Here is a 245,835-nt window from a genome sequence, read left to right as displayed (position 1 = left end):
GTTTCTTTCCTTCCTGCATGTTGTTCACAGGAGTTAAGAGCGCTTTCGTGTTGTTCATGCTTCTCGTGTTAAAATTTCACTGGCGGTTAAGCGGTAAATGAGAAACAAATGCGTGAGCATTACTTCGCACCGCGTTCACCACATTGCAGCACCACATTGCAAGGTGTTTTATTGCGATAGCAATTATGTGGACACTCCAAGCGGATTTCTGCCGTCGTCGTCGCCGTCGCCGTGAGGTTCCGTCTAAAGTCTAAGGGCGATAAAATTGCTGCGCGCCGTACGCTGCGGGTTCGCTTTCACGGAGACCGAACGCACGGCGGAGTGCAAACGCGACGTGTTCCGCCGTGCCAAGGGCCGTGGGGGGATGGGAGGGAGGGAGGGAGGGAGGCAGGGGTGGCGACATTTGGCTGCGGCACCAAATGCGTATCTTGCGACCCGGCGCTATAACTGGCGACTCAATCTCCCACGCGAAAGGAGGAAAGCCGGAAGGCAGCGCGGGAGGGAGGGGGTGCGGCTTTTATTCTACCAGCAACTGCGTACTTTTACTTTGCGCGGCTCCGGGCTGTCGCGCTCACCGTATCTTGAAAGCAATCTCCACACAGATCTTGCCTTTGTATGCGCTGTGCTTTCGCCGCTCAGTTTCCGTTGAAGCGATAGACCGCACGAATCTTCGCTCGCTGCTGCAGCCGCGCTTGCTCACGCCAACGTTCTGACAGTGGTTGTCGGCGGTCATCGAGTGTGATCCACTCATGCTTGCTTGTGCGCGCTGACAACAGGCTTGTCAATTCAGTTAGTAAGCGAATGTGTCCAAGTTTATGCAGCCGATAAAACTACAATCTTTACTGCGTATAGCTCTCTGCTAATTTGCTATCGCAATTGATGCTTCGCCTGTCACGCGAAATTGTGAATTTTATAAGCTCTCGCATCCCCTCTCTATGAGCATGTCGTGATCGGCTTCCCACACTCAACACAAGTGTACAGTGTTTTTCTACTTTGACACAACTAATGCTAACGCATTAAAACGTACGCACTAAGTCTCTACGACACCGATATTTCTTAGCCCTAACTATGTTGTATGCTTGCGAAGTGAGGGAGCGCTGCGGCGTGCCGTGCAACTCAAACCACGCAATTAGGTGCAACCATGGAGCAGCGAAGGACGGAATACTTTGACTATTGGCATCTTCCGCACTGTAGGCCCATAGGCCTGGCGTCCGGTTGCCCCATCGAGGCTACTACAAAAGGCGCACACAAAAATTCGACAGTACCTGTCAAATCTCTCAAATCCTTCGCGAATTACACCAAGCTTCCCTTAATGCTGTAACATGTTTAATTCAAAAGTCTTGTCTTTGCCACGGAATAGGATGCTTTCTTTTTTAGCGTTTATGCAGCGCTCATCATTCCCACCCCTCCCTTTCCCTTACGCGTAAACCATACTTTATTGCATAGCGGAAAAAATAATAACAAAAAATATCCAGTTTTCCAGAACAAGACCTAAAAACTTGAACCTAACTACTACTCGCAGCCTTTGAGAATGCATCTGCGTTCTCGTGACCATGAAGCAAGCAACACGCAGCACAATGACCTTCACGTTCCGATATTATCGACGTCGAAAGAAGGCACTATTTCTTACGGCGCACTCCATCGTCGCCTTCGAGCGCATCTCCGCGCCTCAACCTGCACCTCTCGCGATTTCAGAAGGACAATTGCGTAACGTGTGGTGCAATACGGACTTCCTCGTGGGGTGAGAGGTGAGAGCGATCGCGTGAGATCACGGGTCAATTAAAATTACTACCCACGCTAGCTTGGCTATAAGCCGCTGTACGCCGTGGGTTTGGTTTGGCGTGCGGGAAACGTTGAAAAATAAGAGATTGCGGTGGTAATAAAATGAAGGGGATCTGTCGAATAAACACATGCGCATTCATTAACGTTTCTCAGAGGGAGTCCCCCGGTCGATCCCATGACGGAGGTATTGCGCACGGGCGAGATTAATATCTGCGTAGGAGGAAGTCTATCCGTGTATAAGGCAAGCGCGTGTTCTCTCAAGTCGCAAACAGTTTCTTTGTTTTGAATACAAGGGGTCAGTTGGTTTTGCAACGAGCGTTCGTTTCAAAACAGGCGTTTTTTTGTTTTCGTTTTTTTTTTCGGTTGACGATAAACGAAACAGGAACTCCGTGGACTCGGGCAGTGCGCAAGAAAAGGCAAAACACAGTCAGTGCAGAATTAAGGCGTGAACTTATTCTTAATTTGTTACGCTTTTGTGACGTTTGTGCTATAGCTGCGAACGCTGAAGATGCGCTTTTCAGTACAGCTGTGTCAGTCACCTTTGAAAGTGACACTAAAGACCAACAGCAATAACTTTACTCTGCTGCTCCTTACAAAAGTGTATATTTTCAGCTGCTCCTCACAACAACCCTGAAATCATCACTAGAATTTTGTAACAAACTTCTGCCTGAAAATTTCTGTACCTTCCCACCCCGGAACGGCTCTCTCCAGGGCTAACAGCATTAATAAATTAATTAATGAAAAGCCTCCATTGAAATTCACTTGTGTTTCTATCGACTTGTTGCCTTCAGTTGACGTTCGGTTTAGAAGCAATTGAACACCATCCACAATTTTTACAACCGTGTATATTGGTATTATTTCCAGACTATATTTCCGTTAAGTACCTCTATTAGGCAGGCAACATGCGAGTTACCACAGCGAAATAGATGAACTGCAGTGTGCTGCACCCGGCGTCGAATCTGACTAATTGCGTAGTCTTTCTTCTGCGGAAGCACTATAGAACTTCCAACATTATTTGCCTGTATCGCAGTTTCCTCAACTCTGCTACGCATACAAAAATTGGCCAAATAAAAGACTACGTGCTTAAAAAATTCCACTAAATAAAACAATGTATTGAATGCAATAATGTCACTGGAATTGAATATTTCAACTATAACTTTTCGGCAGAACATTTATTCAAGGAACACTAAAGAGCAAAGTCGTTTGAGCTGTATTATTAAATTGCTCTTGTACAATACGAAAAGACCGCCCCTACCGTTCACTGTAAACAGATTTACACCCTCAATGGCTCTTAAGAATATTGGTCTGTAAAGGGTGTAAAGGTGTGAGCTATAGATTTAAAGCACCTCTAAGGGTGCAAATTGGTCTATAACTGATTCTTACACCCGTGAGGGATGTAAATGTGTGAGCTATAGACTGAGAGCACCTCGAAGGGTGTAAATTGGTCTATAACTGATTCTTACACTCGTAAAGGGTGTAAATGTGTGAGCTATAGACTGAAAGCACCTCTAAGGATGCAAATTGGTCTAGAACTGATTCTTACACCCATATAGGGTGTAAATGTGTGAGACACAGACTGAAAGCACCTCTCACTGTGCAAATTGGTCTATGTCTTCCACACTTGCACCCGTAATTGGTGTAAAAAATGTGATTTATTTGAGCTGAAAGCAGGCTTAAAGGTTTAAATCAGTTTACAGTGATAAAGGAGCGTTGGATAAGCTAATAAAGGGCCCATAAACTACACACCAGTGGTGTCGCAGCGTTGAAGTTTGAGTACCAACTCCCCGTGACTGCCAAGAATTTTGACGTCGTCTGCTAGGGTCTAGTTAATTACTTACAAGGTAGATTACGGCTTACTGTAAAAGAACCGAAGAAGGATGTTCACAAGTTTCAAGAAAGCTTACTGTGTCGCTACGGTACAAATACGAGTTATATTGATCTCAGTGGCGTCACACTGACGCAATGGTGATGTGGTGTGGCGCTAAATTCAAGAAACAGGCCTGGCCTTTAGTTTTCTCAAGTATAATAAATAATAATGACTATGTTTACAGCGAAGTGAACAAAAAATGAGCTTGTGAAAGAATACTGTATATAAAATTCACATAGCTTATTTATAGACTGTTCCGTAATGCCTTCACATATTTTATTCTAGCTATCTTCTCTTGCTCCTCTGCTGCGCGATTACTCGCATTGTGTCAGCATTAAACTGACTTTGTGTTTCTTTTTAGTGGCCCTTCACTGAAACAGAATTTGGTCGTACCGAAAATTTTCAGTCTCTCGGAAGCTTAATTATTAGTGGTATAAAAGAATACTACAGTCTTTATCGGGGCGCACATGCCTTGTGTTTCAAGTGACTTGAACCAAATCTTTCAAAAATAAGCTGGTGCACTTGAGATGAATGAGACCAACGGCAGATTGTTCGCAGTTTTCTTTAGTTCTTCGCGCTCCTTGTGACGTGCGATCGATTAAGTTATTGTGGCTTATTATGCTAACTTTTAGATTTTAAATTGCTTAAGATGTATCATTCTGTTTTTCAATTTTGGTTTTAGTTACGTGAAAAACCCGGTATACTGTGTTCGGGGGATACGAAGGACGCACGGGAAACTTTGTTTCAACTGCGTTTTACTTTAGATGTGGCATGAATTCCCGAACAAACCACGCAATGGATGAACAAACACGGCAATAATGAGCTAGCAAACAGTGTACGAAGATCATCCGGCTCAACGTTCCACAGCGCTTGCAAAAGTGCCAAGGCGGTTTCTGCACAAGGTCCACTGCAATGTCACGTTGGAATGCAGCAGACTATTTTTCAATCACTGTCCGTCTCGGGTTGGGCGAGGCAGTCGGCATCCGTCGACGGGTCTCCTGTCAGGGGTTCCAGCTCGAGCGCAGAACCGCGGTCGCCTCCGTAGTGGCTGCGAGCAACGAATAGAATGAAAGAGGTAAGAGATACTAAAATTTATGCAGGTCCAACGCGTGCAATGGGATCAATGTGAAGCGATGCTTTCGTAAAGCGGTTACATAAGGGGTACTAAATATTAAAAAAAAATATTATTTGAGCTGCGTCAGTAAATTGCTATTCCAGATTACCGCAAAAGCGACCCTTACCGTGAAAAGATGCCAGAAAAGACGTAAAAAAGGAAATAAATTCGCAATCCATCCGAGACTTCACACTGATTCTATCGGCCCCGTGGTTTCGGCCACGAAATTCAGAAACAAAACTTTGACCATCATTTCTTTTTGCTAACAATCAACCTATTACCGTGAAATCAACAAAAGTAAAGTTCTTCAATGACAATTTATCAACCTAAACGGATTCAGTGCGTCACTTTAGTGTCCCTCTAATTGCTACAACAGTGTTTATATTCTGCAGAGTGTTCTGCAGCACATCTGTTACGTGCCTGATTAGCCTGACGTGGAGAGCCGGACCACTTGACCCACGAGATCGCGGATTGCACGTTCTCCGGGATCGACACTTTTTTCGTCACGCTATCTCCGGGATCAGCCTGTTTACTATTGCACTACTTCCAGGACTGGCCATCTTGAAATCGATCTGCGATGTGGACAAAGTGCGCAGTCGCGCGGGCCTCAAGCGTCTGTGTCCTTTCCCAAAGCAAGCAAAACCGTGCTGTCGCTCGAAAAACTTGGTTTAACCCAACGAGGTTTCAAAAAAATCACCAGCCCTTCAACTGTCGAGAAAATGGGGGTAAGCGAAACAATTGTGGCCAGTCGACGCTGTCGCAGGCATTGCGCTTCGTTTGTCCTAAACTCAGTGTCGGCGGCTCTTCGCTGACGTTTCGCCTGGGCTTCGGAAGCCCTCGCGCTAGAATCGGCACGTCGACGACGGGCCTGTTCCCGAGCGAGTTCGCGGCGCCATTGCTCAAACGCAGCCTGCTCCTCGGCGGAACGCACCAGGCGCGGCCTTCCCATCCGGGCGCCGAGGCTGATCTGAGGCGAGGGAAGCCTGGCGAAGTGCGCGCCAACCCCCTTTCCTTCCCTTTCTCTCTCCGCGACACGCCAAACGACCCTGATTGGTCTCACGCGTTATGTGATCCGGCGCCCGGCGCAACGTTCCCCGCACCAGCTCTACTTTGGGAGTAGCCGGGTTTTAGCGTGCCACCACCACCACCACCACCGCCTCCGACACTTGTGAGGCAAGACAAGCTTCGTTTGAGAAAATTGCTGGAGCGGCAGCTCCCGCTGTTTCTTACCAGCACAGGTGAAGCCAGAGTTTGCCTATACCTCTACTCTGAAAGGTGGCCCCGACAGCTGAAATTGGCTCAGAGCTCATTTTATTTCGCACAGTTATTGTAGATGTTAGCCTCTCTCTAAATTAAGAGATCGGACGTCGTTTCTGGCTAAAATGTCAACTTTGGCTGTCCCTCAAAACCTGCGTAGTAGAGCCGATCATTCCGTAGGTCTTGCTGATGTAGTTGTTCAAAACTTCTGACAAAACATAAAGCGCCATGCACATGGTATGACACGTTACGCGGCACGTGTGTCTTTCAACCCAACTTCATAACAGATAGGAAACAAAATGGAAATTTCACTCGGAATTGTGAGATAGTCGAGTTAGTCGTGCGAATTTGCTGTATGATTCATCCCACGACTTAAATGCGTCTTGCAACGGGAAGAACGCGACAAACGAAGACTGATACACACTTCACGAGTGCTTGACTATCAACTGAAGAGAGAGAGAGAGAGAAATAAACTTTATGCGAAAGAGCATGCAAGTGTAGGTAGCTCCTCCGCTCTGCAGTGGGTGGTCCCCTTAGCTGTACTTCTCGCTCGGTTGATCAGGTTGAGCTGGTCCGTCGAGTCGGAGCTGTACAGCGCTGCCTCCCATTGGCGCGTGGTGGGGTGTGTTATGGGTGTCAGCTGTGGTGTGTTTGGGCAAGCCCATACCATGCTTATTGGACGAACCGCCTCCTCGCCCCCCCCCCCCCCCCCCCGAAAAAAAAATATTGTCAGGGACACTTAAGACTGCTTAGTGTGGGAATGCGAAAAGGTTATACCCTCTGTAGACCTCGGAACGTGCGAATGATCTCATTTTATACACTCATTGAGGGTGGTTCGTGAGCCCAGGGACTCAGATACTGGTAGCAAAGTCATAGACAAGACAAACAGTTATCAACGACAGACGGCAACAAGTACACTTACGAGGAGCTATAACAAGAGACTGAACTATTTCTATAACAGTCCACGTAGTCCAGCACTCCCGCGAATTGTTACAGCGCGTGCCCTCACTGACGATACGATGAGTCTTTCAAGAGTGTCTTCGTAAGGTGGTCACTCACAGTACTTGGTGACGATAACGCGGCCCCGTGGCCACGACTCAAGCAGGCGGTTGTGCCGGACCCTTTCACGTGGCTCGCCCGAACATCGCACTCTCGACCAAGGCCATCTGGTACCACTGGGCTCGAACGCTCGTTCACCGCAGTAACAGCACCGACCCGTTCTGTCCGGCCTGCATCTCAGCTCTGGCCCGGAACACTGGTTCACCGCGGGACACGCCAGTCTCGTCCCAGCTGGTCTGGTAGCACCGGCTCGGTCCGTGTTGTGCCTCAGGTTGAACCCGTACACGCCCTGGCTAGCCTAGTCAGCCGTTTGCGTTCCGCAGGTCCCGAGCTTCCATGTACGTTCGTCTCGAGCATTCACTTCGTGGCTTCCGTTGGCTTCTTCAAGGTTGGCATACTAGCTTCTTACTACACTCATGACGTGGCGCCAAATCCTCGACATGGGCTGCGCCGTCACATGCCCAATGACGCACGCAGTAGGCACAACTTTAGTTAGCCAGAACCGTGAAGCCGCTGCCAGTATCACCTTCATTTAAAACATTCTTTGTTCAATTACACACCAACAGTGACACTTCCCGTTAAGACCTGGCTTAACGATAAAGGCACCTTCATACCTGGACCACCAATTGCTATTTATACAAGAAACCCGAAACAATAGAACACGTATTCCTGGACCGTTGTGACCCGATTTTTCCCTGGGTACATACTCCAGCGAACATTAAGAAAGCAGGTACTTGTTCACCCATATAGCACACGTTATACAACAAAATCTAATTACGGCCCTTGGCCTTTACGCTTTGTAGACAAGGAGAATGGAATTTGCGCACGCCGACCCAGTTCTCTTTGATCATGCTCATGTGCACAAAGTCGCATTCTTGTACCGCTTATCGCTTGCGCCTATTCCGAGTTTTATAAGTAAACTTTACCGCAGTACATGCAATTTATGACACATTCGTGTACTCGAGTCCTCGCGCGCGTGTCTGTTATTTTAAATCATAATGAAGATTGTCCCGTGCATTGAACGCTCGGGTAAACACGTGCTCCTTTCTGGGAACAATGGACTGCAAAGTCGCGAGTAAGGCGCTCTCTTGGAGTCGCAGGCTCCGGGCTCCCGGTTCTGCTCACGGCCACGGCATTCACGTTCCAATGCGGGTGCAGCTGATGCAGCTGATGCCGCGCAACTAATTCTTGTATTCAGCGCTTTTGTTCGCACGGTGAGGAACACCACGTGGTCAAAATTAATGCGGGGTCTCTCGATGGCCAAGATGTCGGGTGAGATGGAGCGTTGCGCTACACTATTGAAGCCAGACGAGTCGGAGGAACCCGTGGATCATCACGCCAGAGAACGCAGTAGACTTTAGCACACGAATACGCTTGCCGACGCGCGAAAGCTCGCGTCTGCGCGCCTACGCATGCGCAGATAGCGCGGCGCGAGCGCGGAGATCTGTGCGAGACTGATACAAGGAGGTTTAAAAAAATCTATTTTTTTTAAACCTCCTTAGACTGATATCGGCGCTCGGGCTACCTCGCGTAGGCGCGCCTGGGCTACGCAACTACGGCGTGGTACAATTCATGCTCAGTGTGGCTGATAGAAGCTTTAGGAGAAACAAGCTACATGATACATGCTATACGTATAGCGTGTATCGTGCTTTTTCTTACCTTGTTGCGCTGATTCAACGACTCTAAAGATAAAACAATTACGTTTAACAATACTTAAACACTTTTAAGCTCTGTCAACAACAAAGTACGAAATTATGTCTGCCGAGGCGTTTACGACTGAGCCAAGGGAGCACGCGCAGGCGCGCGTGTCTTGCAGATTCAAACCGCCATTCTCGGCCAATACGGTGAATGCCAGAGCCGATACTGCGAGGGAAAAAGCGAACGGAATGGTTTCACGGGAGAGTTCGCTTAGCATTGTTACCTGCGTGACATAATTAATGCTCCCTGCTAGTTAATTTAACTTCAACCATGCTGAAACGTTAAAATCAATTATGCAAAAATCAAGTGCAGCATAGGCATATGCGAGATATGGGCTGCATCTATAGAAAGGTTTAATATAAGCGCACAAAAGCGGCTTAGCGTTACCGCTCCCCCCCCCCCCCCCCCCGCTAAAGAAGGACATATATATTTATATTTTTGTACACCTGGCAGGTAGTGATTGAGTCCGCTATTTCTAAACTTCATAACAAAAGCGGTACCCGCTGTTGTTACGCTCCGTTTCATGGAATATAAGAGCATACCCACCGACGCATGCAAAACCACGTAAAAAAATTACGCTTTTAGGGGCGAAGCTCCTTAGGGTGTGGGTCGTTCCCTCCTCTGTAGTAGTAGTAGTAGTAGTAGTAGTAGTAGTAGTAGTATGTAGCCGCCTGTAGTTTCATGAAGTGTTCACTAGATGGCGTTCCGGTTCCGGTTCCACTTCCGGTTCCACTTTCGGTTCCGGTTCCACATTGCGCGCGTTCGGTGCGAACGCGGGCAAAACGCCGACGGCGTCGACAACAGTTCTGCGCGTTGCTGGTGCTGCTGCATGTCCAAGTTTATACAGCTGATAGAACTACCTTGAGTCTCTCGTTCCCGACGCGCGCTCTCTTTATCTGTCGTCCGTAGCTGTGGTTTACCCGAATGATCCCCCGGAGCTTCACCCACTCATCATCATTCACTTCGTGGATATGCTGTGATTTTTTTTCACTGAGTTGCATTGTGTGAATAACAGTACATTTTAATAACGGTATACGTCTGATAACTATGTTTCTTGTTTTTCCCTTTCCGTATGTTTGGCCGCTGATTGTGTGCAGTATGTGGGACATTGGGCTAGTCAAGTTGTCTGCAAGCAACTATTTACAAAAACTCCACCACGCTTATTTTGTAAGAATCAAAGGAAAAAAATTGTTGCAGTTTCATCCGAAAGGCGAAGCATCAATTGCGATAGCAAATTAGTCGAGAGCTATACGGAGTAAGGATAGTAGTTTTATCAGCTGTATAAACTTGGACATGCAGCAGCACCAGCAACACGCAGAACTGTTGTCGACGCCGTTGGCGTTTTGCCCGCGTTCGCACCGAACGCGCGCGGCGTTGGTGACTGTTGACGGTGCTTCTGGGGGTGGCTCGGAGGTTTTCGACGAGAGTCAGAACGGGACACTCGTCGAGCAGCGTCGGAAGTCTTTACCACCTTCTCGTGTAGCAACGTTTTATTGCGATAGCAATTATATGGACACTCCAAAGCAGATTTCTGCCGTTCGGCGTCGCCGTCGTCCGTTGCCGTCGCCGTGAGGTTCCGTATGACTTCAACGGCGATGAAATCGTCGCCGATGATAAGTGATTCTTGAGGGAAAGGGAAAGGTTGGCGCTATCTTCTGCAGCCCTTGAGGGAGCACGGCTCAACGTCGCCGCCCTCCGGACGTTGTATGTGCGAGTGAAAGGGCGCGAGGGACGCGCGCTTTCACGGGGAGCGAATGCACGTCGGAGAGCAAACGCGCGTTCTGCGCTATGCTCTCTGAAGGGCTGCAGAATTAAGCGTCTCTTTCCTCCTTTCCATATATAGAGAGCAAACGCAACTTTTTTATCTAAATAGGCATTTGGTGCCACAGCTAAACGTCACCTCCCCTCCCTTCCTCCCTTCCCCCTACGGCCTTTCGCGCCACAGAAGTCACGTTTGCTCTCTATATATGGCGATTGTAAAGGAAGAAAGAGATGCTTAATTCTGTAGCCCTTCATTAAGCACGGCGCCGAACGCGCGTTTGCTCTCCGCCGTGCGTTCGCTCCCCGTGAAAGCGCGCGTCCCTCGCGCCCTTTGACTCGCATACAGCATACGGCGGCGGCGGCGATTTCATCGCCGTTGACGTCATACGGAACCTCACGGCGATGGCGACGCCAACGGCAGAAATCCGCTTTGGAGTGTCCGTATAATTGCTATCGCAATAATAAAATAGTCATTCAATTTTAAGGGCAACCAGCGCTGAAACTTCGCTTTCTCGCAGCAGTACCATAACATAAAGTTGTCGCAGTTTCACCTGAAAGGTGAAGCATCAATTGCGATAGCAAATTTGTAGAGAGCTATACGGAGTAATGATATTAGCTTTATCAGCTGTATAAACTTGGACATGCAGCAGCACCGGCAACACGCAGAACTGTTGTCGACGCCGTCGGCGTTTTGCCCGCGTTCGCTCAAAATGCGTGCGGCGTTGGTGACTGTTGCCGGAGCCTCTGATATAAATAGGCACTTGGTGCCGCAGCTAAACGTCGCCTCCCTTCCCTCCTCCTCCCCCCCCCTCCCTCACGGCCTCTCGCGCGTCGGAAGAATGCGCGTTTGCTCGACATATATGGTGATTGTAAAGGAGGAAAGAGACGCCTACTTCTGCAGCCCTTAAGCGAGCCCGGCGCAGAACGCGCGTTTGTTCTCCGCCGTGTGTTCACTCCCCGTGAAAGCGCGCGCCCCTCGCGCCCTTTCACTCGCACATACAGTGTTCGGCGGCGCGCGGCGACGATTTCATCTCCATTGACGTCGTACGGAACCTCACGGTGACGGCGACGGCAGAAATCTGCTTTTGAGTGTCCATATAATTGCTATCGCAATAAAAGTACCTGCCTAGCGGGTGGAGGAAACGGTGTGTTTAGTAGGACATTCAAACTGCTGTGTAGCGCCTCTTCGCTATAACCCTGGTTTGGCGGCTGGTCGAAATTGAATCACTCGGCAGAACAAAATCGCCTACTTCTTTCAGAACGCCACTCTCCAGCAAGGGGTATTCTGTAAAAGTCCACTAAGTAAACTGTTCATCTCAGCGTGCGATGATTGGATATAGAGCTCGAGAGGCGGCGGCGATGATTGGCGCCTGCTCTACCGACTGCTTCAAGCTATGTCCAATCAGCGCGCGCTGAAACAGACAGTCCAGTCTGTACAGAATAAGGGGTCGTGCGATGTTAAGAAAGACTGCCAATTCACTATTCAAAAATGGTCGTTGCATTTACTACCCAGTTGTATCATCATTCACGACCTTGGTAGAACTGCAATTGGTAATGGTAGAGTTGAATACATCACTGGCTAAACGGGTAGCCAGTGCATTGGGTCTTATCTACCGATTCCAAACGCAGTTATAGCACCACGGGATACAATGTTTCTATAGCCTATAACCCATTTATCGGACCCTATATGCAATACGGCAGAGTGAGCCCATTGTCGACTGAGCAATGGCAAGATCATATACACAAATACAAAGGCACATGGTGCATGCCAGACATGCAAGGCACATCGGAAAACATGCCGGTCATGAGTAAGACTTCTTTGTTGTGCAGGATGACAGACGTTTCGCTTACACGCGATGGCATAATCTTTCGCGGCATACGGCATGCTTCGACTAGTTCTCGAGGCAATTCGGTTCTTATTTCGAAACAGGACCTTAGTTTCCTGAAAGAGGCAATCGCGATGGAAAACGTTTACAACATGCAGCCTGATTTGAGCATGCGTATAATTCATGACAGCAGAGTAGTGCTCTCTGAGGTGAACATATAGTTGTTAAGTCAAAACCCGTGTTGTTATAAGTTCTTGTGCTTCGTTCACTTCGCACTGTATTGATTTCGAAGAGGCCTGAGAAGGCTGGCTGCGTGACAGAATACTCTCTCCTAGGTTACTTCCTCCATAAATTGCTGCTCGTATGTAACGTCGAGAAGCCGGCATACCTGAAGCGGAGCGGAGCCATCCTGCGTGTTGCGAACGCGCCTTCGACGTCCGAGGAACATCGCGTGCTGCCGCAGTGACTCATGCTGGCCAGTGGATGAAGTAGCACGGCCGCAGAGATGGTCGTCAGGCAGGCAAGGCATACCTGCGCGGCCGATGAACAGACGCACTGTTCTAGCCGCCGACATTCGAGGCTCATGGTCGTTGAAGTCATGACCGGCAGCTTACCGATAACCTTGAAAAGTGTGTACAATAATCGCAATCTATACCGGCACTCACATATGGGACGTGCGGAAACTTGGGACGTTAACGAAGAAGCTGAAGACCGCGCAACGAGCGGTGGAACGAAAAATATGATAGGCGTACGATTACGAGACAGAAAGACAGCGGTGTGGTTTAGAGAACAGACAGCGGTAGCCGATATTCTATAGTTGACATTAAGATGAAGAGGTGAGGCTGGGGCAGACCATATAACGTGTATAGGGCTCTGTCGGAGTCACAGAATGGGTGCCAAGAGAAGGGAAGTCGAGGACGGCAGAGAAATAAGTGTTGTGATGAAATTAGCAAATTTGGAGGCAGAAGTTGGGGTCACAAGAGTGGAGTGATTCTTGATCGCTCGGAGAGTCCTCCGTCCTGCAGTGGACACAAAAATAGACGGCGGCGCCTGCTGCTGCTGCTGCTGCTGCTAATGTTGATGGGAATGATGACGATGCACATTTGAGGCTCCTTTCATCCAACAGAAACATCTTGCCCTTGTATAAACAAACTTACTGACCGTAAAGAGACAGGCATAATGCACAGGCAAAGAGGGCATTGTTGAAGGTCACTGCGCCAGGATTGCGACAAGGGATATTATTTATTAACACGATTATGTTTGCAGGTGGATTGGATGAAGCTGTGCGTCGCCATATTAACTTTATAGGTGACCGTAGAATTCAACTACAACAAAAACTAAAGGTCTGAAATTTAGCGTCTCGAAACTGCACAATGGTTTATGAAGGACCCCGTAGTGGAGGAATCCGGATTACGTTTGACCACTTGGAGTTCTTTCAGGTGCTCATGGCTGTGTTCTTGTTCTCTCTTTTGTGGCTTCCTTCACTAGCGTGCGCAAGTGCAATTATTGGCACCCTTAGGGTGTCGTCGATATTTTTGAGAGCTTTCCTTGTGGTTTCATTCTTTGTTGGCCCTGCTATATATTCGACGAGCAGCCGGCGCCATCTAAAGGTGCTAACCTCCACTTTAAATTCATACACAAATAAAACAATGAATGGGACAGCTAGGCCATAATGGTGAAATATTGAAACCGACAGTAAGGTTTAATTATCCAGAAAAGTATTACAGGACTCTGGTATAACGTTGCGCTGAAGCTCCTCTGATGCGGTTCTAAGAAGATAGCAAGCGAGGCAACGGCTTCTGCGCCACAGAAACAGCACCGTGGCAGATACCAGGCGTCTCAGAACGCTGGCGTGATGAAGAAGCGTCGCCATCGGTTTTACTGGCGTCAGACTTCTACGGTGCGCGAGATGGGACTCGGGGAAAACCATCAGCCTTTGTAGCTTCAAATGTACCGTATACTGTCTGTTCCACTCAGACTTCTCAGTGATCGCCACGGTGTGATATGATATACCTAGCAGGAACGCTAGTGTTTGTGCGCATAACGCTCGTGCCAGCATAACGCTCGCGCATAACGGCACCGATGCCGAGCCGACTGAGCGGAACGTGAGCGTACGTCTCCTTGGCTCCGTCGTTCTTGCATGTCAAGCCGTTCAAACGCACTGCGTGTCCCGCGCGTCTCTGGAGACCTTATAACAACTCTCAACGCACGGGCAGCGCATGCGTGGTCGATAGCGTGACAGCATGGCGGCGGCGGTGACACTGACGGCGAGCATGGGCGTCTGTTAACTGCTATTGTAGTGAAAGTGCTCGTTGAATCCTCGCAGTTATTGTGCCTGCGGGCACGACTTACCCACTCCTAGCAATTAATGCTATTCGTCTATAGTTGGATTTACGCGTCGGTCATTGAAAGCACTTGGCAGAAGCGTGCCACGTTAGCTGTACTTTCAGTGGAGTGTTCCTCAGCAGGAGTGAGCGTTATGATCTGGAAGGCGCTGCCCAGATGTGTACAGTACGATCGACCTTAAAATGGAACACCTAACTTAGTATTCAGTCTAATATATAGCGTCGACTTATCGACTTCACTGGAAAAAAAAGGGGTAGGGGGGGGGGGTCCGCGTGACGCGTTTGGTGACCTTCGATCACAAAAAATAATTACAGAGGCCGTCGGGGTAAAAAAGTTAGTTGTAATCGGTACCGAAGTATTAGTCTGGTGTTTCCTTTAACAGTGTACACGACTGTACGTTGACCTACTTCTGACTTCTCCCGTAGCATTTTTTTTTTGCTCGACTCTGTAGTCTTTCGACAGCTCAATGGTCGACGGTGCACTTTGGCAGTAAACGTTTAGGAGGGAGCACGGTCGTCTGCAGCTGAGTGACACGTGCGATCCAAATGTGTCCTTGGAAGTGTACAAGGAGAAATAGAAAAAAAAAATCTGCTTACGTGTAAAAATCCGAAGGCGTTATAATTCCTTTGGCGAAACCTTTAGTCAGCCAGACGGCTGCGACGGTACGTCTACAATCACGCACGCACTAGGCACACTTTTAGTAAGCAAGAACCGTGGAGCACCAAACATTCTTTCCAAAGCGATTAATTTACCTTGTTTACAAGAACCTCCCTGAGAAATTTTACGTCAGTCGAAGCATTTTTTTACCTGTTTTTACTCTTTGTGGCGTCAGCCATTTTTTTACCATCGCTCGGTCACGCCGCCGCCGACGACGCCGGATTTTCGTGTAATGGGGCATATAATGCTTTCGCCTGAATAAAGTGGGGAAAAAATGCGCAATACTGACGCATCTTGACCAGTCTAGGGTCGGTTATCAAGGTCGTAGTGCACATGTCCGCCAGCAACAGCGGTTTCCCAACTGCTCAACGTGCTGTTCTGCGCTCTCAGTGAAGTCGCGGGCTCGAATCTCGGCTGCATTTGTAGCGGGGAGGGGGGGGGGGGTGAATAGAGAGACGAAGGAGCGTTTGTAACGTGTACTCATGGTAAACACAACACTACAGTAAACCTGGATTAGCATCTGTTGGAGCAGCAGCGGCAAATTCGTAAGTTCAACTGCATGGTTTGGCATCGGTTCGAGTGTTTCGAGAATATGATATTAGCGCAAACACTGGGTGTCAGAAAAGTACCATTTCAGTGAGATGGTAGACAAAACATATCATGATAACTGTGAATGATGTAGCAGTTTCCTGTGCGATAGGATAGCGCGAGACCTGTAGTTCGTCTGATAACGTCTGTGGGTTGTACTCGAAGGACGGGTGCTACGAGAACAATTCCTCACTAACTGAAGCAGCCACAGACAGCCATTACTCAGTAAAATGCACACATAACTTGAGCAACCTTTCATTGAATGCTTGACAATATGCATCATCAAGTGCAAACGTGTCTTGAAGTCGGCGGTGGACATTTTCAGCATTTTCCCCTGCTGGTCAGAATTAATCCGGAGTCCCCCGCTACGGCGTGCCTCATAATGAAATCGTGGTTTTGGCACGTAACAGCCCAGAATCCCATTAATTTTCAGCATCTCCTGTAGTGATAACTGCACTGCTGTAAGGAAAACTTCGAATTTTACGAGGCCCATTTCCTCTGCACAGTTACTTTTCGGACACATATACAAGGGGCGAAATGCGTATCGACTCAGGAATGAATACGTTCCTCGCGTTTTTTGAGCCCTTAGATAGCACGAAATGCGCGAGGAACGGGTTCTGTAGTAGCGCCACAAGAGGTGCACTCTACGAAAGCGCCAAGGTTATATATAGCAAGCTGTGGCCACAAACCGCACGAGTCGATCGGACGCTTATAGCGAAAAGCAGCAGTCACTGTACCAAACTGACCAGCACCATGAGTGAGGTCTCCATCAGGGGTGGGGCATTCGGCAGCTCGAACATTTTGTACTTGTTGTGGTTGACCTGAGTGGTTGTGGCGCATACCCACAGTGGGCGATTGGCCATGAATTGGGTGGTTAAATTAAGTGCATAAAAACAAAATGATTAGCAATTATTTTTTTTATTTATTACAAAAGTATTATAGTGTTGGAACTTAGAAAGGGAAATTTTTTCGAGGAGAAGAAAGCAGTCAGAAAGAAAACGTGATTTCAAATTAGAAATAGAAACTAATAAATAAATAAATAAATAAATAAATAAATAAATAAATAAATAAATAAATAAATAAATAAATAAATAAATAAATAAATAGAAGAAAAGCTACCGTGGGGAGAGGGACAATCAGTGAAATACGGTAATCGATTAGATTCAGCGATTCAATCTAGAATTGCCAAGCAAACATTTCTGTGGCTGAAGCCAATAATGGAGGCCCCGAAAGATGGGATCACAGGCACAGATATTTTTTTAAATAATGACTCATACTCACTATGGGGGATTGGCCAAATAGTAACTGGTATTACAAGTGTTTTTAATAAGGTTGAAACCAAAGTAAAACAGAAAGCAATTGCGGCAGAGCCCATCTCACGATGAATGTCGATGTTAATCCGATTAGCATTGAAGCAACGAAGCAATGTAGAAAAACACCATATTACCACCGCCGAATCGCGTCATGTATGGGGCATGTACGGCAGCGTTTCACTTCGTGGAAGAGTGAAGAGGGTTGCACGTTCCCAGTGACCCAGATAACCGCGAAAACGGTTAAATCCGGACAAAGATAGATGCCGGGAAAATGGCGAGAAGTATCCCAAGAATGATAATCGCACTAATAGAGCGTGGGTATGAGGAAAAAAAAAAAAAAAAAAAAAAACGTTCCTTGGAACTCATATCACAATGACTGTCAACGGTAAAGCGTTCAGCATGGAATCAATATAGCGACCCGACATACTGCCACGGTAGAAACGAGGCGTCTACAGCAGCAGGATTCCTGTGTCGCGCTTACCTGAGGACACTCCGCGCCATCTATAGCGCCGAGTGTTCCCTCGCTTGCCACATACTAAGTGGCACATACTATAGTCACCCAAGTTGGCGTCAAGGACGTTCAATGAAGAGCGGCGCAGACTTACTGGCACACACCCAGTAATCCAAGTTCGTATCAAAGAGGTTCATTGAAGACCAGTACAGACCGAGTGGCACATAGCCAGTGTTCCAAGTAGCAGTTTTTAGGGGCGAAGCTCCTTATAGCGGCACCCGTTCCGTCCCCGTCGTAGTAGTAGTAGTAGTGTGTAACCAGTCTGAGAAAAATGAGAAAAAAATTCCGAAGTTGTGTCCGTAGCGTGGAATCGAACCAGGAACCCCTCGCTTCCGAGCGCGCGGCGTTAGCCCACTACGCCACGAAGCGGACATGGACACACGCACCACGATGGCAATAAATACCCAACATTAACGAAAGGCCGCGTTTCTAGCGCGTTTCTAACGCGTTTGTGCTAGCGCGTTACGGCCTGTGTAAGAAGCTGGTGTAAGACGCTGTGGCCTCTCCGCCTTAACTTCAACGCGTTTCGAACGCGCTGCCCAAAGCGGTGGCAAGTCAAGTTCAAGTCGAGGAGCGTTTATGAATACGGGGGGTATACTCTCTCAGCAGTCATGTGATGGCGTCGGCAAACGCGGTGCACGTTCCGGCATGTGTAAATGGCTGCGTAAGACGCTGTGGCCGCTCCCCCTTACTAGAGAGTACTGCACGTTTCTAACGCGTTTGTGCTAGCGTCCCCTTAAGCGGGAGATCCGATGATTCCCTCCGGAGCTTCGCCCACTCATCATCATTCACCTCGTGGATCTGCTGTCATTTTTTTCGCATCTACAGTGACCCCTGTCGGCGTGAAAGAGGTTCATTGAAGAGTGACACGTATGTACACATTGCCCCCTACGCAGTGACCCAAGTTTGTCCGATGGTTCGTTTCGAACCCTGTTACCTGAGCACAGCAGCCCGATGTGCTACCCATTTGGCCAGGAACTACCCAGTGACCGAGGTAGGCGGGGAACGTTAAGTTACAAACATGCATACCGTCGACAGTAATCGTGAGATGAGTTCTGCATAATTTTCTATTATCTATCTATCTATCTATCTATCTATCTATCTATCTATCTATCTATCTATCTATCTATCTATCTATCTATCTATCTATCTATCTATCTATCTATCTATCTATCTATCTATCTATCTATCTATCTATCTATCTATCTATCTATCTATCTATCTATCTATCTATCTATCTATCTATCTATCTATCTATCTACGCCGACCCAGTGGTCCAAGTTGTCAACCACCTCGGACAATTACTTAATGTGCTCGCGGTCGTGATGGCTTCGCGATCGTTCCATCGTGGTCATTCCAGCTCCGTAATCTGACTCTCGTCGTGTGGTCGTCGTCACGCCTTCTACGCCGGCCTAGTGGCCGAAGTTCTCTATATAATAGCTTCGGCCAGTTGGCATATGCTCTCGTGGTCGTGATGCCTCAGTGGTCGTTCCATCTAAGTCATCCGACTCTCGTCGTACCCTTGTTGGGACCCCGTCGTCGCCAAACAGTCTTCATGCATTTGTTGTCACAACGCTGTCGTGATACCGTCGTATTTTAGTCTTAGTTCAGCGGTCACTTAGTGGGTGTTTCTGCGTCTCACATGTATTTTAATGACGCAGCCAAGGTGGTCAAAATTAATCGGGAGCCCTCCACTACGCCGTGCCTCATAATCAGAACTGGTTTTGGTACGTAAAAACCCAGAGAGACGAAGAAGAAGAAAGACCAAAAATAAGTCAGGCTGAATTACTTTAGTCATTCAAAAATTTTCAGAAGTGATCCTTATTAGACTCCGATAATATTTTTTTTTCGTTAATCACCTGATTCTAGGCCAATCCCACATGGTGGATACGAGCCAATCTTGAAGGCAAGCAAGCAAGCAACTAAGTCAGTACAGTCTGGTGAAGTACTATCAGAATAGCTTGCTTAGTTAAAATGATTTAGTTAATGCGCTTCAGCAACGGCGAAACAGTCACTGTTACCCTTAGAAAAAAATAAGAAAAAAGAAAGAGGGGATGCGACGCTGGCTTGAAGTACCCGCACCACGGCGTTGTGACGTCGTAGATTTTGAAAGAGCCTATACACGGCTGCAGGTAACTGTTTATCGGTAAACAGGCACTAAATTATAATCGAAAGCAACCAACGACTCAACACAAGAAGTTTTGAGAAAGGTTCCTGCGCTGAAACAGCCGAAATACGAAAAGAAACTCCTTTGAAATCTGTGACGTCACCGTGACCTACCGGCACTGAGTTTCTGTCACTAAATTACAAAAAAAAAAAAAAAAACACTTCGTGTTTCATTTCTTCTATTAACCACCAAATCTACTACGCCGAAAGAATAAAAATGAGTTCACATGAATCTTTCAGTACGAACTAATTTACTGCTGCCCTCTACGTCACTTTTAAAGGCCAGCTGTAACAAAATTTCGCTTTGGACCAAATTGGTAATGAATAAAGTATAGACTACTGAAGTAATCTTGGCAAACCTGCACGGCTGGTAATTGTCTGATTTATTTATTGTTAGCATCCTTTCAACAGCGCCTAACCAAACAGCCAGTGCACTCGGTGATTTGCGGATATGACGTAGGCCACACACGTCGCCTCCGAGATTTAGCCGTGCACCGTAGGCAGCCACAGGTGGTCTCAAATCTCGGAGGTCATACCGAGAATCCGCGGGTTGTTTGTCATGCGTCTCTTCCGGCAAGTGGTTATAGCAATGTTTTGTTCAGTTTCGCAATCAAAACGTCTACTTCTGGGAGCCTTTTAGGATCCACTCGTATTTCGAACGTAAAGTATTGCACGGAGGCGTGTTCTATATCCACACTATCTGTAACTATAGGCTTCTCACGTGGCCCAAAATTTCGTTGCCTTAAAAATTTCGGGCTACGATCTGAGCTCAACTATAGTTAAACGTTTCATGGAGAATGTTGAAGCAAAGAGTACGACCACTGGAGAGTTGCTATGTTCTTTAATGTTCTGACGCCTTTATCCCTGTATTCGTTTTCCGTATCGACCACCAGGAGCAGCACTGTCTACTGTGCGGTGACGGGCTTCCGGTCAACGATGACGTCAATGACCTCTTCAGGTTCGTGACGCCCGGTGCTGTGGCGACGGTTGTCGGGTTCCTCTGCCCGGATGACCTGCGAATGCGGGTATTCGTGGTGCTCGGTTTTGCAAAGAAGATATTTAATAAAGCAATAAACATTTAATTTGCGTTAAATGTTGTACTAAATTTACATGCACTATTGAAAGGCTTGGCAATGGCGTTTGCGCAAAGGTATTCGTCACATTCAAAATGGTTCAGCAGCACCTGTTGTGACGCCATGCGCTACGTGCGCAAAATACAGGACAGCTATAATCGCGTGAAGGGTTTGAGGATTTTTTGTTTGTATTTACGAAGGGTGTCGTTTCCAACACTAAATGTACTCGTAAAATTTTCGTAAAGCCATTCGGCATGCAAATACAGAATATTGTACTAATATATATATATATATATATATATATATATATATATATATATATATATATATATATATATATAATTTACACAGAAACCAGAGCACAATACTACAGTTACAACGATGACGTTCCACATATACCAGCTGCCGGTGCAAAGGCCTGAGTAGCTGCAGTTACTAACGTGCAGTGCATTTCTTTTTTATTTTGCCGTCTGCGAGGAGTATGACGCATCACTGCAGAAGAGTTTTTAAGGCGTTGTGGTTAAACAAAACGCCACGAGATAGTGCGGCCAGCGCTGCTGCCATCGTCGAAGTCTAAGGCACTCTCGTGTTCTGCACACTGTAATACGTTCGCGGGCTCGGTAAGCGTACAGTAAACGTAGAACGTTGTAGATGGACTAAAATGTCACAAGATGTCACTACTAGCGTTGCAACTGAGGTCCACTGCTCTGGTAACCCAGTATTGCGTAAAGAGCAATACATTTAAGAATAAGCTAAATATTTCGAATAACGTTGACCTTCCGCCTCAAAACCGATTGAAAAAAGAAAAAAATAGGGAAACCGGTCCGGGAAAGTGGCCTTGGTAAACTCGGCGGTAATGCAGTTCCACACAACCTGAAAGCTGGGGAAGCAGTGATTCGCCGGTGTTTCCCTTGTGTTTTCTTTGTGTTTATCTTGTTTTATCCTGTGTTTGTCTTGTGCTTAGCAATCAATCATCCATTTTGACACCTGTGCTAAGGCACAACTGGTGGGAAACCGCCACGCACATTGAGCCAAACCAACACGCACATGGAGCCAAAGCCTTAATTGCTGCGCATGACCACGACGAAATGAGATCACATTACAAGATTAGTATATTTTGAACCGGTTTTGATCAATTCTGCCCTTGTTTTGACCCCGTTCTTGCGCGTGACCACGAAATGACACGCCGACAGCCCGGGCCGTTAAAGTGCTTCGCACTTGAAAGGAAGTTTCACTTTATCGGCCAGATTTGCAGAAGTAATGTACCGATGACCGCGGACTATAACGCTCGCTATACGAGGTATTAAAGGTGTTTTCAAGGCCCCCATAATTTCACTAAACACACTTTTGTGAGGCCAACTTAATGCGCATTATCTGCACCTATTGTGCTCATTTCAAGCTAATTACGCATTGACCAACCGCGCAGACTGCTGATCGTTGTTTTTCCAGCCCCTCACTGAGCGTTTTAATTTCTCCTCACTCCCCATGTCCACTCTTCATTTTCCTTGCCCATCGAAAAGTCGTTATCACGTATGACTTACAGTCGAGCGTGTACTCCTTGCTACGATCTCGACTTCCTTTTCCAGTGTTTCTTCTATTTTGATGACATTGTCGACGTTCCTAGACAAGATGCACACCTCAGTGCGTCCCTATTCCAATTTCGAAAATTCGTAGCGTTCACCAGAACGTGCGCACGGTTTTCCGCGATGCTGTGCTGTCCGGGGTGAATGCAAATCAGGACGAAGGACGGAGAAAGAAAATGAATCGATAGAGCGTGACCGAGATGCACGAGACACGGAAAATAAAGATTAATTTGGCGGCAAGGAGTAACCTATAAGTGTTAGCTCAGGTCAAGCAGAGCACAAGTAATTCCGACAACTCTGCATAAAATTCTGTTGTACTTATACGTAGTTGGACTCTTCCATGGGCATGCGCATTGCTTGTAAACAAGGGATTACTGTAGCGCAAACCAACGGGATAACGAAGAAAACTGCACAAGCGAGAAACATAGGCTGTAACTTGCAACTTCTGATTCTTCAAACCATCAAACCAGCTTAATACATACTGCAGACGGTTTCAGCAAACCAGCACATCAACGTCTACACAAGGGCATTCAAAGGAGCGCATTTCGTTATTTCTACTCCACGTAGACACTGCAGCAGCTCTGACGCAAGCGTCGCCGAACTTGCTTTGGCTATTTTCCTTCCTGCCTTCGTTTTTTTTTTCTCCTCTGAAGAAGAAGTCGTCGAGGCTGCCTATATTTAGCGGGCCGGTGAAGCTTGCGTCAGAGAGACGTCAGAGTTTACATCAGCGATAACCAGTGCCTTTCCTTAACGGTCATCTTCAGGCGTGGCTAACTTGTCTTGCTTATATTTGCAATGCCTACGTGCACAAAGCTTCTTCGATGTCTCAGAGGAGAAACGTATGCGGAGTTGTGTAGGATGTCTATATAGCAGGGAGGAAGGGGTGGTGGTGCTGCAGTTCTGGTGCCGCGGACGCCTTACGCTGCCTCGTGCCAGGTTTGTAACTCGAAATGTATTAGTACGCAGCAGAAGAACCAGAAGAACCGTGTGCCTCATCAGTTCTGTCAATTGAGCGATCTCAGTGGTTCTGAGCAGTGGCGTAGCCAGAAATTTTTTCAGGGGAAGGGGGGAGGGGAGGAGGGTGTTGGGAAAGCCACATACTAACACAGAAATGTTTTCTTTTTTCTTTCTTTTTTTTAGGGGGGGGGGGGGGGCACGTGCCTCGTGGATTGATCAGGGGGACACTTGCCGCCTGGGGTTTGCGTCTGTGTGCCTCGTGTTTGTGCCACTTGTCCGCGCTACGGTAACCCTGTTTTATGAACGTTTAATTAACGCTTCCATCGAAGGTTATTTCTCCATAAGGGGCATTGTCCAACTGTGCTGCCGTGTATGGAGTGGCTGCTGCTGCTGCCACTCCATACCCTGATCACCTGGTGTTGTCCCTCACCTGTGCGGGGTTCACAATCACCGGTCTGTCGTGTCTGTCCGGGTGCTGGGACCGCCTGGGGGGCTGCTGCGGCTGCTGCTGCGGCTGCTGCTGCGGCTGCTGCTGCACCACCGGCACCAGAGGAATGAGCACGGGGCGCGCGTTCGGCACCGTGGTCGGAAACAGGACGTGGCGCGTGGGGGACCTGCATGAAAGAACGAAAATCACACGGGGTAATTGGGCGCTAAGCAGGGCAGTTATCAGGTGAAACATTCTTTTACTGCCTATCTCGACGACTCAAACTATAGCTCGCCGACACACAAGATATTTCCCTGCCACGTACACCTTACACAACGGCCGTTCAAAGAGGACAGCTATCAATCAGTGGAGGTTTGTCTGTCTTGGTAGCACGAGGTGAACGATAAGCCATACCGCGAGGGGACTGTAGACGTCAACGCTCAACTTCGATCAATCAATCAATCAATCAATCAATCAATCAATCAATCAATCAATCAATCAATCAATCAATCAATCAATCAATCAATCAATCAACCAATCAATCAATATATCAATGAATTGGAGAAGCAAACGAGGAAACAAGCGAACCTTAAAGGAAACCCCGTGAGGACCAGCCAATACTCACTGAACGCTTCCACCAATAGCCTCATGCCCTTCCGTAAGGGCTACAAACGTAAGTTTCGTAATTATTGTTTATTTTTCTGCTCACGTAGAGCCTCAAGGCCAAAAGGTGTGTTTCACATCGACATGTGCGTACGAAGGTAAGCTCAAATGCTTATTTGAATAAAATTTGAACAATTGACTACATCGTGCTTTGCAATTCGCTTTTTGATGTACGGTCTTCCCCTGAGTGACCGATCAATCGTTGTCTCGGCGCGGGCAAACAAGCGCTGGCGTGGGTCGCAGACGAGGAACGGTTCGGCGTCTGCTCTTTCAGGTTTTTCCTATAAGCCAAGACAAGTACGAGAAAGGAAACTAGACGCCGCTGGAAATGATGATGTATGATGGCAGCCACGGTCATCGCAATGACCACCGGCGAAGAATATGGAACGACATGCGTATACTCGCCGAACTTTTTCGATGCAAGTAAACAACCTGATTTGCTCGGATGAATAGAAAAACAACTCCGTGGTTGCTGTAAGTTTCCTCGCTCTAAAGAGACAGGCAGATAGACAAACTTCATTTACAAACAACATTTTCTCGGAGCTGTCAGTGCTGATACGACACCGTCACGGGTTCTTTGGAATTTTAGAAGTACCCAGAATGAGGTGAACGCACTGCACGAGGAGTCACATGAGTGTTCTGGTGCAAACACGTCTAAGTATCCTCCCATAACACTGCCACGTGCTCACAGTCTTTTTTTTTTCTCAACACCTCTGTCGAATGGAATAACCTACCTGCGTTAGTGGTGGACATTCGTGATCCTGTTCTCTTCAAAAGTTCTTTAATCAACATGAACTAGTGCTGTAATTCTGTTTATATACCATTTCTGGTTCTGTGTAAGTGCCATGAGACGAATCATATTTGTACTACAAATTGCTTTTGTATCTAGTCGAGTGATGTTTAACTTGTGTTTTTTATCGTAGCCTTCTAACTTTCTACATTTCTTTCGAAGGCAATGGTTTTTTATGTTGTGTTATATTATGTTGTGTTCTACATGCAACGCCAAATGGCGTTGCATGTAGGCTTCCTATTATTATGTTCTTGCCCCTGCCCTCTATAATGTACTGTATGTACCTTAAATTATTTTTAAATAAGTAAGCAAAGAAATAAATAAGCAAATAAATGTCCTTTGACGTGTCATCACGCTAAACACCTTAAAAATAAACCATGTTCCGCCTTTGTTCGAATGATTCCTCCTTCATGGTGCAGTTTTGACAGGATGCGCTTGAGAGCAAGCACAATGAAATTTGCAATCGCAGTACTAATACTGTAAATATAAACTTGCTGCCAGTCTATATATTTAATTTATTACTGTGTTAATGTTTTAGGTGAAATGTTTAAGCATTGTTCACTTTTCGAGCTAGTGATTATACTCCTGTGATACTTTGTGCTTTACGTTTTCTTCCTCACTAGTAATGTGCCATTATTTTTCTTTGCTACGCTTAGTTGCTTGCGGCCACTCCCTCCCTCAGGCTCACGCAGTAATCCTTCAGGACACTGTGAGGCACACGAATAAAGAAATAACTAGATGAATCACTCAATAAATACTATGATTCATCGGCTCCATTAACCTGCGTCTTTTAATACTTTTTTTAACGACGATAGCCTTTCTTGGTCTACCTAAACGCGAAAAACTTCGTCTGTCTGTCTGTCACTCGATTCAACCGCCCGGCCAAAACCAACCGAGCTACTAGCACTGGTGGCACGGGGTCATACACGTCAACATTATGCAGTGCAAAAGAAACCTCAGGCCTATTTGAGGCGATATATATATGTTCATAACCGTGATACGCAGCGTTCGTTTAATTAAGTATACACATTGGATTGCTTTTTACGTTAGTAAATGAAAAATTAAAATCAAAGAGACGCTACGCGCTAAAAACAAGCCGACTGAAGCCGCGGCTCTGTAGCCGGCTTTAAGCCAACAGTAAAAAAAAAAAGGTCCCAACAGATAGCGCGAGAGCAGGGCGAACGCAGGAAATTTCAGTTAAATTCAGCAAAACCTCCATTGCATCCATCATGGGAGGAGTGAGAGGGGAGGGGAAGAGCGTGAGGGGAGGGAGGGGAGAGGAGAGAGGGTGGTACGTATCAGGGGCGACAGATGAATATCGTCTTTCGACGTCATTTGCAGCGAAGCAAGTAGATATGTAGCCAATTTTTTTTTCATGACCGTGATGAACAATGCTTGCACATGGTTCTCAGTTTCGAACACAGTAAACCTCGGTGCACTTATTTTTTCCCGGGTGCTCCGCAACGAAAATAGATAACAAATGAGTGTTGGGGTGGGAAGAGTGTTAGATCAAAAGGAGTTCGTTAGTGCTAGAAAAAAAAAGAACCGTACGTATTCTTGTTGTTTCATTTAGAAACGAGCTCTTGTGTGATCTATATCACTCTCCTTGGTTTCCGTTACTCTATATTAAAACAACAAAGAAATGAAAAACGAGCAAGCCACGTGGCTGGAAGACTGAAGACCTTCTAAAGTAATGACGTCAACGCACTGGCGTCGCTCACACTCGCAGCGGTAATAATTACTGGCAGAGTGAGTCACAGGGCCAAGAGGTCAAGCATATAGGCACCTAGCTTCGAAAGCACTAAGATCATCACGCTTCAAAAGGAAGCAAACAAGCAGGACTTGCTAATTTGCTTTTTTTCCGTATGGTTAGTTGGACGAACGGTGCTGCTTCCAATCAGGCGAGCAATACATGTGGATCTTCGACCCGTGAATTGTAGGCTCATTGAAATGCGAGAGGCAGGGTCCCCCCGCACGGGGCCTTTCCCGTGCATCTGTCTGCAATGGTAATTACCAGGAAAAGCTAGCCGGCAAGCAGCTTTCGGAGCACACACCCACTGATTTCTTTTCTCCCCGTAAAGGCTTTGAGCATAGCCCGAATAAATTTTTCGGCGGCCTGCAGCATATAGTTTCGCACAAATATTACTAGAGGGAAATTTTGCGCTGCGATCGCTCATATAGCATTTTTGCCTTTCGTCGCCATCTTAATGCGGCCGCGGTCGAATCCGAGACCTCTAGGTCAGCAGCGCAACGTACGCCATAACTGCTAAGCTATCACGGCGGGTGAAATGAACTCACTGAAGAATTCAAAATTCTTAATTCGTTCTGCAGAAGTACGTTTTGTATGATTATTAAATTGTGGGGTTTTACGTGCCAGAACCACGATCTGATTATGAGGCACGCCGTAATGCGGGACTGCGGAATAATTTGGACCACCTGGGGTTCTTCAACGTGCTCCTAAATCTAAGTACACGGTTGTTTTCGCATATCGCCCCCATGGAAATGCGGCCGCCGTGGCCGGGATTTGACCCCGCGACATCGTGCTTAGCATCCCAACACCACAGTCACTAAGCAACGACGGCGGGTGTTTTGTTTGATTCTGAAGGTGCCAAGAAACAAAGAAAGTGCTCAAGTCCGGTTTTCAATGGAGAAAATTAATTAGCACCTCAAGGGGATCTTCGGAAACGCGTACTTTTACGTATACCACATGGATACACCACTGTCCCCCCTCCTGGGACTATACAAGATATTTCTTTTTAATTAAAGAAAAGTTAAAATCGTATGAAACATATAGCGTAATCGCCTGCTCAGGTGGATTACCTGAAGTGGCGGGCACTACTTGCGCAACAAATTCAGGTGGCCAATTAAATAGTTTCAGGAAATAACCTTATAATTATTCACTTAGGACGCATGTTCAAATTGCGAAATTGAATCAGAGCATTAGGGGAGACAAGTTTGCTAAACGTTTCGAAAAAGTTTATTCCAACAAAAAGACGTTACTAACATTGGGAGGCCTGTAGGTGTGCCTACGGGCATCTGAGTGGGCCAGTAGGTGTGCGCCGCTCTTCAACGGACGTCTTTGACGCCAACTTGGGTAATTGAGCGTGTGCCCCTGGGAATGTGTCGCTCTACCACGACGAAAGGGATCTCTTAAAGATCTCGATGCTGAGCGGAATCGAACCCACGTCATACGAGTCCCTCAAAGACAGCAACCCGACAGTTTAGCAGGCTGCACCACAAATGCACTGAATATGTGCCGCTTTTCAATGAACGCCGTTCCCGCCAACGTTTTAGCTAGCTGTGCCGTGAGCGCACTGTGTATGCTCCGTTGCTCATTGGACCTCTCGCAAACTTGGGTCACTGAGTATGGGCCTCCGAGTGTGCGGCAACCGGGGGAACAATTTTAAGCGCTCGCAGGCACTGGCGCGTCACGCTTCTTGTCTCTGAGGCCACGCGCGGGCTTCTCGGCAGCGCCACCAGACGGCGCAACGTGTCCGGAAAGAAGCGCTAGAGAGGCGCCCGGTTGCAGCGTGACGCACTTCTCGGCGTTCGCACACACTGCAGACGTGCCGTGCATTTCGGAGGCCACGCTCAGGCTTCGCGGTGATGGCGCTAGATGGCGCCGTGCGTTGCTAGGAAAGCGCGAAAGTGGAATCCCCGCTTCAGTACACGCCTCATACGTAACTCGTTTCGACGGTGGCGATACGTTGCGTCGCTGTATTGATTCAATGCTAAACGCCTTACTGTCGACAGCCGTCGGGAGGTGGGTTCTGCCGCATTATTTGTTGTTCCATCAAATCGCCATGTTTGTTCATCTACCGCTCTTCCTGTGTGGTCCTTCGCGGGTTTCAACAAAATAGACAGGATCGACCGCGGGGTATTTGCAACTGGACACCACGGCACTCGGTATGTAAACTTCCTTGCCCAATCCGTCCGGATAGGCACGTGCCACTTGGGATATGAAAATAAATAATAAAGGAAAGGCAAGGCAAGTGAGCGAATATACAAGCATAACGACGTAACATTATTCCGTTGGTTGTTTATTCTTACCTGGAATCGTAAACGCCATTGAATTTGTAGTATGAAACTCCCCTCGTTTTCATGTATTAACTTACTGCATCCGTTTTACGCTTTACTGTATTGTATGCGTGTGCCTGCAAAAGTTTTGTATGCCCCTCCTTCTTGGACCTCCAAGATTCGCAGCGCTGGATAAATAAATAAAATAAATAGATAAATCAAGTCGCCGACAAAACCAGCTGAATGCGGAGAAAGAAACAATGGGAACAAAATGGGACTAGCGCGTCCATTGAGCTTGGAACGTTGAGCTGCGAAGTGAGGAAGTGCACGGCAACATAACTTTGAAACTTGTATAACAGCGCGAAAAATAACAAGGAAGGGACGACTGATAGAGACAATGTCCGAGTCTGTTAAAGTCTGTTTGGTACCCGCCGTGGTGATTTAGTGGCGTTGCCGTTGTGCTGCTAAGCCCGAGGGTGTGGGATCCAATCCCGACCGCGGCGGCCGCATTTCGATGGGGGCGAAATGCAAATACGCTCCTGCACCATGTATTGGGTGTAAGTTAAAGAACACCAGGTGGCCAAAATTAATCACGATAAATACAATGTCTCTATCGTCGTTTTATCGTCTGTCTCTATCGTCGTTCCTTCCTTGTTATTGTTTGCGCTGTTACACAAGTTGCAATGAACCAACTAGTCGAGCAAGCCACCATTCTGCAATAACTTTTACGAAGTTGGCTATCGAGAATTGAAGAAGTGGGAAACAAAAACAGTCTAGTGTGGGGAAAGAAATTAAGCATGCAAAATTGATCCACAGTGTGTATTGAGCGAGAAGCGTCGAATTTCGCAGAAGTGAAAGGAAACGTTTCAGTAAACATTAGAGAAAGCTTCACTTATCACTGATTTCCCCGTGCATGTGGGACCCGTCGATTTTTCTTTCTTTTTTTTTTGCGATGATCCACTGAGGCTTAGCAACAGGAGCCACAGACTGGGGCCAATGTTTCGACAAGGGGAGCTGCCTTTGCCCTGACGAAAACAAGTCACCTTGTCGTCACACTGCCTCCTTGACGTCATTCAGCCTCAAGGTTCCCCAGTTCACCCATTGTTGATCACTCCACCAGTCTCCACCTTCTTACCCTTCTTACGATCCTCTGATTTACTTAGTTACTTCATGCATTGATGTAATGAAAACAACACTCTATGTTCGATGGAATCAAATGTTTTGTCTAAACTATTTGCAATTTCTCCTGCCGTACCCAGATGTGTGACCCGCCGCCCACTATTACAAATTATTTATGAACTTTAGCGCAATGAGTCCGTTTGCATACTAACTCTTGATTTAGTTTTCGACCCAATTTGTTTCGTCAAGTACCAGGAATTCCAACAAACTTCAGCTTATGCAGGCCAAACCTTTTAGCTACACGTTAATAATAGCGTCAGCTTTCAGAGTGACTTTCTAGATGCTCGATAAGATTTCTAAATTCGCTTTTTGACTCGCAGTGCAGTTTTCACAAACAATACTCATGTCTGCAAACGTTTACCGCAATTTCATTAGAAGCTCCTCAGAAAGTCTGCCTGTCTGCCCGCCGTGGTGATTTAGTGGCGTTGCCGTTGCGCGCCACTAAGAGAGGACACAGATTTTCACTGAAATTTCTTTTAAGCTGATGCTGAAGTAAGCTGCAGTATCTGGAAGTTTGGGCCACATTGGAAGTCAACTGCAAATGCTACTGCGCTGCGGCGCCCAGCCTTGCCTCTTCACCCATTCCTTCGGTCCAGAGAGCGGGCAATGTAGAGTGACACGGAACATTGGATACAACTGCAAACGTGGGCCGTCACTGCCAGCGTGGTTCAACGTACCCGAGTCCGAAGACTACCGTCTGGTAACCTCCGGGATAGCCGGGCTGGTAACCGGACTGGTAGGACTGGTAGTCAGGTTGGTAGCCAGGTTGGTAGCCAGTTTGGTAGGTGGCCTGGTATGGCTGGGCGTAACCGGTGTGGTACGGGAGCGGGTAGTCGGAGTACGCCAAGGAATACGGGTTAGCCACAGGGTAGCCAGTGGGTAGTGACGTCACCGATAGGCAGAACAGCCCAAGCAGCAGCACCAGAGAGACCTGCGCAGGAGGAAAAAAAATGTAAGCTGTTTCATCGAACCCGTTACGAAAGGTAGAAATTAATTCTATCAACATTTTTGATGTCCGAACTAGTTCGGATTCACCATGGATCATCGCCCGTGATTTCATTTGAGTTTTGGAGGGGAATCTGCCGTAGCACAAGATACGTCTGCATCGAAGCGTTAGTGTTGCCCGAACGCAAAACATTTTTTTTGTGTCGTACGTGATGCGCGTTCAGCGTGATAAGGTTCGCAATAAGTGTACCGTGCCTACCTTTAAACCCAGTATTCTAGAACGTTCATCTACAAGAAAGCCTGCAATGACTCAAGAGTATGGATGACAGTACTCTGCCCCGACTGAAATGATCACTGCGCTCCCGTGACACGCACAGTACAACAATCCGTGCTAAGAAAAAAATCTGTAAGAAAAAAAAGAAGCGATATTAACCAGAAAAGAGTGGCGGTTCACTAGTGTGCCAGGCTGGGTAAAGCGAGTTGCACTCGTTTTTGCTCGGCGCCGTTTAACGCTCCTGGCATGCTTAACTGCTGCTGGCAGTATTGAAACCTCGAGCCGACGGAGCTCCGCTTGGCTGGCATGCTTTCATCGCTGCTCGGGTCGAAGAGCTCTGCCTGTCAAGCTCATTATTTAACCAAGACAAAGATGTGGGCAGCTTGCACTAGTGGTGCAAGGCTGGAGTAAAAAGCGGAGCTGGTGATTGACCTAGCTTCTTCCAGGTTTTACAAGGCTCGGCTAAGTTTTGCTAGGAAATGCCAAGTGCTGCTAGGCACGGTATTCGGAATCGGCTCGCCGCCGACGCGCAGATTCTCGCTTGGCCGCGCAACGTGCTTCAAGATGAGCGCCTTCTTCGGGTGCCAGGATCTTCTTTGGTCGTCCCATGTCAAGGCTACATGTACTCGCCACAGAGTCAACGAGAGTTCTGCCGCCGTCGCGGCGGCTCCCAGCTTTAGCTTACCGGTGACGTCATGGCCAAGCTGCGCCTTCACACTTGCCGGGGCGTGGCTAGTTGAAACCTGCCGAGCCGCCGCCAGAGGCGCCGGCTGCAGTCACGGACACCGCACGCGTTCGGCGCGAATGCGGGGAAAGCGTCGGCAGCAGCTCTGCGCGTTGCCTCGTTGGTGCTACTACAATTTCTTTCTCTCTCTCTCTCTCTCTCGCTGTCATTTCCGCTTTCTCTCTCCCGAGCATAGCGCGGGTCCGCGCGCATGCTCTCCTCCCCTCTCCTTAACGTCCCATGTCAAGGCAACATGTGCACCGCACGGAGAAGAGGTGAAGCACACGCCGCTCCACGAGCTGGTTGCTAGGCAACGCGTGGTGACGTCATCGCCAGGTGCAGTTTTTTGTTCGCACTACGCGGCCTAACCAAGAGCTTAAACAGCTCCGCTGTTAAAAGCGCGGCAGTCATTGCGTATAAGAACACACGCAGACAAGCATAACTAAGCCTAATGTTTGCAAATATAAGTGGCATGACGATGTGTGGTATGCGAGTCATGAATAGCAGACGACCACCACGACCGCTGGGCAAATTCTCGGCAATTGCTGCTCTGAGCAATGGCTTCCGCCAAATAAAGTTTTGAAAATTTCTTCCCGAGCATCAATTTTGCTCTTGAGAGCTAACTGACGTCACATGTTTGGTTAACCAGCTGGGGTGGCCCAGTGGCTACGGTGTGGCGTGGTTGTGGGTTCGATTCCCGCAATCCGGAGCCCTCCATTACGGCGTCCTTCAAAGTCTCCTGCGCAACTTCTGCACTTTAAACTGCACGGTTTATCATATTTTAATATTTTGTCGCGTCGTCGTATTGTTTTCTGACGTCGCGATGACCAGGTTGTCATTACACAATTAAAGTTAATGTTTTAAGGCACCCACAAAACACGACAATTAAAACAGGAGAGAAAGACAGTTGTCCTCCGCTCCTATATCTTATACGTAAACCGTCGTATATTGTGGCGGAAGAGACAAGAACTTCAACCTAATGCACCAACTAACGCAAGGAGAAGCTCTAATCTTTACGATATATACGCAATGACGTCATTAAGTCGATCCTAATTTCATGCGACCGGTGCTGTGAAAAGCGTTGCGCTATCGCTATTCACAAATCTTATCTTTTACGGTACGTCGAAAGCTGTAAGTCGTGCAGAAAAATGGCGCACCTGACGTACACGTGAACATTCCAAACAGCAGAAACAGTAAAAACAAATGAGAAAATAGGAACAAAGCTTCGATTACGTAACGTATTCACGTCTGCAGACGAAAGAAAAAGCAGTGGTCAGGAAAGAAGATATAACTTTTACCCGTGCATTCCATTAGTCTCCACAGATGAAGGTCATAACGTAAAAGCCTTAGGTTGAATTTTGTGATGTCGAAAACGAAAACGTGCTCGCGTGGCGCTTTGAAGCAAGAAAAAAAGATGACATCAGGGTGGTGTTGCAGAGTACTGTCGGCACGGAAAGGTATAGAAGCACCGAAAGCCACATATCGTGATCCCATGTAACTTATCACACGTTAGCCACGGCATGAACGGTCGATTATAACGGAGGAAAAAGTTTGACGCTTCTTTACGGCAGTGAGAAAGAGTTCCAACATACGCGTGTGCATAAAAGCCCGAAGAAGAATTGCTAACAATGTCGCTGCATGTGTAGACACCAGAAAAAGCAAACCTGATAATCAAGCAAGTGGGAGTGAATTATATACGATACGTAACACGCACCTAAAAAAATACCGCATTAACATCGATGAAGCTCAAGAGCGCCGTGCGAAATTTTATGAACAGAAAACACTCGTCCTGACGCTTAGAAACCAGAAAAATAAAATTCAGGGGGTACTTAGTTATCCCTACGTGGATGAATGTGAAAGCATTGCGACCATGCACAGCGCAATGCCTATGCTCTTTCAGTCGTTGAGTAACTAGATGACCCAAACGTTTTGATGCATCGTGTAAATGCGACAACCAATGGTGTTCGTCGCAAGGTGTGCACAACGCAAGGTCGTGGATTCGACTCCAACCGAAGGTTCACGATTCGACTCCCAACAAAGGTCGTGGGTTCGAGTGTCCTAATCAACTCTTCCTTCAAAAATGTACCCTAATTAACTACGCCCTATTTAACCTCAAAGGTCGTGTGTGAAAGTGGAGCAATGAGTTTTATCTTAATTCAACCTGCCTTAATTAACTACGGCCTAATGCGTTCTGTCTTAATTACCTTTTACCTTAATTGACGTCGTCTACTGCCTCGATTGGCTCACTTGGGCTCCCTTGACTTTTTTGGACCATCGTGTGGTCACGCCAACGCCGGATTTTCCGCCTCATGTGCCATATAATGCTTTCGCATTAAAAAGATAACATCAGGGTATAGTTGCGAAGATTACCGGCACAAAAAGATATTGTCACATGGTTGTGACGTTGAAGCGAAGAAGATTACCAATGTACGTGTGTCTTTACTAACCATAGCCACATGCCGTGATCACATAGGGCGTGACCATATGACGGGACCATATCCCTCATGACAGAAGGCACGAAGCGGAGCCATATATTACACATCACTAGATCAAACCCCTTGAGAACCAAATGCATGAAAATGTAAGCGATTCTTTCTGGACGTTCGCAGGAGTTATATTGTGCGTGGAGCTGTCTCGTAACACAACAGCACCGGCTAATAAGCTACGTGAAAACAAAACTGGAAGACGTTTCGCCACGTACAATTGCCTAATATACCACCAGAGCGTTCGTTGTACCGCAGACTAAATATATCCGACTTGTCCGCCCGTCTCAAGATGTTGAGCCACATAACGAAATGTGCCACAGAGGACCGTAGAAGTGGGTGTACTTGAGCCTGTCGTCTGGAACGTAAGGCATTGAGTCACGAACCGTCTCGCTTCACATTCTCAGGAATTAGCAGTTGAAGCGACCCGATAAGGGAATCTGGTATACGTGACCACTGGTTCATTGCTCAATATTTTGAACGAATCAAGCAGAAAAAATAAACGCGAAAGTTATGTGCAGACCGTGTCCTTGACTGCGCAAGGCGACGAAGCGAAACGCCTCCGTCAAATGTGTCGCGGAAACTTTGCCGTTCCCGCTTCTGGTTTGCAGTTCGAAACCGACGCCTTTTATCTCTTTTCTTCGTCGCTGAGTAATGATCTCTCGTCGGCAAGGCCAAGTGTGCTTCAGCGTACGTTATAAAAGAAGATTGAAGCGAGGCCACTGACCGCTTGCGGTGACCAGTCTAGATGACCGGAGGAGGTCTGTTATAGGGCCGTCACATCTGAATTTCAATTAAGCAAGACTGATATAAATAATAAGCTGCTGCAGAACTGCAAAAACTATATTATTTGGTTTTGGTACTGGTGGAGTATGGTTTAGTGTGGAAATAAGCCATGCCGACATCATCGTGATCATCACAATCCTCAATGATTATCACGACCACGAGAACGACGATGATAATAGTGATGATGTGCACTAATATGCAGCGAAGTTCACTGGGGTGGCGTGGTTTGAAGTACCTGGATGAAATGCAAATCGTTGGTGCAAATGAAAATACGTATTGAAAAGACGCATTCTCGGTCACTATAGTTTACGGCAGGGGTTCCCAAACTTTCTGGCCTGGGGGAAACCCGCCTGCCTTCCCAGGGTGCCGCAGATCACCCCCCCCCCCTTTACTTTCCCCCCATAAATATGCCTACGTGCTCGCGATGACTGCAGCGACGAACCATTTGAAGGCTACTTTCAAAAGTTGCTTTCAGCTTGCAAGACATACAAGTCCATTCTCGTTCAGACCACCGTGTGAGCACGAATGAAACGCGTCCAGCGCTGACATTGTGGGCCCCTCGAGTCACATCGCAATGAGTCTTGAACGCCGCCGCCTCGGTGATCTTTGTCACGAGGGCTACAACAAACTGTGGATGTGGTGGTTTTAATTGTTAAATTCAAACTCTAATGTCAACATCCAGCGTATAGGGATTCGTTTTGGCCACTTGCGGAAGCCTATAGTGAAACGGTGTTTGGGAACCCCTGATTTATGGGAACCGGGCTTGTGAATGAAAGAAAGTCGCAGTTTGGCGAAGCCTGGACACGTAACACCGAACTGAAAGTTTCAGAAGGATTGTTTTGAAAGGGCCCCGGTTTCAGTCTGAAGTAGATTTGTAATCTATAGTGCAGAGTGATTAAATTAGAAGCATCATGCCTTGACCAAGCAGGATTTCTCATTCGACGCGAAACTTGTTCCCCCGAAACTTTTGTGATCGACTGTACACGGTGCACTGTAGTATGAAACGAAACACCAATTTTGCATTTAAAGCCCGTTATTCTGGTCACGTGAACGCTGAGAAGGAAGGTTCTATGAACGGGATTCTGGAAAATGGGACATCAGTGATTGGGGTTCTGACAAGTATGAAAGAATCGCTCTTCTAAACCCAAATTAAATGTTTCCTTTTCCAGTGGGGCTGAGTTGGTGTCTTGACGTTCTTTTACGTTTAGCCGGCATAACCCCCCTGGTGTTACTTAGGTTCAACCACAAGGTTCATCGTGTTCACCCTGTGGCATGACATTAAGCAATCGACTGTACCCACTGAGTTCATACCTGACGGATATGAACTCATACAAACGTTTATTCATAAAAGTCCTGCTGTTCAATGACGTTTCGTTCAGGTTTTATAGTGCACAAAGCACTGCTGGCGTGATATGGCGTTACGCATTGCTTTATAACTCCTCGATGCTCTGCAACCGGTTGTACACCGTAAGATCAGCCCAGTAGTGCTAAATTAACCATGATTTAAGCCTGTACATGCCCACGTCTTCGTTCGCTCTTCGTTCGCCGTTATCTGTGTTCCGCTCCTACTCTGCTAAATCAACGCCGCCTTTTAAACATTCCCCTTGTATGACGGCACATGCACCAAAGAACGGCTTGAAGTAACGAGCGAATAAATGGGAAAACGACATCCTGTGAGCTGTCTTGAATAACAGGTCTATCTGAGAAAGTGTCCATAAATAGAATAAAGGCATCTCCCCTCTAAACGATCCAGCTGAGAAATGGGCGAAAGCCTGAAGTAACAGAAACAGCCTGACATGACTAGAAACCAAGCACTCCACCGAGTCAGTGAACTGTAATTTAGATATCTTTCTTAATTACATGTTTTCCTTAACCGGTGGCGTTTAGAGCGAAGAAGAAAACGGAGAGTAAACTGAAAAAAAAAAAAAACGAGTAAGGTTTAAGGTACGCGTTGGCCTGTCTATACTGTCCTACACGATTACCGTTTTCGTTTTCGAAACTCGGGAAAAGTTGCGTCACAGCCCCGCAGTTCGCCGTCACCGGATTTCTTAATTGATTCCTTGAGGGCCCCTAGGCAGATGCCGTTTTGAAAATGTTCTTTTGTTTTTGTGTTTAAACGCAGAAGTGTGACGGAGCACAGGGGGGGTTTGAGGAGGAGGGAAGCGGCCGGTGAACGACCGGATGAATTCAAGGCCGAGCTTTCTGGAAACTCAACGTCGCTCGAAGCGGCCGGACAAACAAACCGTGGCCGGCGCTGTGGCATTTTAACGGCTTGCACCGCGACTTAGCGCATGTATACGCGTTCTACGCAAATGCTTGAAACAACCGGGGGTGCCATGAGCCGTCGTACGCGGTAATCGGTACTGCACAGAGCAGAGATTGCTGTTCAAGACATTGTCGAATTTCGTCATGCTATCGAATTCCGCCATCTTGCTTGCTCTGATTGGATCAGAGGGTTGCTAAAGCCTTTCTAATTGGCTGTATATGCCGTCAATACAGAATTCGACAATACAGCTGATTTCGACGATGTCTATAACGGTATACCCGGGTACATTTGAGTTTTCTACAAATGTTGCTAGGTGGAACTGTGGCGTTGCAGTCGTTTAGCTATCGGGGAAATGATAGGGGTAGCACGTAGGTTTGTTTACTCGAGCTCGTGGCTTCTGCTGTTGTTGCGGTGTGTAGAGTTATTTATCACTTTTTGTCGTGCTACATTTTTAGGTAACCTTAGTTTTCCAAACGCAGCAGGACAAGTTTCCCGGCATACACGTTTTCATCGCAAATTGTTGCATTTATAACACAATACTTTGCTGAAAATTATTATTTTGCAGAAGTCAAAAAGTGGCTTGTCGCCAGAGGGCGGAGTTTACCTAAATAAATGTAGATTTTTTTCTCAATGTAATTTCAAAATGTGAAATGTATGCGAAATAAAATAATGTAGCTGTTGCTACTCGAGGCATTGCCGCTCAAGCCCTATGTGACTTTGGCAGGCCTGATTTGTACGCTGTTTCCTTGTAACTTTGTGTGGCAAACTATATTATTATTATAATTATTATTATTCATTCACATTATAGTCGAGCCACCATACCTGCAACTAGCTCTTGACGACAACTATATAGCCAGAGTTCCCTCTAGTCATTTTTCTGGAAACTCAATGGCGGGAGGCAACTGAGCCTTAGTCAACACAACAAAAAGCCATAGTCAACAGAAGAAACAAAGGACGAACAAAGGAAAAAAAAAGAAAGTATTAAGAATAAGGAAACAAATCTAAGCATGGAGGCTAGAAGCCTAGAAACAAAATTAATTTAGCCGCTGTGCGGTTTCTGGAGTTATATATTACTTTCTATATATACATTTTTTAATCGCCTGGACAGGACATAGCAGGACATGTTTCTGTGCGCACGCGAATTCATCGCGAATTGTTGCATTTATAAGCACGAACTATGTCCGGGCTGAAGCTTCCCTGTAAACCATGCTTCGCACAAGCTGGGAGGCGTTGATTATTGTGATGACGAAAGGATGGGTGAGCGAATGCTCACTCACAGCTAGGGCCCCTGGCCGTGTATCTGCTGTGGCAATCATCAGGAACTATGTCCGGGCTTCCCTGTAAACCATGCTTCGCACAAACTCGTAGCCCACATTGTATACATGCTGAGGGCGCGGCACCTTCGTTGAGGGTGAACTGTGTGCGTTTCTGGTTTTCAACATCGCCAGACGTTTGAAAGAGGCCTCGTTCGCTATGGCTTAACGCCACAGTAAAACAAAAAGCAGACATTTCGCTGTGAACGTGATATGTTTAGTTCATGCTGAGAATGCCACCTTTAGGGGCTGTGAGACCTCTACGTTTGTTGTTTTGCTCGTTAAGTCGGATACAAGCGGTACTGACTGAGTGGGGCACTTGGAATAGTTCATCTTTTTATCCTCTTCAACTATGCGAAATGAAGCCATGCGAGTTTTCCTGGATGCCCAAAGAGAAACAAGCATGGAAGTCCACTGCCGCGACCGATCATTATGCGAACTGCTTACCGATGAGCTACTTTCTACGCTTCCTTTTCGCCATGTACGGGCTGTCATGCCATGACCATCGTGATAATCATCATATTTAAAGCATGTGTCCAAATCAAAGGCCTTTCTCAGGTGTTCTCCATTTACCACTGTCCAGTTCCAGGCGAACTCATCCTGTGCCCGTGAATTTTCTACAGTGATCACTCCATTTGATCATCTGTCGCCCTGGACTACGTCGTATAGACTGCTGTAGATAACACAAACAAGCTCAAGCTGCACGCTAAGAATAGTGTGTACTCTTTCGGGTCTAACTGGTCCCCAAAAAATACTCGACATCTATTTCGTGCACTTTTACTTTTTCTAACGCTTTCAGGTCCCAAATGCATTGTCACATTAGCGTGACATAGCGTTCTTGACAGGAAATTAGCGAGCGCGGAGTGTTAAAGAAAGGAAATGCAAACAAGGTGAATGAATAATACTGTTCGGGGACAAGATTAACCCAAAAGGGTGTAAATTTATTTTAGATTGTATAACTAATTACCTCGACTTTCCTTTGTGGAGTCAACGTCAACATTATGAAAGAAAATAGTCCATTCTCGCATGTTATATTCCGAGGCAAAGAAATATGCGCATTTGCCGGCATCTTAATACGAACCTCACACCTGAACGACGGTGACCCGGTCTGGGATCAAATTCGAAAGTTTCAGTGGCTCGTTAGGCTCATCATGCGCGAAACGTTACGCCGAGGCCAACGAGCCAAATACACCTTGTTCGAAAGTTGAGTTCCAACATTCTTGAGTTCCAAGGTCTGTATTAGGTCAGGCTCAGCGTCAAGCAACATGGTAATCATGATCGGCAAGCGATGTCAGTAGCCTCGATCGAGCACCTAGCAACGGCGTGATCTCGTCTCCTGCTGAACACCGTGCAAGTGTCACGCAGTAGGTCAAGAAATGATAGCGTCGGCGGAGCGACAAAGACGTGTACAGTACACACGTAGGGAGGAGGATAGGGCAAAAACCGATAGCATGAAGGATGGATCACGCAATACCACGTCATGGAAAAAGTGAACAGTAACTCTTCTAGCTTTCACACATTTGAAAACAAATCAGCATTGTTATGGGGCAGCGTTCGAAATGAGTTCGATAAGGAACGGGTTAAGATGGTGGCTACCCTGCAGGGAGCGGACAAGTATTCGCGACAGTGAACATAAAAGGCGTCAACGCTGACGTAGTGTGCGAGATGCTGCTCGGCTTATCTTAAAACATACGAGATATCCACCGCCTGTGTGCAGTTTTCTAAAAGAAAAGCTATGCTGCGCAAAGTATTTGAAATCAGCTGAAACCAAGACAAGGCAAGGTTATGGCTTCGCGGCCTTGAACTTGAAGGACGCCAATTGCGCGAAGCCGTGGCCAGGTCAAGATTAAACAGGCGAGGCATTTCTTTCTACTGCACCGTTTTCAAGAAAAAAAAACGAAGAAAAAAAGCCTACGCAATGTTCCCTCCCATTGGCACTTTGTTTTCTATAAATAGAAAGCTACATTGTGTACAGTATTTAAAATGAGCTTAAACCACGACAAGGAAAAAAACGGTGGGTGTCCTGTTTTGCAACCAGAAGTGCAAGGCTCCGCGACCCTGAACCCCGAACCCGAGGCGCGAAGAAAGAACTGTTTTGGGATGCCACAGGGGGCTCTTGATATCTTACCGGAGAGCGCATCGTGGGTGTAATAATGCGGTCGTCAGTCCGCTGGCGTCTGTGTAGAAGAAAGAGGGGTGACTTCGGAGGTGCAGCGGGGGGCAGTCGTCGATCGAGTCGCTCGCAGACAACGCTGTCTGACTCACTCGGAATTTCAAACGACGGCGAGTCAGCGGAAGTTTACGCCGAGACGGCCCGGAGACGTGACGCTTTACGAGTCTCTGCCAACAAGAGTCAACAGTGCAGTGGAGGACGTCGTCGTTGCCAAGGTGTCTATCCGGCGGATGCGAGCTGGTCATCCAGTTTTGTTGGGGCACCCAGGAGGGGGGACGCTGCCCTGTTGCGATGTTGTTTTGATTTTAGTCGTCACAGAGGCGAGGAGACGCAACCGGACAAACCTGCGCCGGTCGCCTGAGGTCACTGGCATCTTGCCTTGCGCGGGCTGCTGAGACTCAGTGTCTCGAGATCATGAGCACGTAGGAGAGCTGAGTGAAAACGCGTAAAGGAGGCAAAAAAAGGAAACAAAGGCGTAGAAAAGGCAAAGATTGCGCGGTGAGTTCACAGGGGTTAGAAAAAGAGAGGCTTGACACTACAGTGACTCCGCGGTTTTGTGCTTGTTGCTATTTTTTTTTCTTTTGCTTCTGCGTACCGCTGAGTCGTGGGATGATGTGGGCTGTAAGGCTATTATCTCCACCGTTCGGAGGATACGACCGGTTTTATGGCACTGCCTGCCGAAATTCAAGATATACGATGTTCAATGTAGCGTTATCTGCGATGACGTCGCTGCGTTGCCGGGGAGGACCTGCCAAAGGTCATGGGATCCAAGAAGTCAAATATTTTGGTCAAGGGTTCGACGAATGCTCATCTTAATAGTTTAAAGGTTGAGCAACGTCATTTATTAAACTTTTGACGCTACGCGCACCTTCCTCCTCCCCGTTTGACAACAAAAGGCCCGAGTCGAAATATGAGGGAACTTCAATCTTTACATTCTGGCTTCATTTATTTTGATAGTTCGGTCACTGCATGATGGCACATATGATGCAGTGACTGAACGTGGACAAGAGCTCAGAACGACGGTACATGCCTTCCAGCTGTCAACGAGAAACCTACTGAAGCTTCACTAGAGCTACATTGATCTAGGATTCTATGCAGTAAAGATTCCTTTGATGATACACCTGCGCAATCGACGTTATGCGCGGTATTACGTTAGCCAACCACACTATACATCAATGTAAGAACTTCGACGTGACAATAAAACCGATTGAAACACGGAAAAACTATAAATAATGCGGATGCGTTCTGTTTCGTTCCCTAATCAGGTCTTTTTATATGCTGATGGCGAGCACAGGCTACGGTGTTGAGTGCGCACTACGCCAGTGCGGGTGAGAAACGCTTGCAACGTTATTTCTTAACTAAATAGAATTACCACGGATGAAGTACACAACAATGATCACTACCATTACGAGTTACCAGACTGATTTTGCCATATCGAAGGGGTTCAGAGATTTCTGATTATCGAAGCACTCGGCATCGACGAACACGTACCTTTGAAGCAACGTTGTGGATGAAATTATGATATTAAAAATGCATGTGAGTAAGCCTTCAAAGTTCCACATATCTGTCCTTTACATCTGTTAGCCACGTGTGTTTATTCTTGCTGACTCTCCCCCGGCCCTCGTGAAACGTAAGAAAACTGCCGAAGGTTTGCAAAACTATGTGAGCCCGCAAGGCTCGTCTCAAAGCAAAGCTTCGCAAAGCTCGCCCACTTCTCGCCCAACGAAGCTCTGCATCGTGCCCTGAAGCAGGCTCTCGAAGAATGCCCCTAACATTATTGCTCTATATCGAAAGAGGAATAGCATGTGACATGTATCCTATGAGAAAATATGGCGCGTGTGTGCTTCTAGCTTAGAAAATAAAAATAAAACAACACTACTTGAAATCTTCCTTTTGCTTGTGAGTCCTATTCGTCCGAATAAAGTAGTCATATTGACTTGACTGTTGGCTTTATATACGATGCAGACAGTCCAAATAACAGTTTGAGTTTTGAGAGGAAGACCACTGACGAAGACAATCGAACAAGAAGTCGTGCGCTTGACGTTGCATTGATGTCGAGTGTCAGCGACCTAACTATGCGTTTTAGTGTCACAGGACCTGGACAAATTGTTGCCATATTTGACCTGTATATGGCTCATTAATCCGTGTACACCTACAGTCTAAAAGTATATGTTTTTCACTTTATTCTGCTCTCCTTCTTACACAGTTTTTCTCTTCCCTTTACCCCATCCATTACAGAGTATACCATGTAGGCGAATGCTTCTACGCCGGCAAACCTCTCTGCTATTAAATAAAAAAAAATAATCTCTCTCTCTCTTTGTTTTTCTCTCTTGCTCAGAAAGGCTGATGAATGTTTGAAAAAGGCAGCACGTGGGGGGTTAAGTCTATCTACCGACAAACAATTCTGAATTGACCAACCAAGCAAACAGTGAAAATACATAAACGCGATACACATCCAATCTCATTCTTGGGCAGGAATGACGTGCTCTCCGCAAATGACGGAATTTTTTCGTTGGGAACCACGAAACTTCGCCAGCGAGAACCTAGATTGAGGTTCTCGAGAAGCCAGCACCTTTACGAACCTCCAATAAAGTGTTTACAAACAATTCCCGACTGGGAGCCGATCTACAGCTTTGACTAATTCTGAACAACTTGGTCGAGGACTCGAGGGAACCCGCCGTGACCAGGTTTGTGGTTTCATGACCCCGCGATTTCGAGTCCGGCAGACGTGATTGATCTTTCTAGTTCAACAATTATAGCCTCTGGTGATCTAGAGTAGCTGCCACACGCTATCTTGTTGCTGAGAATCACGTGTCATTGTAAGGAAATACAGTAACCCTGTAATAGCAGGAACAGTAAAAGAAAAGTCAGAAAGTGAACCAAATTCTATCTGCGCGGCATTTATTAGCCTTCTATGAACATTTTACCTTGATCATTAAGCGTTGCGGATCATAAATACTTGAGATCCTTACAAGAGTTTACTGAGAAACTATTAAAGAAAAGCTCAAAATATTTAGTAAAAAGTCCATAGAGGGCTTTTCAATTGACCGTGAACTTAGGCCATCGACGCTTCGCCAGTTATTGTCTGTAGACTATCTTGATGACATCTCATATATAAGTAAACGGGCGGCACACTAAACCGAATGGAACAGACTCGTTGAGAACTTTCTTTTCTGTAGAGCGCCTACATACCTGATGTAGCCAGAAAGTCTATAAAAAGACAAAATTGTTTACAGGAGGTCCTCACAACATATACCGTATACACTCGAGTAAGGGCGGCATTTGTTTAAATGCCACACCGACAGATAAAAAGCCCAACACTTTATCCAAAAGGGTTAAAAAATAACAAAACTGGGCACATTGATTCAGGTTAGTGCAGCCTGCTGTATTTTATCGTTCATCCTTTGAAAGAAAGCGTCCGGCAGCATTCGATGCCGAATTCAAGCTAATGGATGTGGCGTACACGCCGAGAAGCTTAGCAAGCGTGCAGCTAGTCGCCGCTTCGGCGCTGCCGAAAAATGCGCATACGTCAAAGGTCCTTAAAGAAATAGACGCTCATAGAAACAAGTAAATGTAGTACGATGCAATAGCGTTCGCTCTATTAATGAAAGCGGATCAAGGGGATCACGCACGACCGGAAGAATTGTACTGTAATGACCCGCTCCCTTGTAAAGGCCGCACCTCGTCAAGAATTCGAAAAAAAAGTGTGGCCCTTACACGAGTGTATGCGGTAGCTTGTGGAAGTTCAGTTCATTATTTAAGCAAACGTCATATCTTCAGCTTTCTGTTTTATAATAAGATTTAATTTTTAAATCAACTTACGGATTTTCGAAAACTGTGAAATGATTAACAGGATGTGATGCCGCCAGTCGGTGTAAACTCAATTTGTGACGCTCGAATACGACGTCACTTGCTTCAGATGACCGCCCTGCGTGCCAATACGTGTTACCGATGAGCGGTGATTCAGTCACGGATCACGTATCCGCGTCATGGGCAAACGAACGCGATTTTCCCACTTGAAACCGCGAATCTATAAAGCATTCTTATTCATTTACCCATTCCGTTTCGCTATATGTTCCCACCACCAAATGCACCCTGCAAGTCCGCAGGTGCCTGTTCCCAATATTGCTTGCGGACTTCTAAAGTTGTACTTGCAGCGTCGTTTAAGAGGCCGGGTACGACGCCATTTATAGCCATAGCGGTATAAGAAGAATACCAAATGGGGCCAGGCTGGAGATAAACCCGCTTGTCACACGTGCCACTTCGAGACGCCAAGCGGGAAAGAAAGAAACAAAATGAAACGAATCGCGGAATTTCCGCTTCATCTCATCTCACAGCCTTGACCGTGCACTTGACCGATGGGAGCTGGCGCGTGCGCCGTTGTCCGGTTACCGACGTGCAAATACCCTATTAAAGATGAATACAAACAGTCTGCAGATCGTCTGTGCGACTTCTTGCAGACATTCATTCAGATTAGCGCTTATCGCTGCATAAAATTTACAGACATTCGTACCGGCAGAAGTGACTTATAAGTCTGTCTCTTAGTGTTCTTGTGGTCCGCAGTCATCCGATCAGGCAGTTTTCAGGTCTCCAAGCGTTAATGTGCAAGAAATACAAGACCGTGTGTCCACCACTGTCTCTAAAGAACCCACAGATCTAATAGAAGAGCCTATGTAGACTTTCCGCAGGCTGTGAAAACAAAGTTTTGTGAGGGTGACTTCTGTGTGATACTGAAATATTGTTCCTATACTTCCCCGTATAGCATTAAACGAAAGAGACGTGATCCTTCTATATATTATTTCGACAGTCTAGAGATAGTCTTTACAGACGTTGTTCATACGCGTACTGACGAAATATTATTTAAAAGGAGCACGACACCAGTATCAAGACAGTCTGTAGAGACTTTCGCGATACTCTAGGGGCGGCGGATGTTGGCATAGTTAACCCGCCGTGGTTGCTTAGTGGTTGTGGTGTTGGTCTACTAAGGACGAGGTCGCGGGATCAAATACCGGCCATGGTGGCCGCATTTCGATGGGGGCTAAATGCAGAAAACACCTGTGTACTTAGATTTAGGTGCACGTTAAAGAAGCCCAGGTGGTCGAAATTAATCCGGAATCCCCCCACTACGGCGTGGCTCATAATCAGATAGGGAGGTTTGGCACGTAAAACCCCATAATTAAATTTTTGTTGGCAAAGTAGGCGCCTATCGTTGGTTACTATTTGTGACACGCCTCGCTTAGGTACACCCTAGAAAAAGAAGAAAAAAATACAGAAAAAGAAAGAGAGCAGGAAAAAAAAAACGTTTACACTGTTTGGCACGTGTCTTTGTTCCACAACAATGGTCATATGTGTTGCTTGCGTTTCCTCTCTTGAAAAACGCCCGTGTCCTGTGCATTGGGGGCACGTTAAAGACCCTCTCCTCTGGTGGTCGAAATTATTCCGGAGTCCCCCACTACGGCGTGCTTCATAACGAAATTGCGGTTTTGGCACGTGAAACTCCAGAATTCAATTCATTCTTCCTTGAAAGCTTTCCACACGCTACACATTCCTGTCAAGAAGGCTACGTCACGTCGATAACCCGGGTGCCCTTAGTGATCTTAAATACCGGGCACGCGGCGTTAAAAATAAGTTCACGTTAGAGGGAGAGGAGGAATATTGTTTGGAAACAAGATAAGCCTCAAATAGTGCCAACTTTTTTTCAGAGTGCATTCATATTCCCAGATCGGAAAGCGATAAGTAAGAAAATATGTGCAGTAAAACTGTCATCCTGCTGGCGCCATGACAACTCAAGGCCATATATTACCATATACTTCAAGCTTGCAAATACGAGCAGTGTTTTCTTTGCATGCCACTCGTGGCGAGCGACTAAAGAAGAGTGAGAGATTATCTTGCATGCCCGGTTGTGACGCCAAGTCACCTCCTGCTCAAGACAACGTGAAACCTTCGGCTAAACGCCAAAGCACCTTTATTTTGCATTTGAGCCGAATCGACACAGAATATGCGGCTTTGTAGAAATTGGCTGCGTGTGCTTGGCACCATATGGACTCCCAATGCTTGCAGAAATGCGTCGTTGCCAAAAATGTCGCACGGAAGGCACTTTCCCCAGCCGTGGTTGCTTAGTGGCTTTGGCATTCCGTTGCTAAGCACGAGCTAGCGGGAACAAATCCCGACCGCGGCGGCCGCATTTCAATGGGGGGCGAAATGAAAACACGCCCCTTCAACTCGCGTTGGGTGCATGGTACGCCCAATCTAGAGACCCCCCCCCCCTACGGGGTGCCTCATAATAGGGGGTTGGCGTTTAGCCGATGGCTTCTCTTGGTCTTCGATAGGAAGCGACTCGGCGTCACAATCTGGCATGCAAGATAACCTCTGACTCTTCGTTAGTCGGTCGCTGCAAGTGGCATACAAAGCACACACTGCGCGGCTATGCCATTTTGAGGCATATGGACCAAATGAATCCGGAGACAACCCCCCCCCCCCCCCCTCCTCAAGGCGGGGTGCCTCAAAATCAGATCTTGGTTTTGGCACGTAAAAGCCCCCGAAATTTTTATCATCAGTAAGGCACTTTCTCACTCGACCGACGATGGTCGCCGACGGTGATCGTCGCCAACTCCCTGGCGAAACTTGGGACTCGGTGAACCAATTGGGGTTTAAGAAACCCTGCTCTAACGGGCCACCGGGTGTCTGTCGCGTGTACACATGATGCAGGGTTCATTCAACTCTTGTAATTCCGGGATAATATGAACTATAGACTATCGTCTTTTATCCTTAATCCCTAGTCTGGTTTATCCGTCAACGTTATACCTGTTGCATTTTCCCATGGCTCAGTTGATGCGTACTGTCTAATCTTAGTGCAAACACGACTGAGGCAAGAGAAAGCGGCTTGTGACGGAACGACGCACAAAAATGGAGACTAGCAGAAGAAAGGCACGCGCAGAGCGCTGGTTAACAACTAGAAGGCCTATTCGCGAAAATGCAATAGTAATTGCTTTATGGCGCGCGTTAATTTCTTCTGTTAGTCATTGTTTTTCTAGGCTGTATATGCCGGAAAAAGCCATGTCGAACCAACTAACACACAGGCCGCACTTATGCTGCACAAGGTGTTATACTCGCGCAAGAATGTGTTGCGCTATAAAGAAGGGCTGTTGATGCGTCTAGCGTGTGAATCTCGACTCTCTCCCTAACACACACACACACACACACACACACACACACACACACACACACACACACACACACCACACACACACACACACACACACACACACACACACACACACACACACGCACACACACACACACACGCACACACACACGCACACACGCACACACACACGCACACACACACACACCACACACACACACACACACACACCACACACACACCACACACACACACACACACACACACACACACACACGCACGCACGCACGCACGCACGCACGCACGCACGCACGCACGCACGCACGCACGCACGCACGCACGCACGCACACACACACACACACACCAGAAATCTTATCTGGCGCACAGCCCATCTGTCGAGGCCACGAAGCCGTCGGACGTTTGTCAAGCAGCTGTTTTGCTGTCATCAATAAGAATATAAACGCCTGCCCGACGGGAGCATTTTCGATTATTCAAAAGTTCAAATTACGGGGTTTGACGTCCCGAACAAACTTCCGGGCTATGGAAGATGCTGTATAACGGGGAAGGCTCGGAATGAATTTTGACCCAGTTAAACCAGGTCAGTCCCCTCTGCATCCCGACTACCAGGGCCAGGATAACCCCTATACCTTGATGCGGAGTTCGAAGCAGAGGAAATCCGTCGGGCCCTGCACGAACTCAATGGCAGATCTGCATCGGGCCCGGATGGTATTTCGAACAAAACCCTATAAAACTTGGATGATAAGACAATTGAATACCTCACGGTTGAAATTAATGAGATCTGGAGGAACGGAACCGTCCCTTTACCTTGGAAGACTGCTCTAATAGTCCTCATCCCCAAGCCGGGAAAAACGCCAAGCATTGACAGCCTGCGACCCATCTTGCTTACATCCTGCGTGGGCAAGGTTGCAGAGCATGCGGTCCTCAACCGACTCTCCCGGATCTTGGAGGATAATGACATTTACACCTATATTATGATCAGATTTAGAGCAGGTCTGTCTACACAGGACGCCATGAAATTAATTAAGCATCAGATTATTGATAGCAACTCCAGTGACACTCGAGCCATTCTAGATCTCGATCTTGAAAAAGCCTTTGATAACATACTTCACTCGCATAATATCGCCTCAAAATGTTACCTTAACCTAGGCCAAAGGTTTTACAACTACGTCAAGTCCTTCATCACTGACAAGAAAGCTACTCTCAGAGTTGTTGAGCCTGAATCACAACCACTAGAGCTGGAGGGGGGGGGGGGGACGGTACACCACAGAGTGTCGTTATCTCCCCCTCACTATTCAACATAGCCATGTTTGGCCTTTCCAGAAAGCTTCTCGGAATTGAGGGCATCGGACACACCATGTATGCTGATGACATCACTATATGGTGTACCGGAGGTAGCGAAGGTCAGGTCGAGTGTGCTCTTCAAGAAGCCATAGACCTCATCGAAGCCTACCTCGAACCCTCCGGCCTTCGATGCTCTCCATCGAAATCGCAGCTTCTTTTATGTCGACCCAAGAAATGCGGTCCGAGGCCTAAGGGCGGCATACCTCGGGGGAATAGCAACATTAAGCCCTCCACTAGAAATGGAGGCCACATACCAAGAGTCGATTCAATCACTATCCTAGGCATGACCATCTAGTCGGGTTGCTCGAACGGTAAGACTATAGCCAAGCTCGTTGCCAAAACAGATAAGGCCATTGATCTTATTCGGAGGGTTTCCAGTCGACATCATGGACTCAAGGAGGACAACCTCCTTCGTTTAATGCATGCTTTGTCCTCTGCCACTTCACGTACGTAGCAGCTATGCCCCGCTGAAAGCGGACAGAGAGAGACAAACTAAACGCACTGCTTAGGATAGTCACCAAACGGGTTTTCGGAATAGCAATTTTTAACGCGACAGCGTTAAGGGCCCCGTGTCGCAGAAAATCCGGCGTCGGCGGGGATGTCGGCGTCCGTGGCTGAGAAAATCATCCAGAACCACCCCGACTGCGTAGGCCCTCCACGTGTCACAACGAGTTAGTGAACAAAAAAAAAAATGAATTTCTCACAGTGAAACCCGTCAGAAAAATTGCAAAGTACGACTTAACCACAACCTACAAACATGGGTGGCGTCGGACTGTTATTTGAATGTACGACAAAACATAATTCTGTTACGAGGAAACTCAAACACAAACTCCTTTTCCAGCATTTCTACCGTACCAACAGCGGCGCGCTCGGGTAGGCTACTTGCGAAAATCTTATCCAGATGGCGCTCGCATCCTCGGCAGGTCAAATTGGGACTTCGCCTGCCTAATGCGTTTTGGACACACGCGCGCGTCGGGGCAATAGCAAACAATTATTAAAATAATAAAAAAAGGTTCTATGGCCTTCAGATGAAGCCGACTTTAAGGAGATTGGTGTAAGCTTGGTCTTTGTAAGCTGACTTTCCCACGTTATGTGTTGCAGTGAAGCCTACTCAAAGGAAAATGCGATGCGAACGGGGCCCGATAACGCTATCGCGTTCCACTCTTAATGGCGACGCTTAAGCGTCCTCCAATTTTCACTCACACAGAGCGTTTACTTCAGCTCGGAATTCACAACACCGTAGAGGAGATAGCGGAAGCTCAGGAACGCGCGCTCGTCACATTACAACTAAAACGGGTAGATGCATTCGGCGGGAGCTCGGTCATTGCCCCGATGGGATCGCAGAAGGCTTTTCCAACATTGCCCATTCTGTTCGCGAGAACATTACGGTGGCAATCATCCCTAAAAACATTCACCCCGATCATAATCGCGGTTGAAGGAAAGCGAGAGCTGCCACCATCCTTAAGCAAATATGGTGATCAGTGACAGGTCAGCTTTGTAGACGCTGCCTCCTATAAAGGACGCCAAGCCTTCACAATTGTAACCGTCGATCCTAAACAATAAATTACCAATGCTGCCTCAGTCCGGGCCAGGAAATCAGAAATTGCCGAGAAGGTGGCAATCGCACTAGCCTTACTTGAGGACAAGCGAGACGCTAGCTATTTAAAGCGACTCGAGGTTTTCAGTCAGAACATTCGAAAAATGCATTATTTCTGACCAGGCCCTCGGCTCCTCGAGGGTAAGAAAATCACACACCCCTTCATTTGTTGGTCTCCCGCACATCAGGGTCAGATATAGCGTGCTCCCTCCAACCTCAACGAGTCAGCTCACGGGGCTGCGTGCGACCTAACCTACCGCGCTACCCCCGGACAGATTGGAGACGACTCCCCCGAGAATAGGGACACTCCCTCTACCTACAACGAGACTACTAAACACTTTTACCTCGCATGCAGAACTCATTCCCTTCCACATCCGCGGCTCAGCAGAGCTCAGGTCCACACACTTCGGCTTTTGCAAATGAGTACGTACCCTAACCCGTGTCTCTTACACACGATCTATCCAGATACTTATACCGACAATTCTTGTCCCTCACGCGGAGCCACGTTTGATCACATGCTCTGGCGGTGTGCCCGGTCACACTCTACAATCGATAACAACTCGGCCAGGTGGGACGCGGCCCTCCGCAGACCTCTTCTGGCCGACACACTTTGGGCTGTCCAGCAGGCCCATGACGCGGCCGAGAGGCTTGGCCTTTCTGTTCCTACGTGGGAGCGGCCCGCTTCGTGTTGAGACACGCTCTGCAGGACTTCAATGAAGTTTTTCGTACCATACCATACCTGCGGAACTTTACTATACGCACCCAAAGTCTGGCACGCGAGCCTTCTTGCCGCTGACCTCCACATAAACGTGGTCGTCGTGGGCGGTAGTCGAACCCACTACCTCGTGTCCAGCAGCAGGACGCCGTAGCCGCACCTCCACTGTGGTGCGTTATTCGTTGACCCCTTAATGCACATTTTAATTTTCTTTTCTGAAAAAAATAGACAAGCTTTTTTTTTTAAGGCTAGATATGCCTAAACGTACGTCAGTTTTGTAAGGAAACTATTCGTTGCAAATTTGTGAGCCAGAATTGGCGCGCATCATAAGTGATACAGAACGCAGTTGAGCGCATGTTTTTATACCATGAAAAAAGAGATTTGAATTGGCTTGCAGAAATATCGGGACGACCGCAAGAACATGGCGCATTGCTTTAAGAGATAAAACCCATTTTTCACAGCTCCAGCTAGTACGTTTAATTAAACTTTGATGATGGTAACTTTATTTGACTAATGGATAGCCACAATATATATATATATATATATATATATATATATATATATATTCTGGCTAAGTTATAGACCTTGGCTTTATGTTAATTTTTGCTTTGCATATAGGCCGTATGTGTTTGGCACAAGCCTATGGATTTCAACTTTTTCCCTCTTCTTCCTAGAATTATTTGTTGTTGCTTTTTATGTTGTCAGCTCCTTGCACATGGATGGTCTCATGCGGTTTTAACGCAGCGCTAGGCGTTTCTGACTTTTTCATTTTCTACGCTACTCTGCCCCAATAATGCTTCTAAAGGAAAGTGTAGCTAATGTACGCAAGAAATCTTGCGGCCAAATTTCACGAGGAAACTGATCTACTGTCCTCCACAAAACAAACGCATAAGTACATCTCGTATCTCCGTGGAAACATCACAGTAGGCTAATAAAGGGAAACTAAACACCACAATATTATTATGTGCTGATTTCAAGTGTATAAATTGGGAAAACTACCTGTTTATTAACGAAATCATTGCACACTGTGTGACGACATTCCGCCAAACAGTTTTTAAAGGAAAAAATACCTAAAACATTACTTACAGTGATAAAGTCGCTATGTATTTTATTGCTAGAGAGGATAGGTATTCCGGGTCATTATGCAGGATTTTCTGTCCTTCAATTCTGTTGCGCTATAAGTTGTTCCACGCGTGTCGTTTATGATGCACATTTCGGTAAGGCATAAATTTAAAGAAAAATTGCCCCCCGGCTCGCATATTCCGGCGGATATCCTGGCTTCACGAGGTAACTTTTTCCATACCTAATTCTCATTTTCCATTTCTTCCCCTTGCCCTTCTCTAAAATTTCCAGTATCGCCATGTGCTTCTGGAGTCCCGGCGCGATAGAATTGCCGGACAGAAGTGTAAACGTTTTTAGTGTCCGGACATGGGCTTCCGATCCAGCACTTCTAAAGTTGAAGCACCGGCGAGTAGCAGCAGGATGCGCGTCTGTCGGAAAACCAAGGGTGGCCGAACAAACCACGAGATGGTATCGCACTTCAGCAGAACGGTGGCAAACAAGTTGCGGATATGGAGGGATTTATTGACTCTGGAGGAGCGAGCGTTGCGGAGGGTGTGGGTTAAACCACTTGTGCTCGCAATCATAACCAATGCTTCCAACTCCGGGCATGCTTAGATGCCTTTCTGTAGTTCAGACTGACACGTCAACATGAACGAAAATATGAAATTCGGCGCCGCCGATATCCTTTTAACGATTTCTTCAAATAGCTAATCTGATGAGAGGTGCCGGTTGAAAATGCCGTTTGTTTAACTTTGCTTATAGAGCGCATGCCGAAATCGCATTTTGTAGTTGTGATCAAAAAGTAGTGATCTTAGTTATTATTTTTCTCCTTAGGTGACGCGATCATCAGCAGACGCGCCGCGCTATTCTTCAATTAGTCAGTCGCGTTTTGAAACTGTGTCACAGTGTCGGGCCCATGTGGAGTTATTTGGTTTTATTTAGGCATGCTGGGGGTCAAACAGCACCGGGATCTCTGATGGACGAATGCGCCGGAAATATTTGTGAGGATAGTGATCAGCTCGCTTTAAACGCGTGATGTTGTTCTATATATGGAGTAGATTTTGCTACCAAATTGGTTACCATAACGGCGACATTGTTTCAGATTTAACAACGATAGTTGGCATGAGGCTTTAGTTGGTTACATCTGGGATGTACTTATATGTGCTCTTTGTGGAATAAATATTAGTTGCAAGTCTGCTGCCTCCTTGCTCCACGCTGTCTCTGTGGTTCGTTTGCTCGCGCAGTTAAACAATGTTGGCTAATATGTACCAACTCGCCCAATAAGTTCTTCTAGACCATAACGGCCGACCGCTCTGAGGAATGCCGCCCATAATGGCCACCCTTTTTTGCAGGTAATTTTTTCTTAGCCTCACCTTAAAGATTCGGAAGAAAATTCGTGCGTACGTCGCGAGCGATACCATGCGTACGTTCCCCGGAGAAAACCCGGACGGCTCGCGTATAGCCGGAAACAACACAGCCCCCTGAGCGCGCGCATCAATTATCCCGGGAGTTAAGCATGTAAACATCCTCTGTAAAAAAACACTGGTGACTAACACGAGGGAGTCCCTCTTGTGCCGTACTGAGTGTTTGCCACGTTGTCTAACCACCGGACGCAGTGGTTTGAAGATGCAGGAACTGGGAGGGGGAGGAGGGGGAGATTCAGTTGGGGAGGGCTTTAGTGACCGCGGTAGTTTCACGGAGATTGAAAGGGGAAGATAGCGGATGAGCGCATCGAAGTGAACTTTTATTTAAACCAACAACGTTTCCTTTCTGTAGATAAGAACTTTACGTGGAAAGTACGCCCTTAAAACGGACGGATAGCTAAAAAAAATTACATCTTGGGTTTTGCGTGCCAGAACAATGATTTGATTACGAAGCGCACCGTACACAGTAAAATAAGTTCAACCTTTTAAAGTGAACATGGGTGTAAATTGATCTATAGCTCGCACCCTTAAACCCTTTTTGGGTGTATGGGTGTCAGTTATAAACTAACTTACACCTTTTTTGCGTTTAACGGTGTAAATTATTTAACAACGCCAGTGGGGGACTCTGAATTAATTTCAACCACCTGGTGTTGCTTAACATGCAGCTTCAGGAGTACGTTAAATAACACCGGGTGGTAGAAATTAATCCGGAGTGCCCCACTACATTGTTAAATAATTTACACGCTTACTTAAGGTGCTTGTTACTAGAAAACCAGGCGGTTGAAATTAACCCGCACTTCCTCACTACACTGTGATGGATAACTGATTTTTTTTAAAGATTAGTATCTTTTTCTAGTGCAACGGGAAGCTTAAAGTACACAGCACTCAGTGCCGCAGTGGCTACGCGAAAAACACAGCAGAAAAAAAAAAACACATCCTGCCAGAGTAAGGGAGACACTGGGAACAAATGCGTTTTATCTGTTGTAATATAATCGTTTGTTTAGTGAACCATGATCCTTATCAAGCCCGTACCTTCACAACTGTTGAACTATTTCTGCGATAATAGTTACACGCTTTTTTTTTTACGTCATGTCCGTGGCCCCACGCGTCGCAGGCTTACAAAGCGACGCGGGCATTGTTGCAGTTCATGAAGTCGACTGGCCTCAGTGACCGATTGTGAAGTGTTGGACAACCGCACGTGTTTATACTGCGAGTGCTTTCTTCCCTCTCTCTCCTTTCTTTTCATCCCTTTAAACCCCTTCCCCCGTGTAGGGTAGCAAACCGGACGTGCTTCTGGTTAACCTCCCTGCCTTTCCTTCTTTTTTTCCTCCTCCTCCTCCTCCTTTACGTCATGTCAAATTGTTTTTTTCCCCTCTACAGCGTACGCAGTAACTGCATATTTTCCAGCGTTCTTTTTTTTTAAACAGAAGTATTTATTTTAACTAATTTTTCGGAGCTCATTTTATCCGTGTTGCTTTTCCTAACTACCATAACTTATTAATCACGTATACTCTGCACGTGATATTAATTACGTATACGCTGCAGTAGAGTTAGCATCTGATTCGATGGGCAATTGCCTACCCATGAAATAGGATAGCAACTCTATTGGTAATTGTACCTGCAGCGCATGCATTGTTTACGTGAGATGCGATGCACTGTGAACAGTTTTTTTTTTTGTGTGTGTTACAGTGTCATTCCAAAAGCATTCTACTGTTTGTTACGTATGCGTGCACAATTTATGTATTTTGTAGTTGTATTTTTAATACTTAGTGCAGTGCGGGAATCGATAATACTTGAGACGCGGCTTGAATTTTTTCTGCGTCTGCTATTAATAGCAGCAGTTGCCCATGCGTTTACTTCGAAACTTCATTATGCACCACAAAGCAAATGAACGAACGAACGAACAAACAAACAAACAAAGAACCGAACAATCGAACAAACGAATGAACAAACAAACAAACAAACAAACAAACAAACAAACAAACAAACAAACAAACAAACAAACAAACAAACAAACAAACAAACAAACAAACAAACAAACAAACAAACAAACAAACAAATTTAGAAACAAGCAAACAAGCAAACAAGCAAGCAAACAAACAAGCAAGCAAGCAAGCAAGCAAGCAAGCAAGCAAGCAAGCAAACAAACAAACAAAACACACGTGCAGATTTGCGTATGCTAAATAACGAATAAATTAAAAACGCAGGCTCAGTCGCCGTAATCGCAGCTGCACTCCACGAATACCCCCTGGCACGCTGCCAATTTTCACGCCCCAACTCTCCCGTCATATAATAGCTAAGGTGAGCTAGATACACTATAAATCTAGCTGTCGTTACTTGGTCTTCAAGTGCGCCGTTTCTCATTTCCGCCGACTGCTCTCTGCAATTTGGAATTACTTATAGTTACCCTTCTCAAGTTCGAAATCATGGTTTCGCATTCGACCGGAACTTGTGTGGCGGCGTAATGAGGACACCCAGGTTCGCGAACCAATCCCTACGTCATGGTCCCTCGAGCTGCCCTCGACAACTTGTTTACATCAACGTGCTACCTTCCTCGTTCTGAATATTATCATGCCTGAACAGGTGGAAATAGGCGCAGACAACGTGGAGCTGTTTGCTTGTTAAGGTCTTCGCTTATTGTAGGCGCACATTTTCACCGTCTCAGTGTTGGGCGTTCACTTCGAGTCTAAGCGTTTTAAAACAGCCTTCCTGAGAGGATCGTTGAACGCACTCCGAGCAGTTATTTTCGAACTACAATATTGCCGCCGTTAAACGAACACTCGTCGTATGAAACAATAGACATTGACATTGTTCCTCCTAAGTGGCGATCAGTCGGTTAGTTGTGACAATGTATGCCCCTTGCGAGACGATGTTTCGTCGAGCATTAGTATAATGTAAGCAGCAGTATTTTGTGTGATTGCTGTTAGAGTGTATTTGGTCTTAAAATATACTATGCATTAGCAAATCTATAATGCGTTGTACGTGACGCCATTATATTGTATACCACTGTTGTTTTTTTCCTTTTTGTTGCTTATGATTCTACAGTGACTACCTGTCTTCTTCCTACTGCACCCGCCGCCATGACCATGAGTGGAGCTAGGTAACCAGACCTTCACATAAATACTTACCCAATAGGGTATGTATTAAAGTTACCAATACATACCAAAGAAATACATAACCAAGCTCAATTGTTAGTACATCGCTCGCCTAATGTGGAATGTGCCAGTTTGGCTCATCATTTGCCCTTCTTATTTTTACATTTCAAACTGAAAAACACATGTAATTTTTGCTGTGTTTTCCTTGGCTTTATTGTCTGTTGGATATATGAGATCTTATATATATTGCATTGGCGTCCAGTTACTTTTGTGCTTTTGTGCTTAAATCCACAAAACGACGTTTTGCTAAGAAAGTAACTGGAACGCCAAGGCATTTCTCCAAAAAGTTCAGGAGTTAATAACTCGACACTGGTGTCATCCTGAGAATTCGTGCGAAGTGGATTCGCTTTGCAAGCTCCACGGCCACAATTCCGAAATTGCAATATGGGCTGTAAGGCCGGTAATGAGTTAAACGCCTAATTAGGAGATTTTTGTTAATTAATCCATTACGCATCTCAATTTTTTGTGCAAGTAGTGTCCGCCTCTTCGAGTACACCAGCTCATGAACTAGAATTGTGCTATGTGCCATAGTCAACCTTTAAAATATTTTCAAAGTGTTCAATGAAACCCCCTGTATGTCTGCCAAAAATTTAGCCCATCGGTTTCCCGTCGCGTTTCTTTCTGCTTCAACAGTCTACGATATATTCGCATTTTATAATACAACTCATGACACACTTTGCATAAGATTTGTGAGTTACATGTGCTGTAAAACTGACGGGTAAACAAAAGACAAACCAGGACTAGCATCCCATATGCAGGAAGTTCCCTTCCACTGGGCAAATAGAAACTATGTTATTCGCATAACGCATGAACTTCATTGTTCAAATAGGCCTGACATCCACCACTCGATATACGCACAGAGTTCATGACAGCAATGGGCGCGCTAAAATAATGAATAACCTCAACAGAAGCATGTATTCCTGCGCCGCTGCTGCTTTGATAAAATTTCCGCAGAGTACGAAAGAAAACTCGGAGCCCAAAGCGGTCACTCGTAGCTAAGCGCTCACGCTTTTAGTGGTGTCAGATTGACGAGACAACGACCATGTCGCCACCGCCCCGTGTTAAGTGCTTCCTTCCACTTGGCCGGCGGAGCGCAAAAACACCCTGTAGAAGCGATGTTCTGGCGACGAAGAGACGCCTGAAAACTAAGAAAAACAAAAGGTGGCCGGCCAGGCACTTACAGTCGTCCGTTTACGAGCGCGTTGAAGGACGGCCTCAGGCAAACAGCGACACGGCAGATTTCGCACCTAAACCGGTGCAGTGCGCTGCGGAGACAACAGCTAGTAGCGCGACAGGTTCAGGGTGGCAGCTGGACGTAAAGAGAAAGCAATATTCGCATTGGAACAGGCCGATACCCGTCACAAAATCTTATCTGGAAAGTCAATAGGAAGCCACTGCATGTTTTATTTGAGTTTCAAAGCGCTCCCGGTCTTCCTCGGCGTTTGCATTGTGGGCATTGGTTCCGTTTCACATGGCCTGGAAGTAATAGGGCATTCCCTCTTTCCTTCCGCCCTCTATCTATAGGGCGTCTTTCATTGCCAAAGCGATGTTTTGGGAGCGTTAAAATTGATCAATCGATCAATCAATCAATCAATCATTAATTAATTAATTAATCAATAAAGCAAGCAAGTAAGCAAGCAAACAAACACATAATTTGACATGTCATGGCTCGTAGACAGAATAGGTATTTACGCGAAGTCTGTAGACATTAATCGATAAAAAGTGTCAGACCATGAGTGTGAAGCCTACCTATCGATAATCTGCTGCCCGTGCGAAGTCTAGAGATTCTCTATAACTGTCTAATGAAATGCTCGTTACTGTAGAAATTATCATTCCTATGCAAACGAAGAGATCTTGACGCACTTTGCAGCGAAGGTTGTCGCTACGTGTGCGTATATACAGAGAGGAACACACGCGGCTATGTGTGGCGCTGCGCTTTTGCAACGCTGGATTTGCCCGAGTTTCACCACCGCTTACGGCGAGAACGCATAATATGCGGGCGTAACACTAAATGATTGGCTTGACTGCATTCTCAAGGGACGCAGTTGCAATGCGGACATTCGAACAGACCTTCGGTCACTGCAGTGCAATCCTTCGCTTATTGCAAGTTGAAAATAACAAGAACGGCTAGACAACCTGCAGCTGGCGTAAAAAGAAGAGCTCACTGACGCACTAACTAACTTATCCCACTTACCTCCCTCCCCTCACCTCGAAATTTCGCGAACTGTTCGCTCAAAGAGCGTAGCCAGAAGGCCTGATCGCATAGCAAGGCGCTCAAGCTATATAAATATCAATGACGCAAGTTCCAGCCTCATTATTCACGTTGGGGAGACGTCCATACGCGGAAGGGCCGAGCAATCGACGGCTTTCATCGCATTGAAATAGGTGCCAATGGGGTTTCTCTTATCTTTTCGTTGCCCGAAAAGACTTTAGTATAGCCTATCGCTTTTCTCAATTCCATTAGGGGAGAGCTCATTTTCTTGCTAACCAGCGTTGTTGCTGAGATATTTCAAAATTTGCGGCTATGACATTGTGGCGGTTGTAGAATTTAGACGACAGTAGCTTGTTGGCACTTGTTAGGGTATACGTAGCACAAAAGCACAGACTTCAGGGCAGCCAACTCGAGCGTCCAGTCCACCAGCATTGTTGTCGTCTTTATCGCTCTATCAAGATTATCGCCATGGCCTTGCGTGTATCCGTGACAACATGTAGGGCTACTTCCCCAAGCCCACTATTTCTCTCCGATACGTCAATAGATTGTCCCCGATAAACTGAACTGCTTGAGTGGCTGGATAACTTTCTCCACTGGCGGAGGCGTCAGGGGAAAACAGTAACTGAACAGTGCACTGAGACGTTAAAGCGAAAAGAAATCTTGAGAATTGCTTTTGTGAACATCAGGTTAACTTTCTGAACGGGGTTGGTAGTTGCGTGTGAACAAGGTAAGTGGCATCGGCGCTGCCTTAGCGCAGTGGCTTTCGACATTACACTTATCGAAAGTAGGGCTATACATCCAAGCTGCCCACCTTACTACTCACTATCTTTCGATTTATGGTTCACACCATAAATCTCTGCTGGGCTTCAGTGAACACATCAAACTCTATGTGTTCATTTAAGATGTTTCAACCGTTTTATGCCGCTGGGAGGCGGCCCTGAAAAGTTCGGAGCTGGAAGACCAGTTCTGGGCCGTCCGGCAAGCCGAAGATGCCGCCCGAGTCCAAGGACTTCGAGCCGACACCTGAGGCCGCTAAAAGCGAAGTGCCGGCTCTTTAAATAAAGTTTATTTCTTCTTCTTCTTCTTCGTCGAAAAAAAAAAAGCGAACCATGTATGATTTTTCTTCGACAGCGAACTGTATCTCTTTTGAGTTAGAGTTTATTTTGGAACTTGCCGTCAGGAACAGATGTGAAGAAGAATCCTGGAAAAAAAGTTGCATTAGGACGGCCTTGGACAAGCTCCTCCTTCCCAAATTCCAAGCAGCGACTGACGGCAAGTGACTTGCATATCTAACAGTAACAAACTCAGCAGAAACAGTATGAACGTACTTCATGTACCTGTACTTGCATCATCTTCATACAAACCTATGCACGCATGTCCTAATTTCAAAAAGTCAGATAAAACAGTGTATTTATTACTCTTGTTGTGCAAGTTTCTCTTTTCTTTCATACCCTTGCCTACTGGTACTGGCAGATGAGGGTATGAGAGTGCTTGATAAGGTAAAATTAATTAGATTATATAAATTTTCTGCAATCTCAAGAGGAATTTCTCAGACCTCGCTATCAGTATTTTATCCATGGACGCACTCAAACCAGACGGGCAAGCATAAAGCTTCAATGAATAATTACTAGAGGAGAATCGGGTGTCACAATCGCTCAAGCAGCATGGGAATCATAGGTACAGTATGCAAATTTTCCTAGGGTTAGGTACGGAATCGTTGATAAAGCACCTGGCAGCGTCTCTTAACATTATTTACGGTTCAGGGGACGAATTCACAAAGATTTTCGTTTGTAAGCGCTCTCCACCATCGGCCGACCACTTTCACTAATTATTGGTCCAGCGTCAGGATTGGCTTGAATTTGCTGTTATGAGCACTCCTATTCAGAGCTTTTTGTGACTGCCGGCCTAGTAGCGCAGCGTGTTAGCTTTAAGAAAGTAATTTACAGCAGTTAATTAAAATTAACCGGGAGCCCTGCATTACAGTGCCTGTCATGGTCCTTAATTCTATTGATTTATGACGTTCACTAAAAACTCGTTAATAAAGCATTGTTAATCTTTCTTTTTTTCCCGTTGCTTCCTAATCGATGAGGTTGGTTTACCACGAAAGAAGTGTAGGAATAAAGTAACAAGTGGGCACTAAGTGAATAAAGAGGAAAGAAACAGAGAAGCACTTATCTAAAGGTTTTTATATGTTGGCATGGCACTGGCATTCGCGATGAGTGCGCCCAGTCACTCTGAGTCACTCTGTCGAGCATCCCTGTATCGATTTCAGAAGAAAAAGTGCTGTGCGGCGTTACAGGACCAATGCACGCACGGGCCGACACGCCCACCGTCTATGGGGGCATAGGTGTACTTAAGGGTGTCTTATTCATTTCCGAAAGAATGCGCGCGTTTTTTCGGGTTTACTTCGGCCGAGCCTTCTTGTTCGTACGATAACTTGGCGTGAACTAGTTGTCTGGGTGTCACGAGACGTTTTCCGGCGCCTCGCGCATGCCCAAGCAGTGGGACGCGCCATCTGCGCGTGTTGCGAAAGATAATACCGTGTTTTCTCGAATGATTCGAATGTTGGATGTCTACGTTGCCGCCAGTGTCGCTTTATCTAAAGCGGGCTTAATGCAGCTAGTTGGTGTTCCATCTTTTTTTGCAGCCGCAGATTCAGTAGCCCAAAAAATAGTACATGAAGTATTGCTTGGCTAGTTACAATACGAACTAGTGACTGCACAGGACAGCAATCGAACCTACTGTCAAACCAGCGCTAATTACACACATTATTAAGCACTAATTACACAGAATAGTATTTACAGGGTATACTTACAAGATGAATTGCAACGCTAACCAGTTTAGCTGAAAGCTCGCGCAAGGAATAGTTTCTCGTCATCTTCGTCGGTACTATACTATGTTCATGCTTCAACGGATGCATGTAACAAATATGTTCGTATTTGTTCGATAGGTTCGATAGGACTTCGGACCATTTCCGGTTTTCTAGGAAATATAGGTTCAGTCTGATTTGTTCACTTTGAATCTAGGCACGCTGCCCAACTTACATTCTAATGGAGATGTGTGGACTCCAGAGACGATGTGGGATGCTTGTATTCGAGGGAATACGGTATGTGTGTCGGGCATATAACGGGCGCTCCCACACCGCAGGTCGCTAATTCCTCATCCGAAGCGGGGGCGCAGGGATTCCCCTGGTTTTTCACACTGTATTCCCTCTTCCGCGCATGTCATTTCATTCCGCTCTGATCGGCATCATCTGTCTACGATGATTCCCAGAATCGGTCTCCGATGCACAATCAATCTAGAAAGATGAAACAGTGCCTCATCTCTTCACGTGGAACTTCCGCGGGGTGCCCATAGAGAAAACTGGAATGCATACCCGCCGTCCGGAAATGGAAATTCTGGTCCTCCAAGGGTGATCCGTCGTTCGTTTTCCCCTCACATTTTTCACAGAACGGGGGAAAAAAACGACTCAGCAACGACTTGGTGATGAGGAGCGCGTGACAGGGGTGAGGAGTGCTCCTACCACATGCGATGCTGTGGTGGTGACGCGTTCGCGAGTCTTGTTCGGTATGCACAAGCCTATACTGCGTCCTTTCACGAGGATAGTCCTAGACGACGGCCGCATTTTATATACAGGCAGACAGCTGAAAGAATGGACCGTCAGGCGCGTGCACACATACATACATACATACATAGAATACATACTACATACATACATACTACATACATACATACATACATACATACATACATACACATACATACATACATACATACATACATACATACATACATACATACATACTACATACATACATACATACATACATACATACATACATACATACATACATACATACATACATACATACATATACATACATACATACATACATACATACATACATACATACATACATACATACATACATACAAACGAATAGTCAGTCAGTCAGATAGGGCAAGCAGACAGAGAGACACGAGTTGCGTTGGGAAAACAATGACGCATACTCTTCCATGAAAACACTAGATGGAATTTCGGAGGTTGAGATTTCTATATTATTGAAAGAAGAAGATACATAGGCATCACGCACCTAGTAACAATAAGACTTGATTTCAAAAACACGAAGAGAGGCATGCAGGTGGAAGTAACACTCGGTCGTAAGGTAGGGGCTGCTATTATCTAAACGCCGTGTTTCTCTTCGCGTTGGGAACGATAAAGGCGCACCACGGAGAGAATACGAACGATTGTGTGCCCGTGTCCTTGCGCTTTAGTCAAGTACGAACTACGCCTAGGGAAATGTTGGCAATTTACAGAAACAAGAGACTGCGTAGCGTTTTGGCATATCTTCACCTTTTCCGCGAAGATGACAAGGTGCTGCTACTGTACCGAGGTGTTTGCGAGGCTTATTTGTGGTATACTTTAACGCGGACAGGTCTGACAGCGTGACACTTCAACGGAAGCTGCGATGGTGGGTGCAGCCTCGCCGCAAGCTTACTCTTTCTGCTGCAGGCAGGAAAAGTGAATAACGATGTAGTTACGTGCAGATGTACTCCTGAAAGCTTCAGAGTTTACTATCCTATGAAGCAACAAATTATTGGACGCCTTAGCCAAGAAAATGTAAGAACGGGGTTGGAGATTAATATGCAGAAGACAAAGGTGATGTCCAACAGCTTTGCAAGAGAACAAGCATTTAAGATTGGTAGTCAGCCTCCGCAATGTTTGCGAGAGTATGTTTATCTTGGTTAATTACTCACAGGGGACCCTGATCTTGAGGAGGAAATTTGCAGAAAAATAATAATGGTCTGCAGCTCATAGGACAGATATTACGAATTCATGACCAGCGAGTTACCGTTATCTCTGAAGAAAAAAAGAGGAAGTATACTATGAATGCATTCTACCGGTTACTAACACATGGGGAAGAAACTTGGAGGTTAACGAAGAAGCTTGAGAACAAATGAAGGACCATGCTAAGAGCGATGAAATGAAATAATATAGGCCTAACGCTAAGAGACAGAAAGACAGCAGTATGTACCAGAGAGAACACCAGGGAAACCGATATTCTAGTGTACAGTTTGACCGCAGGCGCCGGGAAATTCGCAAAGTACATCACAAGTTCACTGAGTCATTCAGCAGACTGCGTTGCTAAGAGTTACCCCTATGCTACCATTTCTTTCGGTCACACGTGCTTTTCATCATCACTTATTTTCGAATTGTTCGTAACATGCCAGCAATGTGAACTATCTTTGTTTCTATTGTTCTTTCTCTTAATTTGAATATTTATTGGTAGTCATTTCATCTTTCGGTGTCTGGTTAATTGCCCTCGAAGGAATGTGGGCATTTTTGAAGGAATCAACTTCAAAAGCGGCAACATAGGCAAGGAAGAACGGTAGGTTATGTAACTTCTACCTCAAAGAAAGGTCAAGCTTCAGATTTTATTTTTCTCATTCCTTCGAGACATTGTCGGAGTTGACAAGCTGTATATTATCTACATCCGTACCGTCGTATCTATGTCACATAGTACATATCATGATCATAAACTTTCATGGCCTCGCTTTCTTTCATTTTACCGCTTTCCTCCTCTTCGTATAGCCTTTCGGTCCCCGATACTTTTCCCCGTGCATATTAGCACGTAGGCGGCTACATAGTACACGCGACATAATTTATATGTTTTTCTGCATCTCTCTTTCTCTCGCACACAAGCGCACAGCTTCGCCCAGATGCTTCCAGGGTTAGCTGCGGGGAAGTTCGGCTACGTAGACGCAACATTGCTCGGCTGCTTTGAAACTCCTGTGCAACCATCGAACGCGCCTTTAGGAAAAACGCTTTGCAGTGGCTCGTCGAGTTTTATTATTTACGCAGAAGGTTAGGAGGAAGCTTAAACATGAGACCTGCCTACGTGTTCTGTTTTCTTTTCTTGTAGTTGGGCTAATGTGAAGATATTCAACGGTCGCGAATTCTACAGCGAAACAGTTCTCGTCCAATCAGATGGTGCGCGCGACGCGAATGCCGTTCTACATTCTGGAATGTAAGCGAGCACGCGCACTCTGATTAGACATGGCTTTCACTGCAGAATCAACGAAACGACATAAGTACATACCAACGTAATTGCTGGTGCTCGCGCAAGATCGAGATGATGATCAACAAACATTATTGAGTCCACAGAAGGGTTCACAGAAGGGAGGACCCAACCTAGACATCGGCCATGAGCCCGTGGGCCCTGGCGGTGTCTTCGGCTTGCCGGATTAAGCGTGTCTGTTTCTGTGGGTCGGAACTGGGGAGCCCCCACCTCCAACCATCCGGGAATTTGACCCTCATGGGGGGCCTCCGGGCAGGCCCAGAACATGTGGCTCAGGTGCGTCCCGTTACTACAGAATTTTCATTTGTCGGAATAAATTCATTGTTACCGGAAACGTTCCCAAGTCCGGTAACAATAAATCACTACATGATCGAGAATGAAAAAGTTTTATCCTTGACTCACCCTGTTGCAGTGCTCGATTTTTTCACCGTCGCTACAATGTGACAATACTGAGGCAGTAAGTGCCTCAGCTACTCCAATTCTTTCAGTTCAACAGCAATGAAATGAATAGAAGATAGTGATGATAGTGCAAATATTGCAATGACAGAGTAGTCAATCGATATCTAACTGCTGTCGACGCCGCTACACCAAAGAAGGATATACTTTACCGTCTTTGAAGTTGAGGGAAGTAGTCGTCCACGCACTGACATAGATGGAAGGTCGAAGCACATAGCTGAGTTCGAGCTCCTTCCATCAGTACAGAACATAATGAGCACCACTGCATACATCTCTACCCAACCCAACTTTTTCACAGACGCTGATTGCGTGTCCACCGATAAGACTTTATGCGGATGTTCACTTTGCTGTAGGAGTCATTTATTTGCAAGTTTTCTTGTATAGTGTGCAGTATACGTATTGGAAAGTAATCGCTGTAACGAAATGAGCGAACGTCCGTCCCTCATTACTTCGTTCGAGTTTCTAAAATTCCACAGCGCTGCAGCCTTTTCACGCGGTATAGAACGTGGTTGCTGCACCCGATGACAGGCGATGATGACCGCCAGCGCGAGTGAGATTGGAGGCAGTGGGATTTTCCTCTTGCATAGAAGACAGTGGCATAGCCGCAAAAATGGTTCTTTCCCACGTGAGAGCTAGGCAGTGGGAATACAACTGCGTACACGTTGTTGTGAGCAGCACTCTCCAGTCAAGGCGTGACTTGAGTGACGGCTGCTAAAAGCCTTGAAAAACGTGTCTATACGAAGGAGTTGTTGACGCTTTGTTTTCCAGTTAGTCAGGTGTCCACAGGGTTGGACCATCATTTGACGATCGCGCATATTCAAAGATAAAGTGGCGAAGCGGAGATGCCGTAGGAAAGCAAGGTTGACAGGTGCCTTTTTTAAAGATACCAATAAGAGCACAATACAGAGATATATTGAAGATAAGCTAGAGTGTCGATTACATTTCTGAATATACAAACAGGTCTATTCTGAGTGTCTCATGCTTTTTTTTAGATGTGCGAAAAGAAGCGGCAGTGAAAGGCCGATGGCAACGCCAACTCGACTATGCCTTAACAAGTCCTGCGACGTTGCATGTTTAGGTAACGTTTTTTAAATTTATGAAATTCCGGGGTCTTAGATGCCGAAACCATGGTATGAATACAGACTTACGTGACGTCTGTTTGAGTCTAGTTAGATATTCATCAACAAAGACGGTTGCATTGTATTACACTCTATAAAACAATTTGCATTTTGGGGGGGAGGGGTTTATCCTGTCCCCAAGCAATAGCCTTCATTACTCTTCCGTACACTTCCTTAATTTAACACTCAGAGCTCTCTGTTTACTTGTCAGAAACTCCGTCACACGCTGATGAGTGTATGACGTGCGAGACCTGAAATTACTGGGAGCTCAACGTTAAAGGAATGTGCTGGTGCTAGGTGAATATTGTCGTTGGGGGACTATGACAGCTCGAAAGAGTGACACATTCTTCTTAAACTGTATCGTATAACCAATGTGCTCAACCTGACAGCTTTTCTTGATATTTTCGCAAAAAATAACATCAATACGAAAAAACGTATCGCGCCATGTGGACACGCGTGCACTGTGAATCTAGTCCACAAAATTAAACAGTAGCACTACAGTTCCTGTACACGGTGTCCCTGAATTTCCAAACTCCACAAGAAAAAAGGAGGAGTAAAAAGCAATGGGAACTCCTTTTGCGGAAGTATTGGCTTGGTTCATATTGGACTCCGTATTTGAGAGCTCTTGTACTGCCCAATGGTGTACGTTCAATTTTTCCATAGAGTAGGTCACTCAGCTCGGGCACAAGCACAGTGAATTAGGCTCTATATCTGAGTAGGAAAACTCTCAGAAACGGGATGAAATAAAGGACGAATAGTTATTCACCCGATGAAGTTACAAACACTCCCTTTTTGCTGTTACAGCGCAGTTTGCTGTTGCAACTTGCAAGAAGGCTACAGTCGGTGATAACTTAAGAAATGTAGTGGCCGAGACGTGGCTGTCGAATTCAAGGGGAATTTGCATAGATGCGGAAGCCAATCACGTTCACTGATTTCAGTGACGTCATGGTTGAGGCGAACTATTTTCAATATCGGCGTCTCTCGGGAACTGTGTTTTTGAACGCCGAGGCCCGAAGGGAATGTGGAATGCTGTTTTGACCGCGGAGATTGTACTAAATTCCTAAGTAACCGCCGAGCGTATAGTTTTGCGTGAGATGCGAGGGTGGCATGCAAATCATGCCATAGGCTGCGAGAGCAGAAATTTTCCGAGCCAGCGAAATTGTTCGAGCGAATATGCCTCGATAAGCGATTACCCTCGGAAACGCCGAACGCACTAGTCGCGACGTGTGTGTAGTTCCCCGGTCGTTCACGTCTGCCGCGACCGAGAGAAAGTTGTCCCACCGACTCATTCTGCTCGCACTCTCAGAACGGCTAAAAAGTTTGCCTTCCTTATTTATGCTGGCGCTCAAACTAGCCAAATCTTTCCACGGGATGACTCAACGGAACCGCTTCATATTTTTTTCTCACTTTATTAGCGTCAGCGGGTTCACCCTTTCGTTGGTTTCCCCAAGAACCTCACGCTTCATTTGTTTTATTGGGTCTCGCGCAGGCGCATTCTCGACACGCATGATATGTAATGACTTCGAAGACGCGTCGCAATTTCGCTCGGAAAGGAGACTAAAGCGAGGCGGCGTAAAACACGTCTCCCGAAGAACCATGCAGCAGCGTCGAAGCGGTCAGGAGGGCTCGACACTCACTGACAAGTACGAAAGATGGTATATAGTGCCAAGAAAATGGCGCCAAGAGTCGGCGAAACTTACGCTTGCGCGTAGGTTCCTGTTCACAGTGTATATTCGTCAAAAAGCACATGATACACAAAGTTATCGAAGCATCGTAATCTCATGTTTATCGCAATCCTATGCCTTCTTGCCAGCAACCTATGCCAGCAACCGTTTTCGATAGCAGACGACACGGCCGCGGATGCCTACATCCGCCGCGCAGGGATGCTGCGGGCACCGGCCGGCGGCATGAAGTGGACAAGACGTCGAAGAATCCTAAGGTAGCGTCGCACGCCTGTGCTCTGCAAGAACACCGTATGTTCACAGTTCTGAACAGCAGACGGCGTGGTGCGGACGTGCACATGCGCCGCACTGAAACGCGGTGTGCACCGACACCTTCTATCTCCGCCACCGACTAGCACTGACTCCAGCTTCACCATGCTGCACGCTTTTACCAACACAACGGAGCCAATTTACCGAAGAAAGAGTGCCCCGGGCAAAACTCACCGCCGTTTATTTGCTTTCATTTCTGAGATCCCAGAATGCATGTATTTTCTTAATACACGCATACATGGCATCGAGCCAAGACTGGGCAGCTAGCCGACGAAAGCTGGCAGGTCTTCTTTTGTTTTTTACCTTCTACGTACCACGCATTGTGCGCCGATGCGTAATTGCCGGGCGCGACACCATCGGGCTGCTGAATAGGAGCGCAAAAGGCGGAAGACAGACCTTGAAACCGATAGCATACCCCATCGCAACGCTCGTTTTAACTCAAGGGCGGGGTTTCACTGCTCGTTCTGGACAATTTCGTTCTCGTAACGGAGTGTGAGGTAAAGCGTGAGGGCGCCGTTGTAATGGTGGTAACGGCACTGGAAACGGAGCTACTGGCTTCCAGACGCCATCTTCACACGCACGTTTGTTTGAGCGAGAAAAAGTTTTCCTGCCGCCGTAGTGTGCGGATATTTGAATTTCCGAAGACGCGTTGGATAGTGTTTATCTTTCGAGTCAAAGTGTTCAATTTTGTGACGTCACGTTTAACTGCTCCGAAGACTTGGTAAATGATAAAGTGTAAACCCTACTACTACTACGTGTGGAATGCAAGATCACAAAGGTCTGCTGGCTGCGTTCATGCATCGTACGTTCACGCATGCTAAATACCCAACGCTACCACGAAAAGAGGGGCCTAAATTAGTTATTGAATTGTCTGCTTTTCAGAATGCGGCAGCCAGATCCTGAGAGCCACGATCATGGGTTGATGAGAAATTTTAACATTGCACCTGCTAAACTCACAAATTCTTTGCGAGTCCGCAAAAGCCCTAAGGGCTTCGAACATGCTGCGGAGGCGAACAAACTTGTCGCTCATGGGTGAATTGCATCATAACAGAGTCATATATACGAAACGTCTAAAGGAGTCGTCGAAAGCTTCAGGCTTTGGTTTGTCCAAGTTTTCTTAGCTTTCCAATTAGCCAATTGCTTACCAATCGCAGTGGTAAGCCAACCATTGCGATTTTACATTTCTAGTACACGTGAAACTCAGAAATCCCCTCTCTAAACGCAACCGCTGAAAACATTCCAGCAAGATTAGTTGTTAAAAAATTACCAAGTGACTAATGAAAACAAATTCTTGATTCGGGCCTTCAATCCTTGCACCGAAAAATTAGTGAATTTTAGAAATTCTGCCGCAACCAAGTTTCCAAGTCCGCGACTCGTCAACAATACCACAAGAAGAGAAAGAAACAGCTTACGAGCGAAGTGAACACATTTTTTCATAGTCCTGTCAACGCAATATAATCTGATACGAAACACCTTTCTAGCCCCCTCCCCTACTTCTTTTAAAAAATAACACGCATATTATATCAAAGTATTTTGTCATCTCGTTAACAGCTAACGAACAAACTAAAAACAATTTGTCATATGAAGCCCTGTCTGCGATACCATCTGTGAGTCACCTACCTTTCCTTTTTGTCAAATATTTTATCGAAGCTATTTTGCCGTGTGATTGAGACGGCCAGAAAGAACTTTCCTCTTCGGTTTACATTTCGTATGGTATTGAGAGTGTCCACTAATGTTGTGATCACGCAAAGAAAAAAAGGAAAGGCCCATTATTGCTTCTTCAGATCTTCTTAATCCCAACGCGTAGGTGATCACATTAGCGGGCTGTCGCTGGTGACCCTCTCTCTAACGACCACCTTCATTACGCCCGTTCAATCTATGATCCCTAAGCTTACACACTTTCCTTTCTCGCAGCCGTAGTCAACATATATTACAACGCTCTTTCTTGTTGCGTTCTTCAGGTGCGTGGCGTTCATTAACCTCTCCGGCAAGTGGGTTCTTATGCTGCCGAGGCTGTCGTTGCTGTTACCTTGAAAGCAGACGCGAGTGGTGGGCTGCAGCTGAGGACAGGCTGTGGAGGAGGCAGGGGGTGGGGGCGAAGTAAAATGATAGAGAAAGACGATAAAGTAATCGAGAACTATTTACACAAATATCCGGCCCAGACATTCAGCTTTATAGGGGTGTGATGCTTGAGAGGGAGTCGAGAGAGACTGTTACGCTTGCTGTGCAAGAACTAAGAGAAACAAACATCACACAACTCTCCTAGAGCAGAGAGTTTTTATACCGATGTGCATGCTTTATTCCGTAACGGTAGCACACCTCTATTTCGCAGTGCAGCAACACGGGATGTCCCTTTCGTACTTGACCTCCACGTATGCCGTATTTATGTCATGCCATTTACGGCAGCCCCATTTTATATTTCTCACGCGTTGTCATGACACTTTCACCGATAGTGAAGCGCAGTCAAAGCTAGGTTTCCTGTTTTGTAAATGCATAAGGATCGTCGCTAGAACTTCGGGATTTCCCGCTAAAATCAAATCGCCCAGCTTTTCTTCTGGTACCCAGCGCAGCTAGCATTGTACGAAAGTCCCGGCATCTAATATGTGTGCTTCTTTGTCGATGCCAAATGTCCCGTTTCATACGAAAAAACCGGGCAGTGAATACCTCCTGTGCTTGTCGGTACCTCCTCCTTTAGTGGGTGACGTGACAAAGACGAAGAATTAGAAAAAAAGAAAAATAAGTTATACCTGGTATAACGACCAGCGCACGTTTTGCCCGAACCCACAATCAGAGAAAGGCGTTTACGGCACGAAACGTTCGCTGTAGCAGCGCACTCATTCATTATTAGGTATAGCAAAATCCGGGGATTTACCACGCCTCGATTTCCCGGCAACTTCCACGTTCCTTCATTCCCGCTATCTTATCAGCGGACTGCATTTCGAATTTCCGAACGCGATATACGTCTCGGAGAGAAAAGAAGAAAAATATTAATCAACGGATGTGTAACGAGACAGGTGACAGGAGCAATAGTAATTGAAGGGAGGAATAAGATGGAACACTCCCAACCCATATCGAGCATCCGCTACACACTGCGTGCTTTATTTAATCTGACACGTTCCCTCTGCTTAGTATCGACGGAATCTCATCCATATACTTCACCTCGTAGGTATGCAGTTAACGGCGATAAAGGTGTTTCTCGTGTTACCCCGGCGACACGCGCAAAATTCGCGCGCATGCATGCCGTCGCGAAATTCGAAGGCCAGCGGGCGACCGACGCGTTTCTCTGTGTTTTCCGGAGTCTCCACGGGCAAGCGCGCCGCGCCGAAAGGGAAGAAACAGCGAAGGCGAAGACGCCGAAGTGTGACTCGGCGCCAAGCGGAGAGGCGTCGCGTCGAGAAAGGGTGCTCAGGCACTCCCATCAGCGGGAGACTGCGGAGGGTGCTCGCAGCGCAAGAAAGGGTGCGATTACGTAGCACTACCCTCTTCGCAGCGTCAAGCAAGAGAGCGTTTCTTTTTGACTCCCTTCTCGTCACGTGACTGAGGAGCGCGCAACACAGGGCAACGACGCCAGCGCCAGCGCTACGCGGCGAAAGGTGGTGAAAGGAGGAAGTCAGTTAGGAGGAGAAGGTCAGAGTTGGGGGGGGAGGGTAGATGGCATGGCGACGCTGACGTTCGCGCAGGACCGAACTGCGTTACGGGGCAGCAGCGTCCTGCGGTGAAGCCCAACCCAGAACACAGAGACCTTCGCAATAAAAGGCCCGGCGGCGGTCGAGGAGGACAGGCACAGTCACTCAGCTCCTCCGCTGGAACGGACGAAGACGTTCGCTCTCCGTAAAGTTCTTCACCTGTGTGTGTCGTGCGCACTTGGACTATTTGTATTACTCGTCTCAACATGATTCCGTGTTTGAAACCGACGACCTCGGCGGCTTCCATGATGGTAAGTGTGGATCCTGGACGACGTGTTTGCTCGTCGGCAATGGATGAGCACAGACAGACACGGACAGGCGCGAGATGCTTGATACTATATTTTATAGGATACTTATAATCAGATAGGAGTCTATTATGAAAGTGGGCCCGTGATCGATATACAAGCCCCGAATATTGGAGCAGAGGACCTAGTACTAGCCACATCGTTAACTTCTATTGAGCTTTAGTTTTAAAAAACACGTCGAGCGTTCGGTGCAAGAACTAGGTCAGCTAGTGCCTTAAGGCAGGCTTCTGAAACGAAAAAGAAGGTCAGCTAGCTGTCTTTAACGCATATGAGCTTCTCCCTTGATTACTGGTCAAATATCTGCAAGTGGTTAGCCAAGCAGACTGTCGTACCTAAAGCCCGGAATGTTTTTTTTTCTACAGCAGTGACAGGGATATAATGACCAAGTTCAATGCGAATTCTTGTAATATAATCCTTACCCTAAAACACTGCATCGGATATTGCTTTTTCATGATGATCTTTCGCGCAGTCAAGACATGCAACGTTTTCTAAAGGCACTTTCTTTACTTCGGCTTGGTGCAGGCATCACCTAATGGCATTAAATATTCCACGCCTCATGTAAGTTTATGCGCAAATACGCCACTATATCCGAGCAGTCAAATATTGCTTATGAGAAAAGAGCGCTGTCGCTGAGAATTGGTTTTAATACAGAGTAGTGAAAGTAAACAATGCGCACATAAGTGAAACCCGACCGCACGTGACTCTCATTATGCAACATGACAGCGGTACTATTCTCTTCGAGGGAAATAGAGTGAGCGAGATTTGCACTGTATAAAACTTAAATATTTAAGTACAAAAAGAAAAACTACATTCTCACCACTTCCCTTAACGCTCCACGGGCTTGTGATGTGGAAATCTACCGAAACAGCCACAAGTGTAATTCATTGTGTATATTGTGCCCTGGTGTTCAACTTCGGTTTGCGAATAATATCTCCGGCCTTAAATGAGCACGCAAAAGCCGCTCTAGCACTCCTTTACCGATTGAGATATAGAAAGGTGAACTCAATCAAATAACAGAGAAACATTGGCGATGACTGTGAAAAACCGCAATACATCTGCAAAGATTGCCTTACAACTTTGACTGATATTTTGCAGGATGCTTAATAACCTTGCTATTATTTTTCATTCGCCCTGGCTCAAACGTTAAAGGCAAGATCACAGGAGGACTGAAAGTCTTGCTCGATGTTACATAAATTATCATTCAATGAGCTGTTATGGCTTTGAAGATGCATGCAGCTTTGATGGCCACTTGTTGACCGTCGCTTTCGATGACCACTTGTGGACTTTCCTTCTTAAGACTATACAGCCCCGGGAGTACTTTCCCAGCGTTGACTATAAAACAAGGAAAATGATCTGAAATGCTAAGCAGGCTCCTTGAGATGTGTTAAGCCGGCCGGCTAGACATAACTCTGCGAAAGTAGAAAGAAATAAAAATCTAATTAACTGCCATCACTACTGGCCTTACTGGAATATAAATTATCTTAAACGAAATGAAGTGTCCTTCGGATGCCCTGGCTGTATTTTCCCATAGAGCTCCTAGTCGCGCTTATACTTACAGATGGGACATGGTGGAGAGGTGTTTCTTTAAACGTGGCATTTGGTCTTCGCAGATTGAATACTTCAAACGATACTTTATCTTCTACCTCATGAGGTTAAAGCTACACTCTTGGAGCAAATAAACAAGAGAACTAGTTATTGAGAAACAAAAGCTACACATGAATGCGCACAAACGTGACAACCCTATCGTTTGGCAACGTGGCCACTAGCGTGTCTATCCGCTCGACGTGAACGAAAAGCTATCCTGTCGCTGGCGATGAACCATATATTTGGGATATCTAGCATAGCAGGGTCAAAGGTACGCGTGTACCTGTGCCTCCCACTCAGACCCGATGTCTGATACCAGGGCGCAGTTATCAAGATGAACCGAGACCCTATGGTAACGTGCCACGCTCGCACCATGCGCCTATCTCGTTCACGTCGGAGGCCACGGACGGTACCGTGTGTGACGGCAACGGCTGTAGATATCGTGTCATTATCGATCAGCGGAGGCGGCACGATGGAGCCCGCCTGCTTTTCCGATGTGTCCGATATATGCCATTTAAATAAATAAGAGAGAGAGATATAGAGAAAGATAGACGACGAGTCTATCGACCTTGAAGATGATCTTCAGAAAAAATGACCTTTACGTAGTCGGCTTCGAAGTGGCTCGACATAGCGCGAAAGCGGGAAGCCTTTTGCTGATAGTTAAATGAAACAGAAGGCCGCTGTCGTTATGATATGCAAAGCAGAACGAAAAGACGATGCATTTAGCCGCTCTCACTTGGCACGGGAGTCACGGAAGTTTTCTTCACGGCTCTCGTTATCCCATTGGTGATCGGCAATACCTTATATAGAGCGTCTAGCTACCGTCTATCGGGAGTCGTCTATCTACTTCTTTAGGCGCTGCGACATGCTCGTTGCATCTGAATATGAACGCAGATTCGAATTCAACATAAAAGCTGATTCGTACAATTTGTCGATTGAAAAGAAGAAAAAAAAAATGTGCTAAAAAGCGTGCCAGCGATGTCTCCTGACGCATGCTAGTGAATTTAAGGAGACATCTTGCATAAAATTTTGGGATAAAACAAACCTAATCGTGTCTGCTGCATTAATTTTATTGTCGTTAATGACACAGGCGCACAAACTTATACTCACGCATAACCACTGTTTCGACTATGCGGACTACGGCATATTGATGTACAAGGTGCCCCCGAACCTTTCTCACTAAAGTGTAGACCCTCTATACAAAAATGTTAGACATGATTCACAATATTGTTCATAAGATGTCCCCAGGTAAACTTTCGGATTCTGTGGCCTTAAGAATTTCATCGACACTTTTTTTTCTATAGGCTCCTAGGAAACAGACAGTCCCGTTTGGCAGCACACGGGCACCAATAAACTAATGAAATAGATTAGCGAGAACCTTTGTATGTAGATGCTTGTCCAATTGCTGTTTACAAACAAGCGTCATAAGCAGGCAGGACAGCTTAATTTAAGTGTGTAGGCTGCTAGTCCTCTATAGTAAGTGCCGAACTGCGGGCAGAATTAATGTCGGGTCGGAAAGTAAAACACGCCGTTGTACTGACGTAAGTCCGCGTGATAACACATATAAGTCAGTATAAATTAAGCCGCAGTCCCTCAGAAGTGTGGCGTCACTAATAACCCGAATAGTCATGGACCGTCTAAGACTAGTCTCAATGAAGCGACCGATAGGGCAATGTATGCAATTCCTAGATAGATAGAGCGCTTGGTGCAGACATACCACTTCAATATTGTTTGTTGGGCAGTATGTCTAACACACGTGTCGTCTAATTCTGTCTGCTGTAGTATTAAGTCTGTAGCCCCCCGATGAGTTTCTCTCCGTAATCAGTAAAGCACGTAGCCAATGCTCGCTCACCAGCGCGGCTGGCCGTAAATCATAGCACGAAGCCGTGAAAGCTGTCTCCCAAAAGATATCCGCAAGATCAGAAGCATTAGAGCAGCCAAGAGCGAGTCCTGAAGGGAAAGGTGTAAGAAAAACAAGAAAGCCTGGTGCTTACGATCTATTTTGTTTGTCCTGTTATTTCTTTCTTTTTCTTTCTTTTTTTTTCATGCAGCGCACTCGTACTAGGGACACGAAACACCGATAGCAATGATATTACGCTCGTTGCGTTGGCCGCGTTAACTTTCGCGGCGCCTAACGCCTAACCTTGCCAGTGTATACAATTAAATACGCCGCTGCGTATCGCTCGCTTTTTGGTTGTGATTGCTCCGCCCGGTTGCTTTCCAGAGGGGGAAATTTAATAGTTTGAAGGCAGCGTGACTCAAAATAACCCATAGAGTCTATACTTAGAACCGTCTTACGCACGCGACTATCTTTTTTTTTTTTTTGCAGCATTGCAATTAAATTGCGCTCAAGCGAGACGAAAAGAAAAAAAAAAAGACAAGAGAAAACAGTAGGTATCTGACGGACACTAATAAACTAACGCTAAATGCCGACATGCGCATAAAGCTGTGGAGGATAATCGCCAGAGAGAGAGAGATAGCAAAGAGAGGAAAGGCAGGGAGGTTAACCAAGCGAGCGTCCAGAGATAGATAAGAAAATATAGGGAAATTAACCATGCGTCAACTCGCAACTGTTTTATATTCTGTTAGCATGGGGCCTATGTACATACTTGAAAGAACAGAAAAAAAAAAAAAACGTCGAGAGAGGCGAAGCAGACGCAAAGATAGCGTGGCACAGATTAGACCTAGAACAGCTAACCTCAATTGTAAAAAAAAGAATGTAACTGTGTTTACCAGTCATGTTGCTACGTGAAATGAGCTTTTCTGGTTTTAATCTGCGTCATTTTATCCTCACGTAGGGTTTGCTTCTCTCAAATTCTTATTTGTCGTTTCAAATATACATTTAATACACATCTATATATACATCTCAATATACATCTTGCGTCGTAACAATAATATATATATGTATCTATGAATTATAGATGAATTATATATCTGAATTGTACATAGGCGCCATGCTCTAACAGAAAATAAAACACTTGTGAGTTCGTGCGTCACCTTGTCGGCGCCACTTTGCCGTTACCTTGTCACTTGTTGCGCTACGAAGCAACTCGTCTATAGCCAAGATAGACACACCTACAACAAAGCCCTTGATACGCAAGGACTTGGACTAGACTGAATAACAGAATTATTGTTCGCGAGTGGCATCACTATCTCCCGCAAACCTCCTGACACGATGGTCTCTCTTCCTCTCTCTTTGCAGCTGCTTTTCAGCACGCTCGTGGCTCTGTGTCCCGCCTACGTGCTCGTGCACCCGGCTGGTGTTGTGCCCCAGACTCAGGTGGTGTACCAGTCGCCGCATCAACCACCTGTGGTGCCCGTGGCGGGTCCGGGACAGCCACACGTCATCTATCACTATGGACTCGGAGGCGTGAGGTGAGATTTTAGTGACACTAGATTAGGGAGTTTTAGCAGACGAGTCCAGACGTTTCATTACTCATGCACACACACAAAAAAAAAAAAATCACCACAACGATCTGTGCACTCCGAAAGCAAGCTCAAACATCAGTCCCATTTCGGCTGTTCCTAAAGATAAGCTGGCCAGAGGTGACATCGTCACTGATGCACACAAACAAATATCCACAACGATCTGTGCACTCCGAAAGCAAGCTCATACATCAGTCACGTTTCGTCTGCTCCTACAGATAAGCTGGCCAGAGGTGACATCGTCACTGATGCACACAAACAAATATCCACAACGATCTGTGCACTCCGAAAGCAAGCTCATACATCAGTCCCATTTCGGCTGTTCCTAAAGATAAGCTGGCCAGAGGTGACATCGTCACTGATGCACACAAACAAATATCCACAACGATCTGTGCACTCCGAAAGCAAGCTCATACATCAGTCCCATTTCGGCTGTTCCTAAAGATAAGCTGGCCAGAGGTGACATCGTCACTGATGCACACAAACAAATATCCACAACGATCTGTGCACTCCGAAAGCAAGCTCATACATCAGTCCCATTTCGGCTGTTCCTAAAGATAAGCTGGCCAGAGGTGACATCGTCACTGATGCACACAAACAAATATCCACAACGATCTGTGCACTCCGAAAGCAAGCTCATACATCAGTCCCATTTCGGCTGTTCCTAAAGATAAGCTGGCCAGAGGTGACATCGTCACTGATGCACACAAACAAATATCCACAACGATCTGTGCACTCCGAAAGCAAGCTCATACATCAGTCCCATTTCGGCTGTTCCTAAAGATAAGCTGGCCAGAGGTGACATCGTCACTGATGCACACAAACAAATATCCACAACGATCTGTGCACTCCGAAAGCAAGCTCATACATCAGTCACATTTCGGCTGTTCCTAAAGATAAGCTGGCCAGAGGTGACATCGTCACTGATGCACACAAACAAATATCCACAACGATCTGTGCACTCCGAAATCAAGCTCATACATCAGTCACATTTCGGCTGTTCCTAAAAATAAGCTGGCCAGAGGTGACATCGTCACTGATGCACACAAACAAATATCCACAACGATCTGTGCACTCCGAAAGCAAGCTCATACATCAGTCACATTTCGGCTGTTCCTAAAGATAAGCTGGCCAGAGGTGACATCGTCACTGATGCACACAAACAAATATCCACAACGATCTGTGCACTCCGAAAGCAAGCTCATACATCAGTCCCATTTCGGCTGTTCCTAAAGATAAGCTGGCCAGAGGTGACATCGTCACTGATATGCACACAAACAAATATCCACAACGATCTGTGCACTCCGAAAGCAAGCTCATACATCAGTCACATTTCGGCTGTTCCTAAAGATAAGCTGGCCAGAGGTGACATCGTCACTGATGCACACAAACAAATATCCACAACGATCTGTGCACTCCGAAATCAAGCTCATACATCAGTCACATTTCGGATGCTCCTAAAGATAAGCTGGCTAGAGGTGACATCGGCGCCGCAAACGTACGCAGTGCTTAGAGATTGGGGAGTTTTAGCACAGCGCAGTCGTCTATGATAACGTCGTCAAAAAGTGCGAAGTCTACTTCCCAATAAGGGCTACCGTGTATAGACTCATCTATACAACCCATCGTGCATTACTGAGGACTAGTTAGGGCGAGACAGGATCAATTTCGTAGATGCAATTATGTCTACAATTGGCGAGTTTCAGCAGAATGCAGTAACCTGTTATAATGTAAACATTGAACTGGACTACTTACTTGTGGTGACAGCCCGTATTATCTCCATCTGTCCTTACTCAGCAACGAAGGGAGTAGAATGCAGAACGTGCAGAACATGTTTCTTCAAAAGAAGGATGTGCGAGATTATACCGGACACAATGTCTTTTAGATGAACGTGTCGGACAAAACTTCTCGAAGGCATCAGACTATGCAGACGGCCTGCGCCCCAACACGGTCCCGTCTATTGGAGGTGAAATACCTTCGTTATTTCCGGCGCAGTTCATCACTTCCCTCTGGCAACAGATTGGCGCAAACCTGCGATCGGTGACACTCTATCAGCCAGCTAATGTCAGCTAATTATTTGCTTGTCATGCTGGACAATCGACAAGGAAGGAAGGATCAAAACAGGATAAACACAGCCCACACAAACGCTCCCTCTAAAGCAGTGGTAAGACTAGTTTAAAGAGTACCCGCGAGGGGAAATGGCTAACAAAAAATGAATATATGATTAAATCAATCTTTCCGCTCCTTTAGAACTGTTTAACACTTGCACGTACGCAGTCAAGCGACCAACGTGAACTCTTGAGGGACCATACAAAATGCACGTGATCAGTTGTTTCCAGCACGATGCACTGATCACCGCCGCTGCTGTTTACCTTCACTTACTCGTCAACGCCGTCATTGTGACTTTTTTTCTTTTTTTCGCTTCCTTCTTACCCCAATGCTGAGTAGCTGGTCAGAACATGGTGCTTCAGACTGGGCAGTGGGCAAAACGTTACGTCATAGAAACTTGTTTTTCGTACGTGTATTTTTTCTGCTATTTAAGATTGTATGGGATACTCCGCACTATCTAAGTATGACTTCCTTTTGTCTTGGTAATTAAAGAGCAATTCGAACGTTTCTCGCAGGCCTGAACTGCAGCCTCCCGTAGTGTTCGTGAGAGTGGTTCCCGCGTATCCGCCCCCGAACCAGCCTCCCCTGCAGCCCCCGTTCATCGAGGAAGTGCCACCCGTGTTCAAGAACCCACCTCCAGACCCCGAAGACACCCCGCCTGCCAAGAAGCCCGGCGTCCACGGACGCGGAGGTCGCCGAACGGACTGTCCCGAGGTGGACAACAAGAAGGGAATCGCGCCGCCACCCACCCGTAAGCCCTCGAAGAGGGGCCGCGGCACTCAGGCGAGGAAGTCCAGGAGGCCGCCGGCGGAGGCGACCACCCGAAGACCGCCCAGCAAGGCCAACCGCCGCGTCGACCCCAAGAGCGAACGCCTGAGGACCGAGAGACTAACCGCCGCCAAGAATGCCTAATACTCTTCCCGAGCCGTCCGCGAGCTGTCTGCGGCGCCCCCTATCCAGTTTTCACCACCGGCGGATTCCGTCATGTTGCCTCTTCTGATTGGCTCTAAGCTCAGGGCCACGTGCTCCCTGATCGTTTCCGAAACTGCAACGTGGCGGAGTTCCGCCGTCGGTGAAAGGCTCGTAACGAGGACCAACGAATGTTTCGTAGACGGCCGAGAGAGTCGTTGTCTGATTGCTGCGATGCTTTCCTCTGCGAGTCTGCGCAACTGTGACGTCTGCTCGAAACTGGCTGAAAGCCCTTTGTAGCTCTCAGTGGGGTCGTATACAAAGGGCGTGTTTCCGTCTTCTTGGCGCGCATTCTAGTACCATAGCCCTGAACCCTTTCCGCTCGAGAATTCCAATGGCGCAGGGTAGTCTAGAAAGCTAACAGGAGCTGCAATGACTTCATCTATCACAATGTCTTACGATAGCGGAGATATCGCTTATGTTGTTGGTTGTTCCGTACGAAATGAAACACTGAGACAGCTCGTGCTCCATGAACACCAGAAGAACAATGCAGACTGCGGACTTATGGAGCTGAGCTATTTAATAAACACAGCTGCAAAAAAGAAAAAAAAGGGCATTAAGACTCGTATGTTAGGCAGCTTGATCAGGAAAATACCAGACGTGTTAAAAAGAGACGTGTTGCTTACATGACTCCGTGGCGGCTTTCGGCTGACGAAGAACAAATAAATGTGACGTCGTTTGTGTCACGGTTTATTTGCGAAGGTTCTCGCGCTGAATGACTGGACCAACGTAACGCATACGACAAATACAACGGCCGATTATAGTGCATGGTTTTTGCACGCGCATATCGAGGAAGCGGTGCCACTTTCCAGAGGATTGACTGTAAACGCGGACGGTGAAGACTGCGTGCGTGAACTGCAGTAACCCCGTGCAACGCTTGGGGTGTTTTTAGTCATATAACATAAACTTAGTCATTCCACTTATTCCATCCACCATCGATTCCGCGCATACAAACTTCGACCGGCAGCCGGTATTTCTGGGTTCGAAGCCATCGCAATGTCGACGTTGTCTTGCAAACCCTCGCCTTGTATAAAGCAAGACCCAGACGCACCGGCATGTTTGGGCTCGATCGTCATACTTCATCAAAAGTAATTTATCTACGTGTTTGCATTCATTTTAAGTTTATTTCTCTGTAAATAAACACATATATTTTATCCACCGTTTTCTGCTTTGCGTCATTACTCCTGGGACACCTTCTACCATCCTTGTAAGAAAACAAAGGCTCCGCACAAGACAAAGGATTCGCAGCAAGATAAAGGCACAGCCTCGTGCCTAACGAAGACAGGTTCTGAAATGTTGGCTCCAGGCTGAGGCTTACAATATTCGGCCAGTGCTGATCACTGATTGATATATATATATATATATATATATATATATATATACATACATACATACATACATACATACATACATACATACATACATACATACATACATACATACATACATACATATTTTAACGGCCTAAAGCGACAATGCTGCTATGTGAGGCGTGGTAGAGGGCGCTGGAATGCTTTTGTCCACGTTGGCTCTTCAACGTGCACCTATATCCTAAGTACATGAATATTTTTGCGTTTCGCCCGCATCGAAATCCGGACACCGCGGTCGGATCGCGAGTATAGCCCGAGAACGCGTGCTAAAAACAGAACGCCATATTAGCTACTGAGCTACAGCGGCGAGTGTGTCTTATTACTGAAAGCCTCTAAGGGTTTCGTGTAGCATCCTCAGTGACTCAATGGCTATGCATGGTGGTCCCCTGTCGGTCTCGAAGTCGCCGGTTTGACTTCCGATAACTGTGAGGGCATTAGCGCCCTCGGATACGGCCTCCCTTACAGCTAACTGGGCAGTCTAGGCACATTAAGCCGCATAGTTTAATTGCCCTCCTCAGACATAGCAAAATTATAGACACAGAATACATTTTTAGTCAGTTCGTATTGTCGACCGGTTTCTTACGAACCCGAAGAGCTAATCGATTGGTGAGGGGGTACGAGGTCATGCACATAGGTGGACAAGCAGTACTGCCATGTCTGTGCACATAGAGCCCATTTCTCCAGCTTTTTCACACCGAAACGTTTTTCGTTTGCTTAAATACATTGATAGTAGGTTCAACATAACATGGCGGTTCATTGCCTTGACTTATCGTTCGGAATATCTGTGTCATCTGATGGCATTTCAAACGCATTACGCGTTCATTTTTTGTCATCGACGATGGCGCAGTGGTACCCCTCACGCAAAATATCAATTTTGTCGAAAACCCGGGACAACGACATGACTAAACGCTTGATAAATAGTGTGGCCTGCGTCGAACTTTAAGTTAAAGCAGAATATTTTAGCTTAATCTCAAGAAGTTAAGGTTCATGCGAAGACCCGAAATATTTCCTCCACGCGCTAGAAGCTGGCGTCACTGCACCAAATTATTTCCGAAAGAGACCGAAAGCTTGTGACATGTTCTCTTAGACGCCTGATTGACAACAGTTGCCACTGCGCACTTTGTTCTCCTCGTGTCAAAAGAAGGTATCGGCAAAAATGGTGTCACAGATGTCGAAATGAAAGTGAAGTTCTCGCGAAAACTAGGAAGCCTAACGGCAAGTCTTGTTCTTTTGCATTTAGGTTCCCTATGTCATGATGATGGTGATGATTTATTGGCAGCCCCTTTCAAATGAAGCGGTGACAAATAGTCACGTAGCCCTAATTAATCAGGTATGCTATACATGTTTTTTATCTATATTTTTTCTACAGATCTCCCTAATATTTTTTCCCTTCAAAATGTACCTTGTACCTACCGCCAGCTATGAATGTCAAACATGCGGTCTCGTATCAATCTCTTCTCTGCGTTTTTCCACCAATACTCTAAACGTCTCTTACTTATCTCGACTGCTGACCGGTTGACGATTCCGGCCACTTTAAACCCAAGCGCTTCTGAAAGGTGTACGTTATGTACGGTTCTCCCTGGGTGAACAGCACGAACACAGTTATGGCACCATCTGTCGTCGCGCGACGAAATAAGGCGCGCACCATGTTTCGCGCATAGCATAGCTTCCAAGAGTTATGGGCATGCGCCGCATTATCTCGAAGGCTATACAATGTAGGAAACACGGCGCTACGACTTCCAAGATTACGCATGCCCTGAAGACCATCTCGGAGGCCATACCATAGCCTATTGTTCTGCCTTACTATTTACAGACGGCGCCACCGTTTAGGTACATCATATTGTACATATTATTGCGATAGCAATTATATGGACACTTCCACCGGATTTCTACCGTCGCCGTCAGTCACCGTCGTCGTCGCCGTCGCCGTGAGGTTCCGTATAGATAAAATCTTCGCCGCGCGCCGTATGCCCGAGCGGAAGCGTGCGGGGACGCACGCTGTCATGGAGAGCAAACGCACTCAATCTTCCACGCGCAAGCAAGGAAGCGGGAAGCGAGCGCCGGAGGGAGCGGGGGGGGGGGGAGGGGGGCGGCGCATTTCTACTCTGCCAACAACCGCGCTCGTCGCTCGCTCGCACCGTCTCTTATCTCAACACGGCTCTGACCTTTATGCGCTGTGCATTCGCCGCTCAGTTTCCGTTGAAGCGATAGACCACACGTACCTTCGCCCGCTGCGGCGTATATACGCTTGCTGCCAGCGTTTTGACAGTCGTTGTCTGCAGTCATTCAGTGTGATCTATTCATGTTTGTTTGTGCGCGCTCACACCACAGTTAGTAATAGTCGGGCCACATTTTCCAACGCACGCTACACATGCAATGCTGCCCGGATCGGCACTGCAGCGCTAAAGGTGTGTCCCTTCGCACGCGCTGCCCACGGGCAGCGCTTCTCATCAACACCACCGTTTCCCACGCGCCTTCTTGTGGTCATCGAGTCTCTCTTCATGTCGGTCTACTTACGCCGCAGCACACCTGCTTACTTAATCAGCTCATGCTTACTACAATTCATATTGCTACCAAAGCCGCTCACCTTACTTCGTATGACATTGCTGTGTTGCTATCGCATTCAATGCTTCGCCCTTAGGGCGAAACTGTGACATTTTTTTATAGCAATTGTACTGACACTCCAAGAAAATTTTAGCCGTCGCCGTCACCGTTTCCGTGAGGTTCTGTATAAAGTCCAATGGCGATAAAATCATGATAAGTGGTTCTTGAGGGAAAGGGAAAGGTTGGCGCTATCTTCTGCAGCCCTTGAGGGAGCACGGCTCAGCGCCAACGGGGAGGGGTAAGTGGGAGCGAAAGAAGGGATAGAGTGGAGTCGCCATGGCTGGGCGAAGCAAAACCGGCAGGCATAGGCGGCACGTATCAGGCCGAGATGGAAGGCCTTGGTGTGCTGCAGAGTCTGCAGGGGTGTTGTGCCAGGCCGGTCAGGCCCGGGGTGGGGTGGGAGGCCGTGAGGCCTTCCCGCTTGTAGAAATGTCTTTAGAGGCGTGCGGAGAGCCCTGACGAGTCAAGGAACTCCGCACGCCGTATGTGCGAGTGAAAGAGTGCGAGGGTGAGCCGGCGATCACGGCTCAATCTCACGCACGCAAGGGAGGGAAGCGGGAAGGAAGCGCACTGCCTTCCGTTGCGTGCAACGCTTCGGGGGGAGAGCAGGGAGGAGGGCGCATTCTCCGGCGGTCGCGCGCGGCCGCGCGCGACCGCCGGAGCTGGCCGGAGTACAACGGGCCCCCATCCCTATCCTCACCGCGGAGCCTTGCTGAGCCTTGCGGCCTGGGCGGGCGTGGGATAGGGGGGGGGGGGGGGGGGCTGCATTGTAGGCGGCCCCTGCGGACGCTCGCTCCTGTGCGCGCCACTGTGCACGTTAAAGAACCCCAGGTGGTCAAAATTAATCCGGAGCCCTCCACTACGGCGTGCCTCATAGTCAGAACTGGTTTTGGCATGTAAAACCCCAGAAAGAAGAAGAAGAGTTTCCAAGCGTCCTACTCAGTCACCATCTTATTTAGACAGGAAAGTAGCCTCCATCGTTCTTGACTTCGATTGTGTCTTCCCGAGGCTGTCTACTTTGATGTCTTCGTGAGAAATGGAACGAGACTTAAGATATCCGCTGTCCGCTTAGCCGTCTACTTCGGCGTCTAAGGCAAGTATTGGAACACAGCCATAAGGCGTGGCCTAATGCGTGCGTCATTGGGCACGTGACGGCGAAGCCAATGTAGAGAAGGTGGCGCCACGTCATGACTGTATAAAATGAGTGCGTTCGTCGCGTTCAGAGGTCTACAGACTGCACAATGCTTTCGCATTCCCACACGTTAGGAGTGTTGGGTGTCTCTGCCGAATTTTTGTTTCGCGTCGTCCAATAAACCCCCAGTCGATAGTCAAGCGTTCATGTAGTGTGTCTCAGTCTTGGTTCCTCGCGTTCTTCCCACTGCAAGACGTATTTGTGACGTGCGATCAATCGTACAGCAACTTGCCTCGATGAGCACGACTGCCTAGCAATTGCGAGCGAAATTTTCATTTTGTTTCCAATCCGTAGTGAAGTTGGGTTGAAAGACATACGTGCCGAGTAACGTGTCATACCTTGTTCGTGGCGTTTTATGTTCGTCAGAAGTTTTGAACAACTACGTCAGCAAGCCATATGGGACGATCGGCGTTACTACGCAGGTTTTGAGGGATGGCAGGTTAGAACTATTGATAGAGCGCTTCGGATCCGCATACCCTAAATCCATGTCCGCAGTTCTCCCTATGAAGCAATAAATTTGGCAGTTTATTTGCCTCAACCACGTGAACTTTATAGACGGTGCACTAATTGAACACAGCAAGCAAGATTACTTTTGGGCATAAGGAGCAGCGCTTGGTAGCTGCCTCGGTTCTCACTACGCTGGCGTAATGCTGACTTTACGCTGGCGGGATCAGGAGCGCCACCAGTGGCGCTGCAGGCGCCATCGCGAATGCACCATCGCGATGGTGCATTCGATGATAACGACGGGAAACCGTCACGTCAGCCTTAGCTTGACTTTTACGTCCTCAATGACACACGCTGACACACGCACACGCACACACTCAGTGGAGTTCACTCCAGTGTGATTGCAAGGGTCGTCATACAGTTGTCATGTGTTGCCATGCCTGAGGCCGACCCTATAGCGAGTCAGTGTCGCAGCAAAGTTAGCTGATCCTGCAGAAAGTGTATGCCGCATATAGCTGGAGCAATGCAAATCCCAGAACGACAAGTACAAATTCTAAATGCAAGTGTCCTAAGCAATACCTTTTGTCACTTGAAGGACCCCCCTCGCCTTCGCTCAGGTTGCCTTTATCGTGCTGGTCGCGGCTGAGCGACCAGCACGATAAAGGAACGGTGGCGCAAGGAACAGAACCGACTTTATTTCATGACGTAACGAAGCATTCAAACAATCACCGCAGTCTCGCGGCCGACAGCAGAAAGCACAAGGCGAAGCGGCAAGCAACGGAAGAGCGAGGCAAACGAGTGTACCTGCAAAGGGGCGACAAAATAACAGCCTTAGCAGACAATCAATCGCCGCAATCTCGCAACCCGTAACAGAACACGCAAGGCGAAAAACAAGCGCCGGACCGGCCAGGCAAACACGCGTACTCGCAAATGCGAAAAACAAATTAAGCCTTCGTTTTCACAGACACTAAGCAAAGCGTTCTCCCTCGCTCCGCAGGACGCTCGGCCAAAAACCTAGCCTAGTCGCGCCCGACCAGCGCCTTACCAGACCCACCCCCCTCCGAAAAAAATTCGAAGTAGCTTGCACTAGAGGCGTAAGGCTAAATACACAGCGGAGCTGACCGGTTCCTAGCTGGTCCTGGTTATACAAAGTGATGCTAAGTTATACGAAGTAATGTTAAATGATTCTGAGTTATACAAAGTGCATAAGAATTTCCTTGTGGTGCGTGGCATCGGGTAACGCCTCGCGAAGCACTTGCAGTCCGAGCACACGTATGGGAAGTGGGGCGAAAGCTATGCCCAGTGTACGGGCGGCGCGCAGCAGACGACACGCCACATACGCAATTGCGCGCAGCTGGTGGGAGCTCGGCCGAGCCGCCGCCAGAGGCGCCAGCTGCAGTCACGGACTAAAATCCCTACATAAGAAAAGTACCGCCATCCTTTGATAAACGCCGCTTCTCTCTCTCCTGTATTCCGATTGGACAATGATAGCGCGCGCTTTTCACTTTTTTATATTTTCTTTTTTTCCGCCTCAGAGCCATGTTGAAAGTCCTCCGCGCAGCCGCAGTCGCCGGCGGCGGCGGCGGCGGCGCGCGCTCGGCCTGAAAGCTTCAACGTAGACTTTCTAGGTGCGCTACCGTCGACTTGGCTTTCGCAAGCAAAAAGTAAAGAAAAAAGCAAGCGCTTTAGGAGAGGAGGCGGCGGAGGAAAGAGTAGATGGCGGTACTTTTCTTATATAGGGACTTTATCACGGACACCACGAGCGTTCAGTGCTAATGCGGGGAAACAGAGAAGCGCGGATGGCGTCGGCAGCGCCTCTGCGCGTTGCCTTGTTGGTGCTGCTACAAGTTGTTTCTCTTTCTCTCGCTCTCATTTTCTCTTTCTCTCTCCCGGGCATAGCGCGGGACGCGCGCACTCTCTCTCACTCCCATTTTCTCTTTCTATCACCCGGTTTCTCGCGTTCTTCCCGCTGCAAGAAACATTTGTGTCGTGCGCAACTGTGAACAAAATTTTCATTTGGTTTTCTATGCGTTATGAAGTTGGGTTGAAAGACACACGTGCCGAGTAACGTGTCATACAAGGTTCGTAGCGTTTTAGGTTTGTCAGAAGTTCTGAACAACTACATCTGCAAGACATACGGGATGACGGGCGCTATACTACGCAGGTTTTGAGGGATGGCATGCTACACGTATTGATAGAGCGCTTCGGCTCAGCGAACGCTGACCGAGTAGGCGATACAATTGTTTTACCTGAACTTCTTAGACGGTGTACTAATTGTACTCAGCATGCAAGACTACTTTTAGACAGAAAGAACACCGCTTACCTGGCAACTACCAGGGCAAGCGGCTACTTAAAGCACAGCGAGCTCACCATCACGCGAAGCACGCTCTAAAAAAAAAAAAAAAAAAAGACAGGTGTGCGTGCTTTTAGCGTCGCAGAAAGAGTCGCCTCGTCGTAGCTAAACGTTTCTCGCAACGTCATAGTCACCGTCGTCGAGAGATGCGCACGCATCTCTCCTTGACAGTCGGCATCATTCGCGCCAAGAGTGCAAAGAGCAGCCTCTAATTTTTTTTAAACTGTTGACGGCAATTTAGCGCGTTGCTAACATATCTGCCTCGTCGATATCACGATATAAGCGCGCGCGATAGGAAATCGAAACAATTGGAATGCGGGGGCACATCGAATGAACGGCAAACCCTTGCCGCTAGCAGTCCCCAACGCGAACGGTGCAAATAACATTGAAATCGAGAATAAATCTTATACGCTCTGAAGTGCGTTGGTGTTGGCGGTCGTATGTACTGCTGGATCTCATAATATAACCCACGGATCGGTCAATCTACATGTCCACAAAGGAAGGTGACACAGCTCCACACACACTGCATCGAGGAGCTTGCCAGGGCGGTGTTTGAAGTCCGACCTTATTTAACCTCTTTCTTACTGAACTGGAGAAATGCACTGCCACATCGGTTGAAATCTCTTGATATACAGATGGCATTTGTATATGTAGCTGTGGTCGCAACAGACGTTTCCTACGAATAAATAGACAGTTTTATAATAGGCGTTTGTCGGTTTACGCACGCTAAACGTAAGCATGTTTGCGGGACGCTAATGTGCACGTTCTTTAAAGACTTTTAGTTTAGCGTACGGGAATGCAAACGTAAGGAAGACGTTATAAAATGGGGCGCCGTCTGGTGCATCGTGCCAAACGTATCTAAGTCAAGACAATCCATTAGCAGCCATCCTGTTGTTATGGGGACGCGTCTCGTTAGGCCTACGGGCGCCGGAATAGGTGACCCGTAAAAGACCGAGGGATTCTGGGATGCGCCGTCTGCTAGCTGCTTTCGGTTCGAGGAAGTGCAGCCGCCGCCACCGCTGAAGCCTATACATATATATTGATGCGCTTGCAGTCCGGCTTTGCCACACTCGAAGATTAAGCGGTTGCATGCAACTAGAAAAACGATGGTCGGCTGTTCAGCCGTTGGATGCCCAAATTCAAGCGTCAAAGGTAAACGCATGGAATTACTGCCTTGCAGCATACCTTGCTAAGTCACCCGCTGGGGTAGCTCAGTCAGCTAAGGCGTTGCGCTGCTGAGCTCGAGATCGCGGGATCGAATCCCGGCCGCGGCGGCCGCATTTCGATGGAGGCGAAATGCAAAAACGCCCGTGTGCTTGCGTTGTAGTGCACGTTAAAGAACCCCAGGTGGTCGAAATTATTCCGGAGCCCTCCACTACGGCGTGCCTCATAATCAGAACTGGTTTTGGCACGTAAAACCCCAGAAAGAAGAAGAAAACCTTGCTAAGTCAGCTGTGCTCAAGCATCAGAGGCATGGCTGCCGCTTCCAAAACTGAACCATCATTGAACAAAAAGAAAATGAACGTACAGTGCCACTTATCAGGCGGCGATGAGCTGTGTAAGGGCCGACACGGTATGATTCCCCAAGATGTTTCTTTCGCTAACGTTGACTCAATGAACGATAACTATTTCGGTACTCGCATGCCATGTATTAAGAAACATGGTTTTACGGCCCAAATTCAAACGGGATACAGCAAGATACATACATAATACTCGTAACCAACTTGCCCACCTTAGTTTCTTGAAGACAGATAGAGGTAATGAGCAGTGGTAATACGTCCGCGATACGGCCATTTCCCCATCTTGTTGACAAAAAAGCGAAAACTTCTAACTACGTACCACTTCAAATGAACCTCGAGTTTCGACAAAGAGTTGCCGTTGACATCGCGCAGTTTTGAAACATTTCCAGCACTTCATTTTCTAATTACGCTAGCTGCGCCGTTACTGACGATATCGGTTGCAGCGACAATCACAGAGCAGTATTTACCAGACCGCTGTAGTCATCGCTTCATCGCCCGATTTTCTAAGTAATGCTTCCGTACGCTTGATAAATTATCGGATAAAGATAACTTTTTCATCTGCGTGACTGACGCGCAGGCAGAGCAGTCAGTGACGATGCGTCCAAGCAGTGGCAAATGTCGTAGAGCTAAACCTGTCAGAAACAAAAAAAGGCTGCCGAAACGAAAACCAAAGTTCGTTTATGAATAAAAGCGTATCCTTGCCTTTCTTGGCTCGTCATCGTCGGGCCCAGAGTGAAGTGAAACCTAGAAATGAGCTGCATGAATGGTACGCCATTGCCGGTCGACAAAACGGACGGAAGGCTTCCCACGACTGACAGTTGAAACCGCGTAGAAAAACACGTGCGCCGGGCATGCCACCGCGTCGTCCATCGAACCGGAAGCTGCTAGCAGACGGCGCGCCCCACAATTCCCTGCGATTGCTCGTTTTACGGGCCACGTATTGCCGAGCGGTCTCGAAAATTCGACGCGCTATGTGCTCATAACTAACGTTTCAGGTGAGTTTAGAGAAAGCGAGAGCCCATTTCAATAGTTAATGACCCTGAACATAAGTGAGAGCATAGCCATCACGCGAATTCACGCTGAAGCGAGAGTCGTTGGTGCCGCCATGTTCGACAACGCTATTTCTTAGCGTCCGTAACATTACGAACGTTAAACTGGCCTATATACCGTACGTTATCATAGCGCACGTAAACCAGAGCAACCCAATAACGTTCGGAGCATGCGCAGTGAAGACGGCGCTATTTCTTTACGTACGTAATGCGTTTACGTTTCGTTGCAAACGCTAAACTAAAACCATAGAGAAAGAAATTCAACAAGAGGGGACACTCCCATAGGGCCCAGCGGCCGAATTGACTGCAGCGTGCCAAGCGGTCGGTGTCGATCACTTACATCACTTCCGGTTTCGGTTTTGGGCGCGCGTATTTTGAACGCAAGCTAGCACGCCGGCTGCGCCCCCCCCCCCTTTTTTTTTCTCTCTCCTTTTTTTTTGGTCTTCGTGCAGAATCGGTTTATTCAGTAAAAATGATTGCGAACGATCTCGTAAAGTCTCATCGAATCTGTGCCACGTGTAATTTCACAAAGTAGACGCAAGACCTTTTGTGCAATGAGGAAATATTTATTTTGCTCTATATAAAAGCTCGTTCCGCGCATTTTGTGCGTTCATCCAACGTTGTGACACCAGCAGGTAAGGCAGTAGTTCCTGTATGAAGCTCCACCGGACGGCACCAGCTGAAAAAAAGTAAATTACAAGCATGTTCATTTGCAAGCACGTAACAGCATGTTACAAGCATGAGTCATTTTGGTATTTAGACATAGGAATACTGCGAGGCGAAACGTGCGAAAGCGGTGAATGGGCGGCATTACAAACAAAAGCAATTCGCTTTTACATACATGGCGTAGAAAATACCCGACTCATCCCAAACATATATGAAAACATCTGATTTCCAAGCGTTCCCCCATTTCCGGGCATTATTTCCTGCACTTAGGCAGCACAAATACACGAGCGACTTCGCGTTTCCAAACCTTGGCCTCGGGCGACGCGACGGTACGCGACATACACAGAGACGGACGCAACAGGCACTCAAGACAAATGCGTGGGTGCAATGCCTTTTTTCAGTCCTTTAGAAGACGTAATTTTCGATTTACAAGTTTCTGATATGTTCGTCGTTCGCGCGTTCTGCCGGCGCCAGCAGCACACCCCATGTTATCACTCTTGGCAATCGCCCAGCGCGTTTTCAACAGGCGTGAGTACCGAAAGAAGGTATATATGTTGTTGCGGAGCCACAAAAAACGTCACAGACTTGTCCCTGTAAGATTCATTACACGCCAAACTAACTTTATCACCACGGCCGAGCTGCTTATCGCTAACTGCGTCACAGCGCGCTGTGCGGCCAGCGTGCCTCAAAAGTACCCCAAAAAGTAACGAAATTACTTTTCAGTAATGTCTGGCGTCAGAGAAAGCGGCACAAACTTCTAGCAAGATGCACTATATACACACCACGGCTGAGTTCTCGCTAACTGCGACACGGCGCCCTGTGCGGCCAGTGTGGCTCAAAAACCGAAATAAGTTACAATAGTCCCCTAGGAAGCGTCGGAAACATGTCTGAGCACGATTCATTTACTCAAATTAACTGCGCCAGGATGGCCGAGCTGTTTTTCGCTAACTGCGTCTTAAGTCTCGGTCCCGTGCCGTAAGCCTAATTGCGTCGTAGACTGTGAAACAAGATTTCTCACCTTGCCGTAGTCCAATAGTGCAGTGGTGTCTTGTCCCAGTGCAGAAGGAACGCAAGAATACGCCGGGAGCCCAATAAACCAGGTTACATTTAAAAAAGAAAAAAAGAAGGAGACAGACGGGTCGCCGCGCGCGAGCGCTCAAACGCGCGCGCAGCCATCCTCGCTGGCTTCGGGGGAGTGTCTGGCGGATGACGCATGTATCTGGCGCGTCATTGACCTGCGGCTAGGTAAGGCAAGGAAAATAAGTCGCAAAGCTTAAGTTCATTTATACGCAAAACGTTTTAGTTTTCGCGGCAAAGAATTAAAAAAATAAATCAATGCCTGTTAACTTAAGTTCACTTTCTTTTTTTTTCGATGCTCGCGGCAGCTAACGTTCGGTGTCAAAAGTATGGCGTGACGTATGGTGACGTGTTTCCTGTTGCCAGTTTTTGCCGAGTGTCCCCTCTTGTTGAATTTCTTTCTCTATGCTAAAACTGTCTAATCTCGAACCGTGTTCCCACACGTTGCGTAGTACGCGTTCGTGAATCGCAAGTCACGCAGTTTGTGAGAGCGCATCGCAAACACGTCGGTGGTGCGATGTGCGCGGAGTTGCAGTTGCTGTCCGCGTGCGCCATCGATAGACGATGCGGCTGCGAGCGATACCGTAATCGTCAATGTGGCACATCGCCGCTGTTGAACAAAGAAAACGCCGACGTAACACGCTTCTGGAACATCCCGAAACTCGGCTGATTATGGAAGGCCGGATTTTATCAATGATCACTTTTCTTCGGTTTCCTCGCTTATTTTCTTGCAGACCAGCGGTTGCTCCGAGTTGTTGATCTCGGCGATAACGGCAGTTGCGATCCAGTGGAGAAGGGCGATAACGTACGGGGCACGAAGGAAATACGCCTGGGGCACTGGAGCGCATGCGCAAATGGCTGAGAATAGTGCGTAAAGTTTGCTTGAAGAAACGGCCGCCGGTAGGCTCGCCCGTCATATTCACGCTACCGTCACCCGTCTTAGTTCTACCTCTACATTCTGTTCTGGCAGCGATTGTCGATGTTAGGCGCGGTGTCTACCACTTTACCGACCCTAAAACAGCCATGGGTTGCGCGGCCAGCTTTTGCTTTAGGGCGTGCTTCGAAGCTTTGAGTCGTGGCTGCTCCAATTATGGCTTGAACTCCCGCAAGTGCGGTTACTGGACTCTTTTTTTGCTCCGGAATTCTCGGACGGCCCATCGGAGCTCCTGGAATCAATATGTGGCGCCCGGCCGCCACTCCGTTCGTTCTTGCGCACGAGCTGTCACGCCTGACGCCAACGACTCCTTAGCTATTGCTGCCGAAAAGTTTCAAGTCGTGCCTGCCTCGGTCTTTCCTTTTGTGCGCGTGTTCCCACGAACCAACTGACCGTGCCATTGAACCGAGGGACAACGGAGCAACTGTCGTCGCCACATGCTTCAACTAACTGATGAGGTGAGCCACTGGACTTGCGTGTACTGTATGTCTCAGCAAACGTTATCCAAGCTGTTCATAGAAAACCACGTAACTCGAGCCCAGCGGCTAACGTTGGATAACGCTTGTCTTGCACTGCAGTGTCCGGGTGGCGCGCTCTAGACAATGCTGCTCACCTCTGTACTCGTGCTCTCCGGGCACTCGGCCCCTGTGTACACAACGCTATTAGTGCAGCATTATAGCTCTGTGTAACTATCGCAGCTTCGCGCAAGACAGTAGACGCTGATGTGGAGGCGCGTCAAGCGGTCTTTAAAGTCGCGCTGCGAATGGAAGGCTTTGTAGCGTTAGTTTGAGTCGTTGGACTTTTTGATGTGTCCAAACCCTTTAGTGGGTGCAACGGGTGAGGCCGTTCTCGCCGACGGTGACAGCCGTCCTAGCCCGTCCGATCACTTTATTTTGCCACGTCAATTCGCTGTAACAATGAATAAAGCCGTGCGAGCATGTACTTTTATGCCTCGTTATTTTTTTTTTTTTACTTGAACTCGCGTTAGGTTCTTACTATCTCGTTTTCTGGGCCCGCAAGGCAGTGGTAGCATAGTTTACGTGCAAATACGGTACGTTTCAAAACGCCCGTGCTTGCCGTTGACTTACTTTTTCTTTTCATCTTCCCAACCGTAGGTGCAGCTCGTGCAACCAAGTGACCATGGCACTACCCTGAGGGACACCCAAGCAACGGTCGTCGCTTCTTGGCTTCGGCAGCTAACTCACTAGGTGGGATCGACTGTGAACTGTGGTACACGAGCTTGTCAGGGTGGTGCGGCTATTAACTACTTTGTTAACACTGATTGGCCACATTGACCTATTATGTGGAGTTAACTGCAGTAAATTAGGCACCAGATGCCTTGGACGGCCGCAGTCACATCGGGTCGTCGCCGTGAAGGAAGCGGAGAGGACCGTGTGGGGCGATTATAGGTTTCTTAGCTGACACTGGGCAGGTTCAGCTGGTAGTGGTCCTCTCTCGCTTGTGACACGGCCGTCGGCCCATTCCGAGTGCCATTGCTTCCCGGCCACAATTTCGCGCCATCGCGCGCGTCCGGGCGCGAAATGTGGAATGGCGCAAGTAAATGGCATCCGGAATTAGTGTCAGGTTAATCAATGACGTTTACCGCCCTAGGGTTAGTCTAGCGACACTGAAGAATGGACGTCGCCTTCGGTCCGTAACGCGGCGCGTTGCGGCAAAAGTAGGTGGGCACTGTTTTTTTCTTGTCCATTCTGTGTGCCCCGCTGTGTTTTTGTCGCTCGACACGCCGACCATGTTGGACGCGTTCATCGGCCACGGCCCGCGCGACCGACGCTTGCCATGGTGAGTACCTACTTTCTGGTTATATTGGTTATTTGAAAAGTCGGCCTCTTTTAGTTCCAGATACCCAACCGATAGGACTTTGGCTTCTTGAGCACTTGGGCAATGCTCCTGCACCCGGCCCTATCCCAGACGAATTACGTTCAGTGCCTCGCGGCTGATCGTGTCTGCACTTCTGCTCCAGCCTCACAGCTACAGGTTTCCGGGCGAATGAAGAAACCTGCATTACCTGCCCTGCCGTACGTTGACTGCGCGTAAGTAAATCGTTCTTCCGACCCGTGCTGACATTGTACTAACGGCTAATTAAAAACACTTGTTTCTCGTTTCAGTCTGGAACCCTTGTCGTCACATCCACTTCACCTCAAGACCTGACCCCTCTGCGTAGTAGACAAGAGCTGACCGTTTTGAGGCAGGCTTTGCTCTCGCCACAGTCCATCACATTGCTTACACCCGACGACGTGGCGTTGCACAAAAGGCCCCTCTCTGCGTTCTCCATGTTGCCTCTACGACGGTACATAACTACGGAGTCATGACGCGTACACCGACCTCGACATCCCGGAAGCTGCATCATGGCCGCTCGATGAATGTTTGACGGGCGGACCAAACAATTCCAGGGAACATGCCGTGCTGGCTCATCGCTGGTACACTGCTCAGGGTTTGTCGAGCATAGGGTTGATCTGGCGTTTCATGCTCGTGCACGTTAATTCACATTCTGTGCTCTCGTAATGGTACGCTGATGCTGGTTCGCGTTGCGAAGTAGTGCGCGCGTAGAGAGTGTGTGATGCTGCATGTATGTTGTCTGTCTAGTGTACGTGCGTGCTACTTCACTCATTTCATCTGGTATTTGGCATAACTTTCGCCGGCGTCTGTTCTCAATTCTTCCACGAAATTTTTGGTGGCTGCTCTCGTTTAATCGGTGCATTCTTTCAGAAAGCCCCTTGATGGTTCCTCAGTGACAGTCGCGAATATTTTCGCAAAATCTTCCAACTTTAGCACTGGGCATTTCTCTGACTTGCAGGGTGTCCAGTCGTCCACCCGTGTATTCGGCCATGGCCCTTAGCTTCTTGTCAAATTCTTTTCTACTTGAAGGGGTCTATCTGTTGGTATCAATGCCTTATCCACTTTGTTTGCGAAGTGATTCATCATGGCTAATGCGAAACATCAGCGTACCATTACAAACGACATATGGTGTGAATTAAACAGCTACATTGCCTTATTCGCGTCACAATTATGAGATTATCCTTTGAGATCTGGTGCTGAAATGGCACCATTAATCATGTTAGTGGTAGAGCAGCGTACCACTCCCCAGCGAAGCAAAGCAGGTCCTGGATCTCCCTTCAGCACCGTTGCACGTTGAGCGGACATCACCGCCACACGTGCCTGCGTTGTTCACCGTTCCTTTTGCCCTCCTTGAGTGATCACTGCCCTGTGGAAATTCACCTGCTTGCATAAACTTATTGTACGCTTCTATAACATGCACTTGTTGTACCATGTTCACTGGGACTAAATAAAATTTTTTTCATATCACCGCCTTTCACCCCCCATGTGAAAAAAACATTGTAAGGTTGTAAAAGTAATTCAGATATACAAATGATGCTTACATGTTGGTTGTGTGGTTAGGGGTAGCAATTGCCTGGCAATGTGCCTAAACCCACCCTAACCACCAAACTTTTTAATTCATCTTAACACTTCGGCTCTCACTGGTGGTAAAGGCGAACTCAAGTACGATTTCGGACCATGTTCCCGAGTGTAGATAAAGCAGCTTCTGAAATCTTCCGAAATTTTCAGCGTGCTTGCAGCATCCTGACAGCCTTGGAGGCCATGGTGTGCGAGATCGTATCCGCTAATCACCCACATGCAGTCGCTCATTTCCACTCATTGGTTAATGACGTTTGTTTGATTTTGCCAAGAGTTAGTTGGCGAGGAAAATGGCAACTAGAAAGAATTGGAGGACTCTTAAGCTTCTCTTTATGAGTGGAACGCGATAGCATTCAAGTATCCCCGACTGCTTCTCACGCTTCCCGACAACTGCAGCTTAAGCAACCGTAATGGTTACCGGGAAACACTGGCGGCGAACGCCATGCACGAAGGCGAGCTTTCTGGTAGAAACGCGGCCTCTTGCGTGGGGCGATCCCGGAGGTAATGCACAGCCGCACCAGAAATTGCATGCATAATTTTCAGGTTTCGTTTTTGTTTCGTACTTTTATTTCACTCTGATATAACATGCGCTGTGTGTGTTTTGTTTCATGACATTTGTGGATTGTCATTTCAAAATTCCGAGGGATAGCTTTGCCAAGAATGCAAGAGAAGGTGTGAGCATCAATAATGATAGAATGGTGTGGCAATATAACCCGAAAATACCGCTTGTCATATAAGAAGGCATGGTATATACATGTGCCTAAATATATTCGGAGGGCCTGCGTGGTTGGGGATGATTTTCTCCGCCACCCGCCGACATCGCACGCCGACGCCGGCTGCAGACGCCGGATTTTATGCGACACGGGGCCCTTAACGCTTTCGCGTGAGAAACATTTATTGGTCTATTTGCAGGGTATTTTGTGGTAGTCTGTCAGGGTCTTCTTGGATGCTCTTGACAGGGTTTTAGCAGGGGTGGGACCCTCCGCCCAGGGCTCCAATGGCCTCAGCTGTCCTGTGTGCTCGCTGCACGAGACCAAATTGGTCCTCGCAGCGGTCGCTGGTCAGGAGTAAGGAGCCTGCATGCATATGGCGGGGGCACTGCACTTGCTAAAATCACTTGTGAGCTGTTAGCGTGACAGCGCCGGTGCTCAGCCTGCATTTTTATTTCCAAGAACTGGATTCTATCTAGTGGGGTTTCGACCATTCATAGGGGGGTAAAAATTCGCGGTCGTTTATAGTTTCAGTTTTGTCTGTGGTGCAATGGCCAGGTTAGTGGAGCTGTCCCAGGTAATCATAGTCCACGTCACAGAAGGCGATGACAACTGGACAGCGCATTTCTCCCGTAGTAAACCTGTGAAAAAGTATAGAAGATCAGAAAGTCATCAGTTCTAGATTGCACTTTTTACAAACCTCACACTTAATCCTGTCAAAATATCACGTAGTTGGCGAGGAAAATGGCAACTCGAAAGACTCAGCATTCCTCTGAGAAAAACTACATTCAAGCTGCATTACTGAACTACTGATTAGTTATCCCCCTCTTGCATAGCGTTTGACCATGGCGCAATAGGCACAACACAGGCCTCGTAGCTGTCATGGCTTTGATCTTGTTTTCATCTCCTAGAAGCTACATTTCGGCACACCGTCTGCTACTACAGAGCGTCGTGAGGTGTCATGCGGTTTGTATAAAAATTGAATGAAAAAACACGTTGACGCCTTTTGTCACTTACAACCGGGAGCCAATGTAGGTTGTGTTCAGCAAATGGCCGGTTTATAGTCGAGTAACGCCAGCAATCCTTCGCCGTGACCTGGGCCTCTGTTATTCCGAGTGCATATTCCCAAAGCTTTTCGTACCCCACTCCCCTCGGACCACCTCGGGGGCGGCCATATGATAACCTTCAGGGAATCGGCTCAGATACCTTGAGCTGCCAAGTATTCGACCTGCACGTTACCGCTACAGCACAAATGCATACAAACGTGTTCCCGCTTTTTTTTCGTAAATATCATGGCCGAGATTTTCGGCGTGGTGTCGCTACGGTGTCAGAACGGCGAAACACACGATGCGCGACGGCCGCGCTGTATATTCTGGTGACATGTGCTCTAGCTGGAAACGTCTTCATTACATAACGTCGTCATCACAATTTTTTGTAGCGGGATTTGGGGCCATATGCTTTATTTTCCAGGTGTGTTTTAATAACATGCCTTGCACCTCACGGTTAATGCCGGTGACAACCGCTGCTGAATGCCGCTATGCAAGAAGAACGAAAAGTACTAAAAGCGGGGTACAAAACAAAGCCTCTGATTTAATACATCGGCACGCAAGAGGGTACTTCCGTCGCACTGAAAACAACTTTTTAACGTGAAAGTGTGTTAGTCAAACTGCACCGAACATTTTAGAACGCCCGAGGGGTCGCGCAACAAGATGGCGACACTTGTAGGCCCCAGGCAATCAGGAAGCAGGATTAAATAATGAACATAGCGAAACACCAGTAAAGGGCCGAATTAGACGACCAGGAGTTACAATAACATGCAGGGTGGTCGCAGACAGGAAAAATGGATGGACATTCAAACGCAGCTGAACGCATCTACGCCTTATTAGCGTGTACGCCTTGACCGAAACGCATCTACGAGATTTGGAGCAGCCGCCTGTATGACAATTTTGTTTGGGAAGGGTGCAACAGAATGACCGGGTCAAGGAAAGGCGGAGGCGTAGGCGTACTAATTAGGCGAGGTCTGAAGTGGCAAAGGGTAAAAGAGACATGTAATGGTGCATGATTGTTGCACCACGGCAAGTGTGGTTGTTGCTTTAACTAGATAGTTCTATTATCCTATGTTGCGTTTATGCTATCTACGTAAGCTGCCGCTGCAGATGTAGAACTGCGCATGAAAAACCCACACTGCTCTGGACAGACTTCCTTTGGCCGGCACTGTAACATTGCCTTTGAGAAATATATTGTCTACATAATTAGCTTTTCCAATAAATTTTGACGAACGAGGACATCGATCGAACTATATTTGAAACGTTGAACGGAAACGTTGCAGACGCGCGGACGCTGCCCGAACTGTAGCAGACGACAGTAGCAGACAACATGCGAGCGGTGCTCGCAGCGCCGCTTTTGTTCGTTCTCGGGGTTAATCGCCATCTTTCATCGCCCGCTGCGCTACGCGTTCGCTCTTTCATTCTCCACTGCGCTAAAAAAATTAAATTATTGGGTTTTACGTGCCAATACCACGATCTGATTATGAGGCTGCATATGGGTGAAGTTTTCATTTGCTGCCATTTGTCACCATTTGTCGCGCTTGAGCCGAAAAATGGAAGAATCGCCAACCATTCCTGGACATCTTGCACGGCAGCGAACAGACACCCGCTGCAAATTCCTGCCAGCTGCCGGCACAACCCGACACGCGTGCCGGGCGCGGCAGTGGCGGACAGCGCTACGAAAAGTGGTCGTGGCGGCGAGAGCCCCGCCAAAGAAAATTCCCACCCTGTGCGGTGCGGCGGGCTAGGACCACATCGAGTCACCTTAGCAACACTAGTGCGTAATATTGAGTGCCGCAGTCACAGAGGGTTCTCTGGCTACAAACTATCCGCATATCATTGTCATTATCAGGCTGTGGAAGCTGAAAGAAAACGCTCGGAGAACGCCACCAGATGGTGCTGTCGTCCGTGCACTAACACCTTGGTTTGCCTGTCGGGATGGCGGCCAGCGTATGCTGTTACAGTTTCGTGCAGACTGTTTTGCACTGTCGCGTCGAGCAAGCTGGCTTCTGAACGAGTGACGCATGCATGCTATTGCGGCCTAATGGTTAGAGCTTTTCGGCTGCTGTGTTCGAAGGCCGACGCCGAAGGCCATTGGTCTTCGGCCAAGAGGTGAGAGAAACGTACCTACGTTCTGCAAAGTGCCAAGAATGGTGGTGGTGGCGTCACGATAAAAGTGGGCCGATCCTGGTGATAGTGCAGAAAGGGTCCAAGCTCAATGGCACATACTGCAGGGACAAAAAGAAAGGGACAGAATTTGCACTGTAGTATACTGTTGGCTGTACTGGGCCCAAGCTCAATGGCTCGTACTGCAGGGACAAAAACAAAAAGAATTTGCACTGTAGTATGTGGACTCCCGTCACCTCTGAATGCTCGGCCATTTTCTTCTCGGCGACACTGGCGCTTAGGACGGCTGTTGTACCTGTTTGCGGTAAGAGCCCATGCGGTACGTCCTCACTGGTTTCTAAAATATCGATGAGTTCGGGGTACATTTTGAATATAGACTCGTCAACATGTTGACTGCTTCACCGTAGCATCCAGATCCAGATCCGTAGCATCCTCCAAGATGAATATTTTACAACGGCGCGGTATACCTCTACCCCACAATGACTTTGCCATGTCAGTGGGTAAGAACTCAACCAATCTGCGCAAGGCGCGTGCCGCTGGGTTTCTTGCAGCACCACCAGAAGGCGCTCGCCTCCGCGCATCCCCGACACCGGCGGCGCCGACCGCGCGAGTGAAAAAACACAAGAAGCTCGCCTTGACGCATAGCGTTCGCGGCAAGCGTTTCGCGGTAAAGATTGCGGTTGCATAAGCTGCAGTTGCCGGGAAGCGGCAACTGTAGCATACGAAGTAAAGAGCGACGTAACTACACTTTCGTATGTAAATGAACAACCCGCCTAGTAACTGATTTTTGTTGTGACGGTGTTGGTGGAATGGTCACGCATAGTTAGAACAGCGTGCATACGAGGCGCGGTAAAAGTGTTTAGTTATTTCTCTTATCTCTTGTCCACCATTTGTAGCGGTGCCCATGTGAATTTCAAGCTACATAATTTCCTATAATTGCGGCTGGCAAATCTGTGACGTCACATCAGATCGTACTTTATGTGCATGATGACCTTGATTTCTAACTCTCGCATCGTGACATATACGGACGACGTATATTCCGGACGACATATGGAACTTTCCAAAGGAAAATCTGACGCTGGTTGTTCTTAATGGGCGGCTAAAGTGCACGAGTATCTATACCTGAAAAGCGTGGAAACAGAATGGAGGAAGAGGTCAAGAAAGTTGGCAACCAAGTACAGAAAAATTACTGTACATAGACAACCAGGAGTCGTCAGAAACAAGTGAGAAAGAGAGTGAATCGGATGCAAAGAATGGAAACAAAAGGACCATAAATGTGAAGGGTTTCACCCAGAAATAGGTTAGGTTAGGTTAGAAATAGGTTAGAGGAGGAGAGTGGTTCATATAGCATATCGAAAAACTAGGGTAACGCAAACAAGGTGAGCCCTCCAGCAGACCACATGAAGGCAGCCAAATCAATTGACCTTAGAAACAAATGCAGGCACCCTTGCGCTTACCTACGATGAGGAATATCACCGTTGCAGTGTTCATCGAAGCCGTTGTTGTGCCTGCCAAACTGAATCCCCGAAGGCACCGTGTCTCGGTAGTACAGGGCTCTCCGAGTACGCTGATCGACCCTGCCAACAAAAGACCGGCGGTGTACAATCATTTTTTTTTATTTGCGAATGGATGCGCAAGAATGAACGCCTGGTTGTGTCGGCCGAGTACACTTGCCTGAGGCTGCCAAAGCTGTCATTTTCGCTTCTGCACTTCCCCTGTACTCCTGTTATTCCATAATTCGTGCACTACCGGATGCTTCTCTTACTAACTCTCACTGTCGCTCCACAAAGGTTCCAGTAAGTGTCCCACTGAGGGAAACATGTCCCTAGCCTAACCTAACCTAAACTAATGTGGGAACCACAGTGGAATTTGCTTTTGATTCGGTCGAGGTTCTTGCCATTGCTAAATTGTGTCAGCACTCTTCTTGCCATTCCGCATAAGTCAAGAGGAACATCGTAATTTTGCTCCAAACAAGTTGCTTGAAGTGGGACATTTTAATAAAGTTGCTCATTTAGTAGAACGTGTGTGTAAAAGAGAACACGCGTGTGCATATTTTCGAATATTATTGTTCTATTGCTCTATTATTGTCCTTGATGTGAATTGCTATTGGTCGGTCGCCTGCGCTAATTATTTACTTCAAGCATCAAGATTGACTGTTGCCTAATGGTTAGAGCTTTTCGGCTGCTGTGTTCGGAGGCCAATGGCCTTCGGCGTCGGTCATTTCATTTACATATTACATTTCATTACAGCGTAAGAGATTATATAATGAGAAGACTACATGCGCAAGCGTCATTGCATTTGACACATGCTCACGGCCACATTTACTTTTGTTTGAACATCTATTTTGTTGTTTGAATTCTTATTGAGCTGGGTTATTCGATGAGGCGGACATTAATTAGTAGTACGAGAAATCGGAACACATATTCGACTAATTCACAAAAATTCACTGATGACGTTATTTAACTTTACTACGATGCATATTGCAATTGTAGCATATTGCAATTGTAGAATTGTAGCCGGTGAGCTTGTCAGGCGTATCCACTTACTTTTGTACCAAAATGCTGTTTTATACATTGAAGCACAAAAGTAACTGGAATGCCCATGTATTTCGTCCCACACTTGTGAATTTCAAGTGGATGCGTCTTCCAAACTCACCGGCTACAATTCATCAATTGCAATATGTGTCGTAAAGTAAATAACTTTAGGACATCTATTTTCGTTTCTCTACATATTTGTAGCTTATTTACAAATTTTTTCTTCGCATTTTATTGGGTCTCTCGTACATTGCCTAGATTTATGTCAAACTAACATGCACATATGCCAGTGCTGCTCACTGTCGAATTGTAGCACAGGGGACTGGGCTTAGTCACGCTGCCGTTAAGTAGCCTTTTCCCACCACCCCCTTTCTCTTCTTGAGATGAATTAGTTTGAATTTTATTTGTTCTTCGTCCTAATACGAAAAATCTGATGATACGAACGATTTGGGATGGAAGCCGTTCAATAAATATATGCTGGAATACATAAGCAATACGTAAGTCCGTGGCAGGGCTATTTTACCAGTGGCACGCAGAGATACTCTTCGTGGGGCGAGTACACTCTCTCCGAAAAAATGGTCTTGCAACATTGCAATCGCCGCTTGGCGCAGTATATACTCACTCTCTGGGACCGCAGGCAGAGAACCAATGGCTGCCTTCTAAGACATTATTGCTGACGGGTAGATGACGTCATCTTCATGCGGCACGCGACTGATTGGCACAGCGGAGTGAATAAGCCGGGCTCGTCTACTGGACCATCGCAGACAAGGTCACGTTTGATTTCAGCGAGGTGTGTTACCTATAGACAGAATGCTGCAGGATTTCCTATACCAACAACAATACAGAAAAATTTGGAGCTATGGGCGAGGTATGGCTGTTCATTAAGCACCGGAGGGATGAGCACTGCAGGCCTTTTGTATAAGTTTTAACCATGCTAGCATCAAAAGAACATGCGTCTGATACCGTGACTTATGCCCATACTTCATCGCGATTTCGTAGTGCTGAAAAAGAATAAACAAGAGTACAATAGGAAAGCTACTGATCTTTGAGCGCAATGCTGTGTTTACACCACGTTTCGAATACCTTTCCGCGTGTTTCGCGCCGCTGTGATGTATAGAACACGATTAGGGCCAAAGATCGTGTTTATCCCGTGGCATGAAAAGCAGCTGCTCTATGACACTAAATTCCTCATGAAAACGACTGCATTGCAGTAACGCTGACGCGTCTATACCACCAAAAGCAATTTACCCTATCCCACATACCATACACGACATGCTTTGCTGCAGCAGAAGAAAATCACGCATGGCTGGACGCTGCTTTGATTTCCTGCATTCTCACCGTCACTTGAACAACTGAATACTATTGCTATTCTTTCGCAGGATGCACAGCAAACTTCAAAAGTACCTCTGAGGCAGTGTGAAAAACTATAGCCACAGTCCGCAAAACTTCAGTCTAGATCACTTTCTGTAACTTGCGATTTATATTGGCATTTAAGGATACGCCTGGATTGCTTGCTGCCTAACTCCTCAAAATTCACAAAGCGGACGAGCTATGTGATGCGTATAGCCCCAACATGTGCTTCCGTCTTGGCTAATCAGAGCCTCGATTGTTAGAAAAAACTGCTTCAAAGCCGTACGCGTAATTTGGCATGCTTTAGTTTTTTTATTAACCACCACACTGTTACTTCTTCAGCTCGCTTTTATTCAAAGAAAACTGTTTCGCACGAAGAATATTGATTCTCACGAAGCCCTGTGCTTCTCTCAGCAACATTAAAGGCTCCGGAACACAAAAGTGTAAAAACCGCAATAACGAAAAAAAAAAATGCGTTTGTGTTGGCACTATGGTGTGGCACTTTGTGCAGATAATTTTCATCCGAGATATCCCATCTGCCATCCTTCGCGTCATGTCCGCCTCTTCGAATAACCCAGCTCAACGATAAGAATTACGCTACCTGCCACAGGTGATTTTCCAAAATTCCGCAAAACTTAAAAATGAACACCCTGCATATGTATGTGTGTGTCTATATACATACATATTGCATGTTTTTCATGTTGCTCTACAATTTTCTCATTGACACTTTGATAATTAGGACAGTACTTAGGGTTAGATAATTACAATTACCTAATTAAATATCGGTCACGAAAAATATTACTGGCGGCTACTTCACTGTACTAGAAACAATACGCACTAGGTTTGCTTCGTGTAACGCCGTTTCTCGACTTTTTATTAAGTTTGTCTTGTAAAGGTATTTAAAAAAAAGTTGAAATGGGTGCAGTTGATGGCGAGTAAAACGATTTCACCGTTCTCATGAGCTTACGTAGTAAGAGCCCGCAGGTGCACCGACTCGGACGGATGGCGTCTTTTGGTGAGCTCATCTTGGCGGCGCCTTGGCTTGCCCGTCTGCGTGAGGATACCAGCGTGGTCAGGGGATGAGCAAAACGTCACGGCCTATCCAAGCCAACTCTGTGAATCCGTTCCCTTCATTCGCTCTCGAATGAAAAGACAGTCTAACACGTTATTACAGTGAATTACAGCGAACGTCGGCACTAGGACACTAAACGACGAAGACCATGTTTTCTGTTTTTCTCCCGATGCGCGCTATATAATTCACAGTAACATTGAACGCCAGCTAGCCCTAACGTAACCTATCACAACTTAGTATGCCTCGATACACTTGGTCATATCGTGCACTACAAAAAGCAACGTCACGGGGCTTTTACTTTCTTCGACGGCCACATCACTAAGCCAATTGAATATTGGCCACCACCATTTCTTGCCAAGAAATGCAATCCGGTAGGCCCCTATGTTTGCCTCCATCTAGTGCCATGCCTCTCATAAAGCAGTTATACTGCGAAACAGCATCTGCACGAGGCACTTTCATCCGCCCCTTTTCTGTGCACGGGAATACCTGTCTGCAGATGACATGGGCCCGACATCGTGTACAGTGAAACCTCGATATACCGAACTTCAGCGGACCGCGTTAAACGATTAGTTATTCTGGAAAGTGAAAGCCCCAAAATTAACCATTCCTTCCATAAGTTGCCCCCATTTGAGTTATACGCGAAGAAGTCGCTGTTGGCTTTCGGCCAGCGCTGTTGCTCTTTGCCATCGATTCCGGCCACACGCACCACCGAAGCACCGTGTAATAAAAAAGAGACACTAACACTGACACTAACATAAGAAGACACTAACATAATAACATAACATAACATATACACTGACACTAACAGACGCTGAGGCCGAGAAAACTACCGACAAAGAAAAAGCGCAATGTTTCTTTTGTTTTTCACATTCCTTGGCGTGGACACCATAACTGTCTCGCTCGAAGCGAACGAAGTGTGACCGCGTTGCAACCCTGCCAGTACGGAATTTACTTTTCTCTGCACGCTTAGCTGGGCGCACGGGAAGAAGGGCGCACGGGAAGAAGGGCGAATGGGAAGAAGGGCACACGAGAAGAAGGGCGAAAAAAGGAACAGACGTGCCTGCGTTGCTTGACTTGATATATATAAGCCCATGCACGCCTGTCGTGAACGTGCCGAATTAAACACGTGCCCTGGGCTGTATACCGTATTTGCATGAAGACATGACACTGCCCAAGCAGCCCGCTTCGATCCTATTTCGTCCGTGTTACTTCCTCCGTCACTACACATGACATAAGTATGAAACTTTTTTTTATTGCTGCATATGTGTCCGCGTTTGCACACCAACTTCTCAATGTATCAGGAATCGCAATGTCTTATTTGGTAAAAGTCTCTCATGGGCAGCCGCCTCCTTAAATCGTCCCACAAAGTAGAAAGACTGTTTGCTTGCTACTTTAATCGGTTGTTTCGACGCCTCTACGCTAAGGGGGATGGCTTCAAGGCGGTAAAGTTTGTCGATTTGCATAGAACAGATGGTGCCACATGACTGTGCTGTGTGTAGCGCACTGTTCAGCGCGTAATGCGGTGTCGTCATCTGTTAGATGGAAATCCACATGCTTTATTTAACGCGTCGATGCTGCCTCCATGAGCCTGGCAGCGTCAAAACAACTTATCTACGACATATATTTCACCTTGGCCAGCTTTGATTTTAACCATGATCTTGCCAAGTTAACTGGCGCTGGAGACCCAAATTCGCTTTGAAGCGTCATTATCCATCATCACCAACAGTTTTCAAACAACTGTTGCTAAGAGGATGGGCAAAAGAGTTGTTGCCCTTTCCATTGAAGCGCCAAATAAGAGCCTGTGGCACGGCCTCACTAAGGTACCAGGTCTTAACATAACATTCGGCTGGCGAGGGCTCGCCATGCACGCTGCTACACAACCTGTTCACAAAGAGCAAAGGTTTGTTTCTGTACAATCGAGTCGCAGGCTGGTTTTCAAATAACAGCACAATCATTCGCCGGTGAATGCAAACCTGAATGAACTCTAACCTGAATAAGATTTTTATCACGCTGTTCACCAGAAATACTAGTAGACTATGCGCAAAAGTAACTCCGTATTCATAAATGCATCTTATCTTGAAGCCCATACTTTATCTAAATGATGCCTGGCGTGAACGTTCCCAGGGCGCTGATTGTGTTTCCTTCGACTCGTTCACAACAGGCAGTCATTGCTATGTCATACGGTCGCTTCAGGGCTTCTACGTAAACTGCATTGCTTGCCCATGCTGTCAAGCTTTCCCATCCGAAGCTGTACAGAATTGTACCTGACCTCCAACACAAATCCGGCAACACGTTTGCGATGTGACGGACACTAATCACTTGAAGACGCGAAGTTCTTTATTCATACGAGGTATACGTCGGTGGCCTAAGCTTTACTATGATGGATAATGACGCTTCAAAGCGAAAATTCGGGTCTCCAACGCCGGTTACTTTGCAAGATTTTTTCGATTGGCATTCGATACGGAGTTCAACGCCACACCTTCACGGCCGCACAAGAACCGTTTTACAGGAGACAAGCTACGAGACTGGTAAATTTTGGCTGTTCTAAATGTCTCTTTGTGAGCGCCACAAGTGTTTCAATATATTTTTTTTTGCTGATTTTCTCTCAGAACCCACTTACGCGTTTCATTCAGCAAAAATACACTTAGAAGCTTGGCTGTGAAACATCTGCAGCTCTACTGCTCATTGTAATCAAGAACCAAATGCTCTCGAATGCATGCCAGAACACCACATGTACCGCTTATTAAGCGCAGTCTGCAGCGTATACGGTTAACAAGTAAAGCACTCGGTTGCCCATTATTGCTTCTTAAACGATAAGCTCTGGCACGCATTTTTGCACTGACGTTTCGCCCTTCCGCTTGTGCAATCACATTGCATTTTAAATCTGCACGTATCGACCACGCTACTCCGTGGTTATTACTGAAAGTATGTAAGGTAAGAGCTGCTTTTATGTAGTAACACATTGGCATTAGGAGACGGCGCAGTGAGGTGCACTGCAATTTTCACCTGTTTTTAAGGTGTCACTAAATTAATGGGCCTAGTTAAGGCACTTTCATAATTGTCTGTGCTGTGCGCGAAACGGAGAGAAAAAAACGACGCCGATGACGAATTAATTTTTTTATGCGTACTTGCATCACAAGCCCATCGAACCCCGAAAAGCGTGTAGGAATTTTCGCGATTGTATGCGCTAAACCGACAATATGGTTATCGTGGCATGCCGAAATGGGCGACCCAGGAATAATTTTGAACAGCCGGAGCTCTTGTAACTTGCACCTAACCCACACCTACACGAGTGGTTTTCGCATTTCGCTCCCAATGAAATGAAGCCATACCCAAATGTCCTTTAGATGAATCTGTCCTTTAGATGTATATCTACTGCACTCGTGGTGTCGTGTGTTTTATTTGTTGTGTCTTCGTTTTCTTGCGCAGTTTATAAACGTCTAAAAACTGCTATAGCCAAATGTTTAGCTGCAGTATGTACAAAGAAGCATATACGCCGCGGCGAAAGAAGAAAGAAGCATATACGCTTCTTCAAGCAAGAAAGAAGCATATACGCCGCGGCGTAGCCACTAAGCCACTGGGGCGAAAGAACAACACACCCGAACACAAGTTTTCCCATCCGAAGCTGTACAGAATTGTACCTGACCTCCAACACAAAGCCGCCAACACGTTTGCGATGTGACGGACACAAGTTTATATTAATGAACGTAAACAATTGTTTTTGAATTCATCTGCCTATCGAAATGCTGCGCGGCCGTGGCGGGGTACACTGAAAACTAAATTACACCCTTAAAGGTGCATTGGGGTGTAAATTTAGTGTAGACTTCACAGCATTACACATTTAAAGGTGCGACGGCGACAGTTGCAGATCAATGCACACCCTCGTACATCCTTAAGTACGTAATTTAGTTAAAGTGTAGACAACCCACTACTTAAGCAGCAAAACTGGCAGCCCTGGCAAGAACGTGGCGTGTAATTACAATTCGCTCTATATAAGCAACATGTACGAATGCATGTAATAAACGCCGGTTTACAAGTGTGTTGGCGTCGTAGATCTCGTTTGCACGTCGAATGTCAAAGAGACGTTTCTGCCAACTCACCCATCTGGACCGAACACGCGCTGAGCACTGCTGAGAAAAAGCCTTTGAGCCTGATGCAGGAAAGATACCATCGAGGCATCACATACAGAACAGCGCATATACCCCGGGATGAATGGTTGGCCACTGCCCTGAAAACAGATTAAAAAGCACAGGAAAACACATTACAAGTTTAGCACTTGAAATGGAAACTTGAAAGGGAAACAATTACAAGTGATTGGAAAGTATCATCGCCACAATTTCTGAAGCGCAAGCAGTTAACAGCAGCGAGAAAAAAAAACAATTTCACTTTATTGTAACCAAATATACGCAAGTACCTTTCGAGATATCCACGAAAGCGAAATGTCCTCAGGAGGACCCCTACGATAATTTTCTTATACATTCTGGAAACTCAATTTTACGTCATTTTCATGGCATCACAAGCAGCAAGAAACCTGTAGGCTTCTTTCAGTCTTGTGTGTCCATTCTGGCACGCATTGGTACCCCATAGTGTGGCGTGCCATGACGTGGTGTGACTGACGTTTTCAAAAGAAACTGCAGACTTTCAGGTCGCTTTAATTGTTGAATATCTGGATAAACCACAATATTTTGTTTTGAAGCTTACGTATGCACGCATCGGAAAGTAATAAATTATAAATATAAAAGGTTGCGATCAATCGGAATAAATAAGCTGAAATAGCCAAAGTTATGTGCTTATTACTACTCTACACACTTGAGCCGTCACAGACAATACCGAGAGTTTCTGGCGCCAGTCGCCTTTAAACAATGCGCATACAACCTAACAGCACGCTGCCTATTCAAGTGCACCTCGTTGAGGGTTTATACGAAGAGGTGTGTCAACTTTCATATGCACACCGTTGCGTGCACCTACAAGATGGAGTGCCAGGGAGTTCATATATCACCCGAGGAGATCACCCGAGCAACCAATTACACTTTTTATAGGTTACAATCTACAGGTTACAGCACATTTGGCGTTGCAGTAACCTTTAAAATAGATGCTTCAACACATTAAACCTAGGTGGGCATATACAAAAGGAAATATACGAGAGCACAAAGATCAAGTTGGTTTGGTAAGAGTAACCTTCATGTTAAAAGTTACTTGAAATTATAGGTTAACTTAGAGAAGAGTAGCGTGTCCACAGAAATTTGCAATGCGTCTGCCGGACGACATCGAAATAACGCCTCATTCTTCAATCAGGATGATGGCGTAATATTGCTGGTTTTGCGAGGCAGATAAATTTTTAGGCTCCATTCGGAGCGTATGTTCTGCTACGTACGCTTCTTGAAGTGAGGAAGTCAGTTGTCAATTTACAGCTTCTTCCATGCTAAGGTCTTCAAGCCTGAACTGATTAAATTGTGGGCTTTTGTGTGCCAAAACCACGACCTGATTAAGAGGAACACCATAATGGGGGACCTCTTTGGACTACCTGAGGTGCTTTAAGTCTAAATACACGGGTGTTTTGCATTTATCCCCCCCCCCCCCCCCCCCCCATCGAACTTCGGCCGCCGCGGCCGGGATTCGATCCCGTGACCTCGTGCTTAGCAGCCCACCACCATAGCCACGAAGCAACCACGCGGGTTCACGTATGGGAAGGTGCGAGATTCTATTCTGGGCTCCTACGTGCCAAAACCACTTTTTGGTTTTGGTTTGGATGAATTTCGATCACCATGGGTTCTTTAACTGTGCACCCAAGGCACGGTAGACGGGCCTTCTTGCACTATAATGATGCAGTAAGCTTTTAGCCGCAATCAAATTTTAGGATTGGCCAACAAGGGGCATATATTGCATATTGGCATGCACATTTTCTTTTTCAATTTTTTTTTCAAAATCATATTTTTTTAACTCTTACTCTATGTTTTGGTGATTCTTAAGCTGTTCCGCCGTCTTGTTCAACGTGTTCTCTTGTTGTGGGTAGCATAACTATGGTAATGACACGTAGGGAGGGCAGGGGTTTCCCTCGCAGTCGTCGCCCATATGCGCCCCGATCTGTTCTATCTTGCACTCGAAAGCTAACGGTCAACGGCATGCATTCAAGCCGTGAAAACCCACTTTAAGAAACACTGAAATTCGGCATGACTTTTGCAGACAGTTTGGTCACATCTAACCAACATGCAAGGCTATCGGGCTGGTACCAAACAAAACACCGTACTCACCACAGTTCGACTGCGCGGTTCTCCGGTTCTTCCATGATTGCTTACACGGAGGCACGGAGGTTGCACCCTGTTGATGGTGATATATGACATATACATATATCATAAGAAGCCTACAAACATAATATATTGACGCGTACTCCATTAGACGTTTAAACGACGATGACAAAATGTGATTTAACTTGACTCCGAGTAGTAGGACAGGCTAATTCGAAGACTGAGAAGATGTCTGTTTTGGCGATTCTTAACAAGCTAAAATTAAATTAAATTATGGGGTTTTACGTGCCAAAACCAGTTCTGATTATGAGGCACGCCGTAGTGGGGGACTCCGGAAATTTTGACCACCTGGGGTTCTTTAACGTGCACCTAAATCTAAGTACACGGGTGTTTTCGCATTTCGCCCCCATCGAAATGCGGCCGCCGTGGCCGGGATTCGATCCCGCGACCTCGTGCTCAGCAGCCCAACACCATAGCCACTGAGCAACCACGGCGGGTAACAAGCTGTTCCACCGTCTTGTTCAACGTGTTGTCTAGTTCGCGTTGATGCGTGACAATATATATATATATATATATATATATATATATATATATATATATATATATATATATATATATATATATATATTGTGTAATGCTGTGAGTTTTTCAGTGTACCCCGCCACGGCGGCGCAGCATTTCGATAGGCAGATGAATTCAACAATATTGAATTCGTGGCGAACGGTATACGCTGCAGACTGCGCTTAATAAGCGGTGGATTTGGTGTTCTTTCATGCATTCGAGAACATTTGGTTCTTGCATTACAATGAGCAGTCTGCAGATGTTTCACAGCCAAGCTTCTAAGTGTATTTTTGCAATATATATAATTATAAATTTGTGGGACACTTATACGGTATGGTTCAAAGCATGGTCCTTCAGGCTAGTTGTCCCTTTGGGCTATTTGCTCCCGGAATTCATGTTGAGTAATGTGTGCCTACCGCAAGAAATATATAAGGAATTTGTGGGACAAACGGTATGGTTCGGAGCATGGATTGCACATGCCGATGTCGCACCGTGTGCGCACCATGCTGTTGCAATTGTCACCAGCGTCCGTGCGCCTTTTGCCGTTAAGTGCGGCTCCAACAAAGTGGGCCACTTTGTCATATCGCGCACTTAAAAAAAAAAAAAAAAAAACAAGTCACGGGGCTTTGACGTTCGACGACTAGGTCCTCTCGGCATGTCCCATCTTGTGAGGCAGCTTTGGGCTGTTTGTCTCCGGAATTCAAGTTGAGTGATGTGTGACCCTGTGCTGCGAATAAGCGCCCAACCACACCTTATGGCCACATCGCTAAGCCAATTGAATATCGGCCACCGCCATTTCTTGCGAAGAATTGCAGTCCGGTAGGCCCCTATGCCTGCATTTATCTGGTCTATGCCCCCCCTCCCATAAAGCATACACGAGGCACTCTCATTCTCCCTCTTTCTGTGTGCGGGAAGAACTGTCTGTAGATGATATGGGCCCTAGGCCGCGTACAGTGATATATCGATATAACGAACTTCAGTGGACAACGTTAAATGGTTCGTTATTCTGAAAAGTCGTTCATAGTGAAAGCTCCAAAATGAACCATTCCACCCATTAATGTCATGTTGATGTCACCAGTTGAGCTATCCGTGAAGACGTCGCTGTTGGGGCTCGGCCAGCGCTGCTGCTATTTGCCATAGATTCCGGCCACACGCACCACCACCGTGTAATAACGAAGACGCGCTCAAAACCGGCGCTGACGCCGAGAAAACTACCGACAAAGACAAAGCCTGCCGTGGACACCGCAACTGTCCCGCTCGAGACGGACAAAGTGTGACCGCGTGGCAACCCCGCAAGTACGGAGGTTGTATACATTTCTATGCGCGCTTAGCTAGTACGGCCGCAGAAAAAACGCTAACAATCGCTAACGCTAATGCGCGGAAAGAAGAGCGAAAGAAGGCAGAGACGTGCTTCTGTTGCTAGGCAACACTTGCCTGGGCGGAGGATACGCTGGCTTCGCTCAACGCCGACTCGTCCCCTTCATTTCCGGGCCGACCGCATTCAGTCCGCGGAGGTGGATGCCACAGTACTCCGCGCTGCGATGGAAGCAAGAAATTAAAAAAAAAAAAAAAAAAAAAAAAAAACTCCGGGTGCAGAAGTTAGAAAACGCATAGAACGAGTGAAAGTTGAGCAAATAGTTAACGATTCGTGGCGATGAAAGGCAGGTGCAAAAATAGGATCCTAATTATGGCTAAAGTTGCACGTTGGGCCTTAGCTGCCCTTCTCGCTCAGTTGACCAGGTTGAGCTGGTCCGTTGAGTCGGAGGTGGACAGCGCTGCCTCTCATTGCCGTGTGGTGGGTTGTGTTACGGGTGTGAGCTGTGGTGTGTTTACGCAAGCAATGTGGTAAAGCGTTGCGCATTGACCGCAGTGTGGGCATTTATAGGAATACAGCGCAGGATGTATGGCGTTCATCTGGCCCAAAGAGTCATCGTCGTAAGGTTGTACGGAAAAGTAGTTTTCATTACGCAACTGTGGTCTGTGCCATTAGGAGAAAGACTAACATTTATGCATACTGAGTGCTAATAGAGATGATGTGGCGCTTATCGACGTACAAAAGCGACGTACGACGAAAGAAAAAGCGCAGAAAAAACAGCCCTTCACTTGTGTACTGCTTTTTGCCCTCACTTCCTTATACCACTATAGGGCAAAAATGTCTATTACAAAGCCAAAGCTGGGCAAGCTAAGCGTATTCTTACTCTATTACACAAGGTAAAAACATAGATGGTGTTCCACTGTTCATCATTAAGAAATTCCTCTTCATAATATTTCCGGGTTAATAACAGATTTACCATGCACATGGTGTTCTTTTCAAAGCAATTCTGAGGCAGCCATCTCAAAAGCATAGCTTTTGACGTTACGTAGGGGAGAATATTGTGATGTAGATAGATAGTGGGCAAATTTATATTTATAAAATATTTAAAGAGAAGCCACAACCATTTTGGCTGTGAGATGGCCTTTCCCAACAGATCACGTATTTTTTGCTTGTAGGAATCGCAACTTTCGATTTCAGCTTGGCGAGTCCCGAACGAAACCCAAACATTTGCCAGCATGACCGTATTATCAAATCTGTTTTTACTCACACGCTACCATTCACGTTCACAAAGCTTGATGCGCAGAGATCGGAACTTTTCCTACAGATACACAATCACATACAGCAAATGTCGCAATTCTTGCATCGCCTACGGGAATCCATAGTGTTTCTGCAATAGACACCATAAAGATGTTCAGTGATCACGGACGGCGAAACGTCTACCGAGGAAGAGCAGACTTTCCAAGAATGAAATACACCATCAGCAACGCGTCTAAAACAATTACGCTACTATTCCCTGTATATTCACGCGAATCAACAACTATTAGGCTACTGACAGGCATTTGTCGATGAGGCAACGCATTACACCTACTTAAGTACTTAGTCAAAAAATGCCCTGGACATTCGAATTCGCGGCTGCTGCGACAAATGTTTTGAGTTAGGTTGGTTTTTCTTTATTAACCTAAGGTTCTTTCATGTTTTCCTTTTACATTTGGAGTTCACTAAGTGCACATCACATGAATGAAGAAAGTATGAGCCCCTCCCTCACTGAAAGCATTTTGGCGCATCCTCTATGCTCCTGAGGCCATGCACACGTCGTTTGCACGTCGCCTGCACAAAGTACCAGAGATAGTGAGAGCGCTGGATACTTTTGTGCTTGTCTGCATGAAAGCACAAACCAGCGCCACCTTGACAAAAAACGTTACCTCCATCGCAGCATGCCCTAAATGGGATCGTCATGTGATCGTCACTGAAACGTAACGTAGTAGTTCCATCCCTAACCTTATTACCATGGTGCTATTTGAGGAGTAATATCGATGAGACGTCACCAGATCGACAATAGACGCTGAGCAAATGGTGACCGATGGTGCTGTTAACTATATGTACGCTATTGCATTGGTGTACTCATGCGTTAGGCAACCCTGTAGAAAACCAGTCAACTTGAGTGCGCTAACTTGTGCTGCGTTTGTTTCAGTAACACAAAGCATTTTTTGTGCTACAAATCGTCAAAAGCAAACGACATGAAACTTCCACATAAAACACTACCCGCGAATTCTATGCTGCGAAGAAAGCCCATGCTAGAACGACGCGGATTAAAGATCCATATTTATCCCCGCCGTAATAATGCAAAATAATGGCACGCCAAATCATGCATGGCAGTGCTACTGCATAATTTGCTTTGCGATCCCCAGACCCGGGTAAGTGCGAACCTATTTTCTAGGTGAAACAGTAAAGCCCTTTACGCGCGAATATATCAGCGTGATGTGCGACGTCATAACAGCCTCCCATGCTTCCTTCCCACGACTTCTATCCCGCGCCTAGCCTTTTGTCAGGTTTGTCAACCCGAGGCGAGCACGTGACTCGCACAACGGTCTCGCGAACTCGTTTCCTCCTAGTCTCATCACGTAACAAGACGGTGTCGTCTACGCACTGTAAGACTGCCAAACTAAACGATTGCACAGATGCGAGGACACATGAAAGTATTACTGCTCTCTATTATCCCGATATCAATTTCACGTTGTTTTGCAACTAAGTAGCACTACAGAGTGCAAAAAGATAAACGTGTGACACTACTTATTGTTACGGAGCGTTTGGAGAGGACCGTACGCCCACGAGTGAGACGAAAGAAGTGGCAGTCGCCGACAGCCAGCCGGTGTTTTCCCACACGGTCAATGGCGCGTTGATGACGAAGTGGAATCCAATCCGCGCGGTTGCATTTTTTTTCCTTTTACATTACAAGTTCACTACTAAGTGCACATCACATGAGTGAGGAAGGAAGTATGAACCCCACACTCACAGGAAGCATTTTGGCGCATCCTCTATGCTCCTGAGGCCATGCACACGTCGTTTGCAGGTCACCTGCGCAAAATACCGAGAAACAGTGAGAGCGCTGTCTTACGCTTCCTTTTTGCTAACAATATATCAAATATCAGGCTACAGATATTACCTATGGAGCTACATACGGAGTGCCCTTATATTCAAACACAAATACGAGCTACGTTTAACGTTTGGTGTTCACTAAGTGCACATCACGTTAGTGAAGAGGCAAGTAGGAACCCAACACTCACTGAAAGCATTTTGGCGCATCCTCTGCTTCTGTTGCAGCGCGCCCGTTGCAATGCACACGTTGCTTGCACGTCGACTGCACAAAATACAAGAGCCCGTGAGAGCACTGGATGTCTCCGTGCCAGTGTACATGAAAAGCATAATCGAACACCACCTTGACAAATTTATCTTTATCGCTAGATGTCTTGACAACCAAAAGCTTCCCTGAAGCTAGTCAAATGCTTGCATCGGATTTGTATAAAGATCACAAGCATCGAATTTGTATAACGCTCAAGTATGAAAACATTGCGGCAGTCTTGCAGTCCACATCACATACCTATAACGCGGCCACCGCGCGAGACACTGCAGGGTCACAGCAACGAAGAAAGTGCTCACTCTCAGTGGCTGCACCTTACCACTGCAAGATCTCAAAATCGCAACACGTGCTATATTCTCGGGCAACAACCAGCCCAGCTTCATTAACTAATTGCCGCCTAAAATAGCAATCTGACAAAATAGCCTGACACGAAGGTGACACAATTTCATTGTTGAAACGAAATCATGAATTTCAGAAAATGTGCAAATGGGCATGTTCTACATAAACAAGGAGCTTATGTGGCGCATAATATTTCACTTGGACACAAACCAAAATAATGGGTCTACTGCAGTGCACGCATCCATACTCCTTGATAGATGAGGCTTAATCTTCTTTCTATTCTGGTACCCTCTAACTCCGTGTTCTTTGAAATTTGCCAAGTGCGTTTACTAGATTTACCTTTATACAGTTTGACCAAGTACCGTTATATTGGGTGCAAATTAACCTCTCCATTTGCATTGTGCGCGTTTTGTCAAGTGGTGCTAAGGAAAAGGTCTTGAATATTGAGCTACGGCAACCTCTCCGTACATATTGCGTCTCCTCACTTTATTGTGACAAGTATTGCTGCGCACGACGACGTAGCTGAAGGCACAATTCTGTTTGACACGCCATGTTCGAAAGGCTATGTTCCGTGAGTCATGACGAAAAAACAATTTCGCCTTGTACTGTTCCAATAATTTCCTCTTACATGTGCACCCAGCCACTGATTCAATTCTTTTGATGGAAAGACAACACGACAGTTTGTGCGGCAATAAATCCATAATGAACTAATCCTTAATTATGAGCACTCACTAGTACGTGTGCAGGGTATCATCCACGCTTTGTTTAAACGAAGTCCCAATCGTTAGCGATACAAGTATGTATAATACGATGCCGAAACTCCCGACATCCACAACGGCACCGTTATTTCTGAAAGAACAAGGTATATTTCTGTGACTGCACACTGAGCATAGCCACGCTAATCGCCTAGGAGTATTTATCTTTTTTTCTTCTGTCTTTTTTTTTGGGGGGGGGGGGGGGGGGGGGCTTTATTGCCCCAAAATTGTTTTACGGTTTGCTAAGAAAGAAGCAATGTTGCGTTTGTTATTTAATATTTAAAAGCCGATTTCAAAAGCCGATTTCAAAAGCCGATTTCAAAAGCCGATTTCAAAAGCCGATTCCTCGACATGTTGCCATCTCCGACGTACTAAACGACAAGGTCGGTCCTGTTGGGAGAAGGATAACTGCAAGTAAGAGTCAAAACGTCAAGCAACCTGTGCCCACAAGCAGACAACATTCGTGCAGTTCTCACCAACGGCATTGGCCTCAGCAGTGACGAATGCCGCGAGCTCCTTTGCTCAAAGTCCACTCGGCTCGACGGGAGCAACCAATACCCCTCGCGTTCCTTGGAGGTGGATGCCACAGTAGACCGCAGCATTGCTGCTAGAGTGCGTACATGAAGGTCAAAGCATTAAAGCTCACTTCACCTTTGATCCAACTGTTAGTGTAAACATTCTGCAAATATTTTTCGCTTATAAACCCAAGTGAAACGACATTCCATATATATATATATATATATATATATATATATATTTTAGAGCTGCCACAAATGAAAAAGAAATAGAGTATTAACGCTGAAGTGCATCACTACCGAGATCAGGCAATACCGTCACAGAGCGGTATTTTAGAGTAAGCCACATAAGTTACACAAATAAGCCCGTCACCAACTAGCTTCAAAATCGCAACTGCTGCCATATTCCCAACCAACAACCATCCCAGCTTCATGAACTAATTAATTGTTGGCTAAAAGAGCAATCTGACAAAATAGCCTAACACGAAGGTGACACAAATTCACATTTTATTCAAATCCTCGTTGATGGTTTCAGCACAGTTTCTTATCACGGTTAAAATATTTCTCTACGTTGCCACCGCTTTTGTTTGTGAAGATTAATTATTGTCATGAAGCCCTACATTTCTTTCAGCATTATCAAAGGCTGGGTTCGCTTTATGAACATTCTTGTTTGAGTGAATTAGCTGTAGTATGCTCACATACAAACAATATTTTCTCACATGCAGGTATATTCAGTTCTTATCGCCACAATAAAAAAGTACAAGTACCAGACAAAAACAATATCAATTTCTGGGGTTTTCAGGGTCGCGTTTTTTTAAAAGATTATTTTCATCCAAGGCATCCCTCCAAGCATTACTCCCGTCAAGCGTGAAATCGATTAAACACAGGCAACGCGGCACCGTCTATATAACGCACAAAAATAATAAAAAAGTAAACGACACCTACATCATTCTGTCGCATCACAGGCGATTCTGTAGCAGTGTCAACCATGCTTTTTTTAAACTAAAAAAATTTCTATCGAGAGCAATGCTGTCGCCTCAACGTATGGAATTCTCGGATGCACGTGAAAACAAGCTGCGACATTTTCCGCGATCTCTTAAACAGGAAAGTTATGGCTAATAGGACATGCCCATTTTCGACAAGTACACATTTCTTACCCATTCTTTTGGGCAGTGTCGCTGTGACCAAGATAGCAAGCTTCTTTGCTCAACGCCGACTCTGTTGCGTAAATTCCGGCCCGACCAGATTCAGTCCGCGGAGGTGGATGCCACAGAACCCTGTGCGGCGTGCGATAAAAGAAGAGTTCAAAAAAAAAAGAAAAAAAAGGAAAAGAAAACACCCTAAAAAAAAGGAAAAGAAAACACCCTGAACAGAACGAGTGAAAGTTGAGCAAGTTTGTAAAGATTCGTGGTATTGAAAGGCAGGTGCAAAAACACGATCTTAATTATGGCTAAAGTTGCACGTTGGGCCCGTTTACATCATAACTTACCGAAGCTACTACATTTTTGCTTACATGACATAGTTAATGAAACAAAAAATTGCTTTTTCATTGTATATGTGTCCGTGTGTTCACGCCGAATTCTTCTCAGTGTGTTCTTGGCAAGTGCCTCTCTCATGCGCAGCCGCCTTCTTAATTTACGAGTATCGCGGCCCAATCAGTCACAATCGGCCCGTTCCTTTAGCCGCGCATTTGCAATTTCCACCAATTTATGGTTTCCTACCTGCGTTCGCACTCATAAATGCATTTTTATCCTGAATCCAATGCTTGACGATCTAAATGACGCCTGGCGTGAACGTGCCCAGGGTGCTCATTGTGTTTCCTTCGGCGCGCTCACGACAGATTGTCATATAATTTCAGGCATGGGTTTTAAGCTCAGACGCATTTCTGAATGCGGGGGTTGAGTGCTTCATCCTGGTCATACGGTTGCTTTAAGGCTTCTACGCACGCTGCATTGCTCGGCCATGCTGTTTGTTAGCTTTGCCATTCGTAGCTGTACAGAATTGCATCTACTCAGAATTCTACTCTGCCGGGCTCACATTCACGGGTCTGTCCGAGTGAATCTGAGTCAGTCTACTAATGAGGGAGTTACTGTCTTACCCTAAGCTATATCGGTCCCGGCTTCCTCAACTGCGCATGCACAGAATATACCGGGCTGCGATAAAATATACCGAGGTCGTTCCCGCTGTATACCGGATATGCATAAATGCACGTCACTGCCCAAGCTTCCCGCTTCGTTCCTAATTCGCCAGAAAGAAGTCTAATTCAATCATCGCTTTGTCTCCTCGCACGCTGAGGACAAAGTATGAATGCTGTTTTAGTGAAATCGGTTGTTTCGACGCATCTAGGTTAGAGGGACGGCATCAAGGCGGGAAAAGTTGTGGAACATTTGGTGCCTCATGACTCGGCTGTGTGTAGGGCAGCAGAGATTTCGCCAGAGGCGATTTCAACACACAACCGTTGCGTATGGCTAAGAGAAAGAGAAAAAGACTTCTTGCCATTTCCACGGAAGCTCCCATTAAGCGCCTGCGGCGTGGCCTCACGAAGGTACCAGGTCTTCGCATTGTTGTCTGCTGGCGAGGGCTCTCCAGGTACACTGCTGCGTAGCCTGTTGATAATGAGCGCGTGATAATGAGTAGAAGATCTTGTTTACTCATGCACGTGGAAGGCGTTTTTGTGAACTCACCCATCCGGACCGAGCACGCACTGTGCACCACTGAGAAAAAGCCATGGTAGCCCGATGCAGGGAAGATACCATCGAGGCATCAAGTACAGAACAGCGCACAGTCCCCGGGATGAACGGGTGGTCACTGCCCTAGACGAAAAAGAGCACTTGTTTATTGTACGCGATGTTTGAAATGGGACTGTTCAACAGGGATTGCAATGTGTTCTTGTTGGAACATCTTGACTAAAAGTCGTTGAGCGCAGGAAAACCCGGACAAAATTACAATTAAATGTCCTTAATAATCAACGCCACAATTTCTGAAGCGCAAGCAGTTCTAGAAGAAAGAATTTTAATTCAATGTAATGAAGTCTACACATGTACTTTTGGAGATATCCAAGCAAGCGAAATTAGGAGGCCGCCTATGATATTGTTCTTGTAGATTCTGGAAACTCAATTTCACGTGAAATTCATGGCGTCAGAAGCAACTAGCAACTGTAGGCTTTGACAGTCTTGCGTCTTTGCTGGCTAGTGTGAACACCACCATTGGTAACCCTGGCGTAATTTGCCCACCTCAGCAATCTCAGCAGAAGAGAAACTCATGCTGCTTGGAAAATAAGTGGTTAAACCCCTGATTAGTGGTCTTTAGTACACTGTCGGCACGTAAGGACACTATCTCGGCGGGACAAGAACACTCAGAAAGTGACAGTGTCCCGTCAAAATCAATGCCATGTTCGGTACATACCACCGGCGACAATAGAGGTGCAGAAGTGGCCACCGAAGGACCACAAAACGGCGGCGCACGCGACTGGTTGCCACAGCCGGTGTACAAAGTCAATCTTCGTCAGTGCATAGTCTGCATAAAGAAGGCCACGTTGAAGTATGCGGCGTTCACACAATGTTCAAAAGTGCTCCTTGCACCTAACTGCATTAGCAGAGGTAATAAATTCAGTGCTGACGACCTGCAAGCATCGCCACCATCGTTACTACATTGTTGTTGGCACAGTACGTGTAACCAGGCGCCGGCTCCCTAAACGCGACAAAATTGTTCTGGTATTTGTGGGTTCTGCAGTTCACTATGTTAGGACGCTTCGCTTCTGCACGTATTTTGTGGCCGCTTCACAATCACCGCGTAATGACCGGATGGTTCCGCTAATTATTGGTCAAGACGTTCAAGCTAACAGCCGATTCTTCCTAAAGCAAGACGCCTCGTAATTCGTAAGAGGCGTGAGGCTTTTATTGTCTACTGTTATGTTAAGGACTTAAAATTCGTATACCCCGGTCAGGTGCCCAGAGCTGCGTCCTCATGTACGTGAGGACACGTAAACTATCTCCATCATCTCCTGATATTTGCTATGGTAAAAACTGCATTTCATTGCTTAAACGCAGAGATGAGGATGGAACTACGTGTACTACATTGCCTTGGTGCTGCCGCGTTCAGCATTTTCATGCAATCTCTGCAAGTTCTAAACAAATGCACCGAACTTCATATCCAGAATGAATATTTTGCGTAATCTCTACCGAGTAAAATTCGCAAAAAAAATTATGTTGTACAAGGGTCCTTAAGAGGATAGTTACATGTGATGCATGTAACGATGCAGCTATACCGCCCGTGAGTGAATGAGCGAAGGTATGCACTTCTTTCTTAACGGGGCTTATGGAATTTTTTAGCATTATTGTATTCCATAACAAATTCACGCCCCTTACTCTACATACATAGTTCCTGCTTCTATTCAACGCGCTAGCATGATTCGTACCCCTCATGCTATAGTACGTATGTCGGCTCGTAATGGTGCCCCCACTCGATGTAGTCGCTATGCACTCACCTCTGGTCGCACCACAGACTGCAGCAGTGGCTTTGGCCACGCCACCGAAAGGGAAGGTGGCGTCCGTCGGGGCCTGGGCTGCACAGCAAACACGATGACGTGGAGGTCTTGGTTTAAGGATGAACAAACGAGGGAGCAAAATTCCTCTATCGTTTTCTGGTCCTTGTCCCGAGGTTCGCTGTTGTTCACAACAACATGGAACGCTAACTAGCCTGGTTGTAACACATGATCCCGCCCGAAGGGATCAGCCTAACCTAACCTAACCTATCCTAACAGTGTGCTTGGTTCGTGGTAGGTTCTGTTGTGATGGCAATTATAAGTCGGCCCTTTTCGCGATGATCCCGTGAACGCTGCCATGTTTGATCACTTGGTGACGCGTCCATTGCTTTCCTCAGCTGCTTCGGTTGCCTAGGTACTTAAAAAAGATGAACATGACACCAGGTGCGGCTCGGGGAACCTTTGTTTCGGGAAATATAGACGCTGATTGGTCGGACGACACGAACCTTTGCGTACAGCTTCAGAGGACAAGACTCCTTCGGAGCCTCATTAAGCTTTGTCCAAACGGCGCGAGCAGTGTACATTGGGTTTGTTCTAAAAGCGAGGCTAAAACTGTCTTCCCGTTCCGTTCCCGCCATCCCGTTTCTCGAGAACAAACTGCTCCGCGAAGAGGGTCAATACGGACGCTGTGCACGGTCACCCAATTTACAACCTTAATTGTGATTTTGTCTGAAAATAACACAGGGTGCAATGCAGTGAGGTATAGACCGTTTTCGACCCTCGAGGTAGGTTCAGGGCTTAAAGATAAAGATGGTAAAGATGTTTTCTGTGCGACTCGCAACCGGGGACGTTATAAAGATCACATTTTTTTTAATTTGTAACCATCGCCTGTACCAATTTCACGTTAACGTACTAATATATTCGTCCGCTTTAAACAATCTTGCAGAGGAAGTTTGTGCTCACCCATCAGTACCGAACAGGTACTGTGCACCGCTGAGAGAAAGCCATTGCAGCCCAAAACTTCAAAAATACATCTACGCATCACAGAACAGCGTACAGTCCCCGGGGTGGACGGTTCGCCACTGCCCTAGAAGAAAAAGGGCACTTGATTATAGTACGCGATTTTTCAACTTCTCAACAAGTAATGCAATATGGTCTTGTTGGTGTGAATTCTTTGAGGGCTCGCATTATCTCTTGAACACGGAAGAATAAGCGACTACATCTAGTACGCTACAGTGTCAGCATGTGAAACCACAATGCGTGTGATTCCCTTACATGTGACTTATTTGCTCTCTATCAGCAAACAAAAAATGGATTACTTGCTACTTTAAACTTGAAGTTCACGAAGTGGAATACGATGCCACAAGGATGAGCTACGTTATTTAAATGGCATAATCGCAAGATATGCTTCCATTTCACTGTATAAGAACCGTACTTTTTACAGCGTAAGCTGAAATGCGAAAAAAGTACCCAGTTCCCGCCGGTATCGAACCTGCGCCCGCTACCTGGGAGCCACACAAGCGCTTGCTATCGAGCAAACGCTCCCAAAAACGCTCCTTTAAACGCTCCCAAAGCAGGCGCGCAAGCTGCAGACGACCCGAACCTCTGCCAGTATGGTGGCGCCATCTAGGTAAGGCACCTGTCTTGCCTAGATGCTGAAGTGGAATTGGAACGAGATGCAGAAGTGGAATTGGAAAGTACTATTTAATAAAGAACAGCTAATGTAACGTCCCTCTATTGACTATTGTGGTTGAGTCGCATTTACGGTTAGGGCTTCATTCGATTGCGTTACCTCATCTGGTGTGAATTAATGCCTGTGATGAGTGAACCAAGTCTACTGCGAAAGTTTATTCAAAAACTATACAGCTTCAGATTTGATTCAGTAGGGACCAAAATTCTGTCAAGAACGCGCCTAAAACAGTGGGTACTATTCCCACTATATTAACGGGAATTTTAAACAGTTTCAGCAACTATTAGATAACTGACACTCATTTGGCGATGAGACAGCGCAATACAGATACTAAATGTAGCTCGTCAGAAAATAGCCTGCACTTACGAATTCGCAGCTGCTGCTACAAATGTCTTGAGTTAGGTTTGTTTTTGTTTACTTAACCTTAGGTCCTTTAAGATTAGGAGTTCAATAAGTGAACAGCAGATTAGTGAAGGAAATAAGTATTAACCCCACACTCACTGAAAGCATTTTGACGCATCCTCTGCGCTCCTGACACCATGCACACGTCGTTTGTACGTCGCCTGCACAAAATGCCAGAGACAGTGAGCGCTGGATACCTCTGCCTGTATACATGAAAGCGCAAAGCAGGGCCACCTTGACAAAAAAAAAAAAACGCAAAAAAAAACGTTATCTCCATCGCAGCACGCCTTAAATGTTACGGATCTCTTCGTTGCTGAAACGAAACGTAGTCGTTCCGTCAGTAATTTTCACGTGGTGCTATTTGACGAATAATACCGATGAAACATCACCAGATCGACAATATACGCTGAGCAAAAGCGTTTTCAGGTTTCGAACAAAACCAACATAGTGACTGACCAATGGTGACCAACTGCCTTGGTGTACTCATGCACAAGGTAATCCTTTAGAAAACTGGTAAACTTGAGTGCGCTGTACTTCGGTTGCGTTTGTTTCAGTAAAACGAAGGATTTTTTTTGTTTTACTGAAACCAACGCAACAAAGTACAGCGCACTTTGTGATACAAGTAACCAATGCAAACACCATATTCTTTAGTTGCCGATAGACGGCAATTCAGCGTGGTGACGTATTTATCCAAAAACTACAGCTTCAGATTTGATTCAGTAGGGATACCAGCAGTCATAGAGGCATTGCGTAATTAAGGAGTACTGGAGGCATACGTGAATCTCTTGGCAAATATCTACAAGGATTGCACACCAACCTTCATTCTCCACAAGTAGAAAGTTACCTATCAAGAAAGGGGTCAGGCATGTAGACACAATCTCTCCAATGTTATTCACTGCATGCTTAGAAGAAGTATTCAGGCTCTCATACTGGTAAGCCTTAGGACTGAGGATCAACGGAGAATATCTAAGCAACCATCTGTTTGCAGATGAGATTGTCCTATTCAGCAACAATGGCGACGAATTGCAAGAAATGATTGAGGACCTTAACCGAGAAAGTTTAAGAGTGGGGTTGAAGATAACTATACAGAAGAGAAAGATAATGTTCAATAGCCTGGCAAGGGTACAAGAATGCAGAATCGCCAGTCCGCCTCTAGAATCTGTAAAGGAGTACGTTTATCTAGGTCAATTATTCACAGGGGACCCTGATCACGAGAAAGATATTTGCAGAAGAATAAAATTGGGTTGGAGTGCATACGGCAGGCATTGCCAAATCCTGACTGGGAGATTACCACTGTCGTTGCAAAGAAAAGTATACAATTATTGCATTCTATATGAGGCAGAAACTGTTACCGCTCTCTGTATTACCGCTCTGTTATCTCGATATAAATGCCACGTTATTCAATATGCGAATAGCCCGATAGGGCGCAAGAAAAGATGCAATTTGTTACTACATATTGTTATGGAGCGTTTGGAGAGTACGATGCGCCCACGAGAGAAACGGAGAAGTGGACTGTTACTGTGACCTGTGTACCTTGCACCTTGCTCGTCTAGAACTAAACTTCGCATGTAAATATTTGTATATACGTTTGTCTACTAGGCTTCCTTTTTAAATATATCATGCATGTCTACATATATTATCTCGATAGTTACAAAAAACATCAAAATTCAGCGTTAGCGAGCGCTCTATGTTCGAACACACGATCGACCTTTAAGCGTCACTAAGTGCGCAGCACATGAGTGAAGAGGAATTTGTGAAGCCAACACTCACCGAAAGCATTTTGGCGCATCCTCTACGCTCCTAATGAGATGCACACGTTACTTGCACGTCGACTGCACAAAATACAAAAGCCAATTTTGTATAATGACCAAGTATGAAATGTCGCGGCAGTCTTGCAGTGCACATTTCATGCTTACAATGCGTACACAGCGCTAAACCCTTTGTCGCTGCATCAGTGGCCGCACCTTACCACTGCAAAATCTCAGAATCGGTACTGTTGCTATATTCTCGGGCAACAAGCAGCCCAGCTTCAGGAACTAATCGCCGGCGAAAGTGCAATCCGCCAAACTAGCCCGACAGGTATAGGCGGCACAAACTATGTGGACTCATTGTAAAAAAGAAATCATGAACTTCAGATATTTTCATGTTATACATAAACAAGCAGCTGATGTGGCACTTTCATTTGGAAATAATGGGTCTACTGCAGTGGAAGCATCCTTGATAGTTGAGGCTTAATCTTCTATTCTAGTCCCGTCTGTCTGCGTGTTTTGAGAAATTGGCTCATAGCATTTACTCAATTTACCAGCCAAATTTTATCAATCGTAGTCGTTATCGTTATATATCGTTATATTGGATGCAATAATAGGAGTTATCATTATATATCGTTATATTGGATGCAAATTAACCTCTCCACATTTGGATGCAAATTCAATGCAAAAAACACCGCATATCCACGAAGCGAATGAGTGGGCGAAGCACCGGCCGTGGAATTTCGCCGGAAGCATTCTACGGAAGCCGGAAGCTGGCTTCCGGTTCTGGCTTCCGGAACAAATACGAACACAAATACGAGCGACCACTTGCATTGTGCATGTTTTTTTGTTAAGCGGTGCTAAGGAAAGGGTCTTGAACATTGAGGTGTGGGTAAATTGAATCCTCTGCGCACTCAACGTTGCGTGTTCCCAATGTGCCAAGTATTGCTACAAACGATGACGTAGCTGAAGGCACCATTCTGTTTGACACCATGTTTTATAGGCTGTGTTCTGTGAGTCATGGCAAAACAATTTTGCAGGTTGTGCGGCAATAAATCCATATTTATCTAATGCTAAATTACCTAATGCTAAATCAATATATAGGCTGATGATGAAGGTATCATGCATGCAATGCCCCTTAGATGCGAAATTACAAGGATTGCACACCAACCTTCATTCTCCACAAGTAGAAAGTTACCTATCAAAAAGGGGTCAGGCATGTAGACACAATCTCTCCAATGTTATTCACTGCATGCTTAGAAGAAGTATTCAGGCTCTCATACTGGTAAGCCTTAGGACTGAGGATCAACGGAGAATATCTAAGCAAGCATCGGTTTTGGCACGTTTTACGTGCCAAAACCACTATGATTATGAGGCACACCGTATTGCGGGCACCGATATTAATTTAGACAACGTGGGGGTTCTTTTGACTGTGAACCCAAGGCATAGTACACTGGCGTTTTTGTACTTCGCCCCCATCAAAACCCGGCCTTCTATAATATGCCATAATTATGCTGTATACCCAAATGATCGAATTTTGAAATAGTATTTCTTCAACATAACTGTCATTGAGTGGAAAAACGTTACTAAAATTGTCGGGGAGAAAAAATGAGTGGGCGAAGCACCGGCCGTGGAATTTCGCCGGAAGTAATCTACGGAAGCCGGAAGCTGGCTTCCGGTTCTGGCTTCCGGAAACAGAACCGGAAGTGGAACCGGAAGCCGGCTTCTGGTTCCGGAAGACGGAGCGTAAATTACATAATATATATATGAATATATGTTATATATTACATGTTATTCATGAAGCCGACGGCGCTTTAACCTGGGCGTCGTCTGCTACAGGAACATTCTAGGTGGCGCGGGCGGCTGATGTCGCTACCTTAAACATTATGGAGGGACCTTAACCCTTTCAGCCCTGGAATTTTTATTTTCTACACAGATTTTTTTCGTTTGGATATTTGATACCTCAAGGACTCTAGAAACTTAACTAAGCAAAAAAAATTCATTTCTGCGATTATTTACCGATTTACATCTACGTCGTCAAAACCGCACATCAGGGCTGAGTGGTTGCGAAACAGCGAAAAGTTGGTTTATTGCTATGTGAAAAGTACAATATAGTTCCAAGCACAAATTTCATCACTTATGCATATGGAATGCTCGGAAGCAGTTTCGAGACTTGGCAAGACACACATGCACCTTACATTTCTCACACATTATACGCGTTTGTCCCGTGCAACCCTCCAGCTTACACCGCTGCTCCCTGCTGTCAGAGCGAATAGGCCAGTGTCCCACCTCGTCGTATCGCACATCTCGCACAGGCCTATTTTCGGTATATTTTGCTTCCTTAGAAGGTTGCAAAGGTGAGAGCGATGGCCTTCCGCGTTTTCTCACCTTCGGCAGGCTCTGGACTCGTGCAAGGGCTTCTGCAATACTCAGAGTGAAGTCGAGCAAGTCCAGCTGACTGGCAGACGTCAGCCCTCGTGCGACTGCATCTCTTCTGTATTCAAGCCATGCATTCACGACTGAAGCATTGATAACATGAAATATCATCCTCAGTGTCCATTTTCGTGACCGAATCTTCGTGCGGTAGAGTGCCACTAGGAAGTTTTATCAACTCCACCCATGCTGCTGTTGTACATTCTTACAACAGCAGGGCGTTCTACTTCTATGTAGCACCCATCTTTCTTGCTCCAGCGCTTTGCGGTGTCTTCATCATCGATAGCCACAAAGTTCGATGCCAGAGTCACAGCCTTGTTGTCGTACCATCGTGTGACCGCCACTTTTCCATCTTTGCTGACCACAGAAGCGGAAGAACCGCGACCTTTTTTCTTTAGATTTTTCTCCGGCTCCAGCGGGCATTTTTGACATCGGTTGACTCGAATTGTTCCTGCAGCAAATATCTTCTTATCAAGGAGCATGCGCAGCAGAGGCAGTGACGTAAAATAATTGTCAAAAAATAGCTTGTGCCCCTTGTCGCAGGGAATACGGTGAGCAAGCTGTGACACTATAGCGCCTGTCACGCCATACTGCTGTTTTAGGCTTTCGTCTAGCCTTGTTGTTGACCCCTGATAAGGCAGGGAAGAATACACAATGCCAGACTCTCCACACAGCATGAAGATTTTTACACCCCAGGGGTGTGGCTTGCCTTTCACATACTGCTTTATATCGACCTTTCCTTTGAAGGGAACAATTTGTTCATCGATACACAATCGTTCCTCCACCTTCAAGGACCGACACCTTGCTTCAAATTTATCAAGAAGGGGTCTCACCTTCCAGAAGCGATCCTTTGGGTCCGGCAGAGACACGTCAACGATGTGCAGATTGTTCCTCAGCTTTTCGAAGCGGTTACGTGAGAGTTCAGTGGATGCCACCAGCCTAGTCTTCATTTCCGGCTTCCAATATAACCGTAGCCTTGGGTATCGCATCACGCCCATGATCAAGTGAAGAGAAATCAGCTGTCGGATTTCCTGTTCATTTGTACCAACGCATCTCCCTTCTTGCAGTAAAGAATACTGGTTAGTTCTTTCTGCCATGTCAATGAATATGCTCTTGGGAACGTAGTGACTGAAGTAGTCCCACGGTGAGGGCATCTCTTCGTTAGTATTCAAAGAAGGAAGTTCGTCGCACTCAAAAGATGTGTCTGGCTTTACGAACTTCTTTTTAGTCCAAGCTGCTGCCGGCACCTCGCAAACATCGTCCGCACTTTCCTCCTCGCTGTCAGCATGTTCTGGCTCGGGCTCCTCAAGATCATCACCGCTGTCAGAGGAATTGTCTATTTCTCCTTCTAGATCAGACAAATTACCATTGTCCAGTTCATGAAAAAGTGCATCTGTGCTTTCTTCTAAATGCCTGCCGTAGAACGAGGATGCTGGTATACCTGGATTAGGTGCACCTGTAAAGAAAAAAAAAAGCTCAACGTAGCCGGATGCCAACGCAAGTCGCCCGCCCGCCAGCACGCGATGAACAACCACAAAGCCCTGCTGTCGTCAAAACCGCACGCAGAAAAAACGCCTTTTTGCAAGTAATCCGCGCATGCAGTGACAATAATTCAAGTGCCCGTGTTATGGGCTATCTGTTTAGATTTTATAAGAAAAATTACAACGTGAAATATGAAGCGGTTCATCAATTACAAAAGAAAGAAAAGCGCACGTACCTGCCGATGCGTCTGCCATGTTTGTTGTTGTCGTTTCTTCTTCCTTCAACGCTCCTCAGGGGGATCACATGACTAATGATGGCGATGGCACTAGCACTTCCAATTGTACGACGAAAAAGAAAACCAGCAGTTTTGGTTCTGTTTTCACGTTCAAAATGAAGTTTTTGAGTCGTGTCGTCATTTGACGACGCCAGGGCCGAAAGGGTTAAGAAAGAGCACAGCTGCGCCTCTAGCGGGAGCGGCGAGTACTAGCGTGGCTACGACGGCGCTACAAGGGACAAGGCTCGACCCTAAGGAACTTTTTCTGCTTTCGTCATGTCTTGTACCTAACCTGTTACGGTCTCCCACTGATACGGCAGTATAAGTAAATAAATAAATAAGTAAATAAATTTTCATTTATTTACCCTGAGAAACCAATGAAGGGCATTACATGATCAAGATTGTGATAATCATAACATGACAATCAAATTCTCATGTAAAAGTGAACCTATACTGCTTATAGATTGATGGAAACCCCTGCGTAAATGAAATTGCAAGCAGAATCTATCCCTCAAAAGCATTCAGATAGTTCGAAGTGCTCACATTAGTACACTGTCGGCACGTAATGTGAGTAGTGACAGTGTCCCGTCACAATCGATGAATTATGTTCGGTACATACCACTGGCGACAATAGAGGCGCAGAAGTGGCAACCATGGGACCACACGACGGCGGCGCACGCGAATGGTTGCCACAGCCGGAGTACCAAGTCCTATCTCCGTCAGTGGACGGTCTGCAGGCATGATGAAGACGGCGACGTTGAAGAACGCGGCCTTCACACAATGTTCAAAAGTGCTTTTTGCACCTAACTAGATTGGCATGGCTAAATTCAGTGCTGACGACCTGCATTCATCGCCAGTATCGTTACTCAGCCGCCATGTGACGGACGGACGTTGCATAAGTTTGTAAAAACGTAGTTATATACTAGTTTCGAGTAATCTTCATTTTGGTGCTAACCTTCATCTGACACAAAGAGTCATGGTTATTTGGTTGTAGCCTTCAGGCAGTTTCTATGCCCTCGGCACGTGTAGGTAAGTAGTTTCGGTGGGGCGAGAATGCGTTTTCTAAAAGATGTCAAATTGTCACAATCGATTGATAAATGTAGCATACTGTACCCACCCGTGCCGACACCTGGGAGAAACTCCGGTCGGTGATGAGCACATGACGGCGCAGCACGCGTCTGATTGCCAGAGCGCATGCATGCGCTAATTCCGTCCGCCTTCGCCACGTGGCAGTCTGCGCAAAGAGAGTAACGTTGAGGTGAGCGGCGTGCACAAAGCATTCTGACACACATTCGGCACGGTATGGTGTATAGCCTCCTTAGACCCGAGCAGAACTATGGGATACAATCGCTCTTCGAGGTTTCGCAATGTATTTAATGACGCGCGCCCGCTCAATTATTAATTACAAAAGACCGAGTGGGCAAGTTAATTTTTTCAGAATACGGGTACCATGTGCACTTGTACCTGGTAGGGTTTTTGACAGTTTCCTTTCATTAACCCGTCAATGAAGAGTAGCAGTTGTAAGCCGCCTGAATGCATGTTTTTTTTTTTTACTCCAACATAAGGTAACAACATGGTACCTACGCGGTACCTACTCATACCAACACGTGAATCCCAGATACCTATAGACCGTGCGTATTTCCATGTCCTGCTTTCCCATGACCATATTATTGCTTGATGTCCCGACAACATTCACCTCCCGGGAAAACAAGTACAACTAGCTGTATAAAAGCTATTATAACAACATATTGATGGCATTGTGATGCTTGCCACTAAAATTTCTTGGGTACTATACAGGACGCAACGGTATGCAAAAATTTTTCATCACGAAAGGGTCACTTTGCTGTCTAGTCAGTACTCGTAAACAAACGTTCTAGAAAGTGCTCATTTTGAAGGTCAGATCATACATTGATTTTGCTTTAAAAGGCGCGTTTTTCTTGTTCAACTACATTTTTTTCTCAACTACAGCAAACCAGATCCAGTTACGCCGCTGCTACACACTATCTTCAAGCATGAAGTGCGCCACTGCTGGCACAGATGACCGATTTCTCATCATTCTCTTTAAGTTTGCGTTGAACCCAAGTATAGGCGGCGAAGCAGCGAGAGCTGCGCTGTCGTCGCGGCCCGGTAGCGTTGGTGCGCATGCGCTCTGAACATGGTGAGAGCGTTCTCTTTCATTCCTGCCTTATATAACGGTTGAGCACGTCTGTATATACCCTTGTTTATTCATATCCTTTCCAATTCATGCTTATATATATCTTAAGCTGTCGAAAGCCCCGTAGCAATGGTGTTACGCTGCTGAGCTCGAGGTCACGGTCAACATTCCGAACGCAGTGCATGCATTCCAAGAAAGAAAATGCAAGAACCCTCGCGTACCGTGCATTGAGTGCATGTTAAATAATGCCGGGGGGGGGGGGGGGCACTTTAGAACTAGAGTCGTCTGCCATGGTGTGGTGCGGAGTGCTTTACAAAACTGGGCGCCTTTACCTTTAGTCGCAGCGCAATGACCGTATAGCTCAGCGCAATCTCACAATCAAGCTTAGGCGCTAACATCTTATATGGCGCTGCCCACGAGCATTATACCAATTGTGGCATCTCTGCTTTCCTAAATAATTGGTTGGCAAATGGACACACTGTCTGTTTAGACTGATAAGCTTCTCATTTAAAAAAGCATTTACTACTCATTTACCGTTATTTGATGTTTAATTGCGGAGAAAATGAAGTCACCGGCAGCCAAGCGCAGCGACCTCAAACATAGTGACATACTCTCTACAATTTTTTATACTTTCAAATATTCCCGCAGGACTTCCGATTAAGCCCTCTGGAACAACACTAGTTACCGATAGACAGCTGGCACCAGTTCTACAAGTTCTGCAAATGAATTTTATTGTGAAGTACAAAAAAGTCCATATATGAGCTCGACGAATGGCGCACGTTATTTATTTCTGAACACATTAAGAATACGTGCCTACAGTATACTACGAGAAGATTTTCTTGGCTAACCCGACTGTCAGAAAAGCACGACAGCAAGTTTTCTAGGGTCCTGAACGAACTGCTGCCACAGAGCGGATAAAAGGCTCTAAGGGGCCCCCTTTCGAGTTAACGTATAAGAACGACCCAGCGTTGGGTCGTGGCTTATATCTACCCATTAGTTGTATATATTTATCTGTTGATCTACTACATATTTATATATTGATCTACTCATTCTCACTCTTGGAGGACAGCTCGGAGCGACGACAACCGCTGCCTGCGATGACGCTGTCGCTAACGAGTAGATGACGTCACGTTCGTGGGGCACGCGACTGACTGGAACAGCGGATTCAAGAAGTACGGCTCCACAACGGCACCATCTGCGTGAACACGGTGACGATGTCACTGAGGTGTGAGACTTGAAAGCTGTGAAATTTTATATGCCGCCAAGACCACAACAGAAATATCGAGTGCTACGGTTGCTGTGGCGCGTCGAGAGCATTCTTGTAGATCTCAACCATACGGGCATCAGAAGATCACGTGAATCTATGTTAACGTGGCTAATGCCCTGTTTAGTCCAAATATATAGGGGGTGCTACCGCTTCATGCAGATAAGAAAATATTCAGAAATATACAGATAAACTGCTCCGGGTGTGCCATTAGAATGCAGCGCAGGTCGGCTAATGTAGGCGCAAACAAAGAATGGGTAAGGAAAATGTAACGGTGTGAAAATGGGAAACTAATCAGCTCACTATCCAATTAAATAAATATCTAACAAATATCTGTTACAATAAGATATTTACCTAAGGTATGTTCTAACAGATATTCTCCCTGAACCATATCATTCTCCGAATAAAGCGAGTACTTTCTAGAGGCGTTAGGCTATTTGTTTAAGCTGACGTTTATTTCCCATTGTTTCTGCAAAATTGTTTCAAACCACATTTCATAATATTTGATTGTTTGCGCCATTCAGGCTAAATCGGACTTGCCGACTTCGTGGCCCAACAAGCTGCTAGGGCGGAAAGTTAAAATTATTTTGCAGAAGCAAATGCAGTACCATATCACGGAAATTTACTAATCGAGCTTATTTCACACTGCATTATTAGCAGTATTAGATGAAAAAAAAGCTAACGACTGCGCCATGCCCTAATTTCTCGCTTTCTCATCTCTGCAAACGAAATGACTTGGCTATGTTTATGCATGCTATTCCCCGATAGGAGAGATTTCGAGCGCATCATAGATGTTCTCTTGTGTACGTTTGCTTTCTTTACACTCCTAATTCATCACCACAGTTAGTCAAAAGTCTTGACAGCTGCCTTGGTAGTCTTGCAATAGTTGTTTACTTTATTTTGGCACGCATCTCCGAAAGAACGGCTGTCATTAGGTTCTTCCTTCTAATCGGTTGTGGTAGACGTGGACTAATCTAAATGGTCTTCTTGGTCACGCGCCGACGGGATGTTGGGACGCTTCCGACGGGCTCCCCGAAAGAGCTCGGTTCAGATGCACCAGGAGACCAGGTCACAGCAACTGCTGCTCCGAAAACTTTGAGGACGCTTAAGCTTCGCCTTTAAGAGTGAAACGCGATTGAGGTTTTCGGGCCCTGTTCGCATAACATATCTACCTATGTGTAGGCTTCACTACACCACACAATGTGGGACAGCCAGCGTTTAAAGACCAAGCTTACACCAATCCCCTTAAAGAGGGCTTCACCTTTAAACACAAATGCATTGCTGGGAAGGCATTTTTCCAGAGGCAATATAAGCCGTCTTTTATCAAAATGAGAAGGCCCTAGGACCTTTGTTACCCCTAGGCGCACGCGTGTCCAAAACGTATTAGGCAGGCTAAAAAATCAGTATGACCTGCCGAGGACGCGACCGCCATCTGGATCGTATTTTAGCAAGTAACATACCCAGAGACGCACCTGTTGTATGGTAGAAATGCTGGAAAAGGGGTCTGAGTTGTTTGTGTTATATTACAACCCGACGCTATCATGTCTGCAGGTTGTGGTTAAGTCGTGCTTTACGATTTTCTGACAGATATTACTTTGAGGATTTCAAAAGGGATGATTTTATTGGCAGGGCCACGCCCCCGACGCCGACACCGAATTTGTGCGACACGGGGCCCTTAACGCTTTCGCGTTAAAATACTACTAGGGAATTTTCAACTAATACTTCGAGGGCATCATTATCTCTTCGATGCGGAAAGAATAAACGTCTACGTCTAGCACGCCACACTAGTGTGACCAAGTGAAACCACCTGCGTGTGATTTCCTTAGATACGACTCACTTGCTCTTTATTAGCATACAAAAAATGATTACTTCCTACTTTACCCTTGAAGTTCACGAAGTGGAATACGATGTCGCAAGGATGACCTACGGTATTCAAATGGCGTACCCGGAATATATGCTTCCATTCCACCATATTTTTCGAACCCAAGCCCCGTGATTCTTTCAGCACCTTTCAGAATTGGCTGTAATTGTCTCTCTTAAGAACAGTCTTTGTCTTGCACGTTTTGCACGGAGGTACCATATTGCATCAAAGATAGCTTGTAACCATGCTTGTGGGCATTACTGGTTTCGTCCACGATAAATACGAAGCGGGCGTAGTCTTTCTTCTCTGTGTTGTACCTTCCGAGTGTACGCTTGTTGGTCTCGTAGATATGTTGTTGGTCTCGTAGCTTATGTAGACTCACTACCCTTCACATGTAAATAGTTGTATACACGTTTGTGTACTACGCTTTCTTCTTTTAAATATATCATGTATGTCTACAGAATACGTTTGTGTACCAGGCTTCCTTTTTAAATATATCATGTATGTCTACAGATCTTATTTCGATAGTTGCCAAAAACAGCAAAATTAAAGAGTGTTAGCGAGTGCTCTTATGTTCGAACACAAATACGAGCGCGCTTTAACCGTCACTAAGTGCGCAGCACATGAGTGAAGAGGAAATTGTGAAGCTAACACTCACCGAAAGCATTTTGGCGCATCCTCTACGCTCCTGGTGAGATGCACACGTCACTTGCACGTCGACTGCACAATACAAAAGCCAGTGAGAGCACTGTATGTCTCCGTGCTAGTTTTCATGCAAGCACAAGCCAATCTTTATCAATTCTCTCTATTCATACGAGGTACACGTTGGTGGCCTAAGCTTTACTATGATGGATAATGACGCTTCAAAGCGAAAATTCGGGTCTTCAGCGCCGGTTACCTTGCAAGCTTTTTTAGATTGGCATTCGATACGGAGCTCAACGCCGCACCATCACGGCCGCACAAGAACCGTTGCAAAAATACACTTAGAAGCTTGGCTGTGAAACACCTGCAGCTCAACTGCTCATTGTAATGCAAGAACCAAATGTTCTCGAATGCATGCCAAATAAAACCATATGCACCGATTATTAAGCGCAGTCTGCAGCGTATACCGTTACAACTAAAGCACTGGGTTGCCCATTATTGCTTCTGGAACTATAAGTTCTGGCATGCATTTTTGCACGGACTTTTCGCCCTTTCGCTTGTGCAATCCCATTGCAACCACACCACTCCGTGCTTGTTACTGAACTATCTAAGGTAATTAAGCGCTGCTTTTATAAAGTAACACATTGGCATTAGGAGACGGCGCAGTGAGGTGCACTGGAATTTTCGTCACCTGTTTTTAAGGTGCGACTAAATTAATGGGGCTAGTTAGGGCACTTTCATAATTGTTTGTGCTATACGCGCAAGGCGGCAAAAAATGACGCCGAGGACAAATTCTGCTTTCGTACGTTTTTTTTTATATGCGTACTTACATCAGAAGCCCATCGAACCCAGAGAAGCGTGTAGGACTTTTGAGATTGTGTGCGCAAAACCGACAATATGGTTATCGTGGCATGCCGAAAACGTCGCGCGAAAGTCGCGCAAACGTCGCGCGAAACGTCTTCCGTCGCGCGAAAGGCCGTGGGGGTACGGGAGGGAGACTTTTAGCTGCGGCACCAAATCGCTAAACCGGTCAACTTGACTGGTTGGATTTGTATTGCGTTTGTTTCAGTAATACGAAGCATTATTTGTGCTACCAATCATCAAAGCAAACGATATGAAACTTGCACATCAACCACAACCCGCGAATTCTATGCGGCACACCTACCCACCATATTTGTTAGTTGCCGACGGAAGGCGATTAAAGCCCGTGCTCGTGCAGCTGGCATTTGTCAAGTGTTATAGTTCACAGTGTGGCACTACATATTGTTACGGAGCGTTTGGAGAGGACCGTGCGCCCACGAGAGAGACGAAAAGGAAGTGGCAGAAGGAAGTGGCTCCCTCCCTCTTTGTGGGCAGCAAATCAAAAATAAGTCGCCGACAGCCAGCCGGTGTTTTCCCGCCCGGTAAATGGCGCCAGACATTTACAGGATTGATGACATAATGAGAGCAAGTTTGAATTAACCTCTGCACTTGCATTTTGCACGTTTTGTTTTACGGTTTGCTGAGAAAGAAGCAATGTTGCGTTTGTTGTTTAATTTTCAAAAGCCGATTTCAAGCAACTGATTTTTCACACGATAACGAAGTGGCATCCAATCCACTCGGCATTGCACCGTGCATTTTTTCCTTTTACATTAGAAATTCACTACGTGCACATCACATGAGTGAGGAAGGAAGTATGAACACCACACTCACAGAAAGCATTTTGGCGCATCCTCTATGCTCCTGAGGCCATGCACACGTCGTTTGCACGTTGCCTGCGCAAAATACCGAGAAACAGTGAGAGCGCTGTCTTACGCTTCCTTTTTGCTAACAGTACATCAAATATAAGGCTACAAATATTACCTATGGAGCGACATACCGAAATAATCAAAGTTTTAGCGATTGCCCTTATATTTAACACAAATACGAGCTACCTTTAACGTTGGGTGTTCATTAAGTGCACATCACGTTAGTGAAGAGTCAAGTAGGAACCCAACACTAACTGAAAGCATTTTGGCGCATCCTCTGCTCCTGTTGCAGTGCGCCCGTTGCAATGCACACGTTGTTTGCACGTCGACTGCACAAAATACAAGAGCCCGTGAGAGCACTGGATGTCTCCGTGCCAGTGTACATGAAAAGCATAATCGAACACCACCTTGACAAATTTATGTTTATCGCTAGATGTCTTGACAACCAAAAGCTTCCCTGAAGCTAGTCAAATGCTTGTATCGAATTTGTATAAAGATCACAAGCATCGAATTTGTAAAAGATCTAAGTATGAAAACATTGCGGCAGTATTGCAACGCACATCACATACCTATAACGCGCCCATAGCGCGAGACACTGCAGCGTCACAGTGACGAAGGCAGTGCTCACTCTCATTGGCGGCAACTTACCACTGCAGGATCTCCCAATCGCAACTGCTGCCATATTCTCGGGCATATTGAGCTACGGCAACCTCTCCGTACATATTGCGTCTACTCACTTTATTGCGCCGAGTACTGCTGCACACGACGACGTAGCTGAAGGCACAATTATGTTTGACACGCCATGTTCGAAAGGCTGTGTTCTGTGAGTCATGACGAAAGAACAATTTCGCCTTCCCTCTCGTACTGTTCTAATTATTTCCTCTTACGTGTGCTCCGAGCCACTGATTCAATTCTTTTGATGGAAAGTCAATATGACAGGTTGTGAGCAATTATGAGCACTCACTAGAACAAGCGCAAGGTATCATTCTAACAGCTACGCTTTGCTTCGACAAAATCCGCAGCACCTCGGAATAAATGTACGCAACTACAACGCGTTCATAGGCTACTCATCAATTGTGATGTCTAAAGGGATAACACCACCAGAATACCAGAATGGAAATATAATTCCCTGCATGCTGCTCTTAGCTTCTGCATCAGCTTCAAAGGTATTTATTTTTGCGTGTGCTTAAGTTTAACGAGTTTTTGTTGACACTAGTATTAGTAATAGCACCACGCTTAGCTCATTTTATCACAGGGCTGCACGTTGTGATACAGTTGCCCCCGATACAAGTATGTATTATAATACGATGTCGATACTCATCCACAACATCCACAACGGCACAATATTTCTGAAAGAACGAGGTTCATTTCGGTGACTGCACGCTGAGTATAGCCACAATCTTTTTTTTTTGGGAGGGGGGGGGGGGCTTTATTGCCCAAGAATTGTGTTACGTTTGCTAAGAAAGAAGCAATGTTGCGTTTATTTAATTTTTACAAGCCGATTTCAAGCAACTGATTTTTCAACATGTTGCCATCTCCGACGTTTAGTTAACGATGAGGTCGGTCCTGTTGTGAGAAGAGATAACGGCAGGTAAGAGTGAAATATGCGTCAAAGCGTCAAACAACCTGTGTCCACAAGCAGACAACATTCGTGCACAGTTCTCACCAACGGCATTGGCCTCAGCAGTGACGAGTGCCACGAGCTCCTTTGCTCAACGTCGACTGCCTTTCATGGGAGCATCCAGGTCCACTCGCGTTCCTTGGAGGTGGATGCCACAGTAGACCGCAGCATTGCTGCTAGAATGCGTATATGAAGGTCAGAGCATTAAAGCTCACTTCACCAAATGGCATTCCACAGAATATTGCTATATATCAGAAACCTCGCTATGTTTATTCCACATTCCGTTTCACATATGTTGGAATGTTATGGCGAACGCCTTTTCATATAGGTAAAAGCAACTCAACGCAGAAGTAGAGCACTACCGAGATCAGGCAATATAATACCGTCACAGAACGGTATTTTCGAGTAAGCCTTGTAAGTTCCACAAATAAGCCCGTCACCCAACTAGCTTCGGTAATAGGAAGCACAGCGGGAGTAGCTCAGTCAAAAATCATAACACCTTCTCTCCACAACAGTGCAACAAGGTTATCGATATTGTAGCGCGTATGGATGGCAAAGGCTGTGCTGTGTAGGGACGCTGACGTAGACGTCGTGAGGGTCACGATGGTGCCTATTAGAAAAATATAACTTTTACGGAACGGGAATACGTATTTATTTATGTATTTATTGATATTTTTATATATTAACACCCTCATAGGTGACAACGCGGTAGTGACGCAGTTTCGAAGTAGGTTTATAATTGGTTTGTTAGTGCTCTTCGAAAAGTTGGACTTTGCGAGGCGAAGGTACGTGAACTTTGAAGCGATGATCGACACGTGCGAAGATACAAGATGCTGGCGTAATGTACCGGCACATGACTCGTGGTTATGATAGTAGATTGTGTTAAAGAGATGAGGAAATTTTCTTCGGGAAGAGAGAAGGGGAATGTCAAGAGCAAGTTTCATGTTAGTAATGCTAGCAGTACGATGGTAATTCTTAACAATGAATCGGACCGATCGGTTTTGCACACATTCGGATGTTTATTAGAGTAGGATCTTTATTAGAGTAGCATGAGTAGGATCTTTATTAGAGTAGCATGAGTAGGATCTTTATTAGAGTAGCATGCCCAGAGTCCCATATCGAGCATGCGTATTCGAGGTTAGGTCTGACATAAGTGACGTTGAGTTTTTTTAGTTTCGGTGGAGTTAAATAAAAGTTACGTCTGAGGTATTAGTATTATGAAGTACGTAGGTGGGGCAAGCTGACTGGTTACGGGAAATTCTCATTGTGTTGCATTTAGAAGTGTTTAGTTCCATTAGCCAAATCATGCTGGAGTTTGTTATCATGCTATCATGCTGCAGTATTGTTACTGCTTTCAATCTTGCGGTATATAAAAATCGTCAGCAAATAGACAAATGGAACTTGCGATTTGGTTAGGAAGATCATTGATATAAACTAAAATTAAATTGTTCTCTCGTAAATTGCTCGTTACGGGAATATGTCCGGCGTCAGTATTGCTGCAATTTTTTTCACGAACAATTTATCACACACTAACCGCCACGGCGACATTTATTTTAATCTCATTGGTGTCGCACTTCACAAGCCCCACCGGTAGCGCATGATTTTCGCACCGCGTCAGTAACGTCCAAACCGTGTGGCGCTTTGAATCCTAAATGGGTGTCCTAATACGAAACATTTGGTGTTTAAAATTATTTGTGACGATAGTCTTTCCTAAGGGAATGTACAGTCAAGTACGAAAATACAGAAATGCAGAAGAGGGCTTTTTTAACACTGTAACAAGTCGCCGTGCCACTGTTTCTGCGGGCACGGTTCCCGTCTGCGTGGAACACGTTCACCATGTACGCACTAAGCTCTTACGCGTGTCAAGTGCCAGCACGTAAAGGTGCAATCTACGCGAAGCTACCGGCTAGTACATACTGCTTGTCCCTGGTGACAGACAGCATGCAACTGCCATTCATGCGCAGATGATAGTAAACAACTCAAGCACGCGACCGACTGGCACTACTACTGCACCACCTGCGCAAACACGGCGACGTTGAGGTCAACGAGATATGCGACCTGTGCACAGAATGCTGCAAAGCTTCATATACAAATAGTAGCAGAGAAAAATCCGGTCCTATATTTGCCTTCGTGTGCCGAAAGCATGAATGTTCAGTCAGCATCGCACTCGTATACACTGCACGCATTTTTTGTTCTGCATCTCATGTTTACTCGCGTCAAATGCTTTTTCCCATGCATAATGCATGGAATTGTTAAGAAACATGTGTACTAAGATCATTTCATGTGTGGTGGGCCGGGTGTAATTCTGTCGTTTTGCCATACTGCCACTGTACGGGTGGCATGGTCTAATCAGGCAAATGTTTTTCTTTAGCCGTGCTCCATGAGACAATTTGTAATATTGTCTGCAAATAAATAAATAAGTAAATGAATTTAATAAACAACTAAATAAATAAATAAATAAATAAATAAATAAATTAATAAATAAAGAAATAAATTATTAAATAAATAAATAAGTAAAATAAATAGATTATTTAAATAAATAAATAAATCAAGGAAGCAAGGAAGGAAGGAAAGACCATTTAGATTCCTATATTAGCATTATGTTAGTTCTACGTCATAGCCATTTCTTTGTACCCGTAAAGAGAACACACATTAACACTATAGGCATGATACGAATCCCTTCCGATTGCGAAGTGCTGTCTTTATCTGTTCTGAATGTGTCACAGTGTACAGAATAGTATCTACTCAGTATCCCGTCTTCCCTGTGTTTTCACTTGAAGATGGGGTTATATAAAGGTGTAGATAAATAGGTGGCGCTAGATGAAGTTGCGCTATGAAACATTTTGTTCAAATCCTCTTTGATGGTTTCGGCACAATTACTTAGGACGGTTAAAATTATTTCTGTGTATTTATTTTCATGAAGCCCTAGATTTCTTTCAGCGTTATCAAAGGCTGGCTCTCTTTATGAATACTCTTGTTTGAGTGAATTAGCTGTAGTATGCTCACCTACCAACAATACTTTCTCGCATGGAGGTATACTCAGTTCTTAGGCACAAAATCACCACAATAAAAAAAAAGTACGAGTACCAGGGAAAAACAAAATCAATTTTTTGGGGTGTCTAGGGTATGTTATTTTCATCCAAGGCATTCCTCCAAGCACTATTCCCGTCAAGCGTCAAATCGATTAAACACAGGCAATGCGGCACCGTCAATATAGCGCGCACACACACACAAACAAAAATAAACGACACCTACATCATTCTGTGTATGTTTCTTTTAAACTAAAAAAAATTCTATCAAGAGCAATGCTGTCGCCTCAACGTCATTTGGTCAGGAGTGAAATTCTCGGATGCTCGTGAAACAAGCTGCGGCATTTTCCGTGATCCCTTAAACAGGAAAGTTACTCCAAATAGGACGCGCCCATTTCCGACAAGTGCACATTTCTTACCCATTCTTTTGGCCAGAGTTGACCAAGACGGCAAGGCAAGCAAGCTGTCCGCGGAGGTGGATGCCACAGTACCCCGCGCTGCGTGCGATAAAAGCAGAGCTCAAAAAAAGAGAACAAAACACCGTGAACAGAATTTAAAACGCATAGAACGAGTGAAAGTTGAGCAAGTTAAGTAAAGATTCCTGGCAGGTGCATGTTGGACCCGTTTACATCATAACCTCGTGGCAGGTGCATGATATGCTAAAGTTGCATGTTGGACCCGTTTACATCATATTTTTATTGTTCCATATGTGTTCCGTGTTTTCACGCAGACTTTCAGTGTATCAGAAATCGCAAAGCCTTTCTTGGCAAGTGCCTCATGTGCAGCCGCCTTCTTAAATTACGAGTATCGCGGCCCAATCAGGCAAATGTTTTCCTTTAGCCGCGCATTTGCAATTTCCACAATTTATGGTTTCCTACCAGTGTTCGCATTCATAAATGCATTTTATCTTGAAGCCCATGCTGGACTTGATCTAAATGACGCCTGGCGTGAACCTGCCCAGGGTGCTTCATTCGGCACGTCGGAGTCACATTCACGGGTCTGAATCAGTCTACTCATGAGGGAGTTACTGTCTCACCCTAAACTATGCCGCTCCCGGCTTCCACAACTGCGCATGCACAGAATATACCGGGTTCCGATTATACCGAGGACGTTCCCGCTGTATACCGGATTTTCATAAATACATGTCACTGCCCAAGCTGCCCGCTTCGTTCCTAATTCGCAAGAAAAGAAATTCAGTCATCGCATTGTCTCCTCGCACGCTGAGGACAAAGTGTAAATGCTCTTTTATTACCAGTGAAATCGGTCGTTTCGACGCACCTAGGTTAGAGGGACGGCATCAAGGCGTGGAAAGTTTGTCGATATACACGGAACAGATGGTGCCTCATGACTCGGCTGTAGGGCAGCAGAAATTTCGCCAGACTCGATTTCAACACACAACCGTTGCGTATTGCTAAGATAAAGAGAAAAAGACTTCTTGCCATTTCCATGGAAGCTCCCACTAAGCGCGCCTGCGGCGCGGCCTCACGAAGGTACCAGGTCATGGTATAGCAGTCTGCTGGCGATGGCTCTCCAGGCACACTGCTACGTAGCCTGTTGATAAAGAGCGCGAAAGTTAGTTGCCGTACAATCGGATGGCGAGCTGGTTCTCAAATAAAAACAGCAGACGAATCATTCGCAGGTTTATACCAATCTTAGTGACAAGTACATTAAAGAGAGAAACTGTATAAAAGAATTATGCTGTTCGTCGGAATACCTCCGTATTCATAAATGCATCTCATCTTGAAGCCCATGCCCGTGTCAAGCATGGGATTCAAGTTAAGATGCATTGCTAAGATCCTTATACTTAACGTAACGTTGATAGTCTTGCTAAGATGCATTGCTAAGATCCTTATACTAAACGTAACATTGATAGTCTTGAGCGTATTCAGAGAAAGGCTGTAAGGTTTATAACAAATTTACCGCGTCAGACTCACCCTCTAATTTAATGCCAGCTAATGGCATAACACTTTTACAGGCACGAAGGCAAACATTTAGATTACAATTTCTTTCCGAACTTCTGAAACAAGCTAGCTCTAGATCTATCACCGTATTTATCACCCTTAACTAGAAGGCCCACCAGACACCACCAACAAAATGCGCTGACGCCATATTTTGCTCTAGCTCCATACATGATTGGAATTGCCTTACTGAGGCAAGTGATTGAGACTGTCTCACCCTAAGCTATGCCGGTCCCGGCTTCCACAACTGCGCATGCACAGAATATACCGGGTTCCGATTATACCGAGGACGTTCCCGCTGTATACCGCTGTACATTTTTTTCCTGTATCGGTATCACTCTTTTGTTGCTATTTGTTTTGGATTTTGCTGCTTTTTTTGCTTGGACCTTGAGTCCACAGTATTGAATAATAAAATAAAAAAATTGCTGAATAAGATGGTTGGTTCGTGATTCATAACCGACGCCCTCGTCATGCGGTCGCGTCAGGGCTTCTGCGTAAGATGCATTGCTCGAACAAGCATACATACACCACACACACATACAGCACACACACATACACCACACACATACACACACACGCACACGCAAGGAAACGCAAGGCACATCTCTATTCGAGCGAGGTGCACGTGTTATTCAAGTTTTACTATGATGGATCATGACGTTTTTAAGTTAAAATTCGGGACGGAAGTTAAAATTCGGAAGTTAAATTCATTGTAACGCCAGTTACGTTGTTAACTGTTTTTCGAGATACCGAGTTCAACGCCACACCTTCACCGCCGCATAGGAACCGTTGCAAACATCACCTTAAATGCTTGGCTGTGAAACGCCTGCAGCTCTGTTGCTCATTGTAATGAGATAATCATGTCTGCACACAGTCTGCAGCGTATGATTTTACAAGTAAGTAAAGCACCCGGTTGCCCATTTTCGCTTCTTGATAAACTGTCAGTTCTGCCATACATTTTGCACGGAAGCGTCACCTTCTCGCTTGTACAAGCCCTTGGCGGTAAGCGCTGTTCTTATAAAGCAACATTGGTATTCGCATTATGTCACCTGTTCTTGACGTGTGACTAAATTATGGGGCTAGTTAGGGCGCTTTCATAACTGTTCTGCGCACGAAGCGCGGAAAAGAAGGAAACGGATGACGGGAATAAGTGTATAGTTCTGCTTTCGTTCATTTGTTCCCTTTTTTTTTTCTATGCCTATTACGCATCAAAGGCCCTCGCACCCCGAGAAACGTGTAGGATTTTGTTGATTTTACGTGCTAAAAGCCACAAAATTATGATAATCTAGGCACACCGAAATGGGAGACCCAGGAATAATCTTGAACAGCTGTAGCCACTAAGTGGCAAAAGAACTACAAACACGCACGCTTCGTTTATTTCATTACTGTACCTCAATTTAAACGCTCATTTTTGCATTCGGCTCTTTATCGAAATGCTGCGCCACCGCCGCGCGGTGCACTGTAAGCTAAATTACACCCTTAAGGGTGCATTGGGGTGCAAATTGGGATGCAATGTCTACAGCTCGCACTATTACACTTTTATACGTGTGAGGGCGCGAGTTGGAGACCAATTTACACCCTCGATCATGCACCCTCGAGGGTGTTATTTAGTTACCATTGTAGCGAACCCGCTACTTAAGCACCAAAACTGGCAGCTCTGGCCAGAACGCGGCGTATAATATTCGCTCGTTGTTAGAACATTATGTACGAATTAATGCATTTAAGTATGTGTGTATACCAGTGTGTCTGGTAATGTATTAACGGGCTGCAAGATAAAATAGCTAAAAAGGTGTATCGTGCGAGACAGTGCGCTTATGGGTTGGAGTGGGTTCTTGTTTACTCATTGCATGTGGAAGGAGTTTTTGTGAACTCACCCATCCGGACCGAGCACTCACTACTGTACACGCCCCTTACTCTACATACATAGTTCCTGATTCTATTCAACGCGCTAGCATGATTCGTATCCCTCATGCTAGTGCGTATGTCAGCTCGTAATGGTGCCCCCACGCGATGTTTTCGCTATGCACTCACCCCTGGTCACGCCACGGACTGCAGCAGTGGCTGCGGCCACGCCACCGAGAGCCTAACCGATCAGCCTAACCTATCCTAACAGTGTGCTTGGTTCGTGGTAGGTTCTGTTGCGATGGCAACAGAATCTACCATGGCTTAAGCTTTTCGCGATGATCCCGTGAACGCTGCCGATGTTTGATCACTTAGTGACGCGTCCATTGCTTGCCTCAGCTGCTTCCGTTGCCTCGGTATTTACAATAATTAACATGACACCAGGTGCGGCTCGGGAAACCTATGTTTCGGGAAATATCGTAGACTGACTGGTCGGACGACACGAACCTTTGCGCACGGCTTCAGAGGACAAGACTCCTTCGGAGCCTCATTAAGCTTTGTCCAAACGGCGCGAGCAGTGTACATCGTGTTTGTTCTAAAAGCGAGGCTAAAACTGTCTTCCCGTCGTGTTTGTTCTAAAAGCGAGGCTAAAACTGTCTTCCCGTTCCGTTCTCGCCTTCTCGAGAACTGCTCCGCGAAGAGGGTCAATACGGACGCTGTGCACGGTCATCCAATTTACAACCTTAATTGTGATTTTGTCTGAAACTAACACAGGGTGCAATGCAGTGAGGTATAGACAGTTTTCGACCCTCAAGATAGGTTCAGGGCATAAATTGGTAAAGATGTTTTTTGTGCGACTCGCAACCGGGGACGTTAAAGATCACATTTTTTAAAAAAGGTTTGTAACCATCGCTTGTAAAATATTACAGTAAGCAATGCACCAATTCCACGTTAAATCAACTAAGTCTATTTTTAACAGCAGAGGAAGTTTGTGCTCACCCATCAGGACCCAACAGGTACTGTGCACCGCTGAGAAAAAGCCATTGCAGCCCAACACAGTCCCCGGGGTGGATGGCCCGCCACTGCCCTAGAAGAAAAAGGGCACTTGGTTATAGTACGCGATTTTTCAACTTCTCAACAAGTAATGGTATGTGGCACAACTTTATTAATGTCGTTGAGCGCAGGGAAACACGAGGACAAAAGGCACGCTATTCATCCGCCAAAATTACAAGTGTTATTCTTGATTATCGGGATTTCTGAAGCGCGAGCAATTCTAAAACAGCGCAGAAGAAACAATTTCAATTCAATGTACAGTTTTTTTTTTCACAGAAGTCTACACATGTAACTTTCAGTTTCAATACGAGTGAAGAGGACGCCTACGATAGTTTTTCATGCACTCTCATGCGCGTGTTTAGCATAATAAATGTCCCAGAAGACTTAATAGACCCGCAGTCTTGTGGTTCTGTACAAATTGTAGAGGTTCATATTTACGGAGAACAATTAACTATGCTCGCGGCAACGGTGTGTGGCAACGAAGGGAAAGCTACGGGCGCGTGGATGCTGCACATGTGTTACCGCACCAAGTAGTCCGGTAGGGTTGATAGTGCAAAATTTGGTTTCTCGGAACAGACGCTGAATCGACGCAGCTTCCACGTGCGATGGTCTTAGTTTGGCCCGACGCGGAAGGGAAAAGCCGCAAAATAAGCAAGGTTTTACACTGCGTTGTGTGTTCTGCCTTATTTAACCGCTGCTAATACGCTTACAATAGCGCCACTCATCTACCACGGGATTCTCTCCTTTATGGTCGCGAACCTTGCTCGCTTATGGACACGATTCTTTTGTATTGCCCCGACGCTTCAGAATCTACTACTCTAGCCGAAGCCGCCACTTATGCCGAAGAATATCAGATCGCCCGCTCACCTACCGCGCAAGATCCAGTCATGACGCAAGCTTATATTTTCCTTCATATTCACTTGGAACGATAGTATCTACGGACCGACGGCGTCGCGGACGCCAAACTGTTCATGTCGACCGACTGAAGCCGCACTACGACCTTACAGTGCTGCCTGTTCCATAGGTTACCAGGATGGCTCCTTTTTCGCCGGGGAGTGATTGTAGTGACAAATCGTGCGCCAGCAGAAGACGAAAAAAAAACGTTGGTGCTCGCGCTCACTCCGTTTGGCCGTTGCCTGTTCCTGCCCATTCATATAAACGCCGAGCGCATCCACCCTTAAGCGCGTACCATCAGGTTTCGTTCTAATCAGCTCTGGTAGACGAGGACTTAGTGGCCTTCTTTGTCACACGCCGATGGGGTGTAGGGACGCTTCCGACGAGCTATCCAAAAGATTTCGGCTCAGATGCACCAGAAGACCAGGTCACCGAAACTGCTGCTCCGAATCCAGTCAAGCCAACAAACAAGCTTAAGCTTCGCCTTTAAGAGTGGAACGCGATAGCGTTATCGGGCCCTGTCAGCTTTGCATATTTCTTTAAGAGTAGACTTCACTGCACCACCCACCGTGGGAAAGGCTGCTTACAAAGACCAAGCTTACATTGCTGGGAAGACATTTTTCCAGGAGAATTTTTGTTCACTAACGCTTTGCGCCACAATGAGGAATTGACGATTTTATTGGCCGGATCAGGCCCCCGGCGAATTCTTTGAGGGCTCGCATTATCTCTTAAACACGAAAGAATAGGCGACTACATCTAGTACGCTAGTGTCACCATGTGAAACCACAATCCGTGCGATTTCCTTGCATGTGATGTAAGAAAAAAATTGATTACTTTCTACTTTAACCTCGAATACGTGGAATACGATGCCACAAGGATGAGCTACGCTACGTAAATGGCGTAACCGCATAATTTCATTTCCCTGTATATGAACCGTACTTTTTACAGCGTAAGCTGAAATTAAGCAGATTAAGCTGAAGTAAGCAGACGGCATCAGGGTAAGCTGATGCCGGCATCGAACCTGCGCCCGCTGCGTGGGAGCCTCTACAACTGAGCCACGCAAGCTTGCTATGGGGCAGCGGGAAAATGCCCTATAAACGCTCCCAAGGCAGGCGCGCACGGTGCAGACGATTCAAGCCTCAAGATGCCTCAAGGCGCCTGCAAACGCAGCGTGCGCAGGCGCAGACGACGAGATCCGATTCAGACGAGGCGCGCAATCAACGCGATCCCGAGCTGCTCGAGCCTCCGCCAGTATGGTGGCGCCATCTAGTTAAGGTGCCTGCAAACGTGGCGCGCCCGACATGTAAGTTGCAGTAGAGTGTACTAGTTGCAGTTATAAGGCTTGATCTGGGTCAGCAGACTGCTGTGCAGAGAGCATTACAAGCCGCAGGTTGCAGCCGACGACGGGCAGGCAGTTCAGATCGTTCTGGTCAAAACGAGGCGAAGAAGCTTTGCCGCGAAGACCTGTGGTGCGTGGTGCCGAAATTGGAGCTACTCTTGAGCCGCGCCACCAGCTTACGCTGTGACTGTGCTCCGTGTGCCGCGCAGGCCGGCGACTTTTTCCAAGTGCAAGCCCCACCCTTGTTCAAGTGCGGAGCATTTGAACAAGGCGGCGTTCAGACCTGCGAAGCGTCTGAGGGTGCCAAGAATCTCTGGGTTCGGACAGGCCGCCAATGTGAACAACCTGGCAGCGTTCTTCCACACGCTGCCCATTCTTTCAGCACCATTAAACTGAGAATTGGCTGTAATTGTCTCTCTTAGCTAGCAACAATCTTGTCTCGCATCTATACATCCATTTTACGCCTTACACATCCGCTGAATTTTTGCACGGAGGTACCATATTGCATCAAGGATAGCTTATAACCATGTTTGTGGGCATTACTGGTTTCGCCCACGATAAATACAAAAGCTGGCGTCGTCTTTTTCTTCTGTGTGGTAATTTTGCAGGGTGTACCTTCCGAGACTGTGCGCTTGTTGGTCTCGCAGCTATGTAAACTCACGATGGTAGGCTGGACAACTGTTATGCACCGCTGAGCAAGAACCATCATAGCCGGATGCAGGGAAGATACGATCCAGGCACCAAATCCACGAGAGCGCACACTGCCCGAGAACGAAGGTATTGGCCTGGAAAGAAACCCGAGTACAAAGGTGAACAGCCCGTTAGGTCGAAAACAAATCTGGCTAGTCACAAAGCAAGAACGAGATGCAGCAGTGGATTTCGAAAGTAGTATTTCACAAAGAAAAGCTAATATAACGTCCCTCTATTGACTGTTGTGGTGGAGTCGCATTTACGGTTATGACTTCATTCGATTGTGTTACCTCCATCTGGTGTGAATTAATGCCTTTCATGAGTGAACCAAGTCTACTGCGAAAGTATGCCATAGGGACAGGTGACCATGTGAGGAGGACCAAAATTCTGTCAGGAAGGCACCTAAAAATTTGGCTACTATTCCGACTATATTCACGGGAATAAAAAAAATTTCAACAAAAAACAACAAAAATTTCAAAAGTTTCAACAACTATTAGATAACTGACACTCATTTGGCGATGAGACAGCGCAATACAGATACTAAATATAGCTCGTCAGAAAATAGCCTGCACATACGAATTCGCAGCTGCTGCTAAAAATGTCTTGAGCTAGGTTTGTTTTGTTTACTTAACCTTAGGTCCTTTAACATTAGGAGTTCAATAAGTGAACAGCAGATTAATGAAGAAGTTATTAACACCGCACTCACTGAAAGCATTTTGACGCATCCTCTGCGCTCCTGACACCATGCACACGTCGTTTGTACGTCACCTGCACAAAATTCCAGAATCAGTGAGCGCTGGATACCTCTTTGCCTGTCTACATGAAAGCGCAAAGCAGGGCCACCTTGACAAAAAAAAAAAACGCAAAAAAAACGTTATCTCCATCGCAGCACACCTTGAATGTTACGCATCTGTTCGTCGCTGAAACGAAACGTAGTCGTTCCGTCACTAATCATATTCACGTGGTGCTATTTGACGAATAATACGTATGACACATCACCAGATAACCAACTGCCTTGGTGTACTCATGCACAAGGTAATGCTGTAGAAAACTGGTTTCTGTTGCGTTTGCTTCATTAAAATGAAGGATTTTTTGTGAAACAAGTAACCAATGCAAACAATATGAAACTTCCACATGAAGCACAATCCGCGAATTCTATGCTGCACAATTACCCACCATATTCTTTAGTTGCCGATAGATGGCCATTCAGCGTGGTGGCGTGGAACAGAGGTAGAGCACCCGGCTTCTAATCTGAAGGTCGTAATTAGTAAGCCCCACTAAGCTTCAACGGTCACTCCCTCACCAGAACAGGAATTGGCCTCGCTGGTGCAGTATTGGGCCGCTACTTCCCTCATGACTCGTAGAATTACTAGAAAATTCTAGAAAAGTCCCTCGGTCCCCAGCGGCTGCGGAGCACTTGAACAAGGCGGCGGTCAGACCTGCGAAGCGGCTGAGGGTGCCAAGAATCTCTGGGTTCGGACAGGCTGCCAATGGGAACAACCTGGCAGCGTTCTTCCACACGCGCACCCTATCGAGTGAGGCTAGCTTAGCAGAGCTATTTGATGAATTATAATGTATTGCCTGGGATATTATTGGCCTTAGTGAGGTAGAAGAACTGGTGAGGCTTATGCAGTGCTGACTAGCGGCCATGTCCTCTGCTATAGAGCGTCTTCCGGATAGGAGAGAATTCGGAGTAGGATTTCCAGTCCATAAGGACATAGCATTAATGAGAGGGTAGCGGTCGTCATAATAAAGCTGAATATGAGGTATAGCATGAAGGTCGTACAAGCCTGCGCCCCAACCTCCAGTCCCGATGATGAAGAAATAGAACAGTTATGAAGATGTTGAATTAGCAATGATAAAGGGTGCAAACTCTATACTGTAGTCATGGACAACTTCAATGCAAAAGTGGGGTAAAAGCAGGCTGGTGAGCAAGCAAGTGGCAACTACGGCATCGATTCTAGGAAGGAATCCTGTAGAAAACTGGTCAACATGAGTACGCTGTACTTCTGTTGCATTTGTTTCAGTAAAACGAAGGATTTTTTTGTGATACAAGTAACCAATGCAAACAATATGAAACTTCCACCAACCACAACCCGCGAATTTTATGCTGCACACCTACCCACCATATTCTTTAGTTGCCGATAGACGGCAATTCAGCGTGGTGGCGTATTTATCCAAAAACTACAGCTTCAGATTTGATTCAGTAGGGATACATACCAGCAGCAGTTATAGAGGCATTGCGTAATCATGGAGTACAGGAGGCATACGTAAATCTCTTGGCAAATATCTACAAGAATTTCACAGCAACCTCCAATCTCCACAAGTTACTTATCAAACTTATCCAAAGCAACCTTAGGTTTGCAGATGACATTTTCCTATTCAGCAACAATGGGGACGAATTGCAACATATGATTGAGGACCTTAACCGAGAAAGTGTAAAGAGTGGGTTGAAGATTATTATGCAGAAGAGGAAGATAATGGTCAATAGCCTGGCAAGGGAACAAGAATGCAGAATCTGGTTGTAAAGGAGTACGTTTATCTAGGCCAATTATTCACAGGGGACCCTGATCAAGACAAAGATATTTGCGGAAGAATAAAATTGGGTTGGAGTGCATACGGCAGGCATTGCGAAATCTTGACAGATTACCACTGTAGTTGCAAAGAAAAGTATACAAATTTTGCATTTTATATGGGGCAGAAACTTACCGCTCTCTTGTTTAACATGCAAATAGCACAATTTCACTTGTGGCACTACATATTGTTACGGAACGTTTGGAGAGAAACGGAGAAGCGGTGGACTGTTACTGTGACCTGTGTACCTTGCACCTTGCTCGTCTAGAACTAACCTCAGCATAATAGTTGTATATACGTTTGTGTACTGGCCTTTCTTTATAAATACAGGGTGTTTCAGCGAAGACTTTCAAAAATTCTTAAAGGTTGCAAAAATTCTTAAAGGTTGCCTGTGGCAGATAGCAATATTCTAGTTCGTGAGCTCGTCTACTCGAAGAGGCGGAAAATAAATTTTGAACTAATTACCTGATGGCCCATATTGCAATTTACAAATTTCAGCTGTGGAGTTCGCAAGGCGGATCCACTTTGAAGGAATTCTCGGGATGACACCAGTTTCGAGATTCCCGAACTTTGTGCGGAGAAATGCATTGGTGTTCCAGTTAGCTTCTTAAAAAAAACGTCGCCTTATGCATTTCTCTGCAAAGTTCGGGAATTAATCTCTCAAAATCGGTGTCATCCTGAGAATTAATTTCAAGTGTATCCGCCTTGCGAACACTACGGCTACAATTCGTAAATTGCAATATGGGCCATCAGGTAATTAGCTAAAAACGTAATTTGTGAATTTTAGTTAATTAGTTGATTATGCATTTCAATTTTTTGTGCAAGTAATGTACGCCTCTTCGAGTAGACCACCTCATACACTAGAATTGGCAACCTGCCACAGCAAATTGCCACAGGCAACCCTAAATAAATTTTAAGTGTTCGCTGAAACACCCTGTATATCATGCATGTCTAAAGATCTTATCTCGATAGTTACAAATCAAAATTCGGAGTTAGCGAGTGCTCTTATGTTCGAACACAAATACGAGCGACCTTTAACCGTCACTAAGTGCGCAGCACATGAGTGAAGAGGAAATTGTGAAGCCAATACTCACCGAAAGCATTTTGGCGCATCCTCTACGCTCCTGTCACTTGCACGTCGACTGCACAAAATACAAAAGCCAATTTTGTATAATGATCAAGTTTGAAATGTCGCGGCAGTCTTGCAGTGCATATTTCATGCTTACACAATGCGTATACAGCGCTAAACCCTTTGTCGCTGCCTCAGTGGCCACTGCAAAATCTCAAAATCAGAACTGCTGCTATATTTTCGAGCAAGAACCAGCCCAGCTTCAGGAACTAATCGTCGGCGAGAAGTGCAATCTGCCAAACTAGCCTGGCACGTAGGTGGCACAAATGATGTGCACTCGATTTACCAGCCCAGTTTTATCAATCGTAGTCGTTATATATCGTTATATTTAATGAAAATTAATTTTTACACATATTGGATGCAAATTAACCTTTCCACTTGCATTGTGCATGTTTTTTTTTTGTTAAGCGGTGCTAAGGAAAGGGTCTTGAATATTGAGGTATGGGTAATTGAACCCTCTGCGCACTCAACGTTTCGTCTCCCCAGTGTGCCAAGTATTGCTACACACGATGACGTAGCTGAAGGCACCATTCTGTTTGGCACACCATGTTTGAAAGGCTGTGTTCTGTGAGTCATGACAAAACAATTTTGCAGGTTGTGCGGCAATAAATCCATAATGATAAATTGTGAGCACTCACTAGAAAATGCGCTAGGTATCATCGCGCGTGCGATGCACCTAAGATGCGCAATTATTTTACGTGCCAAAAGTTTTACGTGCCAAGTTTTACGTGCCAAGTTTTACGTGCCAAGTTTTACGTGCCAAGTTTTACGTGCCAAAAGCACTGATTATTAAGCACACCGTATTGCGGGCACTCGTATTAATTTCGACAACGTGGGGTTTTTTGACTGAACCCAAAGCATGGTACACTGGCGTTCTTGCACTTCGCCCTTATCAAAACCCGGCTGCCACAGCCAGGATTTGATGCCGCGCGTTTGGTCTTAGCAGTGTTTGGCCTCAGCCACTATACGGCGCCATATATAATGTAAAAAGAAGCGAACCAACGACTTCTATATTATGCCATATACCCAAATGATCGAATTTTAAATATTTCTTCAACATAACTGTCACTGAGTGGAAAAACGTTGCTAACATTGCGGGTGAGAAAAAAGTCCAGGAAAAAGACCTGCTGGATTTTTTTTCTGTAGCCTATTTTTTTCTGCTTTCATCATGTCTTGTACCTACTTATTGTACCTAATTATTCAAATAAATAAATAAATAAATAAATAAAATATTCCTGAGAAACCAATGAAGGGCATTACATAATCAAGAGCAGAGAAAAAAGGTTAACAACTAAGTACAATTGTGATAATCATAACATGACAATCAAATTCTCATGTAAAAGTGAACCCATACTCAAGTTGTTAGGCAGGGTTTCTATTTCACATTGATGCAAACCCCTACGTGAATGAAATTTCATTTACCTATGATTCAGATAGCTTCGAAGTGCTCGCATTAGTACACTGTCAGCACGTAAGGACACTGGTGACAGTGTCCCGTCACAATCGATTAAATATGTTCGGTACATACCTGGTTGCCACAGCCGGGGTACCAAGTCTATCTTCGTCAGGGGACGGTCTGCATGCATGAAGACGGCCATGTTAAGTACGCGACCTTCACACAATGTTCAAAAGTGCTTTCTGCTCCTAACTGGATTGATTAGCAGAGGCTAAATTCAGTGCTGACGACCTGCATTCATCGCCAGTATCGTTACTCAGCCGCCATGTGACGGACGGACGTTGGATAAGTTTGTAAAAACGTAGATTGCTAACGTTCATCTGACAGTCATGGTATTTGGTTGTTCGGAAAAGTAGTTCTATTATGCATCTGTAGTCTGTGCCACGAGGAGAAAGCATGTTTCTAAATTTTGTGCATATTGAGTGTTGCCAGAAATAGTGCCGCTTAGCGACGTAAAAAAATTTAGCAGTGAATTGACGTCGACTACACTACGGAAGAAAAAGCACAAAAAAAGCCCCGAGTAGGCGAGCATAGGCACACTTGCACGTTACAAACCTCCCTTTAATTGTACACTACAATGTGCCCCCCCCCCCCCCTTTCCTCATACTAGTGGAGTAAAGATTTTCATTACATAGGAATACCAACGCGATTGTCATGCATTAATTTCGACAACTTGGGGTTCTTTTGACTGTGAACCCAAGGCATGGTACACTGGCATGCCGCCATACAGATTTTTCATGCACACGGTGTTGTAAATAAACGCGTTGGTGCAAAAAGTGGTGCAAGAGAGGTGAAGAAAACGAATTCACCGTTCTGATGGGCTTATTTTAAGCCAATTTTGATTTTTCGATCGTTGCGAGGTTCCAATACAGTGAATCAGCGTGTTCTTAACCACGGAAGTCCAAGTTGCGCCGTTAGTTAATAGCCGCGATGGCACCGTGTGTGGGTTCACAGCAATGGGCTGTGAATGTGAATGGACCCTGATCAAGACAAAGATATTTGCGGAAGAATAAAATTGGGTTGGAGTGCATACGGCAGGCATTGCGAAATCTTGACAGATTACCACTGTAGTTGCAAAGAAAAGTATACAAATTTTGCATTTTATATAAAATGTGTAGGTTCTGCGGGCACGCTTCTGGAAGCTGTCAAATGGCTTCCAGAATGCCATGGACATGAGCGAATTAAATTAACGATATAAAACGTGGCGATAATTAGCGGAACCATCCGGATTCGATAATTATCGGTCAAGACGTTCAAGCTAACAGCAGATTTAAAGAAGACGCACCGTAATTCGTATAAGGCGTGACCCAAAGACAGGATCGTTGCGTTCTTAAAGCAATTTCTGTTACAGGTGCTATAATTCTTAATTCCAATCCTTTTTTCCTTCGAAACGTTCGCGTGATTCCAGCCTTTAGGCAATTCCTATGCCCTCGGCACGTTTAGGTAAGTAGTTTCGATGGGGCGAGAATGCGCTTTCTGAAAGATGTCGCATTGTCACAATCATTGCTAAATGTAGCATATAGTACCCACCCGTGCCGACACCTGGGAGAAACTCCGTCGGTGATGAGCACATGACGGCGTAGCACGTGACTGATTGCCAGAGCGCATGCATGCGCTAATTCCGTCCGCCTTCGCCACGTGGCAGTCTGCGCAAACAGAGTAACGTTGAGGTGAGCGGCGTGCACAAAGCATTCTACACACATTCGGCACGGTATGGTGTATAGCCTCCTTAGACCCGAGCAGAACTATTTGATACAATCGCTCTTCGATGTTTCGCAATGTATTGACGCGCGCCCGCTAAATTACTAATTACAAAAGACCGAGTGGGCAAGTTATTTTTTTCAGAATACGGGTACTATGTGCACTTGCACCTGACATTTTCCTTTCATTAACCCGTCAATGAAGAGTAGCAGTTACAGGTGTAGCCGCCTGAAAGGGTAACAACATAAGGTAACAACAACATAAGGTAACAACGACATAAGGTAACAACGACATAAGGTAACAACGACCGTATATTTAAGCGAAATAAACTAGAGTCGTGCCGTGGTGTGGCCTTAACCTTTACCTTTAGTCGCAGCGCAACGACCGTATAGCTGAGCAAAATCTCACAATCAAAGCTCTCAGGCGCTAACATCTAGTGCATGTTGAATAATGCGGGGGGGGGGCAAATAAACTAGAGTCGTGCCGTGGTGTGGTGTGGCCTTAACCTTTACCTTTAGTCGCAGCGCAACGACCGTATAGCTGAGCAAAATCTCACAATAAAAGCTCTCGGGCGCTAACATCTAGTGCATGTTGAATAATGCGGGGGGGGGCAAAAATAAACTAGAGTCGTGCCGTGGTGTGGTGTGGCCTTAACCTTTACCTTTAGTCGCAGCGCAACGACCGTATAGCTGAGCAAAATCTCACAATAAAAGCTCTCGGGCGCTAACATCTATTGCATGTTGAATAATGCGGGGGGGGGGGGCAAATATACTAGAGTCGTGCCGTGGTGTGGTGTGGCCTTAACCTTTACCTTTAGTCGCAGCGCAACGACCGCATAGCTGAGCGAAATCTCACAATAAAAGCTCTCAGGCGCTAACATCTAGTGCATGTTGAATAATGCGGGGGGGGGGGCAAATATACTAGAGTCGTGCCGTGGTGTGGTGTGGCCTTAACCTTTACCTTTAGTCGCAGCGCAACGACCGCATAGCTGAGCGAAATCTCACAATAAAAGCTCTCAGGCGCTAACATCTATTGCATGTTGAATAATGCGGGGGGGGGGCAAATATACTAGAGTCGTGCCGTGGTGTGGTGTGGCCTTAACCTTTACCTTTAGTCGCAGCGCAACGACCGCATAGCTGAGCGAAATCTCACAATAAAAGCTCTCAGGCGCTAACATCTATTGCATGTTGAATAATGCGGGGGGGGGGGGGGGCAAATATACTAGTGCCGTGGTGTGGTGTGGCCTTTACCTTTAGTCGCAGCGCAACGACCGCATAGCTGAGCGAAATCTCACAATAAAAGCTCTCAGGCGCTAACATCTATTGCATGTTGAATAATGCGGGGGGGGGGGGCAAATATACTAGAGTCGTGCCGTGGTGTGGTGTGGCCTTAACCTTTACCTTTAGTCGCAGCGCAACGACCGCATAGCTGAGCGAAATCTCACAATAAAAGCTCTCAGGCGCTAACATCTATTGCATGTTGAATAATGCGGGGGGGGGGGGGGCAAATATACTAGAGTCGTGCCGTGGTGTGGTGTGGCCTTAACCTTTACCTTTAGTCGCAGCGCAACGACCGCATAGCTGAGCGAAATCTCACAATAAAAGCTCTCAGGCGCTAACATCTATTGCATGTTGAATAATGCGGGGGGGGGGGGGGGGCAAATATACTAGAGTCGTGCCGTGGTGTGGCCTTAACCTTTACCTTTAGTCGCAGCGCAACGACCGCATAGCTGAGCGAAATCTCACAATAAAAGCTCTCAGGCGCTAACATCTATTGCATGTTGAATAATGCGGGGGGGGGGGGGGGGCAAATATACTAGAGTCGTGCCGTGGTGTGGTGTGGCCTTAACCTTACCTTTAGTCGCAGCGCAACGACGGTATAGCTGAGCGAAATCTCACAATCAAAGCTCTCGGGCGCTAACATCTAGTGCATGTTGAATAATACGGGGGGGGCAAATAAACTAGAGTCGTGCCGTGGTGTGGTGTGGCCTTTACCTTTAGTCGCAGCGCAACCATATAGCTAAGCGAAATTTCACAATAAAAGCCTAGTTCTTTAGGAGTGAATGAACACGCATATTGCGCTTCCCACGAGCATTATACCAATTATGGCATCTCTGCTTTCCTAAAGTAAAGGTAGAAAATATATAATGAGTCGGTAAATGGACACACTATATCTTTAGACTGATTTGAAGTTTAATTGCGGAGAAAATGGAAAAGTCACCGACAGCCAAGCGCCGTGACCTCAAACATAGCGACATACTGAACAAAACAAAACAGCGCAGACTACGTGAACAGAGTATGACCGCAACACGGATTTTGAAACATTTTCATGCACTTGCATGCGTGCGTTTTTAGCATAATAAATGTTCGAGAAGACTTAATAGGCTGTGTTGTGGTGCTGTATAAGCCATCTTCGCGGACAACTTTCTTTGGCAATGGCAATGAAGGGAAAGCTACGGACGCGTGGATGCTGCACATGTGTTAACGCGCCAAGTAGTCCGGCAGCGTTTGGCAGTGCTTTTGGTTGCTCGGAACAGACGCTGAATCCACGCAGCTTCCTCTTGCGACGGTTTCGCGTTTGGTGCTATAAAAGCACAAAATAAGCAAGCTTTTACACTGGCTGGTGTGTTTTATCTTATTTAACTGTTGCTAATAATGTCAACATTATTAATGTTGCAGTGTCACAATACCAGCTCAATGTCGCCATCACGCCTTCAAAGATTGCGTATTTATGTCCGATGGATTACGAAGGCCTCTCCCAGCGATCTGCAATTACCCTCGTCTTATCCCAGCTGGAAATCTTGTGCCGGATAAAATTTAACCGCACCACCTAGCTCTCTCTGCAGTCCCCATCTGTACGCTTGTCACTGCATATCCTGTAAACTCTTATCCCCGCTTCCTCTCTGTCTTCATGCCTGAAGGTTATGCCTATGTTTTTGTTTCATACTCTATGCAGAACATACTAACCATCATATTCAACATTGCAACGACAAGCCGCATCCATCACTGACGAGTGCATTACGGCGAATTACGGCAGTCTGCTCAAATAGAGGAAAGTTTTCAGTCTGCACGAATGGAGAAACTGTTCGTACATACGAGTTAAGATACTCCACCACTAGACCATCGTCTTCTGGTCCCATGGCACCAGCTTCCTACCAGGGAGCGGAAGGTACATGGTGGCAGTCAAATTTGGCTCGCACAGCAATGCAGGTGCTCGATTATTTCACCAAAGCTGTGCTGGATCACGCGGCCCGCACAGACTTTCCAAAAATCTCTACGCCCTATTTATACTTTCAAATATTCCCGCAGAACTTCCGGTAACTCCAGCTGGCACCAGTACTACTAGTTCTGCAAGTCAATTTTAATGTGAAGTACACAAAAAAGTCCATATATGAGCTCGACGCATGACACACAAAGAATATGTGCCTACTGTATATTACGAGAGAAAATACTTTTTTCTTGGCTAACTTGACTGTCAAAAATTGGAAAAGTTTTCTAGTGTCCTGAAAAAACACTGCTGCCCCAGAGCGGATAAAAGGGTCTAGAGGGCTTCCTTTCGAGATAACTTTTTAAGAATAACGTGGGGTGGTGGCTTATCTATACCCATTACACATGTATGCAAATCTACATATGTATGTATGCAAATCTATATGTATACATATGTATACAATATGTATGCAAATCAATATGTATACATATGTATGTATGCATATGTATGTATGTATGCAAATCCATTACATATGTATGCAAATCTCGATTTACTCCATACTCACTCGTGGAGGACAGCTCGGAGCGACAACAACGGCTGCCTGCGATGACGCTGTCGCTAACGAGTAGATGACGTGACGTTCTTGGGGCACGCGACTGATTGGAACAGCGGATTCAAGAAGTACGGCTCCACAACAGCACCATCTGCGCAAACATGGGTTACGATGTCACTGAGGTGTGCGACTTGTGCGCCAGAATACTCCCGAAATTTTATATACCAGGACTCCTACAGAAAAATCGGGTGCTATGGTTGTTTTGGCGTGTCGAGAGTATTTTTATAGATCTCAACCCTACGGGAATCAAGAGATCACGCGAATTAACGTGGCTAATGCCCCGTTTAGTCCAAATTTCGTTGTAACGAGAAAAACAAAAGACCACACCAGAATATAGGGGCGCTACCGCTTCATACAGATAAGAAAATATCTTATTATGCAATGCTCCGGGTGTGCCATTAGTATGCAGCGCAGTTTGGCTAATGTATTATGCTTGAAGGAGGAATTATTTGAAGGCGCAAAACAAAGAACGGGTAAGAAAAATGTAACGGTGTGAAAATGGGGAAACTATCCGCTAACTATATGCACGGAATCAAAAACATTTAAACAACAGTTTCAAGAACTATTAGATAACTGACAGACATTTGACAATGCGGTAACGCAATACATCTACTAAATGTAGTTTGTCAGAAAATACCCTGCACATTCGAATTCGCAGCTGCTGCTACAAATGTCTCGAGTTGGTTTTTGTTCACTTAACCTTAAGTCCTTAACATTAGGAGTTCAATAGTGAACAGCAAATTAGTGAAGGAAGCATGAACCCCACACTCACTGAAAGCATTTTGACGCATCCTCTGCGCTCCTGACACCATGCACACGTGGTTTGCACGTTGCCTGCACAAAATATCAGAGACAGTCAGAGCGATGGATACCTCTTGCATGTCTATATGAAAGCGCAAAGCAGGGCCACCTTGACAAAAAAACGTTCTCCATCGCAGCATGCCTTAAATGCTACGCATCTGCTCGTCGCTGAAACGTAACGTAGTCGTTCCGTCAATAATCATATTAACGAGGTGCTATTTGACGAGTAATACCAAAGTGATGTCACCAGGTCGACAATGAATGCTGAGCAAAACATAGTGACCAATCGGGCCGTTAACTTCTTGTGCGCAATTGCCTTAGTGTACCCAAGCACCAGGTAATCCTGTAGAAAACTGGTCAACTTGAGCGCGCTGGACTTGTGTTGCGTTAGTTTGAGTAATACGAAGCATTCTTTTGTGTTAGAAATAACCGAAGCAAACAATATGAAACTTCCACATCAACAACAATCCGCGAATTCTACGCTGCACACCTACCCACCATATTCTTTAGTTGTCGATAGATGGCGATTCAAGCCCGTGTCCATACAGCTTGCATTTGTCAAGTGTTATATTGAAGGACGCGAATTCAAATTCCCTATTAATACCCGCCGTTATAATGCAAAATAATGGCACGCCAAATCATGGCAATGCTACAGTATAATAGTTTTTTTTTGGGGGGGGGGGCGGATTCCCGGCATCCGGGTAAGTGTGAATTATTTTCTAGGTGAAACAGTAAATCCCTGTATGCGCGAATATATCAGCGTGATGTGCGGCGTCAGTAGAGCCCCCGTACTTCCCACAACCTCTAGCACACGCATAGCCTTTTGTCGGGTTCATCAACCTGAGGCGAGCACGTGACTCGCACAAGGGTCTCGCAAACTCACGATGGCAGGCTGGACAATGGCTATGCAGCGCTGAGCGCTGACGCAGATACCATCCAGGCACCAAATCGACAAGAGTGGCAAGAGTGGCTATGCAGCGCTGACGCAGGGAAGATACCATCCAGGCACCAAATCCACAAGGGTGCACACTGCTCCAAGAACGACGGCAATGGCCTGGAAAGATACGTGAGCCCACGATGGCAGTTTCCTCCTCGTCGAAGTCAATGCAGTGTCGTCTACGCACTGTAAAACTCCCAAACTAAACGATTGCACAGACACGGACAAAAGGAAGTATTACCGCTCTCTGCTATCTTGATATAAATTCCACGTTCAACATGCAATAGCCCTATAGGGCGCAAGAAAAGAAAAGCAAGACTGCGATAATTTCTTTCTCGGCCACCAGGTGCCGCCAGCATGATAGTGGCTCCGCGGGCTTGTGACATTTTCTGGTCGCCACAAGTGGCGGAGTTTCCACTCCTAAAGGTTTCTTGCTCCGTGACCGTCACTAAGTGCGCAGCACATGATGAAGCCAACACTCACCGAAAGCATTTTGGCGCATCCTCTACGCTCCTGATGCGATGCACACGTCGTTTGCACGTCGACTGCACAAAATACAAGAGCCAATGAGCGCACTGGATGTCTCCGTGCCAGTTTTCATGCAAGCACAAGCCAACGCCATCATGGTTGAAGGTATTCAAATGCTTGCATCAATTTTGTATAAAGATCAAGTATGAAACGTCGCGGCAGCATTGCAGTGCACATCACATGTCTAGAATGCGCATACAGCGCAGAACCCTGCAGCTTCACAGTGACGAAGACTGTGCTCAGTTTCAGTGGCTGCACCTTACCACTGCAAAATCTCTAACTGCCATATTCTCCTGCCATATTCTCGTACAACCAGCCCTGCTTCACGAAGTAATTGCCGGCTAAAATCCGCAAAACTAGCCTGACACGTAGGCGGCACAAATTATGTGCACTCATTGTCAAAAAGAAATCATGAATTATTGTGATCAATATTCAAGATCCTTGAGGTATGGGTAAATTGAACCCTCTGCGTATGTTGAGAATGTGCTGATGGGTCTCTGCAAGCGAAATGGCTTTACTATGTTTATGCATGCTATTCCCCGATAGGAGAGATTGTGAGCGCGTCATGGATGCTCTCCTGTGTATGTTTGCTTTCATTACATGAATTATTAACACAGTGATGAATCGCCGCGTTATATGGTGCACGGTGTTTTGCTAAGTGGTGCTAAGGAAAGGATCTTGAATATTGAGGTATGGGTAAATTGAACCCTCTGCGTATGTTGAGTCTTCCTACTTTAATGTGTTAAGTATAGCTACACACGACGACGTAGCTGAAGCCACCATTCTGTTTGACATGCCATGTTTGAAAGGCTGTGTTCCGTGAGTCATTACAAAACAATTTGGAGGTTGTGCGGCAATAAATCCATATTTACGCAATGCTAAATTACGAGCACTCACTAGAACATGCGCAAGGTATCATCCTCACGCCTACACTTGTTTCAACACCACCCAACCAACGAGAACTTCGATAAATATCGGTACCAGAATAGAAACATTCTCAGGATGCTGCTCTTACCTTCTGTATACTCATTCCACTGATACCCAAATAACTGTGCCCGCCCCGAGAACGTTTATATCAGAAAGTGTACCCACGTTTACTAAACCTGCACTGAGTATTATTTCTCATTACTGCACTGTTATTTAGGATATGTGCAAAGGAACAAAGAAAAGACTACTTGGTGTGCCTTACCTACTACTGCAGTGAGAGTGAAATATGTGTCCCATTCGTGACTTGCTCTAACGTCAAGCAACTTGTGCCCACAAGCAGACAACGTGCGCGCACAGTTCTCACCAATGGCATTGGCCTCAGCAGTGACGAATTCCACGAGCTCCTTTGCTCAACGTCCACTCGGTTTAACGGGAGCAAGCAGCTCCTCTTGCCTTCCTGGAAGTTCCTTTGCTCAACCGCCGACTCGGTTCCTTCAATTCCGGCCCGACCGCATTCTTAAATGCAAAAAAACACCGTGCGCCAAGTTTAGAAAACGTGTAGAACGAGTGAAAGTTGAGCAAGTTAGTAAATATTCGTGGCAATGTAAGGCAGATGCGAAAACACGGATCTTAATTTTGGCTAAAGTAGTACGTTGGACCTGTTTGTATGACATACTGAAGGTATTACATATTGACATGCATGACATAATTAAGTACGAAAGTTTGCTTTTGTTTTATAAACGTCCGTGTTTTAGCGTCAAGTATAATAGGAAGTGATCGCTGTTGCATGCATTTGCAATTTGCACAATTTTTTGTTTCCCACCAGCGTTCGTATTCACAAATGCATATTGAAGCCGATTTAAATGACACCTGGCGTGAACGTGCCCAGGACGCTTATTGTGTTTCCATCGGCGCGTTCCCGACAGACGTCATTTTTATATAGTCACGCATGGGCTTTAAGCTAAGACCGACGCCCTGGTCATACGGTCGCTTCATTGCTCGACCTTGCCGTCAGCTTTCTCATCCACAGCTGTACAGATGCTGTATATACTCAGAATTCTAAGCCGGGCTCATTCATACTCATGGGCCGGTCGAGTCAGTAGAGTAATGAGTGAGTTACTGTTAAGTTATACCGGTACTGGCTTCCACAACTGCGCATGCCCTGAATATACCAGGCTCCGATAATATACTGAGGACGTGCCCGCTGTTTACTGCATTTGCATAAAGACATGACACTACCCAAGCTGCCCGCTTAAGATTCTAATTCGCCCATGTTATCTCGTCTCCGATACTACAGCAAGCAAGTTCAGAAGTTGGAGACGGAGACGAAGTCTAAAGGCTGTTTTGTCGCTACTGAAATTGGTTGTGTCGATGCCTCTAGGCTAAGAGGGACGGCATCAACATTTGTAACATGACACAAACACGGTACCGATAACCAATATAGTTAAAAGGGCTATAGCGAACCCGCTACTTAAGCAGCAAAACGTCATTGCTGTGGCCACAACACTGCGTGTAATGGCAATTCGCCGCCTCAACTCATGAAGTGTTTCATGACCTGCCATACATTTCGCAGGCACGCACGCTTCGCCCTTTCGCTTGTACACTGAAGAGATGGTGCCCCATGACCATGATGGTTGCTTGTTCATGAGCTCCAGAATCATTCGCAGCTGTATGCCAGCCGGAGTGACTAGTACCTTAAATGCAGTTACCACGCTGTTCGCTGAAAATGCGAGTAGACTGCTTGCTCCGACGTAATTATAAATGCATCTTATCTTGAAGCCCATGTTTGACTTGATTTAAATGACGCCCGGCGTGAACGTGCCCAGGGTGCTCTTTGTGTTTCCTTCGGCGCGTTCATGACAGGCGTCCTATATATCAAGTCAAGGATGCATTTCTGAATACAGGGGTTAGCAATTAGTAACCGACGCCTTGGTCGCATTGCATGACACCTGGCGTGAACGTGCCCAGGACGCTTATTGTGTTTCCATCGGCGCGTTCCCGACAGACGTCATTTTTATATAGTCACGCATGGGCTTTAAGCTAAGACCGACGCCCTGCTGGATTACGTCGACCCCCAACGAAAAATGAAGCCCTGCTCCGCGGCCTGAATCCACTTCAGGGATTCTACGTAAGCTGCATTGCTCGACCTTGCTCTCAGCTTTCCCATCCGCAGCTGTACATAATTGTAGCTGACCTCGAACACAAGGCAGGTAACAAAAATTGTTTACTGGCACATGAAAGAAAAACGCGACGAAGTAAGCTGCCATAAGTTTTAGTATGATGGGTAAGTTTCTAAGCGAAAATTCGATACTCCAACCGCGGTTACGGTGTTGTTTTTCGGTTGACATTTGATATCAGCCTCAACGCCACACCTTCACCGCCACGTAAGAACCTTTGCAAAAATCCCCTTAGAAGCTTGGCTGTAAAGCCTGCAGCTCTACAGCTCATTGTAATGCAAGAACCAAATCTCGAATCTCTAACCATATGCACCGCTGATTAGGCGCAGTCTGCAGCGCATACATTTACAAGTAAAGCACTCGGTTGCCAATTTTTGTTTCTTGGCTTGAGCTAGCTCATCAGTTCTGGCGTGCATTTTTGCACGCCAGAACTGATGCGTGTCGTCTCATCATCATCATTATCGAAAGGACGTTTCGCCCTTTCGCTTGTGCAATCACATTGCATTTGCATCACATTGGCCTTAGGAGACGGATGACACCAATAAATGTATAATTCTGCTTTCGTACGTTTATTCCCTTTTTTGTGGCACGAGCATCGAGTGACTTGTTTCTTGCACAGCACTTCCGGCTCAACTCCTGACGGCCGGGGACGAAATTCAAAATAAATCAGACAATATAAAAATACTACAGTACAAAATTCATGGGTTTCATTAATAAATAAGTTCAGTTACTGAAGTGCCTAGAATAAGAATTAGAATCTCTGATCACCGCAGACCAAACCACAGAAAACCGAGGTGCGAGTGCCACTAAGAGACAAGTCAGAAATTATGGTCGCCTACGGTTTTTTTCTATGCGTTTTTGCGCATCACAAGCCCGCGCACCCTGAGAAAAGTGTAGGATTTTTTGTGATTTTGTGCGAAAAAAAAGACCAATATGATTATCGAGGCACGCCGAAATAGGGAACCGAGTAATAATTTTGTACAGCCAGAGTACTTGCATCTTACTCACACTTACACGAGTTACAAGAGTTCTCGCATTCCGAACCCAACGAAAAATGAAGCCCTGCTCCGCGGCCTGAATCCAACCTAAGGCCTTGGGCTCAGCACCGCAACGCTGTAGCCGCTAAGCTTTCTGGGCAGAATTACAACACGCCCGAACACAACTTCGTTTATTATATTACCGACCATAAGTTTTGCTCGTTTTTGCATTCCGCTACCTATCGAAATGCTGCGTCGCCGCGGTGGCGTACACTGTAAAGCAAATTACACCCTTAAGGGTACATTGGGTTGCAAATTATAGAACTAATACTACGTGAGCTCACCTGCGTTGCGTGCGTTTTCTTTCTGGAAACTCTGCACTGTCCCCAAAGCAGACTTACGGGTGCACCCTTAAGGGTGCAATATAGTTAAAAGTGCTATAGCGAACCCGCTACTTAAGCAGCAAAACGTCATTGCTCTGACCACAACATTGCGTGTAATGGCAATTCGCTCTTTATTAGCAACATGTGCGAATGCATGTAACTGAATTTGGAAGTGTGTCTGGTAAAGTATAAACGAGTTGCTGGGTTGCGCTCTAGGGCAGAAAAAAAATCTGAAGGTAAATTTATAAGGCTCTACCGGCCTAGACAATGCGCTTATGGGCTGGCGTCGTAGATCTCGTTTACTCGTCGCATGCCGAAGACAACACGCCCGAACACAACTTCGTGCACAACTTTTGTGAACTCACCCATCCGGACCGAACACTCACTTTGCACTGCTGAGAAAAGGCCATTGCAGCCGGATGCAGGAAAGATACCATCTACGCATCAAGTACAGAACAGCGCACAGTCCCCGGGAAGAACGGTTGGCCACTGCCCTAGAAGAAAAAAGGCACTTTTTTATTGTACGCGATGTTTGAAATGAGACTGCTCAACAAGGAATGCAACGTGGGCGTGTTGGCACATCTTTACTAAACGTAGTTGAGCGCAGGGTAACGCGAGGTCAAAATAAGGCAAAATTACATGTGTTCTTTTTCTTGATTATCAACTTCAGTTTCTGAAGCGCAAGCTGTTGTTAAAACAGCGCAGAAAAAAAAAACAATTTCAATTCAATGTAAAGTAGTCGTACACATGTATCTGTGGAGATATACAAGAAAGCGAAATATTGTTCTTATTGATAGGAGAGAATAAAAGGTGACAACGCGAGCAACAATAAAAGACAGAAAAGGGCAGCAGAACTCAAGGTTGAAATGACAATAAGCAAACAAGTGAGATATCTAAAGTAACAAAACATCTCACTCGGATCACATCACAATGTCACGGTAATTCAACGGAATAATCGCCAGCAATAATATTAATTATGGGCTTTTACGTGCCAAAAACACGATCTGATTATGAGGCACGCCGTAGTGGGGGACTCCGGGAATTCGCACCACCTGGGGTTCTTTAAGTGCACCTAAATTTAAGTACACGGGTGTATTCGCATTTCGCCGCTATCGAAATGCGGCCGCTGTGGCCGGCAATGATCGAAGTGCTCACATTGGTACGTATACACTGTCTGCGCGTAAGGACACTGACTCGACGGGACAAGAATACTCAGAAAGTGATAGTGTCCTGTCACAATCAATTACATACCACTGGCGACAATAGAGGTGCAGAAGTGGCCAACAAGGGACCACACGACGGCGGCGCACGCGACTGGTTGCCACAGCTGGAGTACCAAGGTAATCTCCCGTCAGTGGACAGTCTGCATAAATACGGCCACGTTGAAGCGTGCGGCCATTACACAGCGTTCAAAGTGCTTCTTGTAACTGCATTAGCAGAGGTAAATTCAGTGTTGACGACCTGCATGCATCGCCAGTATCGTTCTCATCCGTCATGTGACCGGCCGAAGTTGGCAAAAGTTTGCAAAAACGTAGTCATGTAAAACGATCTTCATTTTGGTTGTGCGGAAAAAATAGTTACATTACGGATCTGTAGTCAGTGCCGTAAGCAGGAATCCTGTTTCTAACATTTGTGCTTACTGAGTTACTAGAAATATTGGCGCTTAGCGACAATAACAAACTTCCTTATACCACTATGGCAAAATTTTTGATTACAAACTGGGCCAACCCAACATATCTATAGAACTAGGAATACCAATGCAATTGCAACGGCCAACTTCACCCGTCAGGGAAGAGGGGCAGTTTCTAGCAGAAGCCACCTGAAAGCATTGTTTTTTTACTTTAACCTGTAGTAAAACCTGGTGTTACGCTGTTCATCATAAAGAGCTTCCTCATAAATGCTTGCGTGTTAACAACGCATGAATTTCCCTTGCCCTTTTAATGCCACGTAGTTTAGCGTGTCCGGTATTCGGGTAAACGAAAGCGGACTAGGCGTTTTGCCGGTTGAGTGGAGGCGCAAACGTGAACGGCCTGCACGCTGCAGTGCAGACCTGGTGGCGCAGAGCTAATATTGCAATGACCAAGTAGATTCTACGGCTGCTGTCATGCTGCAGTCGAAGCATTTACACCAGCAGCAAAGTAAAATACACTCGGGGCGCTATAACGTAAAGCTATTCCAAACTTTTCTATTCCTATTCTGCAAGCCCGCTACGAAATGTCGTAAACGTCTAAACCAGAAATAAAGGTTTCACTAGAGTTTCAGATTAGGGGAGTGGGTCCAACGCAGGCTCCTCGCTGAGGCTTTCCTTATTGAAAAGTTGGTGGCGCCACCGGCGCTTTCTCCCGAATGAGCGGCCCCTCGCGCCGGCCGGACGCTTGTCGCGTCGGGAGACCCTACCGCAGCTACATGGAGCTTTGACAGGCGGATACGCAGTGGCGGCAGCACTGGTATTATTCCCCACCAATCTATTGTAAATGAAATGGAAAATGAGCGGCGGAATGATTGCAAACGACGCAACAACGATGTTGGGTCGAGCAGACGACAGCTACGCAGCCCGTGAGCTCGCCTCAGCCAATGAGCGCTGCCGAAACAGCCGGAGCCAACGTTTATTGGCCGGAGATTCAGATTAAGGTGACAGCAGCACCGCCACAATTTCCACGTTTTTCGCTTCAGTCTCGGCGCTTGCAAAGCCGTCCGCTGGACCCACTAAACCATTCTAGTGCACTCTAGTTTCACGGAAGAGGAAACAGTCAGGCTAGTGCAGGCTTTTGTCACCAGCCGCGTAACCTACGGCCTCCCATTCCAAAAACAAGAGAATGCATGTAAATGCTCTAATACGCTCAGCATATAAAACAGCCTCTTCTACCGAAAGAGGTCAGAACACGTCACAGCATCCCCCATTCACAAAAACACAGAGTTCAATATATCATACGGGCAGACGTGAGGACAGGGCGAGAGCTTTACAAACTAAGTTCTGGCGCAACCGGCGAACAGACGCGTCTAGAACAGCCAAAGACAAATACACTATAGTAGCTACAAACCAGAACACCACGATCACAGCAACCCTAAAAACAGACTGTTAGCACGGCGGATCCACTTGGAACGAATTCTCGGGATGACACCAGTTTCGAGATATTCATTTCCGAACTTTGCGGAGAAATGCATTGGCGTTCCAGTTAATTTTGAGCTACAATGCATAAAGCGACGTTTTGTTAAAGAACTAACTGGAACGCGGATGCATTTCTCCGCAAAGTTCGGGAATTATCTGGAAACTGGTGTCATCCCGAGAATTCGTTCCAAGTGGATCCGCCTTGCGAACTCCACAGCTACAATTGGTAAATTTCAATATGGGCCATCAGGTAATTAGTTCAAAACTTATTTAGTGAATTTTTGTTAATTATTCGATTATGCAAGTAATCTCCGCCTCTTCGAGTAGACCAGCTCATGAACTAGAATTGTGCTGAAATTGTTCGCTGAGACACCCTGTATATATATATATATATATATATATATATATATATATATATATATATATATATATATATGTGTGTAGTAGTGTGTGTGTAGTGTAGTGTGTGTGTGTGTGTGTGTGTGTGTGTGTGTGTGTGTGTGCTGAACTCCCGTAAGTGGACAGTCTGCATAAAGACGGCCACGTTGAAGCGTGCGGCCATTACACAGCACAAAAATATATATAGCAAAAAAAGTACAACGTGTATCTCTGCTTTGAGGAAGATGGACAAGAAAACTGCTTCGATAGGTTACACAAAGACACATGTGCAAGTTCAATCTGGCCCATTGTATCATTTCGCACCTCCTAATGAAAGTCAACCCCTAAATATCGGCTTCTTCGACTACGAGCAGCATGGGATACAAAGGGTTAACGACAGAAAGCGCGGCGACTCAAAATGATTCAAAATGACTCAAAGCGCAACAAATCGAATGCCTGGTTTCAGGTCAAGAAACGAATGTTCCTTAATTTGGTAATTTTGCGAGTAACCTTGCGATCCCTATGAGGTGCTCCTGCTGCGACGCGCTTTTACATGTGAAGCAAGCCGGTTGAACGTATTCGCATTTGTAATACGCCGTTTTCGTAATTCGCTTCATTACGCCAGCAGTGCCGCAAAGGATGCCTGTAGCCAGGCGCCGGCATGCCAAGGGTGCAAGCGCAACGCGACAAGATTTGTCTGGTATTTGCGGGTGCTGCAGTGCAATACAGTGTGTTAGGACGCTTTCCCTCTGCACTTTGTGGCCGCTTCAATCATCGCGTAATGACCGGATGGTTCTGCTAACGATCAGTAAAATTCGCAAGAGGCTTGACTTTTGAGACTTTTGGGTCACAAGACCCAAAGACTCAAAAAGACCCAAAGAGTCATTGCGTTCCTCAAACAATTTTTTTGAGGCACATAATTCTTCATTGCAATCCTTAACGGCAAATACTGCAACGTTCTTGACTATATAGTCACTGATGGAAGTTTTTCCTTCCAAACGTTTGCGTGATTCGAGCCTTCGGGAAATTCCGATTGGGCGAGAATGCGCTTTCTGAAAGATGTCGCAGCGTCGCAATCGTCGCTAAATGTGTAGCATATAGTACCCACCCGTGCCGTCAACTGGGAAAAACCCCGTCGCTGATGAGCACATGACGGTGCAGCACGTGACTGATTGCCAGAGCCCATGCATGCGCTGCACAAGCAAGGTAACATCGAGGTGAGGGGCGCGCATGTAGCATTCCACGGACAAAGAGAATTTGACAGTCGGAACAGCATTGTGTGTAGTTAACTGTCCAGATCGAACAGACGAGCCTCGTTAAAGGAAAGCGCTATAGAACGAACTAATGTATATAACGTTGTAGCTGTAATTTTAGAAATTCTCGATTAAAGCCGCTTATATTATCGCGCCCTATAACGAATCTAAGATATAAGATAAATTCTTATAAGGAGCCTCTTCCTAGCGCGTAATTGATTTTTGCGATCGTTCTGCGCCGATTAAGCCAGCACCGAGCACAAGTGACGCTCCTTCAATCTGGTGTTGGAGATATATCGGGCATCCTGTATCTTTTTTTTTTCTCCTAAAGTGACCCGACTTTCTTGTTCGCGTGGCTTGTGGAACTAACTTAGCATTATTGTATTCCTTACCAAATTTATGTAAAATACTTCAGTAAAAAGCGAGACTTCTTAACCTTAACACAAACACACTCTACCGTCACTTATTTTACATGGCATAGTTCCTGCCAGTATGCGCACTTCCTTCAAGTTGTCGGCACGGAAATGTGCCGTCGCAAGAAAAAGTGACCACGCTCTCCGGATGATTCAAGTATGAAACGTCGCGGCAGCATTGCGGTGCACATCACATGTCTACAATGTGCATACAGCGCTAAATCAAAAATTTGAGAGAATGTGCTTAAGTGCGTTTAACGGATTTAACGGCCCAGTTTAAACCACTTGTAGCCTTGATCATGAAATTGAGAGAATGTGCTAATGCGTTTAATTGATTTAATGGCCCAGTTTGACTACTTGTAGTCTTGATCAGATCACTTAAGTGGACGCTCGATGTAGTCACTATGCACTCACCCCTGGTCACATCAGGGAAGGCAGTGATGGCTGCGGCCACGCCACCGAGAGGGAGTTTAACATCCCGGCAGGCAACTCGTTGCCCATGCCCGCGTCCGTCGGGGCCTGGGCTGCACAACAAACACGGTGACGTTGAGGTCTTGGATGAAGGATGAACACGTTGAGGTCTTGGATGAAGGGTGAACAAACTAGGAAGGGGCAAAACGCCACAAAGCCCAGCCTATTAGAGTAAATCTCGGAAAGTTCCCTTCGTTTTCTCTGTCGAAAAAAAATGTATTAACGCGCTGCACGTGCCACCAAGAAGCCTATCGAAGCAGCGGCGTAACACGTGAATAAAGTGAATTACAGTGAACATCATGACAAGGGCGTAGACGAGTGTTTTCTGCCCTTGTCCCGATGTGCGCTGTAATTCACAGTATCATGGAACACTAACTAGCCCGGTCTCGAACCTAACACGTGATCCTGCTCGGATCACAGTGTGCTTGGTTCCCGGTAGGGTCTAGTGCGATAGAAATTATCCGCACGCTCTACGGTGTAAACCGATTTACACCTTTAATTTAAGTTTGCCTGGAACTCGCACAGGGTGTAATGGGTTGACATATGGATCGCTTTCTATCCTTAAGGTACCCTACGGGCGTAAATTGGTAGACATGTTTTCTGTGTGTAACACGCATTCTATCCTTAAGGTACCCTACGGGCGTAAATTCATAGTTTTCTGTTTGTAACACGCATCCTTGTAAGGGTGCGAGTTACACACAGAAACACAGGGTGCGAGTTACACCTTTACACCCTTACGGGTGCAGGAGTGTGATTTATATATCAATTTGCACCCTTAAGGAGGTAAGTCGGTTTACAGTTAGCCGCATTTACGTCGCTGTTGGCGATGGCGTTGTTTGAAGTTTGAAGTCCATCAGGATTTCGACAATACAAGATTGTCATGGCGCCGGAGTAAAAGATGAGACCTTGCACGCCTGACTAGGCTCCTGGCGCCATGAGATGCAAACGCTATGTTATCGTTATGTTAACGCAAACGAAGTGTTTTTATCTATCGCTTGTGGGAATCCTCGGGTCGCATGACCTGCGCTTGCGCGGCGAACGTCGCGTCGGGCGCATGCGCGCCAGGACTTTTCGCGGGCAGCGCACTGGAATCGCAAGCGCTATCAGCGCCATCCGGTGTGTCACATGAGACCCCTCTGACATCGCCCGAGTCTGGTCACCAGCAAGCGGCGATAGCGGAAGGCTCCGCCGCTGCTCCCGTATCCCCAGCTGTCAGAAGCCCTTTACTGGAGCTAGCTGGCCTGCTCGAAGTGTCAGTTGCAGTCTTAATAAATGCTGTCCGAGAGTGTGCACGTGGTTGTCTATTGTTTCCTCGAGCTTGTACCGGACCGCGGTTCACGGGTAGGCATGGGCAGAGCGCCGTTGGCATCCCCCACTCCTCCCCGCATGTTGCGACATGCTATCCTATAGCCGTAAACCAAGCACAGCTTCACACCATGGTTGGTGCGCCGCCTTAGTCACCCCATTCTCATTACCCCTCTAACCAAAAACACGACCATGAAGTCTACATGAGGCACCCCTATTTTTCACGAAAAATCGCCCAGTCTACCCTCCAAGCACAAGTTATCAGTATCATGTTCTCGAATATCTTAAAACATCGATCAGTTTTATTTTTAAATAAAAGCTCATCAGTTCTTGCTTGCCAAGCTACATCTTTACACCACTAACCACCACATGGTCTTCCAGAAAAGAAGGTTCCACAACTATTTAAATACACACATTAAACATAAAAAATAAATAAAACATTCGGCAAGTTGTGGCCTAATCCTTGTAGTAGGTAAGCACTGCCTGTGGGACGTACCATACATTCCAGGTGGTAAAAAAATCCGGTTACCTGCACTCTTAGAGCTTCGGGACGTTATATATCATTACCCCTCTCCACCTGGAATGTATGGTACGTCCCACAGGCAGTGCTTACCTACTACAAGGATTAGGCCACAACTTGCCGAATGTTTTATTTATTTTTAAGATATTCGAGAACATGATACTGATAACTTGTGATAACTTGTGCTTGGAGGGTAGACTGGGCGATTTTTCATGTAAAATAGGGGTGCCTCATGTGGACTTCATGGTCGTGTTTTTGGTGAGAGGGGTAATTTATTACCCCTCTCTAGCCATCGCTTGTACAAAAACGCTCGCCTATACGTATATTAAGCTGCATGCATTTTTAAACAGCCCAGGTGGTCAAACTTTCGAACGTGTTTTCTGCTACGCATGTTTAAGCTGGAGGTATAGTCCGGTGGTGTACGACTGAAAGAAATGTGGGTCAATCCCGGAGGTAGTGCAATAGTATAAATCCCTGTGAACAAGAGAAGCGGTTTAAGCTCGAGGATGATCCATCGAGTGTACGCCGAAAACCCTCCGCCTGGCGATGACGTCACCATGCGTCGCCTAGCAACGCTTCGGCCTAGCTGCGCCGACCGCACCGAGCTTACGCCATGACGTAATCGCGCGCGCCGCATTGCTTCGCCTTAGCTTTGCGAGACTCGGCATGTCTCGCAAAGCTAAAGTCGCCGACGCGGCGACCCAAAGCCCCGCAGTCTCCTCGCCGAGCACATCACCGAGGAGATGGGGCGGCCGACGAAGAGCGTCACACCCGAAGAAGAGGAAGCGCAGCGCGAATGCCGCTGCACCGCTACTCGAGAGCAAGTGAGACGACTGCGGTCCGAACCAGAGTATCGCGCCGCCAAAGCGGCGGCGAAACAATGTCCGGAGTTACGAGCCCGCTAAACCGAGCAAAAAGCGTTTGAGCGTCCCGAAGCGTCCAGATACTTTACAATGTTCGAGTGTTTGTTGCTCCTTGGGCTGTCAATTCCGGGGTGATCTTGTGCAAAACGTGGCGAGTCTCTAAGTATAACGTCGCAAAAACTTGACCAAATTCAGGTAAGGAAAGCTAGGTGGGGTCGCGAGCTTCGCTGTTTGCACAGTCTTCGCACCACTATACCTGGTGAAACCGAAAGTTGTCGCCAGGGTATAGTGTGAAGCTACCCCTAATTTGTTTTTCATTCTTCGAAGCTTAGGATTCAGTGGTGCACTGCCAATGAGTGAATAAGCGAAGGAACAGGTTCTATGGCGTAGCCGTAACAGTTGCCGTAAAAGTTGCATCATTTGAAGCCCTCTCCATAGTACGCTATCGACAAGCAATGACAAGCAGTGGCAGTATGTATCGCAACGTCACAACAGAAGTTTAATTACATACATACCACTGGTGACAGCAGGGAGTCAGAATTGACCGCAAATAGACCACATGAAGGTGGGGCACGCCACTGATTGCCACATCCGAAGAACAAAATCCACCTCCGCCTGCAGTGCACTGGCTGCAAAAAAAAAACGGCATCGTCTGGGTGCGATTTCTTTCCGCACACAGTTCAGGGAGTGCTTCATGCCATGAACACTGGAACTACATTTAGGGCCCGTTTTTAGCACGCATCCCCAGTATCTCTGCTCGGTCACCACGTGAATTATGGACGATTGGTGTGGTTTAAAAAGTTGTATGGACGATTGGCAATTACGCAAGAAAACAGCAAACCTTACATAAATATTCTCATGAACTGTAACTTCTGTTAATTCCACTTACCTTCGGAGACGAAGCGCTTGTTGGTGTCGTAGACCACTTTCACTACGTGCGGCGCCGATAAGCTTATGTGAACTCGCGATCACAGACCGGAAAACGGTTGTGCACCGCTCACCAAAAACCACCGTATCCGGATGCAGGGAAGATACCATCCAGGTTATCTTTCCAGCAAGGACAGCGCACACTCCCCATGAACGAGGGCATTGGCCTAAAAAGAAACGTGAATACGAAGATTTACTGGGCATTAATCGAAAACAAATCTGGCCAGTCTCAAAGAACAAGCAAGATACAGCACTGCAGTGCAAAAGTACGAGTTGCATGAAGAAAGCTAGCCTGACGTCACTCTGACAATTGGGGTGTCACAATTACGGATATGACATTTATTTACACTGAGGGCCGAAGCATTACCGAGGGGAGTGGGTAGAGAATAAACATAGTACACAATAATATGACCAAGCATGGTAAGGCATGGTAACTCCTAATTATACAATGTTAGCTAAATTTCAATGTTGTGTAGTTCGAGGTAAACAGAATAAATGTTTAGTATGACATGGCTCGATGCCAACCTTAAAGCGATGGTCAACACGGTCAGATATATAATGGTGGCAGATATATAATGTGGCTGAAGAATGATTAATAATGAGTAATGATAATGAACATGCGATTAGCGTTGTTAACTATCTTCTCAATATGCAAAAGACAAACTTAGATGCGATATAAACGCATTATAGGAGGAAACCACGGCTAAGGGAGAGTTGTTTAGGTAATATGGAAAAGGATTACTAGATGCACGAGAGACATCACTTTACACTTGTTTAATTTTAATATTTAATTCCATTAACATGTATTGCACAAGTTATATATTGGATTGAGATCTGACTGAAGAATGTTAGTACCGTTATCACTGATCAGTAACTGTTTTTAGCTAGCGCAAGACGGGGTAATTGGAGAGCGCAGGGAGAGAGAGGCCTTCGTTCTGCAGTAGACTTAAATATAGGCTGATGATGGCAGGGAGAGAGAGGCCTTCGTTCTGTAGGCTGATGATGATGATTATGATGATGTTGAGTCATGCCTAGCATTTTCCGGAATTTAGTGATTATTGATCGATTAGCTATTGATGATCTAGGCTAAGCACTACCAAGTCAATCCCAGCATTTTCGAATCCGAAATTTATTGAGTAATGATCGATTATCGATTAGCTAGTGATTGGTGACTGATTGGTTATCCCAAGGTATAGGCTACGTATTTGGGCTAGGCTAAGCACTACCAAGTTATCCCCAGTGTTTTCCGGAATTTGATTATTGATTAGCTATCGAATGACTATCGATGACTGCCTAAGCTTAAGTAGTCCCAGTCCCAACCATGCTTATCTAGACTTAGGCTCAGCTTCGCTAGTTCACAGGTGTGTGCCATTGCACTTGGACCCTTTCTGCGCAACCACCAGGATCGGTCTATATTGTTTGTGGACTACTAACGGAACGGACTAACGGCAGGCTTAAACAGCTCTGCTGTCCGTGCATGAGCTCCACATGGCGCACGTTCTTTATTTCTGAACACCCCTACATGTTCGTACAGTATGCTATATGCAAAAAATACTTTGTCTGAGCTAACTTTGAGTCAAAAATGCCGGACAGCAAGTTCTTTAAGGTCCTGAACACACTGCTGCTACAGAGCAGACAAAAGGGTCTATAGGGCTCCCTTTCGAGATAACCCATACAAACAACCGAGCGCTATGGTTGCCTGGGTGTGCCGAGAGTATTTTACAGAACCCAACGTGCATCAAAAGATCAGGCGGATATGTATGCTGACGCGACTTATGCCCATGTCTGGTCCCAACTTTGTTGTAGCCTAAAAAATCACACTGGAATATAAAAACGTTACCGCTTCTTATAGATAAGAAAATATTCTTTAACTGCTCCGGATGTGCCCTTGGAAGGCAGTGTAGTTCCGAGTGACGCACTGCGCTTCATGGCGGAGTTATGCAAAGGCACATACAAAGAAACGGTGAGAAAAAAGGGTGTGAAATCGAGAAACGACTCCGCTCGCTATCCAGCTTTAGGCTATATTTTTACCCTGATGTTTACTGCCCATAATGTCTGCAAGTTTTCAAGCCACATTTCGTAGCATTTCCAATTGTTTGTGAACCCAATTAAACACAACCCCCGCAGATTAAATCGGACGTGCCGACTTCGTGGCCCCACAAGCAGCTTGGGCGAAAAGTTGCAGGTAATTAGGCGCATTTTGCGCACAATAGATTCTTTCGCGAAAACAACTGCAGTACCATAGCACCAAAAACAATTAACCAGTCGAGCTTATTTCACACTGCGTTATTAGCTGCATTAGAGAAAAGAAGAACTAATGACTGCGCCATGCCTTAATTTCTCGCATTCTCATCGTCTCTGCACCCGAAATGACGTGGCTATGTTTGTGCTGCCTCTTCCCTGACAGGAGAGTGCGCGATAAATACTCTCGTGTATGCTTTTTTTACACCATAAAATCATCACCATAGTTCTTTCTGGGGTTTTACGTGCCAAAACCAGTTCTGATTATGAGGCATGCCGTAGTGGAGGGCTCCGCAAATATTTCGACCACCTGGGGTTCTTTATCGTGCACTACAACGCAAGCACACGGGCGTTTTGCTTGCGTTGTAGTGCACGATCACCATAGTTCTTTACAATCTGTCAGCTCCCTTGATTTTGGGTCTATGTCCGAAAAGACGGCTGCCATTAGGTTCTTTGTTCTAATCAGTTCTTGTAGACAAGGATTGTCATGTGTTTTCTTGGTCGCGCACCGACGCCGCTTCCGATGAGCTCGCCGAAAGCGTTCGCATCAATCAGATGCACCGGGTGACCAGGTCACAGCAAGTGCTGAGTGTTGAAGTATTTTCCATGTACTAAACGCCAATAAAATACAACTAGGAAATTGTCTACGCTTTCTTTGTGGGCAACCTATGCTACAATAGTGTCACCATGTGAAACCACAGTGCGCGCAATTTTCTTTTAGCAAACAAGTGTGATACTGAACGACGCGGATTTCCGTCGTTATAATGCAATAGCACGCGAAATCATGGCAATGCTGCAGTATAATTTCTTTTTTTTTGATTCTGGTACCCGGGTAAGTGAACCTGTTTTCTAGGAGAAACAGTCAAGGCGCTTATCCGCGAATATATTAGTATAATGTGCGGCGTCAGTAGACTTCCCGTACCCCTCACAACCTCTAGCACGCGCATAGCCTGTTGTCGGGTTCGTCAAAACCGCTTATTACCTTGTTTGTGAGCATTGCGTTAATGTGTGTTTAATTTTACAGAGTACCTTCCGAGACTGTGCGCTTGTCCGTGCGATGCCGATAAGCTAATGTGAACTTACGTTGCAGGCTGGCACGATTTTTTTTCTTCAACTGTGCTGCGCTGAGAAAAAACAACCATCATAGCCGGATGCAAGGAAGATGCCATCCAGGCACCACATCCAGATAACAGTGCACACTCCCCAAGAACGACGGTATTGGCCTGAAAAGAAACATGAGTACAAAGGTTAACTGTTACGTCAAAAACATATCTAGCCAGTCTCAAAGCAATTTTATCGTCCCATTAATTGGGCGCAAATTAACCTTTTCACTTGCATAGTGCGCGATTTGTCAAGTGGTGCTAAGGAAGAGGTCTTGAATATTTAGCTACGGGTAAATTGAAGCCTCTGCGTACTTGACATTGCGTCTCCTCAGTTTAATGTACGAGTATTCCGACACACGACGACGTAGCTGAAGGCACCATTCTGTTCGACACGCCATGTTTGAAAGGCTGCGTTCCGTGAGTCCTGTGAACAATTTCGCTTGCCTTCTCACTCAGTAGAACATGCGCAAGGCATTTTAACACCTACACTTTGTATCAACGAAGTCAGCAGCGCCACAGAATAAAATAATGCAGCTTCAACGCGTTTTTAAACTATTCATCAATATTTATGGCTACAGAGGTAGCAGCACCCAACCGACAAGAACTTCGATAAATATCGGTACCACAATAGAAACATTACTCCCTGCGTGGTGGTCTTTGCTGCTGCATTTCCATTCCACTGATACCTAAATAACTCTGCCAGCCACAAAAACGTTTACCTTATGTAAGAAAATGTAACCACCTCTAAGCTGCAATGAGTCATTACTGCACTGTTATTTAGGATCTGTACAAAGGAACAAGGAAATTACTTGTTATAACTTACTTACGAAGTTCACGATGTAGAATACGATGCCGAAACTCCCGACATCCATAACGGCACAGCGTATTTCTGAAAGAACGAGATGCATTTCTATGACTGCACGCTGAGTATGGCCACAACTCCTGCAGTTTTTTCTTTTTTTTTTTGGGGGGGGGGGGGGGGGGGGGCTTTTATTGGCCAAATATTGTTTTACGGTTTGCTCAGACAGAAACAATTTTTACAAGCATGTTTGAAGCGACTGATTTTTCGACATGTTGAAAATCTCCGACGTTTAGTTACAGTGAGGTCTGTAGTGTCGTGCGAACATAACTGCAAGCGAGAGTGAAATATGTGTGTCATTCGCTTTCTTCTTTCTGGGGTTTTACGTGCCAAAACCAGTTCCGATTATGAGGCACGCCGTAGTGGAGAGCTCCGGATTTAATTTTGAGCACCTGGGGTTCTTTAACGTGCACTACAACGCAAGCACTCTAACGTCAAACAACCTGTGCCCACAAGCAGACAACGTTCGCGCACAGTTGTCACCAACGGCATTGGCCTCGGCAGTAAGGAATGCCACGAGCTCCCTTGCTCAACGTCCACTCTGACCGGAGCAACCAGGACCGCTCGCCTTCCTTGCAGCGGATGTCACTGTAGGCCGCACTGCGACTAGCATCAAAGCATTAAATCGCACTAAAGCTCACTTCGCCTTGGTTACAACTGTGAGTCAAAAAACATTCTGCAAATATTTTCCGCTTATAAACCTAAGTGAAACGGCATTCCATAGAACATTTCTATATACCAGAAACATTGTTATGTTCTCTCCACACCAATGCAAGAAGATTATCGGCACTGTAGAGCATAATTTATTTGTTATTTATTTTTATTTATTTATTTTAATATACCTTACTGGCCCCTAGAGGCATTGTGTAAGGGTAACTTACACAATGCCTTATCTTAAGGGTAAAGGTAACTTAATACACACGAGAATACACACGAGAATACAGATACAAAAATATCGGGTAAGAAATGCGTTAATATACAGTAATATAGCGTTACAGTATGTACAAGGAAACAAAGGATGGCGAAGGTTCTGCTGTGTAGGGACACGCGACGTTGAGACGTAGCGAGGGTCACGCTGCTGTCCAAATTATTTACGTGTTATCTCTAACGCTTGGGACTTGTACATCGGGTAAGGAGCAATTTTATTTAAAAGTTCAGCCCTGTGATCAAATGAGCCAAGTGTGTTGCTATTACTAATATACTAGTCTAAAGAAAAACTCGTAAAACGTGCACACGCAGAAATAAACCACCTTTCAAAGTGATATAGACAAGGAAAAACGAAAAGAACCGTTTCTACATTTCTGGAATAGTTATGCGGCTACGTCAAGCGACGCAAACACGCCGCCCGCGGGCACAGTTGCCGTCTTGACGGCGTAACTTGACATGCGAAAGAGTAAAACAAGCGTAGAAGCTTAGCGATATCTCAAAACGTGCGCCAATATAGTTGTTAGATACAACGGTGCAGTGCTTAACATCGCATTTTTAACTTTTAATTTGCCTCAAAATTTTAAATCTGGTTAGCGCCTGTTGATTAGTGGCACCACCTTCGCGCACGCGGACGTAGTGGGCGCATCAAGTTTGCGCTATGACAACGTGACTAAGAGGAGCGCATCATTTAAGTAGAACTCTTGCGGTACGGGACCAAGTATTGTTCTCGCGTAAATTGCTCCCTTCGCTAATATGTCTAGCGTCAGGATTGCTGCAATTTTTTTACGAACAATTCTAGTGCAGGTGTTTTAATTACGGGCTCAGCAACGGAACCTCTGTTCCTCGCGACGTCACACGCTCCCCGCCACCGTTTCTACGGCGACGGACATTTCTTCAAAAAATATCAAAGGTGTCGCACTTGCGCAAACACCACCGCTAGCGCATGATCTACGCACTGCACCAGTCAGTAACACGCAAGCCGTGCGAGCGGCCCTCTGAATCCTACGTGCATGTCCTAATAAGAAACATCTGATGTCGGAAACAATTTGTGAAGATGCGCGGAACATGTGCACCATGTCCTAAGCTATCGCGTTTGTAAATTTTCAGCACGTAAACGACTCGTCTAAATTATAGTACGCACCGCTTACCCCTGGTGATGGCATGCAACTTGCAGAGCACATGACGGTAAACACTGCAAGCACGCGACTGACTGGCACAGCGGAGTCACTAAGCAGGGATCTACTACTGCACCACCTGCGCAAATGTCGAGTTCACAGAGATGTGCGACCTGTACACAGAATGCTGCAAAGCTTCATAATACAAATACCAGCAGAACTACCAGGTGTTTACAAACACCTGTCGTCAGCTTAGCTTCATGTGTGGTCTGTTGAGCGATTTCTGCCGTTTTGACATACTGCCGCTGTACGGGTGGCACGGCCCAGTATATATATATATTGTGAGACGTCGACCGATACGATGATGCATTTATTTCCGAGCAGCCGCCCGAGGCTGAGAGGAAGCACCGAACGAGACAAAAGATTATGAGTCGCACACAAGATGAGTCGTATGTACAGATGACGAAGATATGCCCAAAATGCGCTTATTTATGTTATTCATTATATTATAAGTATTACTTATATAAATAAAGGCAGAAAGAAAATACCATTTAGAAAATAACATTACTATAGCCTCTACGTCAGCCATTTATTTGTGCCAAAAAAAGGAACACACAGGAACAAAACTCCCGACATCCACAACAGCACAGCGTATTTCTGAAAGAACGAGATTCATTTCCATGACTGCACGCTGAGTATGGCCACAACTCGCCTACCAGCAATCCTTACTCACGTGCAGGTTTGCAAAAGAAGTCCTTTGGGCGCAACATCATCGCAATAAATAAAGTACTAGTACAATAAGAAAAACTATTGTAATTTCTCACATCACGTTTTTTTTTTCAGATTATTTTCATCCAAGACATCGTTTTAACTAATATCCGTCAAGCGCCAAATCAAAGAATAAAACGCAAGGAAGCTCTATTCGAGCGAGGTACAGGTAATGTGACCGAAGTTTTACTATGATCGAGAATAACGTTTCAAAGCGAAAGTTCGGGACTCCATCACCGACCGGTTACATTGCTAGCTGTTTTTCGATTCGCGTTTGACACCGAGCTCACCGCTGCACAAGAACCTTTGCAAGAAACGCCTGAGAAGCTTGGATGTTGGAAACGCCTGAAGCACTATTTGCTCATGGTAATGAAAGAGCGAATGCGTGCCAGATAACACCATAAACACCGCTTAATTAAGCGCAGTCTGCAGCGTATACCTTTTCAAGTAACTTGGTTGCCCACTTTCGCTTCTTCAACCATCAGTTCTGTCGTGCATTACAATTCACCCTGTCGATTGTACAATTGCATTGCATTTGGAATCTTAAGGTAGGCGCTACTTGTATAAAGCAACACATTGACATTAGCAGACGCTGGAGTGGGGCACACTGCAATCATTTTCGTCACCCGTTTTTAAACGCGTGACTAAATTAATGGGCTAGTTAGGGCACCTTCATAATTGTCTGTGCTGTGCGTGCAACGTGACAAAATAAAGGACGCGAATGACAGGAATAAATGTATAATTCTGCTTTCGTACGTTTGTTCCCGCTTGGGAAAGGCTCCTTTCCCAAGCGCATCACCCCTGAAGAAAGCCGAACGCCAGGCCGGGGCACGCTTGTACCCATTAGAACCAGTGGGTGCCCGGCGGCGGTGGGAATCGAACCCATAGCCTCCCGCAGCCGAGGCGGGCGCTCTACCACTAGGCCACGGCTGCGGTAAGTATACGCATAGTGTATGCGTATACTTACCCATCGCAAGCCCACGCACCCAGAGAAACAAAATCTGAAAAATCCTATCGTGGCACGCCGAAATGGGCGAATAAGGAATTAATTTCGAACAGCCGGAGTTCTTTTACTAGTTTTTCTTTTACGGAGTTCTTTTGCTAACTCACACCTACACGAGTGGTTTTCGTATTTCGCAGCCACTGAAATGTAGCCATGCACTGCGGCCGGAATTGTTCTCACCTGAGGCTCAGCAGCTCAACGCCGCCGCGATTGACTAAGCTATCGGGGCAAAACAACTACGAACATGCCCGAACACAACTTAAACCTAAACGATGGTGTTTGAATTCATATGCCTATCGAAATGCGGCGTCACCGCGGCGGGGTACACTGCAAAACTAAATTACACCCTTAAAGGTGTAAGGTGTAAAGGTACTCGGTGTAAACTGCTGATGCTGCTGCTGTATGGTGTGGCACGGCCGAGTCAGGCAATGTTTTGGGCACGGCTAATGTAGTCCTGAATAGACCAATAAAGAAAAAAAAATTAGGTAATATATAAGCCCTCTAGGGCAGAAAAAAAAATAATCGAAACGAATTTAAGACGGTACACCGCCCTAGACAATGCGCTTATGGGTTGGCGCCGTAGACCTCGTTTACTGGCCGAAAGTGGGAGACGTTTGTCAACTCACCCATCCGGCGACCGAACACGCACTGTGCACTGCTGAGAAAAAGCCTCTGTAGCTCGATGCAGGGAAGATACCATCGAGGCATCAAGTACAGAACAGCGCACAATCCCCGGGATGAACGGGTGGCCTATGCCCTTGAAAAAAAAAAGAAAGAAAAATAAGAGTCGAGATGTTTCAAATGTATTTTTTTTTTTATGTTTCAAATGGCACTGCTCCACAAGGATTGCAATGGGGACTTGTTGGCAGACATTAACTAAAAAGTGGTTGAGCACAGGGAAAACAGAAGACACAATGATCAGCTGCCAAAATTACAAGTCTTCCTTCATATCCACGAAAGCGAAATTAGGACGACGGATACGATTGTTCTTGTAGATTCTGGAAACTTTAAATTTTACGTCAATTTCAAGGCGTCACAAGCAGCTGTCATCTAGGCTTCTCTCAGTTTTGAGTCTTCTGACTAACGAGAAAACCACCCTTGGTAACCCAGGGGTTTCTAGCATCACGAACGTAATTTACCGACCTCACAAATCTCAGCACAAGAGAAACTGGGACAGCAGGTTAAACCCCCGTATAGTGCTACACCTATTTACGCTATAAAAGTGACGTTCGAGCCCCCAGGGGTGTGGCCCGCCATAGAACGTCAACCTCATTTGCATGGGCAAATTGGACTGCATCAGAGAGCTTGATATTTGCTGGTCGATCTTTCTCGCTGACGTGGCGCGAGTGACGTTTTCAAAAGTAACTGCCGATTTGCAGGCCGCTTTATTTCCTGTTGAATATCTGGATAAACCACGAAATTTAATGTTTGGAAGCTTACGTGTGCAAGCATCCGAAAGTCCTATTATCAATATAAAGGTTTGCGATCGGAATACTTCAGCAGAAATAGCCAAAGGCATTTGCCTGTACTCTACATACTTGATCCATCACAGACAAATACCAGAGTTTCTGGCGCCAGTCGCCTTCAAACAGGGCTTAAGAGGCATACGACGGAACAGCACACGGCTTATTTTGAATTTTCACTAAGTGTCCCTCATTGCGTTTTTATGATGAGGTTTCTCAGCATTTAAATAAGCACACCAACGCGCGCTCTTGCCGGGTTCTTAGCGTGTCCACAGAAACCCGCAATGCACTGCGCTTGAACGTATCGTCAAATCAGCCGCGGAGAGCTTTGTTCAGCCCGGATATTGGAGCGATATTTCTGGTTTTGCGAGCCAAATGAATTCTTCGGCTGCATATGCGGAACATGTATACTACTATACGCACACTTTTTCAAGTGAGCAGGTCAGTCGTCTGTTGAGTTTCTCCCGTGCTAAGTTCTTTCTTTTTGGATGATGAACGCTATTACTATAACAATTTCGTAATGTTTCTGAATTGGCGCGTGTCGACCGGCTGACAAACCTGCGTGCAATGCACGTGAGGGAAGATGCGAAATTATATTCTGGAGTGTGACGTGCCAAAACCACTGTACGATTACGAGGAGAGCCGTATTGGGAGCCTCAGGTCGAAATTAATAAACTGTGCGCCCACAGTGCATGGTACACGGGCCTTTTTTCACTTCGCCCCCCATCAAAAAAAAAAAAAATCCACAGAAGGGATTTGATCCCGCGTTTTTGGGCTGGCGGCACAACGACTAAGCCACTACGCCACCACAGCGTGTAAAAAGAAGCGAAGTAACACACACGTTAAGCCGTGTGTGAAAATTGTGATAGAGGCCACTTCATTTCTCTCAGACAATTATGCCACATACTCAAACAATCATTTTTTAAAAATATTCTTGCTTCGCCATAACTATCACTAAATGGAAAAACATTAACATCTTTGTGAGAAAGGCTTAATGGAAACTTTTTCCATTAAGTTTTTTTTTCCTGTGGCTAATTTTCTCCTTTCATGTATGCCTGCAACGTTCTCGCACTGATACCGCAGTATTTTTAAATAACTAAATCAATAAGCAAATTTTATTTTCATTCATTTACGCTGAGAAACCAATGAAGGGCATTAGATAATCGGGATACTAGAGATTAAACGACAACGCAAGTACAATTGTGAAAATAATCAAGGCAAGCCAGACAGTGAAAGTAACAATAAGAGAAAAGAAACTGGCAGCAGCTCTCAAGATAGAATGACAGTAAGCAAAACAAGTGAGACATTCAAATTAAAAAAAAATCGGATCACATGAAAGTGCCACGATACTGCAGCGGAATAATCGTCGACATTGATATTAATCAGATATTAATCAATAGAAATTCTCATGTAAAATTGAACACACTTTTTAACTGCTACGTAGGGGATATCGCACGCAGAACGTTTCCCTCCAACACCATTCGCATAGTTCGAAGTGCTCACAGGACACTATCTCACCGGGTCAAGAGCACACTCAGAGAGTGACAGTGTCCCGTCACAATCGATGAATTATTTGCAGTACATACCACTGGGGCCAATAGAGGTGCAGAAGTGGCAACCATGGAAGCACACGACGGCGGCGCACGCGACTGGTTGACACAGCTGGATTGCCAAGTCAATCTCGGTCAGTGGCCAGTCTGCATAAAGACGACCACGTTGAAGTGAGTGTGCCTTTAAACGTCCAAAAGTGTTGCTTGCAACTAACTGGATCAGCAGAGGTAAATTCAGTGCTGACGACCTGCATGCATCGCCAGTGTCGTTACTCAGCAGTCACTTTACTGACGGAAGTTACAAAAGTTTGCATAAACTTAGTCATGTACTAGTTTCGAAAGACCCTTCATTTTGGCTGTGCGGAAAACTAGTTATATTACGCATCTACAGTCATTGCCACAAGGACATTTCCTAAAGGAAATTTCCACAAGGACAACGACATTTCCACAAGGCGATTTCCTAAAACAGCGAAGTCCGTTTTCTCTTTAGTGTGTCACCAAGGCTGGCTTCCTAATGTCGTGTAACGCGACATCACTAATTCCGAAAAGTTTCTGCCTGTATTAATTCCGTACAATTCGGAGTTAACACGCAATCATTACACCGTCAGCACGTAAAGATTTCCTTTCTGACAGATAAACACCGAAATGTCGTTTCTGCTAAACGTAGCATATAGACTACTCACCCCTCGTGATAGCAGGCGGGCAGCAATGACTGCGTGACTGAGGAGCACATGACTTCCCCACGGCACGCGACTGATTGCCACTTCGGATGAGCAATGACCACCTTCGTCACTTTGCGGTTGTTTTGAACACGGTGATGTTGAGCTCCTTCACCTGCATACAGTATTCAGCAAAATTATATGCCAAGAGCACTATAGAGTGCAACCGAGGTAGTTGGCACACTATAGTGTAGATAGTTGGACAAGTAGGACAAACAGCGTGAAGGATTGGTACAGAAACAGAATGCATAAATTCTTCATATGGATCAGAAAGTATTCCTCCGTAAGTGCTGCCAATGTGCCATTGGAACCACGATTTATATCGAATTGGCGTCGATTTTCTGGAACGCTCGTGGTATGAGGATTCAATCAGTAACACAGTCCGGCATGTACCAGATATGACATCTTGGGTATGTATGTTACGTAATCGTTACTACAAGTATCGTTACAAGTAATTTTACAACAAGGCAATGAAAAAGATGAATGCATGCCTAAAAATTAATAAACAATGTTGCTCAAAGGACCAGCAATATAATCAAACAATTGTGACGACAGGGCTTCTATTCGCAGCACAGAAACAATTCTGTTGCTGCCACCAGTCGCGAGTACAAGAACGCAAGCGGCACATTCCAAAAAAGTACGACAAAGTAGAAACAGATCGGTACATGTCCCACGGTATTGAGTAACAAACCTGGTGATAACAACGATACGAGAATAGCAAAGAATGTGTTGTGCCCCCCCCCCCCCCCCTCCCACACACACGCACACATGTGCTTACAAGTAAACTCCATTCCACAAAGTGAAGCACAAGAACAATTGCTTCAATCCCAATTACCAGCGTTTAAGTACGCTTCGCTAGACACGACGCTTACACATATTAATCAGACAAAGTAGAATACGCATTTCAGGCTTGCAACCCACGCACAAATACACTTATCACAAAACTGAAACAGGTTCAATTCGGCGTGGCCGAAATTTATTTGCTCTTTTTACCATAGACTACTCGGCATCATTTTATCAGAAAGCAAGCGTGCCCGTTCTCGAGTAACTAAAGTAAAAAAAATTAAGCAAGAAAGGCTGATTTCTATTAAAAATATTTTAGCAAACCATGCAATAATTGACTGAAGTCGATACACAAACGAGACAACCTCGTGGGTTGGAAAACGGTTGCCAGCAAATAGGAATACGGAAAACAATGAGCTCAATTATAGCGCCTAACATTCTCGACTAAGTCATTATTGCGCTGTACTTCATCCCTGTTACGCCAACTGTTATGTATGAGCTGTGTCCTCGGTATTTATGCGGCACCAACAATGATTTGAGGCCTGCAACACCTCTCCTGTCTGGGAGTCAAGACCAAATGTATCGGCAAGCAAATAAATAAATAAAGATAAATAAATAATGAAAGTGAACGAAATAAAAAGCTTGCCGCCGTTGAGATCCAAACCCACAATCTCCGCATCACGCGTGCATCACGCGTGCCTTGTAATACCAATTGTGCTTCGGCGACGGCTGTTCACGTGTCCACATTACACACCTACAAATTCATTATTCCTCCTAATTCGTCAACCAAATTCCCATGCTGGACTAACTACCAAGTGGGGTGCGCAGCCGTCACGCAGTCGACGTCTCACATGGGTCTCTTGACCGTTATATCTATCAGACTCCCGCCAAGTCGCAGGTACAGATATCTCCATGAAATTGCAGTCACAACTGATGCGGAAAGGACACACGGTAATTCCTCTCCACTTGGAAAAGGACGTACCGACAACTTCCAGAAAAAAAATATACGCTGCCTTCAAGGTCAGGCAAGAGACGTATATACTAAGATAAATTCAACTCCATAATGTACCCTCCTCGGATATTTCGCCTGCAACGTGCAACAGCCCACGCCACCAGCGTGAAGGCCCGCCCGGGCAGCTGTGGACGCGTCCGTGCTCGTTCGATGGCCACGTCAGAAGAACGCTGGCTGGTCGGGACGCTCGAGGCGAGCGCGAGCCAGAAGCCACGAGCCCCGCCGACCGTTGGCGCCATGTTATTGGCGCTGTCGTGTTATCCATGCGTATGCGCGGACCCGCGCGTGGAGGGTTATCCAGAGACGCGCAGTGTGCAGTGCAAAAAAAAAAAAATGAGAAAGAACGAAGTAGTCAAGTTGCAAGTTAAGACGCCGGGCGCGTCTGACAGCATCGCGTGGCAAAGGCCAAACTGGACGCAAACTGAAAGCGCGTTTCGAAGAACGATCTCCGATCGGGCCCCAGCTGATTGCGCACCACAACGTGGTGCATGCGTTGTCGGAATGTTGGCGGAACCATCAAGCGGCTCAGGCCATGTCGCGAGTACATCTCTCCCTCGTGAAATTGCAGTCCTAGATGCCGCGGAAAGGACGCGAAAATTCCTTCCCTCTTGGAAAAGGGCGCACCGACAACCGCCGGAGAAAAATGTGCGGCCGCCTTCAAGGTCAAGCAAGCGAGGTATATAAGAAGACAACTTCTCACCGTGTACACCATGACCTGGCATCTCGTGACGCTCTCGGTTCCCGTCGCGACGACCTGGCTGCGAGATCGGAGCTGCGTCTCTTGCCGGTCCCCGTTCTCAGAACGCGAGGTTGTTCCAGGCGGTCAGTCGCGAGGCCTAGGCCAATCGCGTGAGGCCAAACTGGACGCGTCAGTAGTCGGAACTCCATACCCTCCTCGGATATGTTGCCTGCAACCTGGAACAACCCACGCCACCAGCGCGAGTGCTTGAGCAGCTTCGGACACGTCCGTGCTCGTTCGATGGCCACGTCAGAAGAACGCTGGCTGGTTGGAACGCTCGAGGCGAGCGCGAGCCAGAAGCCACGAGCTCCGCTGACCGTTGGCGCCATATATGATTGGCGCTGTCGTGTTATCTATGCGCATGCGCGGACCCGCGCGTGGAGGGTTCTCCAGAGACGCGCAGAGCGCAGTGCAAAAAAATAAAAACGAAAGAAAAGAAGCAAGTAGTCAAGTTGCAAGTTAAGACGCCGGGCGCGTCTGACAGCGTCGCGCGCCATAGGACAATCGCGTGAGGCGAAACTGGACGCAAACGGAAAGCGCGTTTCTAACAACGATCTTCGATCGGGCCCCAGCTGATTGCGCACCACAACGTGGTGCATGCGTTGGCGGAACGAACAGGAGGGATAAAACCTATATAACCCTTTATTTGTCCGCTGACAAAGACGCCGACGGTTTTCCTCCAGGACAGGGGCGTAGCCAGGGGGGAGGGGGGAGGGGCTGATGGGGCGTCCCGTGGCTGTCTGTCCAGAAGGCCCACGACGCAGCGGTGAGGCTAGGCCTCCCCGTCCCTACGTGGGAGTGGCCCGCGATCCTCCCCCTATAAAACGGGGGCGGAATCCTTCAGGACCTCAATAACAAACAATAAATATTATCTATCAACCGGTTGTCACACGACCATATCTTATCGCGATCGGACTGGATCCTGAACAGATTCAGGTTTCTCGCGATCGATAATTATCGCTACTACACGGTCCAAAGACCCAGATCATGGTCGAGCTCAAGCGCACCAGTGAACGCAAATTTAAAGCACAATAAATTTTACTAATATGCGGCAAACATTGTGGTGCAAAACTTTTTTATTTGTTCATGAAATGTGCTTTCATTTGACATTGCGGTGAGGCTATTATCGTCTGCTGATCGTCTGAACTCCCAAATTTACACAGTCTACGATCGCGATCAAGAGAGAATGAAAGTGATATTTGAGACGAACCCCCATGAGAACTTGCCCCCATATTCACAAATGCACCTTAACTTGAAGCTCATGCTTGACTCGATCTAAAGGATGCCTGGCGTGAATGAACATGCCCAGTTTCCATCCTACGCATTACATGGCCTGCCCAGCTCGATTTCTTCCGCTTAATGTCAACTAGAATATCGGCTATCCCAGTGTGTTCTCTAACGTTTTTCAATAAACCTCTGAACTTTCTAGGAGCGTTCGGCTTTTGTTCTACATTAATAATTATCGTCTATAGTCTCTTAACAATCTGATCGCGTTTGTCTGGATCCGGATCGAGACAAGATTGCGATCGAAAGTGATTGCGCAGCAGCACTTGATTCGGATCGAGCTCCATCTGAATCTGGCGCGATCGCGATGAAAATGACCGTGGGACACCAGTAGCTAGTATCCACTCAAAAATTAGATGGACGCGTCGTAAAAAGAATCGGCCAACGCCACCGGCGTTCCTTATTTTATTTATTCATTATTTTTCTTATTATTTTAGGATAAAACATCGAGGAAAAACTCATGGGGGACGCCGCGGCCAGGCGGACACGGTTCGAGCGTTTTAGCGTTCACAGTCCAGCTCCCTCAGATCCACAGTTTCCAGCATATGCTGAGAGGGAACGTTGGTACGTGTGTACACAAGGCCCACGCTGGTAGCGGGACGCAGAATTCATGCTTGCCCAACACCTCCAGAAGAAGCTTGAAACTTGTTTAAGGATCTGCTGGCTTGACCTCACTCTCCTGCCGAGTCGCTTGAGCGGAGAGTGAAAGAGCGTCCACTCGGGTTGGTCGTTTCGTAGACAGGACGACTGCGCGCAGCTCGCGTCTCCGGGAGACACGCTTATGAGAAATCGAAATCCACGCATTTGTACGTAGAGCCCGCGAGTGCTTGTTCCGCTGAAACTGTAAAACTGTAAAGGTAACCAGCGCTAGCGGCCCCCCCAAAAAAGGACAGCGGTACATCCTCTTGAAATCCGCGGCGACAGGTTTTGCGTGCGAGCTAGAGGACAAAAGAATACGTGAAGGGATACACTTGCGCAGGACTCTGCACATGTTTTTCGTCCGCTAGTAAATATTTAGGGATCTTGAGGAGGAAGTGACGCTTACGCGTCCGAAAAATCTGCGTCATATATATATATAGATTACACATGAACTCGTTAGTAGGCTTAGCGGGCTGCCGGGAAAGAAGCAGATGCAAGGAGGGATACTCACGGTGTGCGTGATGACGTGTCAAACTCCTGAAGCTGGCAGCCACATCGCGAAGGCATGGTCAACAATTGATCTGAACTACTCGACTTGCTAGCCCTCATTTCCAGAAACTGCGCTCTCGGTCAAAGAACCTTGTGTCCTCGGTCCTGTGCTTCGTGTCCGTGCCCTGTTTAGCGTGGTTCTTATGGCTTCAGTCCTACGTCGATGCAACCCTGCAACATGGAACAGCCGTCGCCACGAGCGCGTGAGTAACACAGACGAGGAGACGCGCCCTGGTCGTTCGACGGCCATGTCAGAGGAACGCCGGTTGGTCGGGCGCTCAGACAAGCGCGAGCTAAAGCCGTTAGCGCGAGCCAGCCTCCTTGGTTCGAGCCACAATGACGATGGCGATTCCCAACATAGGCATAAACCTACAACGGGTGGCGAGCATACGTGCGAAGGCTTTAAAAAATGCTTGCGTTTACACTGAAGAAAGCATGATCTCCCTGACATGGATCCCGGCCCACGCGGGCCCTGTCCACCCACATCTCCCCAACCTCAACGAGGTCACCCACTCCATTGCGCGAGGCCTAGTCAACCGCGCCGGAGACACTGGAGAAGAGTTGGACACCAGGGACAATTTGACTACTTATAACGATCTCGTTAAGGCATTTTACCTTAGTCGCCGAACCTTCTCCCCCTCCCCCCAGCCGGGCGCAGACTACCACCCTGCGTCTGCTACAAACAAATACGTACCCTTCACCCGCTCGTCTCCACCTTATATTCCCTGAAGTTTACAGTACCGCCAACTGCCGGTGCTGTGGCACTCACCCGGCTACGCTTCCGCATATGCTGTGGGAGTGCCCAGCACAGTACACGCACATTAACACCACGACCCTCTCGTCGAGGTTGCGTGAGGCTCTGCGAAGCTCCGCCCTCGACGACCAAACCTGGGCGACCCAGCACGCCCGTGAGGCGGCGGCGAGGCAAGCCCTCGACGTTCCCTCATGGGAGGCTTAGGCCCGGCCATCTTAAAATGCTGGTTCCACAATAAAAGTTTATCATCATCAGTCTATATTTATGTCCACTGCAGGACGAAGACCTCTCCCTGTGATGTCCAATTATCACCCCACCTAGTTTTCTGCCATCCTCGACTGCGCTTCCCTTCTGTTGGTATCCATTCTGTAACCCTAATGGTCCATCGGTTATCCATCCTACGCATTACATGGCCTGCCCAGCTCCATTTCTTCCGCTTAATGTCAAATAGAATATCGGCTATCCTCGTTTGTTTCTCAGACATTTTTTAATAACCCTCTGAACTTTCTAGGAGCGTTCGGCTTTTCTACTACATTAATAATTATCGTCTATAGTCTCTGAAAAATCTTGCTCCGCAATAAATTTTAAGTGAACTCCTTATTATAAAGTATGTGGGGTTTTATGTGCCAAAACCTATGCTGGCCTATGTGCCGATAGGGGGGTCCCATCTTCGTCACAGCCTTTGACGAAGAGAGGACCACCTATCAAAACATGGGCCAGCCTTTCTGAGGCGCCCTGTGCCTGTTTATTGATGGAGGAAAGAAACAGGCAAAATCGGAGAGGCCCTAAAACCGGAGTGCAGCAATGTTGATGTGCCATCTCTGTTTGCGCCACCAATCGACTCGCCGGACCAGATAGGCGCGAGCTTTGAACTTGCTTCGCTACGAGTCACTGGAAGTGTGTGCTGCCAATGCGCGTCAGAACACAGCCTACGAAACTTCTGTAAAAACAGTTTTAGTGAAGCAGACGTGCTCCTGTGCTTTTCCGTGGCACATTGAAGAAGACAAGGACCCGCGCCGTGATTACTTGGGTGCCTCTGTTGCTGGATGACACTCACCCTCACCACACAAGCGATTTTGGACTCGTATACTATACAATCCTCAACTTTGCATGCAAACGGGCAAGTTAAAGCAAACGTTCCCGCAATGTCCTCACCATGGGTATTGATCTCCTTGGCCCTAATTGTCTGGGATTATCTCTCCCTTGGTCAATGCTCCTGTCGTCGGGAATAAGAAATGAAAGCGTCCGCCCCGACGTTGGATGCCGCAGGAGGCCGCGCTGCGATGTAGTCACAGAGCGTAAACACTATAGCACTGACATCGACGTTCAGGTACTGCACTCCGCTGAGCCTGTGAGAATTCTGGTACAGATAATGTGTAAAGACTGCGTAAACTAGAATTTTTCACGCTATTTTACGAAGGTGTTTTCTTTCGGCGAATTATTTAAAACCCTGCAAAGGTGTTCTCAAAATGCTCAAAATTCTGGCAGCATTTTAGGGGTGGGGATAAATAGTTCTATATTAAAATTAAAAAGAAGCAAGCATATAAAAGCGGATATGGAATTTCGGAAAAAAAACTGTAGCACGAACAAGACATACACGAAAAGAAGGAAGATTGACGTACATCTGTCGCTACTATCGATGAAAAACTCAGTACACATATGTTTATGCATGTACACATGTCTGCATAAGTGGATGTCAAGTGCTTCATTGGGGGTAAAATAAATCAATTGTGAATTTTACATAGTACCGGTCGAGACTAATCCACTTATTCAGAAATCTAACGTCGCTTGAAGCACGCGCTTGACTTGGATCTAAATGACGCCTATTGTGAAGGCGCCGAAGCAAACGCAATGAGCGTCATGGGCATGTTCACGCCAGGCGTCCTTTAGATCGAGTCAAGCATGAGCTTCAAGTTAAAGGGGGTAAGTTCTCATGGGGGTTCGTCTCAAATATCCCTTTCATTCCTTCAGTGCAAATAAGCTTATGTATAATGTAAACTCACCTTTACAAACTGAACGCAGACTGTGCACCACTGAGCAAAAACCATATCTGGATGCAGGGAAGGTACCATCTATGCACCACTTCCAGAACGCACACTCCTCAAGAACGACTGTATTTGCCTAAAATGACACACGAGTACATTTTTTTCTTTAAGTTTCAAATGCAAAAAAACTATGTGCATGCAAAATCAAAAAAGAATACCCTAACGTCGATGTGTTAAGAATTGTTGCAGCTTTACAATGAGGCAACGCAACACGCGTAACAAAAGCATGGCATCAGAAACTGCATCAAAAAGCATCAGAAACTGACCTGCATGCCCTTGCACTATCTAATTATTTCAAAATCAAACCAACTTATTGGCCGGGTTTTGCAGTTTGTTTGAATAATGCGAAGTGGTTTTGGGATACAAATCGATGAGAAAAAAACTACTTCTGTGGTGGCCGGAGAAGTCTATGCAGAACCCGTTCACCCCTATTTTCGTTATTTCCGCACCGACAGTGATACAAGCCTAGATTTATACAGCTTAATTACAACAACTATTGAGCTGAACGACGTGGATTTAAAGACAACCCATCTAGTGGTGACATGTATTGAGACCGAGCTCACGTGCCGCCGTAATGAAATACACCGTCACGGGAACTGACTATGCTTAGAAGAAATGCATATTTTTAGAAGAAATGCATACAACGGAAGTATGTTGTAACAAAGTTTTACGACATAAAGCACGCTGGCTTTAAACGACTACGCAAGATAGGCATAATGACCAGCATAAACGAATGCTTCGTTTACTGGTCATTATGCCTATCTACAAAAAGAAAAGTTTTTAAATGGAGATTCGTTATGAACAGTGGCGCAATGGTTTTCACTAATCTGGTTACCGGGCGAGTGTCTTATTTGACTAACATTTCATGACGTACGCCTTTGAATTGCCGCATACTGACAAGCTGAGATTTTTAAAAATGCATGCAGTGATCACGAGTGAATAAGCGAAGCGTTATCTTCAATGCCACTGACGTGAGCGTTATTGTAATAGCCAAAGAATTCATTTACTTCATTTTCATGGATTTAGCCTAAGGAGCCAAAGCAGGCATTACGTCGGGGGCCAATGCATAATTAAGATAATAGAATAAATTGTAACGCGTGCAGGGGTGTTTCATGCCAATAACATTACAGGTAGATTTCGCGCTGCTCGTTTGGATGCATCGCCTGTATCGCTACTGCTAGTGCATTCACATACACTAGCATGACCTTGCACAAATTCTCGAGCATTCATTCATATACAGCAAAGAAAAGCTCAATTCCTGCATCGTCCACGAAAACCCATAGTGGGTCTGCAAACGAGCTACACGAAGTGCTCTGCTCGTTGCCCAGCACGCACGGAATCTCGAGTACTCTGCTAAACCTTGTTAAGTGAAAGTGCGCGTTCACAGAGACAACAAAATTCCAGGTAACAAGACATATACAAATATGACGGTAAATAAAACAAGCTAGATATTCAAAGTGACCTAAAAAAGGTGCCAGTCTGAAGGAAATGTCACGGTAATGCAGTGGAATTTTAGAAACCTATAGATAATTACAATCGTCGCCAATAATTGTGATTAGTCCTTTCCCCGTAAAATTGAAAAAGCCAGGAACCTAAAGGCAGCATCGCTGCTTTCCTAATGGATTATACGTATTGAAAATGGATTATAAGTATTGAAAAAAAAACATGAAAATTGAATATACTTAATTGTATTAGGCAGGCTTTCTTTAACATTGATGCAAGCCTTTAAGTGATTTTGTAGGCAGCCTTTCTTCCCTGCAAAAAAAAAAATGTTCGCATAGTTCGAAGCCCTCACGTTAAGTACACTATTGACACGTAATAATGCGGTATCGCTGGGGCAAGAACTCACTCAGAAAGTGAGTGAAAGTCCGTCACCTCACGATCGATGCTCCGTTCAATAGTGGTGACAACCGGGAAGCAGAAACACACCGAGCGACCATGTGATGGCGGCACGCACGTGACCGATTGCGACAGCCGTGGAGTGCTGTGTCCATCTCCGTACGTGGATTAACCTGCGTAAGAATGACGACGGTGTAATGCCTGGCCTATCCACAAAATGCAGGAGTGTTTCATGCCATAACATTACAGGTAGACCATGACGCTGATCGTTTTAGACGCATTGCCTAGCTGTATCGCTATTCGGTCACCATGGGAGCGATGGACGCTGCATGAGTTAATTGCGTTAATTGAATAAAACGCGCCTGCGTTAATTTGAATAAAATACAAGTGCATCCGCATGCCCTATTCTTGCATACACTATTACAAACAAGTGCATTCACATATACTAGCATGACTTTGTACATGTACAAATACTAGAGCATTCACATTACGTACTAGACCCGTAACTGAACAGCAACAGTTTTTGGCGGCAGCCACACCAGAGTTTCTTTTGGTACAACGTAGGGTGACGTGGCGCTGCCGCGAGATGTGAGCAACTGCACTTTCATAAGAGCATGCAATTTCACAAGACATGGACTTTGCCCTATACAGACACACAAATTTATTCACATACGGCAAAGAAAATCTCAATTGTTGCATCGTCCATGTGAAACCCACAGTGGGTCTGCAAACGAGCACCTCAAAACCTTAGAAATAATGTAACAGCTTTTTAGAGCAAGATCTCGTTTAGGTAGATACGACGATACTATAACTTCAGACTGACAAACTTTTTTTAGGTCACTGAATATCTAGCTTGTTTTATTGACCGTCATATTTGTAAACGTCTTGTTACCTGGAATTCTGATAAACCAACACTTGCTGTATTAAATCTAATATAATAAATAATTGCGGGTGCTTTGAGGCTTGTCAGTACATCTATGGTTTACAGGTACGGTATCTTCGTTACATTTTAATGTAACGAAGCAAACGCAATGAGCGTCATGGGCATGTTCACGCCAGGCGTCCTTTAGATCGAGTCAAGCATGAGCTTCAAGTTAAAGGGGGTAAGTTCTCATGGGGGTTCGTCTCAAATATCACTTTCATTCCTTCAGTGCAAATAAGCTTATGTATAATGTAAACTCACCTTTACAAACTGAACGCAGACTGTGCACCACTGAGCAAAAACCATCATATCTGGATGCAGGGAAGGTACCATCTATGCACCACTTCCAGAACGCACACTCCTCAAGAACGACTGTATTTGCCTAAAATGACACACGAGTACAATTTTCTTTAAGTTTCAAATGCAAAAAAACTATGTGCATGCAAAATCAAAAAAGAATACCCTAACGTCGCTGTGTTAAGAATTGTTGCAGCTTTACAATGAGGCAACGCAACACGCGTAACAAAAGCATGGCATCAGAAACTGCATCAAAAAGCATCAGAAACTGACCTGCATGCCCTTGCACAGTTTTTGTGCCGTTAGAAAATATGGCAGCATATTTCGGCTTGTGGTAAATAAATGGTCACAGAAAGTCATTCTACAAACGAGATCATACATTGTATTGCGCGTTTTACCACCTATCTTTCCCAGTGAAGCAACCCACTTTCAAGTACAGCGATAAGACAGCGACACCTATACCAGCGTCACAGCAATGACAGCGTCGATGCGCAGACACTCCGAACTTAACGCCATTCTACGTACGTGATTTATATCCGAATGGTTCCCCTTTATTCGCAGCGTAACGAATTGATAGTCAAGCTTATTCTCACAGCCGAAGCTTACGTGTTAACATGCTTCATGCTGCAGATTGAGATAAAATAATTATAAAATTCACGCAGAGCCCCCTCTCACAGGTCGCCGATTCTACGGGAATAATTCCCGTTAGCACTCGGGCGCGTTTACATGGTTAGCATTCCTGACGTTAACAAATCCGTCGGCCCGTGAAGATACCGTCGCCGTGGTGGCCAGAGCTGGCGGCCAGGGGGCAGCCCCTTTTCGAATGACGTATCGCAACATCTCTATCGACGGTAACCTTTGTGAACAAGAATTCAGGTAAGGTATGAATCGACACAAATTTGTCCGCTTTGGGTGCCCTCATGGATGCCGTTTACGGGGAAGTGCGATATCTATTCTAGGTGCAGCGCTACGCTTTCATTTACAGGTCCTATATCAAAGTTACGCTTCGAACAGCCACTAGAAATTCTACATACAAATTATTAAAATCGCCACGGTGGTTTCGGCGTTTTACATGTGTTTGAACAGGCGGGCATCGGAATTGGGCCCGAGCTAAACAAAGCTTCCTCTTAAGCTTGTGATTACACGTATTGTTCTCAGTGTACTAACTTTAGTGTCACCAGGGCTGTGCCGGTGACTGCAACCTTCGCTGACGAGCAAATGACTGTGCTACTTCACCGCACGCGACTGACTTGCCACGACGGGTGAACGTCGCCCGCTTGCACCGACGTATACAATCCGTACAAAGGCAGCAACGTCAGTGTCCCTCAGGTAGGCCGCCTGTGAACAAATAATTCAGCAAACAAAAGAGAAAACTGTCATGCACCCAAGTGCAGCACGAAGCTGCATGGTATTTACACTATAAAGCTTATCACAAAGAATGCAGCAAAGTTTCGCACCCTGAGCTCTACGGAGAAATCGGGGACTATGCAGTTGCCTTGGTAGGCCTAAAGCACGGCCGTTCAGACATCGAAAATGTGAGCATTTCTTGAAATTTCTTCGCAACGCAATAAACATGAATAAACATGGATACGTACGAGAACACGTTACAACATAGGTGGTATGATCGTGCCGTTAGAATTTTCGACGCATTTGAGATGCGTATTGTGCGCTCAGCAGAAAATTAAATGAAGGAGGGGCGCGAGAGATCGCTTGGTATAAATAACAACAAGGATATACTAGTTAAGAGCTTAAGGACACGCAAGTGCATTTTATGACGCAATTAAGTGACACAATGCAAACTAATGAGAAATGTCAAATTTAATGCTATCTTCGCTTGACGTATTGTATCGTGACATGAGATTGCATTCTCGCGCGTAGTACATGCCTAATGTTTCTGAAACTAGAGATGATTGTGGTATAGTATTACAGAACCTACAATCTAAATTTACCCATTAAGAATACGATACATTAAGTCATTCGCATGACCACGCTAAAAAAAACACATCACGGCATGCTGGTTTTATTGCTTGCATTCTAAGCAACACTGCAGTCGTAGCCATGCGTACATCTCCGTTTCATTGATCGAATATACTGGGATCTGATTTTTGAAGGTCTGTCACCACTTCCCATAATTTCATGCTCATTCAACAAGATACCGAGCGAACTGGTTATCAGAGACCAATGTTTAGCCTACGTGCACTTGTACTGACTCGTCTCACGGTGGAACAACGCGGCTTATATGCACAGATATAAGCCGCGCTACGGCTTATATGCACAGATATAAACCACGCTACTCACTGCAGATTGTTAGCACACTAGTACAGCACTAAAACATGAATGCCGCAGCAACCATAATAACTTAAAGAGACGCTAAAGAGAAATACTAAATCAGATGCATAGAAGAAATGCGATATTGGGCATGGCGTCCAATATTCTCAGTGCAGCACCACAAGTCTTGGAGGCTATGCATCAGGTCATTATCTACAGCGTTACATTTCGCGAAGGCCACAACCGATTTAGTGGTGGCGGCTGTGGTGGCATGGCTTAAATCACTGCAGTACAATTCCGTTGCTGCTAAATAAGAACTACGTTCATCTGATGTAGCTGCACTGTTTCTTTGTTTTTACTAGACACTTTTCTCAGCAGTACTACCTTACAGATTGGTAAAAATTCCATGTATTCCTAGGAGGCTTGGCAGGTTTGTTTGTTGTACTATAAAGCCAGGTTTCAAGCTTCCGGAAAAATTTTCAGAATTGAACCTTGATTCGATCCTCCATAGTCGGCAGCTGAGACTTTAGGAAGTTTCGCTCATCACTCAGCTGCTTCACTGCAGCAGTTGAAGTATCACCACCTCCAGCTGCTGCTGGACTGCAACCTTCGCTGACGAGCAAATGACGGCGCAACTTCACAGCACGCGACTGACGGCCACGGCGGGTGAACGTCGCCCGCTTGCACCGACGTATACAATCCGTACGAAGGCAGCAACGTTGGTGCCCCTCAGTTACGGCGCCTGTGAACAAATAATTCAGCAAACAAAAGGGATTGTCATCCACCCAAGTGTAGCATGAAGCTGCATGATATTTACACACTGAATGCAACATGAATACACATGATTTCATGAACAAACATGAATACACGCTTAGAAACACCAGGAGCACTACTGCTTCACACGTACGAGAACACGTTACTCCATATGTGGTACGATCATGCCGTTAGAATTTTAAACCCATAATTTTTACAAGGCTGAAGTCGAAGCTTTACATACGTTTGATCACTTTTGATAATTTGGGGTATGTATCGGGGAACGAGTAATTAGCATGTACCGGCATGTGAAGGCACGAAAAGATCGGGAAAAATGTACAAGAACAAATGGCATCAAGACAGAAAAAAATGTTTACCGAAAATATAATGTCTGAAGCCTGCTTGAATTCTGCTATCAGATGACGTCATCTTGGATTTCATAGGCACCGTCGAAGACACAAGGACCAACTAGAAGCAGCTCTTGCAGCCACAATGATACCGACAGAGTCATTTGCACAATGTCAATACGCGGATATAACAAAAGCTCAGTGCAGTACGAGGGCAGCAGGAGGAGTCTCCTTTGTAGGGTGCTTTTCTGTCGACACCAAGTGCACTACTGCTTTAGCGCTATGCGAGTGGTGTGATTCACGACTGATGAAAATGACCTTTCGAAAAACAAGTCGTCATGACATTATGCAATCGAGCTTCACCTTCCATGTTTAGACGCTCTCCTAACGGACTTGCACTAACTAGGGTTCATGAATACAAGTACTTAGGTTGTTATTTTCACCCACACACTCTCGTGGTCGAAGCACACTGATTATATTTGCAATAAAGCACTGAAGCAGATTCGCTACTTTTAAAGGAGTGCTCAGACACACTAAACTATTTATATAAATACCTGACACGGCGAGTGCTTGAGTATGCTTGTGTTGGTTGATCTACCATATGTCACACGAAATTAAATCTGTTAGAATCTGTTCAAAGGTACAGTTCTAGGTACAGTTGGAGTCTCGCTGAATGCAACTTCTCTCTCGAAGTGTCGGGATACCAAGTATTTAGCAAACATTACACTGTATCGTCAATTCTTCCTATTGCCTCAGAAACGCTTTCTTAGCATTTGCTAAGGAATCGTCAACCGGAAGTCACCATGAACTAAATATTACACACATATTTTCACGGGCTTAGATCTTTAAATTCAGCTTTGTTTTCACTGACGATTGAGCTGTGTAACGACAGCGACATAAGTGATTTATTTTGCTGGTCTTGTTCAATATTGCTTGATTTTCTTATAATATCTTTATTTCATTCTTATTCATGTACAGCCACTCCCATTGCTCCATCAGCCCATGTTAACCTGCAGTATGCATAAAAAATTGGTAAATTAAGAACGGAGTATGTTGTAACAAAGCTTTACGACAAATGCATGTTGGCTCGAAAGGACTACGCAAAAAAAAAAAAAAAAAACGAATGCCTCGTTTTCCGGTTAGGGCATTTTGCCTTGAAGGAAGCGTGTCAGATCGAAGATTGAGATTATTTTAACCCTTTAATGACGGCACATATAAATTCCCGAAGAAAATCGTTCGAGCCAGCGTGCCTCAGAATAACCAGCAACAGAAAAGATATATATATATATATATATTAGTCAGGATCGCTGCTAAATAAGATGCACACTCACCAGTACCGATAGCTGCGAGACAAAAGGAGAATGCGTCGGCTGAGGCAAACGTTGCAGCGCAACACACAACCGATTGTCACAGCAGATGCACGAACTCGGCTGCACAAACAAGGTTCGTTCAGGTGAGCGGTCTGCCTACAGCATTCAATAGTCTCCCTTCGTCACTGAAGGGAGACTAGGTCAGAAAACTATGATATAACGAAGTAACCCAGAAACTTCCACATTAACCCACGCATTTAAGCCGCGCTTTAGCTAAGAAACAAAATTTTGTATAAATTGGTATAAGAAACATTTTCCTAGCTCGGTATTGAAGATTTCTGGACCGTATCTCCCTGAATAGACCTATATATTTGCGCGCGTGGCGCTGTTATTCCCGCGAACTCATGACAACCATGCAAGGCGCCAAAAAAGCCAAACAGCTTAAATTCCCGGCCAAGCCCGCGCTTCAACAGCTACCGCCCCGCGGTCCCATTGTATAACAACCACTCCCTCACTATTCTGTGTTTTAAGAAGCACAAAACACGTTGCGCATTGTCTTATGGTGGTCGTGAACTGTGCGGGAGTGAAATGCGAACGGCGGAGTGGTGTTTCGAGGAAGAATACCGTCTTAAGACAGCTACCATAAACAGCGACACATGCGCTGACAAGAGAATTTTCACCTCTTAACAGAGTATTCTAAAAAGTTGCACCCATTTTCGTCGTTAACCTTTAGCAAGAAATGCTGGATCTCCCGTAATCGAGAGTAGACGCGTGTTTCTATTTGCGTCCGAGCCCAGTGCTCGACCGCGGCGCCGACTACGATGCTTCTAGGTACTTCTTTCACCGGAGGGCCGAAGCTGTAAGCACGAAATGGCTACGATATGGAGTCTGTTGCTAACCGCGTTTCTTCTAGCTACAGTCCCTTCTTTTAGCAACAGTCTTGTCGCATCGAAGTGGTCGGCTACAATTATGCGTCCTTAGGTCCGCAATTGTGCGTCCTTAGGTCCTATGCATGCTCATGAAACGCGGATAACTTTATCAACGGCGACAAGTGAAGACCTAAGTGTTCTTTGCTGCATTAGAGAAAGCATGCCAACAAAATTTTGTAGTCCATCGGCGAGCTTCCGGTTTCTGCATCAGCCACGGTCTCTTGACATACTTGGCGTGCAATAGTGGCCGTGAGCGCTCACGAAGCAATGGATGTAACAAAATGTAAAGCCACGAATAAGCTCGCTACATTTCTCCGAGTAAGGTACAAACTCAGAAGCCACGCGTACCATTTGTGACTGGATCACTTTTGGTAAGTAATTTGGGGTCTATCGGGGAACGAGTAATTAGCATGTACTAGTTGCTACCTAACCTTTTGAAGTCCACGAATATAAAGACACGCGATGATGACGAAATAGAACAGTTTTATGATCAGAGCTGTGCACTCGCAAGGGCAATTAATTCTGCGCGGAGGCGTCCTCGTGTTTTCTTGTAATGGTGTGACAGTTCATAAAACTTCCTCCTTTCTATGTTTCTGTGTTTGCTAGGTCCCCGATTCTACGGGCATAATTCCTGTCTGCATGCAGCATGTTTACATGGTTAGTATTCGTCACATTAACCCGCCATGGTGGTGTAGTGGCTATGGCGTCTCACTGCTAAGCTCGAAGTCGCGGGATCGAATCCCGGTCGCGGAGGCTGCATTTTGATAGGGGGCTAAAAGCAAAAGCGACCGTGTAGCGTGTATTCTCTGGGTGATCGAAATTATTCCCGAGTCCCCCACAACGTCATGTCTCGTAATAACAATACCGCCGCAGTAGTAGCCATCACACCGTTTTCGAATGAAGTGTAGCAACGTCACAATCGACGCTCAACGCAATACTCACCACCCCTGGTCCACGGAGAACGGGCCGATGACTGCGGCGCCACTAGTAAGCAGAGAAGGTGACGCCGCGGCACGCCACCGATTGCCACAAACGGGCGCACCAAATCCATCTCCATCTGTGGAATGGTATGCGCAATACGGTATAAATTTGAAATTCGAGAACTATATGCACAGGGTTCGCAGCAGCGGGAATAAAATCGAATAACATAAAATATCGTAATTCGAATAAAATATAAAATGTTGGAATAAATATCGAGGACTTGCAAAGCCTTCCTTCCGCCCCCCCCCCCTCCCCAAATTAAGCAGTCAAGGATTGAAAATAATGCACCATAATGCCTCACAGCGTGATAACTAAAGGCATAAGAGCGAGGAAACACTTTCAGCGTCGCACACCGAACAAAACAAGAATGCAAGATGGTCGCTCAGCTTTTTTTTACATATACCATCCAAGGTAATAAGTACAAACGTGACTGAATCTATAGATCAGCAATTTTATGAAACCTGAGCTTACTATGCAACAGTGCCGTATACAGATCATAAATTGAGTGACGCACCGCATTAAAGCTCCGCAGCACAATGCAGCAGTATACCTTACAGGCGCAAGGAAAGTCTTACCATAAGTAAGCGTTACCAGTACCGGCTGCCCCGACGAGTTTACTGGGCTCCGGTAATGTTTGCCAGAAACGCTCCTGCAGAATACCGTGTTTGCATAACAAAATGACAATACCCGCGTTTACAGGAATGCGACAGCAGTGCATCACATTTCCACGAGTAATGCGATGCACCAGGGTTCACATGTAATGCATAACCCTTGGTGCGGCGATGGTGGCGCATGCCGCAACCGATAACTTTCTAACGCATCGCATCCATGTAAACGCGGCTATTGCCCAAGCTGACTGCTGAGAACTTTTTCACCCGTGTACGTCTTCGGTGACAAGCGAGAAACAAATGACAAAATTAGTCATTGCTTAGTCTCATCTCATGCTTATCGGCGTTTTTGTCGCAATTTAGAGATAGGTTGCTTGTTTTAACGCCGATAAGACTAGAATGACGGTATTTAGGCAGAAAAGTGTTGGTTTCTCCGGCGATGGACCCCTGGCAGCCTAGCCCCGGGCACCAACAGCCTTAACCGCTGGACAAATAAAGTTTATTCCTATCCTATCCTTCCCAGAGGAGTGCTTCAATTTGGGAACATCTATAAAACAAGCACATATTCAAACGCACCTATGTATATCAACACAAATATACAGCACTGGTACAGTGTATGTGTTCTTTCCTCGTTTATTTGCGCTGGTTAAATTTTAAATGTGTCCATTTTGGCCTAACAGATGGCGTCACATGATGTGTAGAGTACCTGCATGCTCTGAAGTAACATTCAGTCACCCTAGTGCAGTGTTGATAAACTGCAGAAATATTGCACAATCTTTTCCGCGTCGATGCTGTACCACTAGACATAGAAAGACTTAGATGTATCATCCGAAACAATGCCTTTGTGAATCGGCGTCGTAGTTCGCTTTTATGCTTGAGTGAATCGGCGTCGTAGTTCGCTTTTATGCTTGTAATGAGGAAGACGTTTTTGTGAACCGTTTCACTGCACTACAATGATACCATAGCCAGCATATTTTCTTTGACTTCCTGCGTTTTACATGTATTTGAATAGGCGGCATCGGAGTCTGATCTAAATAAAGAGAAACACGAGATGCTAAAGAATGAAGTGCTAGGGACGTTTTCATGGCGGAGACGCTCGCAGTTCTGTTATAATTATAAGCAGAAGCACCACCAAGCGACCATGTATGTGACGGTGGCGCACACGACCGATTGCCACAGCCGGATTGCTGTGTCCATATCCGTACGTGCATATGCCATTAACGCGATGGACGCTGCGCGAGTTTGCGTAAATACTAGTGCATTCGTATGCCCAACTCACAGGTCGCTGATTCTACGGGAATAATTTTTGTTTGCACACGGCGCGTTTACATGGTTAGCATTCCTGATGTTTAACAAATCCGTCGGCCCGTAACAATATCATCGCAGTGGCGGCCATCACCCTTTTCGAATGACGTATCGCAACATCACAATCGGCGGTAACCTTTGTTTACAAGTGGCTACAATGTAAGAATTCGGGTAAGGTATGAATTGACACATCAAATTGGTCCCCTTTGGGTGCCCTCATGGATGCAGTATACGGTATGTTCTAGGTGCAGCGCTACCGAATTTGTAAACACTAAAAATATCCAGGTCCTATATAGAAATTACGGTACTAACAGCCACTAGAAATGCTACAAATTTCATTAAAATCGCCACGGTGGTTATCTCGAAGCATTCCTGCGTTTTACATGTATTTGAATAGGCGACATCGGAGTCTGGCTCGATCTAAATAAAACTTCCACTTAAGCTTGTGATTACACGTATTGTGCTCAGTGTACTAACCTCAGCGTCACCAGGGGTGCGCCGATGACTGCAACCTTCGCTGACAAGCAAATGACGGCGCAACTTCACAGCACGCGACTGACTTGCCACGACGGGTGAACGCCGTCCACTTGCACCGACGTATACAATCCGTACAAAGGCAGCAACGTCAGTGTCCCTCAGGTGCGCCGCCTGTGAACAAATAATTCAGCGAACAAAAGGAACGATTGTCATCCACCTAAGTGTAGCACGAAGCTGCAAGGTATTTACACTACAAAACTTTCACACACAAAGAATGCAGCGAAGTTTCACACACTGGACACTAAGGAGAAATTGGGCACTACGTAGTTTCCTTGGTAGGCCGAAAGTACGGCCGTTCGAACATGAAAAATACATAATTTTTCACTGCCAGGAAGAGTGCGAATGTGATTAAAGACTGTCCACATTGCAAGAGAGCAGTATACTTTGCGAAAACACGGACTAGTTACTGGTGCAGAACTGCATAATTAAAGCAGCTAGCACGGAAACTTCACACTGGTGTGCTCATCTTGATTTTTTAATTGTTTGTCAAGGCTTGTGGTATAATACAGGCATTTCTAAAATTATGAAAAGTAATTTACCGATCAATACTACGATACATTTGAGTCTCATTTGCATTACCACGCTAAAAAACACACACAGCATGCTGATTTTATTGATAATCCGGCACCCTCGTCCATGCAGTTGTGTTTCCGAACTTATCTCATCGCGCTCTAGAATACTGAAGAGCCTACTGCTTCACTGTACTACAATTGATACCATAGCCAGCATACTTTCTTGACTTCCACTCCCCGCAATTTCATACTCATTCGGCAAACATGATACTGAGTGAACTTGTGGATACTTTACCCTTGAAGTTCATTAAGTGGGATACGATGTAGGAACTTCCAAAACCGCACAGTGACTTCCTGCAAAGACAAGTACGGTAAATGACGTGCTGATTATAGGCAATAAAAATGTCTGCTTATTACAGCACAGCATATACCGTTAAATGTTTTCACCGATGCCGTGGAGCATGTGTCTCGGACATCATACGACAATGCAGTGGTTCTCGGTGAAGCGCTATTGAATTAAACAATAAAAAAAATGTGTGTCACACTTCTTTAGCAAAAAGAGCTAACACGGTGATCAGAGAGCAATGTCTAGCATACCTGCGCTCACATGCACTCAAGACTGGCGAGGATCAAGGTCGAGCTTATGAAAAGTCAGTACAAGGTCCGGCCTGCTTCCCAAACAATCAGGTGTCACTATACGCATAAAACAAGCAGCTCGGCGTGGGCATACTCAGAACGGTCGGAAAACCAGGATCCTTGCAGTTGTGTCGTGGGCAGTGCGGTCAAGTCATTTTTCTTGTCAGGTGGCAGCATTGTTGGAAAAGACGAAAGTCCCTGAACCATTGTCAAAACACAATGCCGTTTCGGGATTCGTACAGATACCTCGTCCACAAGGAGAGGAACAACGCACGCACCTAAGATACAGAACAATAATTAACCTCAACCTAGATTCTAGCAATTCAAAAACTACAGGTAATGCAATAAAGAGATAATCGGGCACCCTCGGCCATGTGCATTCCCGATCCCGAACTTGTCTCATGGCGCTTTAGAAAGCTGAATAGCCTACTGCTTAATTCACAGAAAGTGTCACTCATGAACTGCTCTGAATGCACTATTGAAATTTTCCACCGATTCCTATCTTCCCATGATCTGAAGACACAATGAAATGTTACGCAGGCAGTCATAATATGCGATTACAATTTGCCAGATGGCTGATACTCGTATTCTGCATACAGGAGAAAACGCGAATAAGCAGGGGCCCTAGAGAATGATTTCAGATGACAAAATAATGCTTCGATGCTCTCCGATACAACTGAGGCAATGTTAATTGAATACACGCTTGACGTGTTGTATAAGACGTAGCGATTTCCCTCTTGCGAGAAAAATGCGCATCAAGGTTTTGGAAAAGAAACTACCAGATTTAACCTCTATCTCTGCTGCGCAGAGATCTTTCCGGAACCTACAAAAGAGGAAGCGTTACCACCAGGGAAAATAACACCACTGAATATAAAGCGCCCAGCTAAGTAAATTTAACCGGACAGAGCATAAATGGTGATACTTGAAAAAAAAGTGCGCATAATATTTCTCGAGCTATGCAGTGTCCCTGCTAAGTTTAGGTTAGGTCAGCAATGATTCAGTAAATACATTTGTCCGTATGCCTGTAAATGAATTGGTATGTTGTGCAAAGATGATGTGCAAAGCGTCAAGATAAGTTCAGCTAGGTCCGTGTATCCCATAGGCGACATTGATTTACCAGAATAAAGAAACGAAGACGACAGAATGCAAGCTATCTTCGTTTATAGGTTAACGAATCCATGCTGTCGTATGCTATCACGAAGTACCAGTTTAATGCAAACAATGCGTACACACAAAATGAGTTCTGCTAGGTTCGCGGAATTTATTTGTCGATTAACCATTTTCGGATACTATTATATAGCAAACAGGAGGTCACGTTAGTTTTCAGCCGTCCTCGACTTCCCTTCTCTTGTTATCCATTCTGTAACTGCAATGGTCCACCGGTTATCCATCCCACGAATTACGTGGCCTGCCCAGCTATAATGTCAACTAGAATATTCGCTATATAGCTCGGGGATGCCACGCAGATGCTAGCAAAAATTTTACGTTAAGAATTATACCAAAAGCAAGTAATACAGCAAGTAATACCTGGCTTTCTGACATTTTTGAATCTTGTTCCTTTTGCGGGTCATGCATTAAACCATTCAGATAGTGCTCATTGCAACGCGCATTTTTCCTTCCAAGTGAGGAAATCGGTCACCCACTCTATTTAGTTCTGCCTTGTTTCTTGCACGAACGCCATCTTGCGGCAGTTTCGTAGCCCACTAACTGAATACCTTTGGTTTAAAAATACCCTTAAGCAGACCAATATCTTTTCTTAACATTTTTAAGATTTTCGGATAAGCTTAAGACATCCTTTTTTTTTAACATTGACGCAAAGGTCAAAATTCAAATTCAAAGGGCAAAATTCGTGTTTACATCATGCAGGGCGTTTACGTGTTTAGTATTCCTCACGTTCGCAAAGCCGTGGGGCCGTAACAATGCCACTGCAGTGGCGACCAACCCACCCTTTTCTAATGACGTAAGTGTCGCAACGACACAATCGACGCTCAACATTATACTCACCTCTGGACCGCGGAGAACGGGCCGATGACTGCGGCGTCACTAGTGAGCAGAGAAGGTGACTCCGCGCACGCCACTAATTGCCACTGCGATTGTCACTGCGGACACACTTGGTCCTTCTCCGCCTGTTGAATGGTATGCGCAATACGGTATAAATTAGAAATTCGATAACTTTGTGCACACGGATCGCAGCAGTTCTTTGGGGGAATGAAATATCGAGGTTTTCGAGGATTTTCAAGGCCCCAAAACAAAAACAGTGCTGTTCAATGAACAGTATAAATGTTGGCCTTGAACACGAACTAATTGAGTGGAGCCATGGATTGTGCACGCGGTACGTACATTCAGCACCGCCACAGTATACTTTTATTGACGGAACAATTTATAGAATATGCAACTACGGGCAAATTCTACGGCCAACATGGCAGTCAAATTCTACGGCCAACATTTCAGTCGGTTGGTTTTGCGCGCATTTTCCCCAGTGCATTATATTTTTTTTCAAGGTTCTGTTACTTCCGCTGCAAGACGCGACTGCTTATCTCCCCAGGCGAACGTGCAAACAATATTTCGTAATAAATGTTCTACAGTAGCATATCTAACGCTTTGACTGGGAATAAACAGCATCCTCACTTTGTTTTCTAAGCATTCTTGTGCGATAGGCTATAGTTAAGACATTTTCTTATACTTCAATTGTATCCTGCACAGAAACCAATAAACCGTCGATGTGTTGCCGACCTTGTATCCGTACCGCAGCTGTATAACACTCAAATTAAAAGTTCATTGCAGATTGCATTTACTTCAGTGCATTGAATTTATGCTGGTCGTAACATATCGCAGTATTCTAAGAAACTGCTTTCGTAAAAAATACCTTACAGCAAATAGCAACGAATAATATTACTGAAAACTATAAATCCTAAATAGAAATTCCGCTTCCTGCAATCACTAGCATTAAACCTGCTCTCTCAAGTACAACGACTTTTATTAGAATCGGGTAATTGGATTTATCTATGAAAATGTTTCTGCATTTTACATGCATTTCAATAGGTGGCATGGCAGTTGGGCGCGAGCTAAAGTTTTCTTTCCGTGGTCAATGTAGTAGGTACTAACCATCAGTCACAACAGGGGCAGCCACAACCATCGCTGACGAGCCGGTAACGGAGCATCTGCGCAGCACGCGACTGACTCCCACAACGGGTGGACACAGGGCGCTTCCACCGACGTCCTTGGCAACGCGGCAACGATGTGGATGCCTAGGCATTTTGTCTGTGTACAGGATTCAGGAAAGAAAATTTTGGCATCCAGCGAGGTGTAGCACGAAACTATAAAGAAGAAATTTGAACTACAAATTCAGCCCAAACAAATTAGCGAGGTTTGGCACCGTGATCACTACGGAGAAATACAGCGCTATTGTTGCCTTGGTAAGCTGAAAGTATGGCCGTTCTGCCGGCATCGAAATACTGAGCACTACATTTCCGTAAAGGTCACCTTTATTATATTTTATTTTCCCAATTTCGTCGGACTGCGCAAAAAAATGGAAATAGGAAAACACAAGAAGCGCTAGTGATTGATGTGCCTCAGAGAAGCCAGTGGGAAGACAATGGCGTCTGTCACATGGCTTGGCGCGAAGCTCCTCACCATCCGGAGGTGTCACGACTGCTACAGTAGCATAGAGAGGCAACTTGAAGGGAAGCTGAGGAGGTTTTATTAGAATTCGAAGATTTACGGGGGTTTGGAAGACTGACATAGTTAACTCAACTCCTGCAGTTTTATTTTCTCGATTATGCGCGTAGCAGCGCCGCAATTGCGCTTTATATTTTCGTTGAAGCTCCGCCCCCTTCGCACGCTGAGAAGACCGGGCGCGAGGATGACGCAAATACAGGGGTCACGTGCGTGCTGTATTCGAATCACGCTCCTCGCGGACACCAAATATGACGTCACGGCCGTGTTCGCCATCAAAGCCCGTTAAACGACCCGCAGCGTCTCCCGCAACTTGCGGTGACTTCTGGCCTCTTAGTGTGTTGTAGCAGAGCTTCACGTTATGATCGAGAAAAATGGTGACCACATAGCGTGACCCACGCCTGCCTGACCCATTTATGATAAGGCCTGAGAGAATATGAAGTAAAGAGTTCCTGAACTTGACTTTTTTACATATATGGTAAATTTCTGACATTCGTTTGTTGAGCGCTTTCTGCAACACATACATATCTGTTGTGCCATGTATTTTTTGTTTCGTTTTACTAATTTTTTCTTTGTTGCGCTAACGACTACCCTGGTAGATGTAAAATGTGGTGGCAAATCTTTTCAGTTACAAATAGTTCCACAAAGTAGCACTCGTTGAGTTCTCGATCTCCCCAAGGGACTATACACTAAAAAGAAGTCATGAAGGTCATGACAATGACGCAGCGAAAAAGATTAGCATCTAAAAGCAACTTAAATGGGTTGGGACGTGGGCACTAAGTGAAGGAAACACTAAGCATGTTGGTAGAATTCATAGTCATGAGCATGACTCAGCAAAAATGACAATGACTCAGCGAACAAATATTAACTCAAAAACCACTGGAATGGTTTCGGATGGGATACTAGGTTAAGGAAAAAGGCCAAGGTTGTTGGTCGAAGTCATAGTCATGACCGTGACTGAGCAAAAATGACAATGACAGCAAAAAAAGATCGACACTCAAAAACCGCTGAAATGGGTTTGGACGTGGGTACTAAGTGAAGGAAACAATAGAGGATGGTGGTATAAGTCATAGTCAAGAGTATGACTAAGGCTTTCGCCCTAAGGTCTCTTAGGTGTAGCTAATTGATTTCGGTGGGGCCGAAATGCAAAAAGCAGTCTTCCGTGCACTGGTTACACATCGTTAAGGATGCTCTGGTGGTCAAAATTAATACGGAGTCCCCCACTATACGGCGTATACCTCATAATCAAATAGTGGTTTTGGAACGGGAAAAGCCCGGGATTCGATTCCCTTGTTACACGAGTGACCTTAACCACAGTTACCACAACCGCGGTCACCCCGTCTGTGCGATAACACAGCAGGCAGAGAACGGTGGTGAGATCGAAAACCCCGGTTGACTCCTGAGGTTGACCTACATGCGTGGCATGTAGGTCAAGAAAGAGCCGCCTACGTCTTGGTTCTCTCGTGGTCATTTCGTTAACTTGGTAGGCTCCCCGCACACTGCTACGCATAACATCCAATTCCCACAGGGCGTGGTATCTGCCGGCTTTTTTAGCTTAGATTAGGTTTGACGCCGTACAGTTGCCATGGCACAGGTTTTGACTACGTCTATTTGCATATTGCATACGCAATATGCATATACGCATATATTCGGGTTTCTCGAAATATGCATGCACACATCTAAAGGAATGCTCTGCCCGGCCACCTTTATAGAAGTCACCAGGTTTGGGTCTATAAATGTGCATTAGGAATGAGCGAAAGCACCCGGGCAATATATGATCGATAAAGTTTTAATTTCGTCGATTGCGATAACGTCCACACAAAGGGGAAGTAAAAGCTTTGAGGCACAGCTTTTGTTTGTTTCAAGCTCACATTTCAATGAATACAAATATTTCGATGCCTACTTCAATTTCGTCAACTCCTAAAGCTACAGAGGGAAAGGGATGCATGCAAACGAATGCGAAATTGGAGCGCAGCTGTTTAGCGGTGTTTCGACTTCGCGGTATATTGAATCCAAAAGAATTTGAACTGCAGGGTCCTCTTTTATCAGCTATTTTATCAGCCGCGCCAGACGAAGTACTTCCAGCGTTTGCGTTGCTCATTGTTTGTGAAAGAAAGCATCAACACGGGAAGGCGTGGTGGGCGCGGAGTGCATTTTCTTTCGGTGGCGGCGCAGGCGAAGTAGCACATGCGCAGTGGGTGCCAAGCCCGCACCAAAGCTGCGTTTTCACACAGGGTATCGGGTGGACGCGCGCTGCATGCCTTAATAACGACGTTGGCGGCGGCCGGGCTACGGCGCACGCTACTTCCTCAAACTTTTCATCGTTTCGCCGTCTTTTTGCGTCCCTTCTGCCAGTTACGCCGACAACGAGACCAAAGCTCAACGCAGCAACAGGCGCCTAATGCACTCCCAAAAATCGAGAGCCATCCGATTCCTTTATTACACTTCCCGTCTACGTGGCTTAGCGGCTACGGTGCTGTGCTGCCAAGCAAGAGATCGCGGGCACGGCGGCCGCATTTCGGTGGGGTCGAAATGCAGAAAGCCGTCTTCCGTACATTGGGTGCACGCAGTTAAAAGATGCCCTGGTGGTCAAAATTAATACGGAGTCCCCCACTATACGGCGTACCTCATAATCAAAATAGTGGTTTTGGCACGGAAAATCCCGGGATTCAACAATTCCCTTGTTACACGGGCGGCCTTTAACCACAGTTAACACAACCGCGGTCATCCCGGTTGTGCGATAACACAGCAGGCAGAGAACGCTGGTGAGATCGAAAACCCCGGTTGACTGCAAAGCGACCTTGGCAATCTCGGTTTAGGTTAACCGATGTTTCGCAAGTGGACAGACAAGTTGGCAGACGGTACATCAACGGAGTGCAGGGTGGGTCGTTTGCAGCAGTTTTCAAAGCATGTATAGCTAATGCTCGACAATGTCAGCGAGTGCGGGGAACAATTCAGAAAACCTGCACGACGCATTATGTGTGCTAAAAGATGCAGTTGTTAGTTGACGATGCGTACCGTGCCTTCTGTTCACGCCACACTAATTTCTTACCAAACTAGCTTTAATTTTTTCCGTTAGTTTTCATAAGTTTTTTCCGGCATTGCATCCTAATTCCAGTGGAAGCTGACATAGCGTCTCATCGCCACCGTGAACGGGAATGCGCCTGCAGCTCCTGAAGACTGCGGTTGACGTTAAACTTGGTGAAAATGAGTAACCACCGTCGTTAAGTCCAACAGCGTTTACAGGGCACCCGTGTAACAAATGTATTACACGTGCAAAGGACTTTTTTGTTTGAATGTATACGTACACTGACGCATAAACTGGCGTCAGTATGCGTGAAATAATTTGGACGGAACGGGTATTGGTGGCGCTGTCTCGCGTCGAACTCCATCGTCTTATTTCCGTTTGCGGAGTCGCAATATACCTTTCCCGCACGAAAATCAGCATTGACCTTCTGTTGCTTGATTAAGGTTGAGTATACATACCCGTGTGAACTTCTCCCGAACATGCAGAAAAACACCTCGAAGTCATCGTCCTATTTTAAATCGTCCTATTCGAAATCATATCCTATTCTCACCATGCGTATAGGATAAGCTGTCCGTTCGTGACGCTGTCAGTACCCGTCGAAGTGATCGGAGCTGCGTCTCTTGTCGGTCCTCATTCTCAGAATGCAAAGTTTTCCAGGCGATCAATTGTCAGAACTCCATACCCTACTTCGGATTTCGCCTGCAGCAACCTGGAGCAGCCCACGCCGCCAGCGTGAGTGCCCGGGCAGCTGTACACACGTCCGTGCTCGTTCGATGGCCACGTCAGAAGAACGCTGACAAAGTCGGGCGGTCGAGGCTAGCGCGAGTCACGGCCTCGCAGACCACTCGTCGCGCATGCCCACCTTCGCGCGTGGAGGTTTGGAAGGCCTCCATATAGACGCGCAATGAGCAGTTCAAAGACGACGCCAAATGGACGCACGAAGCACGCGGCATCCCTTCTACCTTCGCAGCGTTTCCCGGCTCGCGCTGCTGGCACGAACGAGCACGGCGCGCTTGCACAAGAGCAGCGGCGTGCATACCATACATCGCTCTGAGCTAAACGCATAAGAATCAAGCTCATCAACGGCAGCGTTGCGCGACGCCTTCAGCGGGTTGGTAACCTTGTTATCGCTTTCAATGCCTATAGCCTTCGGGCTCGAAACTGCCAATTCTTCACGTTGGCTTCTATTGACGCTGAGACGCTCATACTATGGTGGGTTGGATGGCTCATCGGACACAAAAACGAGACGTTGGCCGCAGCGTACTCAGTATTCGCGGGTTGGAAAGCAGAACTGTCGCACCACGCACATGCTCGAAACAGCGTTCCTCTGTCGAACGCGACGCGTTAACGCAGAATAGAAAAGCGTTTTACAACACGGTGTTAAGCATCACGAGACGCTGGCAACACATTTCTAAAGAACTACGGGCAAATTTTACACCGCGTTACCACCGGTGCTACTTAACATCGGCCGAGTGAAGAAAGGTGTAACGAGCCATAAGTTGAACAGCGCGAAAACATACACACGTAAAACATATAGCTCTTGGTGAGGAGAGTATGCACACTGCCGCCATAGATGTTTATGCAATGACGCTGTGGTGCGTAACTCTTGGGGCGCTATTCTGGGCCAATCGATTTTGGAAGATGCTTTCACGTTCGCGAAATTTCACGACACTAGAGAAGGGCAAGTTCGGTGTCTCGGGCCCCGCCGTTCCGGCAAAGCGCTATACTGTAGTAAAACAGCGTCCCAGGAACGCCGTAGCGAGCAGAAAATGACGATGTGTCCGGCACTTTCCTCGCGTGAAAGCTCGCGTGAGTAAGAGTACCTCTAAAAGTGATCGTCCTAGAATATCGCCCTTGGTTATCTGTTTATCTCATGCAAAATCACGTTCTCTACTGCTCCATCACCTGCAATTCTTGCCAAAATAATTAGCTTAGGCAAACTGGCTTAGCGTCCCAATCTCCTCCATACTAGAATTCGGCAGGGCTCTTTCAGCTCAGTTAGCATAAAATCGGCACCCCCATTCCTCAAAATTGATCGATTAAAAGAGAAGAACTAAGGCCCACATAACCGTCCCGTGGGAGTTCATTTGAACAGCGGCCGTCCGCCCGATCGAGTAAGTGGGCCTCATCGATTATGCTTCGCCGACTGAGAGACGCTGCTCACGTAGCGCTCATTGGCTGAAATCACCACCTCGGGCAGTCCGGGACTGTCAGAGAATATAAATCGAAGAGAAGCCCAGTCCCAGCTCCAGCATCTGTCAGTAAAACCCATTTCCTCCCTGGTTTTCTCTCAAAACGGGACGCCGGTGCTGTTTTTAAAAGGTGTACAGACACCGAAATCTCAGTTATCAGCATTTGCGGTAAGTGGTGTTGTGAAGTATGATAAAGATTTTTTTTTCACTCTTGGTTAATACACCGCATTCATGGGACAATATTAATAACCTGAATATGCCCGATCGTATACCCAGTTACGAAGTATCACTGAATTTCTACCGCACGGTTTCTCGTTTCAATATTCCAGCCACCAGGTGTGAATAACCTTTTGAGTGACGTAAATGTAGCATACACGACGCCACGGAGGTCCCGTGAAACTCCACAAAGATTTGCCGACAAATTGACGCGTCGTTTCTCAATTTCACACATGCGCCCACGTTCATCGACGCCGGAGCTGTACGTGGGAGACGCAAGCGCGAGTCTCCCAGTGGTGCTCTGGCAGACGCACGTGCAACCGCTCTGAAAATGCGTCTCCACGCAACGTCTTCATCGTCACGCTATTTTGCTCTAAACAATGACGTTTATTTTACGATGGCTATCGCTGAGAATCCGGAAAGGGGAGCGGAGTTTCATTTCTACTCGAGGAAGTTGAAAATAAAAATACCTTTTAGTCATACTCCATTAAAAGCATTGGACAACGTGACCGGCATCGAGTGTTCGAGGACAAGCCACAACATAAGCTAAGGTGTCGAGATAAACTGCCGAGGAAATGCCCTCTTGACGGATAGCGGTGCCGTGACAGCGCATGGCCGTGCTCGAACGCTGCAGCAACGCTGCCTTGCTGCAATGTTCGAGAGTGGCCGAGGACAGTGACGGGGCGGACGACGGCTGTGCGAACCCGGTTAGAACGCGCTCTGCTCAAACCAACACACCATTTCGAAATTGCTCAAGGCGTTGCCCAGATCCAGGTTTCCCAAAAGCTGCTGAGCGGAAACGCTGGTACGCGTGCCCGCGATGTCCACGCCGGCAGCGGGAGACAGAACGCTTGCTCGAGCTCGGAATGCTGCCGAGTCGCTTGAGTGGAGCCTGACGTTGCGTTCACTCGGGTTCCTTACCCCCGTATTTAGAAATGCACCCTTTGCAGCCCGTGCTTGACTCGGTATAAATGACGCCTGGAGTGAACGCGCCCAAGACGTTCATTGCGTTTCTTTGGGTGCTTTCACGACAGGCGTTATTTAAATCAAGCGCGGCCTTCAAGTTAAGATGTGTTTTATAATACAAGAGGTTTTAGTTGTATCGCAGCCAAGCTGACTGGGCGTCCCTTGCGTCTCAGACGCCGACTCATCAGAAATACGAAATTCACGCATTTCTCCGCAGTGACCGAGTGCGGTGACTCGCGACGCTCGGCTATAACTGGATTAAACGTCTCCGGCGAAGTCACTATAGCTCTGGCTATTGCTAATCAAGTAGACACTCGTTCTCTTGAAATCCGCATTACGCAGGTTTAACGAACAATGTATAAGGGAGGAAAACTTGTTAAGAAACAGACAGTACGCGATAGTCTCTATTCGCATCTTTTCGAGCCTAGTTTGTGCGAAAAGCCAGCCGTCAAGACATTACACGTACCAACAACTACAATAAACCTAATGGTTCGCTAGGAAAGGAACCAACACAAGGAGCAATTCTCACCATACGGGCGATGGCGTTCCAATTGCTGCGTTGGCCGCCGCGTTGCGAAGAAATGGTCGAGTGATTTGAACTGCGCCTCTTGCCGGTGGTCAGTCGCGAGAAGTCATGGTCCTCAGTGTAGCGTCGCACCCGAGCCGGCCGACGGGGAGGCCTAGCGTCTGGGAGGACGACGCAGTGGAGCAAGGCTTCTTCCGGGTGAGAGGGTCTGGTCAACGTGGCGTTAATTCATCTTATATAGCATTTCAAGAACACATGGTGCCATGCCATTGGCTGTTAAGCAAGTGGCGTGATCGCACCTGATTGGCGATACACAGGTGGCGTGATCACACCTGATTGGCATAACGAATTCATACAAACGCACAGACACGGAGGTCGCGGCTCCATCATGCGGGCAGTGCCGATAACAATGTAGCGAGTGCGACTTATGACACCAGAGGACAGCACGACACAACACTGGGCCACTTCGATTATCCGTCTCTGACAGTTCCGGACTGTCCGAAAGACTACATACGCAACGCTCATTGGCTGAAAGCACCGTCACGGGCAGTTCGGGACTGTCAGGAATGCATAATCGAAGAGGCCCACTCAGTCTCCTGTCCTGTTCATCTTGTTCGTGTCCCCTTTTGCTCAATTCTGAAGCTCCCTGTGGATGCCGCCCTACAACCTGGAACAGCTGCCGCCGCCAGGGTGTGGAACATTGCGGAGGAGGCGATGGTTGGTCGGACGCTGGCCTCTGCGATCAGCTCCGGCAGCGCGCCAGCTGATCGCGGAGGCCACGGTCGGGCGCTCCAGGTGAGCGCGAGCCACAATGACGATGATGATCCCAAAAGCGATGAGGCGTACTCAGGCACCGCCACCTACATTTCGTGCACTGCATAGTGCGCAACATAATGTAGTTTCGTACTTTGGGGCCAGTTATATTACAGATACACACGCTTATTATTGCGATAGCAATTATATGGACACTCTAAAGCGGATTTCTACCGTCGCCGTGATGTTACGTATGACGTCAACGGTGATGAAATCTTCGCCGCGCTCCGGACGCTGTGTGTGCGAGTGAAAGGACGCGAGGGACGCGCGCTTTCACGGGGTGCGAACGCACGTCGGAGAGCAAACGCGCGTTCTTCGCCGTGCTCCCTGAAGGGCTGCAGAATTAAGCGTCTCCTTCCTCCTTTACAATCACCATATATAGAGAGCAAACGCGACTTTTTCCGTCGCGCGAAAGGCCGCGGGGGGACGGGAGGGAGGGGAGGCGACGTTTAGCTGCAGCCCCAAATGCGTATCTATATAAAAACGTTGCGAAGCGAGAAGGTGGGTAAGATTTCCGACGCTGCTCGACGAGTTCTGATCTCGTCGAAAACCTCCGAGCCGCCCCCAGAGGCACCGGCAACAGTCACCAACGCCGCGCGCGTTCGGTGCGAACGCGGGCAAAACGCCGACGGCGTCGACAACACCTCTGCGCGTTGCTGGTGCTGCTGCATGTCCAAGTTCATACAGCTGATAAAACTACTAACTTTACTCCGTCTAGCTTTCTACTAATTTGCTATCGCAATTGATGCTCCGCCTTTCGGGTGAAACTGCGACATTTTTTGTTGCCAAGCGCTACATAAATGTTTGTCTGGTTTCTAACGCCCGAAGCAGTTTGTAACTGCTTGTAAGAAGTGTCTTCTTCGCAGAAATATGACAACGGCGTCATACCCGCCATCAGTAGAGTCCCTCGCCCACATTGGTGATTGTCAAACACTCGACAGGGAAACAGCGCGAAAAAACACGACAAGAAGACAAGAAGGGAGACACACACCAGCGCTGTCAAACACGTTTTTAATGTGCGCTGTAAAAATTTTCAGACTTGGCAGAATAAAATTTTCCCGAAGAAGGCTACGGTTAAGTAATAACTCGGGGTTAGCTAAATAGATAACTCAGTCCACGGACTCCTTTGCTGCGACACGGAGTTGGTGTGTAACAGTGATTGTCACAACGCTTTCGCTATGAGGCCGACCGTCAAAAGAAAAAAAAGGAGAATACTTCAGTGATGATTTAGCATTACGTCGCCCTTATTTCACATCCTGGATTGATAATTTAAACCGCGTTCACCACATTGCAAAACGTTGTTCAGGAGCTAAATCTACGCAGCATCTCCTGCGCCTACAACGACTGAAGTCAAACTCACGGTGGTCCGGAGGAGAGCACCATCAGTTGCACTATGTATATGTATATGAATGCTTAAATATACATACATACACGTTCTTCTAAGCTCTCACATCCCCTTTCTACCTCTACTACGTGACCGACTTCCCACGCTTCACACATACACATTTATTTTTTTCATTTGAACACTCTAAAGCTAACGCAATAAAGAAAATGTATCACGCGCTCGGGAAGACGGCGCTCATAAAACGTATCGTCTGCCAAACATTCGCGCACGTGGCGTTTCAATCGGGCAGCAACAAAAAACATTATTTCGCGCGTAGAAACGAAAAATAAACCGATAAATACGTTTATTTATTTTTTTTTGCTTTACTGCAAGTTTCAATGTCAATGAAACCACACAAAAAAAATGAAGCTCCACGAAAAGGCCCAACGAACATGCTCATATCTTATGTCCGAATGTCTGCACACAAGTATCGTGCTTTCAACGCACTGTGATCCACCGACCAGCGTTTCATGACGTGTCTCTTGCGGATGAGCGCTACCATCTTATTCCATGGTTATTTCCCTTCTGCAGGAATGGCATAGCTTGCGAATTTGCCTTGAACTCGTTCGTTCAAAGGATTTTTTTTGTGTGTGTGCAGGATGACTACTTTGTGCAGGACGGCTCACTGCTTCAACGCGAAAGCTTCGCTTACGCCGATTCCCACTGTGTTTTGTACCTGTATAATTTTACAGCGCAGCTGTTAAGCTTTTCGTAAGTCTGTTTATTGCCGACAGAAAACTATCATCTTCCGCATTGGCTCCAGCGTCGTCGTCTTCTTCCGCAGCTGGCTGATATGGGTACCAGGCCACGAGGGGGTTGAGGGAAACGAGCTTGCACATGCTTCAGCCCGAGCTTTTCTTCCCCGGGATCCTTCTACGTCCTCCTTTGCTGACTTGGTCTCCCCCTCTCCGTTAACAACATACTCAGAGATACTGCAGCATCTGCGCCTTGAGAGGCAGACATTGCCGGGGCCCGCTAGGGGTCTTAATAGATCAGAAGAGTCTCACTGTAGTGCCTGGAATATATTCCAGACACTATAGTCTCACCTCCGTCGGCTACAAACTATGTCATTTAATAATCCATCTAGGCTTCACGCCATAGAGCCCGAGCTTCTTTCGGCGCAGTGCAAATTTTGTGGCCAAAAGGCAGACTTATACCATATGGTATGGGCTTGTCAGAAAAATAGCAGTATTACCATAATAGATCAGCCAACGTGGGAGGACTGGGACGCGGCCCTGTCTAGCTCGGACCTCGAGGAGCAGCGAGCCCTCATCGAAAGAGCACGGGCAGCGGATTTTGCCAACGGTGTGCCGGACTAGGGACCTGACCACGTCTTCAACTAACCCAAGATTTACTTTCTTAGTTTCAATAAAACTTTTGATCATCATCATCATTCCGCAGTTGGCTCGTTGGCGCCCCTCGGTTTGCGCTCGTGCCACTGCTCCTGGATTCGTCATCGTCGTCTGCTTCCACAGCTGGCTGCGTTCCTGCTAATCATTCCAGCGTTGAATTTCACTTCTGTCGTCGCAACGGGGAGGCCGCGTTTACCGGGGTATGAGCCATTCATAAGCAACTGACGACGTGTCCTAACGCGTTTGAGCACCAACGCCGCGAACGAGCTCAGGAAAGGGCCCGTCGTCGACGTGCCGATTCTAGCGTGAGCGCTTCCGAAGCCCAGGCGAAGCGTCAGCGAAGAGCCGCCGACCCCGAGTTGTGGGAGCGCGTTGTTGAGGCCAAACGTCAGCGATCGTCTTGCCCTCCAGGAATCCGACAACGGTGGTGCACGCCTCGGCAACGCTAGCGCCAACTTCCCCGGTGCGACGGCCAGGTTTCAACGCGAGTTTCTCATCCGCAACGTTCATGATAGACGTGTTCGGTTGGGTGATGTCCAACGACGATACGCCCATTCTCATTGTGGGGGCAATATTCACTACAGCAGGCCCACCATAGTAACAGACTCGCTGGCTTCCATCTTCACAGTCGTGGAGAGAGAGGGAGCAATAACTTTATTTTGCCCAAAATGTGGTTAGCGGAGGAGTAATGACCAGAAACTTCCCCCGTCCCCCCTTTAGACGGCAGCCGGCAGCCCCGGGGCCTCGGCAGCGTCTTCAGCCATTTGGACTACTCTTGTTTGAACACCCGGGTCCGAGCTGAAGGGCTCTGCTCTTTTTTCATGAAAATTTTCCTTCACCCTCATAATCAGGCTTAAAGCTACAGGGGAACGACGCTGCATATGCGAGAATTATTTGTACACGTTCGTCGTGACAGTGAGGAACACCACTTGTATTCGACGTTGTTTTCCCTGCGTCGCCTGCTTCATTATCCTCATAGATTTCGCCTAGCCATATACGAGTTCGCCTAGATATATAAAGCTTCGCTTTAAAAAAAATACTGAGCCATTCCACTTCGTTAAGGTGGATGACTAGCTAAGCTGTTTAGCGCAGGACACAGAGCTGCCATACAATTTTGGACAAAGGTACGAACATATTTGTTGTCCTGGTCGGAGGTCCTCGTGAGGATAGCTACGCACACACGTTCGCGTAGCACGTCTGTTATCAAATCTGTCCGTCACGTAAGAAGGACATACCCCCTTAAGCAATGGCTCATACCCCCGAAGAGACTTGAAATTTAACGCTGGAATGATTAGCGTCAACGGAGCCGGCTATGGAAGAAGAAGACGAAGACGAACGCGTAAGCAGTGGCAAGTGCGCGGTCGTGCGTATACGGGCGCCAATCCTTTCTCCTTGGTCGCGTTATCAGGCGCACACTACATCACGCACTACGTCATACATTCCCAGAGACACATCGTTTTAAACACAGGTGGCCGCTAAACCGTGCTCCGACGCGAGTGGCGATATGCATTTGCTTTTGTTGTTGGCCCTTTCACTCTCACTTTTTAGGGGAGCGTTTAGGGGGCAGTTTTTCCGCGTGGACGGCATAGAATCCCGGGTCCGAGCCATAGACAGCTTCACTCTAAAAAATTCCTGCATATGCGTTCCCTAACAAGGGGTATAGGCCACGAAGCGGTCGGGAGAATAAGACGAAAGGAGGGGGGGGGGGCAGTAGTAATAATAGCGAGGTTTAAGCTAGAAATGAAGGATACTAAGGCTAAGGCTACAGGCAATAAATAAAATCTATTCACTTCCTGAATAAAAGGCTTTAAAAATATGTTATAGAGACCCAAAGAAGAACGTTTTTCCAGTTCACCGTAACAGCGTCTCAGAGGAGAGTGTTTTATTAATTAATTAAATAATTAGGTATTAATTTTATTTTAATATTCAGAATTCATTCATTCACACACATGCATACCACCGATTGCAGTGGGCCTTACAAAAGAGTGGACTATGCGCAAGGGCACGAGTTCCCTCTACTGTGCTAGCGTTCCAGCATACTTTAACATAGGTTCCAATAAAGTCTTGCGTTAGGATTAGATTGTTTATACTGCTAGAGATGCCTTGTATTAACGTGATAGTATTAAGGGCCCCGTGTCGCAGAAAATACAGCGTCGGCGTCAAGGCGGTTTTAACAGCGGAGCTGTTTATGTCGAGCGTAATATATTTGTCGTCAACAGAAAATGTGGGCCGATCCTGGCGGCTGTGGAGAAAGGGTCCAAGCGCAATGGCACATACCCTTGTTAACTAGCGAAGCTGAGCCTGGCCAAGTCAAGCTAAGCATGGCTGGGACTACTTAAGCTAGTCAGTCATCGATAGTCAATCAATAGCTAATCAATAACCGATCACTAATCAATAAATTCCGGAAAATATTGGTGATGACTTGTATAGTGCTTAGCCTAGCCCAAAAACGTGGCCAATACCTTGCGATAGCCAATTGATAGCCAATCAATAGCTAATCAATAATCGATCAATAAATTCCGGAAAATGCTGGCGATGATTTGGTAGTGCTTAGCCTAGCCCAAAAGCCAGGACTATAGCTAGGTGTCCATCAGCTCCGCTGTCTCTTTAGCACTGCGCCTCCAGTGCAAGCTGCGCAATTTTTTTAAATGTCTTTTTATAGCCTCGGTCGGCGTAAACGCCGGCGTTCGTAGTGAAGAAAATCTTCCCGATCCGCCCCGACCACGCAGGTTTTCCGCATGGCGCAGAGGCGTTAGTGAACTAATTCGATTTCTAAAAGTAAAATACGTGAGAAAAATTGTAAAGTACTGCTTAACCACAACCTGCAGGCATGATAGCGTCGGATTTTAATTTGAATATACGAGAAAACATAATGCTGTTACGAGGAAACCCAAACACAAACCCCTTTTTCAGCATTTATATATATATATACCACACATACAACGGCGCGTCCGGGTAGGTTACTTGCATAAGCACCATCCAGATGGCGCTCGCCTCCTCGGCAGCGTAAAATGGCAGAGGCAAAGGTGTAGAAAAAATAAAGCTGCAGTTGCCGGGAAGTCTGACAAGCACTCCGGGATCGTTGAGTGCTATCACGATCCACTCTTAAAGGCGAAGCTTAAGCGTCCTCCAAATTTTCTTTCCCAATTTTACCCAGACGTAATTGTATTGCTAAAAAAAACATATTTTTTCAGGGATCATACATTTTTCTCTAAAGAATTACCCCTTATTTCAGTTGGATCGTTCTTGCAGAGGTATACGTAGGCCTCGCTTTTCTTTGTTTTCTCTAAATTTAGGCAGAAGGCAATGATATGGTAATAATTCGTGTCTACTTAGTGCGTAGTATTTGCACTAAGATGCTAAAATTCCCGTTGTCCCTCTTTTTCTTGTTGTTGTTGACATGATATGCTTCCAAGCAAGGGTTCAGGATGTCCGACAGACGTCACTTTGGTTTCCTGCAAACAGGCAATTGGGGGGGGGGGGGGGAGGGGGGGTCTTTATTTCCCAGGGTGTGTCGTGGGGTTTTCAAGTGAGTGAAGGAAGCCCGTTTCAACAGACTCGTGATAACGATCTTTCTTGTCTGATTGACATCTCTTTGCTACCAGTGTATCGATCAGTGATAGATGCGGCTCTATCTCCATGACAACACTCCATGAATACTTCTGAAATTTGCCATAAACAGAGACCACCTTCCCATCAATTAGGAGTAATCTTATTCTTCATTGAAATAATTCCGCAGATTTGCCGACGCACTGCGATTACAGCACGTGGGAGTCAAGGCTTTCCAATGTCCACATACTTGGCGTAGGTAAGGATGTCTTGAGGCATAAGTTAATGCACGCATATTACATCAGAAAAAAAAACGGCATATTTACATCAGCGATACATCTGCGACCCTTCGGGAAGGACGAAATACATTTTTATTACAGGCCTGGAGTTTGCAGTGAGCCTACTGCTGGCTTCTTAGTTCATAGGCCACAAAATAAGGACGACAAGATATCTACGTAAAACTGTTGCAGCGTAATTCACAGCCCGACAAACAACAGCAGCAGCATACCTGTTAAACTCACAGCTCAAACCTAAGCCTGTCGTCGCAACTTGCTGAGACGGCACATCGTCCGTCACCCTCGCTCATCAGCTATCTCAGTTCGTGCAGTCTTACAACGCGTTGCTTTTTATAACTTACAAAAATATGCAGCGCCATCTGGCCACAGCTGAACGAACAAAGGCAGACGAATATGGCACAGTACGGCACCACAAAACTCGGGGGTTCCTACAAGCTTCATCGAAACAATTGTTAACATGAATGCCAGTGAATGAACAGTGACTGAAGAAATTCCTAAGCGACTCGGAGAAATCAAGCGTCCCAAATTGCTCTGGTATAGCGAGAATTGTTCAGTTTAATACCACGATACGCAATAGCTTTAGAAGGCCATAACATAATGCGGGTTAGCATCAGAATTCATGGTTTATTTGATATGAGCGAAAAACTTGGCCAACTGAAAGTATAAACTGGCGTTTCTTATTCGGGGCCCATGCTTGCATTCCAGCTTTTGCTGCACAGTTTTTCGGGGTCGCAGTTTTGAGAACTCTGAACCGCCTTCGACCTCAGGAAGTCTTCGAGAGGACAGAACTCTCTTCGGCAGCCAGGAATCCGGACCATCCTTTCGTTGAGAATAGAGAGGACGTATAATCGACCGCGACCGCACTCGAAAAGCACCAGGGCGAAGTTAGCCGTGAAAGGCACCAGGTGCGACGACCGCCACGGCCTGCGCTTTCTGTAACGGCAGAAATTCTCGGCGGTCAGCGGAGGCGTGGCCCTTCCTAGGCCTAACTTGGCGACGAGGCTCTTCATCACCGACGCGTGTGTGAAATACAGGGCTGCTCTGAGGTGACGGTGAAAGCTTCGTCCACCCGTGAGCTTCGTTCGAAGTTTCTCCCTGCGAAAAAAAAAGGAGATTTAGAAACATGGGATTTTCCTCACAATTATTTATGTATTGTGAAAAAGAAAGACGTATCGGTCCACGTGACTTATCCATGGGTGTATACGGTGTAGTTGCACTGAATATACCATTTTGTTATCACACTTTCTTGCGCTAATTGTTTATTCATTATAAAAGCCAAGATCAAACCCGGATAAGTAATTACGAAGATGCCGTTCCTAACATTGATGCATTATGTTGCATTTCTTTTTTAAATTCCGCTGTAGCGTGAATGTAACTTTTGGTGCTACATACGTAGTCAGGTGACCATTTGAGGTCGACTTTCGTTCCCACCGTAATAACAATCATGTATTGCGAACCAAATAAATAAATGTTACATCGTTGGTCGGACTCTCAGCTAGACGCAAGCCAAGCTGACGCAAGCTGACAAGCTGGAGAGAATGGACGTTTATTTTCATTTCACGTCGCAGTATAAAGACAGGGAAAGGCAAGATAGGAAGTGAAACAAGGTAAGCGAAACATAAGATAGGCAGCCAGGATGCCACGTGTAGCTGTCGGCTTCAGCTGATCCAAGAAATGATAAGAACACCACAGTCACAACAATAAACAAATCAAATTATGTCATAAGGAGGGAAAAAATGCCTACGGGCGATGAGATAAGCCAAATTGTATCAAGCCAAACATGTTCTATATTACTTCTTGGCATAAACGTCCCGACCTTGCAGAACGTCGTCTGATAATGCCGACAGCCTACGCTCTTCAGACGCCATTCAGGTGACGCTCTGCGCTTTCATTGGTTGGTACAATGCTGCCAGCGTTGTGTTACAAAAGCCAGTCGGGTTTTAAAGCCAGTCTGGTTTCAGCATGGTGTCTATTTGGGTTACTCAATCGACCTTCCTGATGAATCACTTGCCTTGTTTTATCCTCAAGTTGCAACCCTCCGGTGGTTCTCAGCTACGGTTAAAGGAAACTTCAGCGCGGACACTCTGGTTTGTTCATGTGAATCGTGCGCCAATGTCTGTCTCGTCATCTTAACATTTTCACCATTCCTTTGGTGGCTGCGTTTAAGGAATTGATTCGGGAATGTGGGGGGAGGGGGTAGGTGGTGGCCTAATGGTGTCACGGCTGCGCTGACCAAGAGGAGCCTAAAGCACTGTGAACGTAGAAATAAATCAGATCGCCTTTCTCGGGAGACATCCTTTCCCCTTACCAATCCCGTATGGCACCGCACATCTTTACTGTAATGTACCACTCGCCACACAGTTTCCTGCCAAGTTGCCAGAGTAATGTCCGAGGCTGATTCAGTCGTTCTGCTATAATGCAGTGTAAGCTAACTTACATCCTTAAGGGTGCAGCATGGTGTAAATTGGTCTATATAAGTCACCCTTACACTTTTGCAGGTGTGAAGACGTGAGTTATCGACCAATTTAAGCCAGACCAATATAGACCATTTTATTTTACAGTGAAGCAATAATGGGTAGTAAAATGTCAGTATACTTCTTTAATTAGTAAATTAGTCAGTATACTTCTTTGGAATTTTACTAGGAATCTTATGTTTCCAAACGCCTAAAAATAGGTTCCGGCGCACATTCTTAATAGTTGCGAATGTGTGAAAACATAACGTAACATATTGCGGAAAATGGTCAATTAGCAGAGTCAGTAATCCGTCTGAAGCCAAACGTGCAAATGTTTTTGGCAAATTCATGCCCTGCCTATTGTCCCCATGATGGCTTAACCGATCAGCACACTCGCAGTTACCGCAGACGATAGCATCGAAGCGCGTGATTTATTTGGATGAACCTGAAAAATTTTGGCAACTGTTACGTCGGCGGCTTCTGTACGGGCGATACATGGTTCAATTAATAAATGATGATAACATGAGGTCATATGTAACAACGTTCCGACAATGAAGCACATCTTGTAAACGTGCTCAAACAGGCAACGTTGAAAAAAAAGCAATAAAACGGCACATTTCACACTTCCTCCGACTAAACGCCGATCAATCAATCTATCTATGGAATAATAAAAAATGAATAAAAACGCAAGGAACTATTATGTGTTAATACAGAAATACAATGTCACTTTCAGTTAAGAGACGTTCTTTCTAGTAACTTTTGCAGGAAACTCTGGCACTTGCAATAAGAGCGTTGGCCTTCGCGTGTGACGTCACGCCACGTGGCGCCGCAGGCTTGGAAATTGCTGTCGTAGGTGTCACGCCAACCCACCTTATCTTTTCTACCATCTCCTCGACGGCTACGCAGCCCAAGGCGACGTTTCGTTCATTTCCGTGTGCGTCCTCCTCGTAGTCGTCCAAGTCCTCTGCGTACTCTAGCAAGTCGAGATCTTTCTTGTCGAAGATGTAGCAGAACGGCGACCAGCCGCGGTGGGCCACTCCGAACGCACACATTTTGGCCATTAGCCGGACATCCTCTGGAGCACAATCAAGGAAGTGCAATTAACGATTTTTCTTTCTTTGCTGGCACCAATAGGACGTTCACGCAGCGATCAGTGATAGGTGTTACCAAAGTAAACGCTGGGGTGAACACCCGTATGTTAATCAATATAGAGAAAAAAAATGTGGTTGATCCCTCTTATATAGGAATCGGTATAGAACACGAAAGTGAAACGTGTCTTCACAGAAGTAGTGTAATGTTTATTGCACATTGATATATAATGTCTATTGGTGTTTTGTGGCTAAAGCGCCCTTAGGCGTTGATGCACCCACGCTGACGCCTGGTGGCACGTCTCCTCCATCACGACTACCAACGTCGATGACCATGAGCAACCGTCGTGCATATGGAAGCTGCACTACGCTGCACACGCTAGCACAACGCGAAAGACGAAGCACGTAACTGACACACTAATACAACGCGCAAGACAAAGCACGTAACTGAATCGTCACCGAGTCAAATCAGCGCGTACAGCGCGTCGTAATTGCAGCCTCCGCGATCAACTTCAGAAACATTTTCAGAGCTAATTGCGGAGGCCACGCTCCGCTGTGCTGAGTACGGTGAACGCCACCTAGGTGGCGTTGGTAGTGCTTCTTGATGCCAGCGTCCCTTCGAATGCTGGCATCGAGGCGTCGTAGTGCTGAGACCACCGAAGCGTTCACTGTCGGTGCGCGTTAGTGTCATAATGCAGTACTTCTCTTTTCTGCTCGTAGGTGGCGGCACCGCCCCGAGCAAGAGCGCGGGTACACGGAGGAGTGTTAGATATATAAGGCGCGTCTGTGTAGCTCTCTGCAAATGCGTTTGTGGCGCAATGGGTTAAACGCTCGGCGATCTATCGTCGCGGACCGAGAGGTCGTGGGTTCGATTTCCAAATTTTGCATGTTTGTGGAACTTTTTCTTCTGGTTTCTTTCTTTGTATTATGTTCGTGTACATTGTAAGCTGACGTATTTCCGTGACGGAAATACGTCAGTGAAGTCTTGGTGGACCCCGGCATAAAACACTTTCGTGTTAAAAAACGCGCTTACATACGACTCATCATTGCAAGTGTCCGTGTCTGAAATACAGTGCAGTGTATGAATGATTTTCCTTCCAGAATAATTTGCTATATATGCAATGAACCAAGTGCCCTGTCCACAGTGAATATTTTCACTCAATTTTCGTTCTCTTCCGCTATATATACGCTGCTTTGATATCTAGTTCCTGCTTTCGCACATAAACGCGCCCGGCAAATCAGATACCATATCATTTTTGAAGGTTGTCGTACTTTACTAGAAGACGGTATCGCCGCTACCAGTGTTTATAGCTGCTGGTAGCTGCACTAGCAGATGATTGTGGCATGTTCTGCAATGCACCTGTCTCAGCGAGCGCATATAGAATATTCGATGAGGCATGCATATATAGGCAGGCAAGTAAACAGGCGAAGGCGGGAGGTCCGTTGGATTTGCCTGCACCACTGTGAATCATTCGCGACTGGGCACGAGAAGTCCCGCAATTGATTTCAGCGATGCCGAGACAATGCGACACAGCTGCCTGAGTTCTTGCCTGAGTTCTTGAAACGTGCCTGAGTTCATGGAACGCTTGCGTTCGGTTATTAATGCCAAAACAATATGCCCCATGAAGCAGAAAAACCGATGTTATAGGCGACGACTGGTACCAAAAATCATCAACATCATCGTCTCGCATGACGTCAGTGGTAATACCACCAATACTTCTTTCTCCGTGGGTAATACAGAATTAAAGTTAGAACAAGCTAGAGTTAGGTGAATTAAGGTGGTGTAAAGCGAATTAAGGTGAAGTAAAGTGAATGAAGATGAATTAATGTTGATTAAGGTAGATTAAAGTGGGTCAAGGTGCATTAAGGTGCAATAAAGGGATTAGGGTTGTACAACTTAGAACAAGGTGGATTAAGGTGGTTTAAGGTAGAATTGTGAAGGACACGTGACAATGTATGACGTCACGTATCATAGACGTGACCACTTCATTAGAGTAGTCATAATGCTTTCGCATTCAGATCACGTAACGAAGCTTGGTGGCTGTAATTTTTTTGTCCATGTGCAGGCGGTTGCAGGGCATAAAGCCCTTCCATACTAAACCGGAGGTGGCGCATGGATGAAGGTGCTTGAGCAGGGCGTTGTGGGAGCTCTCTGTAGCCGGCCAGACGGCACTGCTAGTGTTGATGAGCGTCCCGTAATGAGGCCGCTTCTCATGCTTTTTGATAAAAGCATTCTGTCCAGCTGCTAGAATGAGCCAAATATATGTTCACAGCCTAAAACCTACTGTAGGGACAGGTTTGCAAAGGACTGTATCGTGCTAACTTCATTTCATTTAGGCTGTTTCTCGCTTACTGCATTTCCTGATGAGCTAAAGTCGTTTAAGCCTACGCATTTTTTAATCATATATGTACGTTTAGAACGATAACGAAAATCAAATGTCCTTCACAATTTCGCGTGGGCTCGCAATTGTTCAATATTTCGCAGTGGATGACACAGCTTTTCTTTACTGATATAATTTTAAAGAATAGGCTGGTAGCCTTAGAGACGCCGGCTACACCGCTAAGAACTAAGACAAACAAACAAAACTAAGAACAAAAATAAAAGCGCCTGATACCTTCAAATAGGACGAAAGTATTGCGCAGAGCACCAGACGATGGGGCAAGAAAGACACCGCATAAACACAACACGGCGCCCATGTATTGTCCTTCTTGTCCCGTCCGCCTAGTGCTCCTCCAGAAGTTCCAGTACGCCAACAAGCTCAATCTTGAGCCTTTCTGAAATATCACGAACCTATGCAAATCTTGCGCAAGAGTAACTAAAGACAGCGGAGAGAAGGAAAGGACATTCAGAGACATAAACAGTCTCGTAAACAAGGCAAAGTGCACAAAAGAGTCAGGAAACACTCCAAAAGTTGAAAGTCTTGAAAATGAGACGGCTTACGTATCTAGACGACCCATTTACGCATGTAAGAATTTCAAACAAGAACACATTTCTGGATGCATGTAGCGGAAAAACAATAGTTCTACGTAGAAGAGCTCATGGAAAGTTTGATAATGGGCCAAGTAGTCTTTTTTTTTTTGGAGGGATAACATTTCTCCGTATGGCTGTATTATTTGAGCCTTTACTTTCCGTCTCCCAGTGTAGTATCATGCGTGCTTGAGAAGAAGCTGCGGCATATCTTAAACAGCGTGATCACAGTGGCACTGTGTTACGCCATTGAAAGGCCAGCTAAATCGAAGAAAATCGAAGAGCCTTAGGAATCATCACGAGTATAGGTTTTGACGTTTTGTACAATTTACCCCTTTTTTTCTGCTGAAGATAGATAACATATGTTATTTAATATGAAGTAGCGGACCTTTTCGTCAATCATATTTATTTTTCTTTTGTCGATATGTCGTCAAGCTGCTTCCCTGCCTTAATACCACGGACCCGAGCACATGGGGGTCGGACCCTCCCACGCTTAACCGTGCGTGGCTTAGCCGTGTCCGGGGAAAAGGGGATCCTGGGGGTTGAGCCAATGCTGAGTGCTTGGACCTTTATGGCCCCTCGGTGGAGGCAACACACCTCTTTGGCCTCCGCTTCACGTAGACGGCACCCCCGGACTGACCCACCCGGGGGAAAACGGTAGTTGCCTTTTCCTGTCTCTCTCTCTCCAATCTTCGCCTATCCCTCTCACCTTCAATCTTTCCTGTCTTCTTCTCTCTTCCATTTACTTCCAACATTCCTGGCAGCAAGGGTTAACCTTGTGTGTTATGATCTACCTTGATTATAACATATGCGGTTATAGTAACAATGTACAGTTGGCATGGCAGTGCTTGCTTCATAACAATCTCTGCCGTGTCCCCTCGTTGGGCTCGGTGGTGGGTGACTGGCATTGATACCGAACAAACAACTCATTCCATGGGACCCTCGAAACCCTTCTCACCTGATCGTCCCCCAAAAAGGGGGCGCACCGATGCAACCTTTGAATTCTTTTTGAAGAAACGAGACACATTCCCAAGGTATCATGTGATTCACTGTGAAAGCACTGATAAAAAAGCAACAAACATTTCACCCTTCTTGGTGTCAAAATGTCTCACGGAGGTAATTGGAAGTGGCTACAAAGCCACCAAGATGGCAACTGGGGACCTTCTCATTGAAGTAAAAGACAAGATGCAGTGCGAGAAACTAACAAACCTGGTGGCATTTGGCGATAAAACCATATCTGTTAGTCCACACCGAACAATGAACACCGTCAAGGGTGTGGTTTCAGACGACGACCTCATGGATTTGACTGATGAAGAACTCCTGAATGGATGGAAAGAAGAAAATGTTATAAATGTACAACGCATAAAAATCAGGCGCGATAACAAAGAACTACCAACCAAACACATAGTACTTACTTTTGGCTCTAGCACACTCCCGGATGCAATCGAAACAGGCTACCTCAAACTGCGTGTTAGACCCTACATTCCAAATCCACGACGCTGCTACAAGTGTCAGAGGTTTGGTCATGCCTCTCAAAGCTGCCGAGGACGACTAACTTGTGCGAAATGTGCTACAAAAGATCACTCTGCTGATGACTGTACTGCTGAGGCCCATTGCGCGAACTGCGATGGCAGCCACCCTGCATATTCCAGATCTTGCGTAGCCTGGAAGAAAGAAAAGGAGATCATTACTATCAAAGTCAAAGAAAATATCAGTTTCCGGGAAGCACGACAGCGTCTTTCACCTGCATTTTCGATGAAAACTTCTTTTGCCGAAGTGGTGCAACAGGGGGCAGCACCACGACGGACCCCGGCGGTCGCCCAAGGCACGCGCAGCGTATTGAGGCGACTTCCACCCGCCCCCATGGTGGGAGCAGCTGAGGCTGCCCTGCCTCCCTCGAAATCGGCCACACCAGAGGCCTCTACTAGCGCTGGCAGCAGCCATCGCAGCTCAGAGGCTAAGGAGGTTCCATCGGCCTCCGGGCTGGTGAGGCCACAGCCTTCGTCCCTCGAGGCGAAGGCTACACGACGTACACATCGCTCGTTAGAGCGAGTGTCCAGCGCTTCACAAGAGGCTATGGACACTACCCCAAGCAAGGTGGTGCAACCAGCACCTAAAGAGCGGCCAAATTCTTTGGACCGCTCTAGAAAAGACAAAACCAAAATTACAGGGCCGCAAACGGCTCTGTAATCTAAGGCAACACTTCCTTTTTGTCCACACAGCACCACTTTACTTTCATTATGGATACACAAATCATTCAATGGAACGTCAGAGGCCTTATTAGGAACCTCGACGATGTCCAAGAACTTCTTTACCAACACAATCCAAAAGTGCTGTGTGTACAGGAAACGCACTTAAAATCGAAACATACAAATTTTCTCCGACAGTATGTTACATTTCGTAAAGATCGCGATGATGCTCTCGCATCATCAGGCGGTGTTGCCATTGTAATTCACAAAAGCATAGCATGTCAACGTTTGCAGCTACAAACGCCCCTTGAAGCAGTGGCAGTTCGACTTGTTCTTCTAAACAAACTCATCACCATTTGCTCGCTTTACATACCCCCACATTACCACTTACACAAACATGAATTTCAGTCCTTTATAGACGAATTGCCAGAACCTTATCTTGTTCTTGGCGATTTCAATGCGCACAGCAGTCTGTGGGGCGACTCTCGTATCGATGCGCGAGGCCGTCTTGTTGAACAATTTCTTTTTTCCTCTGGTGCGTGTCTCCTGAATAAGAAGGAACCTACATTTTACTGTATCGCAAATAGAACCTTTTCTTCTATTGATCTTAGCATAGCTTCCCCGTCTCTATTTTCAGAACTTGAATGGGAAGTTATAAAAAACCCTTACGGGAGCGACCATTTCCCAGTACTGCTGAGAGCAACAAGACAATATGAGTCACCACCACATGCTCCCCGGTGGAAGGTCAATGCAGCGGACTGGGATAAATTCCAAACTCTTACCAGTAAACTCTCGTGGGCTGACATTTCATCGCTCGGAATTGATGGTGCCGTCGAGTATTTTACTAAATTCATAATTGATGCAGCCTCTAAGTGTATTCCCCAAACAAGTGGACTTTCTAGCAAACGTCGTGTTCCGTGGTGGAATGAACAATGCCGGAATGCACGTAGGCAGCAGAACAAAGCATGGAGGCAGCTTCGCGATTATCCTACTGCTGAAAACCTTGTAAATTTCAAGAAAATCAAGTCCCAAGGTAGGAGAACACGCAGACAAGCCAGGAGAGACAGCTGGAAGACATTTTTATCAAGTATCAACTCGTACACGGATGAGGCCAAGGTTTGGAGCAGGGTCAATAGAGTAAGAGGACGACAAACACATCCACCTCCCCTGGTACACACGCAGGGAGACAGCCTTGAGGACCAAGCGAACCATCTGGGTGCACATTTTCAACATGTGTCCAGTTCCTCACACTATTCACCAGCATTTATAAGATATAAAACAGCTATAGAAAAACAAAAAATAGACCGAAAGAGCACTGGGAACGAGCCATATAACCTACCTTTCTCCCTAGCAGAGCTGCATGCATCACTCACCTGTTGCAAGCAATCTGCCCCAGGCCCTGACCGTATACTATATGACATGTTGAAAAACCTACCCTCTGAAACGAAGAAAACCCTTCTCTGTCTCTATAATTCTATATGGACCTCCGGCGAGATCCCCTCTGCCTGGAAAGAGGCCATAGTGATCCCCATCCTGAAGCAGGGCAAGGATCCATCGTCCGTATCGAGTTACAGGCCCATAGCTCTAACAAGCTGCCTCTGCAAGGTCTTCGAGAAGATGATAAACCGCCGTCTGATACATTTCCTAGAATCAAACAAGCTCCTTGACCCATACCAGTGCGGTTTTCGCGAAGGTCGATCCACCACTGACCATCTGATACGTATTGAGGCACAGATACGTGAAGCTTTTGTTCACAAACAATTCTTTCTATCTGTGTTCCTAGACATGGAAAAGGCCTACGACACCACATGGCGGTTTGGTATATTGAGAGACCTTTCCCACTTTGGTATACGTGGTAATATGTTAAATGTCATTGAAAGTTACCTGCTGAATCGCACATTCCGTGTTCGGGTTGGCAGCGCTTTATCACGACCTTTTGTGCAGGAAACTGGAGTCCCACAGGGTGGGGTGCTCAGTTGCACTCTCTTCATTATAAAAATGAATTCCTTGCGCCTATACATCCCACGCAACATGTTTTATTCAACGTACGTCGATGATGTACAGATTGGATTTAAATCATGCAACCTTGCAATCTGTGAGCGGCAGGTTCAGCTTGGTCTCAACAGGGTGGCTAAATGGGCAGACGAGAATGGGTTCTGCCTAAATCCACAAAAGAGCACCTGCGTCCTTTTTTCTCGAAAGAGAGGACTGTACCCTGACCCGACATTGACCTGCAAGGACAGAGTCTACCTGTAAAAACGGAACACAGATTCTTAGGCATAATTCTTGACACAAAGCTAACATTCATACCACACCTAAAACATCTAAAAAACAAATGCATGAAAACAATGAATATTTTAAAAGTGTTGTCACGCACTACTTGGGGTAGTGACAGAAAGTGTCTGTTAAACTTGTATAAAAGCCTCATACGAACACGCCTAGACTACGGGGCCATAATTTATCAGTCAGCCACCCCAACCGCGTTGAAGATGCTGGACCCCATCCACCATCTAGGTATTCGCTTGTCTACAGGTGCCTTTAGGACAAGCCCTGTAGAAAGCCTTTACGTGGAATCCAATGAGTGGTCCCTCCACTTGCAGAGGACCTACACAGCTTTCATGTATTTCTTAGAGTGAACGCAAACAGTGAACATCCCTCATATTCCACCGTAAATGATTTGTCCAGCTCCCACCTCTTTCATAACCGACCTGCAGTAAGAGAGCCCTTCTCGTTGCGTGTGAGAAGTCTGGCTGAGGGAATGGATGTCCCACTCTTTGAACATCGTCTAATGACACCCACTATACAGGTCGCACCGTGGCAGTGGCAGATTGTAGACTGTGATTTGTCCTTTTTACATGTTACGTAGCACGCCCCCGGTTACACACATTCGAAATGCACTTCCTTGAACTGCAGCATAAATACTCTTGTCCGGAATTCTACACCGATGCATCAAAGTCTCATGCTGGCGTCTCTTATGCAGCGGTTGGTCCATCATTTTCAGATGCCGACGCCCTGCACCCACAAACGAGCATTTTTACAGCAGAGGCTTATGCAATACTGTCGGCTCTTAAACACATCAAGGACTCAAAAATACCAAAAGCAATCATCTACACAGACTCGCTGAGCGTAGTAAAAGCCTTGAAATCTCTTAAGAGGCACAAAAATCCTGTAATAGTATCGCTTTATTCATTCATATGTAGTATTTATGCGTCTGGGCAGCATGTTGTGGTGTGCTGGGTGCCAGGGCACCGAGACATCGAGGGAAATGTACTGGCAGACCAGCTTGCCACATCCATCGAGGCAAAAGCTGGCAACAACACATCTATGCCGTCCCTGTACCCGATATGAAGTCATATCTACGTAAGAGACTTCGAGTCCACTGGCAACGTTTGTGGGACGGCCAGACTCATAACAAGCTCCATTTAATTAAGCCCCGTTTAGGAAACTGGCCATCGACCACGAAATCTAGAAGAAATGATGTCCTATTCTGTAGGCTCAGAATAGGACACACTTACAGCACGCATAATTACCTGTTGTCTGGAGGCGAACCCCCAACCTGTACTAGATGTGGGGAAGCACTTACTGTACTTCACATCCTAGTACAGTGTCCACTAATAGAACCTGAAAGAAAAAAGCACTTTCTTCAAGCCTATAAAGAGAATATACCCCTTCACCCAGCGATGTTTTTACATAATGACCCGATATTTCCGCACGATTCAGTTTTAGCCTTTTTAAACGACCTCGACATATTACAAGTTTTTCGCCCGAGAGATTCGTAGTGGCATCCTCTTCCAGAGGACGCTGCTGCGACATCATAATTGGATTGCACTCTCCTCCAGGCCCTTGCTTCTAAGGGTCTCTGTGAGGCAGTAGTGCCTTGTATCTCTTACAACTTTTTTTATACTATATTATATTCATTGCGCCCCTATCACGTCATTGTCATGATCTTAGTATTTTTGTCTTTTACGCACCTTTAGTGCGCAGGATTTTAGGCCCCTTTACAGCCACCCTACACATTATCCACTGTCATTGATCATACCATTGCTCACTCAGTGCACCACGTCTTGGCGCTCTTTGGCCATAGCTGGCCCTTGCGCCACAAAACAACATATATCATCATCATCAAACACGCGGCGCTAACACGTAGAAAGAAACGAACGCCGAGCACAAACGCAACGGGCCAGCGGCTAGTAGCGAGGTGCCTAGCGATGGCGGACGGTCGGGGCAGGCGGCGGATTTGACGTCACGTGCAAACTATGTATAGTGAAACGACAGTGAGCGTGTTCGCAACACCGTCCTGTACAATTCTTTTCTCGTGTATGTGGTATGTGCCTTTCGCACTGAATACCTGTTTCTACTCAAAAGTTGCAAACGGCATGTCTTATACCCTTGCGTCGCCGCACATCGCACTCTGAATGCCACCGACGGTCATCATTGCACCTAGTAATCAGGATGGCACCATACCTTGCTCGGCTCAAACTGTAGTTGGACACCCCTTTCTCGTCTTCAAGATGCTTGGACGGGAATGGCCGCATGAAGTCTCTGCGCAACTGAAATGCTTCGTCTCCTACCAAGACGTGGGGCGCAGCTGTTGTGGTCCCTGGTAGCACGTAGCACGCCAAGTGAGGGTATGCCCAGGGGCCGTATTCTGTAACGCTTCGGTTTTCGAAGGCTTCGGTTTGCGTGCAGCGATTGGTCGCCGCCTGGGTGACGCCATCGCCTCAGGGCGCGAACGCATTTTTTGATGACTTCACGCACATGTCAATCACGCGGAAACTGAATTTGTCGTCTGCTACGAAGCGAAGCCGCGCGCGCTGCTTCGGTCTGATCCGAAGCGCGCTGTGCCGTGTGCAGAGCCTGTGCGTGTCGTGTGCACGGGCGAGATCGCGGCACTCAGAGCAAAATGGCAGCGTGTCCGGTGTCTGTGGCGCCTGTTCTCGCGCTTTTCCCCGCAGGGGCGTCTGCGTAAGCAGGCGTTTGGTGTGTTGCGACACCACGGACCCCAGCACATGAGGGTTGGCCCCTCCCGCGTGTAGCCGTGCGCGGCTTAGCCGTGTCCGGGGAAAAGAGGATCCTGGAGGTTGAGCCGATGCCGGTGTGTTTGGACCTTTATGGCCCCTCGGCGGAGGCAACACGCCTCTTTGGCCTCCGCTTCACGTAGACGGCACCCCGGACTGACCCACCCGGGGGAAATCGGTGGTCGCCTTTTCCTGTCCCCCTCTCCGATCTTTCTCTGCTCTATTTTTCTGTCTTCACTGTCCTGTCATCTCTTCTCTTCTGTTACTTCCTCAATTTCCATAGGCGGCTTGGGTTAACCTTGTGTAGGTGCCCTCCCTTGGGTTTATATATAAGGTTATAGCGGCAATGTACGGCTGGCGCCTGCAGCCTTACACGTTAAGTGCTGCAGCGTCCCCTTGTTGGACTCCGTGGTGGGTGGCTGCCATTGCTGCCGAAATACACCAGACTGCTATGGGAACACCCGCTTTCCCCGACTTCTTGATCGTCTCCCTCAAAAGAGGGGACGCACCGATGAGATTCTGAACTTGTTCACCAGACCAAAAGACATTTTCCCCAGATTCCAAGTAGTACATTGTGAAAGAACCGAAAAACTAGCAAGAACCATATCCCCATTTGTAGTTGCAAAAAGCTTAACCAACACGCTAGGCCCTGGCTACAAAGTCACCAAAATGCCAAGCGGGGATCTTCTGCTTGAGCTACGGGATAAGGAGCAATACAACAGACTCGGCAAAGCTTGTTACTTTGGTGATATCCCAGTTTCCGTCTCACCGCATCGATCCATGAACACAGTACGGGGGGTAGTATCTGAAGCAGACCTCATCGACCTATCTGAAACCGAATTGTTGGAAGGATGGAAGGAACAAAATGTCACGAATGTGCAGCGCATTGTTATGAGACGGGACAATAAAGAAATTCGCACGAAACACCTGATACTTACCTTTGAATTGAGCATTTTGCCACAAAGCATTGAAACAGGCTACACAAAGACATCCGTAAGACCATACATCCCAAATCCTAGGCGGTGCTACCAATGCCAAAGATTCGGCCATGGCTCGCAGAGCTGCCGTGGTCGACTCACCTGTGCTAATTGTGGAATACAAGGTCATGCCTCAGACAATTGTGAGGCCACACCTCACTGCGTTAATTGCGATGGTGACCATCCAGCATACTCCCGGTCCTGTCCAAGCTGGAAAAAGAAAAAGAAATTCTAACACTGAAAGTCCGCGAAAACATATCCTTCAGGGAAGCACGCAAAAGGTGCTCACCATTCCACACTACCACTTATGCTGATGCGGCGCGTCGAGGGGCAGCGTCGCAGCAGCTACTGCCACCTGCCCAGCCCGCGCGCAGCGAGCCGTCGCTTGTGGCTCCTGCCCCCAGGGTGGAAGTAGCGAAGTCTACTCCACCCAACCAGCGAACAGGCCCGGTTACCCTAGGGTTGCCGGCACCACAACAGTCCTCGGCGGCAGCCTGCGCTTCGCGTAGCGAACCCGCAGGACCGCAGCAGGGCTCCACGGTGGGTGCAG

At 46.3% G+C, this 245,835-nt stretch overlaps 4 protein-coding genes and 3 long non-coding RNA genes across 11 annotated transcripts; 2 read left to right on the top strand and 5 right to left on the bottom strand.

The window, feature by feature from the left end:
• Positions 1–20,774: 20,774 nt before the first annotated feature.
• On the bottom strand, positions 20,775–41,920 carry LOC119452355 (nematocyst expressed protein 4-like). Its single transcript, XM_037714563.2, has 4 exons — positions 41,554–41,920; positions 31,312–31,565; positions 23,989–24,172; positions 20,775–20,958 (listed from the first exon to the last, which is right to left on the bottom strand). The coding sequence occupies exons 1-4, from the start codon at positions 41,563–41,565 to the stop codon at positions 20,851–20,853; spliced, it is 558 nt and encodes a 185-aa protein (XP_037570491.1). The 5' UTR covers positions 41,566–41,920; the 3' UTR covers positions 20,775–20,850.
• A 31,761-nt stretch (positions 41,921–73,681) lies between these two features.
• LOC119453281 (uncharacterized) lies at positions 73,682–83,149 on the top strand. Its single transcript, XM_037715310.2, has 3 exons — positions 73,682–73,852; positions 78,693–78,865; positions 81,538–83,149. Exons 1-3 carry the CDS (start codon positions 73,808–73,810, stop codon positions 81,932–81,934), a joined length of 615 nt encoding a protein of 204 aa, XP_037571238.1. The 5' UTR covers positions 73,682–73,807; the 3' UTR covers positions 81,935–83,149.
• A 9,919-nt stretch (positions 83,150–93,068) lies between these two features.
• Positions 93,069–94,652, bottom strand: LOC125945343 (uncharacterized). The gene is made up of 2 exons (XR_007466836.1): positions 94,208–94,652; positions 93,069–93,202 (listed from the first exon to the last, which is right to left on the bottom strand). It is a non-coding gene; the product is annotated as an uncharacterized LOC125945343 (long non-coding RNA).
• A 442-nt stretch (positions 94,653–95,094) lies between these two features.
• LOC125945342 (uncharacterized) lies at positions 95,095–98,653 on the top strand. The gene is made up of 3 exons (XR_007466835.1): positions 95,095–95,658; positions 96,316–97,255; positions 97,327–98,653. It is a non-coding gene; the product is annotated as an uncharacterized LOC125945342 (long non-coding RNA).
• Positions 98,654–99,530: 877 nt separating this feature from the next.
• LOC119452354 (uncharacterized) lies at positions 99,531–192,108 on the bottom strand. The gene is made up of 19 exons (XM_049667703.1): positions 191,511–192,108; positions 190,864–190,974; positions 188,441–188,571; positions 183,966–184,031; positions 183,123–183,262; positions 179,761–179,965; positions 179,387–179,500; positions 176,127–176,236; positions 171,811–171,922; positions 170,925–171,053; positions 167,387–167,538; positions 140,979–141,052; positions 118,880–118,953; positions 117,361–117,422; positions 111,575–111,702; positions 107,370–107,452; positions 103,976–104,095; positions 102,523–102,619; positions 99,531–99,986 (listed from the first exon to the last, which is right to left on the bottom strand). Exons 10-19 carry the CDS (start codon positions 170,926–170,928, stop codon positions 99,905–99,907), a joined length of 876 nt encoding a protein of 291 aa, XP_049523660.1. The 5' UTR covers positions 170,929–171,053; positions 171,811–171,922; positions 176,127–176,236; positions 179,387–179,500; positions 179,761–179,965; positions 183,123–183,262; positions 183,966–184,031; positions 188,441–188,571; positions 190,864–190,974; positions 191,511–192,108; the 3' UTR covers positions 99,531–99,904.
• Positions 192,109–198,342: 6,234 nt separating this feature from the next.
• On the bottom strand, positions 198,343–223,388 carry LOC125945341 (uncharacterized). Of its 5 annotated transcripts, XR_007466831.1 has the most exons (12): positions 223,202–223,388; positions 215,701–215,856; positions 214,600–214,721; positions 212,255–212,313; positions 211,388–211,558; positions 208,959–209,073; positions 207,109–207,207; positions 205,169–205,419; positions 203,577–203,747; positions 201,227–201,363; positions 199,310–199,427; positions 198,343–198,584 (listed from the first exon to the last, which is right to left on the bottom strand). It is a non-coding gene; the product is annotated as an uncharacterized LOC125945341 (long non-coding RNA). The 5 variants fall into 5 exon arrangements; XR_007466832.1 differs by lacking the exons at positions 199,310–199,427; positions 201,227–201,363 and adding an exon at positions 202,374–202,494; XR_007466830.1 differs by lacking the exons at positions 198,343–198,584; positions 199,310–199,427 and having other exon boundaries at positions 201,117–201,363.
• A 7,808-nt stretch (positions 223,389–231,196) lies between these two features.
• Positions 231,197–234,147, bottom strand: LOC119452353 (multiple inositol polyphosphate phosphatase 1). The gene is made up of 2 exons (XM_037714562.2): positions 233,916–234,147; positions 231,197–231,687 (listed from the first exon to the last, which is right to left on the bottom strand). Exons 1-2 carry the CDS (start codon positions 234,104–234,106, stop codon positions 231,270–231,272), a joined length of 609 nt encoding a protein of 202 aa, XP_037570490.1. The 5' UTR covers positions 234,107–234,147; the 3' UTR covers positions 231,197–231,269.
• Between the last annotated feature and the right edge of the window lie 11,688 nt (positions 234,148–245,835).

Source organism: Dermacentor silvarum, chromosome 5, assembly GCF_013339745.2.
Source record: "Dermacentor silvarum isolate Dsil-2018 chromosome 5, BIME_Dsil_1.4, whole genome shotgun sequence".
NCBI lineage: Eukaryota > Metazoa > Arthropoda > Arachnida > Ixodida > Ixodidae > Dermacentor > Dermacentor silvarum.
This window is presented reverse-complemented; position numbering and strand designations above follow the sequence as displayed.

Excerpts from the sequence above, each read along its gene's own strand:
- LOC119452355 (XM_037714563.2), bottom strand. Across the intron at positions 24,173-31,311 it reads ACGGTAGTCTTCGGACTCGG|GTCCCCCACGCGCCACGTCC; the intron begins GTACGTTGAACC and ends TCTTTCATGCAG. Across the intron at positions 20,959-23,988 it reads TGATTGTGAACCCCGCACAG|GTCATCCGGGCAGAGGAACC; the intron begins GTGAGGGACAAC and ends CCGCATTCGCAG.
- LOC119453281 (XM_037715310.2), top strand. The coding sequence starts at position 73,808 with ATGATTCCGTGTTTGAAACCGACGACCTCGGCGGCTTCCATGATG. Across the intron at positions 73,853-78,692 it reads CCTCGGCGGCTTCCATGATG|CTGCTTTTCAGCACGCTCGT; the intron begins GTAAGTGTGGAT and ends CTCTCTTTGCAG. Across the intron at positions 78,866-81,537 it reads TATGGACTCGGAGGCGTGAG|GCCTGAACTGCAGCCTCCCG; the intron begins GTGAGATTTTAG and ends CGTTTCTCGCAG.
- LOC119452354 (XM_049667703.1), bottom strand. Across the intron at positions 118,954-140,978 it reads GATGCGCCAAAATGCTTTCA|TCGACGTGCAAGCAACGTGT; the intron begins GTTAGTGTTGGG and ends TATTTTGTGCAG. Across the intron at positions 99,987-102,522 it reads TTCTTGGCACTTTGCAGAAC|GTTTACTACGGGAGAAATGC; the intron begins GTAGGTACGTTT and ends ACTTTTTCACAG.
- LOC119452353 (XM_037714562.2), bottom strand. The coding sequence starts at position 234,106 with ATGGCCAAAATGTGTGCGTTCGGAGTGGCCCACCGCGGCTGGTCGCCG. Across the intron at positions 231,688-233,915 it reads GAGATGGTAGAAAAGATAAG|GGAGAAACTTCGAACGAAGC; the intron begins GTGGGTTGGCGT and ends TTTTTTTCGCAG.